The 248,486-nt window shown below is 34.3% G+C and overlaps 11 protein-coding genes and 1 non-coding gene across 16 annotated transcripts; 6 read left to right on the top strand and 6 right to left on the bottom strand.

The window, feature by feature from the left end:
• The first annotated feature begins 5,720 nt into the window (after window positions 1–5,720).
• Window positions 5,721–101,853, top strand: LOC101887413 (elongation of very long chain fatty acids protein 6). Its single transcript, XM_059124391.1, has 4 exons — window positions 5,721–5,967; window positions 24,996–25,421; window positions 78,809–78,946; window positions 95,773–101,853. The coding sequence occupies exons 2-4, from the start codon at window positions 25,240–25,242 to the stop codon at window positions 96,401–96,403; spliced, it is 951 nt and encodes a 316-aa protein (XP_058980374.1). The 5' UTR covers window positions 5,721–5,967; window positions 24,996–25,239; the 3' UTR covers window positions 96,404–101,853.
• LOC131803355 (U12 minor spliceosomal RNA) lies at window positions 63,507–63,725 on the bottom strand. The gene has a single exon (XR_009342537.1). It is a non-coding gene; the product is annotated as a U12 minor spliceosomal RNA (small nuclear RNA).
• A 4,811-nt stretch (window positions 101,854–106,664) lies between the features above and the next one.
• LOC101887242 (endothelial differentiation-related factor 1 homolog) lies at window positions 106,665–111,037 on the bottom strand. Its single transcript, XM_005187803.4, has 4 exons — window positions 110,881–111,037; window positions 110,619–110,771; window positions 107,255–107,415; window positions 106,665–107,181 (listed from the first exon to the last, which is right to left on the bottom strand). The coding sequence occupies exons 2-4, from the start codon at window positions 110,740–110,742 to the stop codon at window positions 107,029–107,031; spliced, it is 438 nt and encodes a 145-aa protein (XP_005187860.1). The 5' UTR covers window positions 110,743–110,771; window positions 110,881–111,037; the 3' UTR covers window positions 106,665–107,028.
• Window positions 111,038–113,174: 2,137 nt separating this feature from the next.
• LOC101901707 (protein phosphatase 1 regulatory subunit 7) lies at window positions 113,175–114,424 on the top strand. Its single transcript, XM_005187802.4, has one exon. The coding sequence runs from the start codon at window positions 113,252–113,254 to the stop codon at window positions 114,251–114,253; it is 1,002 nt and encodes a 333-aa protein (XP_005187859.1). The 5' UTR covers window positions 113,175–113,251; the 3' UTR covers window positions 114,254–114,424.
• A 720-nt stretch (window positions 114,425–115,144) lies between these two features.
• Window positions 115,145–118,771, bottom strand: LOC101901323 (WD repeat domain phosphoinositide-interacting protein 2). Of its 3 annotated transcripts, none has more exons than XM_005187801.4 (7): window positions 118,555–118,771; window positions 117,632–117,769; window positions 117,399–117,570; window positions 116,757–117,343; window positions 116,051–116,209; window positions 115,807–115,934; window positions 115,145–115,705 (listed from the first exon to the last, which is right to left on the bottom strand). In XM_005187801.4, exons 2-7 carry the CDS (start codon window positions 117,700–117,702, stop codon window positions 115,548–115,550), a joined length of 1,275 nt encoding a protein of 424 aa, XP_005187858.1. In that variant the 5' UTR covers window positions 117,703–117,769; window positions 118,555–118,771; the 3' UTR covers window positions 115,145–115,547. The 3 variants fall into 3 exon arrangements, with proteins under 3 accessions (XP_005187858.1, XP_005187856.1, XP_005187857.1); XM_005187799.4 differs by having other exon boundaries at window positions 115,145–115,720; window positions 118,555–118,768; XM_005187800.4 differs by having other exon boundaries at window positions 115,145–115,720; window positions 116,051–116,194; window positions 118,555–118,766.
• Window positions 118,772–121,519: 2,748 nt separating this feature from the next.
• Window positions 121,520–127,209, top strand: LOC101901038 (mediator of RNA polymerase II transcription subunit 24). Its single transcript, XM_005187797.4, has 12 exons — window positions 121,520–121,729; window positions 123,336–123,422; window positions 123,482–123,639; window positions 123,710–124,353; window positions 124,410–124,778; window positions 124,845–125,041; window positions 125,107–125,276; window positions 125,417–125,606; window positions 125,685–126,047; window positions 126,247–126,359; window positions 126,424–126,936; window positions 126,995–127,209. Exons 1-12 carry the CDS (start codon window positions 121,643–121,645, stop codon window positions 127,092–127,094), a joined length of 2,991 nt encoding a protein of 996 aa, XP_005187854.2. The 5' UTR covers window positions 121,520–121,642; the 3' UTR covers window positions 127,095–127,209.
• On the bottom strand, window positions 121,737–123,213 carry LOC101887589 (protein tumorous imaginal discs, mitochondrial). The gene is made up of 2 exons (XM_005187805.4): window positions 122,599–123,213; window positions 121,737–122,537 (listed from the first exon to the last, which is right to left on the bottom strand). The coding sequence occupies exons 1-2, from the start codon at window positions 123,167–123,169 to the stop codon at window positions 121,813–121,815; spliced, it is 1,296 nt and encodes a 431-aa protein (XP_005187862.2). The 5' UTR covers window positions 123,170–123,213; the 3' UTR covers window positions 121,737–121,812.
• A 180-nt stretch (window positions 127,210–127,389) lies between the features above and the next one.
• LOC101900864 (nedd8-conjugating enzyme UbcE2M) lies at window positions 127,390–129,727 on the bottom strand. The gene is made up of 3 exons (XM_011295989.3): window positions 129,155–129,727; window positions 128,125–128,426; window positions 127,390–128,063 (listed from the first exon to the last, which is right to left on the bottom strand). The coding sequence occupies exons 1-3, from the start codon at window positions 129,261–129,263 to the stop codon at window positions 127,923–127,925; spliced, it is 552 nt and encodes a 183-aa protein (XP_011294291.1). The 5' UTR covers window positions 129,264–129,727; the 3' UTR covers window positions 127,390–127,922.
• A 2,186-nt stretch (window positions 129,728–131,913) lies between these two features.
• Window positions 131,914–133,293, top strand: LOC101900686 (probable deoxyhypusine synthase). Its single transcript, XM_005187795.4, has 3 exons — window positions 131,914–132,177; window positions 132,241–132,478; window positions 132,541–133,293. The coding sequence occupies exons 1-3, from the start codon at window positions 131,986–131,988 to the stop codon at window positions 133,188–133,190; spliced, it is 1,080 nt and encodes a 359-aa protein (XP_005187852.2). The 5' UTR covers window positions 131,914–131,985; the 3' UTR covers window positions 133,191–133,293.
• A 30,164-nt stretch (window positions 133,294–163,457) lies between these two features.
• LOC101892884 (dnaJ homolog subfamily C member 16) lies at window positions 163,458–167,005 on the bottom strand. Its single transcript, XM_005175071.4, has 2 exons — window positions 166,929–167,005; window positions 163,458–166,852 (listed from the first exon to the last, which is right to left on the bottom strand). Exon 2 carries the CDS (start codon window positions 166,801–166,803, stop codon window positions 164,461–164,463), a length of 2,343 nt encoding a protein of 780 aa, XP_005175128.1. The 5' UTR covers window positions 166,804–166,852; window positions 166,929–167,005; the 3' UTR covers window positions 163,458–164,460.
• Window positions 167,006–169,601: 2,596 nt separating this feature from the next.
• Window positions 169,602–178,549, top strand: LOC101893055 (serine/threonine-protein kinase Tor). Its single transcript, XM_005175072.4, has 5 exons — window positions 169,602–169,991; window positions 170,062–170,279; window positions 170,348–170,950; window positions 171,506–172,224; window positions 172,277–178,549. The coding sequence occupies exons 1-5, from the start codon at window positions 169,748–169,750 to the stop codon at window positions 177,972–177,974; spliced, it is 7,482 nt and encodes a 2,493-aa protein (XP_005175129.1). The 5' UTR covers window positions 169,602–169,747; the 3' UTR covers window positions 177,975–178,549.
• A 3,251-nt stretch (window positions 178,550–181,800) lies between these two features.
• Window positions 181,801–185,310, top strand: LOC101893332 (uncharacterized). Of its 3 annotated transcripts, none has more exons than XM_059124451.1 (4): window positions 181,801–182,140; window positions 182,319–182,497; window positions 182,582–182,754; window positions 184,645–185,310. In XM_059124451.1, exons 2-4 carry the CDS (start codon window positions 182,333–182,335, stop codon window positions 185,171–185,173), a joined length of 867 nt encoding a protein of 288 aa, XP_058980434.1. In that variant the 5' UTR covers window positions 181,801–182,140; window positions 182,319–182,332; the 3' UTR covers window positions 185,174–185,310. The 3 variants fall into 3 exon arrangements, with proteins under 3 accessions (XP_058980434.1, XP_019890617.2, XP_019890615.2); XM_020035058.2 differs by having other exon boundaries at window positions 181,802–182,140; window positions 182,272–182,497; XM_020035056.2 differs by having other exon boundaries at window positions 181,802–182,140; window positions 182,195–182,497.
• Window positions 185,311–248,486: the final 63,176 nt, after the last annotated feature.

The following is a 248,486-nucleotide window of genomic DNA, read 5'->3' as shown; positions in this document are numbered from 1 at the left end:
AGAATGTAAGGGGAGCATAAATGATAAAATAATTCACGTACTGCCAATTATCTGGAAATTCCTCTAGTGCATTTATTTTTATGTAGATACAAATAACAAAGACAGAAATGTGTTTATGAAAAACAAATATTGCTGGAAACAAATTGCCTTGTATAAATGCAACAATCCAATCATTCAAACTTAATGCAAGTAAATTAACCTAGTCTAAATCAGAAGATCTCAAAAGCAATGAATTTTCAACAAATTGCCACACATTTGCCACTTCAAATTTCTCATAAAAACAAGAGCACAGTTACAGATAACAAATTATCTAAAGTACTCTTACCCCATCTATATTATGAACAAAAAAAACTCAATTTGAGATTATGGAATATTAAAGCTTTCACTCATTTCATTTTAGGGGAATTTAACTTCGAATTGTGCGGCCGAACGCCCTCTAACACAATAAATTTTTTCGAAGATAAGCGGTGAGAGCATTTCGTTGTCTATATATTCATTAGTCTATATCTTTGTACACTGGTGGCCAAAACTAAAGCAACTAAAACCGCAAAGACAATAAATGCCATATAACCTTTACAAAAATAAACAAATCGAAATTATTTTCCCAGCTTTAAAAAATATAAATTTGAATGAAAAATAATATATGGAAAACTAAAATAACCCAATTTTTGCTTGGTCAAAACTAAGGCAACTTTTTGATTTTTTATTTTAAAATAATTACATTTTGGGTAGAAGTCGATAGCATCACCATTATTTTAGATAGCAGCTGCTCACCTACAAGGCATTGAATCTATAATACGCCCAATTTAATCCTTGGATATGTTTCCGAATCTCTCTTGATCTTCCTATCTACGATACTCCAAAGGTTTTCTTAGGAGTTTAGGTCAGGTGATTGTGCCGACCATAACAAAACATGAATTTTTGACTCCCACAACCAATCTTTGACAAGTTTTGATGCATGTTTGGGATCATTGTCATGCTAAAACACCCAAAGAAGCCAAAGAATTTCCTCAGCGAAAGGAAACAACGTGATGTCCAACACATATTTGTAAACAAATCGATCCATAACTTCCTTTGTTTCATGTATTGGCCCAAGTCCCTAGAAAGAAAAACAGCGCCACACCATTTTTGACCCTCCCTCATACTTTACTGTATCCTTGCAACACTGCGGCTTAAGTCTTTTTTTTTTTGGTCTTCTCACCTTTAATATTAAACGTAGGCTCAACCCAGAATAAAATGTTTTCTACTGAGCTGGATTCTAATTTCCGATTTTTAAGGCTTTTCGATTTTTTAGATATAAATGGCTTTTTTGATGGCTTACGATGGCATGTAGAACAGCTGCAACTACTCGTCTACGTACTGATCTCGAGCTTATATCCAATGATAGCTCTCTCACCAATTCAGTTGGACTCTTAAATGGTTGTTTTTTTTATATTCCTTTAAAATTTTTTTATCAGTACGGGCTGAAGTTTTTCACAGCCTTCATCCGTTATAGACTCGACTTAGTATACGCGAAATCACAGAAATATGAACTAATTCTCGGAAATCATTTTCTGCGATAGCTTCTTTTTATCGTCGCTGATAATTTGCTGTTTTATTCATGTAATGTATTTGCTTCTATCCATTTTTAAACTTTTTTTTTGGGCAGTACTATTTTCATAATTTTTAAAAAAGTTACAGAGCATTCATTCTCCTTGTAATTTCAGTTGCTTTAGTTTTGCCTACCAGTGTATAGACTAATAGCCTGTTCAGCAAGCTTAGAAATAGAATTTTTTGTTTTCGTACGTACGGAAAAAAAAGCAATTGCTTGTCTGTGAACAGGCTATAAGCGTACCTATACAGAACAGCGCGACATCTGTTAGGGAATAATATCAAAATAACATGTCTAAACTAAATTAAAAATATGTAATTGGCTTTGTTAGACACTTATTTAAACAGGTATACATTTGTATAATAGATGTCGCCAACGCCCAGAAAGCATTAAGAAGATTGTTTTTGAAAAAAATCAATTTGCTGAGTCTTCTTCGAGCCCCTTTGGCAATCAAAAAATTATCAGTTCATTTATACGATGAGTAAAAAAGTTGAATTTAATATAAAATAATAAAATGTATGGGAATCGAGGGCTGTAAAATGTGATTATTTCTTCTGTTATTTATTAGCGTATTGCGATCAGAAGATTGAAAAATTATTAGACTTAAAAAGATCATGCAGCTGTTTGAAAAGTGATCATAATAATGTATTTATGTACCCTCCACCACAGTATAGAATGTATATTAAGTTTGTTATTCCGTTTGTAACACCTCGAACACCCTTCTGTGGAAATCACTCTAGCTTCCGAACGAATTGTAGTAGGTTGTAAATTTTACTCAAATGTATATTATGTCTGCAGGACTTTTGGTATTGCAAATGGGTAATGTGGGTCCAAGTTTTGGTATAGCACCCATATAATTGTACCTCCCTAATTTTGGTGATTTAAGCGACATTATTCACCGGAATTGTTTCAAATTTGGTGGACACTACAGTCTAAGACAGAAATCATGGTAGAACTAAGATGGTATACTCTTGCACTCGTATGTTTACAATTTTTTTTTCAAAATTATTCATTTGACAACATCTCATTGTCAAGATGTTTATTTATAAATCCATTGTTCATGCACAAATCAGAGATGGAAACCTGCTTTCTATGCAGTAAAATTTGACGAGGTAAATTACCGAAAATGCAAAGATGGAAATGCTTATTTGAAACGGCTTTACCTTCTTAATTTTACCATGACAAAAATGTTTTCTGTGTAGGTCCACGGCTTCGTATAGGCCCCATATATTCGGCATTTTTATGATTTTAGCGACATTATTCACAGGAATTGTTTCAAATTCGGTATTTGAAGTTCGTAATGGATACTACATCCTATACTACAGAGAATTGTCTGGGAAGGTCCGCTTTTTGGTATAGCCAAATATAATAGTTCCTCCCTATATTCGGTATTTTGATGATGCAGATCCAGAATTTTACGCCGATCATGATTATATTTACTTTGTATGTCTAAAATTATTATTTCGATGAGTTACAGACGGAATGACGAACTTAATATACTAGCCCTAGAACAAAAGTTTACTGTTCTGTTTTATTTAATATAATAATGACATTTATTCTAAAACTATCCAAATCTCTATGCAAAAACTAAACTCGTACAGCTTACATTTATACGGCAACCCTGTTTCAAACTGCTTCCAACTTCACGCGATTGTTGGAAAATGTATTTGGTGAAGTCTAAAAGCTAATTATAACAAATGGGAAGATAACGAGGACAAACTACTTTTGAAGTGTGATTTTTAGTAATTAAACATTACAAAAACCATAAATTGCTAAATGACATATCTGAGATTGTTAATAGAAGCTGATCTACAGTTCAGTACATCATACAACGGTTCAAAACAGATGGATATGTAGAAAATAAGTCAAAAACCGCAAATAATAAAATATTTACCCTGAGTGATGAGAAGTATATTTTACGGCAGATCAAAAAGGATCCATTTTTGCATGCACCGAAACTCGCAAAAATAGTTGAAAAGGATTTGGGAAAAGTAAGTTGCCCTCAAACAATAATAACTATACTGCATAAGTCGAATTACAATGGAAGAAGAGCTATACATATGTAAACCTCTAATCAGCAAGCGAAATCAAGAAGTAAGATTGCGATCCAAGCCATGAGCACATATCAAAAGATTTTTCATTTTGGAAGAATGTGCTGTTCACGATGAGGGCAAATTCAACCTTTTTGGTTGAAATGACAGATCTTATGTATGGAGAAAGGCAAATGAAACGCTCCTTGTCAAAAATATGAAGCCTTCAGCGAAGCACGATGGTCTGGACCTGGTGTATTGCATTTTATCGAGGGTATTTTGGATCAAACTATGTACCTTAACATTTTGAAAGAAAGTTTGCAACTCTGTAAGGAAAAGCTCGGCCTTGGCGAAGATTATTATTTTTATCAAGACCATGACCTGAAACACAAGGCTTAAAAAGTGCGGTCATGGCTGCTATATTATTATCCCCACGTCATAGATATACCAGCCCAGAGTCCACGCATAAACCTCATAGAGAATTTATGGAACTATCTCGATGGAAAAGATCCCCACGTCATGGATATACCAGCCCAGATTCCAGACAGAGAATTTATGAAGCTATCCCTATGGAAAAATCCGCCAGCATACCATATCTTGCAAAGAAGATTTGATGAAAGCTTTCTTGGAAGAATGCACAAAATTTAACCTAGCTTTTGCGAAAAATTGTTAAAAGTATGCCAAATAGACTACAAATGGTAAAAAAGAAAAGTAAAGCATACAAAATATTAATATCTAGAAATACTTTAAATTATACTAAGTGTACGAGTTTGGATTTGGCATTGAAATGTGATCCCTTTAAAGATTTATTTACTTTTACTTTAAATGAATTAAAATGTTAGTTTTTTTTTAATTTTTAAATTACTTATATATGCTCTGTTCTAGAACCTGCAAGAATCTGCTAGTTTTTCAGTTTTTTTTTTTCGATATCATAAAGAAAAATCATTTATCGCAGTAAAACGTTTTACATTCTTGCGTTTCTGGAACAGAGCAGTAGTGTACTGTGTACTAGTAAGCATGGTACAATAATATCAAGGTAGGGCTATGATACCATATGATTTTAATTTTTTTATTTTCTTGGCTTAATAGGTCATCTTTATTTGTTTATGTATGTGTTTTCTTTTCAATAACAAAACAATTGTTCAGAAAACATTCAAATTCGGGTTTTTTAAAAATGTTTATTTCAACGTATGCTTCGACAAAAATCTAGAGTTTTTGTAGCGAAATAATCCTTTAGAGATATATAGTACATGATTTTGAAAAGAAGTGTTGACCTTTCATTCAGTTATCGCGGTTTTCAGTTATTTATTCAAAATAAATGCAACAAGTTGTTTCATTTTTTATTGTTTTGATACTAATTCTGGCATTACAAGCCAAACAGGTAGATCTCTATAGTTGCAATTTTTTCAAAGTTGGCCTACCTTCTCTTCATTGTACCATGCTAGTAAGTGTATTTTTTTTAAATTTTAATTTTGGGAAGTTATAAGAAAAATATTTTTTTTAGCTGTACGAGTTTCGCTTGGAGCTACTGTATTTTATTGTCTGTGTTGGTTAGTTCTTCGCCATTTATTTTATTTTTTTAATTCATTCATCAAAATACAATTTTTCTACAATTAGCTGCTGACTGACTAAAAACGCTAACAAAATATTTCATTGACAACACCGAAATCGAAAAGGGAAGAAAAAATTTCCCTCTTCTGTCAATGACAACCAAAGCGCCACCAAACGAATTTCCCCTGATACTAACAGCAGCGGTGCTCAAAACCGTGTTCTAGAACATGAAGAGAAAAAAGAGATAATTTAAGAGAAAATTAAAATTCTGTTTTTCTTTATATTTTACGGTTCTATTTAATTGTTTTTAAACACGAATGTTTGCCAAAATAATTTATAAAACAAATGGATAAAAAATATTTGTATAAATAATGACTTAACACTGTTTTGTTCTTGATTTAAATAAGCAAAGAGAAATTTGACTGAAAAGAGATATTTCTTCTTGAGCACCCCTGTAACAGAAACAATTGCCGAGAGAAAGCCACAAAGAGAGCGAGAGCTAAAGGCCAAGTCAATGAATCAACGAATGGATAAAAACCGTTGGAAAAATCCGAGAAGAAAACAGTCATAAAAAACTCGTGAGATAACGTGGTTAGGCGGTGTATTTTGTGCGGTGTTCGTGATTCAAACATTTGTTTCTTCTTCTTTTCCAAGAAATAAACATAAAATACTTGAAAAAAAAAACATACATTAAAGTGTGAAATTCTAATAACAGAAAACGCAAGTTAGACGAAAGTAACCCAAACATCTTTGAATACAACAACTAACCGATCCCTTCGAAAAAAAAAACAAAATGTAAATAGAATAAGTTTTCATTCTGCTACTCTGTCTACATTTTAACTTCACTTCCTATTGATGAATGTTTCGAATGAGAAAAAAAGTGCAAATCTTATGGATAAACATACTATCGAGTTACCAAGAAATGAAAAAAAGTATAAAAAATAAAACATACTAATAGCAACAACAACAGCAGCAGCAGCATGACCAGCAACCACAACCACAACGAATATCTTCGTTGAGAAGAGACAGTGTAAAAATGAAAGAAAAAAATATTTGGGGGAATTTTACGAAAGTTAAGTGGAAAACACACTCACCAAAACCACCAACCATCCTCATTGCCCAAAGAGGAAAGTAAGAGCAACATCTGCTCCATAGACCAGCAGAATATGCCAAATGTACTGCCGCCCGCCCGCCTGTCATTCGAAAAAACAACACACACACACACAGAAAAAGAGAAAATAGTTTTCCAATTGGAGGCATTTGCAAAAAAAATTTGTTCCTCTCCAAAGGGCAGGACTGCCGCCAATAGAGAACAAACGAATATAACATTTTTTTCTGTTGTTGCTGTTTTTTTTTGGTGTGGGAAAGTGGATGTGGCAGTTTTTATTTCTCCCTTTATTTATTTTTTTTTTGGTTGCACGAGTAAAATAGTATGAGTTGAGCGACCAACTAAACACCCGACAGACAAACAGACACCCAGACTGACAAAAAAGCGAAGAGAAGAGGTGGTAGACACCAAAAAGCGTGAACATAAAGTTGGGTTCAAAAGAAATTTAGAAACAAAAACCAAAGACAACTTTCTAAAAATTGAATAAAAAATTAAATAAGAATGGTTAACAGAAGAAGAAGAGAGGAGAGGGACGAGTGGTGACATTTGGCGGCTTTTGATGGGCGCAATGTTTATTTAAGGGTGGGTGGCCATTTGTCGTGAAATAAAAGGGGAATTCTGTTTTTTCAATGAATTTTAAAAGCGTTGTTTATTTGCTGTTTACATTTTAAATCAACTATAGTTTGGCGTATTTGACAAGGATACACGAATTCAAAGTACCTCAAATGTGGGGCTTATGGTTGTTAGGTCTTTTGGAGATAAAAACTCATTTTTTTTATAGAAATATTGGAAAATAATATTTTTATACTCTCCACCATACATAGTATGGACGAGGGTAAATTAAGTTCGTCATTCCGTTTGTAACTCATCGAAATAATAATTTTAGACCCAACAAAGTATATCTATTTTTGATCAGCGTAAAATTCTAAGACGATTTAGACCTGTCCGTCCGTCCTTTCGTCTGTCCGTATGTTGCAATCACGCTAGAGTCAAAACGAATAAAGATAGGAAGCTAAAATTTTGCACAGATCAGTCTGCAGGCTGGTCAAATTCGAAGATTGGCTATCGGTCCACGATTCGGTATTTTTATGATTTTAGCTACATTTTTTCAATAGAATTGTATAAAAATCCATACTAGAAGTTATTTTTAAGCACGTTACCCCCTGGACGAGAAATGTATATATAGGTCCACGATATCGTATAGTCCATATACAACGGTACCGCCCGATATTCTATATTTGGACGATTTAAGCTACGTTATCCACTGGATTTTTTTTTTTTCAAGTTTCGTTTTCAAATCCTCCACCATAGTATAGAGAGCATATTAAGTTTGTCATTCTGCTTGTAACACCTCGAAATATACGTTTTAGACTCCACAAAGTATATATATTTATGACCAGCAAAAAATTCTATGCCGATTTAGCGGTGTCCGTCCGTCTGTGGAAATCACTCTAGCTTCCGATGGAAATGAAGTAGGTTGATATAATTTTACTCAAATGTTTATTATGTCTTTCAGGACTTTTGGTATTGAAAATGGATCATGTAGGCCCAAGTTTTGGTATAGCCCCCATATAATAGTACCTCTCTATTTTCGGTATTTTGGTGATTTAAGCGACATTATTTACAGGAAATGTTTCAATTTTTGGTATTTGAAGTTCGTAATGGATATTACAGCCTATGACAGAAAATTGTGTATGCAGGCCCACGTCTTCGTATATCCTCCACATAAAGGTACCCCCCTATATTAGGTATTTTGATAATTGTAGCGACATTATTCACCGGAGTTGTTTTAAATGTCGTATTTAGAGTTCGTAATGGGAACTACAATCTGTGACAGAAAATTGTCTATGTAGGTTGAGGTCTTTGTATAGGCCCCATATATCAGAACCTCCCTACATTCGGAGTTTTTACGATTTGAGGTACAATATTCACCGAAATTGTTTACAATTTCGTATTTGAAGTACTAATAGGTACTACAGCCTACGACAGAAAATTGTCTATGCAGGTGCAGGTCTTCGTATAGGCCTCATTTATCAGTACCTCCCCATATTCTGTATTTTGATGATTTTAGCTAAATTTTTTCATGTTTCGTATTTGAATATTGTAATGGCTTATGACTATGCAGGTACACGTCTTCGTATAGACCCCAGTACAACGGCTATATTCGGTATTTTTAAGATTTCAACAAAAATTTTTACGGATTTTATTTTTTGAAAATTTCAAAATTCGTTCCAAATGGGTCAAAGTTTTGCCCGGCCGAACTTACTGCTCTTTTATTTGTTAATTCTTAATAGGGATTTTTGCCGGGTAAACCTCTCTTAGCCCCATAAGTAATGCGAGACTTGATGGAAAGATTGATTGATTGATTACAGTTAGGAATAGTATGAAGATCGAAAATAATTCGCCTTGTTTTGCTGCAGAAGTGGTAGAAGTACAAGAAGAACAATTTCTATTGTGTCTAGGATGTTTGGTATTGAAAATAAGATATATCGGTCCATGTTTTGGTATAGCCGCCATATAAAAATACCTCCCGATATTCGATATTCTGAAGATCTTTGCCACATTCTTTCACGGATTTGTTTAAAAATTGGTAGCTGTTGGTCATATTGGGTTCTAGCTCCGGTGGCGAAACATTGTATGCACAGGTCCACGTTTTTGTATAGCCGCCATATAACGGTACCTCCCGATATTCGGTATTTTTAAAATGTTTGCCACATGTTCTCACGGATTTGTCTAAAAATTGGTCATAATGGGCTTTAAATCTTGTGGCGAAACATTGTATTTATAAGTCCACGTTTTCGTATAGCCCCCACATAATGGTACCTTCGGATATTCAGCATTTTAATGATTTGTACCACATTTTTCCACGGATTTGTCTAAATATTGGTAATTGTAGGTCATAATAGGTTCTAGCTCGTGTGGCGAAACATTGTATGTATAGGTCCACGTTTTTGTATAGCCCCCATGTAACGGTACCTCACGATATTCGGTATTTTGATAAATGTTGCCACATTTTTTCACGAATTTCTCTAAAAATTAGAATTTTTTTAGGTCATAATGGTTTCTACCTCCGCTGGCGGATCATTGAATATTTAGGTCCACGTTTTTGTATAGCCCCCATATAATGGTACTTCCCCATATTAGGTAGTTCGGTGATTTTTGCCATATTTTTTCACGAATTCGTCTAAAAATTGTAGGTTATAATGGGTTCTAGCTCCAGTGCCGAAACATAGTATATATAGGTCCAATTTTTCGTATAGACCCCATATAACCCTATTCGGTATTTTGATGATCCTAATTACATTTAACCACGAAATTGTTTCAAATTTGGTATTTTAGAAGATTTGGTAGATGACAATCCTCGAAGTATACGTTTGTTTTGGTAGAGCCCCCATATAACGGCATAACCCATTTTTTTTAAATTTAACGGCATTATCCAAACGGTCAAACGGCTAAACGGTTTGTAGTTTGAAGTGAAACATGTTTGAATTCAGATACTTTTATATAAAAATGTTTTCATTTCCTAATGGTGGATGGTAATAAAAGTTCGGCCCGGCCGATCTTAAATGTTTTTTAGTTGCTTTTTTTCTAAAAAAAAATTTCGATCCCCACCTAGGATTGAGGTTGGCTTAAAAGATTGTGGTTAAATTTCAAATCCAAGCATGCGTTTTTTGTCCTAAAAAGGAAAATGTCCGACCTCAAACATTCTTAGTACATGTTATTTATAGTTTGTTTTATAATGATTTTTTTCCAACATTAAGTCTAAGCAGAATATACATTTATTGCAAGTAATAGGCAAACCAAAAGGCATTTGGAATTCTATTGCAAACCTAACCTATTGTGGTTTTGATTTTTTTTATGGAGGTTGGACCGATAAACATAAATATTTTGAATAAAATGCATAGCAAATGTATAAACATTATTATATCGCACTGTTCATGGTATAATTAAAAAGGTAACCTAATTTCAAGTAAGCATATTCAACATTTTCTGTAACGTGCCCTATCAAATATAACAGCATAGAAAATAGTTTCCATCTTTGATTTGGGTATATGCAATGGAAATGATTGCCTTCTTAATTATATCCTGCGAATACATGATATATGTAATTTCCTGAATTTCCCCTCAATCTCTCATTATATCTGGGATGAAAATATAACACCTATGCTATAGCAGTTATAGCGGTCAGGGTTTGTTTCTCATGTGTATTCGCTTGAAAATTATACCGGTTGGAAGCTGTGGCCAAATATTTTCCTTTCAACCCTTGAAATGCAAACAATGTGGGTATTTATGAATGAATTGGCATCCCTGTAACGAAACGACAGCAGCTAACGGAAAATCAACATCAAAGAGACTCTCCGGCTCATTGGAAAATTCACATCAAACATAAAGAGAGAGCACAATTGACAAAGAGACTGAGAATAAACAGTAGAGAGCGAAAGAGAGAGAGAGGAATACGGTAAATGGGGTAAAAATCTTCTTGAATGAAATTTCAAGTCAAGGATATTTGCAAAATCAAAAAAAAAAAAAACAAAAATGGGTATGTAATGGCAAAAAAGGATGCCCTAAAGAGAAGAGTGGTAGATGTTATACCACCATAACAAAAGGACAAAATGTTATTTAATCAATGAAATCGATTAAGTAATACGTCCACAGCAAGGAATTGTGAAAATGTTGCTATCCATTTTGGAAAATGAAAAGCTGTAAAATATGAATGCATGTTTTCTGAATTAAATGTGTGAATTAAAAAGTAGGTTCTATGAAATCTTCCAAAAAAAAATATATGTGGGTGGTTGTTTAAATTAAAATTTTTCAAAACTAAAAAAAGTAGCAACGACGGCAAAAATAATCAAACGAATGACATACCATATCACACACACAGACATCACCGTCATTACTTTCCACCAGCCACGAGCAGTAGTAACAACAACAACAAAAACAACTAATGTAGCGCCAATAAACAAACATTCATACCCATCTACCTATCTATCTATATATGTATGTTTGTATGTCTGTTGGACATATGAGCGAGCATGTGTCGCCTGAAATAACTGACATCAAACAATTACACTTGTTGTGGACAGTGGCTCGAGGCGTATTTTATTTAAAATGGAATACCAAAAAAATTCATTGTTTGAAAGTAGGCAAATGTCAAAGTTGGTGTAAATATCAACATTTCTCAAATTTCGAGCAGTTTCAGACGATATAATCAAATAAAGAAATAAAAAATTAAAATAGTATCAGTCGGATTTGCCATGATTATGATTGAGTTATGATTATACAAACTGTTGACCGTTTAAGGGGGAGGTTCAGAAGCAGTTGGCCAATATTGACCAATTCGTATCTGGCCTAAGACTGATATATATATATATATATATATATATATATATATATATATATATGTATATATATATATATATATATATATATATATATATATATATATATATATATATATATATATATATATATATATATATATATATATATATTAAATTGTCAGATTTGGACTATATCGACTACTTCCTATTCTTTATATGAGATAGTTAGGTAACAGATATAACGGACCGAAGTATTCCACTTTCATACCTCATCTACTACAGATAAAAATATTGGTATGTGTAGAATTTGAAGAAAATCGAACATTTATATCCAATTTTATGCGAAATCATAATTTTTTTATAAATTACATATTCATATCAGATTTCTAGTTAAGGGAAATATTTAGATATAGCAAGTGGTAAAGAATTGCCGACTGGTTACGCAAGTTATGACAGATAAAAGTATTGAAAATTGTAACTCTTTGTGGATGAGCTACCAGAAGGGGTTCGCAGATATATACCATCTTCACAACAGATCCTGCGTTAGCAAACATATTTGGATGTGTGAAATTTGAAGAGAGTTGAATGCTTATTTCACTTTCCTTGCGCGTTTTGTTTTTCAAATCATGGACCCTATGTGGGGTGGTACCAGAAGGAATGGTCCAATCTCTACCATCTTTATAACAGATCTTGTGTTGATGGAAAAATTGAGATGTGCCAAGTTCGAATGGAATCGGATGTTAATTTCCTGTTTTATGAGCTACATATAGTTTCCAAATTTGACCCTTTTTGTGGAAGGTACCAGAAGGAGTGGACCGATATATTCCATCTTCACGCCGGACCTTGGGTTAATAAAAAACATTGTGATGTGTGTAATTTGAAGAGAACCGGATGCTTATTTCGGATTTTATGTTCGTTTTGGTTATTCAAAACTTTGACTCTTTGTGAGGGAGGTACCAGAAGAAATGGTTCGATCATATTTGTAACAGATCTTATGTTAATGGAAATTTTGAGCTGTGCCAAGTCTGAATGGAATAGGATGTTAATTTCGTGTTTTATAATCTTCATGAATATTCCAAGTTTTGACTTTTTGTGGGGGAGGTACACGAAGGAGTGGACCGATATATCCCATCTCCACACCAGACCTCGGGTTAATGAAAATATTGTGATATGCGTAATTTGAAGACAATCGAACTCTTACGTCAGATTTTATAAGAGTTATAAGTATTCAAATTTTTGACCCTTTGTGGGGGAGATACTTTTTGGAATGGATCGACATAGTCAATTTTCGCACCTGACCTAGCACTGATGCAAATACTAGGATTTACAAAGTTGGAGCAAAATCGTATGATCGTTTCTCTTTCTGTGCAGAAAATATATTTTTTGAAAATTTCGATCTTTTGTGAGGGAGGTACCAGAAGGAGTGGACCGATATTGGCCATCTCCGAACTCGATCTAAGTTTGATAATAATATAACGATGTACCAAATTTTGACCAAATCGGATACTCCCTTCGAGAGTTATCATGCGCACAAGCCGACCAGGCAGATATACAGACGGACATCGCTAGATCGACTCCAAATGTCCTGAAACGGATTTGGTCCAAAGAGACCTAGGGTCTAAAAATGTTATTTGGATGGGTCACGTTTGGCCGTATCAAATCTCTAGCCATATGGCTGAGGGTATAAAAAGGATATTCCATATATTTCTTTGAGTCACTGTACCACCATCAAATATGACGCTGTCTAAATAGCAGTTAAATTACCCCCATAACCGGAAATAGCATTTATGCCACAGAAACCTCAATTTTATGCTTAGTTGAGCTAACTTATAAAATATTTACATTTTTATTTTGTTTAAAATCCAAAAAAAAAAAAAAAAATATTTTTAAAAATTTAAACGTTTTTACACAGGGAAATTCTGAACTTGATTTTTTTGTTAGAAAGCAGTAATATTGTCATTGCGTGCTTAGAATATGAAAGAACATAAAATATACAACTGACATTGAATTTTATACGATTGTTTAATAAACGTAAACATTCAGCTGAAACAACTTCCTAACTATTTTCCAATTCCAATTGGAGATTTGTTCTTAAAAATCTCAGCACACGTTGTTTTTGCTTTAATGTGGTGTAGTTGGGGCATTTTTTCTCTCTCTCCGCTTTCTGTTGATTTTAAAACAGTAAGAGGGTTGCCATTGGACAGAAAATTATCACATAAAGAACACTTCGGAGATATTGAAAAATCAACAAAATATTGAGTGTTATGTTTTATTGGGAACGTATTTTTATACCCTTAACCATTAGAATTGCTAAAATTATAGAACATTTACAGTTTACCGGATTTAGTAAACTCAGTGGATTTATATTGGCAATTCCATATACGTCAAAAAGCTCGAATGTAAACAAAATATTATCTTCCTTTTGAATAAATAGCGAATGCATAGAAGTTACAGATGGACAATTCCTTCCTTGGAAGAGAAGATCGAATTTTGATACCCTCCACAATTTGGAGGAAACTTGAAAATTTTTAAAAATACCTTTTATATGATACGGGGACAGTCCAAAGACGTGGACCTGCCACATATATTAAAATCTTCAAATTCGAAATATAAACCAATTCCCGCGAATAATGTCGCTAAAATCATTTAAATACCGAATAAAGTCAGGTAAACTAAGTTATATGGGAGCTATACGAAGTCGTGGAACTTTATACGTAACTTATTGTCATAGACTATAATACCCGTTACGAACTTTGAATATAAAATTTGGAATAATTCTGGTGAACAATGTCGCCAAAATCATCAAAATACCAAATATAGGGATGTACAGTTATAAGAGGGCTATACGAAGACATGAACCTGCATGCGAAATTTTTAGACACATACTGTAGCATCCATTACAAACTTCGTTTACGAAACTTAAAACTATTCGGGTGATAGATGTCGTTGAAATCATCGAAGTACGGAATATCGAGAGGTACCGTTACATGGGGGCTATACGAAGACGTGTAGCTGTGTACGAAATTTTTAGACATAAGCTGTATCACCCATTACAAACTTCGAATACGAAATTTGAAACAATTCGAGTGAAAAATGTCGCTAAAACAATCAAAATACCGAATATTGGGAGGTATCCTTATATGAGTGCTGTTCCAAAACATGGATCTTTATAGACAATTCCCTTCCAGGGGTTAAAGCATTCAGAGGGAACTCCTTGAGTGGATTTTCAGACTATTCATTGGAAAAAAGGGGGTAGAAACATCAAAATACCCAATATCGGGGACACCATTGTATGGGGGCTATAGGATATTTTGGACCTATATAGACAATTCTCGTTCAGGGGGTAAAGTACTCACAGAGAACTTCTTGTGTAGAATTTCAGACAATTCCATTGAAAAATGCGGCTAAAATCATCATAATACCGAATATCGGGAGTACCTTTATATGGAAGCTATACAAATAACTGGACCTGCATAGAAAATTTCTCAAACAGACTGTAGTACCCATTGCGAACTCTAAATGCGAAATTTGAAACAACTGCGCTAAATAAAGTCCCTAAAAAAACATCAAAATACCGAATATCGGGGGTACCGTTTCATGGGGGCTATTCGATATCGTGGACCTATATAGAAAATTCTCTTTCAGATGGTAAAGTACTCAGAAGGAACTCCTTGTGTGGAATTTCAGAGAATTCCACTTAAAAATGTGTCTAAAATCGTCCAAATGCGGAATATCGGGGGTACCGTTATATGGGGGCTATACGATATCGTGGACCGATATAGCCCTTCTTCGAACTTGGCCTGCCTGCAGACAAAAGACAGATCGGTGCAAAATTTTACTAAATTTAAATTACCTATATTTATTCGTTTTGACTCCTTTGTGATTACAGCAGACGGACGGACGAACAGGGCAAAATCATCTTAGAATTTTACGCTTATCAAGAATATGTATATGTACCTTGTCGGGTCAAAAATTATTGTCTCGATGAGTTACAAACGGAATGACTAACATAATATACCCTCCATACTATGTATGGTGGAGGGTAATAAAATTGTTTTCGTATGATAGCATGAGATTACCTTGGTAACTGTTCCATGGCATTTCCATTAAATCACAAATCTTAAAATATTATCCATTATTCCATATCTAAACAAATATCCCCAATGTTGCGAAAAAAAATCACTGCAATTGGCAACACTGCTCTTTACACACCCCTTCAAAGAGCTGCGTCACACACAGACACACACACCAATAGAACAAACAGCCAACAACTAACCCGGCGTGTTTTTTTCTCTCAAAATCTAATACTCATCTCTCCCCGATGTCCATACAATATTTGTTGTTGTTTTTGTTGTGATATACGAGAAGAATAATTCTACGATTTTATTTTTTCATTTTATTGCATTCACGAATTCGTAGGAATAGCACGAGACTTTTCGTGTGCAGCACAGCAGAGAGAAAGACAATACTACAATGCCGACAGATTAAAAACTATCGTCAGACAGGCGGCGGCGGCGGCGGTTTTATGGTATAGACAACGAAGGATGGTCTGGCAAGCAGGTGAACGGTCGGGGGAATGCTAGTCAAACCGCGTGTGTGATTAACAGACAAACAGGCACACAAATTAACAAAACCAAATCTTCCTGTTTTTTTGTGTGTGTTGTGTTTGTTGGTTGGTTGGTACGACATTCTGTCATTTGTCTGCTACTTCTCTCTCCAGCACTGCTGCTGCTGGTTGGTTGGTGCATGCACATTCGACATCAATGATGTCATTTCCCCGTATTTTTAGCTGTGTTGTGCAAAAAAAAAAACTGAAAAAATGTTTGAATGTAGTTATAAAGTTTTGTAAATCGAATTGTTGCAATCAAACAATTAATTAATTCATTAGAGTTGTGTTATCAACAGCGGCAATAGCTACTATAATTTTTACTATCCATTATTCTTTCGACTTAATTAACAGCTCATGTATGGGGCGTTTTGTCGATCCCAGTACTGGTTTCCAATAGTATTTAAAGGGAGGTCATATATTCTGTATAGACCTACACCTGGAACAATAAGTGGATATAAGTTATAAAGGGCCTGGTGTTTCTGAAAACGCTATAAACATTGATAGATATTCCGAATAGTCCCAAAGTTCAGCACTGCGATTCTCTAACTAATAATGAAAGTTTTTATCGACGAGCGAAATAGACTCTATAATATTCAAAATCTATAATTCGTTTGGCTTAATAACAGTTAATAAACCGGGTCTTAGTTGATTGCAGGCAGTTATAACCAGTTTCAAGTATTTGTACCGGATACCCTCCTTGTATATGAGTAATTAAGATGCTAGCATCTTGGAAATCGCCAGAATAATTTACAGACCCTTTAAGATATTCACAAATGCATTGAAATATATTAAAAATCACAAAAATTGGAGATTTAGTAAAAAATATTATAGACTTTTTAAAATTGCCAGAATAATTTAGAAACCCCGTAAAAAATTCAAAAATGGATTGGAATATTTTAAAACTCACAAAAATTGGAGATTTATTAAAAATATATCACAGACTTTAGGTGGTGAATGTCGATTGATAATCACGTCATCAAATTCGCTAACACCAAGTAGCTTACGTGGGTACATTACATCCATGCCATGATGATAAGCTGCTTAAGTAGCATCACCCATGAAGTTTTTACTACACCCGGTGAGAGTTCTATAACTACTTCGTTTCAGAATGTAAAACCAGTAAGGAAAAGTCAAAAGTCGGGCGGGGCCGCTTATATGATACCCTACACCACTATGTATATTTAGTAGGGCTCCCGTAACAAAAGAATTTATTTGAAGCAGATCATACCACCTATCAATATTTGGCTTTAGAGCAGTTATAGTTAGGTTTCAGAGGGAACAAATGTATAGGATGCATGTCCACTTCTGAATCGATTTTCACTAATTAGGGCGGAGACATTTTTAACTATTAAACCAAATAGCATTGCGATTGTATTAAACAGGAGAGAAGGATTGTACTAAACAAATATATATCGGTGCCGAGTTCCACCAAATGGAAATGTATGTCCCGAAATTCACTCCATTTGGGCTGATATTAGCCATTATCTGCACAATAAACTTGAAATCGGATTAAAGATATATATGGGAGCTATATTCAAATCTCGGTAAAATTTGGCAAAGTTATTTCCGATCTCTATAAGATATCTGGTACCAAATATCATTCTTCTGCGGTGCGTATTACTAATGTGAGGGACTTAAAACCCCAAATCGGATGAAACATATATATGGGAGCTATAGCTATTTCTAAACCGATTTTCATTAAATTTGATATGCCTGCTTCTAGACAGAATTCGATCGGATGTGCCAACATTCGGGTCATTTGGACTAATATTGGCCATTAAGTGCACAATTAACCCGAAATCGGTTGAAGCTATATATGGGAGCTATATTCAAATCTCAGCCGATCTCGATAAAATTTGGCATAGGTTTTTCCGAGCTCTATAGGATATCTGGTACCAAAAATCATTGTAGTCGAATGCATATTACGAATGTGAGGAGTTTAAAGACCAAATCGGATGATATATATTTCATGGGAGCTAAATCTATATCTGAACCAATTTTCATCAAATTTGATGTACTTGCTTCTAGACTGAATTCGGTCGGATGTGCCAAGGTGCAGGTCATTTGGACCGATATTGGTCATTTGGCGTACAATTAACACGAAACCGGTTGAAGATATGTATGGGAGCTATATTCAAATCATCTCATTCCGATCTCGATAAAATTTGGCAGAGGTTTTTCCGAGCTCTATAAGATATCTGGTACCAAAAATCATTGATGTCGAATGCATATTACGAATGTGAGGAGTTTATAGACCAAATCGGATGATATATATTTCATGGGTGCTAAATCTATATCTGAACCAATTTTCACCAATTTTGATGTACTTGCTTCTAGACTGAATTCGGTCGGATGTGCCAAGGTGCAGGTCATTTGAACTTATATTGGCCCGAAATCGGTTGAAGATATATATGTGGGAGCTATATCTTAATTTCAATTGATTTTCACCAATTTCAATAAGATTCGTCCCTGGACCAAACAAAATTGGTTTAGAAAATTGCATCTCAATCGGATAAATGGTGCGACCTGTATAATATCGGATAAATGATGCGACCTGTATTTTGTTCACAAGAATACATGGACAGACGGACGGACTGACATGCAGCAATCGACTTTTGAAGGATTGCCATATATTGTTGACATTATTACAAGTTGTCCGTTCCAGTACTTTCTGTGCGAGGTAATTCTCTCAGAACGAGTTTTAAATTTCGCTCTTTTGTTTTGTTTTTATACCCTCCACCATACATAGTTTGGAGGGTATATTAGGTTCGTCATTCCATTTGTAACTCATAAAAATAATAAGTTTAGACCCAATAACAATTTAGCCCTCTCCGTCGGTACGTCATTTATAATCACGCTAGAGTAGGATAGGAAGCTAAAATTTTCCACTGATCAGTTTTTTTTTGTCTGCAGGCAGGTCAAAATCGAAGATGCCCCCACCCCCCCGATGTTCGGTATTTTGATGATTGTTGCCAAAATTTTCAATGAAATTGTCTGAAAATCCACACAAGGAGTTCCTTTTGAGTTCTTTACACCCCCCGATATTCAGCATTTTGATGCCGAAGTTGTTTCAAATTACGTTTTTAGGGTTCGTAATGGGTACTGCAGTTAGTGACAGAAAAATGTCTACGCTGGTCCAGGTATTCGTATAGCCTCCATAAATCGGTACCTCCTTATATTCGGCATTTTGAAGATTTTATGTACAATATTCACCGAAATTGTTTGTAATTTCGAATTTGAGGTTCCTAATAGGTACTACAGCCTGTGACAGAAAATTGTCTACGCAAGTCCAGGTCTTCGTATAGGCCCCATGTATCCGTACCCCCCTATATTCGGTATTTCGACGATATTGGGTACAATATTCAACGAAATTGTTTGAAATTTCGCTTTTGAAGTTCTCTTATAGGTACTATAGATTGTGACAGAAAATTGTCTATGCAGGTCCACGTCTTCTTATAGGCCCCATATATCGGTACTTCTCTATATTCGCTGTTTTGACGATTTTAGGTAAAATATTCACAGAAAATGTTTGAAATTTCGTATTTGAAGTTCGTAATAGCTACTACAGCCTGTGACAGAAAATTGTCTACGCTAGTTCAGGTCATCGTATAGCTCCCATATATCGGTACCTCCCTATATTCGGTATTTTGATGATTTTAGCTACATTATTCACCGGATTTTTTTTCAAGTTTCTATTCAAATACGAATGTAATGGCCTATGACAAAAGTTGCCTATGCAGGTCCACGTCTTCGTATAGACCCCGATATAAGGGCTATATTTGTTATTTTCAGTTATTTAATTAATTATTTATTTTTTGAATCACTGTACATATAATTCTACCAAATGTTAAAATCACTGTACATATAATTCTACCAAATGTTAAAAGGGGGATTTTCGGCGACTTCTTCAAACGATAATTTCCATATTTTGCGTTCATTTTGTTATTGCCCTGGTAGCTTTCATGTTTGTGGTCATTTACATTTAGAGTGTAATGAAAAGATAACAACAAATATATATATTTTTTTTGATATTTGTCTGTAGGTTTTTCGTATCTATTATTCAAACAGCAACAACAGCAATCTCAACAAATAGTAATTGGTATTTGTTGGTGGATTAGCAAAAATAAAATAAAATAGATAGCACAACATGTCTGTTAACAAACTTGGCTGTGTAAACACATCTACATAGATGGGTATATAAATAAACATGTATGTATCTGTGTATGTATTATATATCTAGATAAGATTTTAATTTGCACGTTATGACAATTCTCTTTCATTTTGTTATTAGTTTTCTCCATATCTACCTATTGCAAGTGTCTCTCTTTCTCTTCGACACACAATGGCTCTGTCTGTGCAATAACTTTTTAAGTAAAAGCTAATAAAAAAACTTCATACAAAAGGTTTTCGAAAAATATTGCTACCTGCAAAATTTAAAGGAAATCGAACATTTATGTCCAATTTTATACGAAATCATAAATTCCGAGATTTCTGGTTAAGAGAAATATTTAGATATAGCCGACTTGTTTCGCAATTATGACAAGTATTGGAAACTGTAGGGGAGGTACCAGAAGGAATGATACGATCTCTGTCATTTTTATAACAGATCTTGTATTGATGAAAATATTGAGATGTGCCTGAATGGAGGTACCAGTAGGAATGACCGATATATCCCAATTTGATACCAGAACTTAGGTTAATAAAAATATTATGTTGTGTGTAATATTTAGAGAACCGGATGCTTATTTCGGATTTTATAATCGTTTTGGTTATTCAAAATTTTGACCCTTTGTGTGGGAGGTACCAGAAGAAGTTGCCCGATATATCCCATCTTCACAGCAGATCTTGTGTTAGTAGAAACAATGGGATATGTGAAATATGAAGAGAACCAAATACTTATTTTGGATTTTATAATCTTTTTGGTTATTCGAAACTTTGACCCTTTGTGGGGGAGGTACCAGAAGGAATGAAACGATCTCTACCATACTTATAACAGATCTCGTCTTGATAAAAATATTGAAATTTGCCAAGTCTGAATGGAATCGGATGTTAATTTTGCTTTTTATCAGCTTCATGGATATTCAAAATTTTGACCCTTTGTGTGTGAGGTACCAGAAGAAGTTGCCCGATATATCCCCTCTTCGCATCAGATCTTGTGTTAGTAGAAATAATGGGATGTGTGAAATATAAAGAGAACCAGATGCTTATTTCGGATGTAATGATTGTTTTGATTATTTGAAACATTGAACCTTTGTGGGAGAGGTACCAGAAGGAATGGTCCGATCTCTACCATGTTTATAACATATCATGTTTTGATGAAAATATTGAGATGTGCATAATATGAATGTAATCGGATATTAATTTTGCGTTTTATGAGCTTCATGGATATTCAGAAAAGGAGTGGACCGATATTGCCCATTTTCGAACTCGATCTAAGTTTGAAACTTACGATGTACCAAGTTTGGACCAAATCAAATACTCCCTTTGAGGGTTATCGTGCTCACCAGCCAGACAGACAGACGGATGGGCGGACATCGCTAGATCGACTCCAAATGTCCTGAAACGGATTTGGTTCAAAGAGACCTAGGGTCTAAAACCGTTATTTCAATAAAGCACGTTTTGACCGCATTAAATGACATATATTCTCTGTAGCCATATGGCTGAGGGAAAAAAGGGGCAGATTTGCAGACAACTAATAAAAGTGTCTCTCTATCCCTCTCTCTCTCTCTCTCTCTCTCTTTCTCTTAACTCATTGATTGGACTTTTGAGTTATCGATAGGAATCTTTTAACAATTTGTACAATTTATTGAGTTCACAAACACACCTACTGTCTCTTTCGACTTATATTCCCCCATAGGTTTTATTTCCTGACTCGTATTGTTGTTGTTATTGTTTTCTGTGTATTAGCTAGCCAGCTGGCACATGACGGTGATGATGGCGGCAAAGCAAAACTTGTGTAAGGCAGGCTGATGATTTTACAAAGTGTTTTGTTGCTCGGCCATGTTGTTGACTTCTGCCCATCATGTTGTTGTTGTTGCTGTTACTTATTTTTTTTTTTGTTTTGCCTGTCACACAGATGATGAGCTTTAAAGTAATTCTTGTGTTATTTTTTTCCGCTTTTATATTCTCCTAGCTGGTCATTCTGGCGACAGGTTTCTTCGTTTTAGAGACTGGCAATGACTAAAACTAATGGCAAAGAGAAACATGCTCGCACGTGACAAATGAAAATCTCCGATTTGCCAAATTATGATTTATGAGTGAAGTGAGAAAGCCAAAAGAGATTTACAAAGCGTAATTTGCAAAATAAAAAAAGAGAAAAACAATTACCTACAAATTGTGGACTTAATTAGATAGGGGAGGGTCACAAAAATATCAGACGCCATAGAATGAAGGCGATACAATGATTCAGAATTCCAATTTTTTGTAGCCGATAATTTATGAAATAAAACAGTAAGGAAAAGTCAAAAGTCGGCGGGGGCCGACTATATGATACTCTACACCACTATGCATATTTAGTAGAGCTCCCTTAACAAAATAATTTATTTGAAGTAGATCATACCACCTGTCAAGATTTGGCTTTAGAGCAGTTATAATTTGGACTCCGAGGGAACTAATTTATGGGAGGCATAACCGAATTCTGAAACGATTTTAACCAAATGTGACGGAGATATGTTTTTCTTTTATACCAAATAACATTGCTATAAAGTGCATGATAGAACTTAGAAAAGGACTATAATAAAAAAATATACATATCGGAGCCGAGTTCCACCAAAGGAAAACGTACGTCCAAATTTCACTGCATTTGGGCCGATATAAGCCATTATTTGCACAATAAACCTGAAATCGCAATAAGGATATATATGGGAGCTATATCCAAATCTGAGCCGATCTCGATAAAATTTGGCAAATGTATTTTCGAGCTCTATAAGATATCTGGTACCAGATATCATTGTTGTGGAGTTCATATTACGAATGTGAGGGATTTAAAACTCCAAATCGGATGAAACATAAATATGGAAGCTATAGCTGTATCTGAACCGATTTTCACCATATTTGATGTATGTCTTTCTAGACTGAATTCGGTCGGATGTGCCAAAATTCAGGACATTTGGACTGATATTAGCCATTTGGTGTACAATTAACCCGAAATCGGTTGAAGATATATATGGAAGCTATATCCAAATTTGAACCGATTCTCACCAATTTCAAAAGGGTTCGTCCATGGGCCAAACAAATATTGTTTGGAAAATTTCATAGCAATCGGACAATAAATGCACCCTGCATTTTGTTCACAAAAATGCATGGACAGACGGACGGCACAAATCGACTGAGAAAGTGATTCTATGAAAATTCTCAAAAGTAGCTATGGGTCTATCTCGCTTCCTTTTCCATGTTACAAACAAATGCACAAAGACGTCATACCCTTACCACTATGTGGTGTATGATATAAACAGGAAATTTTTCGGTTTAATTTTAATACCCTAGGTCTCTTTGGACCAAATCTGTTTCAGGACATTTCGAGTCGATCCAACCGATGTCCGTCCGTCCGTCTGTCTGTCTGGCTGGTGCGCACGATAACTCTCGAAGGGAGTATCCAATTTGTTCCAAACTTGGTACATCGTAATATTTTTGTCAAACTCAGGTCGAGTTCGGAGATGGACAATATCGGTCCACTTCTTCTGATACCTCCCCCACAAAATGCCGAAATTTCCAAAAAATATATTTTCTGCACAGAAAGATAATCCGATTTTACTATTTTATCAAGTACCTCCCCACAAAGGGTCAAAATTCTGAATAAGTGCAACTCTTGTTAATGTTAAGATGGGATATATCGGTCCACTCCTTCTGGTACCTCCCCCACAAAAGGTCGAAATTTAAAAAAAATGAATATATATATAGAAAGAGAAGCTATAATCCCATAGTGCTCCAACGTTGCATATCTTAATATTATATGCGTCAGGTTATATCGGCCCACTCAAGTACCTCCCCCACAAAATGTCGAAATTTTGAATATCCATTATGCCCATAAAACGTGAAATTAACGTGCGATTCCATTTAGACTTTTCAAATCTGAATATTTCTATCAACACATGTTCTATTGTAAAGATGGTAGAGATCGGGCCATTCCTTCTGGTACCTCCCTCACAAAGGGTCAAAGTTTTTAATAACAAAACCTTTAATAAAATCCAAAATAAGCATTAGGCTCTCCTTATATTTCACACAACTCATTATTCCTACTAGCACAAGATCTGTTGTGAAGATGGGATATGTATCTTCTGGTACCTCCCCCACAAAGGCTCAAAATTTTGAACATCCATGAAGCTCATAAAACGCGGAATTAACATTCGATTCCATTAGGATTTGGTACATCTCAATATTTCCATCAACGCAAGATCTGTTATAAAGTACCTCCCCCACATAGGTTTCGCGAATATACACCCAAGATGCAAGGATTCCATGAATTTTTAATTCGAAAATTAAAAAAAAAAATATATTGAAAACTTAGGAACTTGGGGAACTTGAAAATGTGTCTTCTTATTTTAACTTTCATAATCTGCTGAATTTTTCCTGTAATTATCGAAAAAGTTGAATGTCGTCGTACGGTACTGTGCGAGCGAAAAAAACACCCATTTTTTAAACATTATTTACAATACAGCAATATTTAAATGTAATCCATTTCGAGATTTGCACATTTTTCACTCAAGCGGAATAATAATTATCAATAAATCGCTTAATAAATAATTTTAAATAGAAACATTTTTTAATAACTGTTTTTTCATTTCAGATTTCTTCTCTCCCCCCATTTGATTTGTTTTGTGTTTAGCCTTTAACTTTGTTTGTGTAAATCTTACACAAAAGAATTATAAAAAGGACTCCACGACAAACGAAGAAGAAGAAGAACGAGTATAAAACTCAAATTGTTTTCTTTCTGAAAAAAAGAAATCAAAACCGCCCGATAATTTTCAATTCAGTTAATTAGTTTTAAGTTTAAAAAGACAGAGTAAAAGTAAAAGAAGAACAGCACAAACATGATTAACATGGACATCAGTGTTACACCCAACTATTCGTATATTTTCGATTTCGAAAATGACTTCATACACCAGCGCACCCGCAAATGGATGGTGGAGAACTGGACATGGGTATTCTACTATTGTGGCATCTATATGCTGGTCATATTCGGTGGTCAACACTTTATGCAGAATCGTCCCAGGTGAGTTGAGATAGAAAACATAACAATAAATATTTTTGAGTTTTGCCTTGTTAAGGCGAAGATCATATGTTTTATGATTTATGTGTTTGTTTTCTCTTTCGAGACGAGCTTAATGATCTGAAATTTGCAGTGAAAAGGAAAGCCAGATGGACACTATAACACACTCACCACTATGCGACGCGTTTCGCCGTTGGTTAAGCGGCTCATCAGGCATATTTGGTGTGGATGATGGCTTACAAGGGCCGTTCTCTGGAAAGTAGTATATATTTCGAACTTATTGCAAATTAGCATATGCGAATTATACACTAGAAACTCTCCAGGTTCGACTCAAGTTCTATTGGCAGATCTTTTTCACAGCAAAGTTTTTTGTAAATATTTTTATTACTTTTTTTTTCAAAATTATAGATTTAAATATAAAGTTATCGGCCTAAATGTTCCCAATTATTATTTTTTTTAAATATTTATTTTGAATAATTATCAATAATTATTCTACTAAATAAGTTTGAACCCAATTGCGTTTGCCATGAGCTACAAGTGTGTAATGAAAAAATTAAACAAGGCCTTGAATAAAAAATACCTTAAGCCACAATTGTGGGATTACAAAAAAAATTCCGATTGCAAATTTTGAACTATTTCCCCTTTTTGGAATTGATTTGAAAATGAATAGCTTCGTACATTACTTACGCAAATAGCAATATGTAAACATACTTCTAGGTCATTTTGGAATAAATATTTAGTATTTTACACGACCATAGGCCATGTGCGTTGGAATTAATTGTGAATATTTAATTAATAATGAAACAAACTGAGTGGAAAATTATGACACAAAAATCATTTTTTGAAAAAAAAAATATATATTAACTTAAGGCTACTCTGGGTAGCCTTTCAAATAAGAAAGGTAGACTTCAAGTATGTTGAAAGCTATTGGACCTTGTATTGTAATATCCCAAAAGACACCTACATTTTAAGGATTTCAGGAAATCTTAATCCGAAAATTAAAAAAAAAATGTTGACGAAGGTGGATCATTTCCACTCCATTTAGGTCACTTTATGATACACTCACAGTCTACTATTTTTACACCCTACACAACATAGTGTTGAGGGTAAAACGTATTTGTGCATTTATTTGTAACACGGAGAAGGAACCGAGATAGACCCATAGTTACATCTGAGAATTTTCATAGAATCACTTTCTGAGTCGATTTAGGCATGTCAGTTTGTCTGTCCGTCCGTCCGTCCATCCGTCTCCATCCCATGTATTCTTGCGAACAAAATGCAGGTAGCATTTATTATCCGATTGAAATGAACCTTTTGAAATTGGTGAGAATCCGTTGAAATTTAGATATAGCTCCCATATATATCTTCAACCGATTTCGGGTTAATTGTGCACCAAATTTAGCACATTCGAACGAATTCAGTCTAGAAGCAAGTCCGTGAAATTTGTTGAAAATCGGTTCAGATATGGCTTTAGCTCCCATATGTACATGGTGAGATAAAGAAAAACTGTAACAGTCAAACGCCATAATTTTTACATTTTTTTAAATTTTATTGAATGAAAGAAAAAAGGTCGGAAATAGCATCAAATTTTAGAATAAGTTTAGATTTGTTCGAATTGGTCAACCTTTGGCACAATTATGGCCTTCAAACGTCGAATGAAAACGTCACACGCTGCCCGAATGTTGATCTGCCGTTTTTGGTCCATTTCCGGCGAGCGCTTGCTTTAGTATTTTTTAGTGCCAACCCTGCTTTCCAAAATACTCCAGATACAATAGTCTAATGGATTGGTATCCGGAGATTCTGGTGGTCATTGTGCGCTGGAAATGAAGCGAGGAACCTCATTTTGTAACCATTCTTGGGTGACGCGTGCTGAGTGCGATGGTGTTGCGTCCTGTTGGAATGTCCAAGGTCTGCGGCCAAATGATTTGCGTACCCAAGGCTTTAATACACCCTCCAGAATATTTTCGGGATAATATTCAGCATTTATTCTGATGCCACGGTCGATTAATACGAGTGGAGAGCGACCATCGGCTGTTATGGCGGTGCACACCATCACCATGGCCGGCGCTTGAGTTCTGCTGGCCAAACGAAGGTGCACATTTTCAACTGACCTCTTTGGCAAGTAAACACGATCATTTTGTTTGATTACAAACTGCGGGACAACGATTGTCTTCTCATCGAAGAGAGAGAAAACCAAATTCGGCAGTTCACCACTTTCGGCCAAACGAAACAACTCTTTAGGTCTTTTGAGCCTATTTTCTTTCTGTTGCGGTGTAAGTTCTCGCACTTTTTGGAATTTCAATGGCTCTACCACGATCTCATTTTTCAATATCTTCCGAATGGAATTTTGCGATATGTTAAGCTCACGTCGCTTCTTTACTTTTCGAACCATTTCTGCTGATGTTGCTGTTTTCTTCCGTCCACCAGTATCACGGTAACGAGAAATGGTACGAGACACAAAAGATTTATTTACATTTAAATGTTGGAGTTCTCTAGCGATAGCCACTTGTGGTTTTCCAGCCAAATATAAAGAACTTACACTATCACGCTTGAATTCCATCGCGAATAACTTTTTTTCTGGAAAATTCTCATTAAAATGCTTTTGTACGCTTGTAAATTAACAGCTGTTGGACGAGTTGCAGTTTTTTCATCTCACCCTGTATAGTCGGCCCCGCCCGGCTTTTCACTTTTCCTTACTGATTTTTTCCTCATAATCAAAAACAATTACATACCTTCATTTAAAAAAAACCCTCAAAATTACGAATCATAAATGATTCAAGTTTCGTTCTGATTGAAGCCACTTCGATTTGCCTTAAATGTCTCAATTTCACTGGAAACGTTTTTTTTGTCGTTGTTTTACTTTTTAATGACATAAATTGTCAATTACTCTTGAATTATTACAAAATTCATCACGCACTGGGAGGATATTAAACGGGCCTTTGCATAACAGACCTATTTTGCCTGCTGTCACACAGAACGATGACTGTGTCTGTGTGAATGACTAAATGACTGGCCGGCGGTCGCATTTTAAAAGTCGCTGATGATTATTTGAAAAGAGGGTTTATTTGTTTACAAATTTTTTTAATGTTACCTTTATTTGTTTTGCGTTTGTTTATAATTTGCCGTTGTTGTTGTCGTTGTCGTTTTTCGTGGCTGGAAAAAGTTTATCATTGTTATTGTTGTTGTGGTTGCTGCTGCTGCTTCTGCTGTTACTGTGATGACGATGGCAATTGGACACACCATTATTTACAATTCTATGTAAATATTGAAAATAAGTGGAGATTTTTTTTAAATGCGAAGCTATTGTTAATTATTTTGAAAAACGGCAAAGTTTTCAGTGTTATGCGGATTTTTTTTAAAGCTAATACGAATGCTGATCTTCAAAGAAAATACGGATTTGTTTTTTTTTTTCATTAAACAAATATGGTTAGAACTCTCTAAGTACGTCAAACGGTCAGTTTAAACAACCTTTAACGACCCTTATAGGCATAAAAATAAATTTTAATTTTTATGGGAGAGACTTATAGTGCAATTCGGTCACTAGTTAACAATAAAATATAATTTACGACAATTACACTGTACTACAAATTTAAATTTTTTCAATTATAATAGGGAAAAGATTATGAAAGTAGAGCTAACAGTACGTTTGTATATATGAGGGTTAACCCACTGGATTTGGATTTAAATTGTCATTTCCATTACTTTTACTTCAAATAAATCCTCTCAAAGTAGGTTAACCCTACAAAAAGTTCTAACGTAAACATGGCATAACAATAGAAGACACGTGTATCGGCGTTTTGAAAATTTACTTCGCAAAGTAACCTAAATAGGGGGAGCAAATTCAACCTACACCAAACCCCCCCCCCCCCCCCCCCTCTTCCAAATTTCTTGGAATTTTCGAATTAAGATTTCTTGGACTCCTTACATTTTATGTAAAATTGTAACCCTAAAGCTAGACAACAATTGGGTCTTTTTGGTCCTTTTGTGAAAATATGCCGAGAATCTCCCTTTAAACGTGATCGTAGAAACTTGAAATATTCTACAAAATTATTCGTCGTAAAATTCTATTAAAGGTCCTAGAAGACATGAAAAGTTTACATCTTACCCAAACACCAGGAGTTGATATATACTAAAAAGACATTTTATTTTGTGCGATTTTATGCAAACATCTACAAGAAAGCATCACCTTTCTCGAGTTGGTGCCTGAAGTTAACATAAAATTTTATACGGAAGCTGTTAAAAGAAGAAATATTCTAGACAAAATTTCACTATAGATCTCAGAATAAACCATATATCTGGCCTTAATAGTTTTTATGAAAATTACATTCGAAATTTATGTACTAAAAGTGAAAATAACAGGGTGCAATAAAAAACTGCAACAAAGTCAAACGCCATAATTTTTACAATTTTTTCTTTAGATTTTATTGAATGAAAGCAAAATATGTCGGTAATAGCTTCAAAATTTAGAATAAGTTTAGATTTGTTCGAAGTGGTCACCTTTGGCACGAATTATGGCCTTCAAACGGTCAATGAAACCCCGATTGCCCCATTTTGAAAATCCCTGGAGCTCATAAATCCCGAAATTAACATCCGATTCCATTCAAACTTAATGTATCTCAATATTTCCATCAACAAAAGATCTGTTATAAAGATGGTGAAGATCGGACCATTTCGTTTGGTACCTCCCACACAAAGGGTCAAAGTTTTGTACAACAAAAACTATTATAAAATCCGAAATATGCATCCGATTCTCTTCATATTTCGGATTTTTTTAACGGATTTTTATACCCTACACCACAAGGTGGTCAGGGTATTATGTCTTTGTGCATTTGTTTGTAACAGGCAAAAGGAAACAAGATAGACCCATAGTTCCTTTTGATGATCTGCATAGAATCACATTCTAAGTCGATTTATGCATGTCCGTCCGTCTGTCCGTCCGTCCGTCTGTCCATGTATTTTTGTAAACAAAGCACAGATCGCATTTATTGCCCTATCCAGATGAAATTTGGCACAAATCATTTGTTTGGCCCAAGGACGAACCCTATTGAAATTGGAGATAATCGGTCAAAATTTGGATATAGCTCCCATATATATCTTCGTCCGATTTGCCTTTTATTGTGCACCAAATGTGTAATATCAGCCCGAATAGTATGGAATTTTGCACATACAACCAAATTAAGCCTGAAAATAAGTATGCCAAATTTGATCGAAATTGGTTCAGATATAGCTATAGCTCCCATATATATTTTTCATCCGATTTGTTATTTTAGTCCTCCGCAGCCGTAATATGCACTCTGGAACAACAATATTTGGGGAAATATATGAAATGCAGCTCAGAAATACATTTGCTAAGTTTTATCGAGATCGGTTCAGATTTGGATATAGCTCCCATATATAACTTCGTCCGATTTACCTTTGATTGTGCACCAAACGTCTAATATTTGTCCAAATTGGATGAAATTTGGCACTTACGACCGAACTGAGTCTAGAAGCTAGTATGTCAAATTTGGTGAAGATCGGTTCAGATATAGCTATAGCTCCCATATATACTATTCATCCGATTTGTCATTTTGTTACCCACAGCCGTAATATGCACTCCGTAACAACGATATTCAGGGAAATATATGAAATACAGCTCAGAAACATCTTTGCCAAATTTTATCGAGATCGGTTTCGATTTGGATATAGCTCCCATATATATTTTTATCCGATTTCAAATTAATTGTGCACCAATTGGGCAAAACACGTCCGAATTTAAAAGATACAAATGCATCGGCATATTTAGTCCTTTGAACTTTAAATTATAATTATAATCATAGCGTGTATGATTGAATTCTCCTATAAAACCTTTTAATTGTTATGCGGAGCTCTACTAAATCAGCAAAGTGGTGTAGGGTATTAAACTGACAATTTTGTTCCAAATGGTGGAGGGTATACAAAGTTCGGCCCGGCTGAACTTATAGCTTTTTTACTTGCTTTTTTTAATTGAGTGATTGCTTACACTATAACGGTCATAGAATGCCAACCTTTTCCAAGAATATTGCACCTCCTCAAATTCCCCTTGCCCAAATTATTAACCCTTTGTGGGAGTATGGGAAACGATTTTCCTACGATTTCTAGAAATTACCAAAAACCTGAATCTCAACAATCTAAATACGATTAACATCGCGTTAAATTTATATGGGTGCTGAATAACATTTCAAAAAAGGCTATTAATGCCACTTATATTTTAACCAGTTCCATATCAGTTCCTAAATGAAATATTGGCCATATAAATTAGTGTGTTACACACACACACACTCTCCCACATACCCACGTAAAGAGGTAAATAAAGATAGCAATATATTTAATTAAGTAGAATACTTAATTAGAAACCACAAATACCGGTGGCATAGGTGCTGGTGGTGATGAGACTAATGATGATATCATTTTCGTAACTAAACGAGATACAGCAAACAAATGCAATATTTGACATTATTTTCTAGTTTCAGGACAAAGACAAAATTGGAAAGTTTTTTAATGTTCTTAAATTAAAATAATAGGTTTTTAAAAGAAATAGATGCACCTTTCATTTTTTTGTCTGTAGTACAACTTGAGGCAGCTGGGTCATTCTCGATGGAATTGGTATAAAAATAGATAGGAATTTTTTGAATCCTTCATTTTCTAGTACAGAAATTAAACAGATAAGAATAAGATAAAACTCAAGACCTGAGTTTGGAACCCTCGGTTTTGTTGCCTGGCGCAAACAATCTTATTACCAAAAATACGAGTTTACCTTGTACATTTTCGCACTAGTAATTACTTACAATACACCATATACAGGGTGAGATGAAAAAACTGCAACCAACTTCAGACTGCTGTCATTTCTAAGCCACTCGTCCGACAGCTGTTAAAATTATTCCAGTGACAGCTCATTATATTGTTTACAAGCGTACGAAAGCATTTTGGTGAGAATTTTCCAGAAAAAAAGTTATTCGTGATGGAATTCAAGCGGAATAGTGTGATTTCTTTATATTTGGCTGGAGAACCACAGGTGGCTATCGTTAGAGCACTCCAGCATTTAAATGTTAATAAATCTTTTGTGTCTCGAACCATCGCTCGTTACCGGTAGCGCTCGATACTGGTATCGTAGCTCGGCGTCAAGGAAGTGGACGAAAGAAAACAGCAACATCAACAGAAATGGTTCGAAAAGTCAAGAAGCGACTTGATCGAAACTCTCTTCGCAGCGGCCGAATAATGGCTCGTAAGCTGAACATATTGCAATATTTCATTCGGTAAATATTGAAAAAAAGAGCTTACTCCGAGCTCAGTCTTTGAAATTCCCAAAAGTGCAAGCACTTACACTGCAACAGCAGAGGAAGAAAATAGACTCAAAAGAGCTAAAGAGTTGCTTCGCTTGGCCGAAATTGGTGAACTGGCGAATTTTGTTTTCTCCGATGAGAAAACATTCGTTGTCCAGCAGAATTGTGCACCTTCGGTTGGCCACCAGAACTCAAGCGCCGGCCATGGTGATGGTGTGAGCCTCCATAACAGACGATGGTCGCTCTCCGCTCGTATTAATCGACCATGGCATCAGAAAAAATGCCGATTATTATCGCGAAAATATCCTGGAGGGTGTATTAAAGCCTTGGGCACACGTAAACATTTTGGCTGCAGACCTTGGACATTCCAACAGGACTCAGCACCAACGCCCTCAGCACGCGCCATCGAAGAATGCTTACAAAATGAGGTTCCTCAAATACGACAACTCAAACAATTTCGGTGAGTATTGTTCCTAAAATCGTCAAAATACCGAATATAGGGAGGTACTGATATATGGGGCCTATACGATGACGTGGACCTGCACTGACAATTTTCTGTCTTACGCTGTAGTAGCCATTACGAACTTCAAATACCAAATTTGAAACAATTCCGGTGAATGATGTCGCTAAAATCATCAAAATACCGAATATCCGGAGGTACCGTTATATGGGTGGAGGGTATTAAAATACCAAATTGTCGATCACCTCAAGAAAGCGCTTGGAATGGCCGGGAATGGGCCAAAAAAAATACCGCAGAGCAACATTCGGGCAGCGTGTGACGGTTTCATTGGCCGTTTGAAGGCCATAATTCGTGCTAAAAGTGACCAATTCGAACAAATCTAAATTTATTCTAAAATTTGATGATATTTCCAACATTTTTTGCTTTCATTCAATAAAATATAAAAAAATGTAAATGATGGCGTTTGACTTTGTTGCAGTTTTTTTATCTCACCCTGTAGGGATTGTAAGGATTCTTAATGCGAAAAGTAAAAAAAAAAATGATGGAGAGAGGGCACCCCCATATTTGGGTTTCATTACAATGTGAACTTTCGAAATGCCGATACACGTGTCTTCTATTTGTACCTGTACTTTTTAACTTTGAAATAATTCCAACATCTCTAACGAGTCTACCGCGTCTACAAAATATAAAAATTATCACAATGAATAGAACAGGTTCAAGAGGGAGTGTGATTTTCAGGTTCAGTGACATGGCACATTAACATTTCATCCAACCTACACACCGATTGAATTTCGAATTAAATTAAAAATCTGACATTTTCAATATTCTATTCTAACCTTTGTAGGTTAATAAATCCCCAACAAGTTTTATTCAAGATTTCAGAATGGCAAATGGCATTTCTCTAACGATTATCAGCATTAATGATAAATTTATTAACTAAATACTACTCACACATACATACATAATATGTACATACCACTATGGAATGGAATTTTAATAAAACCGACAATATGACAAACATAATTAAATTGTTCATTCTACTGTCACAGAAGGATTTGGAAAATATTTACATAAAACCGCATTTCAAAATCTATGGTCATGTGATGGAGGGATGGATGCAATTTGTTGCACACATACATACACATAAATTATAATAGATGTATAAACATTTACAGGGTGAGATGAAAAAACTGCAACAAAGTCAAACGCCATAGTTTTTACAATTTTTTTTTAAATTTTATTGAATGGAAGCAAAAAATGTCGGAAATAGCATCAAATTTTAGGATACGTTTAGATTTGTTCAAATTGGTCAAACGGTCACTGAAACCATCACACGCTGCCCAAATGTTGCTCTGCGGCATTTTGGCCCATTCCCGGCGAAGCGCTTGCTTGAGGTGATCGACACTTTGGTATTTTTTAGTCCCAACCTTGCTTTCCAAAATACTCCAGACACAATAGTCCAACGGATTGGTATCCGGAGATTTTTGTGGCCATTGTGCGCTGGAAATAAAGTGAGGAACGTCATTTTGTAACCATTCTTGGGTGAGGTGTGCTGAGTGCGATTATGATAAGTCCTGTTGGAATGTCCAAGGTCTGCGGCAAAAATGTTTGCGTGCCCAAGGCTTTAATACACCCTCCAGAATATTTTCGCGCGTTACGGTCGTTTAATCGAGCGGAGAGCGACCATCGGCTGTTATGGCGGCCCACACCATCACCATGGCCGGCGCTTGAGTTCTGGTGGCCAACCGAAGGTGCATATATTCATTTCGTTTGTTTATAAACTGCTGGACAACGAATGTTTTCTCTTCGGAGAGAGAAAAAAACCAAATTCGGCAGTTCGCCACTTTCGGCCAAGCGAAGCAATTCTTTAGCTCTTTTGAGTCTATTTTCTTTCTGTTGCGGAATAAGTTTTTGAACTTTTTGGAATTTCAATGGCTTTACCCGAGCTCATTTTTCAATATTTGCCGAATGGAATATTGCGATATGTTCAGCTCACTACGAGCCATTTTTCGGGTTTCGAACAAGTCACTTCTTTACTTTTCGAACCATTTCTGCTGATGTTGCTGTTTTCTTCCGTCCACTTCCTTGACGTCGGGCTACGATACCAGTACCACGGGCGTAATGAGCGATGGTATGAGACATTGAAGATTTATTCAAATTTAAATGCTGGAGTGCTCTAACGATAGCCACTTGTGGTTTTCCAGCCAAATATAATGAAATCACACTATCACTCTTAAATTCCATCACGAATAACTTTTTTTTCTGGAAAATTCTCACCAAAATGCTTTTGTACGCTTGTAAACAATATAATGAGCTGTAGCTGGAATAATTTTAACAGCTGTCGGACGAGTGGCGCTGAAATGACAGCAGCCAGAAGTTGGTTACAGTTTTTTCAGCTCACCCTGTATATGTCCCCCAACATATCTCCGTATTTGTGTTATAGAAATAAAAGTGAAATTTCGTTTGCCAAAGAAAACGACGAAGAAGAAAAATCAATTATCTTCCGTGCAGCAATGCCCAAGAAAATTGCACACACACTCGCACACATGGATGGATTTCCCAAGATTCTGTGCAATTTTGTGTCACTGTCATACAACGAACGAATGAAACGGACGAGACAGCCAGGCAACCTATTCATGATACTCTAACCAAAAACTGATGCTGCTGTCTACCCAACAAGCTGCCAGTATTATATAAAACCGAAAACTAATTGAACGTTGTTGTTGTTGTTCTTGTTGGATTTCTATGGAAAATTGCAGACAGTTTCCATGCACCTTCAAAAAAAAAAATATCTACATTGCGTTTGTGTGATTGCTGTTGATTTCCTAGAAGAAAGAAAAAAAAAATGAAATTGTGGAAATATGACAGTGGAAAGGAGGGGTTGGGAGAGAGAGAGAGAGGGGACAAACGAGATTGTTGGCAATATTGTTTGCATCACCATCAAAAGATGGCCACATTCAGCCCATCCCAGCCCTGCCAGCCAAACACAGTTCTCGCAACAGTTCAAGGTCCCAGCGCTCGCTTGCTCACACAGCCCGGAAAAGTGTCCAAGCTTTTCATTGTTTTCATTTTTGTTTTTAAGGATTACTTGGAAGCACGTGTTGGCATTTGTGGTGGGCGGGTATTTTGTGTTTTGCTCAACAAATTATGCAGTTTTTTTGTTTTTTGTTTTTTTGGTTTTTTTAATGAAAATCAAACAAAACTTGGAACTGAATAGAAAAACATTTTCATTGGTAATATTCCCTGTTTTTTTCTTTTTTTGGAATGGGAAAATTTAATTTTCGCAGGTCAGAAAATAATAATAATATAATGGCTACAGATGGTATATATCATTTGATACGGGCAAAACGTGCCTCATCGAAATAACGATTTTAGACCCTACGTCTCTTTGGACCAAATTCGTTTCAGGACATTTGGAGTCGATCAAGCGATGTGTCCGTTCGTCTGTTTATCTGGCTGGCTGGAGAGCACGATAACTCTCCAAGAGTGTATCCCATTTGATCCAAACTTGGTACCTCGTAATATTATTACCAAACTTATATCGAGTTCGGAGATGGGCAATATCGGTCCACTTCTTCTGATACCTCCCCTACAAAATGTCGAAATTTTCAAAGAAAATACTTTACTGCACAGAGAAAGGAGAAAGAAAGAATAATCCGATTTTGCTTCAACTTTGCAAATCCTAATATTTGCATCAGCTCCAGGTCAGGTGCGTAAATGGACAATATCGGACCACTTCATCAAGTACCTCCCACACAAAGGGCCAACATTTTCCATAATTATAACTCTTATAAAATGTGATGTAAGAGTCCGTCTTGTCTTCACATTACACATAGCACAATAGTTTTATTAAGCCAAGGCCTGGTGGTAAGACGGAATATATAGGTCCACTCCTTCTGGTACCTCCCCCACAAAGGGTCACATTTTTGAATAACCAAAACGAGCATAAAATCCGAAATAAGCATACGGTTCTCTTTATATTTCACACATCCCATTATTTCTATTAACCCGAAATCTGTTGTTAAGATGGCATATATCTGCGCACTGCTTCTAGTACCTCCCCCACAAAGGGATCAAAATTTTGAATACCCATGAAGCTCATAAAACGCAATTTTAACATCCGATTCCATTCAGACTTGGCAAATCTCAATATTTCTATCAACACAAGATATGTTATAAAGATGATAGAGATCGGACCACACCTTCTGGTACCACCCTCGCAACGGGTCAAAATTTTGAGTAGTCATATTTCTCACAAAATGTGAAAAAAAAAACATCCGACTCTCTTAAAATTTCACACATCCCAATATTTCTATTGACACAAGATGAGATATATCGCTCTACTCCTACTTATAGCTCCCCCACAGATGGATCAAATTGTTAATAACCCTAAATGCCCTAAAAATGCGAAATAATCATCCGATTCTTTTCATATTTCACATAGCTCAATATTTCTACTAATACAAGATATGGTGTGAAGATGGTAGATACAGGGTGAGATAAAAAAAAACTGCAACAAAGTCAAAAGCCATAATGATTACATTGTTTTTAAATTTTGTTGAATGAAACGAAAAATGTCGGAAATAGCATCAAATTTTAGAATAAGTTTAGATTTGTTCGAATTGGTCACCTTTGGCACGAATTATGGTCTTCAAACGGCCAATGCAAACGTCACACGCTGCCCGAATGTTGATCTGCCCATTTCCGGCGAAGAGCTTGCTTGAGGTGATCGACACTTTGGTATTTGCTTTCCAAAATACTCCAGGCACAATAGTACAACGGATTGATATCCGGAGATTTTGGAGGCCATTGTGCGCTGGAAATGAAGCGAGAAACCTCATTTTGTAACCATTCTTGGGTGGCGCGTGCTGAGTGCGATGGTCCTGAGTCCTGTTGGAATGTCCAAGGTCTGCGGCCAAAATGTTTGGAAGCCCAATACACCCTCCAGAATATTTTCGCCATAATATTCGGCATTTATTCTGATGCTACGGTCGATTAATACGAGCGGAAAGCGACCATCGGCTGTTATGGCGGCCCACACCATCACCGAAGGTGCACACTTTCAGCTGACCTCTTTCACAAGTTAACACGATCATTTTGTTTGTTTACAAACTGCTGTACAACGAATGTTTTCTCCTCAGAGAAAACCAAATTCGGCAGTTCACCACTTTCGGTCAAGCGAAGCAACTCTTTAGCTCTTTTGAGTCTATTTTCTTTCTGTGCCGCAGTGTAAGTTCTTGCCCTTTGTGGAATTTCAATGACTTTATACCGAGCTCATTTTTCAATCTTTGCCGAATGGAATATTGCGATATGTTCAGCTCACTACGAGCCATTTTTCGGCAACTGCGACGCGGGTTTCGATCAAGTCGCTTCTTTACTTTCCGAACCATTTCTGCTGATGTTGCTGGTTTCTTCCGTCCATTTCCTTGACGGCGAGCGAGCGATGGTACGAAACACAAAAGATTTAATTACATTTAAATGCTGGAGTGCTCCAACGATAGCCATTTGAGGGTTTCCAGCCAAATTTAAAGAAATCACACTATCACGCTTGAATTCCATCACGAATAACTTCTTTCTGGAAAATTCTCATCAAAATGCTTTTGTACGCTTGCAAACAATATAATGAGCTATGACTGGAATAATTTTAACAGCTGTCCGACAAGTGGCTTAGAAATGACAGCAGTCTGAAGTGGGTTCATCTCACACTGTGTACCCTTTCTAGCCATATGGCTGAGGATATAAAGAGAGAGTGAGAGAGGGAGGTAGAGATAAATGAAACGTTTTTAATTTATTTTTGATTTTATCAAATTAACAAAAATTTTAATTTTTAATTATAATGTTTTATTTAGCGATTTCTTTATAAATTTTAAATTTGTACGGGAAGTTTTGAAATTTTATAAAAATTTAAATTAAATGAAAATGTCATTAATTTTTCTCTGGAGAGGGAGAAAAACCAAGAGGAACAGTCATATGAGGGCCTACACCCAAACGTGGATCGAAGAAGTCTACTTTCAATACCAATTATCCTAGACACAATATCAACAATGCCAAAGTTCGGTTGTGGACTCGATATGCATTTCAAAAGACAGACGGGCATTTTTAAATCTATTCAGAAATTTATTACGATCAGTAATATGTCTTCGATGAATATTACAAGATACTGCTGTTGAATGATAAAGGACTGTTGAATGATATGGTAAAGGGCGTGTTTATTTATCGGTGCAACTTAGCATGACCCGAATACATATTCGCCGCTCCTCAACCAAATTAATAATTGGTAAATTTTAAGCAAAGATTCATTAATGCGTAGTTAAAATTAAATGAGAAAAATAAAAATTAATTTAAAAAAAAATATTTTTGATAACATCTTCCCTTTAAAAGTGTGGACAACATTATTTCAAAGTAACATTTGGTTATTGGCAACAAAAGCGTGTAGGTTGCTTGCTATAGATATTTTTTTTTTTTTTTTGGCAAATTAGCCTCATCTGTTTTTGTCACACTCGTCGTTTCGCTGATGACGGTCAGAAATCATTACAATGGCAAAAAAAAAAACGTTGAAATAAACAATGCGAAGAAAATAAAAACATGCCAAAAAGAAGAGCTTGTTGGCCAAGCTTTGTTTTTTTTTTTCATTCAAGTCATTTAACATTGTTATGAATATTGGTGTTGTTGTGGCATTGTTGTTTTTGGTGTCGCGATCGTTGTTTGCTAAACCAATTACCTTGAACTCACGCGCGCCATAGAAGAAGAAGCAACAAAAAAAAAACAGAGTTCGCAACAAATATTAATTTTTTGTTTATAAATTTTGCAATTTTATGTGATCGCAAAATGCACAATCTTCCAAATTGGTATAACACAGTGTGTGTGTGTGTGTGTGTGTGTGCGCGATAACATATTGACATATTGATGTGTTATGCTCATATGGAAGTTATTTTGTTGAGCTTTGTTTCCATTATGTCATTCACAATTTTCGAGCATAATTTGTTAGATAATTATGGCATATCATTTTTTGTGGGTCGTCACATTGCAGCGAAGGACCAAAAAAAGAGAAATTTCATTGTCGATTTGTGGGTCAATTTTGCAAAAAATAAAGCCGAAGAAGAAGAAGAAGATGAAAAAAGCACAAATGTAGCTTGAAATTGATTAATTGTGAATTTAAAAGCGTTTTTTTTTTTAAATTGACATATCATCACTGCAATAACCCAGCAAAACATTTCATTATAAAACTGCTTCTCCTAACCCCTAATTTTAACGTGGACCTTTTTGGGGCTATAACCTACAAACCGAGTGCTATTAAATCCTCTTTGAATTACCCAAAACCTCAAATTCTCTGTCGAAGTGTGTAATTTTTGGAAAATTTGCAAAAACAAAATCGGAAAAAGTACTAAATTTGCCAAAAATAAAAATTAATTTATAGAACAAAGTCTGCAATATTTATTATGGTACATATTAGGTTTACACATTTCTTTTATTCACAGACCCGTAATGAAATTTGATCAAGAATATTTCTTTCTTTGAAACGATCTCCAAAAATTCAGTATTAAGGAAGATTTCGACTCCAATTACAAAAGTATAAAATAAGGGGCAAAAATAAAACATAAAATTGCAACTTTTAATGTAGAAAGTTCGAATAAAATTTTCTTAAAAACTACTATAGCTAGATATATAGTTTATTCTGAAACTTATATTTAAATTTGATGTAAAATATTTTCTCCTTTGACATTTTTTGTCTGAATCAAAGTTTTAGGTTCGAAAAGCTCTAAAGTAGTAGAAAATAAAAATGAGGCTGTTTTAAACCAAAATAGATAGGCAATTTTTTATACCCTCCACCATAGTATGGAGGGTATATTAAGTTTGTCATTCCGTTTGTAACACCTCGAAATATACATTTTAGACCCCATAAAATATATATACAGGGTTAGATGAAAAAACTGCAACCAACTTCAGACTGCTGTCATTTCTAAGCCACCCGTCCGACAGCTGTTAAAATTATTCCAGTGACAGCTCATCATATTGTTTACAAGCGTACAAAAGCATTTTGGTGAGAATTTTCCAGAAAAAAGTTATTCGCCATAGAATTCAAGCGTGATGTGTGATTTCTTTATATTTGGCTGGAAAACCACAAGTGGCTATCATTAGGGCACTCCAGCATTTAAATGTGAATAAATCTTTTGTGTCTCGTACCATCGCTAGTTACCGTGATACTGGTAGCGTCAAGGAAGTGGACGGAAGAAAATAGTAACATCAGCAGAAATAATTCGAAAAGTAAAGAAGCGACTTGATCGAACCCGCTTCGCAATGACCGATAAATGGCTCGTGAGCTGAACATATCGCAATATTCCATTCGGCAAATATTGAAAAATGAGCTCGGGATAAATCCATTAAAATTCCAAAAAGTGCAAGAACTTACACCGCAACCGAAAGAAAATTGTCTCAAAAGAGCTAAAAAGTTGCTTCGCTTGGCCGAAAGTGGTGAACTGCCGAATTTGGTTTTCTCCGATAAGAAAACATTCAATGTCTAGCAGTTTGTAAACAAACAAAATGATCGTATTTACTTGCCAAAGAGGTAATTTGAAAATGTGCACCTTCGGTTGGCCACCAGAACTCAAACGCCGGCCATGGTGATGATGTGAGCCGCCATAACAGCCGATGGTCTCTCTCCGCTCGTATTAATCGACCATGGTATCAGAATAAATGCCGAATATTATCGCGAAAATATTCTGGAGGGTGTATTAAAGCCTTGGGCACGCAAACAATTTAGCCGCAGACCTTGGACATTCCAACTGTACTCAGCACGCGCCACCCAAGAATGGTTAGAAAATGAGGTTCATCGCTTCATTTTCAGCGCAAAATGGCCACCAAAATCTCCGGATACTAATCCGTTCGACTATTGTGTCTGGAGTATTTTGGAAAGCAAGGCTGGCCCAAAGTGTCGATCGCCTCAAGCAAGCGCTTCGCCGGGAATGGTCCAAAATACCGCAGAGCAATATTCGGGCAGCGTATAACGGTTTCAATGACCGTTAAAAGGCCAATATTCGTGCCAAAGGTGACCAATTCGAACAACTCTTAACTAATTCTAAAACTTGATGTTATTTCCGGCATTATTTGCTTTAATTCAATAAAAATGTAAAAAATTTAAAAATTATGGCGTTTGAATTTGTTGCAGTTTTTTTTATCTCACCCTGTATTTCCTCTTTCGAGACTTTTTGTATAAAACGAATACTTGTCGAAAATAGGACATATTTTTTCTTTTTTTTTTTGACAATATTGAGAAAAATATTTTCTTGGTAAATAATAGAAATTCAGATTTCTTTTCCATTGTAACTTGTAGTGAAATTTGATGAAGAAAACTTATGTCCTTGATGATGATCTAAAATTATGTTTTATAGGAGAACTTAACATAAATGCATGTGACGTGGTGTAGTAATACATTAACCATAAAATGTTTATTCAATATTTTTAAATTCCTGATGTAAGGTTTAGAGTTTTGATATATTCAGAGACCCATTGTTGAATTTTATAGTAAATAATTTTGTAAAATATTTTGACTTGTTACGAACCCGTTAAAGAAAGTTTTCTACATTTTTTTTTTTTAGAAAGCACCAAAATAATCAAAATCAAATCGATCAAAATAATAAATAAATTTTGCCTAAAATAAAAATATTTTTAGAAATCATAACCCAAAAATTAAAAAAAATTTAAGGAAAGTAAAACTTTTCCATTTAGGTTACTTTGCACTGTAAGCTTTCAAGACACCAAATTCACTTGCCTTCTCTCTTGCATAGTCTACCGAGTTTCCAATTAGATTTCAAACATGTGTTCCGAGCAAAAATAGGAAATGGAATTAAAATTTATAACCTTAACCTAATTTATTTACTTTTTGTTTTGTATATTTCAACTTAATTACAATTGTTTACAATTGACAGAAGTGTTTTGAGCTACTTCAAGGCTTTCGCTAAAATTTTGAATTCTTTAAACTGCGTCTACAAAAGAACTATTGCGTAGCCAACCTTGTGTAATCGAATGCAAAAATGAAAAAAAAAAATAAATTTACATTGAAACACCAAGGCATAATATTGAATTAATTTTTTGGTTTGATTTCAGTGTCCACGTGCCTGGCACACTGACAATCGCATAGATCTAGTTTTTCAAGCAGAGGTTTATTTGAATTTTGCTGGCGGCACAAGACAAAAGTCAGGTGGAAAAGTTTTGGAATAATAAAATTACGCTTGTCACATATATGACATTGGAAAAAGTTTTGTTGTCGGACGTTATCACTTTATACCGTCCTTACTAGTAATGCCAGGGGTAATTGGTTGTCATTACTAGTAATGTTAAAAATGGCTCAAATTACTACCAAATTTTCGGTGGGTATGGAATCAAGAGTATAATATCCCCGATTTCAATCAAATCTATTTCAATCAATCTCAGCAGTTTTTACACCCCACACCACATGGTGGCAGGGGTATTATGCCTTTGTGCACTTGTTTGCGACATGGAGAAGGAAGCGAGATAGACTCATAGTTACTTTTGAGGATCTTCATAGAATCACTTTTTGAGTCGATTTATACATGCCAGTCTGTCTGACCGTCCGTCTGTCCATATATTATTGTGAATAAAATGCATGTCGCATTTATTATCCTATTGAGATGAAAATTTGCAAACAATATTTGTTTGGCCCAAGGACGATACCATTTTAAAATCTGTTGAAATTTTGATATAGCTCCCATATATATCTTCAAACGATTTCGGGTTTATTGTGCACCAAATGGCCAATACCAGTCCAAATGGCCGGAATTTTGGCACATCCGATCGAATTAAGTCTAGAAGCAAGTACATACGAATCGGTCCAGATATAGCTATAGCTCCCATAGGGTGAGATAAGAAAACTTCAACAATGTCAAACGCCATACATATTTGTTTAAAAATTTATTGAATGAAAGCAAAAAGTGTCGGAAATAGCATCAAATTTTAGAATAAGTGTAGATTTGTTCGAATTGGTCGCCTTTGGCACTAATTATGGCCTTCACACGGCCAATGAAACCGTCACACGCTGCCCGAATGTTGTTCTGCGGTATTTTGGCCCATTCCCGGCGAAGCGCTTGCTTTGGTATTTTGTGATCGACACTTTGGTATTTTTTAGTGCCAAGCTTGCTTTTCAAAATTCTCCAGACACAATAGTCCAACGGATGGGAGTCCTGTTGGAATGTCCAAGGTCTGCGGCCAAAATGTCTGCATGCCCAAGGCTTTAATACACCCTCCAGAATATTTTCGCAATATTATTCGGCATTTATTCTGATGCCCCGGTCGATTAATACGAGCGGAGAGCGACCATCGGCTGTTATGGCGGCCCACACCATCACCATGGCCGGCGCTTGTGTTCTGGTGGCCAACCGAAGGTGCACATTTTCAGCTGACCTCTTTGGCAAGTAAACACGATCATTTTGTTTGTTTACAAATTGCTGGACAATGAATATTTTCTCATCGGAGAGGGAGAAAATCAAATTCGGCAGTTCACCACTTTCGACCAAGCGAAGCAACTCTTTAGCTCTTTTGAGTCTATTTTCTTTCTGTTGCGGTGTAAGTTCTTGCACTTTTTGGAATTTCAATGGCTTTACCCCGATCTCATTTTTCAATATTTAACGAAGGGAATATTGCGATATGTTCAGCTCACGAACCACTTTTCGAACCATTTCTGCTGATGTTGTTGTTTTCTTCGAGATTTTATCGAAATCGGCTAGGATTTAGATATAGCTCTCATATATATCCTCAATCCAAATTTCAGGTTTATTGTGCAAATAATAGCTAATATCGGCCCAAATGGAGTGAATTTCGGGATGTACGTTTCCATTTGGTAGAACTCGGTTCCGATATATCTTTTGTTAATACAATCCTTTTCGAAGTGAAATTATACTCTCCATAGCAATGTTATTTGGTATAAAAGATAAAAATCTCCGTCTCCGTCAAATTTAGTGAAAATCGATTCAGAATTGGATATGCCTTCCATATATTAGTTCCCTCTGAAACCAAATTTTAGCTGCTCTCAAGCCAAATGTTGATTGGTGGTATGTTCTACTCAAATAAATTCTTTTGTTACGGGAGCTCCAGTAAATATACATAGTGGTGGTGTAGGGTATCATATAGTCGGCCCCGCCCTACTTTTACCTTTCCCTACGGTTTTTTTTTTTTTTTTTTGATATGGAATGCATTTTTGTGCAACACCTGTTGTAATGAAATAACAATTTCGTAAATTTGATACCTGTATTGAAAATAATTTTCAATTTCCAAATAAAATCACTTTTAATTTTCAGTGTCATCTAATAAGATTTAAGATCATTAGATACGATACTCCTCCAAGCAGACTCTATTTTTTTATTATTACGTCGGTATTTGGACGTGTCACAATTACCCAAAGTAATGTTGTTTTTTCGCACGTTTCATTTTTTTTTTCTATTTTTTTTATTAAAGTGATTTGTTAAATTGTTAAATAAATAATAATATAATTCGTTAACCGGTACATTGATTGAACACAAATCACAACAACAACATCAACAACGCCATAAAATTGTAACATAAACAGAAGATTTAATATTACGCGACAAGTGCCCATTCATTCCATCATGCATGTACATATGTTCCGACCTAACCTCCAACATGTTGTAAAGTGTTGAAAACAATGGCCACACCGGACGACCAATGCGACAAGACATCAGCCAGCGTCGTACGCACAATGTACGTGTACATCGTACATAGCTACAATAATGCTCCTCCAGCTCATTCACCGATTATTACGCATAACAGTAATTTTCATTATTCGAAACAACAGCAAAAAAGTGTTGGAATGATGGAATTTCATCAAAGTCAATATTTATTTGACACACTTTTGTTGTTGGCCATTGGATTCGGTTGTAACTGTGTTGTGATGGTGATGTGTTATGGTCATGCCTTTGATAGTCAATGTTTTTGTTGTCTGTCTGGCCGTCAATTCACTGTCGATTTCTATGACAGTTGACGAAAAGATGACTTATTCTTCGGGCCAACAAAATAATGAGGTGTATTAAAGGTTTAACTCGTTCATGCCTAACCAATAACCGTAACGAATTGTCAGACTGTCATTTGAGAAAGTAAAAGTGAAGAAATCAAAGAGAGAGAGAGAGAGAGAGAGAGAAATAAGGAAAGTTGAACAGTTAGAATGAGAAAAAACTTGGGCCAGTGGTCTCTCAAATTTTTTCTATAGAAAAAACTGGGGCTTGAGGCCTCTCGAATTTTTTTCTATAGAAAAAACTGTGGCTTGAGGCCTCTCGAATTTTTTTCTATAGAAAAAACTGTGGCTTGAGGCCTCTCGAATTTTTTTCTATAGAAAAAACTTGGGCCAGAGGCCTCTCGAATTTTTTTCTATAGAAAAAACTAGGCGGCCAGAGGCCTCTCGAATTTTTTTCTATAGAAAAAACTAGGCGGCCAGAGGCCTCTCGAACTTTTTTCTATAGAAAAAACTAGGCGGCCAGAGGCCTCTCGAACTTTTTTCTATAGAAAAAACTAGGCGGCCAGAGGCCTCTCGAATTTTTTTCTATAGAAAAAACTAGGCGGCCAGAGGCCTCTCGAATTTTTTTCTATAGAAAAAACTAGGCGGCCAGAGGCCTCTCGAATTTTTTTCTATAGAAAAAACTAGGCGGCCAGAGGCCTCTCGAATTTTTTTCTATAGAAAAAACTAGGCGGCCAGAGGCCTCTCGAATTTTTTTCTATAGAAAAAACTAGGCGGCCAGAGGCCTCTCGAATTTTTTTCTATAGAAAAAACTAGGCGGCCAGAGGCCTCTCGAATTTTTTTCTATAGAAAAAACTAGGCGGCCAGAGGCCTCTCGAATTTTTTTCTATAGAAAAAACTAGGCGGCCAGAGGCCTCTCGAATTTTTTTCTATAGAAAAAACTAGGCGGCCAGAGGCCTCTCGAATTTTTTTCTATAGAAAAAACTAGGCGGCCAGAGGCCTCTCGAATTTTTTTCTATAGAAAAAACTAGGCGGCCAGAGGCCTCTCGAATTTTTTTCTATAGAAAAAACTAGGCGGCCAGAGGCCTCTCGAATTTTTTTCTATAGAAAAAACTAGGCGGCCAGAGGCCTCTCGAATTTTTTTCTATAGAAAAAACTAGGCGGCCAGAGGCCTCTCGAATTTTTTTCTATAGAAAAAACTAGGCGGCCAGAGGCCTCTCGAATTTTTTTCTATAGAAAAAACTAGGCGGCCAGAGGCCTCTCGAATTTTTTTCTATAGAAAAAACTAGGCGGCCAGAGGCCTCTCGAATTTTTTTCTATAGAAAAAACTAGGCGGCCAGAGGCCTTTCGAATTTTTTTCTATAAGAAAAAACTTGCGGCCAGAGGCCTCTCGAATTTTTTTCTATAGAAAAAACTTGCGGCCAGAGGCCTCTCGAATTTTTTTCTATAGAAAAAACTTGCGGCCAGAGGCCTCTCGAATTTTTTTCTATAGAAAAAACTTGCGGCCAGAGGCCTCTCGAATTTTTTTCTATAGAAAAAACTTGCGGCCAGAGGCCTCTCGAATTTTTTTCTATAGAAGAAACTTGGGCCAGAGGTCTCTGAATCTTTTTTCTGTAGAAAAAAAGTTGCAAATGTTTTTTCCCAATTTTTTTTTTCTTATTAAATGTCAAAGAGCATAACCTAAAAAGAAATTAACCGGTTTTTTGTTAATCCCACACAAAGCCAGAGAGGTGCACGCAAGCATCTCATAATCCTGCTAAGTAGGATTTTTTGCCAAAATGCTTGTTCGGTTTGAATATTTTCTTATAACACTGGGAAACCCTAAAAATTCCAACAAGAAATACAATTCTTAGACATCCAGTTTGGTTTTAGAACGTTGAATCTAGTAGAGCCAGAATAAACAATTTTGCAAAATTTGCTGCGAATTCGTTTTTATATTCAATCTGGAAACTTCGAATATTATATCAGGTCTAAAGCCTGTAGAAGAATCCTCTATTAGTCTTCTGTGCAAATTCTGTTTTGAAAATTCCGCTGTTAATCTTCTGTGCTCTCAAAAATGTTGCCCTGTGTTATTTTGTTACGTCTGTCTGTTTGTCTGACTGCCTGCCTTTGTATTTAAGCTATGGCGGTTTGTTTGAAATGCTTTCATCACAAGTGGTTGTAGCAGGTAAAGAGCTAACAGCCATAATGCACACACAAACATACTTACACTCTGTTAGTCAGTCTGTCTGTTTGTCATACAGTCACTCACTCACTCACTCACCTAAATAGAAATTTTCGTAAACAAAACCAAAACAGAAATGGCAACGGCAACAAAAGTTAACTGTTAACTGATTTTATTTTTGCAATCATTTTTTCTGCTATTTTCATAGCTCCGCCGGGCTTATTATTATGTCAGAGATATAGCTGCTGGCGGGTTGGCTGGCTGCAATTGGTTTTGTGTCTGGACGGCCGTTGAAGAAGAAGAAGAAAATAACAGGTTGTTGGATTCTCTTTTTGGCTGTTGCCGCTTTGGTCCGGTTGAGTGGTCAAAGTTTCGTTTTGTTGATGTTGTTGTTGCTGTTGCTTCTGAACACTATACCCACCAATCAACCATCCATCCATCTGGATAGTTGATTTTGCAAACGGGTCCACACCACCACCACCAACAACAACCACAACAGCGATGAAAACAAAGCTAATAAATAGCGTAAACGATTGATTTCAAAATATCTCCGAAAATGTGTATTTCTAAACCGGTTTTATGCGTAATTTTAACGCGAAAAAGAAATTAAACTTTGGACTTTTACAAAAAAAAAAATATCTTTAGACTTTTTTGTGGACAACTTTCTTCAAGGGCAAAATTTCTTTGTCGGATTTGTTATGCGAGGATGTGTTGTTGTGACAATGGGGAATCGATGTTTGGGTTTTCCATTGTTTGGTTTGAACATGAGGCCTTTTTATAGCCTCAGCCACAGGCTAGAGAGGGTATATATCATTTGGTACGACCAAAACATGCCTCATCGAAATATCGATTTTAGATCCTAGGTCTCTTTGGACCAAATTCGTTTCAGGACATTTGGAGTCGATCTAGCGATGTCCGTCCGTCCGTCAGTCTGTCTGGCTGGCTGGTGCGCACGATAACTCTCGAATGGAGTATCCGATTTGATCCTAACTTGGTACATAGTAATATTATTATCAAACTTCGATCGAGTTCGGAGATGGGCAATATCGGTGCACTTCTTCTGATACCTTCCCCACAAAAGGTCGAAATTTTCATAAAACAATTATAATCCGATTTCGCTCCAACTTTGCAAATCCTAATATTTGCATTAGTTCTACGTGAGGTGTAAAAAATGAACGATATCGGTCTACTCCATCAAGTACCTCCCCCACAAAGGGTCAACATTTTTTATATCAATAACAATTACAAAAGGTGATGTTATTTTCTGAGTGTCTTCAAATTACACATTTCACAATATTTTTACTAACCCAAGATCTGCTGTGAAGATGGGATATATCGGTCCACTCCTTCTGGTACGTCCCTCACAAAGGGTCAAAATTTTGAATAACCATGAAGCTCATAAACCGCGAAATTAACATCCGATTCCATTGAGACTTGGTATATCTCAATATTTCCATTAAAACAAGATATGTTATAAAGATGGTAAAGTTCGGACCATTTCTACTGGTAGCTCCCCCACAAATGACCATCCAACTATCTTCAATTTTCACACTTCTGGTACCTCACCCACAAAGGGTCAAACTTTTACACATCCATGAAGGTTATTAAACGCGAAATTAACATCCGATTCCATTCAGACTAGGCACATCTCAATATTTCCATCAACACAGAATATGTTATAAAGATGGTAGAGATCAAGCCATTTCTTCTGGTACCTCAACCACAAAGGGTCACAGTTTTCAGTATTTTTACCTTTCATGACTAGCGATCGTTTAAAACTAGCTATTTAAAAATAGAATGTTTTGGTCCACCATATCTGGTGGACATTTCACATTTCAAATTTCAACATTTTCCAGAAATTTCCACATATTAAGTGAACGACAATATTGGTCCATTCCTTCGGAACCATAGAAAGTCAACAATTTGAATAATCATAAGAGAAGCCAAAATATATTTAAATAATCGCACATTGACTGGGTGTATACATCTGTCGGCAAAACCGACTGATTAAGAGAAAGAAAAATATATTTTAATTTTCCTGGGGTTTTCTTTGGCGTCTTTGCGAGTTTATGCATTAAAGCGACATAAAATTTCATTTTAGACAGAAGTTGTAAGACGAAAAATATTCTACACCGAATTTCACTATAAGTCCTAACACTATAATTCACTATAAGTAATCATCCAAAGCGCAAATACACGTGTCTTCTATTATTAACTGTACCCTCATAATCTATTGGATTTTTCCGGTAAAATATATAAATACCTCAGACATTTATATCAATGACTCATATTTATTTTTGTAAATGAATCCATAAATTTATTTTCGTATAATTAATTTGATTTTCTTTTTCTATTTTCAGGTAAGAAATGCTATGGAAAGGAATACGTTATGAGGATATGATCCCTGTACGGTTTAGATGACATGTCATATGGGAAAGTATAAATTCTGTACAATAAACATGTTTTAGATCAAAAAAAAAAATATTACGAGAAAATAAGTAAAAAAGCAGCTAAGTTCGACCGAGCCCAACCATTAATAACCTCCAATATGTGAGGGCTATACGACGAGGTTGATCTGCACAGGCAATTTTCTATTATCAGACGTAAAGGCCATTCTGAACTCCGAATTCCAAATTTTTAAATAATTCTGGTGAAAAATATAGCAAAAAATTCTTAAATTATCAAATAACTAGAGGTCATATCTAACTATATGGGATCTATATCAAAACTTGAACCTATATGGACAAGCTTTATGCAAGGATCTTTCCTATATAGGTAGAACACAAAACTGCCAATGTATAGTAAATTTGGGTTTAACTTGTGATTAAAACGCCCAAAAATTCTTAAATCTGGCGGTATAGTTATATGGTATTTAGTTTTATGGACCTCTTTAACCCATTTTCAATATCTGAATAAAATTTTGTTAACCTATTTTATTTCGTTCGGAAGCTACAAAACCGAAGTTTTCGAGTGACATTAAGAAGGAATTTGAAAATTTAAAAAAAAAACATCCGTTAAAATCTTAAGAATACAGAATATAGGGAGTTACCGTTATATTGTGATCTATAGGAAGACCTGGACCTGTGTAGACAATTTTCAGTAACAGGCTGTAATACCTTTTAGGAACTACAAAATTTGAAACAATTCCGGTGGATAATGTTCCCAAAATAGCGAATATAGGGAGGTACCGTTATAGGAGACCTATACGAATACGTAGATCTGCATTGATATTTTTCGGTAACAAGCTGTAGTACCAATTAGGAACTTCAAATACGAAATTTGAAACCAGTCCGGTGAATAATGTAGCTAAAATCATCAAAATACCGATTATGGGGAGGTACCGTTATATCGTGAACCCATATAGCTTACTTTCCATACCAAAAGTCCTGCAGACCAAACCCACATTTGAGTAAAATTTTATCAACCTACTCCAATTTGTTCGGAGGCTAGAGGAGGCTTTCCACAGACGGACGGACATCGCTAAATCGACAAAAATACAGGGTGACATGAAAAAACTGCAACCAACTTCAGACTGCTGTAATTTCTAAGCCACTCGTCCGACTGCTTTTAAAACTATTCCAGTGACAGCTCATTAAATTGTTTACAAGCGTCCAAAAGCATTTTGGTGAGAATTTTCGAGAACAAAAGTTATTCGTGATGGAATTCAAGCGTGCTGGTGTGATTTCTTTATATTTGGCTGGAAAACTACAAGTGGCTATCGTTAAAGCACTCCAGCATTTAAAAGTGAATAAACCCTTTGTGTCTCGTACCATCGCATCGCTCGTTACCGTGATACTGGTAGCTCTCTCCGCTCTCACAAATCGACCGTGGCATCAGAATAAATGCCAAATATTATCGCGAAAATATTCTGGAGGGTGTATTAAAGGCTTGAGCACGCAAACATTTGGCCGCTGACCTTAGACATTCCAAAAGGACTCAGCACGCACCACCCAAGAATGGTTACAAAATTAGGTTCCTCGCTTCATTTCCAGCGCATAATGTCCTCCAAAATCTCCGTATACCAATCCGTTGAAAAATTGTGTCTGGACTATTTTGGACAGCAAGGTTGGCACTAAAAAATACCAAAGTGTCGATCACCTCAAGCAAGCGCTTCGCCGGGAATGGGTCAAAATACCGCAGAGCAACATTCGGGCAGCGTGTGATGGTTGCATTGGCCATAATTCGAGCCAAAGGTGACCAATTCGAAAAAATCTAAAAATTGTCTAAAACTTGACGCTATTTCCGATATTTTCTGCCTTCATTCAATAAAATTAAAACAAATGTAAAAATTATGGCGTTGGACTTTGTTACAGTTTTTTTATCTCACCCTGTATATACTTTGTAAACGGAATAACAAACTTAATATACCCTTCAATGTGATCACCATGTAGTATGTGAAGACTTTACGAATAACATTTTCCTCCATAAGATTCTTAACAAAAATTATACAATTATGTCGATTACTTCATGCTACAATAAGAGGTATCAACAATTAATTTCGGTCATTGTCAAAGACTCATTAAAATAACCTGCCCCCGCTTACGTCATTAATTAACTAACTTGGCTAACAATTCAAACATCATCCCACCGATTTTATCTTTTCCAAAAAAAAAAAAAACAAAACTTTATGGTCATGCTGCCGTCGTATTTTTTCCATATTATCCTACTGAGACGAAATTAATAAGCAAAACAAGACGACAACGACGAAAACAATGCTGTAAAAAAATAGAAAGTTATTCGCAAATTCATATTAAATCTTATAATCAGCAGTCAGTCAGTCAGTTCGGCATCAGCATTGTTTGTTGTCATGCTGGTGGTGGTGCTGCTGCTGACGATGATGATGATGACAATACTGAGTAAATATTTCTTTTTTTTTCGTCAAAATGATTATGTAAACGATGTAATTAACTTTTGTTTTTTTCTTTTCATCCGCCATGGGGGCATATATTTTATGTTTATCATTGCGTTTGCTATTCTGCGAAGCAATAAAATTTGCGACCACCTTGAAATGTGTTTTCATGTTTGTATACATGTGATCTGATCAGATTTTTACCGTCATTTATTAATAGTCAATTGCAGGATATAATTAGAATTAGCCATGAGGATAGAGGGGGGATGTTAAATTCTGTAAGAAAACCCTTCTCAAATAGCAATTTTTAGATATCTTCTATTTATATGGAAAAGTTCATATTTTAGACGTTGGGCGCCACCAAAATGAAATTTTCTATTTTTGGCTGATTGAAGCTTGTTTTTCTTCTAAGTTATAAATTTTGCGTCCACCTTAAAATAGGTGTGTCTCTGTGTAAATAAGTATTCATAAAGGGATCCTAAGGGTAACTTATTCATAACTAATTGCAGGTTATATTTATTGAATCATTCGCGTGAGAATAGGGATATATGGTAAAATCTGTAAAACTATGGCCGATTCTTAAATTTCTTTCAGAAGCAACAGAGACCTTCTCAAAGAACAATTTCGTATATCAGTCTTCAAATCACCAACACACTTGTAGAGGGGTCCTGTACCACCCCCAATTGGCCAATTCTTATACAGCCTTTGTACATTTAATATGTAAAAGTTGATATTTAAACGTTGGGCGCCACCGAAATTATATATATTATAACTTGGTATTCCTGGAAGTTAGAAAAGCCCACGTTTAAGCTGAAAGCAAAAAATGTCGGATGTAGCATCAGATTTTAGAATAAGTTTAGATTTGTTCGAATTGGTCACCTTTGGCACGAATTATGGCCAATGCAACCATCACACGCTGCCGAATGTTGCTCTGCGGTATTTTGGTCCATACCCGGCGAAGCGCTTGCTTGAGGTGATCGACACTTTAGTATTTTTTAGTGCCAACCTTGCTTTCCAAAATACTCCAGACACAATAGTCCAATAGATTGGTATCCGGAGATTTTGGTGGCCATTGTGCGCTGTGAATGAAGCGAGGAATCTCATTTTGTAACCATTCTTGGGTGGCGCGTGCTGAGTGCGATGTTGCTGAGTCCTGTTGGAATGTCCAAGGTCTCTTTTGCAAGTAAACACGATCATTTTGTTTCTTTACAACCTTCTGGACAACGAATGTTTTCTCATCGGAGAAAACCAAATTTGGCAGTTCACTATATTCGGCCAAGCGAAGCAACTCTTTAGCTCTTTTGAGTCTTTTTTTCTTTCTGTTGCAGTGTAAGTTCTTGCACTTTTTGGCATTTCAATGGCTTTACCCCGAGCTCATTTTTCAATATTTGCCAAATGGTTCAGCTTTCGGCCACTGCGGCGCGGGTTTCGATCAAGTCGCTTCTTTACTTTTCGAACAATTTCTGCTGATGTTACTGTTTTCTTCCGTCCACTTCCTTGACGTCGGGCTACGCTACCAGTATCACACAAATGATTTTTTCACATTTAAATGCTGGAATGCTCTAACGATAGCCAATTGTGGTTTTCCAACCTAATATAAAGAAATCACACTATTACGCTTGAATTCCATCACGAATAACTAGTGGAGAATCCGCATGGCCGACTCTGCACATGTCCTTAATAAGCAAAAGAGACCTTCTCAAAGAACAGTTTCGCAATTGGTGAATTAATGGATAATCTTTAAATCACCCGATGCTGTTGTCAGCGTGGCACAGGGTCCGACTTCCAAGATTGCCATTTTTTAAATAGCTTTAGCCCATTATATATGGAAAAGTGTTTTAATTTTTACATTGGGCGCCATTGAATTTAATTTTTATATTTTTGCCTGCATCGCAGCTTTGAATGTAATTCTGCTTACCCCTGATGAATCATAGGTGATAATTAGTTAGAATCCCATTTGGCGGTGGGATTGAATTATAAAACCTATATGACTAAGATCTACAATAGAAATCTTTTGAAATACCAGATGTACATCTGAATAAATATACAACCTTCAAATCACCGAGGTGCCCACCCCAAAATGGTCGATTTTAAGATATTTTTTCACATTTTTATGAAAAATTCATTTCTTAACCGTTGGGCGCCACCGAAATATTTTTTGCATTTCTAGCTACAGTGGTACTTCAAATGATCACAATGCAAGAAGCCATGGTATTTTTGATTCTTAAAATAATTTGATATGATATGGCAATCATTATCGGAATTTTAAAATACTCTCTGAACCGAATTGGAGCTTAACTTATTTCTGGCCATGTTTTTTTTTTTTTGTATCTGGCCATAAAGAAGTATAAAGCAGACTTCGTTGTGTCCCACAAGAATACAAACATAAATAACATGGAATGGAAAAGTGTTTTGCTAATTTTAATAAATCACACAAGCCCAACTAAAATCTGCCGTATCATCATGATGATAAACAATCAGCAAGCCAAAGTCCATTTGTCCAAATCAAGAACCAAAAGATTCAAACTAAGATTAAAAAAATAGAAAAAATGTTGTAATGAATTAAACGCTTTAACTTTCTACGCCGTATTCTATTTCTAACTTGGAGAATACTTTTTTCTCTCAAAGTGTTAATAGGAGGCCTCTGTCAATAGAAGGCCCTTAGAAAATCTGTCTCTGTCTTTAGAGCAGAAAAAAATCTTCTGTGTTTTAGAAGGTCTACACAACAACATGGGCAGAAATTATAAAAAAAAATACATTTTCCATATAAATTGTGCAAAATATGTCTAAAAGTTGTCCATAACTTGGTCCCAGGCACCCAGACAGGGCACATTGAAAATGTACCTGTCTAAAGGTTTTCAGAAATCATTTTCTCCTGCGAGACCTTGGATAAGACATTTTTTTGCAAAGTGCTAATGGAAGGATGCTGTCATTAGAAGGTCATAAGAAAGTCTCTCTGTCTATAGACCAGTAAAAAGTCCTCTGTGACTTTAGAAGATCCATACATCGACATGGCCAGGAATAACAAAAAATTGGGGAAATTTTGATTTTTTTTCCATAAAAGTTGTGTAAAATATGTCTATGAATTGTCTATATAGTGGGCCACATGAACCCTGACTGGGCCCTTTAAAAACTTACCTGTCTGAAGGTGCTCTAAAAGTTTTCCGAAGATAGTTGTTAAACAGCATTTTGATATCTTCAAAAATCATTTTCTCCTATAGGAGACCTTAAAAAATTCGTTTGTTCATTGGATATACGTAGAGATATATAAAATATGCTCTCTCGACATTTAGAGGCCTTCAAAAGGTCTTTCGACCATAGAAGGTTAGAAATCTTGTGGGCATAGAAATTCTTTAATTGGTCTTCGATCCATGCGGAACCTTTAAAATGTCTTTAGATCATAAACCTTGGTCCAAAGAGCTTCGGAAAGCCTTCGTTCCATAGAAACCCGCTTAAAGTTACGTTATATGATTTTGGGTACAGTGAAGACATTTAAAGGGTCTTCGCCCAAATAAGAGCTGTTAAAGATCTTTGGTCCATAGAAGTCCTGTAAAAGATTGTCTGTCAACAGAAGGCCACTAAAAGGTCTTTGGTCCATAGAAGACCTAAAAGCTCTTAGGTCTAGAAAAGACCTCTAAAATGTCATTGGTCCACAGAATACCTGCTCTGACCAAGTAGGTCAAAAGGTTTTTCGTTCACAGATGGCATTTAAAATTTCTTCGGCTCATGTCTTCGACCTTTCTATGGTACAAAAATACCTTAAAATGTCTTCGGTCTACAGAAGCCCTTTTAAAGGTACGTTAAGAGGTTTTGGGTATTTAGAAAACCTCAAAAAGGTATTCAGCCCACAGAAGAGCTGTTAAAAGCCTTTACTCCATAGAACCCTGTGAAGGGTCTTCGGTACATAGAAGACATCTAAAGTGTCTTCGATTTACAGAAGACCTCTAAAAGGTATTCGGTCCACAGAATACCTCTAAAATGTCTCCTGTCTTCAGAAGACCCCTAAAAAGTCTTTGGTCCATAAAAGAGCCGTGAAAGGTCTTCGATCCACAGAAGACCTCTAGAGGCTTTCGGTTCATTGACGTCATTTAAAAGATCTTCGGTCCATTGAAGACCTTTAAGTGAAGAATTCGAAGAATTGAGTCTTTAGAAAATTTCCTTAGTCCACAGAAGGCTTGTGAAAAGTCTTTGGTCCATAAAATACCTGCCAAGCGGTCTTCGACTCATGGAGACCTTGAAAAATCGTTGGTCTAACGAAACTCTAAAAAAGTTCTTGATCCGTAGACTAGCTTTTAAGGTTTTACAGACCATAGAAGACATAGAAAATTTCTCGATCCATAGGAGACTTCTCGTCAGACATTCTGTAGAAAATCTTTAATACGGTTTTGTCTATAGAATACCTATACAAGCCTATAGAACTTTTTAAGATCTTCTGCCTATAGAAAACCTCTATGTGGGCACTTCTAAGATTATGGAATACCTTCAAATTATGGAATATTTGCAAGAGGTCCTCTAGGTATATCTAAGCCGACTTTCGATTGATCGATAAATCGACCATTAAATTTGAAAAGTCTAAAAGTCGAAGTCAATTCTTTTGTGGTAAAACTAGCAAAGTTGACCTTTGGCAAATGACTTTCAATTTTGGGGTCATAGATTTTTCGTTGGCTTTTAATCTCCATACGGACCAAAAAAAAATCAACTGAGGAGCAAAATAAAACATAAAATCGGCTTTGGTCAATCTTAAAAAGACAAAATTGAATATAAATTTTCAGCTGATTAGAAAAAATCGAAAGATTGAAAAGTCGAATTTTTGTTAAGGCAAACAACCGAAAAGTTTAAAAGTCGACTTATATTTTCAACCATGTATCTCAATAGAACATTTCTAAATTGGTTTCTTTCTATGGAACGTTTCTAATACCTTTTTATAGGCTACAGGTTCAGATATCCACTTGTAGAGCATATAAAAATGTTTCCCTATTTCCCTCTCTCTTGCCCCTTTCCTAAACGAGAAAGATAATAAAATTCATTTTCCTTGTCGGGCAGATCGCTTCACCCAAAGAAGAAAACCACAAATGCAGTCCCAAAAGTAGTGGACCACATTCAGTGAGTTTTTCTCCACCGAAGCGGAAGGTGGGGGGACGACCTTTGCCCATTCAAAAATTATGCTTCATGTGGAAAATATGCTCCACGAAACTGCCTAGAAGCAACTAGTCGAGCGATCAGCAAGACCAATTGGCATTCTTCACAGCCTTTTAGATTAGGCACAGTATGGAGACTAGCAATGTTTAACTTTATACGGATGCTTTGCCACCAAGTCATTGGGAATTATTTCCGTGTGGAAAATATCACAGTGTAAACCAACGCTGGGAAAATGCAATAGAAGAGAACAAATGGTGTGACACCGTCCAAAATGGTCCAGAAAGCTTTCAGCGTAATGAATAAAAGCTTTCATTCTGTTAAAATTGCAGTGCAGTTTTGGTTTTACGTTGTATGTTAATGATGCCTATGTGTGTGTGTGCGTTTGTTAAAGATGTAAGGATTAAATAACACGGTGTTTTGACGTTCTAAAAAGAATTGGAAGGAATTATAAAAAAATGTAATAAATATAAATATATAAGAGAAACGCTCTACCACAAAAGTCTAAAAAATGAAAAAATCCCCAGGTGAATTTCACAGAATTCGGACATACGCCGGTCAGATGCATTGGAAAAAACCTTAGGTTTCAATAAATTGAAGGTGTTTTTCTTTTGAATTTTTATAATAAGAGAACGCTTTTCAGGTCACCTACAAAAACAAAGAAGCTCTACAAGTTAAAAAGTATAAGTCAGTTTCGCCGACAGATGTGTACCCTCAGCCAATGTTCGATTATTTAAATATATTTTGACTTGTGATATTTTGACATTATTCAAATTGTTGACCCTCTGGGGAGTAAGTTTCGAAGAAATGGGGTCATATTGTCCATTTCATATCGGATATGATATAAATATTGCGACGTCCCAGGTTGGGACTATATTGGTCACTTCCTTCCATTTATATGAGACTAGCTGACCCTGTCCGCGTTGCCGGCCCGTAGTTTTAGTCTATTATGCATATTTGTCAAAGCATAATTATTCAAAGATATGACTGTTATAAGTGTTCATGTACTGGTCGATTAATTTTTAATTTTTAGTCAAATGAGCAGAAATTTGGAATTTACTGTATTTTGTACACCTCATAATTGAGGGCTGAATGATTTAAGAATAGCCAAAGTTAATTACTTTTTTAAACCCATTAATACCTCAGATTGTGCATTAGAGTCCTCATAAGTCCGTCAAAAGGTGGACTTGAGGGGGTACTATTACATGGAAAAATTTCTAAAATTTGTAGATATGTTGAAATTTTTGTGTAAGATTTTTACCCCCCCAAATACACATTTTTAGCCAAATCCTTTGAAATGATGTAAAATCAGGAAGTACCTTCATATGGACACTACTGCGAAACATCGAACTACATTGAAAACTTTCTTCACCCCTTATAATCCAAGATGACAAATAGAGGCCAAATCGAAAATATAGCAGAACAACACAGCATGTCAAACTGAAAAAATTCACGTGATTTAAATAAGTAAAAATAATTTTATCCATCTCATAATTGAGGGCAGACTGATTTCAGGATAGTCAAATATAATTACTATTTTACTCCCATTACCGTAAGATGGGAACTAATTTTATTTGTCATTTAAATTGTAAATTGGAGACCCCATAAAATCCATATTTTTCATCATAATATAATTCAATGACGATTCAACAAATATTCGGTCCCGTGCTACTTTCTTATATTTGTAAATTGTTCATGTTTTCACAATTTATTTCATATAGATGTACATCCCGAATCTACGTTCCCAACTAATATTCTCTTGGGGGTTACAAATTCAATAGAATACAAAATTTTCTCTACTGACCACACATAAGATGTGAAAGTGGACTTGGAGATACTCCAATGTGGGGACTTTACCTGAATAAATTTCTATGTGGCAATTATCTGTACGATGGTTCCTTACCCCAGGGTAGCATAAATACAATTTATTAGTGGTCAAGACCAAGGCTCTCACTCACTCAAGGCCCTACTCCGAGAATTTTCTACTCCCTTAGAAACAAAGATGCCAAATAAGGGCCAAAAATAGAAGAAAATGACGAAGACTCCAAAAATAGCTTAAATCATACAATGGTTATTTAAGATCGATATCATATATCATATTGCAGGTCATGCAAAAGCGATTTAAGGTATCTTAAATGTTCGGGAAGAATTTTTGGAAGGATAGAAATCCTTTTCTTACTAAAAGTCCCATTCGCTCTACCATTTTGCACCCTTTATATTTGGTACTTTACTGATTATAGTCCCAAAAATTTTTGCATTTTGAGCTCTCATTGGACGGATTATTGTCACATGAAAGAAGTAGGTCCACGCTTTGAAATGAGCCCAATTAGTCTTTTTCGGTCATTTTTGTTTGTTAAAATGTTTGCGCATCTTCCAGCTGTCAGTTACAATCGTATTTCGCACTTATTTCATTTTTTGGTGAAAAATTGTATATAATGAAAAATTATTCTTTATTTCGTTCACAAAAAATCTACTAAATTCAATATGATAATACAAATTGAAAAAAAATGACAAAAGAATAATAACAAATTGAAAAAATCTTCAACTTGTTCGCTGATTTTTTACAGCAACTGTTTAAAGATCCTTACAAAGTTTGTCAATAGAATGTACTTTTATTTTAAAATTCAATTCCATTGGAAATTTTTTTCGATATTTTCCCGTTTTGAGAATTTTTGTAATGAGATCTCTTTTTTCGTAATTTTTTTTAGCGATTTTGAAAAGGTTATTATCTTCTAACTTTGGTGTGACCGCGTTAAATTATTTCCGTTTCGCCACCACATAATTCGGTACTACACTTCCATGTAACCCGTCATCAATTTCAGTTCTCAAGAAATCAAGTCAATTAAATAAATTGATATTAATATTCGAATTCAAAAATAAAATATAAAAAACACTACAAATGTACATTAGAAAAAAGTAAGTCAAAATGGAAAAAAATCATGCAAAATAAAACATTACTATTGTACATTTGAAAAGTCAAAATGAAAATGTTAATATATCACATTTTTACGTGATTTTTTTTGTATATTATCCTTTTCGGATAGGAGACAATTCCGAATTTGTATGAATCATTAAAATCAGTTCAGCGGTTCTTAAGTTATAAGCGTAGTAACTAACACAACTTTCATTTATATATATATATATATAGATATGTGTTGATATAGCGCACCGAAGTAATCCATTTTCATACTTCATCTAATGCAGATAACATACCAATATGGACAAAATTACAAAAAAATCGAACATTTATATCCAAATTTTATGCGAAATCATAAATTCCACATCCATCTCAGGTTTCTGATTGGGAGAAATATTTAGATATAGTCAGATGGAAAGAATCGCTGTTCCGCAAGCTATCACAGATAAAAGTATATATCATCTTCACAACAGATCATGTGTTAGCAAAAATATTGGGAATTGTGAAATTTGAAAAGAGTTGGGTGCTTATTTCGCTTTTCTTGATCGTTTTGTTTTTGAAATCTTGAACCCTATGTGGGGGAGGTACTAGAGGAAATGGTCCGATCTTTATAACGGATCTTGTGTTGATAAAAATGTTGAGATGTCCAACCTAGTCTGAATGGAAACCGATGTTAATTTCGTGTATTATGAGTTTCATGGATATTCAAAAATTTGACCCTTTGTGGGGGAGGTACCAGGAAGAGTGGACCGATATATCCCATCTTCATAGCAGATCTTGTGTTCGTAGAAATAATGGGATGTGTGAAATATGAAAAGAAGCGGATTCTTATTTCGGATTTTATGATAGTTTTGGTTATTCAAAACTTCGGCCCTTTGAGGGGCAGGTGCCAGAAGAAATGGTCCGATCTGTACCATCTTTTTAACAGGTCTGTGTTGATAGAAATATTGAGATGTGCCAAGTCTAAATGTAATCGGATGTTAATTTCGTGTTTTATGAGCTTCATGGATATTCAAATTTTGACCCTATTTGGTAGAGGTACCAGAAGGAGTGAACCGATATATCCCATCTTTAAAGCAGACCTTGTGTTAGTAGAAATAATGGGATGTGTGAAATATGAACAGACCCGATTTCGGATTTTATATTCTTTTTGGTTATTAAAAATGTTGACCCTTTGTGCGGAGGTACCAGAAGTAATAGTCCGATCTCTACCATCTCTATAACAGGTCTTGGGTTGATAGACATATTGAGATGTGCCAAGTGAGAATGTAATCAAATGTTAATTTCGTGTTTATGAGCTTCACGGATATTTGTGGGGGAGGTATCGGAAAGAGTAGACCGGTATATTCCATCTTCACAGCAGATCTTGTCTTAGTAGAAATAATGGGATGTGTGAAATATGAAGAGAATCAGATGCTTATTTCGGATTTTATAATCGTTTTGATTATTAAAAATGTTGACCCTTTGTTGGGAGGTACCAGAAGGAATAGTCCGGTCTCTACCACCTTTATAACAGGTCTTGCGTTGATAGAATAATTGAGATGTGCCAAGTCTGGTTGTAATCTGATGTTAATTTCTTGTTTTATGAGCTACGCGGATATTCACAATTTTTTGGCAGAGGTACCAGGAAGAGTGGACCGATATATCTCATCTTCATAGCAGAGAATCGTACTCTTACATCACATTTTTTTCTTTTTGGTAAGGTTTAAAGGTTGGAACAATAATGGGTTATCCTTTCTCTTTTTGTGCAGTAAAATATATTTTTTTGAAAATGTTGACCTTTTGTGGGGGAGGTACCAGAAGGAGTGGACCGATATTACTCATCTCCGAACTCGATCTACCAAACCATTACGATGTACCAAGTTTGGACCAAATCGGATATTCCATTCGAAAGTTATCGTGCGCACCACCCAGCCGGACGGACATCGCTAGATCAACTTCAAATGTCCTGAAACGGATTTGTTCCAATGAGACCTAGGGTGTAAAAACGTTATTATATTATGATCGTATCAAATGATATAATACCCTCTGTAGCCACATGGCTGGGGGTATAAAAAGTACAAATGTCAAATAAATCGATTTTTTAAAACAACCAAACATTTTCATTATTTTCATTTGTTTCAAATGTTAGATAATATTGGTGTCTCAAAAGCGAAACCTTAAGAAAAATAATAATTTCAACTGTCCTTTAATTATATCTTTCCCACCCCTAAAATTGATTTCAAAAAACCCCTCCTTTATATCCAACTCTTCGTTGTTTCCCCATTGATTTTCTTGATCGGGCAGATCGCTACACCCAAACCCCTGTGCAAAGGACCCAAAGAGTAGAGGGCCCTCTGACAGCCAAGTTCAAAGGGACGACCTGTGCCCATACAAAAATTGTGCTTCATGTGAAACATGCCCCCGTTTGAAGGGACAAAACTCCACACTGCCTAGAAGCGCTCTGTCAAGCGATTAGCAAGACATAATGGTTTTCCTTACTCGTTAAATTTAGGCACGAATCTCACCCTGAACGACTTCAACTATAAACGACTTACGTTGTACGAAGTCATTGAGAAGTATAACCATAGAAAAAATCTACTGTTCAGCGTCGTTTGACACTGATGGTTGAAAAAGCCCCACTTGTGTGTGTTTTTTGTTCCAATCTTTTGACTTGCTGCTACGGTGGGAAAGCTTTTTGTGTTTACGTAGTGAGAAATAGAATGTGAGCTTTAATTTTTGGACTGTTAAATTGGTAAAGCTGTATTGTATGACGAACATGTGAACATACAAATGTTCATAACAGTGTGTGCGACTGTTGTCGGTGCTGTCTGCTATGAAAAAAACAATTCCATTAACGTCATCAGCTGTCTGCCTATCTGCCTGTGTGACTGCTTGCTTGAGAAAATTGAGTTGCTTTTGAGGTGTTGTGAGGATTAATTATAAGGTACTGTATGTTGGTGTTGTTGCAATTCACTGCAAATAATTTCCATTGTTTTCTTTCTCTGTCCCTCCCTCCCTCCTTCTACCCCTTAAAGTTTTAATTTATTCATAAAATTCAATCACAAAAGAAAATAAATTTTAAAACGCCGCAATCTATGATGGGGAAATAATATGTATTGCTATTAGCCAACTTAAAGCCCGAGATATGTCAATTTGTTTTCAATTTTTTCCCGTTATGTCACAATGGGTTTTATTATTAAACTAAATACATATTTCCGGACAAAACATACATTTGAAATTTATTGAAATAGGAAGAATCGAGTGTTACATCATGTTTTTATACCCTCCACCATACATAGTATGGGGAGGGTATATTAAGTTCGACATTCCGTTTGTAACTTATCGAAATAATCATTTTAGACATAACAAAGTATATTTCTTCTTGATCAGCGTGAAATTCTAAGACGATTTAGCCCTCTCCGTCTGTTGTAATCACGCTAGCTTCAAAACGAATAAAGAAACTAAAATTTTGCACATATCAGTCATTTGTCTGCAGGCCAGGCAAAGTTCAAAGATATCGGTCAAGGATATCGTATAGCCCCCATATAACGGTACCCTCCGATATTCGAAATTCTGATGATTGTAGCCAAATTTGCCAATAAAATTGTCTGAAAATCCACAAAATGTGTTCCTTCTGAGTATATCGTATATCTCCCACATGAAGGTACCATATTTGGTATTTTGATGAGTTCAGCTACCATTTTCAATGGAATTGTCTAAATATCCACACTAGAAGTTCTTTCTAAGCACTTTACCCTCTGGAAAAGAAAGGTCTATATAGATTCGCGATATCGTATAGCCCACATACAACGGTACCCTCCGATATTCGATATTTTGACTGATTTTCAATCACAAAAGAAGCGACATTATTCTCCGGAGTTATTTCAAATTTCGTATTTAGAATTCGTAATGGGTACTACAACCTGTGACAAAAAACTACGTATGCAGGCCTACGTCTTTGTAGCGACATTATTCTCCGGAGTTATTTCAAATTTCGTATTTAGAATTCGTAATGGGTACTACAACCTGTGACAAAAAACTACGTATGCAGGCCTACGTCTTTGTATAGCCTCCAAACAACGGTATTTCCCAATATTCGGTATTTTAACGATTTTAGCGACATTATTCACCGGAATTGTTTCAAATTTGGTACATAAAGTTTGTAATGGATACTACAGCCTAAGACAGAAAACTGTCTATGCAGGTCCAGGTCTTCGTATAGGCCCCATATATTAGTACCTCCCTGTATTCGGTATTTTGACGATATTAAGTACAATATTTCCCGAAATATTGAAGTTCCTAATAGGTACTACAGCCTGTGACAGCAAATTGTCTATGCAGGTCCAGACTTTCATATATGCCCCATATATCAGTACCTCTCAATAGTCGGTATTTTGATGATTTTAGCGAGATTATTCACCGGAGTTGTTTCAAATTTCGTACTTAGAATTCGTAATGGGACCTACAGTCTTTGACAGCAATTTGTCTATGAAGGTCCACATGTTCGTATAGCCCCCATATCTTAGTACCTCCCTATATTCGGTATTTTGACTACTTTAGGTACAATATTCACAGAAATTGTATGAAATTTCGTATTTGAAGTTCCTATTAGGTACTACAACCTGTGACAGAAAATTGTCTATGCAAGTCTTCGTATAGTGCCGATATAACGGTACCTCCCTATATTCGGTATTTTGATGATTTTAGCTACATTATTCATCGGATTTTTGTATGCTCAGCCATGCTACAATGGATGTATATTATTTGATACGGCCAAAACGTGCCTAATCGAAATAACGGGTTTAAGCCCTAGCTCTTTTTGGACCAAATCCGTTTTAGGACATTTGGAGTCGGTCTAGCGATGTCCGTTCATCCGTATCATCATCGAAGAGAGTATCAGATTTGCTTCAAACTTGGTACATCGTAATATTATTCTCAAACTTAGATTGAGTTCGGAGATGACCAATATCGATCCACTCCTTTTGGTATCTCGCACACAAAAATTTAAAATTTTCAAAGAAAATAATTTACTGCACATAAAGAGAATGGATAATCCGATTTTGCAAATCATAATATTTCAAATTACACACATCACAATATTTTTACTAACCCAAGGTCTGGTGTGAAAATGGGATGTGTCGGTCCACTCCTTCTGGTATCTCCTTCACAATGGGTCATAATTTTGAATATCCTTGAAGCTCATAAAACGCGAAATTAACATCCGATTCCATTCAGACTTGGCACATATCAATATTTCCATCAACACAAGATCTATTATAAAGATGATAAAGATCGGACCATTTCTTCTGGTACGTCTCCCACATAGGGTTCAAGATTTTGAAAAACAAAACGCTCAAAGAAATCGAAATAAGCATCCAACTCTCTTCAAATTTCACACAGCAAAAATGTTTGGCTAAAACGATATCTATTGTGAAGATAATAGATATCTGCGAACCCTTTCTGGTACCTCACCCACAAGGCGCCACAATTTTCGAACATTGGCTAAATAATCGAACATTGGCTGAGGGTAATCATCTGTTGGCAAAACCGGATGATACAATTTCACTTGTTATTATTTAACTAAACACATAATTTTCGACGATTCTATTTCCCACCACAACCAGGTTCATTTGCAATTTATTGAAAAAGGAAGGATCAAGTGTCACATCATGAGCAAAGTTTTGATATAAGGGCGAACTGCTTATATTATTTACTTGTATTCTGGGAGAAAATAATGGACATTTTTAGCTAGGGAGGCCTCCAAAATAGCAATAAAATGTTATGACCACTAAATACAATATTACAGTCAATATTTTGAATGTTTGAAGTTTAAAAATAACTTTTTATGGCGCACGTTCTACAGGGAAGGAAAGTTTCCGTCTTCTTCTGTCCTGCTTGAGAAAATAAAATGGATTCTAAAATCTTTTGAGGATTTATTAAAAATTACTATATGTAGTGTTGTTGCAATTCACTGTTTTCTGTCTCTCTCTCCCCCTCCCTCCTTCTACCCCCTTAAAGTTTTAATTTATTCATAAAATTCAATAGCAAATGAAAATAACTTTAAAAACACCGCAATTTATGATAGGGAAATAATAAGTACTGCTATTAGCCAACTATAAGGTCGAGATATGTCAATTCGTTTTCAATTTTTTCCCGTTATGTCGCAATGGTTTCTATCACAGTTCCTACTACAATTATAAACATTGTATGGTTGTACATTGTGCTTTATACAATGTAGCTACATTTTAAGTTAATTGAAATAGCTGGACTTAGAGGCAACGTCACGAATTAAGTATCGGTATATATCGGTGTACTAAGCTAATAATCGTTTTTACATATGTTCTGGAGAAAATAGTGGATATTTTTAGCTATGGAGGACACCAAAATAGCAATAAGATTTTATGACCACTAAATACAATAGGGCAGTCAATATTTTGAAAGTTTGAAGTTTAATAACGAACTTTTCAAGGTACAAGCTGAACAAGAAAGTAAAGGATCCGTCATCATATAAATGGTTTCCTGCTTGCTTGATAAAATAAAGTTGCTTCTGAGGTGTTTTGAGGATTAATTATAAATGACTATATGCGGCGTTGTTGCACAATAACTACCATTGTTTTCTCTCGTCCTCTCCCTTCCTCTACCCCGTTAAAGTTTTAATTGATTCATGAAATTAAATCACAAATGAAAATAACTTTCAAAACACCGCAATTTATAATAGAGAAATAATAAGTACTGCTATTAGCCAACTATGAGGTTGAGATTGGTTACTTTGTTTTATCAATTTGCTTTAATTAATTTTTTATTTCTCTTATATACAAATAAACAGACAAAACAATAAGACTATAACCATGAAAACGGTACCTAAATTAGCCAATAACAAGTAAAAAAAAAACAGCTAAGTTCGGCTAGGTCGAAATTTCGATACCCTCCACCATTTGGAAAGAATTTGAAAGTTTTCAAAAACTAGTTAAACAAGTAAAAGAGTATCAGTCGGTTTTGCCGACAGATGTATACCCCCAGCCTTGAGTTATGATTATTTAAACTGTTGTTCTTTCAGGGGGAGGTTCTGAAGCAGTTGGACAATATTGACCACTTCGTATCTGACCTAAGACTGATAAAAATATTACAACGTGCCAGATTTGGACTATATCGACTATTTCCTATACTTTATATGAGATATGCGCACATTTTTAGCAAATGTGGAAATATGCGTGAGGTAACGGACACAGGGTGAGATAGAAAAACTGCAACAAAGTTAAACGCCATAATTTTTACATTTTTTTTTTAAATTTTAAAATAAGTTCGAATTGATCACCTTTAGCACGAATTATGGCCTTCAAGCGGCCAATGAAACCGTCACACGCTGGCCGAATGTTGCTCTGCGGTATTTTAGTCCATTCCCGGCGAAGCGCTTTCTTGAGGTGACCGGAACTTTGGTATTTTTTAGTGCCAACCTTGCTTTCCAAAATACTCCAGACACAATAGTCCAACGGATTGGTATCCGGAGATTTTGGTGGCCATTGTGCGCTGGAAAATGAAGCGCGGAATCTCATTTTGTGACCATTCTCGGGTGGCGCGTTCTAAGTGCGATGGTGCTGAGTCCTGTTGTTATGTCCAAGGTCTGCGGCCAAAATGTTTGCGTGCCCAAGGCTTTAATACACCCTCCAGAATATTTTCGCGATAATATTCGGCATTTATTCTGATGCCACGGTCGATTAATACAAACGGAGAGCGACCATCGGGTATTATGGGGCCCACACCATCACCATGGCCAGCGCTTGGGTTCTGGTGGCCAACCGAAGGTGCACATTTTCAGCTGATCTCTTTGGCAAGTAAACACGATCACTTTTGTTTGTTTACAAACTACTGGACAACGAATGTTTTCTCATCGGAGAGAGAGAGAGAGAAAACCAAATTCGGCAGTTCATCACTTTCGGCCAAGCGAAGCAACCCTTTAGCTCTTTTGAGTCTATTTTCTTTCTGTGCCGAGGCACAGCACTTTTTGGAATTTCAATGACTTCACCCCGAGCTCATTTTTCAATATTTGCCGAATGGAATATTGCGATATGTTCAGCTCTCGAGCCATTTTTCGGCCACTGCGACGCGGGTTTCAATCAAGTCGCTTCTTTACTTTTCGAACCATTTCTTCTGATGTTGTTTTTTTCTTCCGTCCACTTTCTTGACATTCTACCACTATCACGGTAACGTGCGATGGTACGAGACACAAAAGATTTTTTCACATTTAAATGCTGGAGTGCTCCAACGATAGCCACTTGTGGTTTTCCAGCCAAATATAAAGAAATCACACCATCACGCTTGAATTCCACCACGAATAACTTTTTTTCTGGAAAATTCTCTCCAAAATGCTTTTGTACGCTTGTAAACAATATAATGAGCTGTCACTGGAATAATTTTAACAGCTGTCGGACGAGTGGCTTAGAAATGACGGCAGTCTGAAGTTTTGTCATCTCTCCCTGTATTTAAAAACTAACTACGCCCTTGTACAACTCAAAACGCGTAGCGTCCTTAAGTTTGGAAATGTTTAAAGGGGGCCCTATTGCAAGCTATGGAAAGTGTTTAAAATTCGCATCCTCCTCCTCGGTTTCCGTTGTTCAACTTTACGATTTTCTGAAAAGTACCGGAACACACCCAATGTATTTTTATCTAAAACATATGATTGGGGAGGCCGCCTCTAAATAATAACACCTGCAAGTTTTTATGGTTTGTTTTGCTTTCCCTCGCACAAAATCAATCACTCTTCTAATTGTTATTAGTTTATTAGATAATGACAAGTGAAAAATCGAAATGCTGAACACCTGAATGGGACTTCACAAGCGCGCGCACACACACTTGGTGGTGTAAACTTTGTCTTCTTATCGCCCAAAAAATTACCGATATTCTCTGGCCGCTCCTGATAAAAGCGATGACTAATTCCTTCGACCATTTGGCACAATATTCACATTTTATTACAGCTGTCGACTTGCGATTTAGATAAGTTATGGTCGCGGGTTTGTCATTCAGTCTTTTCATGGTAATACAAAAAATTTTGGAACTATTTGCTATCGCCATTTTTTACAATTGATATTTTCTAATATTTTTTTTTTTTTTTGGTGAAAAAAGAAATAAATAATTTAGTGATGATTAATCAGGCATATGGTTAATTTTTTCAGTTCCTGTTTTAAAATAATTTAATGCTGTCTAAATTTAATGCTGTGTAAACAATCATATAGATCTCCATGGAATACAGAACTTATGTCTTAATTTTAATTTCCATTTTGAAAAATATATGTATTTTGCAAATTTAAATATTAATTTACGTAGCAGCTACTCTTTGAATTATCTCTGCCATTTCAACACAAAAAATTATTCAAATTTGAATCATCCATCCATTGTTTGTCAAAATGTCAATATTTGAATTCTCTTAAAAATGATCTACTTTCATACATGTTCATAAAATCAAAATCGAATATTACCATTTCCAGAATAACAAGATTTGTTTAAAAAGTAGGAAGAATACCAAAAAATATTTACATAGATAAATTGTGATGCTATTCAGGAATTTAACCATTTAATCGAAAATCTCCGATAGAATTCACTACGCAATTCGTTATTGTGTGTGTGTGTTTGTTTGTATATGGGGTCGATTCCCTATTTAGTATTCATATTTAGTTCGAGGGGGAATTTTATGTTTATATTTTTCGAATATGCAAAAAAACCCAAATAATACTGTATCCAGTTTTGTTTGAGGTTTTGCTAAATGTAATCAAATTTGAATTCGAATGAAGCCATTAATGGTGGTGGGGACATAAAACGTGTTCTTCTAGCACCATTAATCGTCTACTCGTGATTTAGACAATTTTGAGGTGTGAATATGTTTAAAAGGGGATTTCAAAATTGTATTTTCTTTTTAAGGGAAGCTGGATTTTTGTTTCACAAAAAAAAAAAAAAAAAAAAAAAAAAACAATTAATATATTTATATATATTCACGTTTTTATTTCACATTTTCATAGATCAACAAGTAAAAAAGTATCAGTCGGTATTACCGACAGATGTATACGCCCAGTCTTGAGTTATGATTATTCACACTGTTGACTCGTTATGGGGTAGGTTCTGAAGCAGTTGTCCGATATTGTACAATACGTATCTGACCCAAGTCTGATAAAAATATTACAACGTGCCATATTTGGACCATATCGTCTACTCCCTATACTTTTTCCAACGAAATCATAAATTCCTATAAATTACATATTTATATCATATTTTTGGCTAAGAGAAATATTTATGTATAGATAGAATATAGAATCGCCGACTTGTTTCGCAAATTTTGTCAGATATAAGTATTGAAAATTATGACCCTTTGTTGGTTTGGTACCATCTGCCAGCCCGATGATGATGAAGAGGAAGTGTGAAATTTTTAAGAGATGGATGCTTTTTCGCGTTTTTTTTTTCAAAATTTTGAACCCTTTATGGGGGGAGGTACCAGAAGGAGTGCGTCGATATATCTCATTTTCTCATCAGATATTGTGTTAGTTAAAATAATAGCATGTGCGAAATTTAAAGAGAATCGGATGCTTATTTCGGATTTAATATTAGTTTTACTCATTCAAAACGTTGACCCTTTTTTGTGGGAGAGATACCAGAAAAAATGGTCCGATCTCTACCATCTTTATAACAGATCTTGTGTTGATAAAAATATTGAGATATACCAAATCTGAATGGAATCGGATATTAATTTCGCATTTTATAAGCTTCATGGATATTCAAAATGTTGACCCTTTGTGCGGGAGGTACCAGAATAAGTGAACCGGTATATCCCATCTTCACAGCAGATCTTCTGTTAGTAAAAATAATGGCATGCATGAAATATGAAGAGAACCGGATGCTTATTTCGGATTTTAAAATAGCTTTGGTTATTCAAAACGTTGACCCTTTGTGGCGGAGGTACCAGAATGAATGGTCCGATCTCTACCATCTTGTGTTGATGAAAATATTGAGATGTGCCAAGTCTGAATGGATGTTAATTTCGCGTTTTAATAGCTTAATAGATATTCAAAATTTTGACCCTTTTGTAGGGAAGGTACCAGAAAGAGTAGACCGATATATTCCATCTTCAATCAGACCTTGGGTTAATAAAAAATTTGTGATGTGTGTATTTTAAAGAGAACCGGATGCTTATTTCGGATTTTATAATCGTTTTGGTTATTCGAAACTTTGACCCTTTGTGGGGGAGGTACCAGAATGAGTGGACCGATATATCCCATCTTCACAGCAGATCTTGTGTTAGTAAAAATAAATGCATGCGTGAAATATGAAAAAACCGGCTGCTTATTTCGAATATTATAATCGTTTTGGTTATTGAAAATGTTGCCCCTTCGTGGGGTAGCTACCAGAAGGAATGGTCCGATCTCTACCATCATTATAACAGATCTTGTGTTGATGGTATGATGATCGGGTGTTAATTTCGCGTTTTATGAGCTTCATGAATATTCAAAATTTTGACCCTTTGTGGAAGATATACCTGATGGAGCGGGCCGATATTGTCCATTCGCATACCTGACCTAAAACTGATGCAAATATTAGGATTTGGAACAAAATCGGATTATCCTTTTTCTTTCTGTACAATATATATATTTTTTTTTTTTGAAAATTTTGACCATGAATACATGATATTGCCCATCTCCGAATTAGATCGAAATTTGATTTGATGATTTTATTGCGATGTACCAAGTTTAGACTAAATCGGATACTCCCTTCGAGAGTTATCGTGCGCACAAGCCAGACAGACGGACTGACGGATATCGCTAGATCGACTCCAAATGTCCTGAAACGGATAGGGTGTAAAACCGTTATTTCAATGACGCACGTTTTGGCCGTATCAAATGATGTATTATCCTGGCTACATCAAGTGGGAATTTCATCAAGTGGAAATTTCCAGCTTTCGAGTTATTCAGAAAAATCTACACTTTCTTTTTTGGGAGGTCCGAAATTGGAATAAAGCAAATTTCAAGTTCTATGTCTCATTGGAAATTCCACCGTTAAATCTGTAGTTAAAATTTTAAACAATAACATTTTTAGACTACAAAAGATTTGTTTAAGCTAAATTCTTTTCCTACTTTTTTTATAAAAAAATACTGTCTATTGTAATTGAAATTATTTTCTTTAACTGCACGTTTACTGACACGTTAGTAACAGCATTTCATTTTCGATTGTTACTTATCTTTTAATTGGTGTCGAGTTCAATTGAAATCAATAGAAAAACTTGTAATCTGGATATGTATATACGTCTATTGATATTTCTTCCTCTATAATTCACATGTTTTTCTTACATCAAAGACATATAATGTTTTAATACTTCTTATCACGTTGATAATTTCTCCTCTCAAGGCTGACAAATTTAGTCTGTAATATTCAATTACATTTCAATTTTTTTTACTTTTTAATCACTAAATTGTGGCATTTATCCACTTAAGTAAACAATGTAATTAACAAGTCGAAACTATGTAACACACGTGACATTTCTATGCAACAATTTATGCAGAAAAAATAACACCCTGTGCAACACAAAAAATAAATACGGGAAAATACCGCAGATTATGAAAGTAGAGCTAAAAATAGAAGACACGTTTATCGGCTTTTTGAAAGTTCACATCGCAAAGTAACCAAAAAAGAGGTGGCAAGTTCCCTTCTCTTGCACAATTTTTGAAATTTTCGCATTAGGATTACTTGAAATCTGTTTATATTTTAGGTATATGTTGTCTTCGGCAATGTTGCCGATAACAACGCGAGGAATATTTTGGCCAACAATTTTAACCCTCAAGCGAGTCACGAAGTGTCCTTTTTGATACCTTTTGTCAAAATATGGTTAAAACTCTCATTGAACTGGATGATAGCGAATCAAAATATTCTACAAAATGAGTTGTCATTCAATTCTACTATATGTTGTAGAAGACGTCAAAAGTCTAAATTTTACCTAAACGCCAGGAATTTATATATATATATATATATATATATATATATATATATATATATATATATATATATATATATATATACATAGTAAAAATACATTCATATATATTGAAAACACATGTGAATACCCTACACCATTTGAAGCCAATTTGAAATTTTCAAAAAAAAAAAAAAATAAATAATAAAATCAAAAATTGAATCAGTAAAAAATTCTGTGAAAATCTTAGAAATACCGAATATAGGGAGTTACCGTTATTTTGGGTCTATACGAAGACGTGGACCTGCATAGACAGTTTTCTGTCACAGGCTCTAGTGCCTACCCTTCAAATACGAAATTTCAAACAATTTCGGTGAATATTGTAACTAAAATCATCAATATAGTGGCTATACGAAGACCTAGACCTGCATAGACTTTTTTCTGTCGTAGACTGTAGTTCCCAATACGAACTCTAAATTCGAAATTTAAAACAACTCCGGTGAATAATGGCCCTAAAATCGTCAAAATATGTGTGCTATACGATTCGTGGACCTATACAGACATTTCTCTTCCAAGGGGTAAAGTGCTTAGAAAGAACTTCTAGTATGGATTTTTAGACAATTCCATTGAAAAATGCAGCTTAAATACGTTAAGGTACAGTTATATGGGAGATATACGATATCCTGGACCCCTTTTGTGGATTGTGGAGACAATTTCATTGAAAATTTTGGCTACAATCATTAAAATACCGAATATCGAGGGTTATCGTTATATGGGGGCTATACTGTCGTCTTAGAATTTTACGCTGATCAAGCATATATCTACAGAGTGAGATTAAAAAAAACTGCAACAAAGTCAAACGCCATAATTTTTACATTTTTTTTTTAATTTTATTGAATGAAAGCGAAACTAATGTCGGAAATAGCATCAAATTTTAGTATTAGTTGAGGATTGTTCGAATTGGTCACCTTTGGCACAAATTATGGCCTTCAAACGGCCAATGAAACCTTCACACGCTGCCCGAATGTTGCTCTGCGGTATTTTGGCCCATTCCCGGCGAAGCGATCGGCACTTTGGTATTGTTGCTTTCCAAAATACTCTAGACACAATAGTCCAACGAATTGGTATCCGTAGATTTGGGTGGCCATTGTGCGCTGGAAATGAAACTTAATTTTGGAGGAACTTAATTTTGTAACCATTTTTGGGTGGCGCGTGCTGAGTGCGATGGTGCTGAGTCCTGTTGGAATGTCCAAGATCTGCGGCCAAAATATTTGCGTGTCCAAGGCTTTAATAAACCCTCCAGAATATTTTCGCTATAATATTCGGCATATTCTGATGCCACGGTCGATTAATACGAGCGGAGAGCGACCATCGGCTGTTATGGCGGCCCACACCATCACCATGGCCGGCACTTGAGGTCTGGTGGCCAACCGAAGGTGCACATTTTCAGCTGACCACTTTGATTGTTTACAAACTGCTGGACAGCGAATGTTTTCTAATCGGAGAAAACCAAATTCGGCAGTTCACCACTTTCGGCCAAGCGAAGCCAATCTTTACCTCTTTTGAGTCTATTTTCTTTCTGTTGCGGTGAAAGTTCTTACACATTTTGGAATTTCAATGGCTTTACCTAGAGCTCATTTTTCAATATTTGCCGAATGGAATATTGCGATTTCAATTTTTCGGCCACTGCGCCGCGGGTTTCGATCAAGTCGTTTCTTTACTTTTCGAACCATTTCTGCAGATGTTGCTGTTTTCTTCCGTCCACTTCCTTGACGTCGGGCTACGCTACCAGTATCACGGTAGTGAGTGATGGCAAGAGACACAAAAGATTTATTCACATTCAAATGCTGGAGTGCTCTAACGGTAGTCACTTGTGGTTTTCCAGCCAAATATAATGATATCACACTATTACGCTTCATTTCCATCACGAATAACTTTTTTTCTGGAAAATTCTCACCAAAATGCTTTTGAACGCTTGTAAACAATATAATGAGCTGTCAGTGGAATAATTTTAACAGCTGTCGGACAAGTGGCTTAGAAATAACAGCAGTCTGAAATTGGTTGCAGTTTTTTTCATCTCATCCTGTAAGTTCCCTCTGGACTCTAATAGTTTGACATGGCTACAGAAATGGGGTAACAACTTAAAAAAATGAAAACCTAACCTTAACATTGACTCCACAAATGTTTTCCGTAGCTAAATTAAGAAAATTGGTAAAATGTGATAAGGCATATTTCATGAATAACGATTTTCTTGGAGCTATAAATTCTAAATTCTATAAATTCTATTGTGAATTAACTCATTACAACCGGAAAATTCCACACAAAATTTATAAAAATAAATGTTTTCACATTAAGCCGATAATAATTAAAAAAACATAGACTGCAATTTTCGTTTTATCTTTGACGTAGATTTCCTGCGTCAAAAAACACATCTCCGACAGTTAAAAAAAAAAAAACAATTTTTTGACATATCTTAGACATTGTAATTTGTATATTTTTAATTATGATCAATTAATTATATTACAAATAATATTTAAAAATATTATTATATATTTTTAATTTTTTTGCGGTTATGGGCGGATTCTCAAAAAAAAAAACCTGTTTTCTTCCAATCAATCAATTATCACATTTTGAATTTGAAATGAAAACATTCATTGATCTACAACTCAAAAAAGAAAAATGTCAGTAAACAATTGGAAGATGTGAATTTCTAACGAAGAGTAATATTGATTTTTTTTTTAATTTTTTCAAGCTCCTTCCGAATGGAGGCCATAACTCCTTAAATATTGAGTTTTCGGCGTTTTTAGCTATTATTTGTGATCACTTTTTAAGGCATGAGTTACTGAATACTTCAAAATGACCATAACTCGTTAAATATTGAGTTTTATTAGGAAATTAACTCTGAAACTAAATAATGTTTCTGAAAAGATTATTTAAAAAAAATCCACAAGTCCATAAATCCATAATATCCAAATTTTAGCATACAATATGCAGGGTGAGATGAAAAAATTGCAACAAACTTCAGAATGCTGTCATTTATAAGCCACTCGTCCGACAGCTGTTAAAATTATTCCAGTGACAGCTCATTATATTGTTTGCAAGCGTACGAAAGCATTTTGGTGAGAATTTTCAAGAAAAAAAGTTATTCGTGATGGAATTCAAGCGTGATAGTGTGATTTCTTTATATTTGGCTGGAAAACCACAAGTGGCTATCGTTAGAACACTCCAGCATTTAGATGTGAATAAATCTTTTGTGTCTCGTACCATCGCATCGCTCGTTACAGTGATGCTGGTAGCGTAGCCCGACGTCAAGGAAGTGGACGGAAAATGGCTCGTGCGCTAAACATATCGCAATATTCCATTCGGCAAATATTGAAAAATGAGCTCCGGCTAAAACCATTGAAATTCCAAAAAGTGCAAGAACTTACACCGCAACAGATAGAAAATAGATTCAAAAGAGCTAAAGTGTTGCTTCGCTTGGCCAAAAGTGCTGAACTGCTGAATTTCGTTTTCTCCGATGAGATGAGGTTCCTCGCTTTATTTTCAGCACACAATGTCCACCAAAATCTCCGGATACCAATCCGTTGGACTATTGTGTCTGGAGTATTTTGGAAAGCAAGGTTGGTACTAAAAAATACCAAAGTGTCGATTACCTCAAGCAAGCACTTCGCCGAGAATGGGCCAAAAATGGGCCAAAATTCGGGTAGCGTGTGACGGTTTCAATGGCCGTGTGAAGGCCATAATTCGTGCCAAAAGTGACCAATTCAAAACAAATCTAAACTTATTCAAAAATTTGATGTTATTTCCGAAATTTTTTGCTTTCATTCAATAAAAATTAAAAAAAAAAATGTAAAAATTATGGCGTTTGACTTTGTTGCAGTTTTTTTTTTATCTCACCCTGTATAGATCCAAACTCCAATTTTGTTAAGAAATCCACAAAATTATTATAGCTTCAAAATTGTTTTAAAAAAATTCTGGAGCAATGTCTTAAAAATGTAATACATACATCTATAACAAATATTCTTAAAAAATTTAAAAATTATAATTAAAAATTAATGAAATCTACACGGTTGAAGCTTTTTTAAAAATATATTTCCAAAATGATTAATCCCGAAAATTTCTTAAAAAAAAATTTTTAAAAATTCCTTTAAAGCTGACTTGAAATATTCACCATAACTACTCCGTAAATAGACCTTTTTTCTAAAAAAATTCTATTCATGGCCTTCAAAAATAGGTTCAGTTTACATTTTTATTTTTTTTCAAAATAAATTTATTTTTTTTTTTTTGGTAAACAAAACAAGGTACTTATGTGCGAAATTAAAACAAACAAACGAATCGTCACAAAATTGCAAACCTCGAAGAGGAAGGAATAAATTAATTCACTTCGACGTCAAACCTGTAGTGGAAATCTTCCATATTTTTTGTTTTTATATTTTTTTTAATTGCGGAATCAAATTGCACATTAACAAAAATGTGCTCTGCTATTAAGTTGCTTAGAGGCGTTGAGCATTTGTGGGCTTGACTTAAATACATAACTAAATTAATTTTAATTACTAGAGAATGCCTTTTCTACTGTTTGTTGTTGTTATTTGCAATAATCTTAATTATTTATTCATTTTTTTCTTCTTCTTCCGTTTCTCCGTCTCATTGCAGATTTCAGTTACGTGGTCCATTAATTATATGGAATACAATGCTGGCCATGTTCAGTATTATGGGTGCATTCCGTACCGCTCCAGAACTTTTGCATGTCTTACGTCATTATGGACTTTTCCATTCCGTTTGTGTTCCTAGGTAAGTGGCCGCAACACGTTTTTGAATAATATTTATATATCTAAGTGTTATTGATGCTTTGTCGATTTGCATATGAAATTATTTTGGGAATCCAAGTGAGAATATATTATTGCAGGAAATTTAAGCGTGTTTTTGTTTCGACCACCAATGTTTTGGGTGCTAGCGTAACGTCAGCGTATCGAAGAAATGTATTTCAAATTTTACAAATTTATTAACCCCAATTGTTGCCAAATTGCTGCCGTAAGATTTGAAAAAGGTTCGTTGAAACCGGAAAAGTACGTCAAAACTGACGAGGGTTTTATGTAATGACAGCTATATTCGTAAATTATGGGTTAATTTAAAAAAAAAATCTCAAATTTTAAATCTCACGTAAACGGCAGGAATTTATAAACTTTAAAATAACTTTTGGGGTTTAAGTGTTACCACATGTGAGTTTGTGCAGAATTCTCTTATAAAACACAATTTTTAAAGGATGACGTCAAAGACAAAATTATTCTTGATCAAATTTCACTATAAGTCGCCGAAGAAGAGAAATCTTTCTTTTCATTATATATTAAGAAAATATTCGTTGCAATTTTGCTAAAGGTACGCCAAAATATTTCAACTTTTTAATTAATTTTTGTTCGACCTTTTGATCGAGTTGATGCATGAAGGTAACCGAAAAATTCGTTTTAGGCAGAAAGTCTCAAAGGAGGAAATATTCTACATCAAATTTCACTATAAGTTTCAAAATAAACTAAATATCCGGCTATAATATTTTTTAAGAAAAATACATTCAAACTTTATAGATATGAAAATGAAAATTACACGTTTACGTTTTTGGCTGTTAAATGTACACGTTTTCTATCTGATATAAAAATCTCCCATAAAATTTAATTTTTTGGGAAAAGTGTCAATTCAACACCAAATTTCACTATAAATCTGAGAATAAACTATGTATCTATGTAAACTATTTTTTAAGGAAGTTATATAAGAAAGTGGTAATAATATGTTTACGTTATTGACTGTTCATTTTATACGTTCCTAGTCTAAATCAAAATCTCCAATAATATTTCATTTTAGGGAATAGGAGTTGAAAGAAGAAATGTTCTAGATCCGATTTTATTATGAGTTTTGTACTGTTAATTTTATACATTTCATACATTCTTGAACTATAAACAAGTTAAAAAGTATCAGTCGGTATTGCCGACAGATATATACCCTCAGCCTATGTTCGATTAAATAATCAAAATATATTTGACTAGTGTTACAATTATTCAAACGTTTGGCCCTCTATGGAGCAGGTTCCGAAGGAATGGACCAATATTGTCCATTTCGTATCGTATATATAAATATTCCGACGTTCCTGGTATGGATTATATCGACTAACTCCTTCACTTTATATGAGATATGTAATAATTTTTAGAAAATGTTAAAATGTGCGTGATGTACCAGATAGAGGCTACCGAAATATTTCATTTTATAAAAATATTGGAATGTGTGAAATTTGAAGACGTTCGGATCTTTACATCACATTTTATAAGAGTTATAATTATTCAAAATGTTGACCCTTTGTGGGGGAGGTACTTGATGGAGTGGACCGATGCTGTCCATTTTAGCACCTGACCTAGGACTGACACAAATATTAGGATTTGCAAAGTTAGACCTTTAATTTCGACCTTTTGTGGGGGAGGTACCAAAAGGAATGGACCGATGTATTCACTCTTAACACCAGACATTAGGTTAATAAAAATATTGGGATATGTGAAATTTGAAGACAATCGGACTCTTACATGACATTTTATAAGAATTGTAATTATTCAAAATTTTGACCTTTTGGGGGGGAGGTACTTGATGGAGTGGACCAATATTGTCCATTTTCGCACTTGACCTAGAACTGACGCAAATATTAGGATTTGCAAAGTTCGAGAAAAATCGGATTATTGCTTCTCTTTATGTGCAGAAAATAAATATATATATTTTTTTTGAAATTTTCGACATTTTGTGGGGGAGGTAATTGAAGGAATGAACCGATACATTCCATTTTCACACCAGACCTTGGGCCAATAAAATTATTGGGATGTGTGAAATTTAAAGACTATCGGACTCTTACATCACATTTTATAAGAGTTGTAAGTATTCAAAATTTTGACCCTTTGTGGGGGAGGTACTTGATGGGGTGGACCGATATTGTCCACTTTCGCACCTGCCATAGCACTGATGAAAATATTAGGATTTGCAAAGTTCGAGCAAAATCAGATTATCGTTTCTCTTTCTGTGCAGAAAATATTTTTTGAAAATTTCTACCTTTTGGGGAGAGGTACCAGAAGGAGTGGACCGATACATTCCATTTTCACCCCAGATCTTGGTCTAATAAAATTAATGGGATGTGTGAAATTTGAAGACGTTCGGATCCTTACATCACATTTTATAAGAGTTATAATTATTCAAAATGTTGACCCTTTGTGGGGGAGGTACTTGATGGAGTGGACCGATACTGTCCATTTTAGCACCTGACCTAGGACTGACACAAATATTGGGATTTGCAAAGTTAGAGCAAAATCGGATAATCGTTTATCTTTCTGTGCAATAAACTCGTTTCTTTGAAAATTTTGACATTTTGTGTGGGAGGTACCAGAAGGAGTGGACCGATATCGCCCATCTCCGAACTCGATCTAAGTTTGACAAAAATATTACGATGTACCAAGATTGGATCAAATCGGATACTTCCTTTGAGAGTTATCGTGCGCACCAGCCAGCCAGACAGACAGACGGACGGACGGACGGACATCGGTAGATCGACTCCAAATGTTCTGAATCGGATTTGGTCCAAAGAGACCTAGGGTCTAAACCCGTTATTTCGACTAGGCACGTTTTGACCGTATCAAATGATATATACCCTCTGTAGCCATATGGCTGAGGGTATAACAAGAGACCCCAATATTTTTAGCTATATTTCACAATATTTAATATAGAGCTTTCAAACTTTATGGAGAACTTTGGATTACTCCAAGAATCACTTGTTTAAAAAATGGGTCGTGCGGATCTTCTTTATAATGTAGCCTCTATATAAGAGTTGACCCCAATTTCGAGCATTTCTTTAGTTCTTTAGTGCCTCATCGAAATAACGGTTTCAGATCCTAGGTTTCCAATTTCAAGCATTTCTTTAGTTCTTTAGTGCCTCATCGAAATAACGGTTTCAGATCCTAGGTTTCTTTGGTCCAAATCCGTTTCAGGACCTTTGGAGTCGATCTCGCGATGTCCGTCCTCCCGTCCGTCAGTCCACCTGGATGGTCACGATAACTCTCAAAAAAAGAATCCGATTTGGTGTAAACTTTGTAAAACATCGTAATATTGTTATCAAACTTAGATCGAGTTCGGAAATGGTCGACATTTTCCAAAAAAAAATATTTTACTGCACAGTAAGAGAAAGAATAAGCCGTTGCTCCAACTTTACAAATCCTAATTTCTGCATCAGTTCTAGGTCAGTTGCGAAAATGGACAATATCGGTTCACTCCACCAAGTACCTCCCCCACAAAGGATCAAAATTTTGAATAATTCTGACTCTTATAAAATGTGATGTAAGAGTCCGATTGTCTTCAAAATGCACACATCACAATATTTTTATTAACCCAAGGTGTGGTGTGAAGATGGAATGTATCAGTCCACTCTTCTGGTACCTCCAAAATTTTGAATATTCATGAAGCTCATAAAACGCGAAATTATCACCCGATTCCATTCAGACTTGACACATCTCAATATTTCTATCAACACAAGATCTGTTATAAAAATGGTAGAGATCGGACCAAACCTTCTGGTACCTCCCCCACAACGGGTCAAAAATTTGAATAATTATATTTCCTAATAAAATGAGAAATAAACATCCGGTTCTCTTCACATTTCTCTCATCGCATTATTACCTACTTACAAAAGATCTGCTGAGAAGTTGGAATATATCGGTCCATCCCTTCTGGTACCACCCCCACAAAGCGTCGAAATTTTAAATATCCTAAAACACGAAATTAACATCCGATTCCATTCAGATCTCAAATATATTTATCAACACAAGATCTGTAATAAAGATGGTAGAGATCGGACTATCCCTTCTGGTACCTCCCCCACAAAGGGTCAATGTTTCGAATAACAAAAACGATTATTCAATCCGAAATAAGCATCGGGCTATCTTCATATTTCACACATCCCATTATTTCTACTAACACAAGATCTACTGTGAAATCTACGTACTCTTTCTGGCACTTCGCCCACATAGGGTTCAAGATTTTGAAAAACAAAACGCTCAAAGATAGCGAAATAAGCATCCAACTCTCTTCAAATTTTACACATACAAACATTTGTGCTAACACAAGATCTGCTGTGAAGATGATAGATATCTGCGAACCCCATCTGGTACCTCACCAGCAAATGGTCGAAATTTTCAATACTTTTATCTGTCATAACTTGCGAAACAAGTCCCTTAGCCAGAAATCTAATATAAATATGGAATTACTCGGAATTTATGGTTTCGCATAAAATTGAATATAAATATTCGATTTCCTTCAAATTTTGCACATACCAATATTTTTATCTGTATTAGATGAAGTATGAAAATTGAATACCTCCTCGGTCCACTCACGCTTATTTCCACATTTTCCAAAAATTTGCGCATATCTCATATAAAGTATAGAAAGTGGTCGATATAGTAGTCCAAATCTGGCACATTGTAATATTTTTATCATATTTATTTAGGACCTCTACGAAATAGACAATATTGGCTTATTCTTTCTGAACCAACTCCATAGAGGTTGAACAATTTGAATAATCATCAGAAGTCAAAATATATTAAAAAAATCGAACATTGGCAGAGGGTATACATCTGTCGGCTGATACTTTTAAATTTGTTGTAGAATATTTTGAATTGTTACGTTCCCATTTAAATGCATTTTTTATCTATTGGCTCGCTTGAGGCTTAAAATTGTCGATTAAAATAATAACTACATTGTTATCATAAATATTACCAAATACTTTATGCACCTAAATTGTAAGGATCTAATGCAATATAAATCCGAAAAATCACCCTTTAAAAACGAGTTGAATTAGAATCTAGATTTTGATCAATTGAGGGCAGTTATTTAATCGGTAAAAGTTCTTTGTTTTCCATTATTGCTAACATCCGCTAATAATAAAATACCTTCCTACTTTGTAATAAAAAAATACCTTCTCCATCTTCAGTCCAGACCTACTCTGTATCATCAAAATAGAATACTTAACAATAGAATGTATCGGCTAAAGAAGCTATTTTTTACATATGTCCATAACGACTAGACAATCGAAGCGTATTCAAAAATATTTAAATGTGTTTTCGACTTTCGATATTTTATGTTTTTTTTTTCGCATCCAATTATCTAGTCTCATTTAATGTTCGTTGAACTCAAAAATGAATAAATTCATTGAAATAAAAAATATTTTGAGTTTATGTTTTATTTAAAATTTAGAAGTTGAGTGAGAGTAGAAATATGGCAGTTACGTTTACTCTGTGTAAATCAAATCAGCATCACAAAAGCTCGTCTCGAAAGAGGAAGAATCGCAAAAATCAAAAATAGTTCAAGAATGTATGTAGGAATCGACAGGTTTTGGTAGTATCTATACATAAATTTACAAAATGTGTACGACATAAAATAAAAAAATTGTAACGTCTTATTGATCCAATACATACCTGTTATTATGGCGATTTATGTATACCAATTTGAATTTTATATAAATCTTCTAAATACGTTTTTCCCCATTCAAAACTTTGAAAACCAGTCATTGGAAATTAATATTTAAATAGTTTACGACTTTATCTGTTTTTAATGTTAATTTTTTGAAGTATCTAGTTATGTCCCATTATTTAGTGTTCGTTGAACTCAAAATAAATAATAAATTCATGGAAATTCATATATTTGTTTTTTTTTTGTAATTAATTTAAATTTCGAAATTCGAGTGAGAGTAAAACTGTTGCGGAAAAGAGGACAGCTACAACATAATAATTATGTATAAATTCACATGATTGTATTATGATAATATATAAAAAATTAGCATGCGAATTTGCTTATTTCCTATCCCCAATGGTGGGGGTAGGAAATAACATACACACCTGTTAATGTAGCGCAACCTGGCTATAAATCGGAATGTTTACACAAAATTAGAAACTATAAAATTAGCTTAAATATTTTATGTTTGATTATAAAACATGATAACAATTAAAATATATTCTTTGCAAATAACTTAAAACAACATTCAGATGATGTAATAGTACATACCATCCTCTATTTTTTATTGTTTATTTATTGTATGTTTATTTAAACATATTTTGGCATCCGTATTTATTATTTATCATGTTGAGCCTTTATGAGGGAGGTTCCGAAGGAGTTGGCCAACCTCCTGATATAAATATTACAACGTGCTATATTTGGACTATATATACTTGATATACAGGGTGAGATGAAAAAACTGCAACCAACTTCAGATTGCTGTCATTTCTAAGCCACTCGTCCGACAGCTGTTAAAATTCATTCCAGTGGCAGCTAATTGCATTGTTTACGAGCGTACAAAGGCATTTTGGTGAGAATTTTCCAGAAAAAAATTATTCGCGATGAAATTCAAGCGTGACATTGTGATTTCTTTTTATTTGGCTGAAAACCCAAATTTGGTTATCGTTAGAGCACTCCAGCATTTAAATGTGAATAAATCTTTTGTGTCTCGCCCGACGTCAAGGAAGTGGAAGCGGAAGAAAACAGCAACATCAGCAGAAATGGTTCGAAAAGTAAAGAAGCGACTTGATCGAAAGTGACCGAAAAATGGCTCGTGATCTGAACATATCGCATTCAATTCCATATTCCATTCGACAAATATTGAAAAATGAGCTCGGAGTGGTAAAACCATTGAAATTCCAAAAAGTGCAAGAACTTACACCACGGCACAGAAAGAAAATAGACTCAAAAGAGCTAAGAGGTTGCTTCGCTTGGCCGAAAGTGGTGATCTGCCAAATTTTGGTTTCCTCCGCTCTTTGATAAGACAACATTCGTTGTTCAGCAGTTTGTAAACAAACAAAATGATCGTGTTTACTTGCCAAAGAGGTCAGCTGAAAATGTGCACCTTCGGTTGGCCACCAAAACTCAAGCGCCGGCCATGGTGATGGTGTGGGCCGCCAAAACAATCGATGGTCACTCTCCGCTCGTATTAATCGATTGTGGCATCAGAATAAATGCCGAATATTATAGCGAAAATATTTTGGAGGGTGTATTAATGCCTTGGGCACGCAAACATTTTGTTCGCAGACCTTGGACATTCCAACAGGACTCAGCACCATCGCACTCAGCACGCGCCACACAAGAAAGGTTGCAAAATAAGGTTCCTCCCTTCATTTCCATCGAATAATGGCCACCAAAATCTCCAGATACGAATCCGTTGGACTATTGTGTTTGGAGTATTTTGGAAAGCAAGGTTGGCACTAAAAAATGCCAAAGTGTCGATCACCTCAAGCAAGCGCTTCGCCGGGAATGGACCAAAATTCCGCAGAGCAAAATTCGGGTAAGGTATGATGGTTTAATTGGCCATTTGAAAGCCATAATTCGTGCCAAAGGTGAACAAATCGAACAAATCTAAACTTATTCTAAAATTTGATGCATCCGACATTGTGTGCTTTCATTCAATGAAATTAAAAAAAAAGTGAAAAAATTATGGCGTTTGACTTTGTTGCAGTTTTTTTATCTCACCCTGTAGATCATCTTTAAAACAGATCTTGTGTTTGCAAAAATGTTTCTATTTGTAAAATTTTGTTTTTCAAAAATTTGTACCCTATTTGGGTGGGGGGGTTGTACAAGAAGAAATAGTCCGATCTCTACCATCTTTATAACAGATCTTTTGTTGATGGAAATATTGATATTTGGCAAAGTATGAATGGAATCGGATGTTAATTTTGCGTTTTATGAGCTTCAGGGATATTCCACATTTTGTCCCTTTGTGGGGAGGTACCAGAAGGATTTGACCGATATATTTTTTTGGACCGATAATTTAAAGATAATCGGGCATTTTATAAGTGTTGTAATTATTCAAAACCTCGACGCTTGGTGGGGGAGGTACTTGATGCAGTTGACCGATATTGTTCATTTTCTCACCTGAGCTAGCACTGATGCATTCTCTTTCTGTGAAGTAAATTATTTATTTATTATTATTATTTTTTTTTTTTTTTTGTGAAAATTTCGACATTTTGTGGGAGGGTACTAGAAAGAGTTGACCGATATTGCCCATCTTCGAACTCGATCTAAGTTTGATAATAATATTACGATGTATCAAGTTTGCACCAAATCGGATACTCCCTTCGAGAGTTATCGTGCGTCCCAGCCAGCTAGACAGACGGACGGAAATCTCTACATCGATTCCAAATGCCCTGAAACGGATTTGGTCCAAAGAGACCTGGGGTCTAAACCGTTATTTCGATGAGGCACGTTTGGGCCGTATCAAATGATATATACCCTCTCTAGCCATATGGCTGAGGGTATAATGAGCTTCGTCGACGCACACGAAGAAGGGCTCGATGAACATTCTGAACGGAGCACCGATTTTGATAATTAAACTCATTGTTAAATTATAGACCCCATTGAAGATGTTTGACAGTGAAACAAAATAGGTAGAAATTATTACAACAGGCTGAGAATAATACTTAACCCAATCCAATCGAACTGCACTCGCCATAATCAGTAGTGAGTGTAAATTTACACAATTTGAAAATAAATACTTGTTTCACTGGAAATTTTCTTAAGTGTTCGCGTTTTTTTAATATGACTATAGATATAAAAAAATAAATTAATTTTTCTTATATTATTATTATTTATTTAATCACGGTCATTGCGCTTGTCCCGAGGGAATTAATTTATTTTTTTATAAAAATAAAACGCGGTTATTGCACTCGACTTGATGAGAGAATTAAGAAACAAGTTCATAAAATTGATCTTAGATCCAAAAGCAAAAAAAAAAAAAAAAAAACAGCATGAGTCCATCTGTAATTTGAATAAAATTCGATCATAGACACCAGGAATTTTGTCGATGTGTTCAGAAAAAAAAACAAAGCCAATTACCAAAAGAGTTGTATTTTATTTCAAAATTACACAGAGCAACACAAAAAAGTAAACAACAGAAAAAAATCCAGCAGATTATGAATGTAGATCTAACTTGTAAAAAACAGGTAAATTGGTCCGCCCGAACTTTATTACCCTCTACCACTTTGAAGGAACTTGAAAAATGTTCCAAGCAATTGCGTCGAACTTTAAATACGAAATTTTAAACAATTCGGGTAAAAATGTCTCTAATATCATCAAAATACCAAATATAGAGGTGCCGTTATATGTGGGCTATACGAAGAAGTGGACCTTCATAGACAATTTTCCGTCGTAGGTTGTAATATCCTTTACGAGCTTCAAATACGAAATTTGAAACAAATCCACTGAATAAAGTTCTTAAAATCATCAAAATACCGAATATCGTTATATGGGGCATATACTGTATCGTAGACCAATATAGATAATTCTCTTTCGGGGGGTGAAGTACTTACAAGGATTTTCAGACAATTACATTTAAAAATGTTGCTCATCAAAATACCGTACATCGGCAGCCAAGATATATGGACTTTACGACATCTTGGACCGATATATCCCTTGTTCGAAGTTGACAAAGTTTTAGCTTCCTGGTTTAATTCGAGAGAGGGTATATATCATTTCATAGTCCAAAACGTGCCTCATCGAAGTAACGGTTTTAGACCTTAGGTCTCTTTGGACCAAATCCAGACATTTGAAATCGATCTAGCTATATCCGTCTGTCTGTTCAATTGGATGGCTGGTGCGCACGTTAACTCTCTAAGGGAATATCCGATTTGGTCCAAACTTGGTACATCATAATATTATTATCAAATTTAGATCGAGTTCTGAGATAGGCAATATCAGTCCCCGAAATATTAAAAAAAATATTTTACTGCACAGAAAGAGAAAAGATAATCCAATTTTGCTAAACTTTGCAAATTCTAATATTCGCATCAGTGTTAGGTCAGGTACGAAATTGGACAATAACAGTCCACTTCATCAAGTACCTCCCCCACATAGGGTTAACATTTTGAATAATTATTACTTTTATAAAATGTGATGTAAGGGACCGATTGTCTTCATATTACACACATCACAATATTTTTATTAACCTACGGTCTGGTGTGAAGATGGAATATATCGGTACACTACTTCTGGTACCTTCTCCACAGAGGGCCAAAATTTTCAATGACCAAATTGATCAAAAAAATGCGAAAAAAGCATCCGGTTCTCTTCATATTTCATACATTCCATTGTTTCTACAAATACAATACCTGCTGTAAAGTTGAAATATATTAGTCCACTCCTTCTGGTACCTCCCCTACAAAGGTTCAAAATTTTGAATATCCACGAAGTTCCTAAAACGCAAAATTAACATCCTATTTCATTCAGACTTGGCAAATCTAAATATTTTTATCAACACAAGATCTGTTATAAAGATAGTAGAGATCAGACCATTTCTTATGGTACCTCTTCCACAAATGGCCAAAGTTTCGAATAAGAAAAACGATCATAAAATCCGAAATAAGCATCCGGTTCTCTTCATATTTCACACATTACATTATTTCTATTAACACAAGATCTGTTGTGAAGTTGAAATATTTCGGTCCACCCCTTCTGGTACCTCCCCCACAAAGGGTCAAAATTTAAAATATCCACGAAACTCCTAAAACGCGAAATTAACATCCGATTCCATTCAGACTTGACAAATCTCAATATTTGTATCAACACAAGATCTCTTATAAAGATGGTAGAGATCGGACTATCTCTTCTGGTACCTCCCCGATATAGGGTTCAAGATTTTAAAAAACAAAACGCTCATAAAACGCGAAATAAGCATCAAACTCACTTCAAATTTCACACATCCAAACAAACACAAGATCTGTTGTGAAGATGCTATATATATATCTACAAACCTCTTCTGGGCGAGAGTGCTTCGGTCGAGTAACATTTGCTCTTAGTTTTTGTCTTGCCATTGTTTAATTTGTAGGTATGAGCATTTTCTCAACAATCGTTACAGATTGTTGAGTAAAAAGACAAACAAATTCAAAATAAAGCAACAAAGCATATCCTCCAACTTAATGGACCTTGAGCTCCTAATTCTCTTCCTGCCTAAAAAAAACAACCTCACATTTTTTTTATTACAATTTAAAAACCCCATCTTATTAATTGTAAAGATAAAAACATTTTTTTTCGCAACATGTTTAGAATACAATTATTATAGACTCTTCAAGGTGACACACAAAAAGAACCTCAACAAATTGTAACGATTCTAATAGAAATCAATTCCAAACAAAAAAATATATAAACGGACATTAACTTCAAATTAAAATTTAACTGATGGCCATAAAAAAAAAACAAAAAAGAACAAGTTCAAATTCAAGTTCATTACCAGTTGTGGTGGCTGTGCAAATTTGTAAATTCTTGGTCTGACGCAGTCGTAAATTCAGCTAGCCCCCACAAAAGCCAAATGAAAGAACAAAACGGAAAGTCGCTCAAAGAAAAAAAAACACAAAAACTTCGAGAAAAAGGCAAAACCAACTTTTTAAAGGAAGGGAAAACAAAACAACCGAAACCTGTTCTGGCGACTTAACGCGTGGCTTTTGCGCCATAATAATCTGTAATGCAACAATTGTTGTCGTAATCGCATCACATCACTCGTTCGTTCGTTCATTCACAGTGGAAACTTTTCGACTCACAATTAACGGCATGGAAAAGTTTCAGCTTCAACGTGAGAGACACTGAATGACTAACTGGCTTCCAGAACAAATCATCAGAATTGCAAACCAAAAAAACAAAAAGATGATGTCTAAAGGACTGTCTTTCAAGGTCAGGGAATTTCATTGCCTTTTTATACCCTCCACCATACATAGTATGGAGGGTATATTAAGTTCGTCATTCCGTTTGTAATTCATTGAAATAATAATTTTAGACATAACAAAGTATATATATTCTTGATCCGCGTAAAATTCTAAGGCGATTTAGCCCTGTCTGCCCGTCCATACGTGCGTTCATCTTTTGTAATCACGCTAAATCCAAACGAATAATGATACGAAGCTAAAATTTTGTACAGATCAGTATTTTGTCTGCAAGCAAGTTAAGTTCGAAGATGGGCTATATCGGTCCATGGTATCGTATAGGCCCTATATAACGGGACCCCCTCCCAATATTCGGTATTTTGATGATTGTAGCCAAATTTTTCAAGGAAATTGTCTGAAAATCCACAAAAGGAGTTCCTTTTGAGTACTTCACCCCCTGCAAGAGTATTGTCTATATAGGTCCACATCTTAGTATAGCACCTATACAACGGTACCTCCCTATATTCGGTATTTTGATGATTTTAGCTACATTTTTCAAAGGAATTGTCTAAAAATCCATGCTAGTAGCTCTTTCTAAGCACTTTACGCACTGGAAGAGAAAAGTCTATATAGGTCCACGATATCGTGTAGCTCATATACAACGTTACCCCCTGATATTCGATATTTTGACGATTTTGGGGACATTATTGATCGGAATTATTTCAAATTTCGTATTTAGAATTCGTAATGGGTACTACAGCATATGACAGAAAATTGCCTATGCATATCCAGGTCTTCGTATAGCCCCGATATAACGGTACCTCCCGATATTTGGTATTTTGATAATTTTAGCGACATTATTCACTCGTGTTGCTCAAATTTCTTATTGAGAATTCGTAATGGGTACTACAGCCTGTGACAGAAATTTGTCTATGCAGATCCAGGTCTTGGTATAGCCCCGATGATGATTTCAGCGACATTATTTACCGGAATTGTTTTAAATTTTGGCATTTGAATTTCGAAATGGATACTACAACCTGTGACAGAAAATTGTCTATGCATGTCCAGGTCGACACATAGGCCCCATATATCAGTACCTCCCAATATTCGGTATTTTGACGATTTTAGGTAGAAAATTAACCGAAACTGTTTGAAATTTCCTATTTGAAATTCCTAATAGGTACTACAGCCTGTGATAGAAAATTGCCCACGCAGGTTCAGGTCTTTGTATAGGCCCCATATATCAGGACCTCCCAATATTCGGTATTTTGACGATTTTAGGTACAAAATTAACTGAAATTGTTTGAAATTTCCTATTTGAAGTTCCTAATAGGTACTACAGCCTGTGTCAGAAAATTGTCTGTGCAGGTCCTGATCTTCGTATAGCCCCGATATAACGATACCTCCCTACAGGGCGGTCAAAGTCAAACGCCATAATTTTTACTTTTTTTTATTGAATGAAAGCAAAAATGTCGGAAATAGCATCAAATTTTAGAATAACTTTAGATTTGTTCGAATTGGTCACCTTTGGCACGAATTATGGCCTTCAAACGACCAATGAAACCGTCACACGCAGCCCGAATGTTGCTCTGCGGTATTTTGGTCCATTCCCGGGGAAGCGCTAGCTTGAGGTGATCGACACTTTGGTAGTTTTTAGTGCCAACCTTGCTTTCCAAAATTCTCCAGACACAATAGTGCAACGGATTGGTTTCCGGAGATTTTGGTGGCCATTGTGCGCTGGAAATGAAGCGAGGAACCTCATTTTGTAATCATTATTGGGTGGCGCGTGCTGAGTCCTGTTGGAATGTCCAAGGTCTGCGCCAATATGTATGCGTGCCAAAGGCTTTAATACACCCTCCAGAATATTTTCGCGACAATATTCGGCATTTATTCTGATGCCACGGTCGATTAATACGAACGGAGAGGGACCATCGGCTGTTATGGCGGCCCACACCATCGCTATGGTGTTCTAGTGGCCAACCGAAGGTGCACACTTTCAGCTGACTTCTTTGGCAAGTAAACACGATCCTTTTGTTTGTTTACAAAATGCAGGACAGCGAATGTTTTCTCATCGAAGAAAATCAAATTCGGCAGTTCACCACTTTCGGCCAAGCGAAGCAACTCTTTAGCTCTTTTGAGTCTATTTTTTCGGTTGCGGTGTAAGTTCTTGCACTTTTTGGAATTTCAATGGCTTACCCCGAGCTCATTTTTCAATATTTGCGAATGAAATATTGCGATATGTTCAGCTCACGAGCCATTTTTCGGCAACTGCGACGCGGGTTTCGATCAAGTCGCTTCTTCACTTTTCGAACCATTTCTGCTGATGTTGCTGTTTTCTTCCGTCCACTTCCTTGACGTCGGGCTACGCTACCAGTATCACGGTAACGAGCGATGGTACGAGACACAAAAGATTTATTCACATTTAAATGCTGGAGTGCTCTAACTATTGCCACTTGTGGTGTTCCAGCCAAATATAAAGAAATCACACTATCACGCAAGCATTCCATCACGAATAACTTTTTTTCTGGAAAATTCTCACCAAAATGCTTTTGTACGATTGTAAACAATATAATGATCTGTCACTGCAGTAATTTTAACAGCTGTCGGACGAGTGGCTTAGAAATGACAGCATCTGAAGTTGTTTGCAGTTTTTTCATCTCACTCTGTATAATTCCCATTAACATGACGAAAATTGGCAATTTGCAATAATACAGCCCGAAAACAAGACATTTTTAATTTATTCACCTTTTTATGAGTCAACGATGCCGGTAATTTAAAATTACCTTAATGATTTAAATTTACCTCGCAATTGAGGTTATAAAACATATAGACTTGTTAATGGTTAATTTTCATTTATTAATCGTACAAGCGGCAATTATAGAGAATTTCTATTTGATCACTTGCCCATAATAGGGGTCACGGGAAAATGGAGTCTATAAAACAGACAACATTAAATAATCATAATTTTTTAATTAATATTTAATAACCCACATTTAATGTTGCAAGGTTTTGTGTAATTAAAACCACTAGATATGGGTGTATCAGGACAAGCAATTATTCAAATCGTTTTAGATTTCATAATTACAACATACTTCGTAACAATGTGTGTGAGATTGGATCCAAGGTGAAATGATTAAATTTTTCTAGTAAAATACCTTCTGAATGCTAAGGAAATGGATCAAATTTTCAATTGAGAACACAGTAATTACGGGAAAATCCATCAAATTATGAAAGTAAGCAAAATGACGGGGTGATCTTCCCCTTTTTCCAATTTTTTTTACATTTTCGGTTTAATATTCTTTGGAATATTTACATTTTACGGTGCGAGTTGCCCCGTTTTCCACATTTTCTTTTTAATTTTCGGGTTAAGATTCCGTGGAATATTTACATTTTTCGTATATAGTGCCTTCGCCAATATATCTGACAACGAGGATTATTTTGGTCAGAAATTGTAACACTCAAGCCAATCAACCGAGGGGTCTTTTTGAACACCATTTACACGAGATCGTAACATGTCTAGTTGTTCTACAAATTGATTTGTCATGAAATTCTAATATGGGTCCCAGAACACTCTAAATCTTACCCAGAAATTCATAAATAACAAAAAAAATATTTTATTGTTAAAGCCGTACTTTATGTGAGTTTATGCAAAATTCTCCTAGAAGGCACAATTTTAAATGGATAACGTCAAAGACAAAGTTATTCTACATCAAATTTCACTATAAGTCACCAAGGAAAAGAAATCTCTATACCCATTATATAGCAGGAAAATTTTTGCATCAAGTTCCCAAAAAAAACTCAAAAATATTTCTTAATGTTTTTTTTTCATAAATTTTCCTAGGCCTTTTTTCGAGTTGATGCTGGAAAGTAGCATAGAATTTGTTAAAAGAATGTGTTAAAAGAAGAAATATTCAACACAACATTTCATTAAAAATCTCAGAATGAACCATATATCTAGGTTTAATAGTTTTTCAGAAAATTGCTTTCCAAATATAGATATTAAATGTGAAAATTATGTGTTCGAGTTTAAAAAAAAATAATAACTGCATAATTTACTGCACAGAAATGAAAAGGATAACCCAATTTTGCTCCAACTTTTCAAATCCTAATATTTGCGTCAGTGCTAGGTCAGGTGCGAAAATGGACAATATCGGTCCACTCCATCAAGTACCTCCCCCACAAAGGGTCACAATTTTGAATAATTATATCTCTAATAAAATTTGATGTAAGAGTCCGATTGTCTTCAAATAACACATATCACAATATTGTTATTAAGCCAAAATCGGGTGTGAAAAAAGAATATATCGGTCCACTCCTTCTGGTACCTCTGGTCAACATTTTGAATATCCATGAAGCTCAAAAAAACGAAATTAATATCCGATCTCATTCAGATTTGTCACAGCTCAATATTTCTATCAACACAAGATCTGTTATAAAGATGTTAGAGATCCGACCATTAATTCTGGTACCTCCCCCACAAAAGGCCAACGTTTTAAATAACCAAAACGATTATGAAATCTGAAATAAGCATCCGGTTCTCTTCATATTTCACACACCCTATTATTTCTACGAACACAAAATCTGCTGTGAAAATGGGATATATCGGCGTAGAACTTCTAGCACTTCCCCCTCAAAGGATCAAAACTTTGAATATCCATGAAGCTCAATGAAACGCAAAATTAACATCTGATTCCATTCAAATTTGGCATATGTCAATGTTTCTATCAACACAAGACCTGTTATTAAGGTGATAGAGATCGTACCATTTCTTCTGGTACCTCTATTTTTAGGTTCCATAACAGCTGCTGATACTAAACATTAAAAAACATATTTTCCTTTACCCATTTTGCATGATCCCTTTTATAACTTTTTTCTACGTTCATTTTGTTTTTAAACAAAAATAATTGCTTTCTTTTCATTTTCTCCTCTTTACAGTTACATAGAACAAGATCGTGTCTGCGGCTTCTGGACATGGTTATTTGTACTCTCCAAACTACCCGAATTGGGCGATACCATCTTCATTGTGTTGCGTAAACAGCCGCTGATCTTCTTGCACTGGTATCATCACATCACGGTGCTCATCTATTCGTGGTTCTCCTACACCGAATATACCTCATCGGCCCGCTGGTTTATTGTCATGAATTACTGCGTGCACTCCGTCATGTATTCATACTATGCCCTGAAGGCGGCCCGTTTCAATCCACCACGTTTCATTGCCATGATCATTACATCACTGCAGCTGACCCAAATGATAATTGGCTGTGCCATCAATGTGTGGGCCCATGGTTTCCTCAAGACCCATGGACCACAGTCCTGTAACATTTCACAGACCAACATTAATCTGTCGATTGCCATGTATTTCAGTTATTTTGTATTGTTTGCCCGTTTCTTCTACAAGGCCTATTTGTCACCCGATGGCAAGAGCCGGCGCATGGCTGCATCCTTGGTGGCCCAGAATTCGGCCAAATTGCGGCCCACAACAAACACCACTAGCAACAGCAGCAAACCTTTGGTATCAACGAACGCCGAAAACGATGTTCATTTGCGTAAAACAAAAGTCCAATAAATTAACCCTACAAATATACCTACAATTCAGGGGATATTGTTTTTTTTTAATTTAATTGTCATTTTTTTAATTTTCATTTAACTGTAATAATTTAGAAATCCTAAAGAACAACAACACAAAATAGAACAAAAAACATAAAACCAAAAAAGCAACCTACAGTCGTTGTCGATGTCTGCTCTAAATCGAAATACAAAAATTAAAACAAAACCAACAACAACAAAATGAAATTTTACCTATTGCAACTATTTGAGAAACAAAAATAGTCATATTATATGTTTGAATTATATACAAGTCTATATTTTACTATAAACTATTCTTCAAATAACAACAAAATGCTAAACAATTATGAAATTAAATTAGAAATTTGTAAAATTAAAAAGGAAAGGAATCGATGTAAAGGACAGTTTAAAAAAAGGAAAAAAAAAATAGTTGTATTCAAATCCAAATTATGTTGGAATCTGCAAAAGAAGAATTTTTGAAGCTATTATATAATTTCAGTTTATTGCCGCCAAATGGAGCTTCTTTTCAAAGGCAATTTTTTATGTAATTGCCTTTGTAAAAAAATATTAAGCATACGAGGCATATAGAAGACCTAGCTTCCCAAAGAATATTCCATGACTTGTCTTTATAGATAGATAATATTGTCTTCATTAATAATAAATATTTTTTTTTAATTTCTAATTAAAAATAATAATTTCCCATTCAATGTAAATCTAATAAATTATATATATGATCATAGCAATCAGAGCATATTAAGTAAATTACTCGAACATTTCTTCTTCGAACTGGTGTGACACTACCTACTTTAGGACACTTTCCACATCGTGTTACAGATATGTAGCGTGATTTTTTAACATTTTGCAATAACCCATCTTCTAATTGTCTTTAAAGAACGCCCATAAAATTTGAAACTTAAACGAAAGGCTTTACTTAATAATATATATTTTGTACAATGCTTTGTAATATAAATATGTTAGTTATATTTATTTATATAACTTTTGCCATTAATATATTAATACATACCATACAATGAAGCTTTTCCCTACATATACCAAATTGTGTGAAGCGCCTTAAAGTATGTTATAAAAATGCATAGCATAAATGTGGCTTTACACATTACTTTATATGTTTGGAGTTTGGAGTCAAATGTAAAGTGACATTTTCAATAGTTCTCTTTGGCATTTTTATGGCATACTTTTCCACGCTTCCCGGAGTTTTTTTTATCTAAAAAGATACGCCTTCTATAGTATATATCAATATAAAAATACTAAAAGTATAGAATAAATAAATTGCAAATGCTTCTATAATAACGTATAGTTTATATAGTACATACCTATTTATAATCATGGTACAATAAGGAGGTAGAACTGATTCGTAAAACTACAGAAATACAGCCCTGAGGCTATGCCCGCTTCTGGTCAGAATTATTCAATTTTATATGCAACAAGTTGTTTTCATTTATTTCATATTTTTTTTGTTGATTTTTAAATTAAGTCAAATAGCACGAAAGATGAATGAAATAGCTGTATGTTCTCTCAATCTTCCAATGCCATGGCAAGTCTGGTTAATATCATTAATGTGCGCCCTGCAATTTAAGTTTCTTCCATTCAGTGAATTTGAAAAAAAAATTTTTTTTCCAAACAATAAATACATACACAAAATTCGCAGGAGTCGGGCAGACTTAGAAAAAAAAATTGTAATCAGCTGGCAGCTCTACCTTACCTTTTTATTGTACCGTGCTTATAAGTTTAAAAATTGTTGAGAGTTCCTTAGAGTATGTTATAAAAATGCAATATAAAATATGAAAAAGACACTTTATGTAATCGGACCTTTAATATGCCTTATGCTAGGGTTATAAAGTTATTAGTATATAGTAATATTATCAATATCCATATGAGTTTTTGGTCACGTCTTAAATATATTGTCAAGTAATGATTGTTATTTCATTCAGTGCAAAATTTAGTTTCAATCAAACTCTGAAAATGACTTTGTTGCAAAAAATGTTCAGTCCAGTTGCTCAATTCTTGTTCTATGAAAATATAAAATGAAGACATGGTCTATATAAGGTCGTCCAGTAAGTCCATCGGACAACTAAAAGACATATTTGTGATTTGAAATTCGAAGAAAGTCAACTCACAATAGTCTAAAACCTACTTGGGCGAACTTATATAGGCCTTGATGAACACTTTTGTAAAGGAAAGTTGCGTCAAATGGAAAAATTGTGAAGAGAAAATGTTTGTATTTACGATTAGAACAAGAATCCGGCTCCAATACGAGTGGCAAAAAACTTAAAAAATATCTAAAACTGAAAAAATTAGCTGTTATTATTTTCAAAATATCCAAAATCATATAAAAAAATTGAATACAATTCCAACCCAGAAAGCCCAAACGGCTTCCAAAGTATTTTTCTTTTTTTTTTTTTAATCTGTCCTTTACATTCAGATTTTGTAATTTCCACAAACAACAACAATAAATATTGTAAAACAACAACCAACTGAAAGATAAAAAGTTCATATATTTTTTAATAGAAAACCAAATTACGACAAAGAATTTGTATGAAAATTGAAAAATATATATATACAAAGACTAATGTGAATTGTTTGCAAATGCAAAAAAAATAACAACAGCAAATTTTTAACAAACAAGCTAAATTAAAAATTTCCCACACATCACATGCCAGGGTTAAATCCAAAGTAAAAGCAAACAATAACCCAGCAGACAACAAAAAAACCAAGTAAATATTAAAAATAAAACTTAATATTTTATATTTTGTTTTGCATTAGCAAACAACTAATTAAACAATTGCAACACAAAAAAATATTGTATTTAACTCTTACTTAGAATTGTCAATGTAAATCACCAATGCAAATAACCACCTCTCTAAACCTAACCTCAAAACCATCTCCTCGCGAAAACAAGTTAAATGTCAACAACAACAAAAAATGTTGTCGTCACATCTGAATGGGATTGACACCTTTGTTTTTTTAAGATTCTCCATAAGATCTAGTCACAATTGGCATTATTACAAAAAAAGTACAAAATAGAATCTAATAATTCACAAAACAAAGAAGGATTTTCGATCTTGCAATATCAGCAGATATGACTGACAAAATGTTAAAGTTTGTTCTTATTTTGTTGCCAACAAAAAAACGCATATAGCATTTTGTATACTACCCACTATAGCTGTCATATTGACAGTTAAAAAGTGAAAATGTTTAAGTTTTCCTTAAATCGCACAGCCGTTTTGAATGTAATTTTTGTTGCAAGGGGGGGGCACTAACTAGGTTAATACACAGCTCAATGTTTGTTCCATTACCAGAAACCTATGTACTATTGTGCCCTACAACACGAGGTGGTCACGGTATTATTTTTTTGAGCATTTGTTTGTAACAGGCAAAAGGAAACGAGATAGACCCATAGTTCCTTTTGATAATCTGCATAGAATTATCAGCCGACTTGTTGAATTTGGCCCACCCAGCCGTAATATGGATTCCGTAGTAACGATATTTTGGGGAAATATATCAAATACAGCTCAGAAATACCTTTATCAAATTTTATCGAGATCGGTTCAGATTTGCATATAGATGGGAGCTATATCTTTATCCGATTTCAAGTTATTTGTACACCAAATGGGCAATACAAACCCGAATTGAAAAGGCACAAATGCCTTGGCAAAATTTACTAGAAATCGATTTAGAGGAGGATATTCCTCTCATATATTAGTTCCTTTGGACTTTAAATTATAACTATAATCATAGTTGGTATGATTTAATTCTCACAAATTCCCCATAAAAACTTTTATTTGTTAGGTGAAGCTCTACTAAATATGCAAAGTGGTGTAGGGTATCTAAAGTCCGCCCCGCCCGACTTTAAGACCTTCTTTTGGTTTTGATATTATGTATCGGGTTTCGTAAGAAAATGTTTTGATTATCTTAAGTTTTGCAACAAAACCAATCAAATATCCATGATTTCGATAAATATTATGTATTTCTTTCTAGATAATGTGTTGCTATAATAAATGGTATTCGGATATATTATTTGTTTTCCAATAGGAAAAAATATCCGAAAACGGGCCGTCTGTAGAAAATTATTTCCGGCTATAGTTTTGCTGCAAAAAAAATATAAAATTACTTTTTTAATATTTTTTATGGAAAACTATCTGCAGACCCAGCTTGACTTATTTTAGGATAAAACATTGGTATTTTAAAATAGGTATGTGTCCAAATTCCATGTCCTTATTTAAATAAATGTAACACTTAGGAGACCCATATAGATCGGTAATTAAAAAACTTAGAAAAAATACCCTGTTGGCAGTTGGAAAATGTGGGAACGAAACTAATTTTAAAATGCACAATTAGAGGAGATGGTTGCCGGTTCAAAAAAAAGAAAAATAATTCGAACCAATCGAATTAAAAATATTTTGTTTACTGGTTTTTTGTATTTATTCAAATTTCAAGAAGAAAAAAGAAAACAACATAAATAACTCTAAATTGTTAAATTTATAGAAAAAAGAAACGCAATATCTAGGCATTTGATAAAAAGACAACATTTTCAAAATAACAAAATGCTTAACTATATTGTGTACATCATTAAAGTTTTTTGTAAAAAAAAACAAAACTAATTGAAAGAACAAAAAAAAACAAATTAAATTCATTTTATAAAACAAAAAAACCCAATTTGTTAAAAAATAACAACTACAAAAAAATAGGAAAATAGAAAACGGAAACTGTTCAAAAATATATACAAAAAGAAAATTTGCTTTTACTTAACTTCTGATATTGTCTCAATTAAAACTTGAAGCAAAACATATTGCTATGGCTTCTTGCAATATTCAATTAATGATTTTTGTTTATTAAACAATACGAAAAAAAACAACAATATTACTAGTTCAATTATTGCTTACTTCCTTTTTTATTATTACGCTTGGTTTGGTTTTGTTTCTTTTTACTTTTTTGTAATTTTTTGTTAAAATATTCCATTTCTATTGGTTTCTTTCTTTCATAACCACAGAATTACATGAAATGCATTTTCTCTCTCTCTCTCTCTTTCTCTCTCTGTTTATAATTATTTATACAATGGTATTTTCTTACTATGTATTTGTATACATAAACCATATTCCACATACTATATGAAATATATACACATATTTTACTTATTTCCTTCTCTAATTGCTATCATACATACAGACATAAGTGTTTAGGGCGAAGGTTCAAATTCGTTAATAGAGAAACAAAAAGTGTATGGTGTTTTTATTTCTTCTTATTTCATGAAAAATAAGAAATATTATTTAAAAATCGTATTTATAATTATAGTTTTTAAGCCTAGAATCTGTATATTTTTTATTTAATTAATTGTTGAATGAAATGCGCAAATATTTTATATTGTTTTTTTTTCGGATCAATGAAATAAATGAACAAAAACTTACAAAACATACAAAAGTAAACTTAAAATGTGTTTAAATATTTATTTCTATTTTTTTTCTATGGAAATTTAAAGCTGAGTCCCAATCATTCAGAAGGTAGACCAATTGTATTTCCGTCCATACGGATGCAAGCTCAAAGATGGTTAAGGGAAAATATTTTGCTATAATATACAGCTAGAATTCTGAAATTTGGAATGAGGAGCGCTGTAAGTGTACTAAAATTACTGCAAAGCTCAAAATTTTTACCTAGGGTTGATATAAGGAGGACGTTGCTAGTTGTACGAAAAGTACTAAATTTGGTATTAAGGTTATGAAAAGAACTGGAATTATGCACGTTGGTATTAAGATTACTGAGAACTCGAAGCGTTTAGCTTTTTGGAAAAGAGTACTAAATGGTACAGAGTATAGGAATAGAGCTGGAAATTTGAAGTTCGGTACAAGGTTCCACAAATAGTGTGAACGATTTTGTCATGTTTTTCTATACCCTCAGTCATATGGCTAGAAAGGGAATATATCATTTGATATGGCCAAAGCGTGCCTCATCGACCCTAGGTCCCTAGACCCTAGGTCTCTTTAGACCAAATCTGTTTCACGATATTTGGAGTCGATCTGGCGATGTCCATCCGTCTGTCTGGCTGACTGACTCTTGAAGGGAGTATCCGATTTGATCTAAACTTGGTACAGCGTAATATTATCGTCAAACTAAGATTGAGTTCGGAGACGGGCAATATCGCTCCAATCCTTCTGGTACCTCCCCCACAAAATGTCAACATTTTCAAAGAAAATAATTTACTGCACAGACAGAGAAAAGATCCACTCCATCAAGTACATCTCCCATAAACGGTAAAAATGTTAAATAATTATAATTATATAAAGTTCGGGCCATATCTTTTGGTACCTGTTCCACATAGGGTTCAAGACTTTGCAAAAGCAAATGCTCAAAGAAAGCGAAATAAGAATTTAACTATTTTCAAATTTCACACATACAAACGTATTTGGTAACACAAGATCTGTTGTGAAGATGATATATATTTGCGAACCCCTTCTGATACCTCACCCTCGAGGTGTCATCACAATTTTCAACACTTCTATTTGTCATAACTTGCGAATCAAGTCAGCGATTCTTTGCAACTTGCTCTATCTAAATATTTCTCTCAACCAGAAACCTAAGATGAATATGGAATTTATGATTTCGCATAAAATTGGAGATAAATGTTCGATTTTCTTTTAATTGTGCCCATACCAATATTTTTATCTTGTGATAATAGAATACTTCTGTCGACTATATTTCCCATGGTAAACTTAAGGAGGTAAAGTCATTTCAGATAAGACAATCCATCTTTGCATTTTCTGTAATTTACCTTGTCAAATTTTACTGAATAAACCAGTAAAGAAAGTCTTAAAGTCGGGCGGGGCCAACTTTATGACACCCTACACCACTTTGCTAATTTAGTAGAGCTCCGCATAACAATTAAAAGTTTTTATGGGAGAATTCAATCATACACGCCATGATTATAATTAAAAGTTCAATGGACTAAATATGCCGAAGCATTTTTATCTTTTAAATTCGGACTTGTATTGTCCATTTGGTGCACAATTAATTTGAAATCGGATAAAGTTATATATGGGAGCTATATCCAAATCTGAACGGACCTCGATAAAATTTATCAAATGTCTTTCTGAGCTGTATTTGATATATTTCCCCAAATATTGTTGTTGGAGAGTGCATGTTACGGCTGCGGAGAACAAAAATAACAAATCGGATGAAGAATATATATGGGAGCTATAGCTATATCTGAACCGATTTCGATCAAATATACTTATTTTCAGGCCTAATTTGGTTGTATGTGCAAAATTCCATACTATTCGGGCTGATATTACACGTTTGGTGCACAATAAAAGGCAAATCGGACGAAGATATATATGGGAGCTATATCTAAATTTTGACCGACTATTTCCAATTTCAATAGGGTTCGTCCTTGGACCAAACAAATGATTTGTGGAAAATTTCATCTGGATTGGGCAATAAATGCGAACTGTACTTTGTTTACAAAAATACATGGACAGACGGACGGACGGAAATCGACTCAGAATGTGATTATATGCAGATCATCAAAAGGAACTATGGGCCTATCTCGTTTCCTTTTGCCTGTTACAAACAAATGCACAAAGACATAATACCATGAGCACCTTGTGATGTATGGTATAGAACAGGTTCCAATCTCTGATATCTGTGGATTTATAAATATGAATTTTGACAATTAGATGTTGTCAAATGAATAATAAAAAAAAATTGTAAACATGACTTTACCTTCTTCATTCTACCATGAGTTTTCCTAAGATTTTTATAATAAAAGTATATTGTGAAGTGTAAAGACTGACATCAAACGTATTTTTAGACACTTGGAATCGGGAAAACGCTAATATTGGGGATATATCAAAAAGTGTGCCGATATGAACACTAATTTTTACTAACTATTCTAGATATGATCAAAAGATATCTATCAAATTTCTCTATCTTAAATTTTGCGAAATATAGAGAAAAAAAATATATAGAAAACCCTTTATTTACGGACATAAGGCTATACGCAAAAAGGAACTCAAAGAGAATCTGAGAAGCCAAAAACCATTTGGACTTTTGATCTACTAACCATAACTATCACCGCCACTTGGTATATACGTATTAGTATATATATTCTTCACCAGAATAAGATTCTATGCCGAATTAATACCGGATTCTACAATTCATTCAATTCATACCGGATTCTACAGCCAGAAGATGGTCTATGCTGATCCAGGTCTTCATATAGCCCCTAAATATCTGTACCTCCCTATATTCGGCATTTTTAAGGTTTTAGCTACATTATTTACCGGAATTGTTAAAATTTAGTATTTGCACTTCGTAATGGGTTCTACAGCCTTTGACAGAAAGTTGCAGGTCCACGTCTTCGTATAGACCCCAAAATAACTTTAACTCTCTATTTATGATATATTTAAGATTTTAACAGAAGTTATAACGATTTTTATTTTATTTATTTATTTTTTCTTTTGAAAATTTCCAAATTTTTTCCAAATGGTGGAGGGTATTTAAAGTTTCACTTGTTTGTTTTTTTTTTTTTTTTTTTTTGATATCTTCTTTATAAAAATGAATTTGTAAGAGAACTTTTTTCCTTTGGTTGGGATATGACTTCCAATTTGAAGACGTTAAATTTAGAATAATTTTTAAATTTTACTGTGATTTTATTTGACTGCCTTGAAGATATGGACCTTGTGGTTTTGGGTAATACGTCTCTACGGAATATTTTAAAATAGAGGGAAGGTTTTAACCACTTTTTTGAAAAAGGGATCAAAAAACACCTTTGGTAAACCAGTAGTCCAAAACGTGACAAAAATCGAAAACCTGTATGCAACAAACTGTAACATTTAAACTTTAAATATTCTCTTAATATATCAAATTTCCATTTCCCAGAAATTATTTATATTTTAACTGCATTCAAAATAACCCCTTCAAGTTCTTTTTTCTTTAGCGTGTTGATAGTGTTCTGTTAAAAGAGGTTGAGTTCTACTTCCTTGACCATTCCAGCCCACTCTCAAACGTTTTCCCATAATAACGAAAAAGGTGTGTGGATAACGAAAAATATGGTTTCAGCTGCATACATTTAGATTTGTAGTTAATTCTCGCTTTCAAAATGTCACTTAAATGTTTAAAATACGTCAAATGTGGTATTACCTTTCTTGATTTGGGAGGTAAATCAAACAGTTGTACTTTTTTGCCCAAAATCATAAGTTGTATCTAAATCTGTTGAAAATATTTGTCAAAAGCGTGAAAATCCCTTAAATTGGTGGTGGGAGCTATGCCAAATGTAGAACACCATTAAGAACACCACCAATTTGACTAAAATATTCAAATTTGTTCAAGTCGGATGCGACTAAAAACCGGTCTACTTTCACAATTTTTTGGTTACATCATTCTTCTCTCAATACGAAGCTTCACCAAAAAAATTAGATCGATTAGTTGTATAAAAACATCTTTGCCACCCCTTCACATACATGTGGGCCATTTTGTTACATTCAATGAATATGTGAAGCCTTTTCTATGGGGGAGCGAAAAAAAAAATAAGCAGAATCATCAGATTATTGGAAAAAAAGTACACATGATTAGGGACTATTATTTTTTTTTAATAAATTTACAAAATTTCCCAGCTTGATTGACCCAATTTAAAAGACAGCTTCATCATAGAAATATTTTTGTTTTATATTTAAACACATAAAACTCATTAATATCGAAATAGTTAATTGGATACTTAAAATGACTACATATTTCGTGTGCAATTGGCAAATAAATCCCAAGATAAAAAGTAAACCATTAATATTTTTATTGTTTTTTTTTTTTAATTTCTTTATGTATTTAATTTTAAAAAAATATTAAACGATAGTAGAAACATCTCCATTACGGGCTGATAAAATACAACACATCAAAGGAGAATCACTAAAAATACAATAATTTTAAGTTTTTGGTTGGTGATGACGATGATGATATTGTTTGGATTTCAGAAACACATATGTGTACGGTTATTACATTTATAAGGAATTTATAATTGCGTCTATGTAGTATTCTTAATAATGGTTGCTTGTTGCTGCACACATACATATTGAATGGCAAAAAATGTAAACTGCATTTGAAAGATTTCAGTAACATAGGTAATAGATATATATTATATAAACATATTCTAGATTCTATGTTCAGACCTGCTCTGTTTCCCTTTTTTTCCTAAAATGGTTGTGGCTGTATTCTTAAGCTGGATCAAGTCTATGAAAACTAAAACAAACTAAGACAAATCAGAAATCAGGCTATATCAATAATAGCAACCATTAACATGGCGTTTTATTGGATTAGTTAATGAATTCAAACTTTGCATTCACAGTCCATCATCTAATTGTTGTTGTTGTTATTTTTTGTTTGAAGAAGCTACGGCCTCCCGATAGATTATTTGCGCTTTTTGCTGCTGCTGTTAGCAGAAGTAGTAGTAGCATTGTGAGAAAATGAATTGTTGTTTGTCGCAGTACTGGTTGCCATCAGTTGCTGATGTTGTGACTTAGTAATATCATTCGATTTGTTCTTTACCTTGGCAACTGCAACGCCATTCCCACCACTATTACCACCGCCGCTGCCAGTCGTACAAGCAGCGGTGGTAGCATTTTCTCACTTTTTACCGGGAGGCGCCAAGGGTTGGCCGCGATCCTTTCCCCGCAATTTGATACCAATCACACGTTCAATTTTGCCAAGAATCATATTATTGGGAATACCGCGTCCAGCCTCATAGTCGGTAACAATTTGTTGTTTTTCGCAAATTTTCTGTTAAGTCAAATATTAAATAGATTAGAAGAATGTATTTATTGTTGGTATAGACTGAAAAAAAAAAACTTACGGTAGCGAGATCTTTTTGACTTAAGCCCTTAGCTTGACGCCCTTGCATTATGAGTTTGCCAACTTCTAGTGGAATTTTATCATGCTTCAACTCTTCCGTTTCACGGTCCAATTTGGCAGTGTTCTTTGTTGTAACATGCTGTTTGTTGGTGCCAGCACCATCTGGAAAACAAAAGATCAATGATTAATAATTTTATAGTTAACGAGATTGTACAAACAAATCTCTACTTTAGAAACTGGGAAACGATTACTGATTGAAGATTTCAATCGATTTTTTGGAAAATAATGAGTAAAACTTAAACTGAGCCAGTAAAGAAAGTCTTAAAGCCTAAATTAGCCGAGGAATTTGTGCCTTTTAGTTCGGGCTTGTATTACCCATTTAACCATTAACTTGAAATTGGATAAAGATATGTATTCAATATATATGTATACAAATCTTAACCGATCTCGATAAAATTTGCCAAGGGTATTTCTGAGCTGATATATTGATATATTTCCACGAATATCGTGGTTACAGAATGCTTATTACGGCTACGGAGGACATATTCAACAAATCGGATGAACAATGAATTTGAGAGTTATAGTTATATATTAACCGGTTTTCATTAAATTTGACATACTTCCATCCCATTTGGGCTAATATTACACGTTTGGTACACAGTAAAAAGCAAATCGGACGAAGATAAATATGGGAGCTATATCCAAATCTGAACCGATCTCGATAAAATTTGGCAGAGTTATTTCTGATCTATATTTGATATATTTCCCAAAATATCGTTGTTACAGAGTGCTTATTACGGCTGCGGAGGACAAAAATAACAAATCGGATAAACAATATATATGGCAGCTATAGCTATATCTGATCCGATTTCTTTCCTTCAAGTGGTGGTATGTGCCAAAATCCATACTATTTGGTTTGCTATTACACGTTTGGTCCACAATAAAGGCAAATCGGACGAAGATATATATGGGAGCTATATCTAAATATTGAACGATTATCTCCAACGGGCCCTATTGAGTCCGTCTCTGAGGCAAATAAATGATTTGTGAAAATTTTCATCTGGATCGGGCAATAAATGCGACTTTGTTTACAAAAAATACAGGGTGAGATGAAAGAACTTCAACCAACTTCACACTGTTGTCATTTTGAAGCCACTCGTCCGACAGTTGTTAAAATTATTCCAGTGACAGCTCATTATATTGTTTACAAGCCTAGAAAAGCATTTTGGAGAATTTTCCAGAAAAAAATTTATTCGTGATGGATTTCAAGCGTGATAGTGTGAGTTCTTTATATTTGGCTGGAAAACCACTCCGTTAGAGCACTCCAGCATTTAAAAGTGAATAAATCTTTTGTGTCTCGTACCATCCCTTGTTACCATGATACTGGTAGCGTAGCCCGTCGTCAAGGAAGTGAAGGAAGAAAACAGCAACATTAGCAGAAATGGTTCGAAAAGTAAAGAAGCGACCCGTGAGCTGAACATATCGCAACATTTCATTCGGCAAATATTGAAAAATGAGCTCGGGGGTAAAGCCATTGCAACTCCAATGCAAGAACTGATACCCCAACAGAAAGAAAATAGACTCAAAAGAGCTAAAGAGTTGCTTCACTTGGCCGAAAGTGGTGAACTGCCAAATTTGGTTTTATCCGATTAGAAAATATTCGTTATCCAGCAGTTTGTAAACAAACAAAATAATCGTGTTGCCACAGAGGTCAGCGGAAAATGTGCACCTTCGGTTGGCCACCAGAACTCAAGCGCTGGTCATGGTGATGGTGTGGGCCGCCATAACAGCCGATGGTCGCTTCCGCTCGTATTAATCAACCGTGGCATAAGAATACATGCCGAATATGATAGCGAAAATATTCTGAAGTGTGTATTAAAGCCTTGGGCACGCAAACATTTTGGCCGCAGACAATGGACATTCCTACAGGACTCAGCACCATAGCACTTAGCACGCGCCACCCAAGAATGGTTACAACATGAATTTCCTCGCTTGCACAATGGCCACCAAAATCTCCTGATACCAATCCGTTGGTGTCTGGAGTATTTCGGAAGCAAGGTTGGCACTAAAAAATACCAAAGTGTCGATCACCTCAAGCAGGCGCTTCGCAGGGAATGGGCCAAAATGCAACAGAGCAGAGATGTATATATCTAAATATTGACCGATTATCTCCAATTTCAATTGGGTTCGTCCTTGGGTCAAATAAATGATTTGTGCAAAATTTCATCTCGACTGGGAATGTGGTTCTATGCAGATCATCAAAAGGATCAATCTCATTACCTTTTGCCTGTTACAAACAAATGCACAAAGACATAATACCCTGACTACCTTGTGGTGAAGTGTATAAAAACGACTAGTTCTTAATTTGTCTTCTCTTGATGGAGAATTTCCCGTATAGAATTCAACTAAAATCATAAACAGGGCCCCATAAACAAATAATATTTCCCGTATAGTTGGAACCCTCAAATTTCTAGAACTATTAAGGTCAATTTTTTATACACAATTGGTCTGGTCCCGAAAGTGCTGGAATCTACCAGATTTTGGAAATTTCCGATATCAAAATGGAAAAATCAGTTATCATAGTAAAAATGTTTCTTTCTTGCAGTTTTGGAACAGAACATGTAAAAAGATGAGAGTGTGCAAGAATGAAAGAAGTCATGGTTATAAGTACTAAAAGGAATACTTTTATTTAAAGCAGTGCTTGCTTTTACAGCCTTTAACAAAACGATGGGTCTATTTATCTATGACGATACGAAAACGAATGCGAAAGAAAAGCAAAATTTTTTCCTGGATAATTTACAAGCAAAGTTGCAGGTTCTGAAATGGGGGGGGGGATCTTTCGCATTCGCATTTGTTTTGTTAAAGAGAAACAGAACAATAGTTTTGTCATAAGTAGTAAAAACTACTTTCAATTAAAATGTTTCCTTTTTAACACAGAAACAGCCCCTATACTTTATTGCAACTGAAATAAATGTCAATAGGTGAGCCTTCACCATCTACACTTTACCGGCAAAAAGAAACTAACAACACACATGTGCTTTCTAGCCATCCATCTAACTATGAGACATCGATACCAAATCAACTGCAAAAACAATAACAAACATCTACTATCTTAAATAAACACCGACGTGTATGTGTGACATTCGGTGAGGAAATCAGGTACTGGAGCAGTCATTTTAAAAAACATAAATACTGCAAAACTTCCTCTATATGATGAAATTAAAAGGGGGTCATCCGGCGGCTAAAGTAAGAAATAACCTAATTATTTATATTGCAACCAATCACCTCTATCACTGTGCAATGCATTTTCAAACATAACCTATACAATTCAGAGAAAAAAAACTGAAAATATAAAATTTACTTACATTTCTGTGTAGTTTCCACAGCTTGTCCCTGCCGACGGGCATTATTGATTGCTGACTCCGATTTAAGAACAGAAGCCTTGGGAGCTTTCTTTCTTATTACTGTAACTGTATCCCAGTCCGACATGTCTACTCTTTTTTATAATTCTTACGATACTATAAAATGAAAAAGAAAACAGTATGTACACAAAATAAATGTCAGTCTCCTTTAAAGTTATATTTATCACTATATTATATTTATCACTATTGTGTTATGTTTTCTTACAATTTGTAGTATTTATAGTCTAAAATGTATATGTTAAATATTTTCTTTTTCCAGAAGAATCCAAAACTTTAGTCTTCAATGTGTTATTTTCTATTCACAGTTGTTAATAATAGCACTAATGTGGGAAAACATATTAGTGTTGCCAACTATGAATTGAAAATATACCGCAAGAGTTAGCACGGAAAGTATGCGTATCGTATGGCTATGTTTACATCTAGCGTTTGGTATGAATAGTGCCGTATACAAAACTTTGAGTGACATTTTTATAGTGTATTTGCTAAGCCTTATAAAAACAAGTAGAACTCTCAATTGCATTGATTATACACAGAATGAAATCGTTTAAAATTTTTGCAAAATTATACGTTTGACAAAATTAATATTCATGAAACCAATGTACACAAATTAGAGATGAGTATGGTTGAACTAAACCAAGGTAACCTCATTAAAAAAAATTACATCTGACTTTTTTTTGATATTCATATATCCATTTTATTACACAAATCAAAAAGAGAAACCTATTATTTGACTGGATGCAATGGATATACCATGGTAGAAGAATTCAGGTAGTCGCAAATTTGAAATTGAAGATTTTGAATAAAAAATTAATCAAATTAGTAAAATGTGTTGTAAAATGCAAATTATAACAACCTCCAATTTGTGTTGTATAAGAAAATAATAATAAATAATAAAAATTAAAAAAAAAAAACAAGTAAAAAAGCAGTGAGTTCGACCGGTCCGAACATTGAATACCCTCTACCATGGTACAATAAGGAATTAGAATAGCTTCGTAAAACTACAGAAATAGTGTCAGACTCATTCAAAATTATATACAACAAGTTGTTTCCATTTTTTTTAATATTTTTCCTCATTTTTAAAATGAGTTAAAATAACGTGAAAAATGGATAAAATGCCTGGATTTTCTCTCAAAAATAACATTTCAATGTTCCTTAGCGTAGATACATCTACCAGAATTCTTTTACCATGTGATATACGAATATACATTTTGACAATGACATGTAGTAAATTGCAGATATATGATAGCACAACATTATATTTTTAATTTTGCCATGAGGAACAGTTTTGGTATACAATAAATTTGACGAGGTAAATTACAGATAATGCAGAGCTGAATGTGCTTATTTAATAAAAGAATGCCTTTTTTAGTTACACCACGATTGTCAGCTTCCAAATGACTGAAATGCTTCACTGTTTAAAGATCTCGGTAAACCTTGTTATTAGAGTGTAATTTGAAATCGGTTGGTACCGCAGCTTATTCAGCTGCCATCCGAATAATACTCCAATGATACAACAATACAACTCAGTTCGTGGTGGAATAATCTGTCAAAGTATATTCGAAAATCTATTTTGAACGAAAAATTTCTCATATTAGTTAAAACTGTTCAAAAATACACAACGTAAGTATCTCAGAATAACGTTGTATAAAAAATCTGAAATTGTGCTTTTTTGCAGATAATTTTTAATATTTTTGACAAATGTTCAGACGACAACAAATCTGACGTATTGCCAAACCACTGTTGTATGCTTTTAAACTTCACATTGTTGCTACGAATATTATCAACCGTGTGTTATCACAATTGATTGCATTGCGGTTATTCATACATTCAGTCCCTTTTCATTGCAATTTTGAATTGTTTTGCTGCTTTCAAGGTAGATGTACTAGGTAATCGCATCAGCCCAGCTGACGGCACCATTAAATGTCAAAACAAATTGTTGTAATGAAGAATTCGCCCTAAATGAATGCAACAACAAATTTGTTTATGTTGTCTTCCCTAAAAGTACCTTTTTATAATATTTCAAATAATTTAAGAGCAAGTTTAGAGTGAAACAAGTAAAAAAAAATTAAAAGAAAATGAAGGAAGGAGGTTAGAATGGAGCGCAGCTTTAAGAATTAGGTTAGCCTCAACATCTAAGATTCCCAAAGCACATCACGGGAAGTAATGCAAGAATTCGACTCTTGTCATTTGCAGTTCCAGAAAACTTTCGGTTTAAACCAGTAAAATATAGTCATTATAAGTTTATTGGCTTAAAAAATATCGCAATACTACAATTAATACTTATTTTACTCTTATTTGTTTTACAATAAAAACTTTATTGCGAAGTTCGTTTACGACGAGAGGCACACAAAATAAAATGTAAACAAACACCTCGTTTCTGATTGGTTGAAACAAATTTGCCGCAACCTTTAAATGTCATGGCGAATCTATGTTTTTCGCCTTAGATGTCAATTTTGACATTTGAGGGGACCACAAAAGTTGCTTTGTTGTAGCAATTCGCCGATGCGGTTACCTGTTAGATCTACCTTGGCTGCTTTTCTTGTTTCAATTGTTTTACATAAAATATCCAGACAATAATGGCAGATGCCGCCAAGGATACAGAGACTACAGATGAAGGATCAGAGTTATCTGTTGTTGCAGCCAACTGCCAAAAAGCGGCAGCCCAGCCCAACGTTATACCCGGCGAAAAACTGAGTTCCATAGAAGAAATAGTGCAAAATGACCCAGACTGCTACGAATTGGATTTAAATCATCATCGTATTGAAAAACTCGAGCATTTGGAACCATTGAAGAACATTGAGCGTTTGGGTTTCCGTTGGAATTTAATTAAGAAGATTGAAAATCTGGATACATTAACAACACTCGTTGAATTGGAGTTTTACGACAATCAATTGACAAAAATTGAGAATCTTGATGCTTTGGTCAATCTGCAGATACTGGACCTAAGCTTTAATCGCATAACAAAAATTGAAAATTTGGATAAATTAACTAAACTGGAGAAATTGTTTTTGGTTGCCAATAAAATCAGCCAAATCGAAAACATTGAAATGTTGACAAATCTGAATATGCTTGAGCTGGGAGACAATAAAATTAGGCGCATTGAAAATCTCGATGCCCTGGTAAATTTACGTCAATTATTTTTGGGTAAAAACAAAATAGCCAAAATTGAAAACCTTGATAAACTAACAAATTTGGAAATTCTGAGTCTTCAAGCGAACCGTATTGTAAAAATTGAAAACTTGGAAAAGCTGGAAAATTTATCAGAATTGTATCTTTCCGAGAATGGTGTAGAGAAGATCGAAAATTTAGAATCCAATAAACAATTGGACACATTGGATTTGGCCAAAAATCGTTTAAAGACCATTGACAACATATCGTGTTTGGAGCAATTGGAAGAACTGTGGGTGAACGACAACGCCATAGATGATTGGAAAAATGTGGAAATCCTGAAAGAAAACAAATCATTGAAAACGGTATATTTGGAACACAATCCCATAGCTAAGGATGTCATGTACCGGCCTAAGTTGAAAGATATTGCGCAATGGCTACAAAAAATTGACGCAACATTGTGCCGATAAATAACGCTAACAGAGCTACATATTTCGTCATTTTTCATTATCTATAAACAATGTTTGTTCATCCATACATCATAGGTTCTCAAAAGAATTAAAATAAAATGAATGTTAATTGTGATTTTGTTGTTTTCACGTATTTGACATTAATAAATGGATATAACAATAAAAATACAAGAGATATGTTAAATAAATTGAAATGAGGGGGAATTCCAGAATGCGATCTACTCAGTTAAACTGGTGAAATCATATAAATAATATCAAAAAACTTACTACGTCCAGGAAAAAATTAGTTTAGAAGTGTTTTAAAATCGTTTGCCTACATCAATCCATAATTTTTGAATAACCACCTCAAGGAAACATTCATTTCAATCAAAACCATTTCCATTCTACTACTACTGCTGTAGACATGAAAGCTTTTTGAAACGGGTGGTTTTGCAAAACAATGTTTAGTCCCACGTGCCAAGTGTGTCGCTTACCTCTCCCAATGAATTATTTTATCTTAGTTACCAAGCCTATTTCCATTGGCTGTGGGTTTAAAATTACACGTACTGAAAAGTTCATATTTTGCAGTCAATTATAATCGGCCATCTTTCCTTTTTGTCCTAAGTAGTGCAGGTTCCATAAATCCCATTAAGCTATTACTTTTCTTATCCACACCAATCCTAAATGGTACCAAGTGTATTTTTGTAAAAATTATTTTTATTGTGGTTCGTATAAATGACATAGATGAGTAGAAAATCATATTATATTTTAAATACTGAATATGTGAATGATCTGTAAATTATGGTGGGTGAGTGTAATCTACGGATATGCTGTATAGTTTATGGATTATTTGATTTTTATAAATTACTTATAGTAAAGAATAGAAAAAGTATAAAAACAAAAGAGGAAAACTAATTTGTCAAGCTTTTTATATTACTTTATTGCAATTAAGAAACCTATTTATAACATAAAAGTCTTAAAGAAAATGATGTTTTGTTTGTATTACAAAAACACTCTTGCATGATTTGATCAAAAATGTCAAAAGTAAAAAAGAAATAAATTTCATAAAGGCATCATTACACCGACAAACATATTATAATAACGAAAGTAAAGAATTAAACGCATAAATATGGAACACAAATGTTGACAGCATATGTAAACGAATAGAATATAACTTATAGTTTATCGGGGCCGCTGTTGTGTTTCTACATATGTTTGTCACCGTTCAAAGTATTGAATATTCCTGGAGAAGGATGATGTACATTACTCTTTTTTTTTTTTGTTTTCCAATAAAATTAAATAAAAATTTTGAGATTTAATTTGAAGAATTACTAGAAGGACCCTCAGTTTTGGCCGTTGATGAAGGTGATGACTTTCCAGCAGCTTCCTCTTTGTTGGAAGAAGCACCAGTTGATGAACTTGGCGAAGCATTTGCTGCTGCAGCACCTGCTGCTGTAGTCGCCGCTGAAACACCTATGGAAGGTGAAACTAGTGAATAGACAAACAATGGAACAAAAAAAAAAAAAACCAAAATATAAAAATAAAACACAAAATTTGCAAATGTGACCACTTACCACGGACGTCAATGGCGTAGCAATCATCAAGTCTTAGATCATGTTTTTTTATCAACTGACATTCAGCACCTTCAACCGAAGGGATGGAATATACATACAAATATCCATCCTGGGAAGCAATCAAAAGCCTATAAATATGGCCACATATAATATAAGTGACAGGACAGGAAAATTATGGAGTGATTTATTTTCTTGAGCTCGGAGTAATAAAAAAAATAAGCTCTTTCTCTAGACCAGTACTCACCTCAACTGTTTTTGTATTTTTGCTATGGCACACATACGCCTTATACCCGCTTCGGGTAAAGTCACAGAAGCAAATGCACGACCTTGGCTAAAGACGTCCGTCACTTGTGTTGGCAAATAGTTGGAAACAGTTTTGCTGAGGAATCTAAAAAACGAGTAACTTTTTTGAAATATGGAAACGCGAAATTAAATCGTGTAATGGTGTATGTATGGTGGACATGGTAGCGTTAAAAGTTACACAATATATATGTACATTGACCAGATTATGTTTGTTTACACAGTTACAGTGCAAGGATAAAGTGCATAGTACGAAAAATATATAGAAATAGCGGTATGAATATATCGGTGGTGGATTTGTTGAAATGTATGGCACAATACAACATTGGTAAATATGAAAAAGATAGAAAAGAAAATTATAGAAAATAAATAATTAATTTAAAGAATATGAAAATAATACAAAGATAGATAATATGAAATTAAATATACACAGAAAACCAAAATATTCTAAGAACATGACTTAAGCAACAAATAGTATAAATCCAAAACGTTGTATTAAATGGCTGTAAACAAATATATTGTGAGGTGTTTAAACAGATAGATAGATGGAAAAACAAAAGTATTTAGAAAATAAAGCAAGCCACGACAGGGAAACTACTAATTTCGAGGCTATACACACACACGCTAGATATGGGCAAAAATTTACATACCCCATCCAATCATCTGAAGCTTGTTTAGTATCATTACTGTCCGCGGAACTACGATCCAATCGAAAGATGTGTATTGTTTCAGTATTTGAACTGGAAACTAGATATTCAGCACATGTACTAAACGATAGCGATGCAATCGAAACGCAACGTTTAAGGCCTCGTCTTAATTCAAATAACTTTGTTCCATCTAACGACGAAAACACTCGTATAACCGTACCGCGTTCACTTGCCGTAGCAATTTCTGTTCCCGAAGGACTAAAAGCCAATGCCGCCAATGGACTGTCATGGGCTGGTATCATTGTTTTCGCATGCAAGTTAATGGCATCAAAAATCTGCACTTCGCCCGAAGTTACACTGCCCGGATAGGCAAGATAGCAGTGATCCGAAGAAGAGCTTAAAGCACATAGGCCCGTTGAATTACATGGAGTATCACGAATGGTATGCACGACTTTCATATCCTGTATATTGTGTATGTAAAGACTTTCTTCGAGGCAAACAATTAAACGGGCCCGATTAAGTTTAACAGCCAATATGGAATTTGAATACGAATAGTTACATATTTCACTTTGTTTTTTGAAATGGCAGACCTACAAAAACATGGTAATTATTTTTCTCGCCTTGATGATTTTATTAACAACATACCTTGAGTTTTCTTGGAGTTCGTTGAGAAACAATAGCCACCAACGAACTTTCAAAAAGTCGTTCAATGAGAAAAATTTCTTCTGTTGGGCAAGTGTAAATTTTATCCAGAGTATTATCAACAGAACCAAGACTATATAGACTATATCCAGACTTAGTGCCAACCGCTAGAGAACTAAAAGAAATGATATAAAACAAATGTTATTTCTTGTATAACTTTTAGTTAAACGACTTACGTTATATTTTGATTGAAATTAACAAAGACCTCACCAGCATCCATGTCTGGTCTAAAAAGTAGACTCATCATCGAAAGCAACTATTTTGGAACAAAAGCTTTTGTTTTGGGACTTGAATGATTCTAATTATTCGATTGTCTGAAATTATATAAAAATATAAATTAAACAATTTAATAAGGGCTAGTACATATACAATAATAAATTACAACTCTTGAAGTTAAGTTTCGAAGTATTATTACAAATATATCCATGTATTATCGTGTTTGAAGTACATATTTATCGTAGCTATCCAGTTTTCCATGAAAATAAGAAACTTTTTTTAAAATTATATGCTTACAGGCTTTATTAGTTAGAAAATTTGAAAACTCTCTAATTCCCCAACTTTTGCATCGTCCAAAAAATGTTTATATATAGAATTATACATTGTGTATTCAACAGATTGCATTACACGAACATGGGCTCATATGAAGTAATAAACATAAAACGTATGAGTCTAAAGTTTACACCATGGAAATATGAAAAACCCCACTTTTGTAAAAATACAGTGATTATCTCCAACCACCTTTAATGTTTCACTTAATACAAATAGTCCTAGATTTGTTTTTTGTCCACCCAGTCACACCACTACAATGAAAACAAAATGTCATTATTCTTTGTGTTGCATTCCTACAATACATCATTGTCTTTCAATTGGCTCAGTACACTTTCACAAACTGCATTAATGATTTTTTTTTGCAATACGAATTCTAATTTCCAAAATTGAAACAACGAAAAATATGCAGAATAACAACAACACTTAGGCTAGACATACTGAAGAAATAAAAGCAATTGGAAATACAATAATAACAAAAGCAAACTGATATGAAAAAGGAACAACAAAATCAAATATTCATATTCGTGTCTCATCCATACGCAACACTTACCACAAAATAAAGGCAAAACAATGGGTACGTTATGTTGGCTGCTTTGCAGAAGATTTTTCCAAGATCGAATTCTATTATTTTTGCTTATTTTTATTCCCAAAATTATGGAATTTTCTTAATGAAATTGTTGAAATTATATTAAAATTCAAGTTATGTTGTTTTCTAAAAGGCGCAGTTGAAATTGTTTTGTATCTCTCTCAATTTATAGGGGTATATAAGACGACATTTGTCCAAAGGCAAATAGGTGTTGCCAACCAATTCCATGGCTTATAGACCTTTTATATCAGAAAAAACAACGTCTTTATATATTATTGATAAAACATCAACTACAAGGTTGTTGATCAATATTGAAGGTCTTCCTGTATTTTGACATTAAATTTGGTAGTCGTCTGGCTTTGACGGGGGACCATGGGTCATGACATGGCAGAAAAATTCAGGTAGACGCAGCGGCTGGGAAATGAACTGTCAAACCGACTTTGATGCATCTACCAATGCTACGTACCATGGTAGAAGAATATAGGAGGACGCATCGACGCAGCTGCCGGGACAATGAACTGTCAAACAAATTTTGGAATTGAAAATGTTGAATGAAAAATTATTTAAATTTGTAAAAAGTGTTGAAAAATGCATGTCTTTACAACCCACGATTTGTGTCGTATAAGGAAACATACAAAAATCTACTTATATTTGAAAAGAAATTTAAAAATTGTTGTGTTTTTCTACCATGCTACGTACGTTGAGCATTGTTACTCGTTGACGGTAACGGGTTTATTGATTATTATATTAGCCCCCACCGATTATCTCGGCTCAAATTGGCTAAAGTTCGCCGCCAATAATGTAGAGAAAATATTAAGCGCATACATTTTTCATATTAACAATTTTTATTTTCTAATACAAAAATATTTTTTGTTTGACTCCAGCAATAAGGTGGAGCTCTGTTCCAGAACCTGCAAGAATGTGAAAATGTTACGGCTCTATCTAATTTTTCTTTGTGATAAACTTGCAAAACTAGTAGATTCCTGCAGGTTCTACGATAATTAATATTTTCAATGCTTGGAAACATTGATATGTCAAAAAAATTAATTTTTTTCAAAAATAAATAGATTTTTATAAATTTTCTTATACGACGCCAATCTGAGGTTGTTATGCATTTTTCAAGAATTTGTACAAATTTAAATAATTTCTCATTCGACATTTTCAATTACAAAATTGGTTTGACAGTTCAGCAGCTGTGTCGACGCGTCTACATATATTCTTCTACCATGACTGTGTAGATGAGTGAAAACAAGAATAAAACTGAAATATACTCTGCTGCATGACGCATGACGGAATAATACAAAACTCATTGCAAACATTACCCTGTATATTTACCCCTTACAAATAATGCAAAAATTAATAAAAAGCTAATTTCATGACTTTTTATTTATTTATTATGTCTGTCATAGTAAACGGTAAAACAAAATATTCAAAATGACAACTCTAAATGTACCAGTCATCATTTCGCATAGCAAACATTTGAAAACGTTACCCGGCCATTCGTTCGCAAACGATACATGACATTAATATGCCTAGCCATGACTTCAAGCTTTTTATGTACTTGCACCCATGGTACAATGAATACAAGGTAGGCTAACTTTGAAAAAATTGCAAGTATAGAGGTCTACCTGTTTGGCTTGTAATGTCAGAATTACTATCAAAACATTAAAAAGGCAAACAACTTGTTGCATTGATTTTGAATAAATAATTTAAAACCGCGAAAACTGAATGAAAGGTCAAAATTTCTTTTCAAAATCATGTTCTATATATCTCTTATGGTTTATTTCGCGACAAAAATTGTAGTTTTTGTCGATGCATACGTCGCAATAAGCATTTTGAAAACACCCGAATTTGAATATTTTCTGAACAATTTTTTTATTATTGAAAAGAATACACACACATAAACAAATGAAGTTGACATATTAAACCAGAAAAATAAAAAAATTAAAATCATATAGTAGTTCTGCCCTACCTTCAATTCATTGTACCATGCTTGCACCCATGGTACAATGATATCAAGGTAGGGCTATGATACCATATGATTTCAATTTTTTTATTTTCTTGGCTTAATATGCCATCTTTATTTGTTTATGTATGTGTTTTCTTTTCAATAACAAAAAAATTGTTCAGAAAACATTCAAATTCGGATGTTTTCAAAATGTTTATTTTATCGTATGCATCGACAAAATCTAGAGTTTTTGTAGCGGAATAATCCTTTAGAAATATATAGTACATGATTTTGAAAAGAAGTGTTGACCTTTCATTCAGTTATCGCGGTTTTCAATTATTTATTCAAAATAAATGCAACAAGTTGTTTGATTTTTTATTGTTTTGATACTAATTCTGACATTACAAGCCAAACAGGTAAACCTCTATACTTGCAATTTTTTCAAAGTTAACCTACCTTCTCTTCATTGTACCATGCTTGCACCATAATAGTATTAAGTGTAAATTTATTTTGAATTTTTGTTATACATATATATTTTTTAACAGGCAAACCAATCAACCTTTAATTTAGACTTTTCATTCATAATTTTACCAATCTGTCGGTAGTTCAAAAAATGAGTTAGAGAATCGCACTTCCGGCTATATAATGCTCCTTATGGAATTCAACTTTAAAAATACATTTTTTGAAATGTGAATTAAATTAAAACTTTTAATACTATAAAAATTAAATTTGTTTTCATCTCTGATTTTTCTGTCGTTGTTTTTTATATGTTTACATGAAAATACAAAATTTAAAGGAATTGATAGAAAGTTGGCAGTGCGAGCAATTTTTTCCCTTCACACTGAGACTTGCCGCAAGTAAACTTGTCTAATCTAAATTTGGCCTTAGTTAACCAACAGCTGTTATGACATGTTGCCTCTTCCACTTTCTATACATTTGGCGATTTCCCTCTTCTTACTTTCGCAGCTCTCTGTAATTAGTGTTGGTGTACAGAGCATACAGAAAACATAGCCTGCCGCCGCCAAAAAAAAATTGTTCACTACGTTGTCTGGTGACAGAGAAACTATATAAACATATTTTTAATTATTAAATGTTAGCGAAAAAATGAAAGAAAACAAAATAATTAAATTGGTTCACGTCGCGTGGCGTGAACGGTGGTCCGACTCGCAATGGGGTATTAACATTAAAAATGTAGGTATACAATTGTGCTGCTAATGCATTGTTTTATTTATAAATTCGGCTTGCTAAAATATACATTGAATATTGGCAGTTCCCTAAATAGTGCCATCGAAAGTTGGATTCTCTGTTTTTGCCAGTGCCAAAATTAATTGCCGCTGTTTCATGGTCAAGTTACGTGGTATGTGAATTTTAACAATAACTATATGGTCTCCAATACCATCGCAACGGCTTCGTATGCCTTTACCTTTTAAAGTGATCCTTGTATGGGACTCAGTGCCTGGTTCAATGTTCATGTCCAAATTCTCATAAATACCACGAACCTTAACAGTGGCGCCAAGAATAGCTTCCGTTAGATTGATGTATTTTTCGGTAATTACATTATTTCCAATACGTTGATAATAGTTTGATTCCTGAACATGTATTCTATAGTGGAGTCGTTGTCCATTTTTACTGTTCTCAACGGACATAACGTCCCCGGTTTTTACTCCAGCTGGTATGTGGATTGTTATTCTATTCGATTCCTGCACAAATCCACGACATTCACACAGATCACATTGATTACGATTCACAAAGCGTTTCCCATTACACTGATCGCATACAGAGACGGCCGTGTATGTGGCGGTTTTTTTCTTCAATTGTCCATTTCCATTGCATTTACGACATGGTTCTACACTAGTTCTTCCAGCCATTCGCAGTGAATTGCCATTGCATTGTGGGCATTTGACCAAATATTTCAGATCAACAATTCTCTTAACGCCGTGCACCGACTCGAGAAATGTAATGTCCAATTTTTGTTCGGAATTTACCATGTTACGGATATCTGTATGAAAAAGAAGGCAATTAAGAAGGAAACATAGCATAAGAAAATATATAAATATTACCATCATTTATTGTGGAAGGAATTGTTGGTGAATTCTCTTTTTGTTTTGCCAATTCTTTAAAATTTGTCAAAACATTTGGTATTTTTATTGTGTACTCCCTGCCTTGGCATTTAGCATTTACATTGTTTAGAAATTGTTCCTCGTTTTGAACTTGACCTAATTGATCGTATTCCAGGCGCTTGCTTTCATCGGTCAAAATGTGATATGCATTTGATATTTCCTCAAATCGTTTCGAAATTTGTTCATTGTTATTGAAATTTGATGAATCAGGATGAAAACGTTTAGCCTGCGCATAGTAGGCAGCTTTGATCTCCTGCATTGTTGCTTGTCTACGAAGACCAAGAACCTTGTAGTAGTAGTCTTTGGGAAGTTGTTTCTGCTGTTTCGACTCGGTAATCAATTCTGAATTTTTTTGTCCATTTATACGGAGCTTCTCATTGCGACGATCGGGATAATAAATCACCTTATCGGTTTTAAACTGATAGGCTGCAGTTGCGAAGGTCCCGCTTTGATAATGACCAAAATTTTGCATTAAACAAGAATATTTATATGATTTTATTAAATGTTTCATGTTTTAATATACGACGACTCAATGATGTGACTCAAAGCAACTAAAGGAAGGAATTTGAAATATTACAAAATATGCAAAAAGTCTGTCTGGGTACTTTTGAAAAATGAACAATTGGAAATAGAAATTTAAAATAACCAATTTTTAAATTTATAATCCATATTTACAGGTAATACCACGAGGTGTCAGCGGAGATGTTTATAATTTATCAGATTGTTTACTCCAACAAGCCCTGATTGGTTCCACAGCCAATCCGGTAAGTAATACCTATGCTCACATTGTTACAGTTTAATTAGTATAATTGTTATTTTTCAGATGGTTCTGAATTATTTAAAACATTCGCTATGTGCCCATCTGGTTTCATACGCCGCTGTCTTGAGGCGTATAGCGAAATATGAACATTTCGATCGAATTTACTGCTTGACTTCGTTGTTGGATTTTGTAGATTCCATTTTAGATGGGGTTTCGTGTCGGTAAGTTTACTGGCGGCTTGCATGCAGTCTATAGGTTGTAATATTTTATTTTTTCTATTTTTGTTTGCAGAACAAAGGCTGAGGAATCAATGTTGCCTGGCGCAATTGTTTCTTTTGTCGATTGGCTTATGCATATATTTGCAACTATTACCACCAGCTACGAAATGAATCGCGAACTAAGCGCTGAAAACTCCTATTTGCTTGATCAATGTTGCGCGGTTATTGAAAAGCTAGTTAAGAATCAATTTATACTAGCAATTCTATTTGTTGGAAGGCAAGAGGCTCCCGATAATTACAGTAAAATACGTGAAAACTATGCCACAATTAAGACATCATTGACAAATTCCAATTTTACGCCGCCCCACCCCGGCGTGGAGAAATATCTGCAAAAATTGGCGTACATAGATGTACATCATTTGGATATGAAAATTCTGGATGTCCACCAGGTGCCAGAACCAATTTCGTATTGTGTACAGCCCTTGCTGGCAGTTGAGGTATTACTGAATCCATGTAATGATGTATCATATTATGTAGCAGAAATGCAGATGTTGCAAAGACTAAAAAAGTTTTCCAATACCCGGCTGTTTTATGAAATTATTCGTGCTGGTTTTGTGTCGCTCAGCAGTGTGGTAACAAGTCACGACACTATCTGGGGGGCATTTATGTTTTTCAAGGTTCCCCAAATTATAAAGCAGCTGCATGCGCTTAACAGAGGTAAGAAGGAATCGATTAAGCGTTTATATAGAGTCTTATATTTTGTCTTATTGCAGCTTCTGTAGAACCAAACCCAACCGATTTTATTCCGGAGGTTGTTGAAGCCTTTGAAATGCTACTTGAAGATAATCTACTCTTAGATTTAATGGATTCAAAATGTTCTTGCAACATTATTGAGTATCTTCTCAATGATTGGGCCAAACAACATTTGGTCAACGAGGTTCATGTTAAGCATTTTGCAGCACAGCGAGATCAAGAGGCATCGTTGCTATTGCAAAAACGTGAATGGGGCAATCAAACACAATCCATAATTAATTTTATAATACGTGCCGAGGTTCCCTTGTCTGGTGTGTTAAAGACACTTAGCGCAGATTACAACAAGGTGCAGGAGGCATTGTTGGGTGTGCTATGCCAAGTCTTAGTTGGTGAGTAAATTACGAAAAACCTTGTTCTGGCCTTCATGATGTTTTCGTTAACTATATTTTAAATAGGAAATAGCTTTGATTTGATACTGGCAGTAGCAACTGTCGAAGGTCGTTTGAAGACGTTTGTTTCGCGGCTAATACAATGCAATGAAAACTCAAAACAAATTCCAGGCGAAATTGGAAAAGCATCCATTATTCGTTCCACATTGTTTGATGTTTCATTTTTAATCCTGACATCAATTGTCCAGACATACGGTTCACATGTTAGTATGGCGTTTTTTTTTTTTCAATTAATAAATTAGATATTACAATATGTATGTCGTGGTAGGTGGTTTTAACAGATAATGGTGACAGTTTCTTTGAGAAATGGGTGCGAGAGTGCATGTTCGAGCGAAACAAACCGAAAAACCATCGTAATATGTTGGCAATGTGTGATGATAATATTGTGGACGAGTTGTTATTGACCTTTAGCAAACCTGACACGCAGATGAAAAGTTCGTAAGTAATATATAATTTATATTCTTTAAAATTAAGCAAGGAACCCTGTTAAATTTGTTGAAATAATCTTTAAATATTCCAATGAAAATTCAATGTGTTGTTACGATTTTTAAAAATTGATTTAATGTTTGTTTTTGTAGAAACATAACCTGGAACGACATCTGTATCAATTTACCCGGCGTCATAAATCATGTCTTGATATCTTGGGAAAAAGACACTTTGTCTGCAGCCGATGTCAAGAATATATTGGATAATATTAAGAGACGCATGTTCTCGTTTTCAGTTTGTGCAACGGCGTACTTAAGGGCTTATATGCATTCCGTAAAAGACGTAAGCTTAAAAATAACTATATATGTGCATAACAAACACTGAATCACAATGATTTAATTCCTTATTATTTTTATACAGAAAGAACTTCTGAAGCCACTGAATATGATTCAGCAATTCCTTACTCCACCGTGTAATGAAGAAATGTCCTCACAAGAAAATGTCAAAGAACGTTTGGGTCTTTCATTTCAAATTATACGAAAAATGCAATATGATGCTCATCCTGCGGGCAGTCTTAAGTCTCGCAGTTTGACTTTAACACAAAATCTGGTTTCACGCAATCCTTTGGTGGATCAATATAAAGATGTCTGGAGTACAATAGCCGACAACGGTTGGGTATCACCAGGAGCAGCTCAGGTCCTGGAATCTCTTTTACATGCCGGTGGTCCTGCTTGGCTATCTTCTCAATTGGTTGAGGAAATGCTTAAATGTAAATATAAAAAGGTACAGTTGTAATATTCCCCTCCATCCATCTAAGCCAAGTCAACTCAGTTATTAATAATGTAGCCATGATGTAACCTTGATCAAAAGTTAATACCATATTTTTATTTTACATTTTTAAGGATATGATGACAACGTTAATCTAGCTATGATATAACCTTGATCAAAATTTAATGTCATGTTTTTATTTTACATTTTTAAGGATATGATGAAAACAATGGACATTGTATTTGCAATTTCCCATTTGGATATAGAGCGTATTACTGAGGCTTTGCTTACCAATGTCGTTCCGGCCATAATCAACAATCGCCAAGAGTAAATATATTTCAAATTCCTTTTTGACACAATATAATTTTCATTCTTCTCCTTAATGTCTTAGAGAGGACACCAACTTGCCCCACTCTTATGTATTGGCTAGATTATGTGTCTACTGCATTATATCGGCCTTGGAGACACGAAATCAAACAATGCAAAAGAAACGTTCTCGCTCTCATGATGGTGACGACCATGAGTTAAATAATGCAGCAAAGATGCGCAAAATTGCTCCAGACGGTTCAGACAATTCATGTTCCAATGATTTTCTCTCAGAAAATAATCTACTATTGGGATCATCCATAACAGCGATGCATGCAAACAATATGCGCGAAACGCCAACGCAATTGAGAGAACCTTTGCAATCGTCAATTCAATATATATTTAAAGTATTTCAACATTTTGTTGCCACCGATGAGCTGTCACCGAAAACATATTTTGTCTATCAGTTCATAACCCTGTTGGTAGAGTGCGGCAAAGATCGTGTCAAGCCCATTCTCAAGCTATTGCCGCCAAGTCTTATGCAGTGTCTTTTGAAGGCAATGGCGGCCGAAGACATACATGTGGGTTTGATTACAAGGTAGGTGGTAGTAATAAATACCAAGAGTTTCTTGTGTTAATAAATCTATTCTTTTCAGACTTTATGATTTGCGTGTGAATATAGGCCGTCAAGCAGCTGTCTCAGATTTATGTCTGTGGAGAAATATAAAATTAAAGCAACAAAGCATTCAATTATAGATGATCAATGTTTCATATGATTGCTTCAACATGTAATAAGATAAGATCAACATTTATATGCTTACAAGTCTTAGAGAGCTTGAAAAATAAAGTACATATGTAGAATAATTTTTTACCTCCTTGTAACAATGAGTGTTTTTACAGTTACTGGAAGTGGGATACATGGGTATTAGTCCCTTAATGGGGCTGTTTTGACGTCTGTTGTGATTGATCTGTGACTTTTTTCGATTATTTTCTGCCAATTTGACTCAAGACTTGCTGGGAGATGAAATTCACAATAAGCAGTAGTACACAATTATATGTTCATAATTCTTTTTTTTTATTTTGCGAAATATCTACTGAGTTATAAATATGTTTTTGTTTTTTTAACGTTACATTAATGAGTTGTTTTCGTTCTAATATTATGCTGTTTTGACGAAATTTCGTTACAATTTAATTTTCCAATTCTCCAAAGATCTCATTTATAAAACAAAAATAAGTTCAAATAAATTTTCATAATTATGTTTAAAACAAAGTGCATTTTTTTCTATTACAAGACGAAAGGAGCAGATTCTTAAAGAATTTTTTAAATTAAATCGCTACATGATAAATGGACAATTAACAAAATTGAAACTTTTAAGTTTAAGTAATAAAGGGGGAGTTGCATTTTATTATAAGCATTTTTATTGTTGGAAATGAAACGGGCGGGATGCTTGTTGTGAGTAATAAGAGTTGGTTGCTTTAATTGTTTTGAAATATTAAATTAATATAAAAGCGTCCACCAATTCCCAATAAAATGGCCAACAGGTAGACGCCATTTCTTAAAGTAAACACTTTTGTTTTTCTATATCACTTGAGGCAGCATTCGAAATATGTTTCTCCTACAAAGTTACCACGCATTGCTTTCGATACATTATGCTCAAATAGACGACGATTTGTTTGCAAAACATCAGCGGCTTCTTTATTTAATGGATCCTCGGGATTAGGTTCCTAGAAATGAATGCATATTCGTCAATAAAACTTTCAAATGTGTAAAATGGTGTAGACCTACCAAGAATAAATACTGTAAACCGTAGACAATAGAACTGATGGTCAATACTGGATTCCAGTCTTCACGAAGAATATTTAAACACACATTGCCTTCGAGATCAATGTTGGGGTGGTAGACTTGCGTTTCACACTTAACCTTTGGTGCTTCATGTGGATAGTTGGGGCCAACACGGAAATTAAACACAAATCGTCCACCTTTGTAAAAACCTTCATCGGGACAAATAATCAATTTGAAGTTGAGCAAATCATCGGGATCGGGAAATTCCATAGCACATGTTTTTGGCAGGGTAAGTTCATTTATGTCTAGAAAATATGAAAGAGACAGTTAGAAATGTTACAATTTATTTAGTTTACTAACGAAATCGCCTGTTATGAGACATCGATCTTCGTACTCTACCCTGTACAACAAAATCTCCTTTTGTTTATGAAAATTTTCATTGCTAGCCGGAATTTGGCCGAAGAATGAAAGGCGTTACTTATGGATAGATTTCCACACCTGCTACAAAAAAAAAAAAAACTACTCTTAACGAAAAAAATTTTGAACTTTTTAGATGACAACGCTGCCTCGGTTGTTCTTAGAAACCATGATGAACTTACGGAAATTTAGAAACACACATCTAGGTAATTGTGGACTTCCGTAGGAAAGCTGAAAATGTATACTATTAATTACTTCCTATAGAGATACATATGGTACAATTTTAAAAGTGGTCCGCGGTAGCCTTTTGCCTGACAAAGAAGGAAATCGGATTCATCGGAAATGTTAAAATTTACAGTAACTATTTACTCCATTGCTGCCATGATTGCTGCTTAGAGCACTATGTTGAAAGTTTTGGGATCCACATTAAATTAGCTTACAAAATATCTATTAACTTTTTTATAACCAAACAAAAAATCGGATAATCTATCCTAGAAACAGAAGTTTGGTGGTAGTCCACTACAAATTCTACAAAAACTGGCTGCAAATCACTAGTACGAAATGAAATTGTTTTGCAAATCTTAAAATACTTTTTATTTGCACATGCTAGTGTTACCTTTTTGTATGCGCAACTGGGCAGCAGATGCTTTCTTTTGCTGAGCTCCACTACGGCCAGTTTGATCGCCTTCTTTTTTCTGTTGTTTAAGGGAAAATAACTTAATCATCTTTGAACTTCAATTTGTAATCCAGATGAATAGTGTACAAAGTGATATATTGTTGTTGTCGAAACCCGTCGATGGGTGCCAAATTTTCCAAGACCTGTGTGTTGTATCGTTGTCGTCGTCTGCAGTGATTGACGGTGATGATGTTGTTGTTGATTTTCTTTTCTTTTTGCTGTCCGTATTTCCGTGTAGATTTTTTACAATGATTTGTGCTGCCCTTTTTCGCAATTTTCGAGGGACTTGAATTTATGTTAACATGCAGAAATTAATTATTAACAATATCCAAATAGGTGTTTAGTTGATGTTACAAATTTCGAAATATTGCAATTCCGTTCCTCCACTTATAGCTTCTTCCGAATTAAAATTATCTTTTCCCAAAGCAGGGATACATAAGTCGACTTTTGAGTGGTCGAACGATTGGCTTTTTGTCGCGAAAAAAATCAAAAAGGCAATATCATCTCTATGAATGCCAAAAATCGAGTTCATAGTTCAAAAAAATTAAATACATTTAATATGAAGTTGATATTTACTTACGAAAATGAAAAATTGATTTATGACCTCTACTGTATATCCCTATTACGAAAATAAAAAACCTACACAGTGCAAAATATCGCGGCACTTTTGTGATGGTTGGCAAAAAAGCTGAGTTGAGTTTCTATGTATTATACGTCATCGCTTGGAGGGAAGTGTTAGTTTAGCGTATAACGTAAAAATGGATATAAGCCGCACTGCCATGTTGAGAGTGTCGATGAGTTCATCGAAATTAGTTCATTATATGTGTACAAGTGTGATTGAATAGCGTGTTGGCATATCGTCACCTGAATGCAAATAATTAAAATATTACATAAAAATGTATTTCAGGTAAAAATACAAAAAATATATGTTTTACCAACAAGGTTTCATTTTACATAATTGCTACATAATTCCTTACATATTCGGACACAAAAAATTAGGATCAACCGTTGAGATTTTTTTGTATATTTGATTTATCTTTACTATTTTTTGAAACAAAAAATACCTCAAAAATTAATGAGACGTTGAGGTTTTTATAAAATGGAGTTTTATATTTAACCTTAAATTATATCGGCCTCAAAATTAAACAACATGACAAAAAACATTCATAAATGTCAAATTGCAGGTTCTTGAACAGAGCATATAAAAATGCTCATTGCAGAACTTATAGACAAGTAAAGGTAGTAAAGGTGTAATAACATAAGAAGCTTGAAGTAATGGCTAGGCATTTTTTGTGACATTTCATAAAGGGATTACAGGTAAGGAGGTATAACAGCTTCGCAAAACTACAGAAATACAGCCCTGAGGCTATGTCCGCTTCCTGTCAAATTTGCGTGCCACAAGTTATTTTCAATTACTCAATATTTATCCTCATTTTTAAAATCTGTCGAACAGCGGGAAAAATGAATGAAGTGCCTAGATTTTCTTTCAAAAATGTGATCTAAACAGTTCTATCTTTCAAATTCATGATAAAACTGCCGAATAGCTTTATTGCGCGTATCACAATTTATGCTAGGAACACAATTGGAGCGAACGACGAATTTCGCCCTACGCAGCGACAAAATGAGCCGCGAAAATTCGTCGTATGGAACACAATACCGACGAAATTATAAAACAGCTGATGAAGTTGTTTACTTTTTGCTCATTTGTTGACTACAATGAATTATACAAGAACACATAATTCTTTACGTTCTCTATTATAATTTCACTTATGTCCATCTTCTCTATTATAAATTCACTGATATCCATCTTCACTCAGGCGCAAGTACACAAATAAATAAACAAATTAATTATGTTAGTAACAGATAGTAGAGTGACCATAACAAATTTTAAAGTAAAAAGTAACTTTATTTACTAAAACACATAAAATTCGTACAAGTATGGCCACCTTGTACTATTTTGTTCGCCGGTCGCCGGCGTATGAAATAGAAATAAAGCTAATTGAGTTCGCGGCGACCGACGAAATTTTCGCCGGTGCCGTGATTGTGTGCACTTCCATATACACATATGTGTTTTATTTTTGACGACGAACATACGCCGCGAAAAAATTCGTCGTTCGCTCCAATTGTGTTCCTAGCATTACGCGTCCTCCAATCATTGATTTTGAAAATAATTTGTTTTTATTTTGAAAACAATAAATACATACACAAAATTGGCAGAAATCGGGCACACTTAGAAAAAAATTGTAATCAGCTGATAGCTTTACATTACCGATTTTCTCTTTATGCTATCGAAGAAAATTGCAAAACTAGTAGATTCTTGCAGGTACTAGAACAAAGCATATTTTTAAGTATTTTATTTTCCACAGATATTAGCTGGATAACTGCCCATAGGGACATGAACGGTTACATAACATCTTTTCTCTGACTATCAAACTATTCTTGATTTTCGAAACCTTCATTTATTTTGGATATTTATATTCCAAGATTAAATTTTATAGTTTGTAGCTGATGACATGTAAAAAGCAGTAAGAGAACAATATGGTTTCAATCCAAGCTTTGTAATTACATTGCAGTAGGATTATTCTGAGTCTGAGGCACAATACTTTAATTTGCAGATAAATTACTATTTTTAAATAAAAATTCAGTTACACATTCCAATGTTCGCCCCAACAACATCGATGATGTTCGATTTTTCAAATATCGATAAATATTTAGCACGTGAAACACATCAAAACAAAAACATTCTCTTTACAAAATTAGATTAAATAAAAATGAGTCAAGAGCCGGAAATTGCAAAGGATGCAGTCCTTAAAAAAAGTGAGGCCATAGCAGAAGGAACCCCGCAGGTCAAGGGTTATGATTTCAATGATGGTATTGATTATAGTAAATTATTTGAATCCTATGTTAATACCGGATTCCAGGCCACAAACTTGGGTTTGGCCATTAAGGAGATTAATAAAATGGTAAATAAACATATATAAAGATTTTTGTTCATTACTAATGTAAAGTCTATGTTTTATTAAAAGCTAGATTGCAGATCCCAGCCACTGACGGAAGAAGAACAAGATATTCATGAAACAGATGAATTTATTAAACGTAAACATAAATGTACGATTTTCTTGGGTTACACCTCAAATTTGGTATCATCGGGAATGAGGGAAACTTTGAGGTATTTGGTGGAACACAGTATGGTAGATTGCATCGTGGCGACAGCTGGTGGCGTCGAGGAAGATTTCATTAAGTGCCTGGCTCCAACATATATGGGTAAGTATTTAAGTTTATTGAAATATACATACCATCTCCATTGATAAATTCTTTAAAAACAGGGTCATTTGAATTGTCTGGAAGAGATTTGAGAGACCGTGGAATTAATCGTATTGGCAATTTGTTAGTTCCCAATGATAACTATTGCAAATTCGAAGATTGGCTAATGCCTCTGTTAGATGAAATGTTGGATGAACAAAAAACGAAAGGTACCGTTTGGTCACCATCACGCATAATTCATCGTTTAGGTGAACGAATAAATGATTCGTCATCGATTTACTATTGGGCTGCAAAAAATAAAATTCCTGTATTTTGTCCCGCCTTAACCGATGGCAGTCTAGGAGATATGATGTACTTCCATTCTTTTCGTAATCCCGGATTAGTTGTAGATATTTTATCCGATTTAAGACGACTCAATACAATGGCAGTAAAGGCTAAAAATTCGGGCATGATTATAATTGGTGGTGGTGTCATAAAACATCACATTTGTAATGCTAATCTAATGCGTAACGGTGCTGACTATTCAGTTTTTATTAATACCGCATCCGAATTTGATGGCAGTGATAGTGGTGCTCGGCCTGATGAGGCTATATCTTGGGGTAAAATCCGCAAAGATGCCAGTCCTGTAAAAGTATATGCAGAAGCTAGTTTGGTATTTCCTATTATAGTCGCAGAGACATTTGCCAAACGGAAATTTAATACAAACAAATAAGTGTTGAGCTTTAATAATATTAGTGAATAGAATTATGTGTGCTCTATATTATGATAAGAAATCGTAATAAAACTAAAAATTGACAATGTTAGAAATACCATAATATTGAACTTATTATTGTGTTGATATTAAGGATCAGATGGAATATCAAGTTGTTTGTGTTCCTTTACAGGGTGAGATGAAAAAACAGCAACCAACTTCAGAATGCTGTCATTTCTAAGCCACTCGTCCGACAGCTGTTAAAATTATTCCAGTGGCAGTACAAAAGTATTTTGGTGAGAAAAAAGTGTCTCGTACCATCGCTCGTTACCGTGATACTGGTAGCGTAGCCCTACGTCAAAGAAGTGGACGGAAGAAAACAGAAACGTCAGCAGAAATGATTCGAAAATTAAAGAAGCGTCTTGGTAAAATCCGCGTCGCAGTGGCCGAAAAATATCTCGTGAGCTGAACATATCGCAATATTCCATTCGGCAATTATTGAAAAATTCGGCACGTGCCACCCAAGAATGGTTACAAAATGAGTTTCCTCGCCTCATTTGCAGCGCACAATGGCCACCATAGTGCCACCAAGGTTGGCACTAAAAAATACCAAAGTGTCGATCACCTCAAGCAAGCGCTTCGCCGGGAATGAGCCAAAATACAACAGAGCAACATTCGGGCAGAGTGTGACAGTTTCATTGGCTGTTTGAAGACCACAATTCTTGCCAAAGATCACAAATTCGTTAAAATTTGTTTAACGTTTACTACCTCATATTGCTCCATCATATTGGTAGTTTTTTTTTTTTTTTTTCAATTTCACATATATCGTACATTTACCCATAAATTTCTTATGGAATGCTGTTGTGTGCAGGTTATAACATAGTCGGCCGCCCCACCACTGTATTTTCCGTACTCCATTAGCAATATCTATGAATTTGCTGTTCCCACTTGTATGACATTTTGGTTTTATATCAGTATAACAGTTTACAGCAGCATATAAATCAAACTGTTCTAAACTTTGCGAAATGAATATGGTACCCATGTGGATGCTTTGGAATCTGTTTAACATTTCTTGTCTGTAAAGTCAGCCTTTGCATGCGTGAGAGGACAATGAATGAATGGAATTTGTAGTAAGACTTTGCACATGAATAGCATTTTGCCGGCAAATTCCAATATAATTTACACAATAATACAACGTGATAAAAATTCAATGTACCTACCTATGTACAATAAATATGCGTGTTCTTGTATCTACAAACATATGTATCAGTTATGAACATATGTAGGTATGTACATAAGTGAATGTACCCATACAAACATGTGATTTACATTCTAATTTGGAAAATTGCATGTATATACATACTCATAGACATTCAATACTTATTTTATCAAACACTGATGGAATAGTTAATGTATACCAAGGTATAGTAATTTCGTTCGCCGTTTAAACTTTTTTATTAATTAGAAAAGATATTTAATAATTATATTTGGGATTCTTTTATAAATTGGAATAGGTGATGGTGAGTCGCTTATGTCTTCTACCAGATTTGAATTATCATTGGATGAACATAGAAGTGTAAAAATTAAGAAAAATAAAAAAACTAAAAAAAATTGCAACTCATCTAAAATAAGATGAAACGAATCAGTTGGTTTTGCAGACTGATAAGTACCATTAGCATTGGTTATTTATTTTAAGCAAGATCTGGACAATATCGACTACTTCCTTCACTTTATATGAAATGATTATTAGTAATAATTTTTGGGAAATGTAGAAATGTGAAAAGTGGGATATAGTGGACCGATGTATTCCACTTCATCTAATAATAATAAAACAAGTTAAAAAGTATCATTCGGTTTTTGCCGACGATGTATATTCTAGCTATTATTCGTTTATTTAAACATATTTTGGCATTCGTATTTATTATTCATCATGTTGTGTCTTTATGGGGGAGGTTCTGAAGGAGTTGGCCAATCCAAATTAAACATTACAACTTGCCATATTCAGACTATATCACTTGATATGATATATGTGATATTATTTAGGAAATTTTGAAATGTGCGTGAAGTGCCAGATATAGTGGATCGAAGTATTCCACTTCTTCTAACACAGATTAAAATATTGGTGTGTGCAAAATTTAAAGGAAATCGAACATTTATTTTCAATTTTATGCGAATAATTGCAAAACAAAATTTTAAATTTTTGTGGGGGAGGAGGTATCGGAGGGAGTGGGCAAAAAAATTCATTCACATCAGATCTCTTGTTGAGGGAAATGATATACCAAGTTATGAGAGATTTAAATATTTAAAATTGTGATTGTTTGTGGGGGAGGTACCATTTATCATCTTCACATCATATTTTGTGTTAGTAGAAACATTGGGATGTGTGGAATTTTAAAAGAATCGGATGTTTATTTCGTATTTTATGAGAGATATAATTTTGACCCGTTGTGAGAGAGGTACCAGAAGATTTGGTCCGATCTCTACCTTTTAACCTTAACCTCTTTATAACAGATCTTGCATTGATGTAAATATTGAGGTGTACCAAGTCTGAATAGAATTATTTGTTAATTTAGCGTTTTACGCACTTTATGGTTATTCCAAATGTTAATGCCTTTATGGGGGAGGTACCAGAAGCAGTGCGCCGATGTATACCATCTTCACAGCACATCTTGTGTTAGTGGAAATTATGATATGTGCGAAATTTGAAGAGAACCAGATGTTTATTTCTGATTTTATGCTCGTTTTGGTTGTTCAAAATTTTGACCCTTTGTGGGGGCGGTACCAGAAGGAATAGTCCGATCTCTACCATCCTTATAACAGATCTTGTGCTAATAAAAATATTCAGATGTGCCAAGTCTGAATGGAATCGGATGTTAATTTTGCGTCCAATAACCTTCGTGGATATTCAACATTTTGACCCTTCGTGGGGGGAGGTACCAGAAGGAGTGGACCGATTTATTCCATCTTCACACCATACCTTGGATTAAAAAATATATTTACACCGGAGCTAGAACTTATGCCTTATTGCATGTTTAAATTTGAGCTTAGAACCTGGACCAAGCTCTTTAATTATGAATTATTTGAAGCATTGAATTGATAATTTAAATCTGCAGAATTTGGTGTGTGTAAAGATGCATACGAATAATATAAACATCCAATTTATACAACCGCATTCACACTGTGTTTTGTTAACGACATAACGAACAAGTTGCACCGCCAAACCTACCCAATTCACCCCAGAAGATCTCTGGTTACAGCCCATTAAGGTAGCCGAATTTTTAAAACTGGAGCTCAAACCAGATTAGCAGCATCTAAACATCTGCATGTATTACTGCTGCAACAACAACAACTAAAAAGGTGGAGATTTTACAAAATTTGATTGTATATTTCAAAGGAAAACTCTGAAAAAAATATAAATATGTTGAAAAGAGGAAAACGACTACTATCCCCCCGGAACCCTCTCAAAAACAATATGCCACATCAAACTACTTTCTCTAGCCTTCAACATTTTGATGACAACGTTGTTTATGATGCTGATGACAAACATGACATAAATTAAATAGAAATGGTTTAAGACATTGCACATCCAGTTGCAGTCTCGTTCTGCATTCTTGTTCCTTCGTAGATTTTACTGTGAAAAATCTTCAGTGATGTTAGTGGACATTTACGTTACGCTGTGTGTTGTTAGTCAGTCAGTTATGTTGTTGAGATCAGTTTATTAGAAGTAATGAGGAAAAGAAATGTGTATGTACATATAATGGCGTATGACACAAATTTCAAAGTTGTAGACATTTGCATAAACATTAAGTGTCCTCACAGTTAATTACAATGTTGATTTGAGTGTTTATATAAATTAACTATTAACACCCCTTCTTAATATTACAAATATTATTTAAAATTAATTTATATAAGCTCAAAAGATATGTATGTATATAAAAATAACGAATTAATCTAAATTACATAATCCAATCAGTATTCGAAATTTACATATGTTAACCTTCTGTAAAGGCTTGGTTAGAATGTCTGCTAACATAGACTTTGTTGGACAATAATTAAATAATACGCTATTCGATCTATACAAGTCGCGAACAAAGTAAAACTTAACATCTATATGCTTGCTTCTAGGGCTTATTTTCTCATCTTGAAGTATCTTGAGGCAACTCTGGTTGTCTTCAAAAATGACCGGACTGGATATGTTGATTTCAAATTCCTTCATTAATTGCATAATCCATAAGAGTTCCTGAGATGCTTCAGCAAGAGCCACATATTCTGCCTCGGTAGATGATAAAGTTACATTTGCTTGCTTTCGACTAGCATAACTGATGACAGCATCACCAAGCTTAAAAATGAACCCACTTGTAGATTTTCGGTCATTGATGTCGCCTGCCCAATCAGCATCAGCAAAGCCGTTCAACTCCAATTCACTCTTAGATCCAACGAGCAATTTCAAGTCTTTAGTCCCTTTTAGATATTTTAGAACCCTTTTGACTTCAGTCCAATCTCTTTCATTCGGGCAAGTAATTTTCCGAGATAATATTGAAACGGCAAATGCAATATCTGGACGTGTATTGTTAGAGATATACAGCAGTGATCCGATAGCCTTCCGGTATAAGATATTGTTTTCAAGCAAATTATTCGTAGTTTCCTTCAAATATCCAGGATCCATGGGTATTGAAGAAATCTTAACATCTTGAAGATCAAACTCATTTAATATTTTTTCAATGTAACGTTCTTGTGACAAATAATATAAACCATTATTGTAGCTCACTTCTATCCCCAAATAGAGTCTTAAATCACCCAATTCCGTTATTGCAAAGTGGGATTTCAGAATACGTAAAACATCTTCAATTTGCTCATCAGTCTTAGATGCAACAATAATGTCATCGACGTAAATCAGAACGTATGTGATTGAGTTCGTATCACTTTTAACATATAAACAGGGTTCAGCCTTTCCCCTTCTGAATCCAGAATCAATTAGGATTTTGTTGATACGAAGATTCCAACATCTTGCCGACTGTTTCAGCCCATAGAGGCTTCGGTTTAATTTACAAACATAATTTTCTTTTCCAGGTATAATAAAACCTTCAGGTTGTTTCAAATATATATCGGTGTCCAAATCACCATAAAGAAACGCCGTTTTGACGTCAACGTGACGAACTTTCATATTTCTATAGCTTGCGATGGCCAACAGGCTTCTAAAAGTAGCTTGCTTTACAACTGGAGCAAAAACTTCGTCGTAGTTTTCGCCGTATTTTTGGGAAAAACCCTTTGCGACCAGTCTAGCTCTGTACTCCTTCTCACCATTAAATTTATGTTTAACTTTGAAGACCCATTTACAGCCGACCAAGTTGCCATCACGTGGCAACTCCACCAAGTCCCACGTTTTGTTTTCATGCAATGCCCTCATCTCCTCTTCCATAGCCATCAACCATCTCTTGCCGTCCGATCTGGACATAGCCTCTCCAAAATTTGTTGGATCATCTTCAACGCAAATTTTGTACCCATACTTTTTAGGCGGTATACCCTTGTTTGATCTTGAAGAAGTTCGAGGAGTATCATCAGGATTAATTGTTACGTCATTATTTAAAATTTCCTCGTCAGAAGACGATGAAAATTCCCCAGCTGATTCAAAGCCACAAAATTCTTCTGTGCTTATCGAATTATTATCTTCTTCTTCATGAGCAAGAGGCGAAACATTAGTAGAATTGATTGTAGAGACAGATATTACCATATTTTCGTCAGAATTGTTATCTTTCTTCGGAACATCAAGAAAATCGTTTGATTCCAAAAACTTCACGTTACGGCTTATTATGATGTTATTGGTATCAGTATTTAGCAAACGAAATGCTTTGCTCTCCTCAGAATATCCAACCAGAATACATTTGACAGCCACATCGTCCAACTTTTTGCGTTTTTGTTTTTCAACATGGACGTAAGCAGCGGAACCAAAAATACGAATATGGCTCAAATTTGGAGGCCTGCCAAACCATAACTCAAAAGGCGTTTTATTTACAGAAACTGATGAAAGTCGATTTTGAATATAGTTCGCATTGTTGACAGCCTCAGCCCAGAATTTGATATGAATATTCGCGTCGTATAGCATGCACCTGGCCATCTCCATTAAGCTCCGGTTCTTCCTCTCTGCAACTCCATTCTGCTCAGGAGTATAGGGGGCAGTGAGCTGGTGAATTATACCCTTATTTTTGAAAAACTTCTGCATCTTTTTATTTAAAAACTCTCCACCACGATCAGTTCTAAGAATTTTTAGACGTTTTCCTAATTGGTTCTCATTTTGTTCAATAAATTCTTTAATTTTGTCGTAGGCCAAATCCTTTGATGCAATGAAAAATATTGTACAATAACGGCTGTGATCATCAATCAGAGTTAAAAAATAACGATTTCCACCAGGGGTTGTATTTTGCATGGGGCCGCATAAGTCGCAATGTACCAAATCTAAAATTTCATCCGATCTAGATTCCGATGCCTTTGGAAAGGGTGCTCGTGTAAGCTTTGCTCTCAAGCAAACCTCACAATCAAACAAACAAGCACATTTCTTTATGCTCACACCTCGAATAAGCTCTTTAGTAACGGTTGAGCTAATTGCTTGATGACTTCTGTGGCCAAAACGACGATGCCAAATATGAATACAGTCACTCTTACATTTCGATATCATATTTGCTTTGTAAGACTGATTCAGCACAAACAAATTGTTCCTTAAAGTAGCTTTCGCAAGAACATGTCCGCCCAGAGAAATTGAACAACCATTTCTGTCAAAAAACACCTTAAAACCTTCAGCAGTTAGTTTCCGAACTGACAGTAAACTCCCGTCCAGCTCTGGTATGAATAGTACATTTTGAACACGAATTTCCTTGCCTTCACAAAATATCTTGCAGTCACCACAACCAGTCACCTTCAACATTGTACCATCTGCCAAATACACCATTTCATCCACTTGCTTATTAATTTTGTCAAAATATGTCTCCTCACTACACATATGACAAGTTGCAGCAGAATCAATAAACCAATCGCCATTTGCTTTTACATTTGTGATACCAAAACAAACATTTTTATTGCCATCTTTAACAATATTGGCCCGATTGTCGTTTGGCTTTTGTTGTTTTCGCAGATTTTTGTTTGTACAATCCTTTTTCATATGGCCCGGCTTTCCACATGAAAAACATTTTGGCACAAACTTTTTCTTCTGCACTTTAAAAGCAGCCTCAGTTTGATGTTCACCTGACATCTTTCTCCTGAACTCCTGTAGCAACTTTTCCTTCACCAAATCGAGCGTCAGATCTTCCTCCGAACGCATTTCTAATGATGAAATTAGGTGGTTGTAATCATCCGGCAAAGTGCCCAGCAAAAATGCAACAGCTTTGTGTTCTTCCATCTTCTCACCCAAATCACGCAAACGGTCCACAATTGATAAAAATTCATGAATGTGGTCTTCCATACTTTGACCACTAACCAGCCTCTTCGACGACATTTGGCGAAGCAGACTAACTTTGTTGGTTATGTTTGACTTCTCGTGATGCTTCTTCAAGGCGTCCCAGAAAGCTTTCGCCGTCTTCAGTTGCTTTATGAGTATTTTCTGTGATTCCTCCACAGCCAACCCAATAGCAGCCCTTGCCTTCCCATCACGAATCAACCACTTTTCATCCGGCTCCTCAGGCAGATTACCAACAACAACATCCCACAATTCCCTCTCCAGCAGCAGCAACTCCATGTTAAATTTCCAGACATGGTAATTAGTATTTGACAATTTGGGAAATAATGTGTACGATGCAGCCATGATTTTATCAATTTACTTCCAATAAAAAAAATTTTAATTACGCGAATGTAGGCCCATAACCTGTTGTTGAGATCAGTTTATTAGAAGTAATGAGGAAAAGAAATGTGTATGTACATATAATGGCGTATGACACAAATTTCAAAGTTGTAGACATTTGCATAAACATTAAGTGTCCTCACAGTTAATTACAATGTTGATTTGAGTGTTTATATAAATTAACTATTAACAAGTTAGTCTTCTTGGGAAGCAAACTGTCATTGTCCTTGTAAGACGACTCGCTTTATTTCATTGTTTCAGTTGCTTTCAAGCTCCAGTATAGTATTTTAGTGCTGCAGGCGTTAAAGATAACTCGAAAATGTTTATAGTTTTAGGTCATTGCATTGAAAAATATGAACATGGGTATGTTTATTCCACTCCTCTCAGAAAAGGATAAAAAGAATAAAAAAAGTAATAAATTGCTTATGAAGCGAAAATATTCATTATAGCACTAGCTTCAAATTTAAATAAGGGACAAATATCGGTGTACAGTGTGAGATGAAAAAACTGCAACCAAATTCAGACTGCTATCATTTCTAAGCTACTCGTCCGACAGCTATTAAAATTATTCCAGTGACAGCTTATTATATTGTTTACAAGCATACAAAAGCACCTTGGTGAGAATTTTCCAGAAAAAAAGTTATTCGTGATGAAATTCGCATTCTACAAGTGGATATCATTGGAGCACTTCAGCATTTAAATGTAACCGTGCTACTGGTAGCGTAGCCCGACGTTAAGGAAGTGGACCGAAGAAAAAAGCAACATCAGCAGAAATGGTTCGAAAAGTAAAGAAGCGACTTGAGAAGGTAAGAAGCAACCCCCGTCGCAGTGGCCGAAAAATGGTTCGTGAGCTGAACATATCGCAATATTACATTCGGCAAATATTGAAAAATAAGCTCGGGTCAGAGCCATTGAAATTCCAAAAAGTGCAAAAACTTTCAACGCAACAGAAAGAAAATAGACTCAAAAGAGTTGCTTCGCTTGACCGAAAGTGGTGAACTGCCGAATTTGGTTTTCTCCGACGAGAAAACATTCGTTGTCCAGCAGTTTGTAAACAAACAAAACTATCGTGTTTACTTGCCAAAGAGGTCAGCTGAAAATTTAGACCTTCGGTTGGCCACCAGAACTCAAGCGCCGGCCATAGTGATGGTGTGGACCGCCATAACAGCTGATGGTCGCTCTCTGCTATCTCCGTATTAATTGACCGTGGATACCGAATATTATCGCGAATATATTCTGAAGGGTGTATTAAAGCCTTGGACACGCAAACATTTTGGCCGCAGACCTTGGACATTCCAACAGGACTCAGCACCATCGCACTTAGCAAGCGCCACCCAAGAATGGTTACAAAATTACATTCCTCGCTTCATTTCCAGCGCATAATGGCCACCAAAATATCCGGATACCAATCCGTTTGAAGGCCATAATTCGTGCCAAAGGTGACCAATTCAAACAAATCTAAACTTATTCTAAAATTTAATGCTATTTTGCTTTCATTCGTTAAAATTAAAAACAAAAAATGTAAAAAATTATGGCGTTTGACTTTGATGCAGTTTTTTTTATCTCACCCTGCATATCTTTAAGGATTAAAGGGCTAAGTACATAAGAAGCTTGAAGTCATGGCTAGGCATATTAATGTCAAATTATAATGGAAAACGACGGCTAGATTTTAGTGCGGCTCTGTAATCCCTTTGTGAAATGTCGCAAAATATGACTAGCCATGACTTCAAGCTTCTTATGTACTTAGCCCTTAACTTCCAAAGAAAATATAATTCAATATCTGAAGACTGTTTTGCACTGAAAACAAAAAAATAAAAAAAAAACTATTGTGATAACAATGATGTTGCATAAATTGAAAACAAGCCGAAAAACTAAGGAAGCAAACTTACAAGAAAATTCTTTTTGGCATTTTCCTCCAACTTCTGTATAGTTTTCAATAGAAAATAGTAACTTTTCGTGAAATATCAATTCATAAGGAAGAATATGAGGTGGAAGGAGCCAAAAATATTTGCAATTTTAAGAAAATAAGGATATTAAAGAGAAATTTTTGAAACAGGAAATGGTACAGCAGAAAACATTTGTTTGTGTAGTAGTTAAGCCATATTGTGTTTACATTGGGAGAAACAAACTTTCATCCCGGATTGTTGTGGTTAACTGTGAATATTCGGCTACTACGCAAAAAATTTAATTAAATTTTGGAGCAGTTAAGTGTTTACACCTTCTATCAAAAGGTGACAGTTAGGAAACGTACGTGCGATAACTTTCGAAGGAAGGATGGTAAATCGTCACATTATTGTTAAACTTAGATCGAATTCGGAGATGAGCAACATCGGCCAACTCCTTCTGGTACCTCCCCTACAAAGATGTCAACATTTTCAAACAAAATAATTTACTGCTCAGACAGAGAAAGGATAATCCGATTTTGCTCCATCTTTTGCAATTCCTAATATTTGCATCAGTGCTAGGTCAGGTGTGAAAATGGACAATATTGGTTTATTCTATCAAGTACCTCTCCCACAAAGGCTCAAAATTGTGAATATCCATGAAGCTCGTAAAACTCGAAATGAACATTCGATTTCATTCCGATTTGGCAAATATCAATATTTTTATAAAGATTTGTCATAAAGGTGGAAAAGATCGCACCATTTATTCTGGTACCTCCCCCCCCCACACAGGGTTCAAGAAAAATCAATGAAAAACAAAATGCTCAAAGAAAGCGGAATAACCATCCAGCTCACTTTAAAAATTTTTGCTAATTCAAGATCTGCTGTGAAGACAGGGTGAGATAAAAAAACTGCAACAAAGTCAAATGGCATAATTTTTTTTTTTTAATTTTAAAAAATGTCGAAAATAGCATCAAATTTTAGAATAAGTTTAGATTTTTTCGAACTGGTCACCTTTGGCACAAATAATGGCCTTTAAACGGCCAATGAAATCGTCACACGCTGCCTGAATGTTGGTCAATTCCCGGCAAAGTGCTTGCTTGAGGTGATCGACATATTGGTATTTTTTAGTGCAAACCTTGCTTTCCAAAATACTCCAGACACAATAGTCCAATGGACTGGTATCCGGAGATTTTGGTGGCCATTGTGCGCTGGAAATGAAGCGAGGAACATCATTTTGTAACCATTCTTGTGTGGCGGGTGCTGAGTCCTGTTGGAATGTGCAAGGTCAAAATGTTCGGCCGTTCAAGGTCGATTAATACGAGCGGAGAGCGACCATTGGCTGTTATGGCGGCCCACGCCATCACCATGGCTGGCGCTTGAGTTCTGTTGGCCAATCGAAGGTGCACATTTTCAGCTGACCTCTTTGACAAGTTTTCTCATCGGAGAAAACCAAATTCGCAAGTTCACCACTTTCGGCCAAAAGAAGCAAGTCTTAAACTCTTTTGAGTCTATTTTCTTTCTGTTGCGGTGTAAGTTCTTGCACTTTTTGAAATTTCAATGGCTTTGTCCCGAGCTCATTTTTCAATATTTGCCGAATGGAATATTGCGATATGTTCAGCTCACGAGCCATTTTTTGGTCACTGCTGATAATTTCTGCTGATGTTGCTGTTTTCTTCCGTCCACTTCCTTTACATTGGGTTACGCTACCAGTATCACGGTAACGAGCGATGGTACGAGACACAAGGGATTTATTCACATTTAAATGCTGGAGTGCTCTAACGATAGCCACTTGTGGTTTTCCAGTCAAATATAAAGAAATCACACTATCACGCTTGAATTCCATCACGAATAACTTTTTTTCTGGAAAATTCTCACCAAAATACTTTTGTACGCTTGTAAACAATATAATGAGCTGCCACTGGAATAATTTTAACAGCCGGACAGAAATGCTTAGAAATGACCGCAGTCTGAAGTTGGTTATAGTTTTTTCATCTCCCCCTGTATGTATACTCTGTACCCCACCCTAGTATATACATGTGGTTTTTTTTTTGCATATGCAAATTATTCACTCTATTTTATAAACAAAAATGGTTACAAAAATTTCTGAAAGTTTCCACATAAACCACATGAACTGGCATTTTCTTGCAAGAATTTCCTATTTGGCTTACAATGTTAACTTTAAGTTCACCTAACCGCAAGATATCTTTGGTGGACATTTTAGGTTTACTCTTCTGATATGTAACATTCGAAACCTAGTTTTAGAATTCCTGTTAAGATTTTAAACAGTCATGCCGCATTTGTATATGTATACATTCGTATACATACACATATATTTGTGTCTGAATCTAAAAAGTTATTTTAATTTCAATTGCGACTATTAAATAAATATTGTAGCTGGTTAATAAATCAACCAAGCGTGAACACTAAATACATACATACATACATACATTTGCATACATACCTATATATTCAAAACTATATTAAATTTGTACATCAACTTTGTATAAAACATTACATTCCCAGTGTCTGGAAAAGTTTTTGGTCGTCTTCATTTTTCTTAGCTGACGATAAACTTCTGTTGTTCATTTTACTCTAGCCATTCATCATTTCTTCTTTGTGTATGGATGTGTGTTGGTGTGTGTACGTTGTTGGGCAAGTGACTTCTTTTCCTTGTAACTTCCGCCATTTGCTTCCTTCGACTAATCATGGTATTCTGGCTTTCAAGAACTTTTCATCATCGTCATCTTAATGCAACGGAAAACGTATTTCGAAAATAAAGCAAAAAATACATCTTTCAAAAGGAAAGAAGGACAAAAAGTCGGAGTGGAGGAAAACAAAAAAAAAAAACCCATCCGGAATGAGAAAAACATCTGTAAAATTGTAAGCAGCAAACTATTTCAGTTTTTATATTCTTCCATAACTATGACGACGATGGCTACAACGACACCAAAAGCACAAAAAAAAACGCTGATGATTATGAGCGAGCATGAAAAGTACAATTCACTCCAAGTTGTTATCGCTTGTTTTCTTGCCATTCAAATTCCGTTCCCAAAAAATAATCTTTTTGTTAGAAAAGTTATAATATTTTTATTTTGATACACAAACTTACAATGATGCATTGCAATGTCCGTCACGTTCAACTTACACACACAGAAAAACACATAGTTCTCGATGGAAGCTAAGTACCGAATCTGATTGGGGAATGTATTTGTTCTTTTGTTATCTGAAAATGTATTGTTTATGAATGAATGATACTTTCATAAATTGTTAATATTTTCCAAAGTTGCAACTTCAGTTTCTACAGTTACGAGAAGTTTTTGTTTTGGGGAGAAACTATGAATTTCAAGTACAGCAAGTTATTTTTTTAGAAGTCGAAAGGCTATTGCAATACTAGACCAAATTGAGATTTAGCGAAGGACCAATGGTCACTCAAAAGTTTTTCTTATAAAAGAAAATTAGGTCTCCTTGAACAAATTCGGAAGACCAGAACTTACACTCGAATAAGATCAAACGTCGTCTCCCAGAATGTGAGAAGGTCTTCGCGTAGAAAGTCAAAAAGTATTTTCGTAGAATGTAAGAAATAGTTTTCGTAGCAGTCTAGTATGTCTTCAGGCAGAAGACCTCCTCATAAAAGATTACAAAATTTTCTGGAAGAGTATCACAAGGTATTCTCATGGAAGACAACGAGTTCTTCTCAAAAAGATCTTCCCAAAAATTACACATGGTCTTTTCACCACCACAAGGTCTTCCCATAGAAGACCACAAGTTCTTCTTATAGAAGATCACAAGGTCTTCTCGTAGATGACCGCAGGCCCTTCTCATAAAAGACCGCAGGGCCTTCTCATAGAAACCGCAGGGTCTTCTCATAGAAGACCACAAGGTCTTCCTATAGAAAACCACAAAGCCTTCTGATAGAGGACCACAAGGTCTTCTCATAGAATACCACAAGGTCTTCTCATAAAAGACCACAAGGTCTTCCCATAAAAGACCACAAGGTCTTCTCATAGAAGACCTAAAGGTCTTCTCATAGAAGACCACAAGGTCTTCTCATAGAAGACCACAAGGTCTTCTCATAGAAGACCACAAGGTCTTCTCATAGAAGACCACAAGGTCTTCTCATAGAAGACCACAAGGTCTTCTCATAGAAGAACACAAGGTCTTCTCATAGAAGACCACAAGGTCTTCTCATAGAAGTCCACACAGTCTTCTCATAGAAGTCCACACAGTCTTATCATAGAAGACAAAAAGGTCTTCTCGTAGAAGACCACAAGGGCTTTTTATAGAAGACCAGAAGATCTACCCATAGAAGACAACAAGGTCCTCTCATAGAAGACAACAAGGTCCTCTCACAGAAGACAACAAGGTCTTCTCATCGAAGACAACAAGGTCCTCTCATAGAAGACAACAAGGTCCTCTCATAGAAGACCACAAGGTCTTCTCATCGAAGACCACAAGGTCTTCTCATAGAAGACCACAAGGTCTTCTCATAGAAGACCACAAGGTCTTCTCATAGAAGACCACAAGGTCATCTCATAGAAGACCACAAGGTCTTCTCCTAGAAGACCACAAGGTCTTCTCCTAGAAGACCACAAAGTCTTCTCCTAGAAGACCACAAGGTCTTCTCCTAGAAGTCCACATGGTCTTCTCCTAGAAGTCCACATGGTCTTCTCCTAGAAGTCCACATGTTCTTTTCCTAGAAGTCTACATGGCCTTTACCTAGAAGTCCACAAGTGTTCTTATAGAAGACCAGTAGGACTTCCCATAGAAGACCAGTAGGACTTCCCATAGAAGACCAGTAGGACTTCCCATAAAAGACCACAAGGTTTTCTTATAGAAGACCACAAGGTTTTCTTATAGCCATCTCCTAGAAGTTTCCAAGGTCTTCTCCTAGAAGCCCACTATGTGATCCCTAGAAGTTCACAAGGCCTTCTCCTAGAAGACCAGAAGGTCTTCTCATAGAAGACCACAAGGTCTTCTCCTAGAAGTTTCCAAGGTCTTCATATAGAAGACCACAAGGTCTTCTAAAAGAGGACCATAAGGTCTTCTAACAAGATCTCACAAAGTTTCACAGAAGACCTCAATTTCTTCTCACATAACTCCACAAGCTCTTCTCAAATAATTCCAGAAGTTCATCTCACAGAAGACCACAAGGTATTCTCATATGAAGACCACAAACCTTTCTCATAGAATTCAACAAGGAGCCATAGGAGACAAAAATGTCTTTTCTTAAAAGAGCGAAAAATCTTCTCAACGAAGACATGGGAAATCACTAAAACTTTTTTCAACCACATCAAAATTCCCTTAGAAATCTATACTCAACTTAAACGATAATGACAGGTAATTGATTTCAGAGGAAAAATTAATTACTTGTAATTTTCGGTTGTCCTCCTATCCGTTGTTTTCCTACTTAAAACCTGTCATAAACTATTAATGATCGCTTACTTTTAAGAGAACGTCACATTTAGTATAGCCACTAGAAGATATACTTAAATACAGAAACGCACGACCGCACACACACATACATACATCCATTGGTTGTCGCAAAGTTTGTGGTAGTTCTGCCCTACCGGTACCACTATTTTATCTTAAAACAGGAAGAAAGTAAGTTCTAATGTCGAAGCAGGGTATAAAAAACACAAAAAAAACTAAATCTGAAATATTGTCGACGACAAGTAGAAAAACAATAACAACAACGGCTAACATGATATTACACGCCAAACTTTTATACATGCGTCCTTTCAGCCAGCCAGCCAGCCAGCTAGCCAGTCATGCTGCTATTAGGACCAAATTAAAACTACATTAAAAAGTTTCACGTTTATAACCACTTTAGAACTTCAAATGCCAGATGCTGACCAAAAGTAAACATTAAACTGGCGCACATACACTTGCACGGAAAACACCGACATTCACACACACACGCACGCACACATTCACGCACAATAACAATTTCTACGAATTGTCGTGGACAAGTCGAAAGGCAGCAGCATCGAGTAAGGAAAAAATGTTCTTCATCTGGAATGCTGAATGTCCTTTGCGGTGTTTATGTCTGTGTGTGTGAGAGAGAGTAAATTAGTAAATGTTATGTGGTAAAACTAAAAAAAGGAAGTTGGCAAGTTAGCATTAACCACAGCTACATACATGTAAGATGCTTACACACACACACAGTCATATCTCACAAAACAAGCGAAGACCATTAAATTCCATTTGCCACTTGAATGGTTGATGACATAAGTGTGTGTGAATTTATTACGGTCCCCATGGAAAGTCCGAGTGTGACCCCTGTGGAATAATTCTTTGCGAATAAATCGAATGCCATGACAACTTTCACGGAATTGTCGTCGTATGGAGAGATAGAGAGCGAAGACACACTCTTAGTTGACTATCGCAAAGCTATCAAATGTGTACGGAAAAGGGTAATTGTTTGTCAAAATAGACAAATAGGGTTTCTATAAACTTCGTGTATTCTATTATTAATACCCGAATTTGACAAAAGTAGGATATCATTTCCTTTGGTATTTGTACAACATTTTGAAAAAATTCTAAATACTTGGTCCAGTGCGGACCCATCATTCGATAATTATTCTATTCCAGAACTGCAAGAATGTAGAAAATACTGGGAAAGAGCAATATAAAAGAACATGTACAAATAAAGCGTTTTCTTTTACTACTTTGTACTAGGCGAATTTGCCTTGCATGGTTGCCAGCTTCTGATTAACTGAAATATTGATTTTGAAGGATTGAAATCTAATTTAGGAATTTTTACTAGTTCTCCATTAGCGTACATTCTGGGTAAAACCGTTCCCTCAGAGCTAATGCATTTAACAAGTAAAAAAGCAGTAAGATCGGCCGAGCCGAACTTTGAATACCCTTCACCATTTGGAACCAATTTGGAAATTTCCAAAAAAAAAAAAACGTTAAAAATTCAGCTAAAATCTTAAAAAGGATGAATATAACCGTTTTGTTGAGGTTTATACAAAACGTGGACCTGCATGGGCAACTTTAGGCATAAGCCATTTAAATATTCAAATACGAAACTTGAAAAAAAATACGGTAAATAATTCAGGAAAAATCATCAAAATACCGTATGTAGGCAGGTACCGCACACGCAATTTTTTTTTTTTCATAGGCTTCAACTCCGGTGAATAATGTACCTAAAATCGTTAAAATACCGAATATAGGTAGGTAGGCACTGATATATGAGGCCTATACGACGACCTGGACCTGCATAGATAATTTTCTGGCATAGACTGTAATTCTCACTACGAACTCTAAATACGAAATTTGAAACATATCCGGTTAATAATGTCGATAAAATCATCAAAATACCGAATATTGGGAGTTACCGTTATATGACCAACGAAGACGTTGGTCTGCATACGCAATTTGTTGTCATAGGCTGTAGTACCGATTACGAATTCTAAATACGAAATTTGAAAAAACTTCGATGAATAATGTCCCTAAAATCGTCAAAATATCGAATATCGGGGGTACCGTTGTAGGTGGGCTATACGATATCGTGGACCTATACATAGCCATTTCTCTCCCAGGGGGTAAATGCTTAAAAATAACTTCTACTATGAATTTTTAGACAATTCCATTGAAAATTTTGGCTAAAATCGTCAAAATACCGAATATCGTGAGGTGCCGTTATATGGGAGATATACGATATCGTGGACCTATATAGATAATATTCCTCCAGGGGGTAAAGTACTCATCCTTTTGTGGATTTTCAGACAATTTCATTGAAAAATTTGCCTACAATCAGCAAAATACCGAATATCGGGGGTGCCGTTATATCGGGGCTATACGATATTGTGGACCGATATAACACATCTTCGAACTTGATCTGCCTGCAGACAAAAGACTGATCTGTGTGAAATTTCTGCTTCCTATCTTTATTCGTTTAGACTCTACCGAGATTACAACAGGACAGGCGGACAGGCAGGGATCGTCTTCGAATTTTACGCTGATCAAGAATATATATATACTTTGTTGGGTTTAAAATTATTATTTCGATGAGTTACAAACGGAATCGCTTACCCATATCGAGTCTCGAAATCACAACCTTCGTTTTGTAGACGGCCGCTCATACTAAGTTACTCGATACTTGGTAATGATTTTTTTGATTTTTTAATGTATTTTTCTTACAAATAATTCATTGTTTTTAAGCTAATGGTATAGCAGAATGTAGTTTGTTTACATTGTCTTTAAATGGATTCCTACAGGTTCCATGGTATTGCTAGGTTTTATGCAGGAGTTACAACATTCTCCGAACTTGTCGACTCGGCTCACATTTGTTGTAAATATACATATATCTGTATTTTTTATCTCAATTTGGCAGATTTTACATGTATATACGTTTTTTACATAGACGCTATGTCTACATAACATGCCAATTGTATATACAATAACATACATTCGTATATTTGTGTGTATGCTCCATTATACTAAAATGCTACTAATACTGACTGACGTAGTGTTCGGCATTCATTTAAGTGCCAAATGCAATTTGATGGTCTTTTATGGTCTCTACCTACTGCCATAACAAACAGACGTCAATATTTCAAACACTTGAGTTGTTTTGTATGTGTATGTGTAGATATGTGCTGCGTTTTACACTTGATCTACTTCAAAGTTTATTGACAGCTAAACTTGATAACAATTCCTTTTCGCTGGAAAAAATCAATGGTAAGATTTCAGAACCAAATAATCTAAAGATTATCATGAGAACGATGAAGTATGGAATTAAGCCAGTAAGGAATGGTCAAAAGTCAGGCGGGGTCGACTATATGATACCCACTTATGTGAAGTAGATTATACCGACTATAAACCTTATTTGAATGCAATGCGTATTATGGCTTTAGAATAGTCAGAATCTGGGAACTACATCCGCGTTTCAACAAATTTGACGGAGGCTTTTTTACCTTTAGTACCAGTGATATGATATGAGTTCGATAAAAATTATTATTATACCAGACCAAGTTTCATAAAATGGAAAAATTCCGTTGAATATGAAAAAATCCGTAAAATCGAATGAAGATGTATTTCGAAGGTATATAAAAATCTGAACCGATTTCGATAAAATTCGGCAGAGGTATTTTCGATCTTTATCTAATGTCCGGTATCAAATATCATTGTTGTGAAGTGCATATTAGGCATGTGAGGGACTTTAACACCAAATCGGATGAAACATATAAAAGGTGAGATGAAAAAACTGCAATCAACTTCAGACAGCTGTCATTTCTAAGCCACTCGTCCGACAGATGTTAACATTATTCCAGTGACAGCTCATTATATTGTTTACAAGCGTACAAAAGCTTTTTGGTGAGAATTTTCCAAAAAAAAAGTTATTCGTGATGGAATTCAAACGTGATAGTGTGATTTCTTTATATTTTGCTGGAAAACCACAAGTGGCTATCGTTAGAGCGCTCCAGCATTTAAATTTGAATAAATCTTTTGTGTCTCGTACCATCGCTCGTTACTGTGATACTGGTAGCGTATGCCCGTCGTCAAGGAAGTAGACGGAAGAAAACAGCAACATCGGCAGAAATGATTCGAAAAGTAAAGAAGCGACTTGATAGAAACCCGCGTCGCAGTGGCCGAAAAATGACTCGTGAGCTGAACATATCGCGAAATTATTACGAAAATATTCTGGAGGGTGTATTAAAGCCTTGGACACGCAAACACTTTGGCCGAAGACCTTGGACATTCCAACAGGACTCAGCATCATCGCACTCAGCAAGCGCCACCCAAGAATGGTTAAAAAATGAGGTTCCTCGCTTCATTTGCAGCGCACAATGGCCACCAAAATCTCCGCATACCAATCCGTTGGACTATTGTGTATGAAGTATTTTGGAAAGCAAAGTTGGCATTAAAAAATACCAAAGTGTTATAGTTTCCCTCCGAAGCCAAATGTTGATAGGTGATATGTTCTACTTCAAATAAATTCTTTTGTTACGGAAGCTCTACTAAATATGCATGGTGGTGTAGGTTATCATACAGTCGGCGCCGCCCGACTTTTGACTTTTCCTTGTTTTATTGACTAAAATGTTTAAATACTTTTGCATCGGCTACAAAACGCCTGTTTTTTAATCAGCTGACGTCACAGGATCATTTTCACTGAGTAAATTTTTCCAGTATAATTTTTCAAACTCTCAGTAAGTCAACTGTCAAAGCTGTTCTCTTTACTTGTCTATACTGTTGATGGGTCACCGAACAACATATCTATATATATAAATGTAAGTTGTGTTAGTTACTACGCTTATAACTTAAGAACCGCTGGATTAATTTTAACGATTCACACAAATTCGGAGTTGTCTACTCTCCGAAAAGGATAATATCTAAAAAAATCGCGTAAAAATGTGATATATTAACATTTTCATTTTGACTTTTCAAATGTACAATAGTAATGTTTTATTTTGCATGATTTTTTCCATTTTGACTTACTTTTTTCTAATGTACATTTGTAATGTTTTTTATATTTTATTTTTGAATTCGAATATTAATACCAATTTATTTAATTGACTTGATTTCTTGAGAACTGAAATTGATGACGGGTTACATGAAAGTATAGTAGCGAATTATGTGGAGGCGAAACGAAAGAAGAAAATTACTTTTTCTAAATCGCTGAAAAATCATGAAAAAGAGATCTCATTGCAAAAATCAAAAAAACATTTTCAATGGAATCGAATTTTAAAGTAATAGTACATTCTATTGACAAACTTTGTAAGGAAGGATCTTAAAACATTTGCTGTAAAAAATCAGAGAAAAAGTTGAAGACTTTTTCAATTTGTTATTCTTTTTTTTGTCAATTTTTTTTTTTTTTTGTGAACAAAATAAAGAATAATTTTTCACTAAAAAAATTGAATAAGTGCGAAATAGGATGTTAACTGACATCTACCTTTCAACTCCAGGGCCTACATCGTGGGTTCGCTGGAAGATGCGAACACGTTTAAACAAACAAAAATGACCGAAAAAGCTTAATGGGGCTCATTTCAAAGCGTGACAATGATCCGTCCAATGAGAGCTCAAAATGCAAAATTCTTTGGGAGAATAATAAGTAATATACCAATATTGAAATAAAAGGTGCAAAATAGTAGAGCAAATGGGACTTTTAGTAAGAAAAGGTTTTATATCCTTCCAGAAATTCTTCCCAAACATTCAAAATACCTAAAATCACTTTTGCAGGTCTTTATATCGATCATAACTCATGGATAAGGGAACAACCCGATTTCATATTTATATAACCATCTATGATTTAAGTTATTTTTGGGGTCTTGGCCGGCCACTTTTTTCATTTTTTGGCCCTTATTTGACATTTTTGTTTCTAAGGGGGTAGATAACCTCTTCGCATAAAATTTGAAATTTTCAGAGTAGGGCCCATATTGGTATTGACCACATTCATCAATTGATTTGGCTAAAAAATTTTATTTATGCCACCCTGGGGTAGGGAACCATCATACAGATAATTGCCACATAGGAATTTATTTAAGTAAAGTCCCCACATTGGAGTATCCCCAAGTCCACTTTCACATCTAATGTGTGGTCAGAAAAGAAAATTTTGTATTCTATTGAATTTTTAACCCCCAAGAGAATATTGGTTGGGAACGTAGATTTGGGATGTGCATCCATATGAAATAAATTGTGGAAACATGAAGAAATTACAAATATAAGAAAGTAGCACGGGACCGAATATTTGTTTAATCATCATTGAATTATCCTATGATGAAAATATGGACTTTAAGGGGTCTCCAACTTACAATTTAAATGGCAAATAAAATTAATTCCCATCTTATCATTCTGCCCTCAATTATGAGGTGGATAAAACTATTTTTACTTAATTAAATCACGCGAAATGCTATGACATGCTATATTGTTCTGCTATATTGTTGATTTGGCTTCTATTTGTCATCTTGGATTATAAGGGGTAGAAGAAAGTTTTCAATGTAGGTCGATGTTTCGGAGTAGTGCCCATATAAAGAAGGTACCTCCTAATTTAACCACATTTCAAAGAATTTGGCTAATAATGCGTATTCGGGGGGTGAAAATCTTACACTAAAATTTCAACATATCTACAAATTTTAGAATTTTTATCCATGTTATAATACCCTCTCAAGTCCACCTTTTGGCGGACAAACAGACTGACATGGTTAGGGGGACTTATGAGGACTCTAATGCACAATCTAAGTTGCTAATGGGTTTAAAAAAGTAATTAACTTTGGCTATTCTTAAATCATTCAGCTCTCAATTATGTAGTATACAAAATACAGCAAATTCCAAATTACTGCTCATTTGACTGGAAGATTTTGCTACGATTTTTACCATATTAAAAATTAATTTGATCCCTTATATGGCGATAAGATTGATATATACTTTTTAATAGATTTGTATAGCACATCCACACAGTTGAAGCCCACGGTTTAAATATTGAAGCCCACTGGTTAAAAATGGGTACAGGTATTTTAAAACACTTTAAATCGACCTGTACGTGAACACTTATATCAGTCATATCTGTAAATAATTATGCTTGGGAATATATGCATAATAGACAAAAACTACGGGCCGGCAACGCGGACCGGGCCAGCTAGTATTTTATAAAAATATTGGGTTATCGCACACACCCATTTTCCTAATATGAAATATGACCATAATTTAAGATTATCGATTCTAATTTACAATCATCCTAACTAATACTGTCATAAATATGACCACATATGCTTATAGAAAATCTCCATCTGTTTAAGAAATACATTCCCAATCTCCTGCATTTTGCCGCATACATAAATATTTACGAATAAATATCTACCAAATGCCATAAAACTTAGATCCTGCAAAGTGTAGTTTTAAGAAATTAATTGTTGTGTTGGTTTCGGTTTCATTTTTTGTTGTTGTTCGTTTGCTGCGCTCACAAAGGCAGAAAGTTCTTCGCCCTCAATGAATGCTGTGTTGTAGGTGTGATTGTGTGTGAAAGAGAATTTATTTGAAACCATACCCTAACAGGAGTCTATTAATCAATAAAGGACGAATGCTGTTGTCAGGATTCAATCGTTTGGAATTTATTATTATTTTCAATTGTTCTTTGACTCCTCAAAACTCCAGCTATGAAGACAGCGAGGAAAACCGACCACAGCAGATGGAGAAGTGCAGGAAAAATGTTCTTGTTTTATGCCACCACATAAATACAAACACTCACGCTCGTACACACTCATACACACGCATGCACATGGCACAAATAGTTGTGAAGAAAGCATAAATTCTTTTTATGATTTCTATAGCCACTACACTACGCGATGAAAGATATATATTAAGTCTGTCATCTTGTTTGTATTTTCTGGAAAATAAAAATAATTGAGCGTAATTACTTTTGACGGCGGTAATGCATATCGATTTACATAAGCTTATTAAGCACGCCTTTGTTCTTCACGATTACGTGTCTAAAACCTGATTTCATTCGCATATCCATCTAGTACTTCCTAAAAATTTAATTAATCCCTCCCTTTAATTTGGTAAACTATGGCAAGGGTCACTTTGAAGTCGTATTGTATCTATCTCTATGTACAGTATTTACACTACTCACCCTTTGCGTGGCCCTCTTCCATTATTTTTGCATTGCGATCAGAATTGCCATGCTTGCTCTACTTACATTCCAAACCATAACCTATCATCATCCATGCTGCTGCTGCTCTGATGTTCATCCACATCTTCTAATTCCTTAACGTTCGAACGAAGTCGAAGTCGATAGTAATGAAATTCCTTTTTTATTGATTGAAAATATTATGAGTGGAATGAATAATGTACCATCCCAACTGCCACCAACATCAACACCTAAACATATTTAACGGAAACACTGAAGTGTTTGAACCAAACACACACACATAAACAAACAAATGGGTATTTTTGAGTACGCGCCAATAGCTCTAACATTGTATTCAGTATAAAGGGAATGCCAATGCCCGAAAAAAATGGGAAATGTAGTTTGATATGTCTTTGCGGGCATTTAATAGATAAAATAAATAATAACAAGTTGGAGATTGTTATGTATATAACCTCAGCATATAACCGGCTAGGTAACTAGTTCAATGCACTAACAGAAGAAAGTGTTTTTTTCAAATCCAGATTTCGGAATTGTCTACAGATATTTTTTAATTGTATAATTTGAAAACATTTTACATATAGGTCCACGTTTAGGTATCGCCCTATACCTATACCTATATTCGACATTTTGATTATTTTAGCGATATTGTTCATCGGAATTGTTTAAAATTTCGTAATAAAAGTTCATAATGGGTCTTACAGCCTGTGACAGAAAATTGGCTATGCAGGTCCTGGTCTTGGTATAGCCCCCATATAACGGTACCTCCCTATTTTCGGTATTTTGAAGATTTTGGCGACATTATTCACCGGAGTTGTTTCAAATTTCGTATTTAAAGTTCCTAATTGGTACTATAGCCTGTCACCGAAAATTGTTAATGCAGGTCTACGTCTTCGAATAGGTCCCCTAAACTGTACCTCCCTATAATCGAATTTTTAATGCTTTTGGCGACATTACTCAACGGAACAGTTTCAAATTTCTTATATAAATTTCCTAATGGGTACTACAGACTGTCACTGAAAATTGTCGTTTGCAGTTTCACTAATTCCTATAGGTCCCCTATAATGGTACTTCCCTATATTCCGTAGCTATATTCTCCACCGGAATTGTTTCAAAATCGGTATTTAAAGTGCGCAATGGATATTATAGCCTAAGACAGAAAATTGTATGTGCAGTCCACGTCTTTGTATAGCTCCCATATAACGGTACCTCCATATATTCGGTGCGACACTATGTGGATTTAAAACTTTTTTTTTGGGATTTAAAAAAGCAAGTTACATAAATCGTGGATTTTTAAAATATATTGGCAGGGACTTTCAAAACCCATTTCAAAAACTTCCAGTCTAAATAAATAGTTGATTTTTTATACCCTCAGACATATGGCTAGAGAGGGCTTTTATCATTTGATACGGCCAAAACATGCCTTATAGAAGAAACGGTTTTAGACCCTATGTCTCTTTGGACCCAATCTGTTTGAGGACATTTGTAGTCGATCTAGCGATGTCCGTGCGTCCATCCGCATGTCTGTCTGTCTGGCTGGTGCGCACGATAACTCTTGACGGGAGTATCCGATTTGATCAAAACTTGGTACATCGTAATATTATTGTCATTCCATTAAGTACCTACCCCACAAAGGGTTAACATTTTGAATAATTATAACTCTTATTAAATGTGATGTTTGTGTCCGATTGCCTTCAAGATCTGGTGTGAAATTGGGATACATCGATGATTATGATTTCGCATAAAAGTGGATATAAATGTTCGATTTCCCTGAAATTTTGAACATACCAATATCTTATCTGTATTAGATGAAGTATGAAAATGGAATACTTCGGTCCGCATCTTTCCACATTTTCCAAAAATGTGTACATATCTTATATAAAGTATAAGAAGTAGTGGATATAGTCCATATTTGGCATAATAATATTTTTATCAGTCTAGGTCGGATACGAATTAGTCAATATTGGCCAACTGCATCGGAACCTCCTCAAGGCTGGGGTTATAAATCTGTCGGCAAATCCGACTAATGCTATTTTACTTGTTATCCATTCTCTTTCTGTACAGTAAATTATTTTTCTTTGAAAATGTTGACATTTTGTGGAGTAGTTACCAGAAGAAGTGGACCGATATTGCCCATCTCCGAACTCATTTTAAGTTTGACAATAATATTACGATGTACCAAGTTTGGATTAAATCGGATACTCCCTTCGAGAGTTATAGTGCGCACCAGCCAGTCAGCCGAACGGACGGATATCGCTAAATCAACTCCAATTGTCTTGAAATGTATTTGGTCCAAAGAGAGCTAGGGTCTAAAACCATTATTTCGATGAGTCACGTTTTGGCCGTATCAAATGATATTGGAATTGTCTGGAATCTACTGTAATATGTGAACTCTTGAGCAATTATAATTCAATTGTAATTTTCAAAGTTAACTTCCTAGTACAACAAATTGTGTGTCTGTTACAGCAACAAAGACATGACTACAAATCTTGCTTGAGGCTAGGAACATGTTCCTTTATATCTCTTTTGTAATATAATGAAGAGAATGGCGCAAAGTAATGTGATACCTGAAATTAAACACGTTTTTAATTATTGAGCTTCGTGTTGTTATGTTTTGAATCAAAGGATAAGTTCATTGAACATTCAAAATCGTCTAAAATTGCACGTAAGGTAGAATAATGATAGCTAAATGAGATACATGTATATTTATATGTTAAATGTTTAGCTTCTACAATATACATATATCATAAAATATGTATAAATATTCCGTAAGATATAAATATGTACATATACAAATACATAATTTTCGAGGTGCATCTCCCAATAATAATTTGGGCCCAATCAAACTGGTATATTTTGGCTTTGCTCTGCGTCTCTTAACATGTTTTGTAACCAAAATACTGACATTAAAAAATCCAATTCCACGAATTTCTCAATGGTTCCCCCAAGTAAGTGTAAAATCAAGAGACTCCCCTATGGTTGGCATGTTGATTGGTGGACGTTTTTGACCTGCCCCCCCCCCCCCCCCTTTTCTCAAATTCGTATATACGTCGAAGAGTAAGGAAAAAAGGTGTAACTCCTTTTTTTAATTACATAAAATATTTTCCACACTTCTCCAAAATTAATCTCCACCAATAGTTTCTTAGCACATTTGTTTTTAATTGTTTTTCTTTCCCCTCCTGTTTTTCTTAGTTCAGTTTTGCTAAACTTTTTTTGGCAATGACTTTTGCAGTCACACTTATATTCTGCAGCGAACCACCATGAATATAACTGCCAACTCCAAACATTTTCACATAATAAATTTATTAATCAGTTATGGGAATCTTTGCCAGATAGAACTTTGGAAAACTGAACTTAATTAAAATGTCATAATTTGCTGTCAGAAATTTGTGGAAGTTTAAATAAACGACGGGTTTAAATGCAGCTGAAAGAGTAAAAGAAGTAAAACAATAAAAATCAACAACAACAGAAAAAAATAAAAAAAAAACACTAAGTTCGGTCGTGCCGAACTTTTAATATTACTCCACCTTTGGGTGAAGAAAATATTTTTATAAAATGTATCTGAATTCAAACGTGATCCACTTTAAACCATGGTACAATAAAAAGGTAAGGTAGAGCTACCAGCTGATTACAATTTTTTTTTCTAAGTGTGCTCGACTTCTGCCAATTTTGTGTATGTATTTATTGTTTTGAAATATTAAAAAAAAATGAAGAAACGTACATTACCGCTTGCGCATTAAAGCTTTTAACCAATTTAGCCATGAAATTGAAAGATTTAACAGTTTGGATCATATTTTTGAGAGAAAATTTAGGCCTTTCATTCATTTTTCGCGCTATTTGAATCATTTGAAAAATGAACAAAAAATATCAAATAAATGAAAACAACTTTTTGGATACAATTTGAGTAAGTCTGACAGGAAGCGGGCATAGCCTCAGGGCTGTATTTTTTAAGTTTTACGAAGCTGTTCTACCTCCCTATTGTACCATGCTTTAAACTACAAATATCATTAAGACCGTTTGGATAATGCTGTTAAAATTTTCAAAAAACCATAATGTGGATGAACCCGTTGTTTGGGGGTCATACCAAAATGGGAACCTCTATAAACAATACTTCAAGGATTGTCATCTACCAAATCTCTTAAATACCAAATTTGAAACAATTTCGTGTGTAAATGTGACTAGGATTATAAAAATACCGAATATCGGTGGGTATCGTTATATGTCCGCTATAGGAAAACGTTGACCTAAATATTCAATGTTCTGCCGCCGGGGCTAGAACCCATTATGAACTACAAATACCATTTTTAGACAAATCATAAAATGTGGCAAAAATTATCAAAATACTGAATATTCGGAGGTACCATTTTGTGGGGGCTATACAAAAACGTGGAGCTATATATATTCTATATATGTTCCGCCACCGGAGCTAGAACCCATTATGAACTACAAATACCAATTTTTAGACAAATCAGTGGAAAAATGTCGCAAAAATCATCAAAATACGGAATATTGGGAGGTACCGTTATATGGGGGCGTGGTCCAATACATCTCATTTTCAATACCAAACATCCTTCTTTTTATACTCTCAGTCATATGGCTAAAGAGGGTATATATCATTTGATACGGCTAAAACGTGCCTCATCGAAATAACGGTTTTAGACCCTAGGTCTCTTTGGGCCAAATCCTTTTCAGGCCATTTGGAGTCGATTTAGCGATGTCCGTCTGTCTTTCTGGCTGGTGCGCATGATAATTTTCGAAGGGAGTAACCGATTTTATCCCACGATTGGTACATCGTAAGTTAGATAGAGTTCGGATATGAGCAATATCGGTCCACTCCTTCTAGTACCTTCACCACAAAATGCTAACAATTTCAAAGAACATAATTTACTGCACGGAAAGAGAAAGGATAATCCAATTCTGCTAGACCTTAGCAACTCCTAATATTTGCATCAGTGCTAGGTCAGGTGCGTAACCCCCACAAAGGGTTACAATTATGAATATTAAAGAAGGTCATAAATTAACATTCTATTCTATACAGATTATTCTATCTATGAACACAATATCTGTTATAAATATCATTCCATCTGGTACTACCTCCACCACAAAGGGTCAAAATTTTAAATAACCAAAATGATCATAAAATCCGAACTAGGCATCCGGCTCTATTCACGATATTTTTATTAATCCAAGGTCTGCTGTGAAGATGAGGTATATCGGTCTACTCCTTCTGATACCTCCCCCCACAAAGAATCAAAATTTTGAATATCCCTGAAGCTCATAAAACGCGAAATTAACATCCGATTCCATTCAGACCTGGTATATCTCAATAATTCCATCAACATAATCGGATCATTTCTTCTGGTACGTCCCCCACATAGGGTTCAAGATTTTGATAAACAAAACGCTCAAAGAAATCGAAAAAGGCATCCAACTATTTTTGCTAACGCAAGATCTGTTGTGAATATGATATATGGTACCCTAATGGTACCTCACCCACAAAGGATCACCATTTTCAATGCTTATATCTGTCGTAACTTGCGAAACAAGTTGGCGATTCTTTACAATTTGCTATATCTAAATATTTCTCGTAGCCAGAAATCTGGTATGAATATGTAATTTATCGGAATTTATGATTTCGCGTAAAAGTGCATATAAATGTTCGATTTCCTTCAAATTTTGCACATACCAATATTTTTATCTGTATTAGATGAAGTATGAAACTGGATTACTTCGGTCGACTATATTTGGTACTTTACGCATATTTCCACATTTTCCAAAAATTTGTACAAATCTCATATAAAGTATAATAAGTAGTCGATGTAGTCCAAATCTGGCACGTTGTAATATTTATATCATATTTATTTAGGTCCGATACGAATTGGTCAATATAGTGGTCTGTTCCAGAAACTGCAAGAATCTACTAGTTTTGCAATTTTTTTTTCGATATCGTAAAGGGAAAATCAGTTATCTTAGAAAAAACTATTAAATTCTTGCCAGAATGGTCAACTGATATTTTTACTACGATAACCGATGGTTGTTCCATCAAATCGAATACAAAATCTCAAAAATATAATTCTTTTGCTCTGTTCCAGTACCTGCAAGAATCTACTAGTTTTGCAATTTTCTTCGATATCATTTTTGCAGTTTTGGAACAGACCATTTGTCTCAACTGTGTATATGTTTGTCTGCATAGAATAAAAGAAAAAAATGTTTTAGAAAGTTGCTTTATTCCTATATGGAATAGAATACTTTATTCGTAGAATAATTACTAATTTTACTTTTCTTATGGCATATAAGATTTTCAGGGAAATTTAAATTTTTATATATTCATATTAGGGTCTAAACGATGACGTAAACCTGCATAGGCAACTTTTGTCATAATCCATTACAATATTCAAATGCGAAACTTGAAAAAATCGTTAATTAATATAGCTAAAATCATCAATATAGGGAGGTACTATTATATGGGGGCTATACCATAATGTGGACCTGCACAGACACTTTTCTGGCATAGGCTGTAGTATCCATCACGAACTTCAAATACGAAATTTGAAACAATTCCGGTGAATAATGTCGCTAAAATCATGAAAATACCCAATATCGGAAGGTACCATTATATGGGGGCTATACGAAAACGTAGATCAACATAGCCCATTTACGAACTATGCATGCAAACTTTTAGCGTTCTATCTCAATTCGTTCGAAAGGTAGCGTGATTACAACAGACAGACGGACATCGCTAGATCGTCTTAGAATTTTATGCTGATCCAGAATATATGTACTTTGTAGGATCTATTAATAATTTTTGAGGAGTTACAAACGGAATGACCAAGTTAATATACCCTCCATAGAATGATGGAGGGTATAATAAAACCATATGGTATCATAGCCCTACCTTGATTTTATTGTACCATGAAAGGACCGACGTCCACCATTGCCATTACTGAATAATCAAAGAAAAAACCTTAATATTTTTATATTTAATTGTATTTATTTAAATCTGATTTAAAAGTTATTGTGAATAGTATTAATAATAGTAATAATAATAAATATTATATTATCGTAAGCTTATAAAACTATTGTATTTTTATGTGTGTGTGAACGTATATTTTGTGTGTCTAATTATGTATGTATGTACGTTTTGTTACTTTCGAAATATGACAATTCTCCCTGCGAAGGGCAAGTCAAAATGGGGGTTTAGACAAAAGTTAACCACAAAACACATAATTGTATAAAATTTAACTTAAAAAATATATATCTATTTGTAATAATAAATACTAATAATAATGATCAACTTAACAAAAACTAACGACAATTTTCAGATGCAATTTAAATAGTTGGAAATAAATAAAGATGGCAATCAAAATAAAAGTTATTAAAGAAAAATCTAAACTGCATAATTTTATTTTGTTCTATGCATTTCAGATGTTCAAGTTCTAATTCAATAAAACATTTAACAACTATTGACATCAATTTTTGCACTTCCACTTTTAAATTTCAACTGAAAATAGTTTTCGATTTTTTGACTAGGAATTTATATATTGACCAACCAAAAACATTCACATTACAATACAATCGTAGACTAACTGCTATGCGCTTCTCCACTGCTCCATCGACGTTCGTATTCGTTTCGTAAACTAGATTGTTTTAAGATGCAATGATGGTAGTGTATCGTAAATTATGATATCGTCGTATCTCGTATTATGTCGTATTTGAACTTAATGCTTTTGCTTCTGGCAAGTATGTATGTCTGTATGTATGTACGTTTATTTGGTTTTGTTCAATTGTTTCTTTTTGGTTTTGTTTTATAATTAATTAGTAATTTTTCTATTTGGTAAATTAGCTATTTGAAAAATACGCAATAATGAGTATTCCTTTTTGCTCCAACCAACACCATGCGCCTTGATTGGATGGTATTGAATCTGATTTGATTTTGGCAGGCTATGTGGCTGTTGAATGTTGTCCACTCGACCACTTTAAAGCTTTTTATTTTGTGGGAAATTCCGGCCAATAGTTAATATAATATCGATGAGTACTACCCTCGAAAAGGCGATCCAACCAATTGCTAAGGCCATCCAAGAGATTACCCTCTAACAGCACTCTGGGCTCATTATCTTCTGATTCATCAGAATTTGCATCGTTAAAGAATGCTCCCACCTCAGGATCGTCGGGTCGTCGTACCAACTGTCGCGTAATCTTTTCCATTCTCTTAACACCGCGTGAAGTCTCCGGATGTTTGGCATGATACATGCAGAAATATTTACGATGGCCGTTCAATGCCAGAACGGTACCAACACAATTTCTTGGGTTGATATTTAATGTTTTTGTATCGCCCAAGCCTTGGCGTAACAGTTCCGAATACCACGAGAGACCTTTGTCGATCAGCATATGACCAAACATTAGTGTTTTGTTTTTGCGATAAGGCCACACGGCCTTGTGGAAGGGAGGAATTAATTTGGGTCGCGATTGCAAATCTGTAATTAAAATTATGGTCCGACAACCAGGCTTAAGGAGTCGTATTAGACCATTGTACTTCTCTGCCCTTAACTCATGCAGTCTTAATTCAGGTTGTTGACGATTTGTCTTGGCACCGCCATTCGGAGAAAGTTCTCCTTTGGCCTTGAGATTTTCTTCTTCGGCTCGCACAAAGTAGACCATGACATAGCCTACGGCAAACATAAATGCAATGGTTCCCAGCAGCGAGAGTGCAGCCAAGACATGTTGCTCTTCTATGGTGTCTACCAAATAATCGTACATGCCAAATACTTTGTTAATGCAGTTGTGTATAAAACCCTGGGCGTGCTCATCCAACAGATTCTTAACAAAAGCTTCATAGCTTAAGGCCTCCGATGTTTTCAGCAGTTTCTGTATGGTATGGTCTATTTGCTGCTTGGTGTGATTGATCAAATGATCAGAGGATGGATGATCCTTGAGATCCAAGCTGGCATCATGGACCCATTCGTATTTGATGTGCGAGGTGTCACGACGCCACAGAACAACAATGCGTAAAAGTTTCTCATTCTCAGAGCCTTGTGAAATGGCATTGATAAAGTCCAGCTGTTTTTCTTTGTAGATATAGGCAAAACGTACCTTCTCCATGCTAAAGGCGCTTTGTAGGGCAATGTTGCGCAAAGCACCACGGGCAAAGTTGTGCTCCTCTGAATTTTCTGTAATCAACACAACACAAAGACGCTTTCGTGGGCGATTCCATTCAGCTGGGCAGATGCCCTCGAGTATCTCTTGTGAGGAAAGACGAGGCAGCATAAGGTACTGGTTCGATGATATGATACTATTCAGAGTTTGAGTCGGTATATCAGCCATAGATACGCTGGCCACTGGTCGCTCTACAAATTCATTGAATATCAGCAATGTATCCAAATTCGGATGGATTTGGAAGCGTTCCTTTATTTCCTTGCAGTCGGACTTCTCCAAATGCACCACACCAAATTGCACACGATTTCGAAACTGGAAGGCAGACAACAAATAGCGTAGACGTGTCTGATTGCGTGGCTCCAAAATCAGAGCCCTGACCTTATTATCCATCCAGCCATTTAAAAAGTCATCAATATTACTGTCATCGACCGTGGTGACCATGCGATAGGGTAGCTTTTTACGTATAAAATCCACTACTTTTTGGGCACTGAGGGTGTTCTCGCGATACACGTAGTTATGACCATTAAGCACTAAAATCAAGCCAGGTAAATCATTCAGACCAGCCGTACGAAATAGACGCTGCTCGTGTGCCGCATTGACACTGGCAAACTGCACACCCAATGGCTCCAGTATATCAATCAGCTTTTTAAAAGCTCCCACCAGACGAGTACAACGGAAACACCAATCATTATAGAACATTATTATGTAGGGCATTGCCCGACTTTTTTCCAGAATAGTCTGCTCATAGTAATTGGTTGTCACCGACAACTTGTGGTATATGCTAATGTCATGGTCGAAGTGGAACTGCTTACCGAAGAACTCCTCAAGGGGGTCACTTGCAAATCGTCCATAGTTGCTGTAATCATGCTTCTGCTTGTACATATGCGAATCTTCGTGGGTGACACCGTGCTGGTCATACAAGCGCCGACGATCTGAGTCACTCAGCAATTCATAGGCCTTCTTGATTTGCACGAATTTTAATTCAGCATCTGGATGACTATTTTTATCTGGGTGCCATTCTTTGGCCAGTTGTTTATAGGCCTTTCGTATCTCCTGAGTTGTGGCATGTCTGTTTAGGCCCAAAACTTTGTATGGATCCTCAGATAATTGAGCTAATGCGGAACTTACGAATATTATTAGTAACAAAAATATGAAGTGTTTGTGATCGAAAGCCATGACGGCTATTTTCGGTGCAAAAAAAAACTAATATCCACCCAAAAACCACCTATGCAAAGAAAATGAAAATTGAAAATTACCATATATTCTCAGGGTTGTATTTTTTACGTATGTTTCTTCATTACCTCATTTCGGGGGTTATATATTCTTTTTTTACCCCGAACGCGAATTTAACGAGCAAAACAAAAAGGGGGAAAAGTACACACACACACGCCCACACACACATTGAGATTAATGTGTGTGTGTGTGTGTGGAGTACAATTGTACTTTGTAAACAACTGACAGTTGGGAATAGAAGAGCCTGTCCGAACGACCGGCGAAGGCGTCAAGCGAAATGCTATAGTTTAACAAACGTTTACACAGGTGTTGCCTGGTAACATTCAATAATAATAGGTTCAGACGGTACATAATTCCTTATTCATTAAATACCATGCAACTGCAAAATATTTTATTTCTTCTTTGTTGAAATATGTTAAAAGTAGCAGGTTTATTAAAAAAATAAAGCTGATTTAGATAAGTTGAGTTTACTTTGGGCAATTTTTACAGCTCTCCTTTTGTTCTGCCTCTTGCATTTATACAAGGCAAATTGTTTACAGCAATTTAGTTTTTTTATTTTTGAATTTTCTATCATTGTTATTTGTATTTTTTATAACATATAAAAAAAGGAAAATTGCTTCTACGAGCAATTTTTTTCCATTTCCATTCCCCTTGACTCTCTCTCTTTCTCTTAACTCTCTCTTCATTAAACAATAATTGCCGTCAGAAAACTTGCCTAATATAAATTCGAACAATATTTATCGTACAGGCCTTCCAAATTCCACACTCAAAACAAAAACGGTATACTCATTCTATCATTTTTTTAACAAAATTACTTATTGTTTATTTAAAAAAAAATCATTTGTTTGTTTTGATTCTGTTACAATAACAAAAAATGTTTAACAAATTTCCAATTGATGACAGTTACAGAATCAAACAGCTACAGATCAAAGTTTAAATCGCGTGAAAATACATCACTGTTCCAATTTTCACGCCGAAGACACGATTTAAGCGTTGATCTGTTTTAACTTTTAAGGTGTAAGTACATAAGAAGCTTGAAGTCATGGCTAGGCATGCGAAAACTTTTTTCGGGGTAAAGGAACAACTATTTTCTAGCGATTGCTTAAAGTGTTGATAGATTTGGACCTACAGCGAACAACTGTACATTTAAGGGAATGATCATGGTACAATAAAAAGGTAAGGTAGAGCTACCAGCTGATTACAATTTTTTCTTGAGTGTGCCCGATCTCTGCCAATTTTGTGTGTGTATTTATTTTTTGGAAAAAAGAAAACAAAATATTTTCAAAATCAATGATTGGAAGGCACGTAGATTACAGCTCGCGCGTTATAGCTATTAACAAGTTTAACCATGAAATTGAAAGATTGAACAGTTTGGATCATATTTTTGAGAGAAAATACAAGCATTTCATACATTTTTCGCGGTATTTAACTCATTTGTAATATGATGAAAAATATGAAAAAAAATGAAAACAACTTGTAACAGTAAAATTGGCTTCTTATGTTCTTACATCTTAAACTTTTCATTCATGAATTTAATTTTTTCCCAAATAGTTTGTTAAACGTTTTATTATTTTAGTCTGTGAAATGTCCTAAATTAGGACATATTTAATAGTAGTAATTTCAATTAATTAATGAACAAAAGTAGTTATTATTCATGGTACAATGAAGAGAAGGTAGGCCAACTTTGAAAAAATTGCAAGTATAGAGGTCTACCTGTTTGGCTTGTAATGTCAGAATTAGTATCAAAACAATAAAAAATCAAACAACTTGTTGCATTTATTTTGAATAAATGTAAATCATGTACTATATATCTCTAAAGGATTATTTCGCTACAAAAACTCTTGATTTTGTCGATGCATACGTTGAAATAATCATTTTGAAAACACCCGAATTTGAATATTTTCTGAACAATTTCTTTGTTATTGAAAAGAAAACACATTCATAAACGAATAAAAATGACATATTAAGCCAAGAAAATAAAAAAATTAAAATCATATGGTATCATAGCCCTACCTTGATATCATTGTACCATGTTATTATTTCAATTTTGACTATAGGATTGTTTATAAAATAACATAAATAAAGGTCGACCAACGAATATAGAACGAACCAGTGTGGTTAAATTTTAACACCCAAAATTGTGGTTCTACACCATGGTACAATGAAGAGGTAGAACATCTTCGTAAAACTGCAGAAATACAGCGCTGAGGCTATGTCCGCTTCCTGTCGGAATAATTCAAAATTATAGGCAACAAGTTGTTTTCATTTATTTGATATTTTTTATTCATTTCTAAAATGAGTCAAAGAACGCGAAAGATGAATGAAATGCCTGGATGTTCTTTTAAAAATATGATCCTAAGTGTTCAATTTTTCAATTCCAAGGTAAATCTCGTTAATATTATTATTGCGCGCCCCGCAATTTAAGTTTCTTCCAATCATTGATTTTGAAAATATTTTGTTTCTATTTTTCAAAACAACAAATACACAAATTGGCAGAAGTTGGGCACACTTAGAAAAAAATTGTAATCAGCTGGGAGCTCTACCTTACCATTTATGGTTCTACACAATCAAATAAAATTAATTTTTTTCCTCAAATTTTTCGAAGTTTCAATGAAAATTCGATTAGAAATATCGATTTGCGATATTCGCTCTAATTCTTTGCCGGTGATTTCTTGCCGAGTAGGTCCAAACTAATCGCCGGCGTCTATATCGGCATAAGAAAAGACGGCGCGCCGCCGATAATACAATCGACTTGCTTCCAACTCTGGTCACAGCTCTATTGTGAAATGTAGAAAATTTTATAGATTTTAAGAACGAAAACAAGCGGATATTATACGGAAAAAGTGAATGTAGTGCGAATCGAAAGTGAAATATTCAATATTTCTTAATGAAGAGAACAGAAATCATGTCGACGACATCGATTGTCCAACAATTTGTGACGGGACTCAAGTCCCGTAATCGTGTTGTGCAAAGCAAGGCTGCACAAGATCTTTTCCTCTATGTCAAGACCGAACTGCGAGAAATGTCCCAGGAGGAGTTGGTGCAGTTCTTCGATGACTTTAATCATCAAATTTTTAGCATGGTTATGTCTACCGACATAAATGAGAAGAAGGGTGGTGTGTTGGCCATAAGTGAGTAGCACCTGCCTGGTCGCCGGCAGATCTTAGTGGTGGTCAAATGTTTATGTATTCCTTTTTTCAGAGTGCCTAATCAGCGGTGATGTTGTGAACACTATGAAACGGATAACACCATATTATAATCATTTGCGCGATTTGTTGCCTTGCAATGATGTCTCTGTGATGGAAATTGCAGCTCGCACCCTAGTTAAGTTGGCCAATTTGCCCGGTTCGAAGGGTGCAGAATCCTTTGAGTTCGATATAAAAAGGGCATTTGAATGGTTAAGTGGCGACAGACACGAAGTATGCCAGTGAACATTTTTTTTTTATTTAAGATGCCAATACTGAGATTTTTTTCTTTTCCTTTTTAGTATCGCCGTCATGCTGCTGTTTTTATTCTACGTGAATTGGCTGTAGCAATGCCAACATATTTTTACCAGCAAATATCCACATTCTTTGATCACATTTTCAATGCAATTTTTGATCCTAAACCCGCTATTCGCGAATCAGCTGGCGAAGCTTTAAGGGCCGCCCTTATTGTGACAGCACAGCGTGAAAATACGAAACAATCTAGCGAACCACAATGGTACAAAATCTCATACGCTGAAGCCTGCAAAAGCTTTAACGAAGACATAAATGTTGCCCAGAAAGAACCCAAGGGTATGACACGTGATGATCGTATTCACGGTAGTATGATAATTTTCAACGAGCTATTCCGTTGTTCAAATGCTTCGTGGGAACGTCGATATAACACATTGAAGGCCTTATTACCGGATACCATGTCCGGTAAGTTGGGTGATGGTTCTGCAGCGTCATATATTAGTGGAGGCAATGGAGGAAGTAGCTCCGGTAGCAGCAGCCATCAATTGACAACAATAGTGCCTCGCTTAAAGGCGCCATTTGCTAAAAAGCTTGGTTCCACACGTTTGGTGGAGATGGGCGAGAGTCAACAGGGCAGTCACAAATTTACTGGGGTGAGTAACGATTCGATGAGTTCACCGATTGATTTGCTTAAATTCAGACAAAGTCATGAAACGTCCGATATTTGGATTAGAACCCATTCCTTGAACGCACTAATACACTTTTAAGTCCTTTTGAGATGATAATTGGCACAATTCAATTGTTTTAAATAAAAAAACCGTTTGGAAATTGTTGACTATTGGTCCTGAATTGTATGTAGCTTTCATATATAAATGTATATGATTTCACGAAATTCAGTCCCGAAGAAATATAGGCGACATGTTTGTCTTTCCAAAATTGTCTGAAAATGCCGAGCTGATGTTAGGAGCCTTCGGCCTCAATATAAAACTTCCAAGTGTAGTGTTCGACGTCAAGTTGAATCATGAATACAATGGTGTCATAAGATCGGATCTATGACGACTTCATATGAACTAATGCTAAAAATCTAATGAACCCGCTACTTTTTGAGACTACGCTGACTGCGCAACCCGTATCATATAAACCTTATATTTTAAAAAAATTTAAATAAATTTTTGTTCAACTGTTTTCACTCAATTCTATATTTTCAGTCCAATGTTCTTGAATCATCCTATGCTCGTGAAGTCATAATGGAACATTATACAGTCATCTGTGATAGTATCATCGAGCAAAGACTCTCCAAATGTACATATGTCCAACAAGCCTTGCTACAAATTCTACCTCGTCTAGCGGCAATAAATCGTGAAGTTTTTGTTCAAAAATATTTGAATAAGTGTATTAGTCATCTGTTGAATGTGCTCAAAAGCAAAGAGAAGGATCGCAATGTGGCCTATATAACGATCGGTTTTATAGCTGTAGCTGTGGAGCGCGACATAAATAAGCATTTGAAGACAATAATGTCAGCCATAAAAATGGCTTTACCAGCCAAGGATGCCGCAAATAAACGTAAAACCACAATTGATCCGGCAATATTTGCCTGTATTACTTTGCTAGCGAATGCCGTCAAAGCTGGCATTACAGAAGATATTGGTGAGATTTTGGAACAAATGTTTTCCACTGGATTGTCACCAGCATTGACGGTGTGTCTAAGGGAACTGGCCGAGAATGTGCCTGATTTAAAATCTGCCATTGCCGAGGGCTTGATTGGAATATTGTCACAAATATTGATGAACAAACCGGTTGCAACCACCTATGGTACAATGATGCCCATGATGGATTCATCACAGGTTGTTCCAACAATTGTCTTGGCCCTACGCACCTTGGGTACATTTAATTTTGAGGAACAGAATATGTTGGATTTTGTACAACGGTAAGGGAAATGCCCTCATATGTGATAAATACTCACAGCATCTCTTTTTCAGTTGCGCCGACTATTTCATAAATGATGAACTACAGGAAATCCGTTTGGAAGCAGTACAAACATGTACACGTCTGCTTAAATTGGCAGTGCAGCAGGCCGACAGTAGTGAAAATTCGAAAACTCTTAGCGACACAGTGTCGCATGTCATTGAACGTCTGCTGATAGTGGCCATAACCGATATGGATTGCAATGTCCGTGTGCGTATCTTACGCTCACTAGATGAGACCTTTGATGCTGAGTTGGCACAACCCGAGTCCCTAAGTGCCCTGTTCATCACTTTAAACGATGAGATCTTTGAAATTCGTGAATTGGCAATGGTCACAATTGGTCGCTTGTCTGCCATGAATCCGGCCTATGTTATGCCAAAATTGAGACGAGTTTTGGTCCAATTACTTACCGAATTGGAGCACTCAGGCATGAGCCGTAACAAAGAGCAAAGTGCCCGTATGTTGGATCATTTGGTTATAAGTACACCACGTTTAATCTCGTCGTATATGAATCCGATATTGACTATTTTGGTGCCGAAATTGCGTGAACCCGAGTCAAATCCTGGCGTCATTTTGAATGTTCTGAGAGCTGTGGGTGATTTGGCTGAAGTTAATGGTGGCTCTAATGAAATGGAGCTATGGGCCGATGAATTGCTTTCTATATTGCTGGAAATGCTGGGTGATGCCGGTTCGCCGGACAAAAGAGGTGTAGCCCTGTGGACTCTAGGTCAGCTGATTAGTGCAACGGGACGTGTTGTTACTCCCTACCACAAATATCCAGTTTTGATCGATATTCTCATTAATTTCTTAAAAACCGAACAACGTAAATCCATACGCCGGGAAACTATTAGAGTACTGGGCTTACTGGGTGCCATGGATCCCTACAAACATAAAATGAACAAGGGCCTAATTGACAGCCAAAAAGATAGTGTACTTATTTCACTTTCCGATTATAAAGTGGAGGAGAATCAAGACATATCTACGGCGGAGCTTTTAGTAAACATGGGCAATATTTTGGATGAATACTATCCAGCTGTGGCCATTGCTGCTCTTATGGGTATTTTACGCGACCCCACCTTATCCAGTCGTCACACAAGCGTAGTTCAGGCTGTTACCTATATCTTTCAAAGTTTAGGCATTAAATGTGTACCATATTTGTCTCAAGTATTGCCTAGTCTTTTGGAGAATGTTCGAACTGCCAATAACAATTTGAGGGAGTTCCTGTTTCAACAGTTGGCCATTTTGGTTGAAATTGTACGGCAACACATTATCACCTACATGAATGACATATTCAAGCTGATAAAGGAGTTCTGGACCAACAACACACCACTGCAAGTAACCTTGATTAACTTAATAGAACAGATCGCTGTGGCCTTGGGCGGCGAATTCCGTAATTACTTGGCCCAATTGATACCACAAATCCTAAGGGTTCTGCAACATGACAATTCCAAAGATCGTAACGTTACCAGACGCCTCTTACAAGCTCTACAGAAGTTTGGCAACAATTTGGATGACTACTTGCATTTAATTGTACCGCCCATTGTAAAGCTCTTTGATTCGCCCTATGTCCCACAACAGGTTTCCAATTGCGCCCTGGAAACCATCGACAATTTGGCTTGGAATTTGGATTTTACCGATTTCTCCTCGCGCATCATACATCCTTTGGTGCGAGTGCTGGACACAGATGCTGAGCTAAGGGATCAGGCCATGTCCACACTATGTTCGTTGGTTATACAGCTGGGCAAGAAGTATTTGGTCTTTGCACCCCTGGTTAATCGCACCATTGCCAAGCATAGAATTGTCAACTCACAATACGAAAAACTAATGGCTAAGCTGCAGTCAAATACCACTATGTGCTTTGAGGAAGAGTTTCTAATGCGCCAGGCCAAATTCAAACAGAACACCGCTGCCAATGTGATGAGTGATGTCAATACCACGATTAAAAAGCTAAATGTATCCACCAAGCAGTTGTGCATGGCTTGGCAGGTAAATCGCCGTGTATCCAAAGACGATTGGGTGGAATGGCTGAAACGCCTATCGATTGGCCTACTGAGGGAATCCCAGTCACATGCTTTGCGTGCCTGTCGTGTACTTGCGGAGGATTATGATAAATTGCTAAGAGATCTCTTCAATGCCGCATTTATATCGTGTTGGTCGGAACTGAAACCGGAACATAAAAATGAATTGACTCAGTCGTTAATTCAAGCCCTGCAGGTCACCGATATGCCCGAAATCACCCAGACTATTCTGAATTTAGCTGAATTCATGGAACATTGCGACAAAGATCCCATTCTAATCGATCCCAAGTTATTGGGAACAAGGGCTATGGCTTGCCGTGCCTACGCCAAGGCATTGCGTTACAAGGAAGAGGAATTCATGTCACACAAAGATCCGCATGTTTTCGAGTCGCTGATTTTGATAAACAACAAATTGCAGCAAAAAGAAGCTGCTGAAGGTCTGCTTACCACCTATCGCAATTCGGTTGGCAGTGAAAATCCTCGATTCAAAGATGAACTCAAAGTTCAGGGTAGATGGTACGAGAAGTTACACAACTGGGATCAAGCCCTCATTCACTATCAACGCAATTTGCATCAGGATAAGACCGATCTGGAATCCCGTCTCGGTAGTATGCGATGTCTGGAGGCTTTGGGCGAGTGGTCTCAATTGAGCAGGGTGTCCAAGCAGGAATGGGACACTCTCAACAAAGATATCAAATCGAAAGCAGCACCTCTGGCTGCCGTGGCCTCTTGGGGTCTACAAGACTGGGATTCGATGCAGGAATACGTAAAATGTATCCCCGAAGACACCCAAGATGGATCCTTCTACAGAGCTGTACTTGCTGTACACCACGATGAGTTTGAGCTAGCTCAACGCTTGATAGACGAAACTCGTGATTTACTCGACACCGAATTGACTTCCATGGCAGGTGAATCGTATGAGCGGGCTTATGGTGCCATGGTTTGTGTGCAAATGTTGGCTGAATTGGAGGAGGTTATACAATACAAGCTGATACCAGAACGACGCGAACCACTGAAGAACATGTGGTGGAAACGTTTACAGGGTGGTCAACGTTTGGTGGAAGACTGGCGTCGCATAATTCAAGTCCACTCGTTAGTGGTACGTCCTCATGAGGACATACACACTTGGTTGAAGTATGCATCGCTTTGTCGCAAATCTGGTTCATTGCAACAATCCCACAAAACACTGGTCATGCTCCTGGGTGTAGACCCCAAAGAGAATCCCAAAGATCCATTGCCCTACAACTTACCTCAGGTGACATATGCCTATACCAAACATATGGCAGCATCGGAAAATGTACAAGGCGCCTACGATCAATTGAGTCGCTTTGTCAACACCTACAGCAGCCAGTTGAGTTGTATGCCGGATGCATATAAACAAGAGGACCATCGACTTTTGGCCAGGTGCTATTTGCGATTGGCCACATGGCAGAATAAGTTACAGGACTTGGAACCCAATGCTGTCCAGGGCGCTTTGGAATGTTTTGAAAAGGCTGTCGAATACGATCCGAATTGGTATAAAGCTTGGCATTTGTATGCTTACATGAACTTTAAGGTAGTTCAGTCCCAAAAACAGGCCCTGGAAAATCTTAAATCTCCCATGGATCTACACAATACAGCCATGCTAATTGAAAAAGAGAAAATGATAATAGAGCAGTATGCCGTGCCAGCAGTCCATGGTTTCTTCAAGTCTATTAGCCTCATAAAGGGCAACTCTCTGCAAGATACACTTCGTCTGTTGACATTATGGTTTGATTATGGTCACCATTCGGAAGTCTACGATGCTCTGCTGTCCGGTATGAAACGCATTGAAATAAACACATGGTTGCAGGTGATACCGCAGTTGATTGCTCGCATTGACACACATCGCAATCTGGTTGGTCAACTGATCCATCAACTGTTGATCGACATTGGAAAGAATCATCCACAGGCATTGGTATATCCTCTGACAGTGGCGTCCAAATCTGCCTCCATGGCACGGAAAAATGCTGCATTTAAAATTCTGGATTCCATGCGAAAAGATTCACCCACTTTGGTGGAGCAAACCATGATGATAAGTGAGGAACTGATTAGAGTTGCAATTTTGTGGCATGAACAGTGGCACGAGGGATTAGAGGAAGCTTCGCGTCTATACTTTGGAGATCGCAATATCAAGGGAATGTTTGATATTTTGGAACCGTTGCATTGTATGTTAGAGCGTGGACCACAAACGCTAAAGGAAACATCGTTTTCCCAAGCCTACGGACGAGAACTAACCGAGGCCTATGAATGGACGCAGCGTTATAAGTCATCAAATGCTCTTACCGACTTGGATCACGCCTGGGATATATACTATCATGTGTTCCAGAAAATATCTCGACAGCTGCCTCAGTTAACCTCCTTGGAATTACCATATGTTTCGCCCAAGCTTTTGGCATGCAAAGATTTGGAGTTGGCTGTGCCGGGCTCATACAACCCGGGCCATGCCCTCATAAGTATCAGTTATATCAAAACAAATCTTCAGGTTATCACATCCAAACAAAGGCCTCGCAAATTGTGCATACGCGGTTCGAATGGCAAGGACTATATGTATTTGCTTAAGGGCCATGAGGATCTGCGGCAAGACGAGAGAGTCATGCAACTTTTCTCATTGGTAAATACGCTGTTGCTCGACGATCCAGACACGTTCCGCCGTAATTTAGCCATACAACGGTATGCGGTTATACCTTTGAGTACGAATTCTGGTCTCATCGGTTGGGTACCACATTGTGACACTTTGCACACTCTGATAAGGGATTATAGAGATAAAAAGGGTATACCATTGAACCAAGAGCATCGTACCATGCTGAGCATATCTCCCGATTATGATCATTTGACCCTAATGCAAAAGGTGGAAGTATTTGAATTTGCATTGGCTCAAACGCCCGGTGATGATCTGGCCAAACTGTTGTGGTTAAAGTCTCCCTCGTCTGAGGTCTGGTTCGAGAGACGTACCAACTATACACGTTCGCTGGCTGTTATGTCCATGGTTGGCTACATTTTGGGCTTGGGCGATCGTCACCCCTCCAATCTTATGTTGGATCGCATGAGTGGCAAAATATTGCATATTGATTTTGGTGATTGCTTTGAGGTCGCCATGACCCGCGAGAAATTCCCCGAAAAAATACCCTTCCGTTTGACGCGAATGCTCATCAAGGCCATGGAAGTGACGGGCATTGAGGGAACCTACAGACGCACCTGTGAAAGTGTCATGATGGTGTTGCGTCGCAACAAAGACTCTCTGATGGCTGTTCTCGAGGCGTTCGTCTATGATCCGCTGCTGAATTGGCGTTTGTTGGACACCGAAACGAAGAATCATCGAACCAAGAATGCAAATGATAATACACACACCGCCACTGGTATGACGGGCAATGCAGCCGGCAGTCTAAGCAATTCCGTCGATGACAATATGTTGCACAGCAACACAATGGCCAAATCGAAGGCTTATGATGCACAATTTTCCACAGCTTTGTTGGCTGCGAATGCCAACAACGCTGACATAACCAATAGCAAGGCGAGCAAAGTCATAAAGCGGGTCAAGCGGAAATTGACAGGCACAGATTTTCAGGCGCAGACCAGTTACACTGTACAACAGCAAGTTGATTTGTTGATACAACAGGCCACAAATAATGAAAACCTTTGTCAGTGCTACATTGGCTGGTGTCCATTCTGGTAAATTCGAGAAAAATGAAATGAAGAACGAACATGAAATCTTAAAGATTTCTAACTTAATTCGATAGTTTTTAACAACGGTACTTTTTTCATAATTTTTACAAACTTAAAAAATCATACATACATACATACATAGGTACATTTATTTCTTTTCTGTATTTTTCTCTATATTTAGTCAGTAAGTTTGTGCATTAAAGGAAGTAAAAAAAAAACAAATACTTTTCGTCACATCATTTATTTCTAAATTTTTGTTTCTATTATTTAAGCCTGCAATTTCTTTTTCAAAATAGCTCTTTAAGTATAAAAAATATATATATTCTTAAGTCCATGCGTATTTTGTTAGCAATACAAAATTATCTGTATTTCTGTTTTAAAGTTTCTTTTTTAGGCTGCACCTTCTACTAGTCATAGACGTGTGCTTTGAAAAATAAAATAAAAAACTTTTGAAATATTTCGCAATAAAAATGGCATATAAAAATATTACAACAGAAAAATATCTTTAGAACTTAGATGGTAATTTTATTTGTCATACATTTATAAAAATGAATTAATAAAGAAAAAAATGGAAAAAATTACAAATTCCCATTTCAATCAAATTATATAGCCGGATAATGTAGCAAATGCCTTTTTGAAAAAAAAGTTAAAAAGTATCAGTCGGGTTTTGCCGACATATGCATACCCCCAGCCATGAGTTATGATTATTCAAACTCTTGACCCTTTACGTGGTAGGTTCCGAAGCAGTTGGTCAATATTGTCCAATTCGTATCAGACCTAAGTCTGATATAAATATTACAACGTGCCATATTTGGACTATATCGTCTACTTCCTACACTTTATATGAGATATGTGCAATTTTTTGGAAAATGTGGAAATATGCGTGAGGCGCCAGATATAGCGGACCAAAGTATTCAATTTCCTTACTTCATCTAATCGGAAATCGAACATTTATATCCAATTTTATACGAAATCATAAATTCCAATTAATTACATATTCATAGTTGATAGAATCGCTAACTTATTTCGCAATTATGACAGATATAAGTATTGGAGATTGCTGCGACACTTTGTTGTTGATGTACCAGAATGGGTTGGAAGATATATATCATCTTCACAACAGATTTTGCATTTGCAAAAATGTTTGGATGGGCGAAATTAGAAGAGAGTTTTGTTTTTCAAAATCTTGAACCCTTTGTGGGGTAAGTACCAAAAGAAATAGTCCGATCTCTAGCATATTTATAACAGATCTTGTTTTGATAAAATATTGGGATTTGCCAAGTATGAATGGAATTGGATATTAATTTTGCGTTTTATCAGCTTCGTGGATATTCAAAAAGTTGACCCTTTGTGAGGGAGGTACCAGAAGGAGTTACCCGATATAAATAGAACCGGATTTTATGATCGTTTTGGTTATTCGAAACACTAAGAGAATTCATGATGTCCTCAAGATATTGAAGACCAATTTTTATGGTATTTTTTATACCCTCAGCCATATGGCTAGAAAGGGTATATATCATTTAATACGGTCAAAACCTGCCTCATCGAAATAACGGGTTTAGACCCTAGATCTCTTTGGACCAAATCCATTTCAGGACATTTGGAGTCAATCTAGCGATAACTCTCGAAGAGAGTATCCGATTTGGTTTAAACTTGGTTCATTGTAATATTATTGTCAAACTTAGATCGAGTTCGGAGATCGGCAATATCGGTCCACAAAATGTCAACATTTTCAATGAAAATAATTTACTGCACAGAAAGCGAAAAGATAATCCAATTTTGCTCCAACTTTTCACATCCTAATATTTACTTTAGTGCTAGTTCAAGTGCGAAAATGGACAGAATCAGTCCACTTCATCAAGTTCCTACCGCACAAAGGGTCAACATTTTCAATATTCATGAAGCTCCTAAACACGAAATTAACATCCGATTCCATTCAGACTTGGTTCAACTCAATATTTCCATCAACACAAGATCTGTTATTAATATGGTAGAGATCGGACCATTCCTTCTGGTGCCTCCCTCACAAAGGGTCAAAGTTTTGAACAACCAAAACGATCGTATAATCCGACAAAAAAGCATCCGGTTGTCTTCAAATTACACACATCACAATATTTTTATTAACCCAGGGTCTGGTCCACTACTTCTGGTACCTCCACCACAAAGAGTCAAATTTTTGAGTATCAATGAAGCTCATAAAACTCGAAATTTACATTCGATTCCATTCAGACACATCTCAATATTTCCACCAACACAAGATCTGTTATAAAGATCGTACAGATCGGACCATTTATTCTAGTACCTCCCCACATAGGGCTCATGATTTTTGAAACATAAAACGCTCAAGAAAGCAATGACTTTACCTCCTCCATGGTACCATGCTTATATCTGTCATAACTTGCGAAACATGTCGGCGATTCTTTACAACTTGCTATATCTAAATATTTCTCTTAACCAGAAATCTGATATTAATATGTAATTTATCAAAATTTATGATTGGATATATATGTTCGATTTCCTTCAAATTTTGCACATATCAATATCTTTTATCTGTATTAGATGAAGTCTGAAAATGGAATACTTCGGTCCACTGTATCTGTTATATAAAGTATAAAAAGTAGTCGATATAGTCACAATCTGGTACGTTGTAATATTTTTATCAGCCTTAGGTCAGATACCAATTGGTCAAAATTGGCCAACTGATTCGGAACCTCCCCCCATTAAGGGTCAATAGTTTGCATAATCATAACTCAAGGCTGGGGGTATAAATCTATCGGCAAAACCGACTGATACTATTTTACTTGTTAAAATGTTCTTCGATATATAAAAGGAAAATCAATTACCGTAGTAAAACCTAAACATTCCTGCATTTTTGGAATAGACCAAAGGCTATAAAAAACTGTTGGACAAAGGAATGATGTTATGACAGCTTTACCTAAAATTCGACGTAAAGTACACAAATATTCAGCTTCCACCCATCATATAATGGTTTGCGCGTCGCATGGTAGAATTAAGAAGGTAAAGCCATGCAATCATATATTTACAATTTTTTTGGTCAAAAAATTATTCATTTGACAACATTTCATTGTCAAAATGTATATTTAAAAAGCCATTTAAGATACTCATATCAGAGATGGGATCCGGTTTTTTATGCAGTGACAGATAATGCAGAGATGGGAATGCTTATTTGAAATGACTTTACCTACACAAATTTAAAATGGTGCGTCCATATTACATAAATACGCCAGGTCCATATCTTAAAATCTACCAACTAATAACGTTGTAAAAATGGATAATTTTTCAAATTCGCATAATTGTCATATATTTCAATGACAAAAATTTTTTTTTTTTTTTAAATTTGAAAAATTTTACACTCATCGTTTTTCCGTATCATTTATATAAACACATGTGTTTAACTTTTTTGATGAAAAATGTCGACCGAATTTCAGATAGCGCTGTGAAACCATGGGTCGAAAATAAACTCCGTCAAACCCATATTCCTTTGTTCTTTTACCTAACAAATCATCACTGAGTCCAGAAAAAATCTGCATCTGTTTTCGGGACTATATATTGGGGGCCTTACAAAACCAAGGACCGCTGAAATCTTGAAAAAAAAAAAATCATATCGCCTAGCTACATACATGTTTTTGATATACATATTTATATACACACATACTTTTAAATGTAGCATATTTCAGTGGATCCAATTGTTTACTGCATAATCCATGTCCCTACAAAACCATAATTTTAACTCATCTAAATATGATTTGCATTTGGATAAACCGTCAAGATTAAAATTTCTGTTCATCTAAAATTTAATAGAAAATTTTATATAAACGAATAATTAAATTGTTCCAGAAATATAAATGTTCTGTTCCCAATCTTCTGCTAGCTCTAATATTTTCTTTTCGATATCAGAAAGGAAAAATTGTACTTTGGAGAAGCCCCAAAATCAATTTCCATCTGTCATCTATGGCATCAACATCGTCGTCATGGGCAACATTTTCAATTATCTTTTGATATGGCAATCTTTTCGAGTTCCTGGAATTTCTCCTATTCAACTGATTTACCCCTTTAACGGACACAGCAGCAGAGCAGTGTAAAAAAAGACATTTACTTGCCGTTGCTGCCGCACCATCGACCAGATACACATATAGCTGAATACAGTGGCTGAATGTAAGTTTTCAAATATGGCGCGTATTTTTCCATTATATAATAGAGACATCATAGCGATTTGTTTGTTTATCTGAAATTCTGGGAAATCCCATTTTACGCTGACGCTTTGACAAACGCACATGACAATTCAGTTCCAGGAATCCATAGCAGATTCATTCAACTTAATTTTTTCTGACAGTTTCCAAAGAAATCATGAACAATTCTCTGCAGACATCAAGCTCTTCATACGGACGTTCAGTTTTTGAACATCCCTCGGAGTGGTATGATTCCTATCAAGAAAATGGCACAAAATATTTGAAAAGTCGCAAGAAATTAGATGAACAATTGCAGAATGAGTTAAATGCCTGCGTTGGAGAGGTAAGTTTGTTTTTTGTGGAATTTGTAAGGTTTTATAAAAAATAGGAGAGTATTAATGTTTTTTTTATTTTTTTTTTTTGTTAGATTTTTCTGGACGGCATACCAGCCGATACTAGACCGGAGAAAATTGCTGAAATAGCATCGCAATTGGGGGAAGTTTATGTGTTGCGCTTTAAAGTAAATTTTTCTGGAGATTCAAGAGGTTTTGCCTATTTGCAGTATACGAATCCGTCGCTAATGAGTTTTGCCATATCAAAGTAAGTATGTAGTTGTTATAAATGGAATTTATGATTCTGTAAATACCAACCAGATCATATTTCCCATTATGAGTCTATGCGTATGAAACGCATTTACCAGAATTGAGTCAGGTAAATTGTTAAGTTTTATGCCAGCATTTTTTATTTTGTTTGTAAAAAGGGAGAGTTTAGTATTCCTCTCCCGATAAACTCAGCAATTTCCTTTCAAAGCTTTCAGTATCTGATAATGTCTTTGTATGAGATATGTGCATTTTTTGGAAAATGTGGAAATATGCGTAAGATAACAGATATAGCAGACCGAAGTGTTCCGTTTTCATACTTCATTGAAAATTGTGACCCTTTGAGAGTGATTTACAAGAAGGGGTTGGCAGATATATATCATCTTCACGACAGATCTTGTGTTAGCAAAAATGTTTGTATGTCTGAAATTTGAAGAGAGTTGGAGCTTTTTTCTCTTTTTTTGAGCGTTTTGTTTTTCAAAATCTTAAACCCTATGTGGGGGAGGTACTAGAAGAAATGGTCCGACCTCTACAATCTTTATAACAGATCTTGCGTTGTTGGAAATATTGAGACGTACCAAGTCTAAATGAAATCGAATGTAAATTTCGCGTTTTATGAGTTTCATGGATACTCAAAATTTTGACCCTTTTGTGGGAAAGGTACCAAAAGGAGAAGACCGGGATATCCAATTTTCACACCAGATCTTGAGTTAATAAAAATATTGTAATGTGTGTAATTTGAAGGGAATCTGATGGTTTTTCGGATTTTATGATCGTTTTGTTTATTCAAAACTACGACCTTTTGTGGGGGAGGTATCAGAAGGAATGGTCCGATATCTACCATATTTATGACAGATCTTGTGTTGATTGAAATATTGAGATGTTCCAAGTCAAAGTAGAATCGGCTGTTATGAGCTTCATGAATATTCCAAATTTTGACCCTTTGTGGGGGAGGTACTGGATGGAGTGGACCGATATTGTCCATTTTTGCACCTGAGGTAGTACTGATGCAAATATTAGTATTCTTATAGTTGGAGAAACATCGGATTATCCTTTCCCTCTCTGTGCAGTAAAATATTTCCTTTGAAAATGTTGGCATTTTGTGTGGCAGGTACCAGAAGGAGTGGACCGATATTGCCCATCTCCTAACTCGATCATATATTCCATTCGAGAGTTATCGTGCGCACCACCCAGACAGACGGACATCGCAAGATCGAATCCAAATGTTCTAAAACGGACCTAAGGTCTCAAACCATTATTTCGATGAGGGACTTTAAACCCCAAATCGGATAAAACATATATAAGGGAGCTATAGCTATATCTTAACCGATTTACACTAAATTTGAAATACTGGTTTCTAGGATGAATTCAGTCGTAATTGCCAAAATTAATTCCATTTGGGTTGATATTAGCCATTCTCCAAATTTGATGTACTTGTGTCTAGACTAAATTCAGTGGGATGTACCGAAATCGGTTGAAGATATATGGGAGTTATATCTAAATCTGATTCGATTAATATCAATTTCTATAGGGTTTGTCCTTGGGCCAAACAAATATTGTTTGGAAAATTTAATCTTAATTGGATAATAAATGCGACCTGCATTTTGTTCACAGGAATACATGGACAGACGGATTGACACGCATAAATCGACTCAGAAAGTGATTCTATGAAGATCCTTAAAAGTAACCATGGGTCTATCTTGCTTTCCTCTCCATGTTACAAACATATGCACAAAGACATAATATCCTTACCACTATGATGTGGTGTAGGGTATAAAAATAAAAACCGGTACATTTTTGCAGATTCTGTAGCAGATCAGAAATCATAGGATTTGAAAATATAGACATATATAAAGATGCTAATTTCTGCATTCATGCTTCTCTCTTCTAGGCTGCCAACATTATTCCAACAAAATTCCCTGCCCATGATACGTGTTCGCCAGTCACGCAACAGTTCGGTATTATTGCTGCGTAGAGTTCATCACATGACAGCCAACGATGTATTTGACGCTTTGGCCCGAGTAATAAATTTCCATCTTTTGATTTCACATGAAATAAGTGCGGGAAATTATGAATATTTCATCATCTTCAAATGCAACGAAGAAGCTGTACATGCCAGACGTGAACTTCTGCGAACTATAACACAATTTGGTCGGAGTGCGGTGATCGTTTGGGATAACGGCAAGAGCAAGCATCGAAATGGTTCATTAACATACATTTACAATAGGCAAAAGCTTGCAGCTCCTACTATAAATGGCAGACATATTCAAATATATAGTAGTCGAGGTTCTGATAATACCGCACCACCTGGACGTGTATTGCCCTACCAAGGAAATGAGCCTCAGTTTATGCCATTCATGAACTTACCATTGCAGTGTGGTGCAAATCAATATTCGGCTCCAACAAATGTTTTAAACTAAGGGTTTTACGGGCCATTCCCAGTACATAATTAGGATCATCAATCAGCGAGATTCCATTGCTTTGTGTCATTATCATCTCTCTTATGAATGTGGATTTATTTTGTAAATCATTTGAATTTTTTTGTTGTGTTTTTTTTTGCATGAAATGAAAATAATAAAAACGAAAAACATATAATGAAGTGAAAATAATAAGTAAACATTTTCTTTTTTTAAATACCCGATTTGAAATGATACCATTCGTATGGATTTCGTCAAATATGCCAGTTACTTAAACGTAAGTGTACGGTTTTATGTATGTTATAGGAGTTGTGTTTTGTTTGGCAATCAAGTATTTTATTTCGCTTGATTTAAAACAATATGAAAGAGCGATAAAATAAGTGAAAGGGCGGAATGTTAAACTCGCTCTGATTGTACTATGTGCTTTACCCATAAATTAAAGAAATTGAAAACTAATAAGAATATTAAAAATACATGGCAATCCGTCAAAATCAATATATCAGCCAATCAGAAGCTGGTTGATATGAAAATTGACTAAGTTGAGGTAGTTTATCGAGTTAAGGGACGTTTTTTCAATAAAATGTTGCAAAAATGATAAAGATTGTAAAATTATGCCAAGCTAAAAAATTGCCAAGAGTCAAAAAAGATTGGTCACCGAATTTTAGATATGAAACTTCGATTCTTCCAGTGTCCCGTGCACCACTAACTTCTCATTTTCAGAAATTAACCACATGTAATATTTTAAACCATGGTTGAATAATACAGGTAACATCAAGTGTTGTTGTACAACAAACTTAACAACAACCACACACAAATTTATTTTTGTTCGTAATACAAGTGTCAGAGTTATATGTTCGGCCGGGCCGAACTTTAAATAAACTCCACTATTTGGAATTCAAAAAAAAAAAAAAATAAATAAATAAATAAATAAATAAAATCCGTTAAAAATTCTTTTAAAATTTAAAAAATACTGAATATAAGAGTTATATTGGGATCTATACGACGACATGTACCAGCATAGAATTTCGGCAATAAGCCATTACAATATTCAAATACGAACCTTGAAAAAAATCCGGTGAATAATGCAGCTAAAATCATCAAAATACCGAATATAGGGAGGTACCGTTATATCAGGGCTACACGAAGTCCTAGCCCTGCATAGATAATTTTCTGGCCATTCTGGTACCCATTGCGTGCTTCAAATACGAAATTTCTAACAATTTCGGTGAATATTGTACATAAAATCATCAAAATACCGAATATTGCGAGGTACTGTTATATGAAGTCTATGCGAAGACGTGTGCCCTGCATGCTCAATTTTTGTGATAGGCTGTTGTACCCATTACCAATTTTAAATACAAAATTTAAGACAACTCCGGTGAATAATAAAATCGTCAAAATATCGAATATCTGGGGGTACCGTTGTTTGTGGGTTATACGATATTGTGGACCTATATAGACATTTCTCTTCCAGGGGGTAAAGTGCTTAGAAAGAACTTCTAGTATGAATTTTTAGACAATTCCCTTGAAAAATTTATTAGAAATGATTGTTGAGGCACGAGGATCGTTTAAGTTTAACACTTCATGTTCTTTATTTAAGAAGAAGTAAAAGACAACTAACTGAACGTTACAACAGTAAACTATATTTATTACATGGAATGTTAGGATGATGTATGTGATGCATGTATAAGAGTATATGTGTATTTGTACAATGTACATAAAAACAATGTTGCCACATCTAATTCTATTATTAATCATTTGGGTATTCTCATGGGTTACCGTGCTCATGTGATGTACAATTGCAAATACCAACACTCCTCCTCAATTGTACACGACTTGTGCCAAGGTTCTGAATTTCTCCAGCTTTGACAATGGTAATGGTTTAGTCAGCATATCAGCAAGCATTTCTTCGGACTGGCAATAATTACATTCGATGACCTTTTTATCAATATAATCCTTTACGAAGTGATATTTCGTGTCAATATGTTTTGTTCTATTACTTAATTTCTCCTCCTTGATTAAGTTTAGGCAACTTCTGTTATCTTCGTAAATTGTCGTCGGTTGGATTTGTTGACATCCGAAGTCTGCTAAAACATTTCTCAACCACTTTGCTTATTTTGCAGCTTCCGACAGAGCAATGAATTCAGCTTCGGTTGTAGACAGAGAGACAAGTGTTTGCTTTTTACAAGCCCAGCTGATTGGACAATCATTCAATAAAAACAAATATCCAGAGTTACTTTTCCGGTAAATTCGACATTCAGCCCAATTAGCATCAGCGTATCCGATTAAAGTATTCGGAGTAACAGTCTCACAACTAAGTTTCAAGTACATGTCTACAGTGCCTTTAAGATATTTCGCCACACGCTTCAGCTCAATCCAATCTTTTTGAGTAGGACAACTTATTTTCTTTGATAAAATGGATATACTGGCAGCAATATCAGGACGAGTGTTAACAGCAACATACAGCAAAGAGCCCAATAAACTTTGATATTCAGTATTTCTTAACAAGGGTTCTGAATCTTCTTTTCCATATGAAGGTTCTAACGGGTACTTTGCGATTTTAGAATCTTTAAGGCCAAATGTGTTAACTACCTCATTGATGTATGCTTTCTGCCCAATTAGAAATTCACCACTGCTTGTCCTCTTGACTTCAATTCCTAAAAATGTTGTTACCGGACCGAGATTCTTAACTTCAAAATGATTGTTCAACATTTTACCAACATCCGCAATATGATTTTCATTTCTCGAAGATACCAACAAATCATCAACATACAGCAATATAAATAACTCTTCCCCATTGATGATTTTGGTGTATATACAAGGATCCGCTTTGCTTCTCGAAAAACCATTATTAATCAAAATATCATTAAGAGCATTGTTCCAAACGTTTGCTGCTTGCTTCAAACCATAAATACTTTTCTTCAGCTTACAAACCTTGTTTGAATCGCCCTTCACAAAACCAGGTGGTTGTGCCATGTATATTGTCTCCTTTAAATTACCATTCAGGAATGCACACTTGACGTCCATATGATGAATATGCATCTTGTTTTGGCCAGCAATTGAAAGTAATATACGAAATGTTGATTGCCGTGTTACAGGCGCAAAAACTTCATCATAATCAGTCCCATATTTTTGATTAAATCCTTTTGCAACAAGGCGAGCTTTATAGCGTTTAACTTTGCCGTCACAATTAGTTTTTAATTTGTAAATCCACTTGCATCCTATCACATTGGCTTTTTCAGGTTTAGTAACCAACTCCCATGTATCATTTTTTATCATAGAATCGATCTCCTCCTGCATTGCAGCAGACCACTTTTCTTTTTGTTTTGACAAAACAGCTTCCTTAAAAGACTTTGGTTCAATTAATGATTCAGATTCCATAACACATGCTGAGTATCGAGCAGGGCGGACACCTTTATTTTTCCTTGAAGATCTACGAAGGGTACTTTCGTGATTACCATTGCTTGTAGTAGGCACCTCTTCTTCATCCTCAGTAAAATATTCCAAATCGCTACTCAAACTACTGTACGAGCCAACAGGAGAGTTAATCGCCACTGCTTCTTCCTCTTCCATTTCCCGTTTTGACGAAAGGTTGATTTCTATTTGACTTGGTTCTTTGACTTTATCGCTTTTATCTTCAATGGTGTCATTTGAATTTACAAATCTAAAATCTCTGCTTATTGTCACTCTATTGGTATCGGTATCAACAAACCGCAATCCTCTGCTTTCTTCGTCGTATCCCATGAAAGTTAAAAGCTTGGATTTATTGTCCAACTTTTTTCTTTGCACATGGGGTATCAAAACATAAGCCTTTGTTCCAAACACCTTAAAATTGGCTATATTCGGTTTTGAACCTTCCCATCTTTCGTACGGGGTACACGGAACAGAATTTGAAATCAATCTATTTTGCAGATAATTAGCACACATCACTGCTTCGCCCCAATACTGTTTAGGTAATTCAGCTTCTTCCAGAAGACATCGGGCCATTTCCAATAAATACCGGTTTTTTCGTTCAGCCACGCCATTCTGTTGCGGGCAGTAGGGAACAGTGAACTGAGGTTTTATGCCACGACTAGAAAGAAAATCAGCCAATCGTCTAGATTTATACTCCCCACCATTATCTGATCTGAAGCATTTTGGATACCTTCCAAATTTATTTTTGACCATTTCAACAAATGCCTTCAATTTTACAAAAACTTCTGATTTTTCATGTAACAGATATACAACGGTGTAACGGCTGTAATCGTCAATAAATGTCAGGATATATTTCTTCTTTCCAGGTGTTATTGTTTGCATGGGTCCACAAACGTCTGTATGGATAACTTCCAACACTTCCCCAGTTTTTGACTTTGACATTTTTGGAAAGGGTTTTTGAGTCAATTTGCATTTGGTACATACCTCACAAGTCTTTCTTACGCCACAGTCCACGATGCTAAAATTATTTTCCAGCTTACCAACTTGCATAGATCTAACCGCATTAATATCTCTGTGTCCAAACAATTTATGATAATAATGTTGACAACGATCCATTTTGCAGGAAACAACGTTTACCTTCTCTGTGCTTTTACAACGCAATTGATACAAATTGTTGACCAAATCCGCTAATCCAATTTCCAAATCCTTATCGTCGCGTATTCTGCACATATTACCAGAAAACGTAAATGTATAACCCTTAGTTGACAACTTTTTCACCGACAATAAATTTCCTTTAAATGATGGAATGTATAAAACATCGCCAACAGTAATGACTACTTCAGACCCTTTGGCATTCACCATCGATACTTTACAAACACCTTTACCATTTGAATAAACGGCATCACCATTTGCTACGGTCACCTTCTCACACCACGATGTATCAAGTTCCACAAATTGATATTTATCGCTACAAATATGGCACGTTGCTCCAGAGTCAACAACCCATTCACCTTCAGCACCGTTCATTATGAAACATGCATTTTCCATACATACATTTTCTTGTGCGATTTTAGCTTTGTGTTGATCCGACTGCTTATTTTTTAACTTCCAGCAATTCTTACGAATGTGCCCAACACCGTGACAATGATGGCAAATAATTTTCCTTTTGTTGTGTGCAAACTTATTTGTTGCTTTCAAAACAGAGTCTTCGCTCACTTGCCTTTTCTTTAATTTCTCGTGCTCTTCCAATAATTTATTTTCCACAACAGTCATTGTGAGATCTTTTTCATCCCTTACCTCAAGAGCAGTTATCAGAGTGTCATATGTAGCAGGCAGGCTACTCAACAGCATAGATATTATCCATGACTCAGACAATTTTTCACCCAACGATTGCAACTTTGTAAACATCAACTTCATGTTTGTTATATGGGAATCCATATCTTCCCCAGGTTGTAGCTTGAGTTCACAAATACTCCTCATAAGTTTCACTTTGTTACTCAAAGAAGATTTTTCATGATACGATTTAAGTGTATCCCAAGCTGCTTTTGTATTTGCACAATTTGCAATGCGATGCACTTCACTGTCTTCAACAGCTAATCCAATCAGAATTGTTGCTTCAGTGTCACGCTCTATCCATTTTTCATCAGGAACCGCCGGCACAGGATCACTGATAACGTCCCACACTTTTTCCTTCTTCAACAACAGCTGCATTCTATATTTCCACAACTCATAATTATCCCTGTTCAGCTTTGTGAACAACAATTTTGAGTCTGCCATGATTCGCTCCAATCAGGTAATTTTCACGATAAATTTCACAATAAAATTTGCAAATATGAACAAATAGCAGAATCCAGGTACCAAGAATATTTAATTCAATTCTCCAAGAAACAGCGAAAGAAAAAAAAAACAAAATCCTCTCTAGATGCGATAGCCTGGGCCCATAACCTATTAGAAATGATTGTTGAGGCACGAGGATCGTTTAAGTTTAACACTTCATGTTCTTTATTTAAGAAGAAGTAAAAGACAACTAACTGAACGTTACAACAGTAAACTATATTTATTACATGGAATGTTAGGATGATGTATGTGATGCATGTATAAGAGTATATGTGTATTTGTACAATGTACATAAAAACAATGTTGCCACATCTAATTCTATTATTAATCATTTGGGTATTCTCATGGGTTACCGTGCTCATGTGATGTACAATTGCAAATACCAACACTCCTCCTCAATTGTACACGACTTGTGCCAAGGTTCTGAATTTCTCCAGCTTTGACAATGGTAATGGTTTAGTCAGCATATCAGCAAGCATTTCTTCGGACTGGCAATAATTACATTCGATGACCTTTTTATCAATATAATCCTTTACGAAGTGATATTTCGTGTCAATATGTATTGTTCTATTACTTAATTTCTCCTCCTTGATTAAGTTTAGGCAACTTCTGTTATCTTCGTAAATTGTCGTCGGTTGGATTTGTTGACATCCGAAGACTGCTAAAACATTTCTCAACCACTTTGCTTCTTTTGCAGCTTCCGACAGAGCAATGAATTCAGCTTCGGTTGTAGACAGAGAGACAAGTGTTTGCTTTTTACAAGCCCAGCTGATTGGACAATCATTCAATAAAAACAAATATCCAGAGTTACTTTTCCGGTAAATTCGACATTCAGCCCAATTAGCATCAGCGTATCCGATTAAAGTATTCGGAGTAACAGTCTCACAACTAAGTTTCAAGTACATGTCTACAGTGCCTTTAAGATATTTCGCCACACGCTTCAGCTCAATCCAATCTTTTTGAGTAGGACAACTTATTTTCTTTGATAAAATGGATATACTGGCAGCAATATCAGGACGAGTGTTAACAGCAACATACAGCAAAGAGCCCAATAAACTTTGATATTCAGTATTTCTTAACAAGGGTTCTGAATCTTCTTTTCCATATGAAGGTTCTAACGGGTACTTTGCGATTTTAGAATCTTTAAGGCCAAATGTGTTAACTACCTCATTGATGTATGCTTTCTGCCCAATTAGAAATTCACCACTGCTTGTCCTCTTGACTTCAATTCCTAAAAATGTTGTTACCGGACCGAGATTCTTAACTTCAAAATGATTGTTCAACATTTTACCAACATCCGCAATATGATTTTCATTTCTCGAAGATACCAACAAATCATCAACATACAGCAATATAAATAACTCTTCCCCATTGATGATTTTGGTGTATATACAAGGATCCGCTTTGCTTCTCGAAAAACCATTATTAATCAAAATATCATTAAGAGCATTGTTCCAAACGTTTGCTGCTTGCTTCAAACCATAAATACTTTTCTTCAGCTTACAAACCTTGTTTGAATCGCCCTTCACAAAACCAGGTGGTTGTGCCATGTATATTGTCTCCTTTAAATTACCATTCAGGAATGCACACTTGACGTCCATATGATGAATATGCATCTTGTTTTGACCAGCAATTGAAAGTAATATACGAAATGTTGATTGCCGTGTTACAGGCGCAAAAACTTCATCATAATCAGTCCCATATTTTTGATTAAATCCTTTTGCAACAAGGCGAGCTTTATAGCGTTTAACTTTGCCGTCACAATTAGTTTTTAATTTGTAAATCCACTTGCATCCTATCACATTGGCTTTTTCAGGTTTAGTAACCAACTCCCATGTATCATTTTTTATCATAGAATCGATCTCCTCCTGCATTGCAGCAGACCACTTTTCTTTTTGTTTTGACAAAACAGCTTCCTTAAAAGACTTTGGTTCAATTAATGATTCAGATTCCATAACACATGCTGAGTATCGAGCAGGGCGGACACCTTTATTTTTCCTTGAAGATCTACGAAGGGTACTTTCGTGATTACCATTGCTTGTAGTAGGCACCTCTTCTTCATCCTCAGTAAAATATTCCAAATCGCTACTCAAACTACTGTACGAGCCAACAGGAGAGTTAATCGCCACTGCTTCTTCCTCTTCCATTTCCCGTTTTGACGAAAGGTTGATTTCTATTTGACTTGGTTCTTTGACTTTATCGCTTTTATCTTCAATGGTGTCATTTGAATTTACAAATCTAAAATCTCTGCTTATTGTCACTCTATTGGTATCGGTATCAACAAACCGCAATCCTCTGCTTTCTTCGTCGTATCCCATGAAAGTTAAAAGCTTGGATTTATTGTCCAACTTTTTTCTTTGCACATGGGGTATCAAAACATAAGCCTTTGTTCCAAACACCTTAAAATTGGCAATATTCGGTTTTGAACCTTCCCATCTTTCGTACGGGGTACACGGAACAGAATTTGAAATCAATCTATTTTGCAGATAATTAGCACACATCACTGCTTCGCCCCAATACTGTTTAGGTAATTCAGCTTCTTCCAGAAGACATCGGGCCATTTCCAATAAATACCGGTTTTTTCGTTCAGCCACGCCATTCTGTTGCGGGCAGTAGGGAACAGTGAACTGAGGTTTTATGCCACGACTAGAAAGAAAATCAGCCAATCGTCTAGATTTATACTCCCCACCATTATCTGATCTGAAGCATTTTGGATACCTTCCAAATTTATTTTTGACCATTTCAACAAATGCCTTCAATTTTACAAAAACTTCTGATTTTTCATGTAACAGATATACAACGGTGTAACGGCTGTAATCGTCAATAAATGTCAGGATATATTTCTTCTTTCCAGGTGTTATTGTTTGCATGGGTCCACAAACGTCTGTATGGATAACTTCCAACACTTCCCCAGTTTTTGACTTTGACATTTTTGGAAAGGGTTTTTGAGTCAATTTGCATTTGGTACATACCTCACAAGTCTTTCTTACGCCACAGTCCACGATGCTAAAATTATTTTCCAGCTTACCAACTTGCATAGATCTAACCGCATTAATATCTCTGTGTCCAAACAATTTATGATAATAATGTTGACAACGATCCATTTTGCAGGAAACAACGTTTACCTTCTCTGTGCTTTTACAACGCAATTGATACAAATTGCTGACCAAATCCGCTAATCCAATTTCCAAATCCTTATCGTCGCGTATTCTGCACATATTACCAGAAAACGTAAATGTATAACCCTTAGTTGACAACTTTTTCACCGACAATAAATTTCCTTTAAATGATGGAATGTATAAAACATCGCCAACAGTAATGACTACTTCAGACCCTTTGGCATTCACCATCGATACTTTACAAACACCTTTACCATTTGAATAAACGGCATCACCATTTGCTACGGTCACCTTCTCACACCACGATGTATCAAGTTCCACAAATTGATATTTATCGCTACAAATATGGCACGTTGCTCCAGAGTCAACAACCCATTCACCTTCAGCACCGTTCATTATGAAACATGCATTTTCCATACATACATTTTCTTGTGCGATTTTAGCTTTGTGTTGATCCGACTGCTTATTTTTTAACTTCCAGCAATTCTTACGAATGTGCCCAACACCGTGACAATGATCGCAAATAATTTTCCTTTTGTTGTGTGCAAACTTATTTGTTGCTTTCAAAACAGAGTCTTCGCTCACTTGCCTTTTCTTTAATTTCTCGTGCTCTTCCAATAATTTATTTTCCACAACAGTCATTGTGAGATCTTTTTCATCCCTTACCTCAAGAGCAGTTATCAGAGTGTCATATGTAGCAGGCAGGCTACTCAACAGCATAGATATTATCCATGACTCAGACAATTTTTCACCCAACGATTGCAACTTTGTAAACATCAACTTCATGTTTGTTATATGGGAATCCATATCTTCCCCAGGTTGTAGCTTGAGTTCACAAATACTCCTCATAAGTTTCACTTTGTTACTCAAAGAAGATTTTTCATGATACGATTTAAGTGTATCCCAAGCTGCTTTTGCATTTGCACAATTTGCAATGCGATGCACTTCACTGTCTTCAACAGCTAATCCAATCAGAATTGTTGCTTCAGTGTCACGCTCTATCCATTTTTCATCAGGAACCGCCGGCACAGGATCACTGATAACGACCCACACTTTTTCCTTCTTCAACAACAGCTGCATTCTATATTTCCACAACTCATAATTATCCCTGTTCAGCTTTGTGAACAACAATTTTGAGTCTGCCATGATTCGCTCCAATCAGGTAATTTTCACGATAAATTTCACAATAAAATTTGCAAATATGAACAAATAGCAGAATCCAGGTACCAAGAATATTTAATTCAATTCTCCAAGAAACAGCGAAAGAAAAAAAAAAACAAAATCCTCTCTAGATGCGATAGCCTGGGCCCATAACCTATTAGAAATGATTGTTGAGGCACGAGGATCGTTTAAGTTTAACACTTCATGTTCTTTATTTAAGAAGAAGTAAAAGACAACTAACTGAACGTTACAACAGTAAACTATATTTATTACATGGAATGTTAGGATGATGTATGTGATGCATGTATAAGAGTATATGTGTATTTGTACAATGTACATAAAAACAATGTTGCCACATCTAATTCTATTATTAATCATTTGGGTATTCTCATGGGTTACCGTGCTCATGTGATGTACAATTGCAAATACCAACAAAATTTAGCTAAAATCATCAAAATACCGAATAGAGGGAGGTAGCATTATATCGGGGATATACGATATCCTGGAACTCCTTTTGCGGATTTTCATACAATTTAATTGAAAAGTTTGGCCGCAATCATCAAAATGCCGGATATCGAGGGTGCCGTTATACGACTATAAGATATCGTGAACCGATATTGCCCATCTTCGAACTTGACCTGCTTACAGACAAAAGACTGATCTGTGCAAAATGTTAGCTTCCTATCTTTATTCGTTTTGGCTCCAGCTTAATTACAACAGAAGGACGAACGAACAGACGTTCGGACGGACAAGGCTTTATCGTCTTAGATTTTACGCTGATCAAGAATATATACACTTTGTTATTGTCTAAAATTATTATTTCGATGAGTTACAAACGGAATAACGAATTTAATATACCTTCCATGCTATGTATGGTGGAGGGTATAAAAAATGTATACCCATTGTGTATCAAGAAATGGATTTAAATCACAAAACGTCATATCGAATTGTTGTAGGCCCTGTGGCTGGATTCTTGTACTATGAAAATATGAAATGAAAAATATGTCCTTTCTAAAAGTTTTCATTTCACATTTTCATAGAACAAGAATTGAGGTCCTGGTCTGATATTTTCGCATGGCAACACAATAGGGGCAGCCTGCCTTTGCTAAATCGAATATGGCAACCCTTTTACAAAGTTCATGGTAGAATAAAACAGGGAAATTTGAAAATTGGGGAAAATTGATATGTCAAGAAAATGTAAACGTTCTTCCAAATATAAAAGGAGATTTTCATTTATTTTCTTCTACGACGTCATTCGGAGGTTATTACAATTCGCGTTTTCAACAATTTTTACAAACTTAAATAATTTTTCATTAAAAATGTTCAGTTCCAAAATTGGTTTGTCCCAGAAGCTGTGTCAATGCGACTACCTGTATTCTTCTACCATGGTCATTTTTAAATAAAAAGATTTTCATACCTTAAACAATTACGTATGGCCAACGGCATATTTTATACAAATAAGAAATAAAAGTTTTTTTTTTTTTTAAGTTTTTTGACCGAAAAATGAAATTTTGTTCCTAAACCTCGGAGTACAATATTTATGTCGTGGCGGTCAGGTGCTTTCAAACTTACAATATTTACATATTTGGGCTGTACATCTTTTTCTTCTCAATGAGCCGACCTAACTTTTCAGAATTCCCAACTCCATTCATTTTAACTTAAATGTAACATCTTCCACTTCGTTCGAGCAAAAATCCTTCATTAAAATAAATAAACTTTAATGGGTTTCTGTGCTTCGGTATAAGCTGTGTGATACCATGTTTTGACATCTTTGGGAGCATCGAGTAAAACCCTAAGCAACCAGCCAACCAACCACACGCTTTCAAACGTAACTTTCCTTAAAAGGTTGTCTGCATGTTGTGGCTTTTGTATGATTTTTAAGGATGCTTAAATTCTGACAAAAAATCCCCGATGCAACGAACAGCAGAACGCCACAGGAAGAAGATGAAAGTCGAAGGTATCCTACGAGCTCCTGAACACACATACACAAACACAGAGACAATCTAGGAAAAAAAACGAAACAAACTTCATCAACTGACAAGATGAAAATGCTAAAGTAGCGAGCGAGCAAGCGAACACATGAGCAACTGCAGTTAAATAGAAAAAGAAACTTCTCGGAAAATAATCCTCGACTTGGCTTTGAAGCTGTCAAGCAGGTGGAGTGCATGGTGTTGGCTTGTGGTGGAACTGATGCAAGTTTACATTTTTCTATTTTGTTTTATAATTAATAGAAGTCGGGTTAGGGATTCAAATTTAATGCGACCGCGGAATCGGAATTACATTCGACTAAATTCACTATCAAGTGTATTGCAGAAAAGTTTTAAAGGACATAAATAATAATTTCGTAGGTGGCACTGAAACAAAAATAATTCATATTTATAAATCCATTGTACGTATACATATCAGAGATTGCAGAAATGCGCGTGGCGAAATACATGGTGCGATAAAAAAAAAGTGCAACCAACTCCAGACTGCTGTCATTTATAAGCCACTCGTCCCACAGCTGTTAAAATTATTCCAGTGACAGATCATTATATTTTTTAACAAGCGTACAAAAGCATTTTGGTGAGAATTTTCCAGAAAAAAAGTTATTCGTGATGGAATTCAAGCGTGATAGTGTGATTTCTTTATATTTGGCTGGAAAACCACAAGTGGCTATCGTTAGAACACTCCAGCATTTCAATCTGAATAAATCTTTTGTGTCTCGTACCATCGCTCGCTATCGTGATACTGGTCACGTAGGCCGACGTCAAGGAAGTGGACTCAAGAAAACATCAACATCAGCAGAAATGGTTCGAAAAGTAAAGAAGCGACTTGATCGAAACCCGCGTCGCAGTGGCCGAAAATGGCTCGGGAGCTGAACATATAGCAATATTCCATTCGGCAAATATTGAAAAATGAGCTCGGGGTAAAGCCATTGAAATTCCAAAAAGTGCAAGGACTTACACCGCAACAGGAAGAAAATAGACTCAAAATTTCCATATCAGGCAATGGGAGGAGATGTGGCAAGCCGCGAGTTTTGATACGAAAAACATAAAAGAAAACTTTAGTTATATATGAAACCAAGTGGGGGAGGGACTATTTATACCCTACACCACAAGGTGGTCAGGGTATTATGTCTTTGTGCATTTGTTTGTAACAGGCAGAAGGAAACGAGATAGACCCATAGTTCCTTTTGATGATCACATTCTGAGTCGATTTATGCATGTCCGTCTGTCCGTCTGTCCGTCCGTCCGTCCGTCTGTCCATGTATTTTTGTAAACAAAGTACAGGTCGCATTTATTATCCGATTGAGATGAAATTTTGCAAAGATCTTTTGTTTGGCCCAAGGACGAACCCTATTGAAATTGGAGATAATCGGTCAAAATTTAGATAAGGCTCCCATGTATATCTTCGTCCGATTTGCTTTTTATTGTGCACCAAACGTGTAATATCAGCCCGAATTGTATGGAATATATATATATATATATATATATATATATATCCAAATTAGGCCTGAAAATATGTATGCCAAATTTGATCGAAACCGGTTCAGATATAGCTATAGCTCCCATATATATTGTTCATCCGATTTGTTATTTTTGTCCACCGCCGCCGTAATATGCACTATGCAACAACAATATTTGGGGAAATATATCAAATACAGCTCAGAAATACATTTGCTAAATTTTATCGAGATCGGTTCAGATTTGGATATAGCTCCCATATATAACTTCGTCCGATTTATCTTTTATTGTGCACCAAACGTCTAATATTTGTCCAAATAGGATGGAATTTGGCACTTACGACCGAATTGAGTCTAGAAGCTAGTATGTCACATTTGGTGAAGATCGGTTCAGATATAGCTATAGCTTCCATATATATTATTAATCCGATTTGTTATATTTGTTACCCACAACCGTAATATGCACTCCGTAACAACGATATTCAGGGAAATATATCAAATACAGCTCAGAAATATCTTTGCCAAATTTTATCGAGATCGGTTCAGATTTGGATATAGCTCCCATATATATCTTTATCCGATTTCAAATTAATTGTGCACCAAATGGGCAATACAATTCCGAATTTAAAAGATACAAATGCTTCGGCATATTTAGTCCTTTGAACTTTAAATTATAATTATAATCATAGCGTGTATGCTTGAATTCTCCCATAAAAACTTTTAATTGTTATGAGGAGCTCTACTTAATTAGCAAAGTGGTGTAGGGTATCATAAAGTCGGCCCCGCCCGACTTTAAGACTTTCTTTACTGGTTTTCAATTGGATTTCATTACATTATATTTTGCGACGCCTTAAAAATTGTTTCAATATTTTCTGTTGATTAAGGAGAATTTTGGGCCGAACGTTAAGGACAGAGTACATAAATGCTTTTTTGACAGCCTTAAGACATCGGCTGGCTTCTTCAGTAAAGAACAAAGGAGCATAGGGCCAAAATCGAACTAAGACAACCTAAAACTCCTTTGTTCCTCTACGAAGTTAAAACATTAAAAGTTAAAAAAACGTTTTATGTATTCTCACCTTTATAGAAAAACATGTATTTACATTTTGTGGTGAACAAAATATTATACGTACGCAAGCAGTTTGGTAAAGGCCTTAAGGTGCTTAAGTCATCGGTTGGCTTTTTCGTAGAAAAAGCGTAGGGTGTGCAAGTATAAATTACGGGTCGAAAATGAACTAAGTCAACCTAAAACTCTTTTGCTCTTTTACGAAGAATCTAGCCGACAACAACATTTTTTTTTACCTAGGGAATGATGTAATAACTGACCTATGTATTCCCACCAACAGAATTATTTGACCCTAAAGGTGAGAACACTTGGAATGCTTTTTTTCCGGCTTTAGTCATTGGCTGGCGTTTTTGTAAAAGAACAGAGAAGTTTGGCTAAGTTCAATTTAATTTCTTTTAGGAAAATGTCGATCAATTAGGTCTAAAAGAAAATTCTTCGATGCATTCTTGCCTTAAATCTTCCTGATCCATGCTCGTCAATATGAGATTACTCTCATAGTTAATTTGATCTGTCAATGCCTACCACATCACAACCACACAACAGTTTTCCGCTTGCAGTGCTTTTGAAATAATTTTAATTTAATCACATTAAAATGAACGTTCATTGCACTTTAATTTAAAGCAGGTCATCGTATTTTTTTTTTGCTGGCTTCCAAGCTTTCCTTCCATCCAGCCTTTGTCGTATTTGCCTGGCAGCCATGGTGGTTAAGCGAAATACAGTTTATATTGTACTTGCCTTTGTGCCGTACGTTTTTCAACTTCTTAAGACGTTTTTCTAGGAAGTGTTTCATTTATTTGCCATATTTTTGTTTGAATATTCAAATGTCTGGCGATAAAGGGTGATCGGAAATGAACTAGAGAATTATATTCTTGGGTATTTTTGTAGGCCTCGCGAATAGTTTTTTTTTTCGCGGAATGAAACTCAAGAGTATAGAAAATATAATAGAAAAGATTAGTTCGACAATTGTAATTTTTTCCGGAGTTCCATGTGTACAGAGTGAGATGAAAAAACTGCAACCAACTTCAGACTGCTGTCATTTCTAAGCCACTCGTCCGACAGCTGTTAAACTAATTTTAGTGACAGCTCATTATATTGTTTACCAACGTAAAAACGCATTTTGGTGAGAATTTTCCAGAAAAAGAGTTATTCGTGATGGAATTCAAGCGTGATAGTGTGATTTCTTTAAATTTGGCTGGAAAATAACAAGTGGCTATCGTTAGAGCCCTACAGCATTTCAATTTGAATAAAACTTTTGTGCCTCGTACCATCGCTCATTTCCGTGATACTGGAACGTCAAGGAAGTGGACCGAAGAAACCAGCAGAAATGGTTCGAAAAGTAAAGAAGCGGCTTGTTCGAAACCAGCGTCACAGTGGCGGAAAAATGACACTTGAGCTGAACATAGCGCAATATTTCATTCGGCAAATATTGAAAAATGAGCTCGGGGTAAAGCCATTGAAATGTCAAAAAGTGCAAGAACTTACACCGCAACAGAAAGAAAATAGACTCAAAAGAGCTAAAGAGTTGCTTCGTTTGGCCGAAAGTGGTGAACTGCCGAACTTGGTTTACTCCGATGAGAAAACATTCGTTGTCCAGCAGTTTGTAAACAAACAAAATGATCGTGCTTACTTGACGAAGAGGACAGCTGTAAATCTGCACCTTGGCCACCAGAACTCAAGCGCCGGCCATGGTGATGGTGTGGGCCGCCATAACAGCCGATGGTCGTTCTGCGCTCGTATTAATCGACCGTGGTATTAGAATAAATTCCTAATATTATCGTGAAAATATTCTGGAGGGTGCATTAAAGCCTTGGGTATGCAAACAGGTTCCTCGCGTCATTTTCAGCGTACAATGGCTACCAAAATCTCCCGATACCAATCCGTTGGACTATTGTGTCTGGAGTACTTTGGAAAGCAAGATTGTCACTAAAAACTACCAAAGTTTCGATCACCTCAGCCAAGCCCTTCGCCGGGAATGGACCAAAATACCGCAGAACAACATTCGGGCAGCGTGTGATGGTTTCATTGGCACTTTGTAGGCCATAATTCGTGCCAAAGGTGATCAATTCGAACAAATCTAAACTTATTCTAAAATTTGATGCTATTCCCGACATTTTTTTTGCTTTCATTCAATAAAATCTAAAAAAAGTGAACAAATTATGGCGTTTGACTTTGTTGCAGTTTTTTTTTTATCTCATCCTATAGTTGCCTTGTGGAAGAAATATCCGACCAAAATTTCGATAAAATCAATCTTGGAGAAGTTTTGACATCTTCTGGATATAGGTGAGAATACATAAAACGCTTTTTTGACTGACTTAAGTCATTGATTTTGGCCCAACGTTCCTTTGTTCTTGTCCGAAGAAGCCAGCCGATGACTTAAGCCAGTCAAAAAAGGGGTGGAAATACATAAAGCGCATATTTGGCTGGCTTCTTCGTAGATGAACAAAGGAGTTTTAGGTTGACTTAGTTCGATTTTAGCCCTAGGCTCCTTTGTTCATTTCCGAAGAAGCCAGCCGATGACTTTAGCCAGCCAGATAAGCGTTTTATATATTCTCACCTTAACCTTATATGTTCTATCACCTTCAATGCTGCATATCTTTAACGGAAAAATACACAGCCCCTAATTGAAGACATTCATAACCCATAATCCAACTCCTGTACAACCTCCCGGAGAAAATCACAACTATCTTATCTCATATCCCTTTGCATATTCAAATAATAAAATATTCTCACAAAACTATGTATGTTTGTATGTCGCGTTGCATTGTTATGCTGCCGGTATTACATTAAAATTCATTCATATAATTGCGTTACAACTCGAAGCAGTCTGTGTGGAAATTTACTTACTTTACGGCACCTCCGAACGAATGCACAACAAGAAATGCACTGCCCTGTGTATGGAATTCCTGCACGGGTTGTGAATGTTGAACAAGAAAAAGGAAAATTAATAAGGAAACATTTAAAACAGGGGGAGGAGGAGCTGGAGCCTAAGTTAAGGATCCTCAAAGTAGGCAATGTTCTCGGAGACCATTAAGATGCCGTGTGAAATTGCAGCGATGCATGCGTGTGTGTGCGTGCGCAGATGTGTGTACATCCAGCTGTAAGGCTCTGAAATAATTTTCAATTACAATGAGTTGTTGTCGCTGCCGCTGCATCGTGTCTCAGCTCTAAATGATGATTGAAATGCAAATGAAAGCATCACTTTTAAAGTCTGCTTCTGAGAGTTGTTGGAAAATTCATTCATTTTCTGGTAAAAAAATATTAGCATCCTATTTAAATCTGCCCACCTATTTGCATATGGTGATGCAAACGAGAGTTGTGTATTGTATCAAGCGGTTGCATTTGAATTAGGTTTCATTGTAAAGGTGGTTGCTATAAAAAATTGACCAAATGTTTTCGTACGTTTCACAGGTAGCTGCCGCGTTTAAGTGGGGGGTGCCAGCCGAAGAGCCGGGAATAATTTCAGAATCAATAAGAAATATTCTTAAAAATATTAGCGTTGAAACTTCTTCCATTCCTTGAAGAAATATTTGTGTAAATCTCAAAAATATTACTTAAATCGAAATTCGAATTGAAAATATATTTTAGATATTTTAGATATTACACCTAAGTCTGTTTTTACACGGTCTTTTTGTACACGGTTTTGATATAACACGGTTTGAAAATTGAATATTTTCAATTTTTTTACACGATTTTATTCCATTTAGCACGATTTTTAATTTTATATACTTAAATTTTTTTTGTCAAATTTAATTTTTGCGAAGTATGTTCATATCACAAAAAAGTATTTATGAAAAAAAAGTCTGAAACCATCGATAGTATCGATAGTTATTCTATTTTATTTTATTTTTTACCTTAAAAATTGAATAACCTATTCTTTTCGTTCACAACATAGTTTTTTAGTTCCTGAACTTGCCATACATTTACTTTTTAGATTAGAGTGCATATCTTTTTATCATTAATTACTATGCTTGTGAAAATAAGCATTATATATTTGATTTAAAAAAATAAACATGAATTCCTGTTCTTAAAAATTCTTGTTCTTCAATAATTTTAATAGGTTTTAGAGATTAGGAACAAATCACCCATTTTTGTATAAGATCAATGTCTTTTTTTACACGTTTTTTTTTACACGGCTTCTTCTGGAACCAATCTACCGTGTAAAAACAGACTTAGGTGTACTTAGGTTTTAAAAAAATCCGCAACCTCTGAAAATAACCCTTAAAAATTAGTTCATACAACACAGTTCATACTTAAAAATAAGATCGCACAATCTTAAATGTATAGGGACTTAGGGTGAGAATACATGAAACGCTTTTTTGTCTGGCTTAAGTCATCGGCTGGCTTCTGCCATGGTAGAAGAATACAGGTAGATGCATCAAAGCTTGGGAGCATTGATATGTCAAAAAAAATTTAAATGTTTTTTCAAATATAAGTAGATTTTTATACGTTTTTTACTATGTCATTCGCAAGCTATTATAATTCGCGATTTTCAACAATTTTTACAAATTTAAATCATTTTTCATTCAACATTTTCAATTCCAAAATTTGTTTGACAGTTCATTGTCCCAACAGCTGTGTCGACGCGTCTACCTATATTCTTCTACCATGGCTTCTGTGGAAAAGAACAAAAGAGCGTAGAGCCAAAATCGAACTAAGTCAACCTAAAACTCCTTTGTTCCTCTACGAAGAAGCCGGCCGATGACATGAACCAGGCAACAAAGCTTTTTATGTATTCTCACCATGCTATTCATGTTGATAGTCACCCTAGAGTAAAATTTTCTAAATATCCTCGTTTTTGATAACATCACGTCCACAAAAAAGTAAAAAAACCTTACCAAAATTATTTCTAATAAATTGACATCATTGAAACAAAATTAAAAAATATGCGTGATTAAAAATATTTTTCTTTAAGATTTTCAAAAAAAAAACTGTTGACCCTTTATAGGGGAGGTACCGAAGCAGCTGGCCAATACGTATCTGACCTAAGACTGATAAAAATATTACAACGTGCTGATTTGAACTATATCAACTACTTCCTATACTTTATATGAAATACAGGGTGAGATAAAAAAACTGCAACAAAGTCAAACGCCATAATTTTTAAATTTTTTCTAAAATTTTATTAAATTAAAGCAAAAAATGTCAGAAATAGCATCAAATTTTAGAATAAGTTTAGATTTGTTCGAACTGGTCACCTTTGACCCGAATTATGGCCTTACGGCCAATGAAACCGTCACACGCTGCCCGAATGTTGTTCTGCGGTATTTTGGCGCATTTCCGCCGAAGCGCTTGCTTGAGGTGATCGACACTTTGGTATTTTTTAGTGCCAACCTTGCTTTCCAAAATACTCCAGACGCAATAGTCCAACGGTTTTGTATGCGGAGATTTTGGTGGCCATTGTGCGCTGGAAATGAATCGAGGAATCTCATTTTGTAACCATTCTTGGGTGGTGCGTGCTGAGTGCGATACACCCTCCAGAATATTTTCGCGATAATTAATACGAGGTCGATTAATACGAGCGGAGAGCGACCATCGGCTGTTGTGGCGGCCCACACCATCACCATGGCCTACGCTTGGGTTCTGGTGCCCAACCGAAGGTGCACATAGTATGTAGGGTATATTAAGTTTGTCATTCCGTTTGTTATACCTCGAAATATACATTTTAGACCACACAAAGCATATAAATTCTTGATCAGCATAAAATTTTATGTCGATTTAGCGATGTCCGTCCGTCTGTGGAAATCACTCTAGCTTCCGGACGAAATGAAATAAGTTGATAAAATTTTACACAAATGTGTATTATGTCTGCTGTACTTTTGGTATTGAAAATAGGTGATGTAGGTCCACGTTTTAGTATAGCCCCCATATAATGAAACCTCCCAATTTTCGGTATGTTGATGATTTAAGCGAAATGTTTCAAATTTGGTATTTGAAGTTCGTAATGGATACTACAGCTTATGACAAAAAATTGTCTGTGCAGGTCCACGCTTTCGTATAGCCCCCATATAACGGTACCTCCCGATACTGGGTATTTTGATGATTTCAGGGAAATTATTCACCGGAAATGTTTCAAAGTTGGTATTTGAAGTTCGTAATGGATACTACAGCCTATGACAGAAAATTTTCTGTGCAGGTCTACGTCTTCGTATAGCCCTCATATAACGGTCCCTCCCGATATACGGTACTTTGATAATCTTGGAGAATTTGTGACAGTTTCGCTTTGAATATGTAATGGATTCTGAAAAAAGTTGCCTATGCAGGTTGGCCGAACTTACAGTTTTTTTACTTGTTATATTGTTTAATGGTTATTCCAAATGTTGACTCTTTGTTGGGGAGGTACTAGAGGGAGTGGTCCGATCTTAATACCATACCAGATTTTATAAGCGTTATAATTATTCAAAATACTGACCCTTTGTGGGGGAGGTACCAGAAGGAGTGTTCCGATATCTAGCATCTTCACACCAGATCTTGCTTAAGTAGAAGTATTGAAATGTGTGAAATTTGAAAATAATTGGATGTTCATTTCGCGTTTTACGAACTTCATGGTTATTCAAAATGTTGACGTTATGGGGGAGCTACCAGAAGGAGTACACCGGTTTATCCCATCTTCACACCACTATTTAATAAAAATATTGAGATGTGTGAAATTGGAAGACAATCGGACTCTTACTTCACATTTTATAAGAGTTATAATTATTTCGTATAAAATGATATATACCCTCAGCCATATGGCTACAGAGGGTATATATCATTTGATATATACTCTATATCATTTGATTAGACTCTAAGTCTTCATGAGGTAAATTATTTTCTCTGAAAAATTTGCCATTTTGTGGGGGAGATACCAGAAGGAGTGGATCGATTTTGCCCATCTCCGAACTCGATTTAAGTTTGACCATAATATTACGATGTACCAAGTTTGGATCAAATCGGATACTCCCTTCGAGAGTTATCGTCCGCACCAGCCAGACGGACGGACATCTATAGGTCGACTCCAAATGTCCTGAAACGGATTTGTCCATAGAGACCTAGGGTCTAAATCCGTAAGTTCATATAAAGTGAAGGAAGTAACTAATATAGTCCGTAGTTTTCATATATGGACAATATTAGTCCAGTCTTCGGAACCTACTCCATAGAGGGTCAATAATTTGAATCATATCATAACAGAAGTCAAAATATATTTAAATAATCGAACATTGGCTGAGGGTCAACATCTGTCGGGCAAACCGACTGATGCATTTTAACTTGTTTTAAAATTGCGTATTTCCCAATTTAAGATTGTTTTAAAATTTATTATTAAATTAACAGCCTTAAATTAATAAAATTTTCACAATAATTCAAGAAATCTAGATATATCTACTTTTCAAAAAATAAATAAATAAAGACGTATAATTGGTATCAAACTCCCTGATTTGTTTAAATCAACGCTCTTAAAAAAATATCTTAAAAACTCCCTATAAAATGCTACGTAAGTCCTGGAAAAATTGGCATGCCCTTTAATAGCTCTGCTAGTCCTTGATTGACCGAAATTTTTTTGTTCCATAAAACGTCTCCGATATATTATGACAATTTGTTTTTCTTCAACAAACTTTCGTCCTCTTTTTTTTTGGTTGAGGGGCCAAACATTGCCATTAATTTGTTGAGGTGCACTTTTTTTTGAGGTACTAATTTGACATTTTGTACTTCTCTGTGTGTTTGTGTAACAGAATCGTCGTCAAGCATATAAAAGTTAACAATCTCTGCCAGCATCAAGCTACCCACGCAAATGTGAAATAAAGAAAGCAGTTGCATGTCAAGCTTTTGGTAAACCTGACATTAGTGGTTTAGGCGGAAAAAAACATACGAGGATCGGTAGAAAAAAAAAAAACAATTTACAGTTTAGTAAACTCAGTGGATTAAAATAGTAAAATAAATCTTTATACTGCGTTAAACATACATCATCTCTACTAGGGTTAAACCTAATAATTTACCAATCACAAGAAATTTGACTATAGAAACATATACATATTAAAATTATCGTGGGTTACGCTCCATCCTAAAACCCAATCCCAAATGCATTACACTACTTTTCATACAGTTATACTACATATGTCCAAAAACACCTCCATCTCTCCACCCTAGCCACCAAAAGTGACCTCGATACCAAATTTAAGAATTCCACCTCTATTCCAACACCCAACGTCATATCCTTCCCTCGACCGCAGACACCAACAGTGACATCCATATCAAATTTCAAGACTTTTGCTCTACCCCTTCACCAATTCGAAAATAGTACTATTTTGTACTGTTCGTACATTGTGTACTATTTCTAAAACAGTCTCATTTCCACAGACAACAACAGTGTCCTCAATATCAAATTTGATGATTCCAGCCCTATCCCTTCACCAAATACCAAATTTAGCACCATTTAGTACTTTTCGAACAAATATAGGACGCTTTTCCAAAACTATTGCCATATCTTAACCACAGACAGCAACAGTGACGATAATATTAAATTTTGGGATTCCAGCTCTATCCGTTTACACATATCACAATTGCGCTATATTTAGTACACATAAGTACAAATTTCTAAAACTTCCTCCCCTAATCCAATCTTACACTTCAAATTTCCAAAACTACCTAAATACCCCAATCGTATAGGTCCATAGAAATATCATTTCCCATTTCATAATTCAAGCTATATTGGTTGACCACAATTTGTATTGGTTTATCCAAATTCAAATTATACCTAATTTTGTACCATTTAGTACACTTAAGTACAAATTTTCATAACTACCTATATCATACAGTCTTCTATTATTTTCAATTTTCAGGATTTCAACTCTACTGGTTCACCCAAATTTAAATTGTACCAAATTTAGTACCATTTAGTGCATTAGTACCAATTTCTAAAACTACCTATATCGTACAGCTCAACAAAAATGTTATTTTTAAATTTCGGGATTCCAACACTACCGGTTCGCCCAAACCAAACTCAGTACAATTTAGTACACATAAGGGTGAGATAAAAAAACTGCAACAAAGTCAAACGCCATAATTTTTAATTTTTTTTTAATTTTATTGAATAAAAGCAAAAAATGTCGGAAATAGCATCAAATTTTGGAAAAAGTTTAGATTTGTTCGAATTGGTCACCTTTGGCACGAATTATGGCCTTCAAACGCCCAACGAAACCGTCAAACGCTGCCCGAATGTTGCTCTGGGGTATTTTGGCCCATTGCCGGCGAAGCGCTTGCTTGAGGTGATCGACACTTTGGTATTTTTTAGTGCCAATCTTGCTTTCCAAAATACTCCAGACACAATAGTCCCACGAATTGGTATCCGGAGATTTTGGTGTCCATTGTGCACTTAAATACTGGAGTGCTCTAACGATAGCCACTTGTGATTTTCCAGCCAAATATAAAGAGATCACATTATCACGCTTGAATTCCATCACGAATAATTTTTTTTCTGAAAAAATTTTCACCAAAATGCTTTTGTACGCTTGTAAACAATAAAACGAGCTGTAACTGGAATAGTTTTAACAGCTGTCGGCCAAGTGGCTTGGAAATGACAGCAGTCTGGAGTTGGTTGCAGTTTTTTTTTCATCTCACCCTGTTACCAAATAATCCAGAGAATATTTGCATTGAACTGATTTTATTAACACAAACATATCATTTGCATTCCATTTTTTAAATTTTGAATATTGATGTCAGTCGACCTCGTATTTGAATATTTGTCGTTTATTTATTTTTTTCATTTTTGTGTTGTTTATTCTCAAATAAAATCTTCTATTGGAAATGAAGTCAACAAGATGCGACATAACAAACAAGATGACTTGAATTTGAAATGGAAAAGAGGCTCCGCAGTACACATGTTTATATTTTGCCAGAAGCAGCGGCGAAGTACAGCATGACAGTTATTCGCAACATACCTGAACGTTGCCACTTGCTTTTGAATGTGTAGCTCCTAAGTATGTTGATGGGTGGGTTCATTGTAATCTACTTTAAGGAATGGCAGATTGATGTATTAGGCAATAATAATAATAATAATAATAATAATAATAATAATAATATAATAATAATAATAATAATAATAATAATAATAATAATAATAATAATAATAATAATAATAATAATAATATAATAATAATAATAATAATAATAATAATAATAATAATAATAATAATAATAATAATATAATAATAATAATAATAATAATAATAATAAATAATAATAATAATAATAATAATAAATAATAACAGTAATAATAATAATAATAATAATAATAATAATAATAATAATAATAATAATAATAATATAATAATAATATAATAATAATAATAATAATAATAATAATAATTAATAATAATAATAATAATTATTATAATTAAAATAATAAAAATAATAATAATAATAATAACAATAATATAATAAATAATAATATAATAATAATAATAATAATAATAATAATAAATAATAATAATAATAATAATAATATAATAATAATAATAATAATAATAATAATAATAATAATAATAATAATAATAATAATAATAATATAATAATAATAATAATAATAATAATAATAATAATAATAATAATAATAATAATATAATAATAATAATAATAATAATAAGAATAATAATAATAATATAATAATAATAATAATAATAATAATAATAATAATAATAATAATAATAATAATAATAATAATAATAATAATAATAATAATAATAATAATATAATAATAATAATAATTAATAATAATAATAATAATAATATAATAATAATAATAATAATAATATAATAATAATAATAATAATAATAATAATAATAATATATAATAATAATAATAATAATAATAATAATAATAATAATAATAATAATAATAATAATAAAATAATAATAATAATAATAATAATAATAATAATAATATAATAATAATAATAATAATAATAATAATAATAATAATAATATATAATAATAATAATAATAATATAATAATAATATAATACTAATAATAATAATAATAATAATAATAATAATAATAATAATAATAATAATAATATAATAATAATAATAATACTAATAATAATAATAATAATATAATAATAATAATAATATAATAATAATAATAATAATAATAATAATAATACTAATACATAATAATAATACTAATAATAATAATAATAATAATAATAATAATAATACTAATAATAATAATAATAATAATAATAATAATAATAATAATAATATAATAATAATAATAATAATAATAATAATAATATAATAATAATAATAATAATAATAATAATAATAATCATAATAATAATAATAATAATATAATAATAATATAATAATAATAATAATAATAATAATAATAATATACTAATAATAATAATAATAATAATAATAATAATAATAAGAATAATAATAATAATAATAATAATAATAATAATAATAATAATAATAATAATAATAATAATAATAATAATAATAATAATAATAATAATAATAATAATAATAATAATAATAATAAAATTTGGTATTTGAAGTTTGATTTTGATACTACAGCCTATGACAGGAAATTGTCTGTGCAGGTCGTATAGCCCTCATATAACGGTACCTCCCCATATTCGATATTTTTATGATATTAGCAACTTTATTCGCCAGAATTGTTTCTGCTACTGCAGCCTAAGGCAGAAAATTTTCTGTACAGATCCACATTTTGGTATAGCCCCCTTTATTGATGATTTTAGCTCATTATTCACCGATTTTTTTCAAGTTTCGCAATTGAATATTATGACCAAAAGTTGTTTGCAGGTCACCACCCTTGTGTTCATATGCATTTAGCTGTCTGTGTTATTCTTCTTGTTGTTGTTATTATTATTATTGTTCCAGAAGCAGATATCATGTTTATGTTTTCATCATCAAAGGATACACGAATGTATGCGAGTATGTGTGTATGAATGAAACGAGTCCCTGTACTACTTCAGGCTCTTGATTAAATTTATACGGTGAACACTTGAGCATGTTGACGCGTTATTTCGTTGCTTCAAGGAAATCTCATGAAAGCGTTGATGTCAGCCTCCCTCCCAAAGTGAAAGCAATGCCAGAAATGATGGCAAAACACAATTGTGGGAGTCGGGGGAGGATTTTTATGTGTGAGTATGTAAATTATGCTAAATAAATCTTCAAGATTGCTGAAGGGAGAGAGGATGGGGGTGGGGGAGGATAATATTGCAAATTTATATTTCACATAGCTATTATGGGTTAATTTTCGGAATCATTTATTTATTTGGACGAAAGAAAACAGCAACATCAGCAGAAATGGTTCGAAAAGTAAAGAAGAGACTTAATCGAATCCCTCGTTGCAGTGGCCGAAAAGTAGATCGTGAGCTGAACATCTCGCAATATTCCATTCGGCAAATATTGAAAAATGAGCTCGGGGTAAAGCCATTGAAATTCAAAATAAGTGCAAGAACTTACACCTCAACAGAAAGAGCTAAAGAGTTGCTTCGCTTGGCCGAAAGTGGTGAACTGCCGAATTTGGTTTTCTCCGATGAGAAAACATTCGTTGTCCAGCATTTTGTAAACGAACACAATGATGGTGTTTACTTGCCAAAGAGGTCAGCTGAAAACGTGCACTTTCGGTTGGCCACCAGAACTTAAGCGCCGGCCATGTTGATGGTGTGGGCCGCCACAACAGCCGATGGTCGCTCGTATTAATCGACCGTGGCATCAGAATAAATGCCGAATATTATCGTGAAAATATTCTAAGGGGTGTATTAAAGCCTTGGGCACGCAAACATTTTGGCCGCAGACCTTGGACAGTCCAACAGGACTCAGCACCATCGCACTCAGCACGTACCACCCAAGAATGGTTACAAAATGAGGTTTCTCGTTTCATTTCCAGCGCATAATGGCCACCAAAATGTCCGAATACCAATCCGTTGGACTATTGTGTCTGGAGTATTTTGGAAAGCAAGGTTGGCACTAAAAAATACCAAAGTGTCGATCACCTCAAGCAAGCGCTTCGCCGGGAATGGGCCAAAATACCGTAGAGCAACATTCGGGCAGCGTGTGACGGTTTCATTGGCTGTTTGGAGGCCATAATTCGTGCCAAAGGTGACTAATTAGAAGGAATCTAAACTTATTCTAAAATTTGATGCTATTTCCGACATATTTGCTTTGATTCAATAAAATTAAAAAAAAAAAATTTTAAAATTATGGCGTTTGACTTTGTTGCAGTTTTTTCATCTCACCCTGTATTGCTTGAAAAGTACTAAATTTGATAAAATTTGGTATTGGGTGAGTGCTTTAAATCTGAAATTTGGTATTAGGGTCGTTGCGCCTGTATAGCTTGGGCATATGGAGGTGGTTTCGGAAATGTTTACCATAATTGTACGAAATGTACTAAATGGTACTATATTTGGTATTGCGGTGAAAGGATAGAGTTACAATCCTCAAATTTGATATTGAGGTATCTATTGGTGTCTGGAGGTTGTTTTTGGCAAAAGCTTAATATAATTGTTCGAAAAGTACTAAATGGCACACGGGTACTAGATTCTAGATCCTGTGGCACAAGATTGTCTATATAGGTCCACGTTTTCTTAAAGAGACCCCCACCCCCATTTATACAAGTATCTCTCGATATTCGGTATTTGGACTAGACATTTCTTATAAATAATGCACTTTACACACACCCACACATCAATTACCTCGACCACACGAGTCTCATGTATCTACAAAATACCACTGCAATAACTGGTCCCAGCTCTCTACGGGTCACTTAGAAACGAATTTCCATTTAATTATAAAGTTCATTGTAATCGTCCTTTCAATCACTTTCTCTTCCAAAATCGATGCGAGGGTGTGTTTGTGGCATTGTCTGGGTGTGAGTGTGCTGGGCGAGGTGTTCATGCACATCAAAGAGGGTCCTTGTATGTTTGCGGTCATTATGCTATGGCGCACACTTCCTGCCATGCCCCGAGTGCCTGACAAATGGCGGGGGAGAGTTCGAAATATTTAATTACAATGAAATGCATGTGTGAATTTTATAATTACAACCTCTCAAGATGTATGAATTGGAATGGAATTGAAAAATGCAGCCACTTTTTTCTGAGGGGGGAAGGAAGTAATGGGGGAATTTTTGTTCCTTTCAATGCCATTTTTTAATTGGTTGTAGTAATGGAAGGGGGGGGGGGGGGCGACTAAGTGTTTCTTGCTTATTTGACATAAAGTGAGGATTTTCTTTTGTTCTTTTTAACTGTTTGAACTCAATTTGTTAATTTTTGTGATCCTTTAAGGATGCCGGATGTCTGTAATCGGGTTTGCTGGCTTCCACAAAAGAGGGAGGAAAGCATTGAAATTAACAGTGATTACACACCAAGTTCGATTTTGGAGAAATAGGTGGGGATTGCGAACATAAGTGTACGCAATTAGTGTTTGTTTGCGAAAAACCATATAGGGGCTATACTCATGTCGGACATTTATCAAATGGACATAATAACTCTGAAAAGGGATACCGAATTTGGAGCCATCCATATGTGAACTAACTTTTTCACATGTTATATTAAGAATTTTTTGAAATTTTTCATGAGGGCCAGTCTTAGTGCGTAGGCGAGCGATGAGGCTGGGTCTTTCGAAATTCGTACTAAAATTTACAAAAAGTACTGAAATGTACTAAAAAAAGATAAAAATATATCAGTCGGATTTGCCGACAGATGTATATCCTCGGCCAATGTTCGATTATTTAAATATATTTGAACTTCTGTTATGATTATTCAAATTGTTGACCTTCTATGGAGTGTGTTTCAAAAGAATGGGCCAATATTGTCGATTTCGTATCGGACCTAAATAAATATGATATAAATATTGCGATGTACCAGGTTTCAACTATATTGTTACTTCCTTTCCCTTTATATGAGATATGTGCAAATTTTTGGAAAATGTGGAAATATGCGTGAGGTAACAGATATAGCGTAGTATTCCATTTTCATACTTCATCTAATACAGATAAAAATATTGGTATGTGCAAATTCGAAGGAAATCGAACATTTATGTACACGGTGAGATGAAAAAACTGTAACCAAATTCAGACTGCTGTCATTTCAAAGTCACTCGTCCGACAGCTGTTAAAATTATTCCAGTGACAGCTCATTATATTGATTACAAGCGTACAGAAGTATTTTGGTGAGAATTTTCCAGAAAAAAAGTTATTCGAGATGGAATTCAAGCGTGATTTTTTTATATTTGGCTGGAAAACTACAAGTGGCTATCGTTGGAGCACTCCAGAATTTAAATGTGAATAAATGTTTTGTTCCTCGTACCGTAATACTGGTAGCGTAGCCCGACTTCAAGGAAGTGGACGAGAAAACAGCAACATCAGCAGAAATGGTTCGAAAAGTAAAGAAGCGACTTGATCGAAACCCGCGTCGCAGTGGCCGAAAAATGTCTCGTGAGTTGAACATATCGCAATATTCCATTCGGCAATTATTAAAAAATTGGTTTTCTCCGATGAGAAAACATTCGTTGTCCAGCAGTTTGTAAACAAACAAAATGATCGTATTTACTTGCCAAAGAGGTCAGCTGAAAATGTGCACTTTCGGTTGACCACCAGAACTCAAGCGCCGGCCATGGTGATGGTGTGGGCCGCCATAACAGCCGATGGTCGCTCTCCGCTCGTATTAATCCAATCAGAATACTTCATCTAATACAGATAAAAATATTGGTATGTGCAAATTCGAAGAAGGCCATGGTGATGGTGTGGGCCGCCATAACAGCCGATGGTCGCTCTCCGCTCGTATTAATCCAATCAGAATAAATGGCGAATATTATCGCGAAAATATTCGGGAGGGTTTGAAAGACTTGGGCACGCAAACATTTTGGCCGCAGACCTTGGACATTCCAACAGGTCTCAGCACCATCGCACTCAGCACCACCCAAGAATGGTTACAAAATGAGGTTCTTTGCTTCATTTCCAACGCACAATGGCCACCAAAATCTCCGGAAACCAATGGAAACCAAGGTTGGCACTAAAAAATACCAAAGTGTCGATCACCTCAAGCAGGCGCTTCGCCGGAAATGGGCCAAATTACCGCAGAGCAACATTCGGACAGCGTGTGACAGTTCCATTGGCCGCTTGAAGGCTATAATTCGTTCCAAAGGTAACCAATTCGAACAAATCTAAACTTATTCTAAAATTTGATGCTATTTCCGACATTTTCTGCTTTCATTCAATAAAATTAAAAAAAAAAAAAAATTAAAAATTATGGCGTTTGACTTGTTATGTTTATCTCACCCTGTAATACCCTAAAACTCTATGCTCATGAAAAATATCGAAAATTCACTTTAAATATGACTCTAACGTTATTTGTAAACTGGCTTTAATAATGTTTTTTTTTTACTTTTTTCACCTCTAAATATTTCGTTTTTTTCCAATAGGATTTATGTTGACATTTTAATGGATCAAATTTTTGTATAAAAACTCATCATACATTTCAACTTTTTAGAGTGTAAAATATTACTCCTTGCCTCCATTTTAAGAAGATTAACTTATAACCTGACCATTCCCCATGCACTTATAATTTCCTGCATGTCAGTACGCATCTGGGATTTTTTATGCACCGAAGTGTTTTTTAGAATACATCAGAGCCCGACTGCCATTTGGAGATGTGTGTGTATGTGTGTGCGTGTTTTAGGGGCGTAAGGTGCAATAACTGGACTTATGTTTCAAACTAAACTCACAAAAGAGATTGTTTTTTTTTTGTTTTTATTCGTGGATGCACTTTTGTGACAGACATTTGAAGGCGAGTGCCTAAATTTGGGGGCGATAAACTTTAATTTGGATTGCCTGCTTTTTGGGAGCTGTACTTGTAAAACTCTAAAAAAATAAAGAAACCGAAAACAAAGAAAAAGAGTGAAAAATTAAGCCACCATCACCTGAGGCTAACAAAATGCAAGAAAAATATTATGCTCACATTTAAAAATAAGTGTTGCTAAGGAAAAAAAATTATGCAGGGTGAGATAAGAAAACCAACAAAGTCAAACGCCATAATTTTTACATTTTTTTTTAATTTTATTAAATAAAAGCAAAAAATGTAGGAAATAGCTTCAAATTTTAGAATGAGTTTAGATTTGTTCGAATTGGGCACCTTTGGCACCAATTATGGCCTTCAAATGGCCAATAAAACCGTCACACGCTGTTCGAATGTTGTTCTGCGGTATTTTGGTCCATTTCCGGCGAAGCGCTTGCTTGAGGTGATCGACACTTTAGTATTTTTTAGTGCCAACCTTGCTTTCCAAAATACTCCAGACCAATAGTCCAACGGATTGGTATCCGGAGATTTTGGTGGCCATTATGCGCTGGAAATGAAGCGAGGAACCTCATTTTGTAACCATTGTTGGGTGGCGCGTACTGAGTGCGATGGTGCTGAGTCCTGTTGGAATGACGAAGGTTTGCGGTCAAAATGATTTGTGTGCACAAGGCTTTCATATTTTCGCGATAATATTCGGCATTTATTCTGATGCCACGGTCGATTAATACGAGCGGAGAGCGATCATTGGCTGTTATGGCGGCCCACACCATCACCATGGCCGGTGCTTGAGTTCTGGTGGCCAACCGAAGGTGCATATTTTCAGCTGACCTCTTTGGCAAGTAAACACGATCATATTGTTTGTTTACAAACTGCTGGACAACGAATGTTTTCTCATCGGAGAAAACCAAATTCGGCTGTTCACCACTTTCGGCCAAGCGAAGCAACTCTTTAGCTCTTTTGAGTCTATTTTTTTCTGTTGCGGTGTAAGTTCTTGCACTTTTTGGTATTTCAAAGGCTAATTTTTCAATATTTGCCGAATGAAATATGCAATTCACGGGCAATTTTTCGGCCACTGTGACGCGAGTTTCCACCAAGTCGCTTCTTTACTTTTCGAACCATTTCTACTGATGTTGCTGTTTTGTTACGTCCTCTTCCTTGACGTCGGGCTACGCTACCACGGTAACGAGCGATGGTACGAGACACAAAAGATTTATTCACATTTAAATGCTGGAGTGCTCTAACGATAGCCACTTGTGGTTTTCCAGCCAAATATAAAGAAATCACACTATCACGCTTGAATTCCATCACGAATAACATTTTTTCTGGAAAATTCTCACCAAAATGCTTTTGTACGATTGTAAACAATATAATGAGCTGTCACTGAAATAATTTTTAACAGCTGTCGGACGAGTGGCTTAGAAATGACAGCAGCCTGAAGTTGGTTGCAATTTTTTCATCTTACCTTTTAAGTAAAAATGCGTTAAGTTCCGGGCCGAAGTTGTAATACCCTTCACCATGAGGTAATGACTCTGTTAGTGTGTTATATGAAGTTAAGCCAGTGGGGAAATACTCCAGACTTAAGCAATCGTCCCTGAAAATATTGAAAAAAACCCACGGTTTTTATAAAACCCAAAAGACCTTGAAAAAAATATTCGTTCTTTAAAGCCTGAATGTTTTCAAAAAATATTTGAAATTCTTAAAAAAAAAATTTTAAAATGTAACGATTTTTATGATATTTGATAGTTCTGGAAAATACTGGTAATAATAATACTTGAGAGTATTTTAAAAATCCGCAATTTTTATAAAGCCTGAAAATCTTTGAAAATGTTTTGAAAATTTCAAGTTTTTATGATCCGAAGTCTTTTAAAAAATCCCACAAATCCAACCTCCTTTCCCATTGTGTCGCAAAAGTCTTTAAAGGAAAAAAGTCAATGATAATTAATTGGTAGTTTGTTGTGAATGGACACACAAAAATGGAATAAACCAAGTGTAAACAAACATTTTTTTCCAACTGCTTTTCTGCTCCCAATGGGGAAAAAATATCTAGTCGCTTGGCCGTTACTGGCCACGTTACTTCGTTGTCGTGGTTGCGTTGTTCCCTTAGTAGCCATTGGGAAAAATGTTAACGTTTATGGAATTTCACTTGATTTTGAGTTTTGTTTTCTCCTCATCTCACTTATTAGCACAAAATGTAAAGCGGAACGTAAAATAACAATAAAAAACATAGCCTTAAGTAGTTTTTTTCTCAGCTTCAATGTAGTTTGCCTGCCTGGTTTGTCAGAAAGTCGCTGGCAGGCGGTTTTCTTGTGTTTTTTTATTTTTGTAAGTCGTTATAGGAAAAGTAGGGAGAAAAGAAAACTACAAATAATTAAATTATATATTTACGGAAAAGTACAATGAGAACAGCTTTAGAGAGAAATCAGTACGAGAGGACAAATTTAAATCATTTACTTAATTTTCTGCTTCGTAATTGTCGTAATTGCTCTAGGAAAAGTTTAAAGTGGTTTCAGTCTTCAAAATAACTCTCCAAATGTTTCGTAAGAGGAAAAATAGCTTATTTTAAAATGCTCATAACTCCTTAAATATTGACATTTCGGGGTTTTTAGCATCATTTTTATTGCAGATATGTAAAGAGGAAAAATAGCTTATTTTAAAATGCTCATAACTCCTTATATATTGACATTTCGGTGTTTTTAGCATCATTTTGATTGCAGATAATTAAAGAGGAAACTTTGCTTATTTTAAAATGATCATAACTCCTTGAATATTGACATTTTGGGGTTTCTAGCATCATTTTGATTGCAGATATTTAAAGAGGAAAAATAGCTTATTTTAAAATGCTCATAACTCCTTAAATATTGACATTTCGGGGTTTTTAGCATCATTGCAGATATTTAAAGAGGAAAAATAGCTTATTTTAAAATGCTCATAACTCCTTAAATATTGACATTTCGGGGTTTTTAGCATCATTTTGATTGCAGTTTATTAAAGAGGAAAAATAGCTTATTTTAAAATGCTCATAACTCCTTAAGTATTGACATTTCGGGGTTTTTAGCATCATTTTGATTGCAGTTTATTAAAGAGGAAAAATAGCTTATTTTAAAATGCTCATAACTCCTTAAATATTGACATTTCGGGGTTTTTAGCATCATTTTGATTGCAGATAATTAAAGAGGAAACTTTGCTTATTTTAAAATGCTCATAACTCCTTCAATATTGACATTTCGGGGTTTTTAGCATCATTTTGATTGCAGATATTTAAAGAGGAAAAATAGCTTATTTTAAAATGCTCATAACTCCTTATATATTGACATTTCGGTGTTTTTAGCATCATTTTGATTGCAGATAATTAAAGAGGAAACTTTGCTTATTTTAAAATGCTCATAACTCCTTCAATATTGACATTTCGGGGTTTTTAGCATCATTTTGAATGCAGATATTTAAAGAGGAAAAATAGCTTATTTTAAAATGCTCATAACTCCTTAAATATTGACATTTCGGGGTTTTTAGCATCATTTTGATTGCAGATATTTAAAGAGGAAACTTTGCTTATTTTAAAATGATCATAACTCCTTAAATATTGAAATTTCAGGGTTTTTAGCATCATTTTGATTGCAGTTTATTAAAGAGGAAAAATAGCTTATTTTAAAATGCTCATAACTCCTTCAATATTGACATTTCGGGGTTTTTAGCATCATTTTGAATGCAGATATTTAAAGAGGAAAAATAGCTTATTTTAAAATGCTCATAACTCCTTAAATATTGACATTTCGGGGTTTTTAGCATCATTTTGAATGCAGATATTTAAAGAGGAAAATAGCTTATTTTAAAATGCTCATAACTCCTTTAATATTGACATTTCGGGGTTTTTAGCATCTTTTTGATTGCAGTTTATTAAAGAGGAAAAATAGCTTATTTTAAAATGCTCATAACTCCTTTAATATTGACATTTCGGGGTTTTTAGCATCTTTTTGATTGCAGATATTTAAAGAGGAAACTTTGCTTATTTTAAAATGCATCATTTTGATTGCAGTTTATTAAAGAGGAAAAATAGCTTATTTTAAAATGCTCATAACTCCTTCAATATTGACAGTTCGGGGTTTTTAGCATCATTTTGATTGCAGTTTATTAAAGAGGAAAAATAGCTTATTTTAAAATGCTCATAACTCTTTAAATATTGACATTTCGGGGTTTTTAGCATCATTTTGATTGCAGTTTATTAAAGAGGAAAAATAGCTTATTTTAAAATGCTCATAACTCTTTAAATATTGACATTTCGGGGTTTTTAGCATCATTTTGATTGCAGTTTATTAAAGAGGAAAAATAGCTTATTTTAAAATGCTCATAACTCCTTAAATATTGACATTTCGGGGTTTTTAGCATAATTTTGATTGCAGTTTATTAAAGAGGAAAAATAGCTTATTTTAAAATGCTCATAACTCCTTCAATATTGACATTTCGGGGTTTTTAGCATCATTTTGAATGCAGATATTTAAAGAGGAAAAATAGCTTATTTCATAACACCTTAAATATTGACAGCATCATTTTGATTGCAGATATTTAAAGAGGAAAAATAGCTTATTTTAAAATGCTCATAACTCCTTAAATATTGACATTTCGGGGTTTTTGGCATCATTTTGATTGCAGTTTATTAAAGAGGAAAAATAGCTTATTTTAAAATGCTCATAACTCTTTAAATATTGACATTTCGGGGTTTTTAGCATCATTTTGATTGCAGTTTATTAAAGAGGAAAAATAGCTTATTTTAAAATGCTCATAACTCCTTAAATATTGACATTTCGGGGTTTTTAGCATCATTTTGAATGCAGATATTTAAAGAGGAAAAATAGCTTATTTTAAAATGCTCATAACTCCTTAAATATTGACATTTCGGGGTTTTTAGCATCATTTTGAATGCAGATATTTAAAGAGGAAAATAGCTTATTTTAAAATGCTCATAACTCCTTTAATATTGACATTTCGGGGTTTTTAGCATCTTTTTGATTGCAGTTTATTAAAGAGGAAAAATAGCTTATTTTAAAATGCTCATAACTCCTTAAATATTGACATTTCGGGGTTTTTAGCATCATTTTGAATGCAGATATTTAAAGAGGAAAATAGCTTATTTTAAAATGCTCATAACTCCTTTAATATTGACATTTCGGGGTTTTTAGCATCTTTTTGATTGCAGATATTTAAAGAGGAAACTTTGCTTATTTTAAAATGCATCATTTTGATTGCAGTTTATTAAAGAGGAAAAATAGCTTATTTTAAAATGCTCATAACTCCTTCAATATTGACAGTTCGGGGTTTTTAGCATCATTTTGATTGCAGTTTATTAAAGAGGAAAAATAGCTTATTTTAAAATGCTCATAACTCTTTAAATATTGACATTTCGGGGTTTTTAGCATCATTTTGATTGCAGTTTATTAAAGAGGAAAAATAGCTTATTTTAAAATGCTCATAACTCTTTAAATATTGACATTTCGGGGTTTTTAGCATCATTTTGATTGCAGTTTATTAAAGAGGAAAAATAGCTTATTTTAAAATGCTCATAACTCCTTAAATATTGACATTTCGGGGTTTTTAGCATAATTTTGATTGCAGTTTATTAAAGAGGAAAAATAGCTTATTTTAAAATGCTCATAACTCCTTCAATATTGACATTTCGGGGTTTTTAGCATCATTTTGAATGCAGATATTTAAAGAGGAAAAATAGCTTATTTCATAACACCTTAAATATTGACAGCATCATTTTGATTGCAGATATTTAAAGAGGAAAAATAGCTTATTTTAAAATGCTCATAACTCCTTAAATATTGACATTTCGGGGTTTTTGGCATCATTTTGATTGCAGTTTATTAAAGAGGAAAAATAGCTTATTTTAAAATGCTCATAACTCTTTAAATATTGACATTTCGGGGTTTTTAGCATCATTTTGATTGCAGTTTATTAAAGAGGAAAAATAGCTTATTTCATAACACCTTAAATATTGACAGCATCATTTTGATTGCAGATATTTAAAGAGGAAAAATAGCTTATTTTAAAATGCTCATAACTCCTTCAATATTGACATTTCGGGGTTTTTAGCATCATTTTGATTGCAGTTTATTAAAGAGGAAAAATAGCTTATTTTAAAATGCTCATAACTCCTTCAATATTGACATTTCGGGGTTTTTAGCATCATTTTGAATGCAGATATTTAAAGAGGAAAAATAGCTTATTTTAAAATGCTCATAACTCCTTAAGTATTGACATTTCGGGGTTTTTAGCATCATTTTGATTGCAGTTTATTAAAGAGGAAAAATAGCTTATTTTAAAATGCTCATAACTCCTTAAATATTGACATTTCGGAGTTTTTAGCATCATTTTGATTGCAGTTTATTAAAGAGGAAAAATAGCTTATTTTAAAATGCTCACAACTCTTTAAATATTGACATTTCGGGGTTTTTAGCATCATTTTGATTGCAGTTTATTAAAGAGGAAAAATAGCTTATTTTAAAATGCTCATAACTCCTTCAATATTGACATATCGGGGTTTTTAGCATCATTTTGAATGCAGATATTTAAAGAGGAAAAATAGCTTATTTTAAAAGGCTCATAACTCCTTAAATATTGACATTTCGGGGTTTTTAGCATAATTTTGATTGCAGATATTTAAAGAGGAAAAATAGCTTATTTTAAAATGCTCATAACTCCTTAAATATTGACATTTCGGGGTTTTTAGCATCATTTTGATTGCAGATATTTAAAGAGGAAACTTTGCTTATTTTAAAATGATCATAACTCCTTAAATATTGACATTTCGGGGTTTTTAGCATAATTTTGATTGCAGTTTATTAAAGAGGAAAAATAGCTTATTTTAAAATGCTCATAACTCCTTCAATATTGACATTTCGGGGTTTTTAGCATCATTTTGAATGCAGATATTTAAAGAGGAAAAATAGCTTATTTTAAAATGCTCATAACTCCTTAAATATTGACATTTCGGGGTTTTTAGCATCATTTTGAATGCAGATATTTAAAGAGGAAAATAGCTTATTTTAAAATGCTCATAACTCCTTTAATATTGACATTTCGGGGTTTTTAGCATCTTTTTGATTGCAGTTTATTAAAGAGGAAAAATAGCTTATTTTAAAATGCTCATAACTCCTTAAATATTGACATTTCGGGGTTTTTAGCATCATTTCGATTGCAGATATTTAAAGAGGAAAATAGCTTGTTTTAAAATGCTCATAACTCCTTTAATATTGACATTTCGGGGTTTTTAGCATCTTTTTGATTGCAGTTTATTAAAGAGGAAAAATAGCTTATTTTAAAATGCTCATAACTCTTTAAATATTGACATTTCGGGGTTTTTAGCATCATTTTGATTGCAGTTTATTAAAGAGGAAAAATAGCTTATTTTAAAATGCTCATAACTCCTTAAATATTGACATTTCGGGGTTTTTAGCATAATTTTGATTGCAGTTTATTAAAGAGGAAAAATAGCTTATTTTAAAATGCTCATTACTCCTTCAATATTGACATTTCGGGGTTTTTAGCATCATTTTGAATGCAGATATTTAAAGAGGAAAAATAGCTTATTTTAAAATGCTCATAACTCCTTAAATATTGACATTTCGGGGTTTTTAGCATCATTTTGATTGCAGTTTATTAAAGAGGAAAAATAGCTTATTTTAAAATGCTCATAACTCCTTAAGTATTGACATTTCGGGGTTTTTAGCATCATTTTGATTGCAGTTTATTAAAGAGGAAAAATAGCTTATTTTAAAATGCTCATAACTCCTTAAGTATTGACATTTCGGGGTTTTTAGCATCATTTTGATTGCAGTTTAATAAAGAGGAAAAATAGCTTATTTTAAAATGCTCATAACTCCTTAAATATTGCAGTTTATTAAAGAGGAACAACAGCTTATTTTAAAATGCTCATAACTCTTTAAATATTGGCATTTCGGGGTTTTTAGCATCATTTTGATTGCAGATACTTAAAGAGGAAAATAGCTTATTTTAATATGCTCATAACTCCTTAAATATTGACATTTCGGGGTTTTAGCATAATTTTGATTGCAGTTTATTAAAGAGGAAAAATAGCTTATTTTAAAATGCTCATAACTCCTTAAAAATTGACATTTCGGGGTTTTTAGCATCATTTTGATTGCAGATATTTAAAGAGGAAAAATAGCTTATTTTAAAATGCTCATAACTCCTTAAATATTGCAGATATGTAAAGAGGAAAAATAGCTGATTTTAAAATGCTCATAACTCTTTAAATATTGGCACAAAATAGCTTATTTTAAAATGCTCATAACTATTTAAATATTGGCACAAAATAGCTTATTTTAAAATGCTCATAACTCTTTAAATACTGGCACAAAATAGCTTATTTTAAAATGCTCATAACTCTTTAAATATTGGCACAAAATAGCTTATTTTAAAATGCTCATAACTCCTTAAATATTGACTTTTCGGAGTTTTTAGCATTATTTTGATTGCAGATATTTAAAGAGGAAAAATAGCTTATTTTAAAATGCACATAACTCCTTAAATATTGACTTTTCGGGGTTTTAGCATCATTTTGATTGCAGTTTATTAAAGAGGAAAAATAGCTTATTTTAAGATGCTCATAACTCCTTAAATATTGCAGTTTATTAAAGAGGAAAAATAGCTTATTTTAAAATGCTCATAACTCTTTAAATATTGGCACAAAATAGCTTATTTTAAAATGCTCATAGCTCTTTAAATATTGGCACAAAATAGCTTATTTTAAAATGCTCATAACTCTTTAAATATTGGCACAAAATAGCTTATTTTAAAATGCTCATAACTCCTTAAATATTGACTTTTCGGGGTTTTTAGCATTATTTTGATTGCAGATATTTAAAGAGGAAAAATAGCTTATTTTAAAATGCACATAACTCCTTAAATATTGACTTTTCGGGGTTTTTAGCATCATTTTGATTGCAGTTTATTAAAGAGGAAAAATAGCTTATTTTAAGATGCTCATAACTCCTTAAATATTGCAGTTTATTAAAGAGGAAAAATAGCTTATTTTAAAATGCTCATAACTCTTTAAATATTGGCACAAAATAGCTTATTTTAAAATGCTCATAGCTCTTTAAATATTGGCACAAAATAGCTTATTTTAAAATGCTCATAACTCTTTAAATATTGGCACAAAATAGCTTATTTTAAAATGCTCATAACTATTTAAATATTGGCACAAAATAGCTTATTTTAAAATGCTCATAACTCTTTAAATATTGGCACAAAATAGCTTATTTTAAAATGCTCATAACTCTTTAAATATTGGCACAAAATAGCTTATTTTAAAATGCTCATAACTCCTTAAATATTGACTTTTCGGGGTTTTTAGCATTATTTTGATTGCAGATATTTAAAGAGGAAAAATAGCTTATTTTAAAATGCACATAACTCCTTAAATATTGACTTTTCGGGGTTTTTAGCATCATTTTGATTGCAGTTTATTAAAGAGGAAAAATAGCTTATTTTAAGATGCTCATAACTCCTTAAATATTGCAGTTTATTAAAGAGGAAAAATAGCTTATTTTAAAATGCTCATAACTCTTTAAATATTGGCACAAAATAGCTTATTTTAAAATGCTCATAGCTCTTTAAATATTGGCACAAAATAGCTTATTTTAAAATGCTCATAACTCTTTAAATATTGGCACAAAATAGCTTATTTTAAAATGCTCATAACTATTTAAATATTGGCACAAAATAGCTTATTTTAAAATGCTCATAACTCTTTAAATATTGGCACAAAATAGCTTATTTTAAAATGCTCATAACTCTTTAAATATTGGCACAAAATAGCTTATTTTAAAATGCTCATAACTCCTTAAATATTGACTTTTCGGGGTTTTTAGCATTATTTTGATTGCAGATATTTAAAGAGGAAAAATAGCTTATTTTAAAATGCACATAACTCCTTAAATATTGACTTTTCGGGGTTTTTAGCATCATTTTGATTGCAGTTTATTAAAGAGGAAAAATAGCTTATTTTAAGATGCTCATAACTCCTTAAATATTGCAGTTTATTAAAGAGGAAAAATAGCTTATTTTAAAATGCTCATAACTCTTTAAATATTGGCACAAAATAGCTTATTTTAAAATGCTCATAGCTCTTTAAATATTGGCACAAAATAGCTTATTTTAAAATGCTCATAACTCTTTAAATATTGGCACAAAATAGCTTATTTTAAAATGCTCATAACTATTTAAATATTGCCACAAAATAGCTTATTTTAAAATGCTCATAACTCTTTAAATATTGGCACAAAATAGCTTATTTTAAAATGCTCATAACTCTTTAAATATTGGCACAAAATAGCTTATTTTAAAATGCTCATAACTCCTTAAATATTGACTTTTCGGGGTTTTTAGCATTATTTTGATTGCAGATATTTAAAGAGGAAAAATAGCTTATTTTAAAATGCACATAACTCCTTAAATATTGACTTTTCGGGGTTTTTAGCATCATTTTGATTACAGTTTATTAAAGAGGAAAAATAGCTTATTTTAAGATGCTCATAACTCCTTAAATATTGCAGTTTATTAAAGAGGAAAAATAGCTTATTTTAAAATGCTCATAACTCTTTAAATATTGGCACAAAATAGCTTATTTTAAAATGCTCATAGCTCTTTAAATATTGGCACAAAATAGCTTATTTTAAAATGCTCATAACTCTTTAAATATTGGCACAAAATAGCTTATTTTAAAATGCTCATAACTATTTAAATATTGGCACAAAATAGCTTATTTTAAAATGCTCATAACTCTTTAAATATTGGCACAAAATAGCTTATTTTAAAATGCTCATAACTCTTTAAATATTGGCACAAAATAGCTTATTTTAAAATGCTCATAACTCTTTAAATATTGGCACAAAATAGCTTATTTTAAAATGCTCATAACTCTTTAAATATTGGCACAAAATAGCTTATTTTAAAATGCTCATAACTCCTTAAATATTGACTTTTCGGGGTTTTTAGCATTATTTTGATTGCAGATATTTAAAGAGGAAAAATAGCTTATTTTAAAATGCACATAACTCCTTAAATATTGACTTTTCGGGGTTTTTAGCATCATTTTGATTACAGTTTATTAAAGAGGAAAAATAGCTTATTTTAAGATGCTCATAACTCCTTAAATATTGCAGTTTATTAAAGAGGAAAAATAGCTTATTTTAAAATGCTCATAACTCTTTAAATATTGGCACAAAATAGCTTATTTTAAAATGCTCATAGCTCTTTAAATATTGGCACAAAATAGCTTATTTTAAAATGCTCATAACTCTTTAAATATTGGCACAAAATAGCTTATTTTAAAATGCTCATAACTATTTAAATATTGGCACAAAATAGCTTATTTTAAAATGCTCATAACTCTTTAAATATTGGCACAAAATAGCTTATTTTAAAATGCTCAAAACTCTTTAAATATTGGCACAAAATAGCTTATTTTAAAATGCTCATAACTCTTTAAATATTGGCACAAAATAGCTTATTTTAAAATGCTCATAACTCTTTAAATATTGGCACAAAATAGCTTATTTTAAAATGCTCATAACTCTTTAAATATTGGCACAAAATAGCTTATTTTAAAATGCTCATAACTCTTTAAATATTGGCACAAAATAGCTTATTTTAAAATGCTCAAAACTCTTTAAATATTGGCACAAAATAGCTTATTTTAAAATGCTCATAACTCTTTAAATATTGGCACAAAATAGCTTATTTTAAAATGCTCATAACTCTTTAAATATTGGCACAAAATAGCTTATTTTAAAATGGTCATAACTCCTTAAATATTGACATTTCGGGGTTTTTAGCATCATTTTGATTGCAGATATTTAAAGAGGAAAAATAGCTTATTTTAAAATGCTCATAACTCCTTAAATATTGACATTTCGGGGTTTTTAGCATCATTTTGATTGCAGATATGTAAAGAGGAAAAATAGCTTATTTTAAAATGATCATAACTCCTTAAAAATTGACATTTCGGGGTTGTTAGCATCATTTTGATTGCAGTTTATTAAAGAGGAAAAATAGCTTATTTTAAAATGCTCATAACTCCTTAAGTATTGACATTTCGGGGTTTTTAGCATCATTTTGATTGCAGTTTATTTAAGAGGAAAAATAGTTTATTTTAAAATGCTCATAACTCCTTAAATATTGACATTTCGGGGTTTTGCATCATTTTGATTGTAGATATTTAAAGAGGAAAAATAGCTTATTTTAAAATGCTCATAACTCCTTAAATATTGACATTTCGGGGTTTTTAGCATCATTTTGATTGCAGATATTTAAAGAGGAAAAATAGCTTATTTTAAAATGCTCATAACTCCTTAAATATTGACATTTCGGGGTTTTTAGCATCATTTTGATTGCAGATATGTAAAGAGGAAAAATAGCTTATTTTAAAATGATCATAACTCCTTAAAAATTGACATTTCGGGGTTGTTAGCATCATTTTGATTGCAGTTTATTAAAGAGGAAAAATAGCTTATTTTAAAATGCTCATAACTCCTTAAGTATTGACATTTCGGGGTTTTTAGCATCATTTTGATTGCAGTTTATTTAAGAGGAAAAATAGTTTATTTTAAAATGCTCATAACTCCTTAAATATTGACATTTCGGGGTTTTGCATCATTTTGATTGTAGATATTTAAAGAGGAAAAATAGCTTATTTTAAAATGCTCATAACTCCTTAAATATTGACATTTCGGGGTTTTTAGCATCATTTTGATTGCAGATATTTAAAGAGGAAAAATAGCTTATTTTAAAATGCTCATAACTCCTTAAATATTGACATTTCGGGGTTTTTAGCATCATTTTGATTGCAGATATGTAAAGAGGAAAAATAGCTTATTTTAAAATGATCATAACTCCTTAAAAATTGACATTTCGGGGTTGTTAGCATCATTTTGATTGCAGTTTATTAAAGAGGAAAAATAGCTTATTTTAAAATGCTCATAACTACTTAAGTATTGACATTTCGGGGTTTTTAGCATCATTTTGATTGCAGTTTATTTAAGAGGAAAAATAGTTTATTTTAAAATGCTCATAACTCCTTAAATATTGACATTTCGGGGTTTTGCATCATTTTGATTGTAGATATTTAAAGAGGAAAAATAGCTTATTTTAAAATGCTCATAACTCCTTAAATATTGACATTTCGGGGTTTTTAGCATCATTTTGATTGCAGATATTTAAAGAGGAAAATGGCTTATTTTAAAATGCTCATAACTCCTTAAATATTGACATTTCGGGGTTTTTAGCATCATTTTGATTGCAGATATTTAAAGAGGAAAAATAGCTTATTTTAAAATGCTCATAACTCCTTAAAAATTGACATTTCGGGGTTTTAGCATCATTTTGATTGCAGATATTTAAAGAGGAAAAATAGCTTATTTTAAAATGCTCATAACTCCTTAAATATTGACATTTCGGGGTTTTTAGCATCATTTTGACATTTCGGGGTTTTTAGCATCATTTTGATTGCAGTTTATTAAAGAGGAAAAATAGCTTATTTTAAAATGCTCATAACTCATTAAATATTGACATTTCGGGGTTTTTAGCATCATTTTGATTGCAGATATGTAAAGAGGAAAAATAGCTTATTTTAAAATGATCATAACTCCTTAAATATTGACATTTCGGGGTTTTTAGCATCATTTTAATTGCAGTTTATTAAAGAGGAAAAATAGCTTATTTCAAAATGCTCATAACTCCTTAAATATTGACATTTCGGGGTTTTTAGCATCATTTTGATTGCAGTTTATTAAAGAGGAAAAATAGCTTATTTTAAAACGCTCATAACTCCTTAAATATTGACATTTCGGGGTTTTTAGCATCATTTTGATTGCAGTTTATTAAAGAGGAAAAATAGCTTATTTTAAAATGCTCATAACTCCTTAAATATTGACATTTCGGGGTTTTTAGCATCATTTTGATTGCAGATATTTAAAGAGGAACCTTTGCTTATTTTAAAATGCTCATAACTCCTTAAAAATTGACATTTCGGGGCTTTTAGCATCATTTTGATTGCAGATATTTAAAGAGGAAAAATAGCTTATTTTAAAATGCTCATAACTCCTTAAATATTGACATTTCGGGGTTTTTAGCATCATCTTGATTGCAGATATTTAAAGAGGAAAAATAGCTTATTTTAAAATGCTCATAACTCCTTAAAAATTGACATTTCGGGGTTTTTAGCATCATTTTGATTGCAGATATTTAAAGAGGAAAAATAGCTTATTTTAAAATGCTCATAACTCCTTAAATATTGACATTTCGGGGTTTTTAGCATCATCTTGATTGCAGATATTTAAAGAGGAAAAATAGATTATTTTAAAATGCTCATAACTCCTTAAATATTGACATTTCGGGGGTTTGAGCATCAATTTGATTGCAGATATTTAAAGAGGAAAAATAGCTTATTTTAAAATGCTCATAACTCCTTAAATATTGACATTTCGGGGTTTTTAGCATCATTTTGATTGCAGTTTATTAAAGAGGAAAAATATTTTATTTTAAAATGCTCATAACTCCTTAAATATTGACATTTCGGGGTTTTTAGCATCATTTTGATTGCAGATATTTAAAGAGGAAAATAGCTTATTTTAAAATGCTCATAACTCCTTAAATATTCACATTACGGGGTTTTTAGCATCATTTTGATTGCAGTTTATTAAAGAGGAAAAATAGTTAATTTAAAATGCTCATAACTCCTTAAATATTGACATTTCGGGGTTTTTAGCATCATTTTGATTGCAGATATTTAAAGAGGAAAAATAGCTTATTTTAAAATGCTCACAACTCCTTAAATATTGACATTTCGGGGTTTTTAGCATCATTTTGATTGCAGTTTATTAAAGAGGAAAAATAGCTTATTTTAAAACGCTCATAACTCCTTAAAAATTGACATTTCGGGGTTTTTAGCATCATTTTGATTGCAGATATTTTAGAATGCTCATAACTCCTTAAATATTGACATTTCGGGGTTTTTAGCATCATTTTGATTGCAGATATTTAAAGAGGAAATATAGCTTATTTTAAAATGCTCATAACTCCTTAAATATTGACATTTCGGGGTTTTTAGCATCATTTTGATTGCAGATATTTAAAGAGGAAAAATAGCTTATTTTAAAATGCTCATAACTCCTTAAATATTGACATTTCGGGGTTTTTAGCATCATTTTGATTGCAGATATTTAAAGAGGAAAAATAGCTTATTTTAAAATGCTCATAACTCCTTAAATATTGACATTTCGGGGTTTTTAGCATCATTTTGATTGCAGTTTATTAAAGAGGAAAAATAGCTTATTTTAAAATGCTCATAACTCCTTAAATATTGACATTTCGGGGTTTTTAGCATCATTTTGATTGCAGATATTTAAAGAGGAAAAATAGCTTATTTTAAAATGCTCATAACTCCTTAAATATTGACATTTCGGGGTTTTTAGCATAATTTTGATTGCAGTTTATAAAAGAGGAAAAATAGCTTATTTTAAAATGCTCATAACTCCTTAAATATTGACATTTCGGGGTTTTTAGCATCATTTTGATTGCAGATATGTAAAGAGGAAAAATAGCTTATTTTAAAATGCTCATAACTCCTTAAATATTGACATTTTGGGGTTTTTAGCACCATTTTGATTGCAGATATTTAAAGAGGAAAAATAGCTTATTTTAAAATGCTCATAACTCCTTAAATATTGACATTTCGGTATTTTAAAATGCTCATAACTCCTTAAATATTGACATTTTGGGGTTTTTAGCACCATTTTGATTGCAGATATTTAAAGAGGAAAAATAGCTTATTTTAAAATGCTCATAACTCCTTAAATATTGACATTTCGGGGTTTTTAGCATCAATTTGATTGCAGATATGTAAAGAGGAAAAATAGCTTATTTTAAAATGCTCATAACTCCTTAAATATTGACATTTCGGGGTTTTTAGCATCATTTTGATTGCAGTTTATTAAAGAGGAAAAATAGCTTATTTTAAAATGCTCATAACTCCTTAACTTATAACTTATTTTAAAATGCTCATAACTCCTTAAATATTGACATTTCGGGGTTTTTAGCATCATTTTGATTGCAGATATTTAAAGAGGAAAAATAGCTTATTTTAAAATGCTCATAACTCCTTAAATATTGACATTTCGGGGTTTTTAGCATCATTTTGATTGCAGTTTATTAAAGAGGAAAAATAGCTTATTTTAAAATGCTCATAACTCCTTAAATATTGACATTTCGGGGTTTTTAGCATCATTTTGATTGCAGATATTTAAAGAGGAAAAATAGCTTATTTTAAAATGCTCATAACTCCTTAAATATTGACATTTCGGGGTTTTTAGCATCATTTTGATTGCAGATATTTAAAGAGGAAAAATAGCTTATTTTAAAATGCTCATAACTCCTTAAATATTGACATTTCGGGGTTTTTAGCATCATTTTGATTGCAGATATTTAAAGAGGAAAAATAGCTTATTTTAAAATGCTCATAACTCCTTAAATATTGACATTTCGGGGTTTTTAGCATCATTTTGATTGCAGTTTATTAAAGAGGAAAAATAGCTTATTTTAAAATGCTCATAACTCCTTAAATATTGACATTTCGGGGTTTTTAGCATCATTTTGATTGCAGATATTTAAAGAGGAAAAATAGCTTATTTTAAAATGCTCATAACTCCTTAAATATTGACATTTCGGGGTTTTTAGCATCATTTTGATTGCAGTTTAATAAAGAGGAAAAATAGCTTATTTTAAAATGCTCATAACTCCTTAAATATTGACATTTCGGGGTTTTTAGCATCATTTTGATTGCAGATATTTAAAGAGGAAAAATAGCTTATTTTAAAATGCTCATAACTCCTTAAATATTGACATTTGGGGTTTTTAGCACCATTTTGATTGCAGATATTTAAAGAGGAAAAATAGCTTATTTTAAAATGCTCATAACTCCTTAAATATTGACATTTCGGGGTTTTTAGCATCATTTTGATTGCAGATATTTAAAGAGGAAAAATAGCTTATTTTAAAATGCTCATAACTCCTTAAATATTGACATTTCGGGGTTTTTAGCACCATTTTGATTGCAGATATTTAAAGAGGAAAAATAGCTTATTTTAAAATGCTCATAACTCCTTAAATATTGACATTTCGGGGTTTTTAGCATCAATTTGATTGCAGATATGTAAAGAGGAAAAATAGCTTATTTTAAAATGCTCATAACTCCTTAAATATTGACATTTCGGGGTTTTTAGCATCATTTTGATTGCAGTTTATTAAAGAGGAAAAATAGCTTATTTTAAAATGCTCATAACTCCTTAACTTATAACTTATTTTAAAATGCTCATAACTCCTTAAATATTGACATTTCGGGGTTTTTAGCATCATTTTGATTGCAGATATTTAAAGAGGAACCTTTGCTTATTTTAAAATGCTCATAACTCCTTAAAAATTGACATTTCGGGGCTTTTAGCATCATTTTGATTGCAGATATTTAAAGAGGAAAAATAGCTTATTTTAAAATGCTCATAACTCCTTAAATATTGACATTTCGGGGTTTTTAGCATAATTTTGATTGCAGTTTATTAAAGAGGAAAAATAGCTTATTTTAAAACGCTCATAACTCCTTAAAAATTGACATTTCGGGGTTTTTAGCATCATTTTGATTGCAGATATTTTAGAATGCTCATAACTCCTTAAATATTGACATTTCGGGGTTTTTAGCATCATTTTGATTGCAGTTTATTAAAGAGGAAAAATAGCTTATTTTAAAATGCTCATAACTCCTTAACTTATAACTTATTTTAAAATGCTCATAACTCCTTAAATATTGACATTTCGGGGTTTTTAGCATCATTTTGATTGCAGATATTTAAAGAGGAACCTTTGCTTATTTTAAAATGCTCATAACTCCTTAAATATTGACATTTCGGGGTTTTAGCATCATTTTGATTGCAGATATTTAAAGAGGAAAAATAGCTTATTTTAAAATGCTCACAACTCCTTAAATATTGACATTTCGGGGTTTTTAGCATCATTTTGATTGCAGTTTATTAAAGAGGAAAAATAGCTTATTTTAAAACGCTCATAACTCCTTAAAAATTGACATTTCGGGGTTTTTAGCATCATTTTGATTGCAGATATTTAGAATGCTCATAACTCCTTAAATATTGACATTTCGGGGTTTTTAGCATCATTTTGATTGCAGTTTATTAAAGAGGAAAAATAGCTTATTTTAAAATGCTCATAACTCCTTAACTTATAACTTATTTTAAAATGCTCATAACTCCTTAAATATTGACATTTCGGGGTTTTAGCATCATTTTGATTGCAGATATTTAAAGAGGAACCTTTGCTTATTTTAAAATGCTCATAACTCCTTAAAAATTGACATTTCGGGGCTTTTAGCATCATTTTGATTGCAGATATTTAAAGAGGAAAAATAGCTTATTTTAAAATGCTCATAACTCCTTAAATATTGACATTTCGGGGTTTTTAGCATCATCTTGATTGCAGATATTTAAAGAGGAAAAATAGCTTATTTTAAAACGCTCATAACTCCTTAAAAATTGACATTTCGGGGTTTTTAGCATCATTTTGATTGCAGATATTTTAGAATGCTCATAACTCCTTAAATATTGACATTTCGGGGTTTTTAGCATCATTTTGATTGCAGTTTATTAAAGAGGAAAAATAGCTTATTTTAAAATGCTCATAACTCCTTAACTTATAACTTATTTTAAAATGCTCATAACTCCTTAAATATTGACATTTCGGGGTTTTTAGCATCATTTTGATTGCAGATATTTAAAGAGGAACCTTTGCTTATTTTAAAATGCTCATAACTCCTTAAAAATTGACATTTCGGGGCTTTTAGCATCATTTTGATTGCAGATATTTAAAGAGGAAAAATAGCTTATTTTAAAATGCTCATAACTCCTTAAATATTGACATTTCGGGGTTTTTAGCATCATTTTGATTGCAGTTTATTAAAGAGGAAAAATAGCTTATTTTAAAACGCTCATAACTCCTTAAAAATTGACATTTCGGGGTTTTTAGCATCATTTTGATTGCAGATATTTTAGAATGCTCATAACTCCTTAAATATTGACATTTCGGGGTTTTAGCATCATTTTGATTGCAGTTTATTAAAGAGGAAAAATAGCTTATTTTAAAATGCTCATAACTCCTTAACTTATAACTTATTTTAAAATGCTCATAACTCCTTAAATATTGACATTTCGGGGTTTTTAGCATCATTTTGATTGCAGATATTTAAAGAGGAACCTTTGCTTATTTTAAAATGCTCATAACTCCTTAAATATTGACATTTCGGGGTTTTTAGCATCATTTTGATTGCAGATATTTAAAGAGGAAAAATAGCTTATTTTAAAATGCTCACAACTCCTTAAATATTGACATTTCGGGGTTTTTAGCATCATTTTGATTGCAGTTTATTAAAGAGGAAAAATAGCTTATTTTAAAACGCTCATAACTCCTTAAAAATTGACATTTCGGGGTTTTTAGCATCATTTTGATTGCAGATATTTTAGAATGCTCATAACTCCTTAAATATTGACATTTCGGGGTTTTTAGCATCATTTTGATTGCAGTTTATTAAAGAGGAAAAATAGCTTATTTTAAAATGCTCATAACTCCTTAACTTATAACTTATTTTAAAATGCTCATAACTCCTTAAATATTGACATTTCGGGGTTTTTAGCATCATTTTGATTGCAGATATTTAAAGAGGAACCTTTGCTTATTTTAAAATGCTCATAACTCCTTAAAAATTGACATTTCGGGGCTTTTAGCATCATTTTGATTGCAGATATTTAAAGAGGAAAAATAGCTTATTTTAAAATGCTCATAACTCCTTAAATATTGACATTTCGGGGTTTTTAGCATCATCTTGATTGCAGATATTTAAAGAGGAAAAATAGCTTATTTTAAAATGCTCATAACTCCTTAAAAATTGACATTTCGAGGTTTTTAGCATCATTTTGATTGCAGATATTTAAAGAGGAAAAATAGCTTATTTTAAAATGCTCATAACTCCTTAAATATTGACATTTCGGGGTTTTTAGCATCATTTTGATTGCAGATATTTAAAGAGGAAAAATAGCTTATTTTAAAATGCTCATAACTCCTTAAATATTGACATTTCGGGGTTTTAGCATCATTTTGATTGCAGATATTTAAAGAGGAAAAATAGCTTATTTTAAAATGCTCATAACTCCTTAAATATTGACATTTCGGGGTTTTTAGCATCATTTTGATTGCAGATTATTAAAGAGGAAAAATAGCTTATTTTAAAATGCTCATAACTCCTTAAATATTGACATTTCGGGGTTTTTAGCATCATTTTGATTGCAGATTATTAAAGAGGAAAAATAGCTTATTTTAAAATGCTCATAACTCCTTAAATATTGACATTTCGGGGTTTTTAGCATCATTTTGATTGCAGTTTATTAAAGAGGAAAAATAGCTTATTTTAAAATGCTCATAACTCCTTAAATATTGACATTTCGGGGTTTTTAGCATCATTTTGATTGCAGATATTTAAAGAGGAAAATAGCTTATTTTAAAATGCTCATAACTCCTTAAATATTGACATTTCGGGGTTTTTAGCATCATTTTGATTGCAGATATTTAAAGAGGAAAAATAGCTTATTTTAAAATGCTCATAACTCCTTAAATATTGACATTTCGGGGTTTTTAGCATCATTTTGATTGCAGATATTTAAAGAGGAAAAATAGCTTATTTTAAAATGCTCATAACTCCTTAAATATTGACATTTCGGGGTTTTTAGCATCATTTTGATTGCAGATATTTAAAGAGGAAAAATAGCTTATTTTAAAATGCTCATAACTCCTTAAATATTGACATTTCGGGGTTTTTAGCATCATTTTGATTGCAGATATTTAAAGAGGAAAAATAGCTTATTTTAAAATGCTCATAACTCCTTAAATATTGACATTTCGGGGTTTTTAGCATCATTTTGATTGCAGATATTTAAAGAGGAAAAATAGCTTATTTTAAAATGCTCATAACTCCTTAAATATTGACATTTCGGGGTTTTTAGCATCATTTTGATTGCAGATATTTAAAGAGGAAAAATAGCTTATTTTAAAATGCTCATAACTCCTTAAATATTGACATTTCGGGGTTTTTAGCATCATTTTGATTGCAGATATTTAAAGAGGAAAAATAGCTTATTTTAAAATGCTCATAACTCCTTAAATATTGACATTTCGGGGTTTTTAGCATCATTTTGATTGCAGATATTTAAAGAGGAAAAATAGCTTATTTTAAAATGCTCATAACTCCTTAAATATTGACATTTCGGGGTTTTTAGCATCATTTTGATTGCAGATATTTAAAGAGGAAAAATAGCTTATTTTAAAATGCTCATAACTCCTTAAATATTGACATTTCGGGGTTTTTAGCATCATTTTGATTGCAGATATTTAAAGAGGAAAAATAGCTTATTTTAAAATGCTCATAACTCCTTAAATATTGACATTTCGGGGTTTTTAGCATCATTTTGATTGCAGATATTTAAAGAGGAAAAATAGCTTATTTTAAAATGCTCATAACTCCTTAAATATTGACATTTCGGGGTTTTTAGCATCATTTTGATTGCAGATATTTAAAGAGGAAAAATAGCTTATTTTAAAATGCTCATAACTCCTTAAATATTGACATTTCGGGGTTTTTAGCATCATTTTGATTGCAGATATTTAAAGAGGAAAAATAGCTTATTTTAAAATGCTCATAACTCCTTAAATATTGACATTTCGGGGTTTTTAGCATCATTTTGATTGCAGATATTTAAAGAGGAAAAATAGCTTATTTTAAAATGCTCATAACTCCTTAAATATTGACATTTCGGGGTTTTTAGCATCATTTTGATTGCAGATATTTAAAGAGGAAAAATAGCTTATTTTAAAATGCTCATAACTCCTTAAATATTGACATTTCGGGGTTTTTAGCATCATTTTGATTGCAGATATTTAAAGAGGAAAAATAGCTTATTTTAAAATGCTCATAACTCCTTAAATATTGACATTTCGGGGTTTTTAGCATCATTTTGATTGCAGATATTTAAAGAGGAAAAATAGCTTATTTTAAAATGCTCATAACTCCTTAAATATTGACATTTCGGGGTTTTAGCATCATTTTGATTGCAGATATTTAAAGAGGAAAAATAGCTTATTTTAAAATGCTCATAACTCCTTAAATATTGACATTTCGGGGTTTTAGCATCATTTTGATTGCAGATATTTAAAGAGGAAAAATAGCTTATTTTAAAATGCTCATAACTCCTTAAATATTGACATTTCGGGGTTTTTAGCATCATTTTGATTGCAGATATTTAAAGAGGAAAAATAGCTTATTTTAAAATGCTCATAACTCCTTAAATATTGACATTTCGGGGTTTTAGCATCATTTGATTGCAGATATTTAAAGAGGAAAAATAGCTTATTTTAAAATGCTCATAACTCCTTAAATATTGACATTTCGGGGTTTTTAGCATCATTTTGATTGCAGATATTTAAAGAGGAAAAATAGCTTATTTTAAAATGCTCATAACTCCTTAAATATTGACATTTCGGGGTTTTTAGCATCATTTTGATTGCAGATATTTAAAGAGGAAAAATAGCTTATTTTAAAATGCTCATAACTCCTTAAATATTGACATTTCGGGGTTTTTATTTAAAAAGGAAAAATAGCTTATTTTAAAATGCTCATAACTCCTTAAATATTGACATTTCGGGGTTTTTAGCATCATTTTGATTAAAATGCTCATAACTCCTTAAATATTGACATTTCGGGGTTTTTAGCATAATTTTGATTGCAGATATTTAAGGAGGATAAATAGTTTATTTAAAATGCTCATAACTCCTTAAATATTGACATTTCGGGGTTTTTAGCATCATTTTGATTGCAGATATTTAAGGAGGAAAAATAGTTTATTTTAAAATGCTCATAACTCCTTAAATATTGACATTTCGGGGTTTTTAGCATCATTTTGATTGCAGGATATTTAAAGAGGAAAAATAGCTTATTTTAAAATGCTCATAACTCCTTAAATATTGACATTTCGGGGTTTTTAGCATAATTTTGATTGCAGATATTTAAAGAGGAAAAATAGCTTATTTTAAAATGCTCATAACTCCTTAAATATTGACATTTCGGGGTTTTTAGCATCATTTTGATTGCAGATATTTAAAGAGGAAAAATAGCTTATTTTAAAATGCTCATAACTCCTTAAATATTGACATTTCGGGGTTTTTAGCATCATTTTGATTGCAGATATTTAAAGAGGAAAAATAGCTTATTTTAAAATGCTCATAACTCCTTAAATATTGACATTTCGGGGTTTTTAGCATCATTTTGATTGCAGATATTTAAAGAGGAAAAATAGCTTATTTTAAAATGCTCATAACTCCTTAAATATTGACATTTCGGGGTTTTTAGCATCATTTTGATTGCAGATATTTAAAGAGGAAAAATAGCTTATTTTAAAATGCTCATAACTCCTTAAATATTGACATTTCGGGGTTTTTAGCATCATTTTGATTGCAGATATTTAAAGAGGAAAAATAGCTTATTTTAAAATGCTCATAACTCCTTAAATATTGACATTTCGGGGTTTTAGCATCATTTTGATTGCAGATATTCCTTAAATATTGACATTTCGGGGTTTTTAGCATCATTTTGATTGCAGATATTTAAAGAGGAAAAATAGCTTATTTTAAAATGCTCATAACTCCTTAAATATTGACATTTCGGGGTTTTTAGCATCATTTTGATTGCAGATATTTAAAGAGGAAAAATAGCTTATTTTAAAATGCTCATAACTCCTTAAATATTGACATTTCGGGGTTTTTAGCATCATTTTGATTGCAGATATTTAAAGAGGAAAAATAGCTTATTTTAAAATGCTCATAACTCCTTAAATATTGACATTTCGGGGTTTTTAGCATCATTTTGATTGCAGATATTTAAAGAGGAAAAATAGCTTATTTTAAAATGCTCATAACTCCTTAAATATTGACATTTCGGGGTTTTTAGCATCATTTTGATTGCAGATATTTAAAGAGGAAAAATAGCTTATTTTAAAATGCTCATAACTCCTTAAATATTGACATTTCGGGGTTTTTAGCATCATTTTGATTGCAGATATTTAAAGAGGAAAAATAGCTTATTTTAAAATGCTCATAACTCCTTAAATATTGACATTTCGGGGTTTTTAGCATCATTTTGATTGCAGATATTTAAAGAGGAAAAATAGCTTATTTTAAAATGCTCATAACTCCTTAAATATTGACATTTCGGGGTTTTAGCATCATTTTGATTGCAGATATTTAAAGAGGAAAAATAGCTTATTTTAAAATGCTCATAACTCCTTAAATATTGACATTTCGGGGTTTTTAGCATCATTTTGATTGCAGATATTTAAAGAGGAAAAATAGCTTATTTTAAAATGCTCATAACTCCTTAAATATTGACATTTCGGGGTTTTTAGCATCATTTTGATTGCAGATATTTAAAGAGGAAAAATAGCTTATTTTAAAATGCTCATAACTCCTTAAATATTGACATTTCGGGGTTTTTAGCATCATTTTGATTGCAGATATTTAAAGAGGAAAAATAGCTTATTTTAAAATGCTCATAACTCCTTAAATATTGACATTTCGGGGTTTTTAGCATCATTTTGATTGCAGATATTTAAAGAGGAAAAATAGCTTATTTTAAAATGCTCATAACTCCTTAAATATTGACATTTCGGGGTTTTTAGCATCATTTTGATTGCAGATATTTAAAGAGGAAAAATAGCTTATTTTAAAATGCTCATAACTCCTTAAATATTGACATTTCGGGGTTTTTAGCATCATTTTGATTGCAGATATTTAAAGAGGAAAAATAGCTTATTTTAAAATGCTCATAACTCCTTAAATATTGACATTTCGGGGTTTTTAGCATCATTTTGATTGCAGATATTTAAAGAGGAAAAATAGCTTATTTTAAAATGCTCATAACTCCTTAAATATTGACATTTCGGGGTTTTTAGCATCATTTTGATTGCAGATATTTAAAGAGGAAAAATAGCTTATTTTAAAATGCTCATAACTCCTTAAATATTGACATTTCGGGGTTTTTAGCATCATTTTGATTGCAGATATTTAAAGAGGAAAAATAGCTTATTTTAAAATGCTCATAACTCCTTAAATATTGACATTTCGGGGTTTTTAGCATCATTTTGATTGCAGATATTTAAAGAGGAAAAATAGCTTATTTTAAAATGCTCATAACTCCTTAAATATTGACATTTCGGGGTTTTTAGCATCATTTTGATTGCAGATATTTAAAGAGGAAAAATAGCTTATTTTAAAATGCTCATAACTCCTTAAATATTGACATTTCGGGGTTTTTAGCATCATTTTGATTGCAGATATTTAAAGAGGAAAAATAGCTTATTTTAAAATGCTCATAACTCCTTAAATATTGACATTTCGGGGTTTTTAGCATCATTTTGATTGCAGATATTTAAAGAGGAAAAATAGCTTATTTTAAAATGCTCATAACTCCTTAAATATTGACATTTCGGGGTTTTTAGCATCATTTTGATTGCAGATATTTAAAGAGGAAAAATAGCTTATTTTAAAATGCTCATAACTCCTTAAATATTGACATTTCGGGGTTTTTAGCATCATTTTGATTGCAGATATTTAAAGAGGAAAAATAGCTTATTTTAAAATGCTCATAACTCCTTAAATATTGACATTTCGGGGTTTTTAGCATCATTTTGATTGCAGATATTTAAAGAGGAAAAATAGCTTATTTTAAAATGCTCATAACTCCTTAAATATTGACATTTCGGGGTTTTTAGCATCATTTTGATTGCAGATATTTAAAGAGGAAAAATAGCTTATTTTAAAATGCTCATAACTCCTTAAATATTGACATTTCGGGGTTTTTAGCATCATTTTGATTGCAGATATTTAAAGAGGAAAAATAGCTTATTTTAAAATGCTCATAACTCCTTAAATATTGACATTTCGGGGTTTTTAGCATCATTTTGATTGCAGATATTTAAAGAGGAAAAATAGCTTATTTTAAAATGCTCATAACTCCTTAAATATTGACATTTCGGGGTTTTTAGCATCATTTTGATTGCAGATATTTAAAGAGGAAAAATAGCTTATTTTAAAATGCTCATAACTCCTTAAATATTGACATTTCGGGGTTTTTAGCATCATTTTGATTGCAGATATTTAAAGAGGAAAAATAGCTTATTTTAAAATGCTCATAACTCCTTAAATATTGACATTTCGGGGTTTTTAGCATCATTTTGATTGCAGATATTTAAAGAGGAAAAATAGCTTATTTTAAAATGCTCATAACTCCTTAAATATTGACATTTCGGGGTTTTTAGCATCATTTTGATTGCAGATATTTAAAGAGGAAAAATAGCTTATTTTAAAATGCTCATAACTCCTTAAATATTGACATTTCGGGGTTTTTAGCATCATTTTGATTGCAGATATTTAAAGAGGAAAAATAGCTTATTTTAAAATGCTCATAACTCCTTAAATATTGACATTTCGGGGTTTTTAGCATCATTTTGATTGCAGATATTTAAAGAGGAAAAATAGCTTATTTTAAAATGCTCATAACTCCTTAAATATTGACATTTCGGGGTTTTTAGCATCATTTTGATTGCAGATATTTAAAGAGGAAAAATAGCTTATTTTAAAATGCTCATAACTCCTTAAATATTGACATTTCGGGGTTTTTAGCATCATTTTGATTGCAGATATTTAAAGAGGAAAAATAGCTTATTTTAAAATGCTCATAACTCCTTAAATATTGACATTTCGGGGTTTTTAGCATCATTTTGATTGCAGATATTTAAAGAGGAAAAATAGCTTATTTTAAAATGCTCATAACTCCTTAAATATTGACATTTCGGGGTTTTTAGCATCATTTTGATTGCAGATATTTAAAGAGGAAAAATAGCTTATTTTAAAATGCTCATAACTCCTTAAATATTGACATTTCGGGGTTTTTAGCATCATTTTGATTGCAGATATTTAAAGAGGAAAAATAGCTTATTTTAAAATGCTCATAACTCCTTAAATATTGACATTTCGGGGTTTTTAGCATCATTTTGATTGCAGATATTTAAAGAGGAAAAATAGCTTATTTTAAAATGCTCATAACTCCTTAAATATTGACATTTCGGGGTTTTTAGCATCATTTTGATTGCAGATATTTAAAGAGGAAAAATAGCTTATTTTAAAATGCTCATAACTCCTTAAATATTGACATTTCGGGGTTTTTAGCATCATTTTGATTGCAGATATTTAAAGAGGAAAAATAGCTTATTTTAAAATGCTCATAACTCCTTAAATATTGACATTTCGGGGTTTTTAGCATCATTTTGATTGCAGATATTTAAAGAGGAAAAATAGCTTATTTTAAAATGCTCATAACTCCTTAAATATTGACATTTCGGGGTTTTTAGCATCATTTTGATTGCAGATATTTAAAGAGGAAAAATAGCTTATTTTAAAATGCTCATAACTCCTTAAATATTGACATTTCGGGGTTTTTAGCATCATTTTGATTGCAGATATTTAAAGAGGAAAAATAGCTTATTTTAAAATGCTCATAACTCCTTAAATATTGACATTTCGGGGTTTTTAGCATCATTTTGATTGCAGATATTTAAAGAGGAAAAATAGCTTATTTTAAAATGCTCATAACTCCTTAAATATTGACATTTCGGGGTTTTTAGCATCATTTTGATTGCAGATATTTAAAGAGGAAAAATAGCTTATTTTAAAATGCTCATAACTCCTTAAATATTGACATTTCGGGGTTTTTAGCATCATTTTGATTGCAGATATTTAAAGAGGAAAAATAGCTTATTTTAAAATGCTCATAACTCCTTAAATATTGACATTTCGGGGTTTTTAGCATCATTTTGATTGCAGATATTTAAAGAGGAAAAATAGCTTATTTTAAAATGCTCATAACTCCTTAAATATTGACATTTCGGGGTTTTTAGCATCATTTTGATTGCAGATATTTAAAGAGGAAAAATAGCTTATTTTAAAATGCTCATAACTCCTTAAATATTGACATTTCGGGGTTTTTAGCATCATTTTGATTGCAGATATTTAAAGAGGAAAAATAGCTTATTTTAAAATGCTCATAACTCCTTAAATATTGACATTTCGGGGTTTTTAGCATCATTTTGATTGCAGATATTTAAAGAGGAAAAATAGCTTATTTTAAAATGCTCATAACTCCTTAAATATTGACATTTCGGGGTTTTTAGCATCATTTTGATTGCAGATATTTAAAGAGGAAAAATAGCTTATTTTAAAATGCTCATAACTCCTTAAATATTGACATTTCGGGGTTTTTAGCATCATTTTGATTGCAGATATTTAAAGAGGAAAAATAGCTTATTTTAAAATGCTCATAACTCCTTAAATATTGACATTTCGGGGTTTTTAGCATCATTTTGATTGCAGATATTTAAAGAGGAAAAATAGCTTATTTTAAAATGCTCATAACTCCTTAAATATTGACATTTCGGGGTTTTTAGCATCATTTTGATTGCAGATATTTAAAGAGGAAAAATAGCTTATTTTAAAATGCTCATAACTCCTTAAATATTGACATTTCGGGGTTTTTAGCATCATTTTGATTGCAGATATTTAAAGAGGAAAAATAGCTTATTTTAAAATGCTCATAACTCCTTAAATATTGACATTTCGGGGTTTTTAGCATCATTTTGATTGCAGATATTTAAAGAGGAAAAATAGCTTATTTTAAAATGCTCATAACTCCTTAAATATTGACATTTCGGGGTTTTTAGCATCATTTTGATTGCAGATATTTAAAGAGGAAAAATAGCTTATTTTAAAATGCTCATAACTCCTTAAATATTGACATTTCGGGGTTTTTAGCATCATTTTGATTGCAGATATTTAAAGAGGAAAAATAGCTTATTTTAAAATGCTCATAACTCCTTAAATATTGACATTTCGGGGTTTTTAGCATCATTTTGATTGCAGATATTTAAAGAGGAAAAATAGCTTATTTTAAAATGCTCATAACTCCTTAAATATTGACATTTCGGGGTTTTTAGCATCATTTTGATTGCAGATATTTAAAGAGGAAAAATAGCTTATTTTAAAATGCTCATAACTCCTTAAATATTGACATTTCGGGGTTTTTAGCATCATTTTGATTGCAGATATTTAAAGAGGAAAAATAGCTTATTTTAAAATGCTCATAACTCCTTAAATATTGACATTTCGGGGTTTTTAGCATCATTTTGATTGCAGATATTTAAAGAGGAAAAATAGCTTATTTTAAAATGCTCATAACTCCTTAAATATTGACATTTCGGGGTTTTTAGCATCATTTTGATTGCAGATATTTAAAGAGGAAAAATAGCTTATTTTAAAATGCTCATAACTCCTTAAATATTGACATTTCGGGGTTTTTAGCATCATTTTGATTGCAGATATTTAAAGAGGAAAAATAGCTTATTTTAAAATGCTCATAACTCCTTAAATATTGACATTTCGGGGTTTTTAGCATCATTTTGATTGCAGATATTTAAAGAGGAAAAATAGCTTATTTTAAAATGCTCATAACTCCTTAAATATTGACATTTCGGGGTTTTTAGCATCATTTTGATTGCAGATATTTAAAGAGGAAAAATAGCTTATTTTAAAATGCTCATAACTCCTTAAATATTGACATTTCGGGGTTTTTAGCATCATTTTGATTGCAGATATTTAAAGAGGAAAAATAGCTTATTTTAAAATGCTCATAACTCCTTAAATATTGACATTTCGGGGTTTTTAGCATCATTTTGATTGCAGATATTTAAAGAGGAAAAATAGCTTATTTTAAAATGCTCATAACTCCTTAAATATTGACATTTCGGGGTTTTTAGCATCATTTTGATTGCAGATATTTAAAGAGGAAAAATAGCTTATTTTAAAATGCTCATAACTCCTTAAATATTGACATTTCGGGGTTTTTAGCATCATTTTGATTGCAGATATTTAAAGAGGAAAAATAGCTTATTTTAAAATGCTCATAACTCCTTAAATATTGACATTTCGGGGTTTTTAGCATCATTTTGATTGCAGATATTTAAAGAGGAAAAATAGCTTATTTTAAAATGCTCATAACTCCTTAAATATTGACATTTCGGGGTTTTTAGCATCATTTTGATTGCAGATATTTAAAGAGGAAAAATAGCTTATTTTAAAATGCTCATAACTCCTTAAATATTGACATTTCGGGGTTTTTAGCATCATTTTGATTGCAGATATTTAAAGAGGAAAAATAGCTTATTTTAAAATGCTCATAACTCCTTAAATATTGACATTTCGGGGTTTTTAGCATCATTTTGATTGCAGATATTTAAAGAGGAAAAATAGCTTATTTTAAAATGCTCATAACTCCTTAAATATTGACATTTCGGGGTTTTTAGCATCATTTTGATTGCAGATATTTAAAGAGGAAAAATAGCTTATTTTAAAATGCTCATAACTCCTTAAATATTGACATTTCGGGGTTTTTAGCATCATTTTGATTGCAGATATTTAAAGAGGAAAAATAGCTTATTTTAAAATGCTCATAACTCCTTAAATATTGACATTTCGGGGTTTTTAGCATCATTTTGATTGCAGATATTTAAAGAGGAAAAATAGCTTATTTTAAAATGCTCATAACTCCTTAAATATTGACATTTCGGGGTTTTTAGCATCATTTTGATTGCAGATATTTAAAGAGGAAAAATAGCTTATTTTAAAATGCTCATAACTCCTTAAATATTGACATTTCGGGGTTTTTAGCATCATTTTGATTGCAGATATTTAAAGAGGAAAAATAGCTTATTTTAAAATGCTCATAACTCCTTAAATATTGACATTTCGGGGTTTTTAGCATCATTTTGATTGCAGATATTTAAAGAGGAAAAATAGCTTATTTTAAAATGCTCATAACTCCTTAAATATTGACATTTCGGGGTTTTTAGCATCATTTTGATTGCAGATATTTAAAGAGGAAAAATAGCTTATTTTAAAATGCTCATAACTCCTTAAATATTGACATTTCGGGGTTTTTAGCATCATTTTGATTGCAGATATTTAAAGAGGAAAAATAGCTTATTTTAAAATGCTCATAACTCCTTAAATATTGACATTTCGGGGTTTTTAGCATCATTTTGATTGCAGATATTTAAAGAGGAAAAATAGCTTATTTTAAAATGCTCATAACTCCTTAAATATTGACATTTCGGGGTTTTTAGCATCATTTTGATTGCAGATATTTAAAGAGGAAAAATAGCTTATTTTAAAATGCTCATAACTCCTTAAATATTGACATTTCGGGGTTTTTAGCATCATTTTGATTGCAGATATTTAAAGAGGAAAAATAGCTTATTTTAAAATGCTCATAACTCCTTAAATATTGACATTTCGGGGTTTTTAGCATCATTTTGATTGCAGATATTTAAAGAGGAAAAATAGCTTATTTTAAAATGCTCATAACTCCTTAAATATTGACATTTCGGGGTTTTTAGCATCATTTTGATTGCAGATATTTAAAGAGGAAAAATAGCTTATTTTAAAATGCTCATAACTCCTTAAATATTGACATTTCGGGGTTTTTAGCATCATTTTGATTGCAGATATTTAAAGAGGAAAAATAGCTTATTTTAAAATGCTCATAACTCCTTAAATATTGACATTTCGGGGTTTTTAGCATCATTTTGATTGCAGATATTTAAAGAGGAAAAATAGCTTATTTTAAAATGCTCATAACTCCTTAAATATTGACATTTCGGGGTTTTTAGCATCATTTTGATTGCAGATATTTAAA

This window comes from Musca domestica, unplaced genomic scaffold, assembly GCF_030504385.1.
Source record: "Musca domestica strain aabys unplaced genomic scaffold, Musca_domestica.polishedcontigs.V.1.1 29, whole genome shotgun sequence".
NCBI classification, from domain to species: domain Eukaryota; kingdom Metazoa; phylum Arthropoda; class Insecta; order Diptera; family Muscidae; genus Musca; species Musca domestica.
Note: the sequence above shows the minus strand (reverse complement) of the source record. Positions and strands in the feature narration are given on the sequence as shown.

What these genes read in the sequence shown, in the direction of transcription:
- LOC101893332 (XM_059124451.1), top strand. Translation starts at nt 182,333, where the DNA reads ATGAACAATTCTCTGCAGACATCAAGCTCTTCATACGGACGTTCAGTT. An exon ending in TAAATGCCTGCGTTGGAGAG is followed by an intron (nt 182,498 to 182,581) that starts GTAAGTTTGTTT and finishes TTTTTTTGTTAG; the next exon opens with ATTTTTCTGGACGGCATACC. An exon ending in ATGAGTTTTGCCATATCAAA is followed by an intron (nt 182,755 to 184,644) that starts GTAAGTATGTAG and finishes TCTCTCTTCTAG; the next exon opens with GCTGCCAACATTATTCCAAC.
- LOC101893055 (XM_005175072.4), top strand. Translation starts at nt 169,748, where the DNA reads ATGAAGAGAACAGAAATCATGTCGACGACATCGATTGTCCAACAATTT. An exon ending in GGGTGGTGTGTTGGCCATAA is followed by an intron (nt 169,992 to 170,061) that starts GTGAGTAGCACC and finishes TCCTTTTTTCAG; the next exon opens with AGTGCCTAATCAGCGGTGAT. An exon ending in TAAGTGGCGACAGACACGAA is followed by an intron (nt 170,280 to 170,347) that starts GTATGCCAGTGA and finishes TTTCCTTTTTAG; the next exon opens with TATCGCCGTCATGCTGCTGT.
- LOC101887413 (XM_059124391.1), top strand. Translation starts at nt 25,240, where the DNA reads ATGATTAACATGGACATCAGTGTTACACCCAACTATTCGTATATTTTC. An exon ending in TTTATGCAGAATCGTCCCAG is followed by an intron (nt 25,422 to 78,808) that starts GTGAGTTGAGAT and finishes GTCTCATTGCAG; the next exon opens with ATTTCAGTTACGTGGTCCAT. An exon ending in CATTCCGTTTGTGTTCCTAG is followed by an intron (nt 78,947 to 95,772) that starts GTAAGTGGCCGC and finishes TCCTCTTTACAG; the next exon opens with TTACATAGAACAAGATCGTG.
- LOC101901323 (XM_005187799.4), bottom strand. Translation starts at nt 117,702, where the DNA reads ATGATGAGTCTACTTTTTAGACCAGACATGGATGCTGGTGAGGTCTTT. An exon ending in GAACTCCAAGAAAACTCAAG is followed by an intron (nt 117,344 to 117,398) that starts GTATGTTGTTAA and finishes ATGTTTTTGTAG; the next exon opens with GTCTGCCATTTCAAAAAACA. An exon ending in GCTTCAGATGATTGGATGGG is followed by an intron (nt 116,210 to 116,756) that starts GTATGTAAATTT and finishes ATTTCAAAAAAG; the next exon opens with TTACTCGTTTTTTAGATTCC.
- LOC101901038 (XM_005187797.4), top strand. Translation starts at nt 121,643, where the DNA reads ATGAAAGAAAACAAAATAATTAAATTGGTTCACGTCGCGTGGCGTGAA. An exon ending in TCCAGACATACGGTTCACAT is followed by an intron (nt 125,042 to 125,106) that starts GTTAGTATGGCG and finishes ATGTCGTGGTAG; the next exon opens with GTGGTTTTAACAGATAATGG. An exon ending in CATGTGGGTTTGATTACAAG is followed by an intron (nt 126,937 to 126,994) that starts GTAGGTGGTAGT and finishes TATTCTTTTCAG; the next exon opens with ACTTTATGATTTGCGTGTGA.
- LOC101887589 (XM_005187805.4), bottom strand. Translation starts at nt 123,169, where the DNA reads ATGAAACATTTAATAAAATCATATAAATATTCTTGTTTAATGCAAAAT. An exon ending in TCCTTCCACAATAAATGATG is followed by an intron (nt 122,538 to 122,598) that starts GTAATATTTATA and finishes TTTTTCATACAG; the next exon opens with ATATCCGTAACATGGTAAAT.
- LOC101887242 (XM_005187803.4), bottom strand. Translation starts at nt 110,742, where the DNA reads ATGTCGGACTGGGATACAGTTACAGTAATAAGAAAGAAAGCTCCCAAG. An exon ending in TGTGGAAACTACACAGAAAT is followed by an intron (nt 107,416 to 110,618) that starts GTAAGTAAATTT and finishes TTTGTTTTCCAG; the next exon opens with ATGGTGCTGGCACCAACAAA. An exon ending in GTCAAAAAGATCTCGCTACC is followed by an intron (nt 107,182 to 107,254) that starts GTAAGTTTTTTT and finishes TTGACTTAACAG; the next exon opens with AAAATTTGCGAAAAACAACA.
- LOC101900686 (XM_005187795.4), top strand. Translation starts at nt 131,986, where the DNA reads ATGAGTCAAGAGCCGGAAATTGCAAAGGATGCAGTCCTTAAAAAAAGT. An exon ending in TTAAGGAGATTAATAAAATG is followed by an intron (nt 132,178 to 132,240) that starts GTAAATAAACAT and finishes TTTTATTAAAAG; the next exon opens with CTAGATTGCAGATCCCAGCC. An exon ending in CCTGGCTCCAACATATATGG is followed by an intron (nt 132,479 to 132,540) that starts GTAAGTATTTAA and finishes CTTTAAAAACAG; the next exon opens with GGTCATTTGAATTGTCTGGA.
- LOC101892884 (XM_005175071.4), bottom strand. Translation starts at nt 166,803, where the DNA reads ATGGCTTTCGATCACAAACACTTCATATTTTTGTTACTAATAATATTC.
- LOC101901707 (XM_005187802.4), top strand. Translation starts at nt 113,252, where the DNA reads ATGGCAGATGCCGCCAAGGATACAGAGACTACAGATGAAGGATCAGAG.
- LOC101900864 (XM_011295989.3), bottom strand. Translation starts at nt 129,263, where the DNA reads ATGATTAAGTTATTTTCCCTTAAACAACAGAAAAAAGAAGGCGATCAA. An exon ending in CCAGTTGCGCATACAAAAAG is followed by an intron (nt 128,427 to 129,154) that starts GTAACACTAGCA and finishes CATATTTTCTAG; the next exon opens with ACATAAATGAACTTACCCTG. An exon ending in GTTTACAGTATTTATTCTTG is followed by an intron (nt 128,064 to 128,124) that starts GTAGGTCTACAC and finishes ATTCATTTCTAG; the next exon opens with GAACCTAATCCCGAGGATCC.